At 59.2% G+C, this 219,219-nt stretch overlaps 8 protein-coding genes across 24 annotated transcripts; 5 read left to right on the top strand and 3 right to left on the bottom strand.

The window, feature by feature from the left end:
• Nucleotides 1-3,596: 3,596 nt before the first annotated feature.
• Nucleotides 3,597-18,145, bottom strand: LOC127055705 (lateral signaling target protein 2 homolog). Of its 3 annotated transcripts, none has more exons than XM_050962905.1 (13): nucleotides 18,062-18,145; nucleotides 12,678-12,818; nucleotides 12,303-12,440; nucleotides 11,666-11,868; nucleotides 11,233-11,322; nucleotides 10,761-10,853; nucleotides 10,146-10,247; nucleotides 8,360-9,049; nucleotides 7,922-8,058; nucleotides 6,713-6,826; nucleotides 5,724-5,819; nucleotides 4,556-4,668; nucleotides 3,597-4,252 (listed from the first exon to the last, which is right to left on the bottom strand). In XM_050962905.1, the coding sequence occupies exons 1-13, from the start codon at nucleotides 18,101-18,103 to the stop codon at nucleotides 4,121-4,123; spliced, it is 2,091 nt and encodes a 696-aa protein (XP_050818862.1). In that variant the 5' UTR covers nucleotides 18,104-18,145; the 3' UTR covers nucleotides 3,597-4,120. The 3 variants fall into 3 exon arrangements, with proteins under 3 accessions (XP_050818862.1, XP_050818864.1, XP_050818863.1); XM_050962907.1 differs by having other exon boundaries at nucleotides 8,690-9,049; XM_050962906.1 differs by having other exon boundaries at nucleotides 10,761-10,850.
• Nucleotides 18,146-25,970: 7,825 nt separating this feature from the next.
• On the top strand, nucleotides 25,971-53,798 carry FAM193B (family with sequence similarity 193 member B). 3 transcript variants are annotated; one of them, XM_050962397.1, is made up of 10 exons: nucleotides 25,971-26,156; nucleotides 38,848-39,087; nucleotides 40,685-40,907; nucleotides 41,242-41,451; nucleotides 42,956-43,325; nucleotides 44,104-44,299; nucleotides 44,685-44,921; nucleotides 45,965-46,982; nucleotides 47,375-47,450; nucleotides 51,874-53,798. In XM_050962397.1, exons 1-10 carry the CDS (start codon nucleotides 25,986-25,988, stop codon nucleotides 51,968-51,970), a joined length of 2,838 nt encoding a protein of 945 aa, XP_050818354.1. In that variant the 5' UTR covers nucleotides 25,971-25,985; the 3' UTR covers nucleotides 51,971-53,798. The 3 variants fall into 3 exon arrangements, with proteins under 3 accessions (XP_050818354.1, XP_050818355.1, XP_050818356.1); XM_050962398.1 differs by lacking the exon at nucleotides 40,685-40,907 and having other exon boundaries at nucleotides 26,074-26,156; XM_050962399.1 differs by lacking the exons at nucleotides 25,971-26,156; nucleotides 38,848-39,087 and adding an exon at nucleotides 39,773-39,885.
• A 3,119-nt stretch (nucleotides 53,799-56,917) lies between these two features.
• Nucleotides 56,918-68,783, top strand: DDX41 (DEAD-box helicase 41). Of its 2 annotated transcripts, XM_050962403.1 has the most exons (17): nucleotides 56,918-57,073; nucleotides 57,159-57,257; nucleotides 58,238-58,397; nucleotides 58,496-58,570; nucleotides 58,976-59,036; nucleotides 59,858-59,994; nucleotides 60,453-60,525; nucleotides 60,699-60,852; nucleotides 60,975-61,111; nucleotides 61,460-61,622; nucleotides 62,161-62,292; nucleotides 62,455-62,526; nucleotides 62,832-62,928; nucleotides 65,148-65,297; nucleotides 66,455-66,526; nucleotides 66,962-67,072; nucleotides 67,456-68,783. In XM_050962403.1, the coding sequence occupies exons 1-17, from the start codon at nucleotides 57,050-57,052 to the stop codon at nucleotides 67,590-67,592; spliced, it is 1,854 nt and encodes a 617-aa protein (XP_050818360.1). In that variant the 5' UTR covers nucleotides 56,918-57,049; the 3' UTR covers nucleotides 67,593-68,783. The 2 variants fall into 2 exon arrangements, with proteins under 2 accessions (XP_050818360.1, XP_050818361.1); XM_050962404.1 differs by lacking the exons at nucleotides 56,918-57,073; nucleotides 57,159-57,257 and adding an exon at nucleotides 57,890-58,002.
• On the top strand, nucleotides 68,370-75,696 carry DOK3 (docking protein 3). The gene is made up of 5 exons (XM_050962414.1): nucleotides 68,370-68,462; nucleotides 71,347-71,640; nucleotides 72,236-72,332; nucleotides 73,228-73,400; nucleotides 73,619-75,696. Exons 1-5 carry the CDS (start codon nucleotides 68,406-68,408, stop codon nucleotides 74,474-74,476), a joined length of 1,479 nt encoding a protein of 492 aa, XP_050818371.1. The 5' UTR covers nucleotides 68,370-68,405; the 3' UTR covers nucleotides 74,477-75,696.
• A 4,427-nt stretch (nucleotides 75,697-80,123) lies between these two features.
• On the top strand, nucleotides 80,124-218,393 carry PDLIM7 (PDZ and LIM domain 7). 7 transcript variants are annotated; one of them, XM_050962421.1, is made up of 14 exons: nucleotides 80,124-80,269; nucleotides 89,795-89,946; nucleotides 90,191-90,221; nucleotides 91,159-91,325; nucleotides 92,500-92,520; nucleotides 93,310-93,369; nucleotides 93,682-93,836; nucleotides 94,332-94,368; nucleotides 96,975-97,033; nucleotides 97,261-97,483; nucleotides 97,672-97,852; nucleotides 98,348-98,468; nucleotides 99,918-100,033; nucleotides 100,320-101,500. In XM_050962421.1, the coding sequence occupies exons 1-14, from the start codon at nucleotides 80,165-80,167 to the stop codon at nucleotides 100,404-100,406; spliced, it is 1,515 nt and encodes a 504-aa protein (XP_050818378.1). In that variant the 5' UTR covers nucleotides 80,124-80,164; the 3' UTR covers nucleotides 100,407-101,500. The 7 variants fall into 7 exon arrangements, with proteins under 7 accessions (XP_050818378.1, XP_050818374.1, XP_050818372.1 ...); XM_050962417.1 differs by lacking the exon at nucleotides 93,682-93,836 and having other exon boundaries at nucleotides 92,500-92,516; XM_050962415.1 differs by lacking the exon at nucleotides 93,310-93,369.
• DBN1 (drebrin 1) lies at nucleotides 108,157-138,319 on the top strand. Of its 3 annotated transcripts, none has more exons than XM_050962401.1 (15): nucleotides 108,157-108,308; nucleotides 119,759-119,814; nucleotides 120,060-120,172; nucleotides 121,567-121,641; nucleotides 122,489-122,635; nucleotides 122,957-123,034; nucleotides 123,705-123,856; nucleotides 129,114-129,177; nucleotides 129,488-129,550; nucleotides 132,944-133,058; nucleotides 134,891-135,028; nucleotides 136,012-136,146; nucleotides 136,238-136,815; nucleotides 137,192-137,291; nucleotides 137,401-138,319. In XM_050962401.1, the coding sequence occupies exons 1-15, from the start codon at nucleotides 108,223-108,225 to the stop codon at nucleotides 137,469-137,471; spliced, it is 1,971 nt and encodes a 656-aa protein (XP_050818358.1). In that variant the 5' UTR covers nucleotides 108,157-108,222; the 3' UTR covers nucleotides 137,472-138,319. The 3 variants fall into 3 exon arrangements, with proteins under 3 accessions (XP_050818358.1, XP_050818357.1, XP_050818359.1); XM_050962400.1 differs by having other exon boundaries at nucleotides 134,888-135,028; XM_050962402.1 differs by lacking the exon at nucleotides 134,891-135,028 and having other exon boundaries at nucleotides 108,158-108,308.
• Nucleotides 139,189-146,684, bottom strand: PRR7 (proline rich 7, synaptic). The gene is made up of 3 exons (XM_050962422.1): nucleotides 146,561-146,684; nucleotides 140,215-140,932; nucleotides 139,189-139,905 (listed from the first exon to the last, which is right to left on the bottom strand). Exons 2-3 carry the CDS (start codon nucleotides 140,507-140,509, stop codon nucleotides 139,526-139,528), a joined length of 675 nt encoding a protein of 224 aa, XP_050818379.1. The 5' UTR covers nucleotides 140,510-140,932; nucleotides 146,561-146,684; the 3' UTR covers nucleotides 139,189-139,525.
• Nucleotides 159,556-191,260, bottom strand: GRK6 (G protein-coupled receptor kinase 6). Of its 4 annotated transcripts, XM_050962413.1 has the most exons (17): nucleotides 191,132-191,260; nucleotides 182,470-182,565; nucleotides 178,354-178,466; nucleotides 177,883-177,960; nucleotides 177,466-177,566; nucleotides 175,882-175,974; nucleotides 175,451-175,514; nucleotides 174,474-174,614; nucleotides 172,251-172,441; nucleotides 169,538-169,575; nucleotides 169,266-169,355; nucleotides 166,025-166,233; nucleotides 165,306-165,443; nucleotides 164,845-164,982; nucleotides 164,403-164,537; nucleotides 163,852-163,853; nucleotides 159,556-161,367 (listed from the first exon to the last, which is right to left on the bottom strand). In XM_050962413.1, exons 1-17 carry the CDS (start codon nucleotides 191,181-191,183, stop codon nucleotides 161,244-161,246), a joined length of 1,803 nt encoding a protein of 600 aa, XP_050818370.1. In that variant the 5' UTR covers nucleotides 191,184-191,260; the 3' UTR covers nucleotides 159,556-161,243. The 4 variants fall into 4 exon arrangements, with proteins under 4 accessions (XP_050818370.1, XP_050818368.1, XP_050818367.1 ...); XM_050962411.1 differs by lacking the exon at nucleotides 163,852-163,853 and having other exon boundaries at nucleotides 159,556-162,262; nucleotides 191,132-191,259; XM_050962410.1 differs by lacking the exon at nucleotides 163,852-163,853 and having other exon boundaries at nucleotides 191,132-191,259.
• Nucleotides 218,394-219,219: the final 826 nt, after the last annotated feature.

Raw genomic sequence — 219,219 nt, 5'->3', positions numbered from 1 at the left:
AGGGCAGGCACTGCAGAAGAAACAATCCTGGGAGGAGAGCAGGGGTGGTGAGCTCCTGCAGGACCTGCCCAGAGAGGTCAGGGGGGAGCCCTTACTCAGGACACTATCTGGCATTACCAAGATGTGCGGGAGCAGCTGTGTTCTCTGCCAGTGCTGAAACTGACCTGTCACTGCCTCCTAACGCCAGTCCTTCCACATCTGTCTCGGCCTGGGCCCAGCCAGCCAAGCCATTCACAGCCCCCTGCCGGTCCCAGCCTCAGACGCATGGAAGCTGCTGTGGGATTCTGAGGTGAAGGGTAAAGAATCATCCTTGGGAGATGCAGGCTATGGGCCTGTCTGCCCCAGCTTGGGCTGTGGGGCAGAGGATTTGCCACCAGCCATAGCTGAGGGGTTTTACTGGCTGCTGCAAGGGGAGGGGCTGGCCCAGCCCTGGGCTTCTGTGGCATTGACCTTGGTCAGTGCTTGTGAGAGAGACTGAGGGAGTCCAGGCCCTTGGCCCTGATTCCCTGGCTGCTGGGAGTGGACAGCAGCTGCTCACATCTCAGACTGTCTAACCTCCATGCCCTCTGTACCTTGTCCTCCAGCTTCAAGGCACCAGGCGGGGCTGCTGGGAGCGAACACCCTCACGTTTGGCCTTTGCTGCTAGGCCATGTCTAGGAGCCTCCTGGGCTTCACAGCTCATCAGTGCTGCTGCCATGCCACCGGGCCAGGCATAGCCCAGCTCCCTGTGGGTTCACCCTGAGGTGCAGCTGGGCCAGCACAGGAGGCTGAGGGTAGTGTAATGGGAACTCTCTGCCAGCCCAAGTGTCCCAAGCTCAGCCGAGACAGCCAACGAGCAGAGCCTTCTGGGGAGCCACACATGAGTCCCCTGCCCTCCACCTCTCTCCCCAGCCGTTCCTGCCACAAGCCCCCACATCCCTCCTCAGCCATCCCAGCTGCGGGAGCCAAGGCAGGCTTGTTGGGTAGCTGGGAATCTAACTCCTGTGAGCTGGCTCCCTGCGGCTGGCCCCGGCTCTCTCCAACAGCCAAAGGGAGGTGTCCCCAGGCCCTGCGCCCTGGGAATGGTGCCTGGGTTTCTCCAGTGGAGGGTCAGCAGCCCACTGAGGCAGGCAATTTCCAGCCTGCCTCTGCGCTCTCCTCTCCAGTGCAGGAGTGGAGGCGATGCAGGCTCAGGGCTCAGCCAGACAGGGCAGGGCGGTATGGGGCAGCCACGTGCCCTTCCTCACTTACACCTGCCCCGGGTCTGGCCGCTACCTGGCTCATGGGAGGAGCCAGAGCCGAACCTGAGCAAGCCCAGCCGGCTCCCCCGGCACCTGCTGCGCCCGCCATGGCACAAACCCTGCAGGCCTTGCTGATAACGACCCCTGAGGCCCTGCCTCTTCCCCCAAGGCCCCGCTCCCATCGCTTGCTCCTTTCTCTTTGCTGGATCCCCCAAGGAGCCCACCTGACACCTGCAGGTAGGAGACACCCAGGCTGAGCAGGGGCTGGTGCAGGTTAATGACCAGAAACTGGACACAGAAGCCAAAACCTCCCCCTGCCCATCCCCTTCCTCTCCGCTGTCCCCTGGCCAGGCACTCACTGCTGTACAGCAACAGGACAGCGCAGGTAGACAGGCATGCCTGCGGGCAGCAGGAGGCAGCATCCCAGCGCTGCCTGCCTCAGCTTGGGGGTGGGGGGGCTGAGGCAGCCAGCGCAGCATAGGCAGGACAGAGCCCCCCCTTTCCTCCCCCACACAGGCTGAGCAAAGCAAGCCCTGCTCAGTGTTTACAGAAATCAGGGTTGGGGGCAAAGCCCCCCCAGACTAGGCCCATGGTGGGCAAGGGTTACTGAGCCAGTGCCTCCCGCTGCCTGTGGTAACTAAACTTTCTGGTCAAAATCCAGACAACTGGTGACCACCTGCGTTTCGAGCCAGGCCTCCAGGCTGCTGTCACCCAGGCTGAGCGGGACCATACAGCTCAAGGGACCTGCATTCCTTGGACTGCCCTGCACCTGGCCCCCAGTTGTACAGTCATCTCACAGGGCCACGTCCCACTTTCACAAGCATGCGGCACAAGGGATGTTTTCTGGGCTTGCCGGTGCCTGGCTTCCTCCAGGGCCCAGCCTAGGAACTGAGGGGTGCTGCATTCAGCCAACCTCCCCACCTTTCTCTGGGTGGCAAACTTGGATCCTGAAAAGAGGTGTTGTAATAACATCCCACCCCCTACAGTCACCTGATGCCACAAGTCAGGGCTTAAGCCTAACTGACCAGCTGCAGCAAATGTTCCCAGTTTACTGCAGTATTTGACACCATCACCAACTGCTTTGTCACAACCTGGGCCATTCATGGGTGCTGGTAACCAGCTCCCGCCACCTGCCAGTCGTTACAGGGACAAGAGCCACTGAAACAAGACACAAAGGCCAAAGGTTGTTTTAAGTATGCACGTTAGAGACACTCATTGGCCTACGTTCCAGCCTAGCTCGGGGGCTTGGCTGCACTTTTTTAATAAAAGCTTGGATGCCCCTTGTGATCACGAGGCAGGGCTGAGTGCTGGGGCGGGGGAGGCCGCAGCGCATGCAGGCAGGGACGACGGGGGACATTGGGTTGAGTTTCTGTTACTAGACTCTACGCTGGCAGGCATGGGCCTGACTGGGAGCTGGCCCGAGGGCCTGCGACACTGCGCCAGCCACAGGTGGCTGTGGCCACTCTTCCACGGGGCACTAGCCTTCATCCAGCCTGGGGCTTTTTGCTGGCAGAGCTTTCTACAGCCCCTACCCAGGTGCAGGCTACAGCCTGGGCCCAGGACAACTGCAGCTTCCCAAGCCCAGGCAGGAGCTCAGAGCCACGAGCCGCCCCTCCAGCCTGCTCTGCAGCAGAACTACGCAAGGACAGAGGCACCTGTCCCACCCCGGGGCTTGGGAGGGGTAAGTGTGAACACTTCGGTTGGAAAGAGGAAGAGAAACGCTCCCCACACCCTGGCAGGGGACAAGGTACAGCTCAGGAACCACCTGCAGCCCCTGGAGCCAGGCCAAATGCCAGCCAGCAGGACCACCCCCTTGGGCCAGCTAGGCCCCTGTGCATGCTGGGGCCTGGAGTCTATTCTCCGCGCCTGGTAGCTGCTGCCCTCGGCTGGGCAGTCTAGGTGCTCCGGGTTTAGTCACTGCTCGTGCCAGACCCTGCAGCACCCAGAGCCCCTCTTGGCCCCAGGGAAGGCTGGGCAGCACTCGAGATACAACACTGAGGTTTTCCCAGGCCCTGCTTTAAACAGCGTGTGCAAGGCCAGGCCAGCTCCTGGCACCAGTCCCAGTGGCCACAGGGCCCAAGGGGCCGATCTGAGCTGTTCAGCACCCCCCTCCCACAGCACGGGGGGGGGGGGAGAGAAGGGAGGAGGAGGCATCCCCCTGTTCCTAAGCCCCCGCCCTGCCTTGCTGCTGTAGAGGAGGCTGGCCACTGGCACCAGAGCCAGCACTTCGCACCCTGCTGGGCAGGCCCAGAGCCAAGTCCCCACAGCATCAGCTCTGCCGGGCCCAGAGCTTCCTTAGGACACTAACCAAGCTGCTGAACCCATCCAGCTTCGGGTGAGTGGCATGAGAGGCTGGGGCAACTGGGCCCTGCTGGGCAAAGCTAGTGGCCAGCACCAGGCTGTCTCTCTACAATCACTTCAGGCAGCAGACCCTGCCTGTCCCAACGCCTCTAACTAGGACCTGGGAGGAACGGCTCAGTGCAGTCCAGCTGGGTCACCGTGGAGCAGTGGGATCTGCTGTGGTTGGTCAGAGGAAGCAGCAGGATTGGCTGGAGTGCAGCGCACACCGGCCCAGGCACCATCCCTGCGGGCTCCCTTTCCTGCCGAGATGGCAGCTGGAGTGCAGCTGCCTGGCTCAGATCCACATGGGGATCTGCTGTCTCCACAGCCCACCCTCCAGCTCAGACAGGGATTCCTTGACTTAAAGCTCAAAACCCCATGGCAAGAAGTAGCGAGAGCCCTTCCAGGAGCTCCCCACAAGGTCTGTGCAGTGTCCTCACACTCTCTGCAGGTGGTGCAGGCTGCTGGAATCCCTGAGCAGGCTTTGGTAGCTTTCTGAGGCAGAGGGGTTGTGATGAGCCACCCCACTGGGGCCGCCAACACACACAGCCGAGAGCAGCTCAGGGGCGGCTGAGGGGCTGGGGGCTGGCAGGGAGGTGCGTGGTGTAGCAGTGAGTGCAGACACGCACTGGCTTCAGGAGGCCGTAGTGAGGGAGCGGCGCCGTATGCTGGGAGCAGCGAGAGCAGAAGATCTGCCAGGGAAAGAAACCAAACCATGAGTGAGGGGCACCGCCTGCGAATCCAGCTCTGGCCCACTGCAGGGGCAGCCAGTGTGCCCAAGGGCAGCAGCTGTGAGCACTCGCCTGTTCCTGCATCAGCGAATCAACGGAGCCCTTCCCAACATGGGCCCCACTACCCACTCAAAGGCTGGGAGGACCCTCTCTGAGTGGGGCTTCATTTACCCTCCTTGCTGCACCACAGACCTCACCCGGGCAGGAGCCCCCAGCGCAGGCCTGCAGCACGGACAGCTCCCTGCCCAGAGCCCGGCTTCCTACCTTCCCACAGCTGCGGCAGTGGTGCCGTCGGCGGAGCACAGTGAAGGGTGACTGACACGCTGTGCACTGGCTGCATGTGCCGTCCGGCACCCACTCGGGCAGCCTGGAGGTGCCTGCAGAGGGACAGGAGAACGGCGGCTGGTGAGACGAGCCAGGCCCCGAGGAGACGCATGATGAAATCAAATCCCGCTGCATGACAGCAACAAGTGCCACCCGCAGAGCAGGGGGCGGGTGGAGCAGCTCTCACAGTATTGACGACCCCCATCACGGGACCCCCCGAGCGCCTCCCAGGCTGGCTTGCTCCTCACTGCAGTGCCGTGTCTCCATGTTGCTGATGGGACTGGGCCACTTGCCCACCATCACAGGGAACTCAGGCCAGGGCTCCAGAGTCCCAGGCTAACACCCTAAGCACTGCGCCAGGCTGAGGGAAAGGCAGCCAGAGAGAGCCCAGGGGAAGGAGCCTCACTGCACCAATCCTCAGGCAAGGGGGCCAGGGCTGCCCAGAGCTGGGAGGGGAGCATGCTGGAGAGCCAGGTCCTGCTCCAACGCTTTGATACCTTTCACAGTGAGGGCATCCCAGGGTGCCGGCCCCGGGCCAGAACAGGTGCTCTCGGCTTGGCCAGTTAGGAGAGCGGGGCAGCACCTGGGGGCGATAAAAGCTCAAGGAGAAGCAGCCCAAGGCAGGTCCCTGGGGGCAGGAGAAGGGGTTTGCTGGGGAGGGGTGGCCCTGCTGGCCTGGCTGAGGTGAGGCTAACAGAACCTGGGGTCTGGCTTGGGAGAGCAGGTGCACTCGGGGAAGGGCAGGGGGACTGTGCTGGCAGAGGTGCAGGAGGGGAGCCTGGGGGGTGCTACGTTGAGGGGGCATTAAGGCCCTGTCCCCTGAAAGGAAGGGGGCCTGGGTCAGTTCTGCAGGGTGCAAGTGAGGTCAGAGTCTGTGCTGGGGGCGCGCTTGGGGACCCGCGGATAACTAGGGCTGTGGCAGATCTCCCCTCACTGGAATATGCAAACCCAGCCCTGGACCTGTCTGGAGTAGGAGGCTGGGCTGGGATCAGGCCCTGGGGGGTGCCGGGAGCAGGACCCTGCTAGCTGACAGCAGGGACCGAGCAAGAGTTTGTTTAGCCACCAATTCAGGGCAGCAGGGACCCCAGTCACATCCTACCCCTCTTACCGTCTCCTTGCCTGATCCCGGTCCCGTTCCCCTCCCCGTGGCTGGAGCACAGAGCACAGTCTGCAACAGGGGAAGCTTCTCCCGCCTCTTCCTCCTCTGGGGTGCAAGGGGAACCGTTAGCGCCTTGCCCACAGGAGCTGCTCGCAGCGCCCCTGGCTGCAGGGAGGGGCTGGTTTCTGCTGCTCAGCTCCCTGCTTCACAACCCCGCAGTGTGCCAGCAGGCGCACGCCCCACGGGCAGAGGGGGCTGGGGCCCCACGGCACAAGGCTGCTCTTAGTCCCGCATGGTGTGTGCTGGTGCTGCACCTTGGCTCCCAGACAGTCCAGCAGCTTTAGATGCCAGGCACATGCTCCGGGGCAATTGCTCTGCCCCACCTGGGCAGTCTCCAGCAACACAGCCTGGGATGTCACCAGAGGCTCACAGGCTTTAAGGTCAGAAGGGACCAAATCTGACCTCCTGCACAACGCAGGCCCCAGAATCTCACCCACCCACGCCTGCAAAAAACCCTGATCTGTGTCTGATCCACTGAAGTCCTCAACTCATGGTTTAAAGACTTCAAGGTGCAGAGAATCCTCCAGCAAGTGACCCGTGCCCCATGCTGCAGAGGAAGGTGAAAAACCTCCAGGCCTCTGCCAATCTGCCCTGGAGGAAAATTCCTTCCCAACCCCAGATATGGCGATCAGCTAAACCCTGAGCATGTGGGCAAGACTCACCAGCCAGCACCCAGGAAAGAATTCTCTGTAGTAACTTAGATCCCACCCCATCCTAAGCCGTGTGCATGGCCATCGCGCCTCCCCAGCCCTGTATCCTCCCCAGGGGCAGATTTGGGTGCCAGCATCATGCAAGGGGCTCCCTGCTTGGCACTGACACCAAGCTTAGTAACCAGTGAGTGACAGACAAGACTGACAGGAAGAGCGTATTCTGTGCCAGCCCCTCACTGCCACCCGCTCCCAAGAGGCTGCAGCTGACGGAGGAGGAGGATCACTCACGGCCGGTATCTGTCACCACTGGGGCCTCGGGCTGGGATGTCATGATGTGGAACACCGTCTTCAGGATGCTCCGCAGGTCGCTGGCAAAGTTGGTCTGCAGCTGGTCTGCCACCCCTGCCCAAGAGAGAGCAGCAGAGTCAGGGCTAAGGGGCCTGCAGCTGCCCCCCGAGAGGCGCTGGTGGCCTGGCCCCACAGGCAGCAGGGTGGGATGCAAACAGCACCAAAGGACACTGCACTAAGGGCTGGCCAGCACTGTGCCTGCAGGCGGCTCCGTGGGGTTTAGCCCCATGCTCACCACAGGTGACTTAGAGATGCCAGCGTCTCCCAGACGACAATGGACTTTATATGGACATCAGCGATGTGCTTGCAGAGCTCGGCTCCCACAGGCCTGCAGGGCCGGCTCCAGGTACCAGCGCAAGAAGCAGGTGCTTGGGGCAGCCAATGGGAAGGGGCGACGCGTCCGGCTCTGCGGTGGCAATTCAGCGGTGGGTCCCTCAGTCCCTCTCGGAGGGAAGGTCCCACCGCCGAAGAGTGAAGTGGTGTGGTAGAGCAGCCGCCGAAGCGCTGCCGATTGCGGGTTTGTTTTTTATTTATTTTTTGGCTTCGCTGCTTGGAGCGGCAAAAACCTTGGAGCCGACCCGGTGGCCAAGGATGCAGCCTGCAGAGACTGCAGATCCAGCAGCAATGCGCAGGCTGAATCCAACCATTGGGAGGCAGTGCAGGACGGGATATGTAGTCTCCTGTGCACAGAGGCGGAGCTGCTGTTTTGGGCAGCGTGACCCTCTGACTCCATCTTGGGCATGCCACAGCCTGGGCACCGCGCCAGTGCTGGCACTCAGCCTGCAGTGTCCGCTGGTGCCCAGTGCATGCGAGCGTGGGTGCGTGCCGCGGCCTCCCCTGCTGCTCCACCGGCCCTTCGCAGGGTCCAGCGGGTGGGGGCAGATGGTGCCTGCTGATGAGCCACTCCCAACTGCCCGACGCACCTCCTCCAGGCACACCTGCCAGCAAGAGCCATTGCTGCCACATGGCAGGAGCTGACTCTAGCTGGAGCTTTCTGTGCACTGGGCACAACCTCCCCTCACATGGCCCGCCGCTGCCCGCAGCACCCCCAGGCCAGCCCCGTGCCGTGGTCCTATGGCTCCCCCACAGCGGCGCGGGACAGCGCAGGAGGCCAGTGTTCTCACCTGGCCCGCGGGGCCCAGCACCTACCAGAGATGCAGACGAAGAGCGTGTGGATCATGTCCTGGGCGCTGTGATAACGGGAGCGGAGCTCTGGCCGGCGCACACTCAGCACAGCCCCGCAGAGCACTCTGCCCCGGGCACTGCCTGCCTGTTGCCCCAGAGGCCTGCTCAGAAGAGAGGAGCCAGTCACACAAGAGGGAAGAGGCTGGTCCCCCTTCCCTGCCCCCCAGACGAGCCCCCCGTCTGGTCCGACAGCAGGACTGCTCCTGCGGGGCCTTCCCCACCTGACCCTCGGCACACAAGCCCCTAGCTCAGACACTAAACTGAGTCTGGTCACCCAGTGACTTGTACCCAGGGGGGCTCCTAGGCTTGGCCTAGAGGAGGCTCCGGTTTGCCTGGGGAACTGCTCGCTGGGGCACCTCGCCTGGGCACCTGCTCTAGGCCATGTCATTCAGCACCACTTACCTGCTGCTGTCGCCAGGCAGGAGTGGGGGGAGAGCCTGGCCCTGGCTTGGCCTCACCCACCTGTTCTGCACACAGGCCTCCACACACCCTCCTGGCAGAGTTGGCTCCCATGGCACAGAAGCCACTAGTGCCAGCTGGCCATGGCCCGTGGAGCATGCCCAGGACTGCTGGCTTCTGTCCCAGGGAGGCCCCATGCTGCCCGCGTGCCCTGCTCCCGCTGGCACGGCAGAGTGCACCTGCAGCCACATGTCCCTGCTGGGATCGCCAGCTCTGCCAGGTTCCCCCAAGGGCACGGCCTTAGCAGGTGGCCATAGGCCTGACGAGGCTGACCCAGTGCAGGCCGCATCCACATCACTAGTTCTCATGTTCAGGGGCCTTTCGGGGAGAGGGTCCGTGCCAGGGGTCACAGGCTCCTTTGCCTCCTCCATGCCCCTTTGTGTGGCTCCAGTGGCAGTTCCTGGGGCTCCAGCGTCTGGGTTAGCAGCTGTTTCGGAGCTGCAGGCAGGCCGGTGCCGAGAGCAGTTACGGGCAGGCTCCAGGGACCACCAGGAGGCAGGGAGACGAGTGTCCGGAGCCGCTTCGCCCCTGGGCTCTGGAGAGGCTGCGCTGCAAGGACCCTCCAATTCAGCGGCGCACAGGATCTTTTCCAGCAGGGCGAGCTCCTCCTCTGACAGCACGCGGAGCAGGTCCCTGCCAGAGACGGGCATGAGACTTTGCCAGGATGGGCCTCCCACAGCTGGGGGGCTGGGCCAGGCACGAGGGGAGCCAGAGGGCAGCCACAGGCCACTTGGGGCCCCAGAGCAGCTTAAGCTGGGCCCCTTCCCAGGCACCAGTACCAGGCGCGCACCAGCGAGGCAGTCTGCACCAGGCCAGGGTCGTGCCGCCAGAGGGCACCACACACAAGCTTTGTAATCCCCCTGGAGCTCTGCACTCCCCAGCCCTTCCCTGCCCCACAGCACTCCCCCTCTCCACCCTACTCCCCACTGCCCAGCCCTCCCCCTCCCCACCCTGCTCCCCACGGCTTGGCCCTCTCAAAGCCCACAGCTCTCCCCCCACCCTATTTCCCACAGCTCAGCCATCCCCTGCCCCACAGCGCTCCCCCACCCCACCCTGCTCCCCACCAGCCAGCCCTCCCCTGCCCCACAGCACTCCCCCTCCTCACCCTGCTCCCCACTGCCCGGCCCTCCCATACCCCACAGCTCTCCCCCCACCCTACTTCCCACAGCTCAGCCATCCCCTGCCCCACAGCGCTCCCCCCCCACTCTGCTCCCCACTGTCCAGCCCTCCCAGGCCCCATGGTGTTCCCCTTCCCCACTCTGCTCCCCATGGTCCAGCCCTTCTCTGCCCCACGGTGCTCCCCCTCTCCACCCTGCTCCCCACTGCCCAGTGCATGTGATGGAGTAGGGGCTGTCTGTGTGGGCAATGGGAGAGCCAGGGAGGACTTTAGGTGAGGGACTAGGATCTAAGCCTGTAACCTGAGCCAGGGAGCGGGGGTGGGTGGGTCAGCACCTTTGCCAGGGAAGCTGGCCAAAGGAAGAGGCCGGCTGCAGGGGGTTGAGTTTAGTTTCGGTTTGGGCTGGGTGGTTGGAATTCAGGGGATGAAGCTTCCTGAACCCCAGCAGGACTTGATGGAGGGGTCCTGGCTGTGCCAACAAGCTCTGCTGTAACCTGCAATTCCTGTTGTCCAATAAACCTTCTGTTTTACTGGCTGGCTGAGAGTCACCGTGAGTCCCAGGAAGAGGGGTGCAGGGCCGGACTCCTCCACGCTCTGTGACAGTGCACCTACCTGATTCTTTTCAGCATGCTGTGAAAGGGGCTGAAGACTCTGGACATCTCCTCAGGCGTCCGTTCCAGGCTGAGGGGCCCCTCGGGATAGATGAGGAGCCCACTGCATGCAGGGAGAGGGCACAGCCTGATCAGCTCTGCCCTGGGCTGCCCCCTCCCAGCCCTGTCTCAAAGCAAACCCAGCCCAGCCCCCCAGCCCCCCTCCCACCAGTGCCCAGGCCGGAGGTGCAGCCAAAGGGTCAGCGAGCGGCTGGAAGGGGCAAGGGGCGGTGCAGGCCCTGGGTTTGGGAAGCAGGTTCCAGGTGTGCTCAGAACACACCTGGGGCAGCCAAGGTAATGGGGAGAGGGGCTCAGCTCCAGCTGCCGCAGGCCAGGGACCCTTCTGCAGCAGCAGGGCAAGGAAGCGCCTGTACCAGTGCAGCTGCACTGCCCAGCGCCCAGGGCGGGCAGGGAGCAGGAACCAGCAGGGGAGACGACCTGGGGCAGCCTCGAGTCAAGCAGCCACTGCCCCGCACCAGGGAACTCCTGGGCCACCGCCAGCAGCCCAGCGCCTGGGGGGATGCCCTGGCTTGTGCAGCCTCAGCCCCCCAGCCCCTGCATGGAGCTGCCCACTCACCTGATGATGGCCAGGCGGGGGATGGTGAACATCAGCAGCGGCTCACACCCATCAATCATGTCCTGGGTCAGGTAGCCGAGTTTCAAGGCTCTGCTTAGGGAGGGCAGAGGCAGCGGGCTTGAGACAGGCTGGGGGGTCCCAGCGTACCCAACGCCTCTCATTCCCCAGCAGGCTGTGAGCATGACCCCAAGGCAGCAGCCCCACACTGGGAGTCCAAGCACCCTGCTTCCAGGACGGCCAGGGCGACACTGCAGCCGCTCAGCCCCCCAGCTGCTCAGCTCTTGGCGTGGTGGAGGTGAGAGCTCCCCTCCCCCGACGGAGTGGGGTGCTGGGGCTGGGCGATTGGCATTCAGCTCCCATTCACCCCCGGCTCCAGCAGCCCCGGGGAACTACACCCCAAGGGGGGGGGATTAGCAATTCTTGCCCAGGGCCTCTCCCCTCAGGGTGCCCTGCCAGCCACACAGCCCCTCACCTCTCCACTGTCTCACAGAAGAGCACCACGATCTCCTGCTGCTTGTAGAGCTCCTCTGGGGACTTCACCGAGACCAGCGAGGCCACGTAGCTAGAAGAGACAGGCCGGCCATGAATCCCAGCTCAGCTGCAGGCAGCCCTGGCCCTGTCCTGCTCCCCAGGGTACCCAGCAGGGCGCCACGGAACGCCCTGGCCTGCAGCCAGTGGCCCAGATTGTGCCCAGGGCTCCCGACGGCACCTCGAGCCCTGCTTGGCTCCCTGCAGAGCAGCTTGTCCCAGCAGGGTACAGACCCCACACTACAAAGGACGAGCGGCTACCGGCATCCTGGACCGCCATGCCCAGCCTGACGCTCTCTGGGCTGCTGGCGAATGGCCTGCCCTGCCCTGCCCAAATGCTTGCACCTGGCTAGCTGAGTTCTGTGCCTGGCACGTACCTGAGTTCGAATTCAGCGAAGAGCGTGTCAAAGCGGACCAGCGCCATGCGCACGGGCTCCGAGCAGCTGCTGGCCTGGCTCAGGCTCTGTTCCCGCAGCACCTTCCGCACCAGCTGCAAGCTGCACACCAGGTTCCTGGCCAGGGGACGCAGCTGCAGCCCATCCGCCTCTTCCAGCTCCAGGACGGTGCCTGCCACCAGACACTGCGGAGAGCAAGGAGCAGCTGATGGAGCCGGCCCAGTGCAGCCCCTCCCCTGCCCTCCTCCCCGAACCCCACCACCCGGGAACATGTGACAGGAGTCGTGGGCTCAGCACAGGCCCAGGGGAATGACGGCCTCCTCGGAGTGTGGCACTGCACGTAGTCTGCTTTGGGGGAGCCCAGGGCTGGACAGCTGGCCATGGTGGGGGAGCACGTGCATGGCACCTCCCCTCAAGGTATCTGGGGACTGTACGTGTTTTTAGCCCCTGCCTCTCCGGGGTGCAATCCAGTCTAGCGTGAGGGAGACAGTGCAAAGGATCCCAGCACCCTTCCTGCGCTCCCCAAAAGGGGGTTCTGAGGGTCCAGCCAGCACCAGGAACTGCATTTCTGGGGTTGGGGAGCTCCCGGACTGCTCCCCAGGGCTCACCGCAGGCTGACCTCAGCTGCAAACAGCACGTGGGTCCCCAGATTGTCCACCAGGAGCTCCTCTGGGAACTTGGCCTGGTAGTCACGGCAGTGCCTCTCCTTGGGGATGCACTCGTCCATGAGCCGCTCGATGAGGGTCAGCAGATGAGCCTGGGCAGGGGAGCAGGAGATGTTCCGTTGAGATTGCTGGCTCACCCGCGAGGGGTGCTGGTCGCTGGCAGGTCCCTGCTGAGCCACGCACCATCTCTCCCAGCTCCTCCGCCGGCGCCCCAGCCTTCCCTCCGCCCTCGCTGAGCACGGGCTCCCTGCACTCCCCCAGAGCCCGCTGAGGGCAGGACACGCTCCTTGGGCCCCATGCAGGAGGCAGGGCCCTGGCTCACAGGGTACCTGGCTGAGGTGCAGCTGGTTTAGCAGCACCAAGTATTGCTGAGGGTCCGTCTCCACATCCAGCCCGTTTATTTCCATCACCAGGCGGGTCACCCTCTCGTCAGCGTAGAAGAACTGGGACAGCAGCCTGGGGTCAGATCGCTGGCGAGAGGCACAGGGAGAAGAGGACCCTCCGTTAGTCACTGTGGCACCCCAAGGAGCAGAGCGCTGTGGCTCCAGCCTGCCCCAGCCGGAGGCACTGTGGGGACCCCAGGGGGGCAGGGACAGGCCCAGCTCCAGCCCCTGTCCTGCTGGGCTGACGCGCTGCAGTGTTCAGCCCAAGAGCTCTGGTGGAGCCAGCACGACATGCACCGCATGGCCAGAGGGGTGTCCGGCAGCAGGGCAGTGAGCAGAGGAGGGGCACAGGGAGGACTGACAGCACCTGCCTTTTCCAAGTCCATCGCACAAGGGGCCAGGACTCTGCACAGCGCCCTGGGCCCCCCCCCCCCCCCCCCGTGGGCAGGAAGCTGCTTCAGGGACAGGCGGTGGGGTCTGGGTGGGGCGGTACTCTGGGCACTGCTGCCAAGTATGTGAGCACAGGGAGGCGATGCAGAGCTGGGGGCGTGAGATGAGCTGGGCTCTCCTCAGGCCAGGCAGCAGCACCAGTGGCAGCATGTTCTGGTGAACCAACCATGGGCCTCGAGCCAGAAATTCCCAAGGGGCACCATGTCCTTTCCCTCCCCGTTACTGGGGGGCTAGATCATGGCGTGAGGACAGGGTGGCAAGAGTGACACCGCGCCACAGAACCCGCTTGTCAAAAGGTGCTCCCAGCCCTTCACTCAGTGCACCAGCGACTCACTCATGTGCCCCCCGAGACGGGACAGAATCCAGGAGTCCTGGCTCCCAAGGCCCTGCCCTAACAGCTAGATACAATCCTGTGCAACATGGACTGCCAGGTGGCCTCGTTACTGCCGACTGCCTGGCCAGGAGCACCCAGCTGCTGTCCTCGGTCGGGGTCTCAGCCCCCCAGGCTGCTCCCAAGGAGAGCTTCATGCCAACACCATCTCCAGGCAGCCTTGGGCCAGCAGAGCTCTGTGCAAAGCTGCAGGCCGCAGCTGTTCCATCAGCAGGAGGCTGAGTTCAGAGCAGCCCCTAGCCCCCACCTGGCCCTGGGGTGAACATGTCCCAGGCCGTGACAAACAGCCCTCTAGGGCCGTTGGGGCTGTCGGCCTCCCTCCAGGGTCTCTGGGCCCAGGAGAGCAGAATGCACCAGTGCTCCGCCACTCCTGGCCACAAAGGCCCAGAGCAGACCGGACAGCTGGGTTCCTAGCACGGGCGCCAGCCAGAACCCAGAGAATCCTCCAGAGAGGGAAGGGGTTGCATGGCGAATGCCGCCAGGCATGCCGGAGCATTCCTGCAGATTTTCCGCTGTCAGAGGAACCAGGACCCCCTGCCCTGAGGGTAGCACAACAGATCCCAACTGTCGCTGACGCTCCCAGGAACGTTCATCTGTCCATCCGAGCCCAGCAGGAGCTACGGCTCTGGAGTGGAGTTTTCTCAGGGCCACCCATGACCAGCCGGGGGTGCTGCAGTGGGGTTTGGGGCAGGACTGATGTAGCGGGAGGGCTGCAGGGTCAGTTGACGCTCACCTGTAACCCCTGCACCGGTGCACGTGTGCAGAGCCATTCAGGGATGGAGTCATGGCCACAGCAGGCCCCTGCCTTGGCCATGAGGTCACATAAACCCCCGGGCAGGCATGACGGAGCTAACTAGGTAAGAGGCCAAGTAGTCTCAGTCACACCCATGCAGCACGCCTGGCCGCTCACACACTTCCTCAATCCAGGCCATTCCACAATTAGCTAACCACCCTGCAGTGTTTATACCACAACTGGACTGGATTGTGCGAGTGGCTCAGGAACAGGACTGGGATCAGGAATCCTGGAACTCTCATTTTGGCTCCACCCAAACACCACACTCTGGCCTGGGCAAGTCCCACATCCCCTGTCTGTGCCTCAGTTTCCCCTGGTGTAGAACAGTGTTAATGAGCTCAAGTTGGCTCTCAGTAGAGGTGGGGCTGGATGTGTGCGCATGTCACACTCAGGCACAAGAGCCGGAGACAGCAGCCTTTGTGACAGGGTGACTGTGCCCCGGGGGTAGTGAGGGCTGGTGGTCAGTCAGCCCCTGGCCTGCGGTATGTCCCTTCAAGAGGATGAAGAAGGAGGGAGGGTAGAGCTGGCTGTGGGGAGGGCAGGAGATGGGCCCAGTGCAGTCAGTCAGACTCGGGGAAAGCCCAGGCTGCTGTACCGTTAAGGTTTGGGACCAGAAGCCTTGTAGAGTGGCTGGGAGCAGAGCTCCACACACGCGTGTTGCCGCTGGGGTGACATGGCCCTTCTCCCCCACCGGTATCCAGGGTCCACGGCATGGAGAGGAGAACAGAGCCCTGGAGCTCCTCTGTCCCCATCACACAGACACGGCTCCCAGGGCCGTGCACACAGGGGGTCACCTGGCGCCAAGACCCTCACTCCTGCACCTCGGGCACTGGACCAGCTCGCCTCTCCAGAGTCCCCAAACCTGCTGTGACGCTGCCAGCGAGGCGAGGGCGGCATCCCACCCTGCTTTGCCCCGTGTGGGAGAGCGTCGCAGCCCACAACGGCCGCGTGCTGGGGGGAGAGGAGGTGCTGGTTACGCTGCTCAGGGACAGCAAGAGAGGCTCAAAGCATCGCTCTGGAGGAGGCAAACCCACCCAGCACTCAGCCTACTGCAGCCCCCATCCCATCCCCTCCTCTGCCCTCCCTGTGGGGAGAAGCAGAGAGAAGCCTGGCAGTGGCCATAGCCACCTGCAGCTCTTCCCTTCCCCAGGAAGCCAGCCCCTCCCGCCCTCAGGACACCTTGCTGCTCCTTTGCCCAGGTACTAGGAGCGCAGGGCCTGGATCCACCTGCCGAGCTGAGCTGCCCGTGGACAGCCCCTGCCTCCAGCCCTCTGCTGCAGGTAACAGATGCTGGCGAAGCACACTGGGCCCCCCTGGGGCTGGCCATGGGGAATCCCAGCCTGGGGCTTCCCTGGAGCTTTACTTCAGGGAAAGGGAACTCTCGGCCAGGTCGGCTGTGCCCTCCTGTTCCTTCCCGCAGCCCCCGAGAGAGACGCAGCCGCTGCTGGTGGGTCACCCACCGAGCTGGGCCCCAGGGCCAGGGCAGGGCTCTTCCCTCCTGGGCCTGGCTTGGTGCTGTTCCAGTCTGGGGCTCGTGACCCCGGGCGCCAGGCCCCACCCTGTCCTGGGTGGGGGAAGAGAACCCCCCTCCCCCGGCCCCGAGTCGAAGGCCTGGGACTCCCGCAAACAGCTCCTGCCTGTTTACACCCTTCAGGCATGTGTAGGCCGTGGCCGTGACCCTCCCCCACCTGCCTTAGTCACCTCTTAGACATGCTCTTGTACCATCTTCCCCACACCCTGGCCTGGCCCAGCCCCGCTGGCAGCGCAGCAACGGTGGGACGGACGGTTCCCACTGGGTCAGCGTCAGGCGCCAGGCCAAGCCTGTCCAGCCCCTGGAGCATGGGCTGTGCTGAGCCTAAGCCCCTCTTCTCCGGCCCGGGACAGAGCCCCCTGCACCCCAGAGCTAGGCAGGCCAGGGGTGTCCCTGGGAACACACAGGGGCCAGACCCCAGGAGTCGATGGGACACTTCCGCCCTCTCTGCCCTGCACAGAGGGCTGGGGCTGCCCGGAGCTCCAAGCATGGGGGCTCGGGGGTGGCTGGACAGGAGCACCTGAAGTAACAGACAGGCTCCTTGGCAGTGCCAGGTGCCTGGTTCAGACCAGGGCATTTACGCCAGGGATACGTGTGGGGCTGCAGCACCTCCTGGCCAGGGCAGGGCACTGTGCCACAGGGCAAAACTTGGGGCAAAGGGCCCTAGAGCCAAGTCCACCCCAGCATTGCCAGTCCAGGCTGCCCCCTCCACGTCAGAGAATCGCTGCCAGCCACAGGGGCAACCCACCCCGCATCTGATCCTTGGCTTGGCTGCCCCACAGGACCCAGGGATGAGTTCCCTGCCATCCCTGGAGAGAGAATGGGCAGGGGGGTCCCTGCCAGAGTCCCCCTGGGGGCAGACCGGAGTCACGGGGGTGGGATGGGGGCTCTGATAGACCCCCTGCGGGGCAGAGGGGAGTCCCGCGGGTAGGATGGGGGCTCTGGCAGCCCCCCCAGAGGCAGAGGGGAAGGAGTCCCGGGGGTGGGACAGGGGTTCTGGCAGCCCCCCTAGGGGCAGAGGGGAGGGAGTCCCGGGGGTGGGACGGGGGTTCTGGCAGCCCCCCCAGAGGCAGAGGGGAAGGAGTCCCGGGGGTGGGATGGGGGTTCTGGCAGCCCCCCCCCGGGGGCAGAGGGGAGGGAGTCCCGGGGGTGGGACCGGGGGCTCTGGCAGCCCCCCCGGGGGCAGAGGGGAAGGAGTCCCGGGGGTGGGACGGGGGTTCTGGCAGCCCCCCCCTGGGGGCAGAGGGGAGGGAGTCACGGGGGTGGGACCGGGGGCTCTGGCAGCCCCCCCCGGGGGCAGAGGGGAAGGAGTCCCGGGGGTGGGACAGGGGTTCTGGCAGCCCCCCTAGGGGCAGAGGGGAGGGAGTCCCGGGGGTGGGACGGGGGTTCTGGCAGCCCCCCCAGAGGCAGAGGGGAAGGAGTCCCGGGGGTGGGACCGGGGGCTCTGGCAGCCCCCCCCCGGGGGCAGAGGGGAGGGAGTCCCGGGGGTGGGACGGGGGTTCTGGCAGCCCCCCCCGGGGGCAGAGGGGAAGGAGTCCCGGGGGTGGGACCGGGGGCTCTGGCAGCCCCCCCCGGGGGCAGAGGGGAAGGAGTCCCGGGGGTGGGACGGGGGTTCTGGCAGCCCCCCCCGGGGGCAGAGGGGAGGGAGTCCCGGGGGTGGGACCGGGGGTTCTGGCAGCCCACCCCGGGGGCAGAGGGGCGGGAGTCCCGGGGGTGGGACGGGGGTTCTGGCAGCCCCCCCAGAGGCAGAGGGGCGGGAGTCCCGGGGGTGGGACCGGGGGTTCTGGCAGCCCCCCCCGGGGGCAGAGGGGAGGGAGTCCCGGGGGTGGGACGGGGGTTCTGGCAGCCCCCCCCGGGGGCAGAGGGGAGGGAGTCCCGGGGGTGGGATGGGGGTTCTGGCAGCCCCCCCCCGGGGGCAGAGGGGAAGGAGTCCCGGGGGTGGGACGGGGGTTCTGGCAGCCCCCCCCGGGGGCAGAGGGGAGGGAGTCCCGGGGGTGGGACGGGGGTTCTGGCAGCCCCCCCAGAGGCAGAGGGGAAGGAGTCCCGGGGGTGGGACGGGGGTTCTGGCAGCCCACCCCGGGGGCAGAGGGGAGGGAGTCCCGGGGGTGGGACGGGGGTTCTGGCAGCCCCCCCCGGGGGCAGAGGGGCGGGACTCCCGGTCTCACCTTGGGCCGGTGCAGCCACTTCCTGACGGCCGCGGGCAGCATGGCGAGGCGGTCCCGGGTCCCGGTCCCGGTCCCGGACTCCCGGCTCCCCGCCGCCGCCGACCGCTGTCACGGGGCGGGCCCGCAGCTGGCACCGCCCGGCGGGGAACAGGGGCGGTGCCTGCCGGGGCCAGCCCGAGCCCAGCGGCCCCCCGCCCCCTACTTTGGAAGTGCCCGTGGCCGGGGAACTCGCCTTCGGCCGCGCCGGGGGCCCGGCCCCCCGTGCCCCACACTCCGCCGGGCAGGAGACCAGCCCCCTCGGAGCATGACTCCGGCAGACCGGGGCAGGTCCCCGCGTGCCCCAGAGCCAGGCCCTTCGGCCGGGGAGTGGGTGCTGGGGGCAGGAGCTCCCTGCGGGCCGTGCCGTGCCTGTGGGGTGGGACAGAGCCTGCCTCAGACTGACCCACTGGGCAGGAGTGTTGGAATGGGTCCCTAGGGAGGGCCTGGGAGGAGAGAGAGTGACAAACACACACACACACACCTTGCCTTTGGGTCACACACACACACACACACACACACACACACACACACACAGACACACACACACCCCTTGCTTTTGGGTGACACACACACACACACACACACACACCTTGCCTTTGGGTCACACACACATACACACACCCTTTGCCTTTGGGTCACACACACACACACACACCCCTTGCCTTTGGGTCACACACACACACCCCATGCCTTTGGGTCACATACATACACACACAGACACACACACACCCCTTGCTTTTGGGTCACACACACACACACCCCTTGCCTTTGGGTCACATACACACACACACACACACATCTTGCCTTTGGATCACACACACACCCCTTGCCTTTGGGTGACACGCACACACACAGACACACACACCCCTCGCCTTTGGGTGACACACACACACACACACACCCCTTGCCTTTGAGTGACACGCACACACACACCCCTTGCCTTTGGATCACACACACACACACACACACACACACAGACACACCCTTGCCTTTGGATCACACACACACCCCTTGCCTTTGGGTGACACGCACACAGACACACACACACCCCTTTGGGTGACACACACACACACACAGCCCTTGCCTTTGGGTGACGCACACACACACACACAGAGACACACCTTTGGGTGACACACACACACACACACACTCCTTACCTTTGGGTGACACACACACACACACACTCCTTACCTTTGGGTGACGCACACACACACACACACACACACAGAGACACACCTTTGGGTGACACACACACACACACTCCTTACCTTTGGGTGACACGCACACAGACACACATACACCCCTTTGGGTGACACACACACACAGACTCCTTGCCTTTGGGTGACACGCACACACACAGACACACACACAGCCCTTTGGGTGACACACACACACACACACACCCCTTGCCTTTGGGTGACACACACACACACACACAGACACACCTTTGGGTGACACACACACACACACTCCTTACCTTTGGGTGACACGCACACAGACACACATACACCCCTTTGGGTGACACACACACACACACACTCCTTACCTTTGGGTGACACACACACAGACACACATACACCCCTTTGGGTGACACACACACACACAGACTCCTTGCCTTTGGGTGACACACACACACACAGACACACACACACAGCCCTTTGGGTGACACACACACACACAGACACACACACAGCCCTTTGGGTGACACACACACACACACACCCCTTGCCTTTGGGTGACACGCACACACACAGACACACACACACAGCCCTTTGGGTGACACACACACACACTCCTTACCTTTGGGTGACAGGGAGCAGTGGGGGTGCTGGTGGCCTGGGTGTTGTGTAACCGCAGCGTAGCTGGAAGTGGGGATTTCAGTCATGAGCCATGGTCTAGTCATGTCTGTTACTCATGCAGTCGGCTGGCATCAGCCTGTGCGACAGCCGTAACCACTGTCCCTTCCCTGGCAATAGCCTCCCCCCTGCTTGCAGGGGCGGCTCGGCATTTCGCAGCCCCAAGCAGGACAGGCAGGCTGCACTCGGCAGCTTGCCTGCAGGAGGTCCAGAAGCCACGGGACCAGCGGACCTCCTGCAGGCAAGCTGCCGAAGGCACCCTGCCTGCCACCCCCGCGGTGCCGGCAGAGCGCCCCTATCGGCTTGCCGCCCCAAGCACGCACTTGGCGTGCTGGGGCCTGGAGCCGCCCCTGCCTGCTTGGCTCTGTGGGGACTGAGCCAGAGGACTTAGAGCGTCTCCCACGCCCAGGAGCAAGCTTACGCTGGGAGCAGGCCCAGGTGGGGTGGCTGCGCTGCACCTTTCCCTAGACGAGAGACAGCCCCTGGGCAGGGCTGAGTGTTGCAGTGGGCTGGACTGTAGCCCAGAGCAGTTCTTTGGTTTTCTGAAGTTTGTCAGGACTTGCTGAGCCAGGCAGAGCTCGTTCATCCCAGCACAGGCTGTGGGCACAGCCGAGCCAGGGCCGCCTCTGACACCAGCTGGTGGCTCCAAGAGCAAGAATGTATTAATCTGCAGCGAGCCATGTGCTGGCCCTGCAAGATGCCAGTGCCACTCCCAGGAGGCAAGGACAACTCCTGGCCTGCTTGGGTCTTTGCACCACAGTATACAAGGAAGCTTCCCTTCCTACCAGCCTCTGGCACCAGCGGTGACAGGGAAGGCCCCTTGCAAGTACATATAAGTGCTGTTAAGGACATTGGTGCCCTGCTAGTAGGAGACTGCCTCCTTCTGAGCCATGCAGCCTAGATCTCTGTGTAAGAACAGCCAGCCTGGGTCAGCCCGATGGCCTGTCCAGCCCAGTGTCCTGTCTGCTGACAGTGGCCGGTGCCAGGTGCCCCAGAGGGAGTGAACAGAACAGGGCCATTAGCGAGTGATACAGGGCTTACATTCAGCTGGGGCTGTCTGGAGCTACGCTCTGGTAAATATTTTCAACCCCCCTGGAGTTTTCATAGCATGTTTGGGGTGGGAGGGGTATGTGGGGGCTCCAGGAAATACTCTATAAGAATTTAAGTCCTGGAGTCAGGGGAGCGATAGCTCAGTGGTTTGAGCACTGGCCTCCTAAATCCAGGGTTGTGAGTTCAATCCTTGAGGGGGCCACTTTGGGATCTGGGGCAAAATCAGTATTTGGTCCTGCTAGTGAAGGCAGGGGGCTGGACTCCATGATCTTCCAGTACTATGAGCTAGGGATATCTCCATATATTATTCATATCCCTGACAGCCGCTTCTGGCAAACAGAGGTTAGCATCACTCAGAGCTTGGGGTTGTGTCCCTGCCCATACTGGCTAACAGCCATTGATGGACCTGTCCTCCAGGAACTTATCTCCTTTTTTTTGTACCCAGTTATACTTCTGGCCTTCACAACATCCTCTGGCAAGGAGTTCCACAGGTTGACTGTGCGCTGTGTGAAGTACTTCCTTCTGTTTGCTTTAAACCTGCTGCCTAGTAATTCCTTGGGTGACCCCTGGTTCTTGCGTTATGGGAAGGGGTAACACGGGGGTAACACGGCCCTCGTCACTTCCTCCACACCAGGCACCATTTTATAGACCTCTATCATCATATCCCCCCTTAGTCGTCTCTTGTCCAAGCTGAACAGTCCCAGTCTTCTTAATCTCTCCTTGTACAGAAGTTGTTCCATCCCTCCGGGGCTGGCGCTTCCATTTAGGCGACCTAGGCGGTTGCCTAGGGCACCAGGATTTGGGGGGGTGGCATTTTGCCACCTGTGGTGGCAATTCGGCGGCGGGGGGGTCCTTCCGCGCTCTGGGTCATCATCGTCACTTCTGCAGCAGGTCCTTCACTCGCTCCAGGATCCGCCGCCGAAGTGCCCCGAAGACCGGGAGCGCGGAAAGACCCCTGCCAAGGGCGCCAAAAACCCTGGTGCCGCTCCTGCATCCCTCTAATAATTTTTGTTGCCCTTCTCTGCATCTGCACCCCCGCCCAGCAAGAGAAAGAACCCTAGTCAGTCATGGGCTGCACCTGGGGCCGATGAACTGCCTCCTGGTGAGAAAGGGTGGAGCTAGGCCGGCCACGGGCACCTCGGGCAGAGGCAGCCTGCCGTGAAGCCCTGGTGTAGGGCTTGACAGCTCACAGCAGAGGCAGAATGCCACTGGAGCAGGATAGGCTCCTGCCGGGGGAGCCTGAGGTAGCGCCACAAGGGAACTCCTGTGAAGCCTGAGGTGAGGGAAGAGCGGTTTGTCTGAAGATTTTTCTTTGGCCTTTCATTTGGACTTGAGGTGCTCCCTGGGAAGGGATCTCGCCCCAGGACACCCAGAGGGGAGAGGAGAGATGATGCAGCTCTGAGCGGGAGCCCAATGGGTGCCTGACAAGGGGACCTGGGGAAAGGCCTGGGCTGGGGGAGCATTGGTAAGACAAAGGCAGTGGTTTCACCCTCAGGAATGCTAAGTGGGGATGGCACTGAGGGAAAAATAGAAAATATCCGTCTCACACAGGGATTGATAGGATTGTGCATGTAGAAATCTAGGACCTACCATACCAGAGCAGATGGGGGTCCCACTGCACCATTATACTCTGGCACTGACCACCATCCACTCCTTCAGAGGAAGGTCAAGAAACCCAGCAGCTGGCAGGGCTAGGGCAGCCTGCTCCTGGGAAGCTTTGTGCAAATCCCCATTAGCTGGTGGGGATTCCTGAACTGAAGCTGGGGGTTTGAACCCCTTCCCAGCTCATGTTGGTTTGTTTTTAACCCTTGCTATTCCATGTTGGATGTTCCTGTTGTCCACATAAAGGTCACGCCGTTTTTCTTGGACTCGCACGAAGGTCTTTGCCTTGGTGATTGTCACGGCGTGGGAGAGAGTCTGGCCCTGCACCCCTCGTCCTGCCATTCACCCTGACTCTCAGCCAGCCAGTCACAGGAACACAGTGCCAAGCGGAGCGTGTAGGTACAACCAGGACCCCTCAATCAAGTCCTTCTGGGGGGTTCAGGGAGCTTAGACCCCAGCTTGGGGTTCCCTGCATTGCACCCCCCAGCCCAAGACAGAAAAACAAAAACTCCTCCAGCAGTTTTCTCCCCCTCCCCCCAGCTCCTCCTCTCCTTTGTCCAGTCTCCCGGCAGAAGGTGTCACTTCTCTCCACCCCTCCTCAGGGCTCAGGGTACAGCTCAGGTAGCTTCCTTCAAGGGAAGTGCCCCATCCCCAATATAACCCCCCTGCGACATTCCCAGGGCAAATCTGCCCCACTTCCTGCTCCATCACAGTGATAGCTTGTGGCAGTGAGAGCCACAGGACACTTGTGCACTGCATGGAAAAGGTCAGTTTTAAACATGCTGCCTTGCAATGGTTGAATCCCCCTGCCCCCATTCTTATGTAATGAAATGGGATTTTCTAGTCACCCTGGTCTATTCCCGTACCCTTGTCATGTAGTCCATGCCCAGGCTGTGTGGGAAGCACTGCAGAGCCCTGCAACCGAACATCATGGGACTGGACTACAAGCATCGAGTCTGGGTCAGAAAAAAGCCAGTCCCTCTCAGGGGTGAGTTGGGTCGTCTCCTGCTGCCTGCATGCTCAGTGCAGTGGGAGCTCAGGCCCTGGCCCTGCCAGCCACAGCCACCTTGCTCGTCTGCAAAGTGAGTGTGCCCAGCAGTCAGAGTGCCGCTCACCTCGGAGCAGGTGGGGGTGGGGGTGGGGGTGGCTGCCAGGAGCAGGGCATGCAGCTGCTAGTGCACACAGACACCGCAGCAATGCCCAGGCAGGAGCTGGGGGTGGCACTGACTCAGGTTTGGGGGGGCTAGAAAATGACAACCCTCTTTGGCTTGGGTCAGGTGAGCTTGGTCTGGTTGGTGAATAAAAATGAGGCCTGAGCAGAGCTCTCCTGTAGCTAGCCAGGTGCCCAGCATGGCACCTCAGGTGGCTGCTTCAGGGCCATGCTGATGGACTCGCAGGCAGGCCTGATTCCTGATGAACCAGTGCCCGCTAGAGGAGGCTGGGTTCTCACTGCACAAGGGGTCTGCTTTCAACCCACACGCAGAAGCAGGGAACAATCCTCTGTTCGTCCTGGTGCCCCCATCTTACAGACACCGTGAGCTCTGTAGTGAGGGACGCCACCGAGCCGTTGCCTACAGAGACCATTGAATCTCTACCATAGCGCAAGCAGGTAAGTGTGACTTCCTTCTGTGACAGGGCTCGGCCAGGCAGCAGGTGCGCTCCCCGCACACAGCTGCACCCCAGGAACTCGGGGCAATCTTGAAGTATTTCTCTGGGACTGCTCTCAAGGCTGGGGGAGCCCCAGTGCAATTAGAGTGCTCTGTCTCCTTCCTGGCCCCTTTCTCCCTGGGGATTTGGTTACTACAGAAACACTTGATTTTCCACATCCTTGGATTGGAGTTTTCTGCTCAGGTTCCTAGATGGCCCAGGTCAAGAGCCTGCACAGCTGTGAGGGTGCCTGCAGCCTGTGTGCATTCCCACTGCCGGCTCCCCATATCAGCTCCTCACAAGCTTGGAGGAAAGGCGGGTGGCCTTGGCAGAGGGTTGACCTTGTTTGTTTCACCCATGACCTGGCAGGACCTAGGGCTGAAGCCAGTGCGAGGGAGTGGCAGCCCCTTTCCTGACTGCTCGCAGCTGATCAGCAGGGGCAGGAGCCAGAGGAGCTCAGGAGTGGGGCACCTTGTGTGAAAGCGCTTTCATTCCCACCAGTGCCCTGGCTGCCTAGTCAATCAGCCCCAGCCCGGGGAGCTAAGCAGCTGGCTTGGCGCAGGCGAGAAATGCTGCCCCTGTGAACACTGTGGCTGTGTCTTCTCCACCCAGCACAGGAGCTTGGTGCTCTGGTGACGGGGACCAGCAGCGGGGGGAATGGGGGGACACAGCAAGGTGGCAAAGGCTCACCCAGCTCCCCTCTGCAGTGCCAGCCAAGTGCCCTCTCTGGCTTAATGCAACTGCCGCTGCCTTGCTGGCAGCTCCAGGATGGGACAGGGCTCCTGGTGCTAAGGATACCCTGGGAGGCTTCTGCTTCAGGGAAAGGATGAAACTGATCCTGCAGCACATGCAGGTTCTGTGTCCCTGGGAGAGGCCCGCTGCCAGGGCAGACCATGGCGCACAGTCTCTGGTCTGCTGAGCGGGGCCAGCACGTGGCTGAACCCTGCCCAGCTGCAGTCCTTCGAAAGGGGAATGGGTCTGGGACAGGCAGGGCAAAGCAAGAGCAGACCCCAGGCCTCCATGGGGGTAAGCAGTGTACACACATAGGGAAAAAGCAGTACCCTGCCTGAGTGCCCCCTCATGCCCCCCAGGCCTGGGTGGGGATCCTCTCCCCCTGCCCCCCCCAGGCTCCCCCGTTCCCTGCCCCTCCACCAACTCCCCGGCCAGGCTCCCCTGTTCCCCCCCAACTTCCCTCCCTGCCCCCCCCAGGCTCCCCTGTTCCCCCCCAAACTTCCCTCCCTGCCCCCCCCCCCAGGCTCCCCCGTTCCCTGCCCCTCCACCAACTCCCCGGCCAGGCTCCCCTGTTCCCCCCCAACTTCCCTCCCTGCCCCCCCCAGGCTCCCTGTTCCCCCCCAAACTTCCCTCCCTGCCCCCCCCAGGCTCCCCCGTTCCCTGCCCCTCCACCAACTCCCCGGCCAGGCTCCCCTGTTCCCCCCCCAACTTCCCTCCCTGCCCCCCCCAGGCTCCCCTGTTCCCCCCCCAACTTCCCTCCCTGCCCCCCCCAGGCTCCCCCGTTCCCCCCCAACTCCCCCCCTGCCCCCCCTGCTCCCCCGTTCCCCGCCCCCCCGCGCGTCCCCCTCCGCCCGCTGGGGGCGCGCTGCCCGGGCGCTGCCCGCTCCGGCGATGGCGGCGGCGGCTTCCCCGCGCCGGGCCGCCCCCGGGCAGGGGCCGGACGGGCCGCGCCGCCATATTGGCTGTTGTCCTGTCGGGAGCGGCCGGGCGGGCCGGGCATGACTCGCAGGCGGAACAAGGCGGCGGCCGCGGCCGGGACCGGGGCGCGCAGGGAGCGGGCGGGGGGAGCCGCCCCCCCCGGGCCGGCCGCGCCCCCCCCGGGGCCCGGCCCCGCAGAGCCCCCCGAGGCGGCGCCGGGCAGCAGCGCGGAGCCGGGCAGAGCCCCGCAGGTACCGGGCACCCCGCCCCCTGCACCCCGATCCCCGGCACCCCCTGCACCCCCTGCACCCCTCTCCTCTGCACCCCGACCCGTGCCCCCTCTGCACCCCGATCCCCGACAGCCTCCCATCCTCCTGCACCCCGACCCTCTGCACCCCGACCCTGCACCCCGCCCCCTGCACCCCGACCCCCGGCAGCCTCCCATCCTCCTGCACCCCGACCCGTGCCCCCTCTGCACCCTGACCCTGCACCCCGACCCCCGGCAGCCTCCCATCCCCGCCCCTGAACCCCGACCCTGCACCGCGACCCATGCCCCCCCTGCACCCTGACCCCCTGCACCCCTCCCCTCTGCACCCCGACCTCCGGCACCCCGATCCCCGACCCTGCACGCCGACCCCTGGCACCCCGATCGGCGGCAGCCTTCCATCCTCCTGCACCTCGACCCTGCACCCCGACCCGTGCCCCCTCTGCACCCCTCCCCCTGCACCCCTCCCCTCTGCACTCCGATCCCCGACAGCCTCCCATCCTCCTGCACCCCTCCCCTCTGCACCCAGATCCCTGACCCCCGGCACCCCGATCTGCGGCAGCCTCCCATCCTCCTGCACCCCGACCCTCTGCACCCCGACCCTCTGCACCCCGACCCGTGCCCCCTCTGCACCCCGACCGCCTCCCATCCTCCTGCACCCCGACCTGTGCCCCCCCTGCACCCCGACCCCCAGCAGCCTCCCCTCCCCGCCCCTGTACCCCACCCCATGTACCCCGATCCCTGGCAGCCTCCCATCCCCACCCCTGCACCCCAACCCTGCACCCCGACCCGTGCCCCTTCTGCACCCCGACCCTCTGCACCCCGACCCCCAAGAGCCTCCCATCCTCCTGCACCCCGAAGCTGCACCCCTCCCCTCTGCACCCCGATCCCCAGCACCCCGACCCGTGCCCCCTCTGCACCCCGACCGCCTCCCATCCTCCTGCACCCCGACCCGTGCCCCCCCTGCACCCCGACCCCCAGCAGCCTCCCCTCCCCGCCCCTGCACCCCACTGCCTGCACCCTGACCCCCGGCAGCCTCGCATCCTCCTGCACCCCGACCCGTGCCTCCCCTGCACCCCGACCCCCGGCAGCCTCCCCTCCCCACCCCTGCACCCCTCCCCTCTGCACCCCGACCTGTGCCCCCTCTGCACCCCTCCCCTCTGCACCCCGATCCCCGGCAGCCTCCCATCCCCACCCCTGCACCCCGTCCCGTGCCCCCTCTGCACCCCGACCTTCTGCACCCCGACCCCAACAGCCTCCCATCCTCCTGCACCCCGACCCTGCACCCCTCCCCCCTGCACCCCGATCCCCGACCCTGCACCCTTCCCCTCTGCACCCCGATCTGCAGCAGCCTCCCATCCTCCTGCACCCTGAAGCTGCACCCCTCCCCTCTGCACCCCGAGCCCCGGCTCCCCGATCCCCGCCCCCGGCACCCCGACCCTCTGCACCCTGACCCGTGCCCCCTCTCCACCCCTCCTCTCTGCACCCCGACCCCCGACAGCCTCCCATCCTCCTGCACCCCGACCCGTGCCCTCCCTGCACCCCGACCCCCGGCAGCCTCCCCTCCCCGCCCCTGCACCCCAACCCCTCTGCACCCCGACCCCCGGCAGCCTCCCATCCCCGCCCCTGCACCCCAACCCCTGCACCCCAACCCGTGCCCCCTCTGCACCCCTCCCCTCTGCACCCCGATCCCCGGCAGCCTCCCATCCCCGGCACCCCGATCCCCGACCCTGCACCCCGACCCATGCCCCCTCTGCACCCCGATCCGCGGAAGCCTCCCATCCTCCTGCACCCCAACCCTGCACCCCTCCTCTCTGCACCCCGATCCGCGGCACCCCGATCCCCGCCCCCGGCACCCCAACCCGGCACCCATCCCCTCTGCACCCCGATCCCCGGCACCCATCCCCTCTGCACCCCTCCCCTGCACCCTGACCCTCTGCACCCCGACCCGTGCCCCCTCTGCACCCCGACCCTGCACTCCTCCCCTCTGCACCCCGATCCTGCACCCCGCTCTCCGCACCCTGACCCCCGGCAGCCTCCCATGCCCGCCCCTGCACCCCTCCCCTCTGCACCCCGATCCATGGCAGCCTCCACTCCCCTCCCCGCCCCCTGCACCCCGACCCTGCACCCCGACCGCCTCCCATCCTCCTGCCCCCCGACCCTGCACCCCAACCCGTGCCCCTTCTGCACCCCGACCCTGCACCCTGACCCCCGACAGCCTTCCATCCTCCTGCACCCTGACCCGTGGCCCCCCCCCACTCCCCGACCCCCGGCAGCCTCCCCTCCCCGCCCCCTGCACCCCGCCCCCTGCACCCCGATCTCCGGCAGCCTCGCATCCCCCTGCACCTCGACCCTGCACCCCGACCCGTACCCCCCCGTACCCCGCCCCCTGCACCCCGATCCCTGGCACCCCGATCCCCGCCCCTGCACCCCTCCCCTCTGCACCCCGACCCTGCACCCCAACCCCCAGCAGCCTCCCATCCCCGCCCCTGCACCCCTCCCCTCTGCACCCCGACCCGCTGCACACCGACCCATGCACCCCCTGCACCCCTCCCCCCTGGACCCCGACCCGTGCCCCCCTGCACCCTGATCCTGCCCCCCCTGCACCCCGACCTGTGCCCCCCCGCACCCTGATCCTGCACCCCTCCCCCCTGCACCCTGATCCGCCCCTGCACCCCGGCAGCCTCCCATCCCCGCCCCTGCACCCCGATCCTGCACCCCTCCCCCTTGCACCCTGACCCTTGCCCCCCCGCACTCCGATCCTGCACCCCTCCCCTCTGCACCCCTATCCTGCACCCCGACCTCCGGCAGCCTCCCATCCCCACCCCTGCACCCCTCCCCTCTGCACCCTGATCCTCCACCCCGACTCCCAGCAGCCTCCCATCCCTGCCCCCGGCACCCCGATCCCCGGCAACCCCCCATTCCCGACCCCCTGCACCCTGATCCTGCACCTGCCCCCTGTCCTGCGATCCCCGACCCCCTGCACCCCAACTCCCAGCAGCCACAGCACTCCCGATCCTGCATCCGCCCCCCTGCACCCTGATCCTGTACCCCAACCACCGGCAACCCCCCATCCCCGACTCCCTGCACCCTGATCCTGCATCTGCCCCCTGTCCCCCGATCCCCAACTCCCTGCACCCTGATCCTGCACCCCGACCCCTGGCAGCCCCCCATCCCCGACCCCCTGCACTCCGATCCTGCACCCTGACCCGTGCCCCCCCAGCACCCCGACCCCCGGCAGCCTCCCATCCCCGCCCCTGTACCCCGATCCTGCACCCCAACTCCCAGCAGCGTCCCATCCCCGACCCCTGCACCCTGATCCTGTCCTCCGATCCTGCACCCTGCCCCCTGGCAACCCCCGATCCCCGACTCCCTGCACCCTGATCCTGCACCCCGACCCCCGGCAGCCCCCCCTCCCCAACCCCCTGCACCCACCTCCTGTCCCGCGATCCCCAACCCCCTGCACCCTGACTCCTGGCAGCCACAGCACCCCTGATCCTGCACCCCGACCCCCTGCACTCCGATCCGGCACGTTGACCCCCTGCACCCTGATCCTGCACTTCGACCCGTGCCCCCCTGCACCCCAACCCCTGGAAGCCTCCCATTCCCGCCCCCTGCACCCCGATCCTGCACCTGGCCCCTGCACCCCGACCCCCTGTCCTCCAGCAGCCCCCCCATCCTCCAATCCTGCAACCCGCCCTCCATCCTCTGATTCTGCATCCCAACCCCCAGCAGGCCTCCATCCCCATCCCCTGCACCCCGACCCCCAGACCCTAATCCCCACCCCCTGCACCCCGATCTCTGGCAGCCCTCCCATCCCCACCCCCTGCACCCCAACCCCCAGCAGCCTCCCATCCCCGCTCCCCTGCACCCTGATCCTGCACCCCCCTCCACTCCAACCCCTGGCAGCCTCCCATCCCCAACCCCCTGCACCCCGATCCCCTGTACCCTGACCCCTTGCAGCCCCCCATCCTCGATCCTGCACCCCGATCCTGCACCCCAACCCCTGGCAGACCCCCGTTCCCGCCCCTTGCACCCTGACCCCCTGGACCCTGATCCCCATCCCCCTGCACCCCGATCCCCGGCAGCTCTCAATCTCTGCCCCCAGCACCCTGATCCCCACCCCCTGACTCCCTGTCCCCCGACCCCTGGCAGCCCCCCGATCCCTGCCCTGCTGCACCCCGATCCTGCACCCTCATCCCTGCCCCCGATCCTGCACCCCCGATCCCTGCCCCCCTGAAACTGTGATCCTGGATACCGACCCCCAGCAGCCCCAGATCTCTGCCCCCTGCCCCCCGATCCTGCCCCCCAATCCCCAGGCAGCACCCTGCCCCCCAATCCCTACCCCCAATCTCCTGGCAGCCCCCTGCACTCCAATCCTGTACCCCGATCCCCGCCCCCTGCACCCTCGATTCTCTGGCAGCCCTCTGCACCCTGATCCCCAAGCAGCCCCCTGCACCCCAATCTCTGCTCCCCACACCCCAATCCCTTGGCAGCCCCCTGCTCCCTGATCCTGCACTCCCGATCCCTGCCCCCTGATCCAGCACCCCTGATCCCCACCCCCTGCACCCCGATCCCCCGGCAGCCCCCTGCCCCTGATCCCCATCCCCTGCACCCTGATCCTGCACCCCCGATCCCTGCCCCCCTGCACAGCTCCTGCCCTGATCTCACCCAGCACATGCACCCCGCCCCCGCATGCAGCACCCCTGCATCTGACCCCATGACTAGCCCTCCCCCAGTGTGCAGAGCCCAGTGTCCCACCCCCTGCAGGCAGCACCCTCCTTTTTCCCTTCTCCAGCCCTCCCTCAAAGTCTCTGTACATTGAGCGTGGTATCCCCTTCCTTCACCCTGCATCACCCTTCCTGTTTCCTCCCTGCCTAGGTGCAGAACCATGCGTGCCGAGCCCTGTCTCCGGGGCCTTACCACCTAGCCCGCTCCTCTGCCAGCCGTCTGCTCTGCATGCGCACCCACCTAGCATGCCCCCCCAATCCAGCAGCCACAGCCTATCCTGCAGACACTCACCCCCAGCCGGTGCATGGAGCAGCTTTCCCCAGCTGCTCCCTTTGGGGGTGGAAGGGGGCTGGAGCCATGCAGCGTACACCCTGCTCCAGGAGGGCTCAGGTCCTGTCCCAGATTATGGCAGCATCCTCTTCCTGCTCTCCTGTAGGTGTGGGGGGGTGTCAGACCCACTGGGCCGGCTCTTCCTGCAGGGCTGCCTGTGCAGCCCAGGCTCCGCTGGACAAGGAGGGTTCTCTCCGCAGAACTCCACTGCCCCTCAAAGCAGAAGGGGCCCTGGGAATTGTCGACCATTGTGCCTCTGGCTGGAGAGGAGGGGAAGCCTCTGCAAGGAGTGTGCTGCAGGGCTGGGGGGTGCAGAGAGCCAGGCTAATGGGCTCTGCACACGGTTGCCCTGGCCTCACCAGGAGAGATTCAGGGCCCCCATCTGGAGCAGCTGAGATGAACTGTGGCTTTGGAATGAATTTGCAGAAATCTCCTGAGTGAATTAGGAGGTAACGAGACGGCAGCTTTGCTGCAAGCAGAGTGCAGCCCAAGCTGGAAGCTGGCACAGACAGGCAGGCTCCTGGGGTGCTGGCAGTGAGCTGTGCCCTGCTGCTCCTTTCCAGGTGGGATGTTGGACCAGGCTGGACCCCCCCCCCCCCAGTGCATTGAGATGGTGGATCTCCGGGCAGGAGGATTCACTTTGCTTTGTGCTAGCTCATGGTTGTGGTTTTAACCCTGTGGAAAGCAGGCTGTGCACAGCTGCTGCGGCCTGTGGAAAGGGTTCATCTGCGAGCGTTTCCAGTCCAGCGAGGATCAGGCAGGAGCAGAGTCGGGGCTTCGCGTGGCCGCACAAGGTGGGGATGCTGGAGCCTGTCCATGGCTGGAGGCGCTAGGGCAGCTGGAACGCCAAGCTGGTCTCTGGGCAGGACATGATTTGCCTGCTGCCTTCGGAGGGAATTCCAGCACCGCTTCCCTCCAGCGTGGGCCGGCTGGCTGCGGGGCGCAGGGAGCTTTGCCTGTCTGACAGCAGTCCCAGGCCCGCGGGATCAAGCTATGGCAAGTAGTCACCATTGCGAAGGTGCCAGGCAAAGCGGGGAAGGCTTGGGTGGGAAGTAGAACATACCAGCCTCGCATCTGGCACTAACTGACCATCTCAGCAAAGATGTCCTGGGAACCGGCCCCTTTCTCCCCCAGCTGGGCTCCGGCAGGCCAAGGGGCTCAGTCCATTCAGGAAGCTCATGTTGCCCTCTGGGCTGGGCCTGTTCAGAGTGTGGCTATCGGATGCCGTTCTCCAGCTCTGAGTTCACCACAAGGAGAACTGGAAGCATGTGGGGTCAGGCGAGGCGCAGCCCTGGGGGAGGGAAAGGCTGCTCTCTCCAGGGGGGCAGGGAGGGTACCTGGCACTTTGTATTTTCATGAGTGCTGTAGACGTCTCCCCAAGCGGCTAACCCCAGCTCCCTGCCCAGAGGAGCGTCTAGACTAGGTTCCCACGTGCCCCGGCATTGGGAGCAGAGCATGTCAGTACGCCGAGTGCACCGCAGAGGGGCAGAGGGCTATTGTAAGGGAGCTGCAGGGGTAGGATGATCCAGCTGGGGTTGCCTGCCAGCCCAGGGATGGTGTTCTGTGGAGAATAGCCAGCCAGGGATCAAGTCTGACATCAGTGAGCAGAGCAGTGAAGCCCGGAGCCCAGCAGGGGAACGACCAGTTGTCACAGAGTTCCTGGGCAATGCTCTGGACCTGCTCCCCACAAAGCCCGGCAGGACTTTGGGGAGCCTCCTCTCCCTTGGAGCAGACTGTCTGCAGGGCACGAAGCTCACACGGCTTCACCTCCTGGGTCTCTCCTTGGAGCATTCAGCATGTGCCCCTCTGTGCGCTTCCCACAGCGAGTCCGCCCAGGCGAGGTCCTGGGGAAGCCACAGGGTCCTGCACCCCCCCTTCGCAGTCAGATGTGACTCTGAGCCAGCCAGTAACACAGAGGTTTATTCGATGACAGGAACAGGGTCTAAAACAGAGCTTGTAGGTACAGCGAACCGGTACAGCGAACCGGACCCCTCGGCCGGGTCCATTCTGGGGCCCAGCGAGCCAGACAACCCCGTCTGCCCTCACTCCTCTTCCCCAGCCAGCCCCAAACTGCCACCCCACCTCCAGCCCCACCTTTCTGGCGTTTGTCTCTTGATCTCTTTGTTCACCTTTAGCCATCCTGTTGCGGGGGGAACGGCCCTGGCCATTTGTTGCCAGGAGACAGAGTGTTGGCCATTTATGCACACTGGAGAGTTAAGAAATGCACAGGGGAAACTGAGGCACCCACGCAGTATTCAGAGGAAACATTAAGAACAGTCCCACTTTGTCACACCATTACACGTGACCTGCGAGCTCTGTGTTCTGGGTCGGACAACGGTAGCACAGTGGGGCCCTGCTACGTGACTGGGGCTCCCAGCAGGCACACCCCAATACAAGTGCATCATGTGGCTGGCTCTCTGCTCCTCATGCTGGGCCATGGCTGCTTGTGCACAGGCAGCGACGCTAGCTGGCTGCGCCTTTACTTGCTGATCCTCTGGGCTGCTTAGCCTTGTGCAGAGGGACAAGAGGGGTGACCATGTATTAGGGTCCTTCTCCTGCCCCTCTCTGTGGTCACCATTGTGAGCCCCGCTTGGCGCTGGGATGCTCAGGGCTGTACACAAGTGTAGTCTCTCCAGAGCCGAGAGACATTCCCCTCCCTGTGCATGTCTAGCTTCTCGAGGTCTGATTGCATCTCACAGCATGGCCCGGCTTGGATCCCTGGCCCTTTGCCACTCTCCCAGAACGCTGGGCGGGAGGGCTGGCAGCTGAGCCAGGCAAGTTCCCAAGTGTCAGGGCCAGCATCTCTCTGAAGTTGCAGATGCTCTGGTTCCTTCCTGTCCGCCTGCATTCTGCATCCCTGACGACCAGTGGGGCAGGGCTTGGCATTCCAGCTGCCCTAGCGCTTCCAGCCAGGACAGGCTCCTGCATCCCCACCTTGCACGGCCACGTGGAGCCCGGACAGTGCACCTGCCTGACCCTCGCTGGGCTGGAAATGCTCGGCTGACAGGTGTGGAGGGCAGACGAACCCTTTCCACAGCATGAGCTAGTGACACTGGGCTGGGCTGGAGGGATGCTGTGAAAGCAGGTTTTATCCATGCTGGGAGGAAGTGGCAGTGTCTGAGGGGAGCTGGCTGGCAGCTCCCTTGGCCACAGGCTGGGGGATTCTCCCCACTTGATACTGGTGCAGGGCCAGCAATGCGTGTTCACCAAGAGTCAGCCCCCCAGTCTCACGCCACTTGCTGATTCACAGTGTCTGGGGGAGCTGCTCACTCCCCAGCGCCTGGAGGATCATCCAGGTCAAAACTCAGTCTTAAATACATGTGCGAAGATACAGCCTGCCTGTTTGCCACTCCTAGCCCCTGGGAGCAGCCTTCTCCCCCTTCCCTGTCCAGGCGGGAGAGGCACAGCCCCACTCGGTCTCATGCCACCACTCCGGCAGCCCTGCGTGACTTAGGCAGGTATCGCGAGACTCTGAGTAGGCCGAGCAGTGAGATGCTCCCAGCCGCCATTTGGCCAAGGCAGCGCTGACATGACTTGCCTGCGGACAGGCTGGTGGCAGAGTGCAGACATCCTGACCCTAGTCCCAGCTTAGCCACCACCCCGTGCCCTGGGCACGTGTCGGGCTGTGTCCTCGCTGTTTGTGGAAGGATAGCCCTGATGGGGATGCAGTCCCCAGGAGCCTGCCATGGGAAGAGGTGTTTGTCCACGCTCCGAAGGGGTCAGCTGTTCCAGGAAGGGGAGCCTAGCAGAGAGGGCGGCTTCCTGGGGGATCGCAGCACGGTGCACTCTGTCCTTACTGAGAACTTCGGTTCAGCCGAGCTCTCATTGCTCTGAATTAGAATACTGTAGGTTGTTAGGTGGCTTTTTGTAATTAGGCCTCTCTCGAAGGCCAAGTCTGCTGGAGATCATAACGCCTCACTTGTCTGTTACCGTTCTAATACGTTAGTGCTTTTAAACGACCATTTTTTATATCAGGTGGTCAATATTTGAGCAGTTATTTGGGGAGCCTACGAAAGCTCAGCCCTCTGCAGGGCCCCTCCAGTTCCACAGGGCCTGTCTGGCTGAAGGCTCCATTTGGCCCCGTTACTGTTGGACACCTCCCAGTAACCTCCGTCCCTGTAGGGAGGCCATGGGTGCTAGCCCCATTGTGTGGGTGGGGATCTCACACACAGAGAGCCCAAGGCCCCGACCCATGAAGGTGCCCAGACGCCACCCTTGGGCACCCATGGCTTATGGTTAGGCACCGAAGTCCCAGTTTGGGCCCCAGCATGGGCGAGCCCCAGAATCCCCGCTGAGCCCTGTAAGCACCTGAGTTCTTGGCCTGAATGTTCCCTTGGAGCCGGCGTTTGTCCTGAGCATGCGCCTGCCTCCTCCTGCTAGCGTCCAGAGGCCCCGGTGCAAATCGCAGAGCAGGGAAAGCAGGCGTTGGGCCACCCATGGACATGCAGGACTGATCCAGGAAGCAGCCTGAGCAGGCCGACTGGGTCGGGTCCCATGCAGAGTCCAGCTGGGGGACGTGATTAGACCATTCTTTGGGATGTGGGAGATGTCGGGGCTCCACTCCGTGCTTTGGGAGAGTGGGCGGGGCTCCCGCAGGCTGTCCTGTATAAACTGAAGGCATTGCTCAGGGGGCCTGGACCCAGGGTCTCCCACCCCCAGGGGGTGCCGGGCCCCATGGCTGGGATAAACACTTCAGCAGTGCTCCAACCACTGGGCTATGAGGTGGGTGCCTCCAGCCGGTCTGCATGGAGCCAGGAGGCGCCACAGGAAAAGCCTTGGGTGCCTAAAGCAGCGAGTTCCCAGTGTGGGGCACTGAGCAGAGATGGGCGCCTCCTTGCCACACAGACTTAGGCACCTGTCTTCAGAGGGGGCAGGGTTAGCACTCCCCTCTTCTCAGTCTCCAAGGGGCTAGTGGCTCCCCACCTCGTCGGCTGGCTTATGGCCTGTCTCTCTCCAGTCACTGCGTGGGGAGCGCATTCCTGGGACCTCCTGGTCATTTGGGGCCCCAGCTCTCAGCCTTGCACTGCTGAGGTCCCTTCAGGGACTTGCTCAAGGTCCCGTGAGAACCCTGAGCAGAGCTGGGGACTGAACCCAGGTCTTCTCAGCTCCCCCCAGCACCGAACCGCAGCCCCACCTGTCCCTGCTCCCCCAGGCACCCATCACACAGCATCACACTAACAAATCGGTTCACGGAGAGGCCATCCAAGGTGTGTCCTCAGCACAGTGGTCAGGGACTTCACCGGCAGCTGCAGAGCAGAGCCTGCTGGGCTACCCACAGCACAGCCTTCCTCTGGCCCTGGAGGGCTGGGACAGGCTCCCTCTTAAAGCTGTGGGTAGGTCTCTGGGCTTGCTGTTGGGTGTGGGACCCGGGAGGTGGAGCTGAGGCTGTACAAAGGGGCTGACCAGGGCAGGGGGCTGCCCCATTTGTTGTGTTTGGCCTGTGTCCTGTCTGGGTTTGCCGCATTATTGCAGGGGGACTGTCCCTTGGGGGGTACATGGAACCTGCCGGGTTTGTGGCTGGACTTGGGGGCATAGGAGGGGGAGCCGGCTGCGTGGTGCTGGTGCAAAGCAGGGGAGCTCTAGGTGCCAGCACATGGGAGATATGCAGCTGAGAATAAATTGTGAGGAGTTGCACACGCTGGTGGGGGCAGCAGATTGCTACTGAGCTGGGGAAATGCAAGCTCAGGTCTTTAGGAACCTGGGATGCTGTGAGGGGGGAAGCGATCAGCGACCCCGGCTCTGCAGTGCCTGGCTCTGCGCATGTGGCCAAATCGCTTTTCCTCTCAGAGCCTGCAGGGTGGCGAATGGCTGACGCGTGCGGCAGCAGGTGCAGGGGCTGTACAGTGTCCATGGAGGGCAGGTGCTAGGCCCAGGGCTCTGAGTAGGTCGTGCGCGATGGACGCATGGAGAGTCTGGGCTGTATCCCCAGAAGGGTTGCAGAGCAGGGAGGGATGGTCCCTTTCTGTGCTGCTCTGGGGGGAGAGGACTTGGGCCCCGGCTCAGCTGATGGACTCTGTGACACTCCAAACATTGACACTGGAATGAATTAGGGGGGGCGGGGGGCGGGAGGGACGGAATGTGAAGGGCCATCGGTAGCACTGAGGGCACACCTGTGGGGGGTGATGGGGCTGCTCAGCGGGGGAAGTGTCTGGAGTTCTGGGATAGTCTCCTGGGAAAGTGGGGAGCTTGGATGTTTGGGGTGCTTCCTAGGCTGAACAGAGCACCCGGGGATGGGTCAGAATCTGGCAGCCTTGTCCGTACCACACACAGAGACTCAGCAGCTGGCGAAGGTCGGGTCAGGTTTCAGTCCCTCTCCAGCAGATGCCCATGGGGGTGACATGCGGCTGTCAGGGATAGCCTAGGTCAGCCCTTCACCCGGCCTCTTTCGAAAGCCCCCCCATGCTGGGTCTGTGGCAGCCCCCAGCAGCCTCCCCGGAGCTGACAGTCTCCTTGAGGCTCCCCGCACCCATCAGAGCAGGGGCTCCAGTGCTTTTGTTCTGTGTCTGCGTCTGGATGGTTTCCACGCTCGTGGGCAGAGCAGGTGGCCAGGAGCCCTGTCCTTGGCTGGCACCTGCGCCCAGGAACAAGGTGGCTTGGGGAACATCCTTCACCCCCGATGCATTAGCTTCCTCCCTGGGGGATCCCGCCAAGGGACACAATGGCAGGGCATACCGGAGCCTGCGTCGACTTGCATCTCTGCTGGCAGCCAACCCTCCCGCCGGGCTACGTCCTCTGCTGCTTGCCTGCCTGCCTGCTCCTCCCAGGGCTGTGACGTTGGTGCAGCCTGGCACTGCCCTGGGGGGCTCCTTTTTCCCCACTCTGGGCAGCACTTGCTCCCCCCGCCCCCCGAGAGGCAAAGGGTGAACCAGGAGCCCTCCTGCCTCTCTCCCTCCCCCCAGGATCTGTCTCAGCCCTAGCGAGAAGAGAAGCCTGGCCCCTCCCAGTGCTTCGCCTTCATTGTGAGGCACCATCTGCTTCGCAGGGCTCGTTGTCCTGGCCCCGCTGCAGCAGCAGACAACGAACGGGGGACCCCTCCCCAGCTCTGTGCTCTGCACTCCACGGCTTGAGGGGGGCTCTAAAGTAGCCGTGGGCTGCGGCCTGGCTTCCCCACCAGCTCAGGCAAGAGGCCCGGCCCTGGGTGGAACTGCGGGGCAGAATGCAAACAGCAGCGAGGGCCTGCCTCCTGCCACCCCTGCTCCGCACCAAAGAGCTGGGGAGGGGTCCAAGGCCGGTGGGGCTGGAACAGGGGTCTGGGCAGCGGGACGGGGTGTCTAGAAAGCAGGGTATTGGCTGCCTACCCCAGTCGGTCTTTCCGTGCCCATGGGTATTCCCAGGGTCACCCCTTCTGTTCAGCTCTTCTTGCTCAGCACTGCTGGCGCGTCCGCGCCCGAGTCGAAGGGGCCGGCCCTGGCCATGACAGACTCCACAGCACTTCCCGGGAGCCCCTAATGCCCGGTCTGTGAGGGGTGCCATAGTGGGAGAGCAGCGTCCCGTGGGCACGGCTCACAGAGGGGCTGCATGGTCCAGCCTGCTGGCCCTCAGGGCCTGTCCTCCTGCACAAACACCTGCCCTGTGCCCAGCTGTGAGTGACTCGCCGCCCATGTGTCCTGCTGCAGGTGCTCCCCACTGCCAACCAGTCCGTGCAGACGTGTTGCTTGCTATGCCACCGAGAGCGCAAGGACTGGGGAGGCCCATCTCACAACGGGCTGGTCTCCCCAGGCGAGAGGCTGCCTCCAGACTTCGTGCCAACGCTCGTGCAGAACCTGCTGGGAGAAATGCCGCTGTGGATCTGCCAGAGCTGCAGGAAGGGTGTGGAGGAGGAGGAGCGGCGGGCTATCCAGGAGCAGGCCTTGGCGGTAGGCAGCGGCTGTCCTCTGGCCTTGCTGGTTAGGGCCATGGCTCCCCTGAAGGCAGAGGGTCCTGCTGAGCAGTCGGTACTAATTGCCATGTGGCAGCAATGGCTGCTGTAGGTCCCCCAGAGCCTGGCACTCCCCTGGCCCTTCCTGAGTGCCAGTACACGTACCTGTCTGCTGGGCATCTCCACACGGTTGTCTCCTGGGACTATGATGCCCTCGGAGGGGGAGCTCCGGTAGTGCCTGTGGGGAGGGCAGGCATTTGTTCAGGATTGCGAGAGAGCTGCACATGAAGGGCCCTGGCACGGTAAGGCCAGAGCTGGAAGAGTGAGCATGCCACTGACTTATGCCTCTGCCCCTCCGGGCCCCCCCGCCTGCCCCCCACTGTGCCGCTCCTGGCTGGGAAGGCTGGCTCGCTGCTCCCGCAGACCCTCGGATGTGCCTTGGGTTGGCAGGCCCAGCTTCTCACTAGAGCTGGAAAAGTGAGTGTGATACTGACTTATGCCTCTGTCCCCCGCCCCCCCCATGCCGCTCCTGGCTGGGAAGGCTGGCTTGCTGCTCCCGCAGACCCTCGGATTGGCAGGCCCAGCTCCTCACCAGAGTTGCCCCCTCTAGGCCTGGTTCTGGGTCCATCAGTCAAGGATTGGCAGCATCAGACCAAGAGAAACCATTGTGGTCTGACCCCCAGTACAGCGCAGGCTGGAGAGCTGCCCCCAGACACATACCTCCCCCCCCAGCAGATCTGCTTGGCAGACCTCCCAACTGGATTTAAAATGGGCAGAGACTCTGGCACAGCCTTTGGTAAGTTGTTCCAATGGTCAGTTACTCTCGTCATTAAAAACGGACTTTTATTTCCAGTGTCAACATCCAGCCCTTGGGTTGGGTTAGACCTGCCCCTGCCTGCGCGAGGGGCCCACTAGCAAGTGTCTGGTCACCAGGTGGCACTTACAGGCTGAGACCTAGTCGTCCCTAACACTTCCCTTTGGTGAAGGAGGCAGATGGAACCTGAGGTCTGGGCAGCCCTGTCCTCCATGCACTGGGATTCACACCTGCGCATGCCCTGCCAGGGACGCTCCTGTTCGGGGTGAAGAGTGACAGAAGCACTTGGTTAAAGGTGCCCAGTCGGTGGCCTGGTGCAGCTGGATGGTGTAGCTCTGTGCTACAGCAGAGAGTTACGTCAGTGTAACTGCGTCGCCCAGGGGGGTGGATAGTCCACCCCCCTGAGCAACGGAGTCCCATGCTGCACAGCCTACGTCGGCAGGCGAGCGTCTCCTCCACCACAGCTCCCGCAGTTATTGAGCCAACGGGAGAGCTCTCTTAGAGCGCTACAGCAGTGCCACTCCAAAAGTAGCATAGATCTGCTCTCACTGAAGGCTGACCTGGAGACCAAGGTGACAGAGTTGCAGAGACCCAGGGTGGGCCCCCCATTCCCAGGCTCGGTCCTGGCTGGTGGGGGCCCAGCAGAGAGCCCTGGGTGAGCGAGGACAGGTAGGAGCGGGTGGGAATTGGCCTGGCCCAGGGGAGCCCAGACTAGAACCAGAGCGTTTGGGGATTCATCATCTCAGTCTCCTGCTGCTTCATACTGTGAGTTTCTTCCCAGGTCTCGTTATCGCACACGTCCTGCAAATCCCAGTCTTGTGGCAGCGGCTCCCACTCCTCCTCATCCTCCTCCTCCTCTTCCTCCTCCTCATGCCACGGGAACTCGGGGGACTGGGATCCCAGCTCGTTCCTGTCTGCTCACAAACTGTCGGGCCTCTGGAGTTCCCAGCACGCCAACGGAGCCACGCAGGGCAGCCCCTTAGGGGGACCCCCTGCTGCGCTAGGTGAGTCCAGGCCAGCCTAGGGCCACACGGGTCCCAGCCTGGCTAGTGGCCATCTCTGGGTCCAGGCCTGAGTGAAGTGCCGTGCTGGCTGGCCTCCAGGGGCCCTGCCTTAGAGAGGAGAACCCCTGGGGAAAAGGGAGCGCATGGCCTTGGTGCCCGGGGTACACCGGGGGCTGGATCCTCCCTTGCTGCTCCCCAAGGCTGCAGCCACTACCAGTCCGGTGTTGGGGGGAGCGATGTGCACTCTGCTTCGGAGCCATTCTGGAGTCTCCGGTGCTGGCCCAGGACAGGCTCTGCATAGGAGAAGCCGTCTCCAGCGCTGACTTTGTTTCAGGTGACAAGCACCCCAGCCTCCCGCTGGCACCGGAGTGCATCGGCCAGGCTCCCGCTGCGGCGCCCGGGCTCAAGGCCTGTCCCTACAGCCACGCCGTCCCCCCAGCTTCCAGCGGGGCTGCCCCTGGTTCTCCTCTGCCTACCTCACTCGACTTCTGTAAGACGCTTCCCAAGCAGTTCAAGAGCATGTGCCGCAGGCCCACCCCACCAGGTGTGTGCTCGTGGGGGCATAGAGCAGCTGCGCTATGGCTTGGGGCTCCTTGGCACTGCCCCTTCCCTTTCCCCTCGCCTGCTCTCCCCGGCCAGCCGGCAGGAAAGCCCTTCTCTCTGGGGCTCTCAGGTTGCCTGTGGAGGGGGAGAAGAGCCTGGTAGGGCCCTTTTTCACTGCCAGAGGATGAAGAGTCGTGCAGAGTGTGGAAGCTGCTGGGCCAGGCCCTTCCAGCCAGCTGCTTGTGCAGATGCAGCTGTGTCCTCTGCCTGTGGCTGGGAGGAGCTCACTGGGCTGAGGAAGTCCCCTTGGCATCCTCTTGCCAGCAGGGAGCAGTCATAAGAGCGGCCAGACTGGGTCAGACCAAAGGTCCATCTATCCCAGTGTCCTGTCTCTGACTGTGGCCAGTGCCAGGTGCCCCAGAGGGAATGAACAGAACAGGTAACCACTGAGTGATCTATCCCATTGCTCATTCCCAGCTTCTGGCAAACGGAGGCTTGGGACCCCATCCCTGCCCATCCTGGCTAACAGCCATTGCTGGACCGATCCTCCAGGAATTTATCTAGTTCCTCTTAGAACTCTGTTATAGTCTTGGCCTTCACAACAACATCTGGCAAAGAGTTCCACAGGTTGAACGTGCAATTGTGTGAAAAAATGCTTCCTTTTGTTTGTTTTAAACCTGCTGCCTATTAATTTAATTTGCTGGCCCCTAGTTCTTATGTTATGAGAAGGAATAAACACTTCCTTATTTACTTTCTCCACCCCAGTCATGATATTATAGCCCTCTATCATATCCCCCCTTAGTCGTCTCTTTTCCAAGCTGAAAAGTCCCAGTCTTATTAATCTCTCCTCATACGGCAGCCGTTCAATCCCCCTCATCATTTTTGTTGCCCTTTTCTGAACCTTTTCCAATTCCAATAAATCTTTTTTGAGGTAGGGCGACCACACCTGCCCGCAGTATTCAAGGGGTGGGCCTACCATGGATTTAGATAGAGGCAATCTGATATTTTCTGTTTTACCATCTATGCCTTTCCTAATGACTCCCAACATTCTGCTCGCTTTTTTGACTGCCTCTGCACAGTGACAGATGTTTTCAGAGAACTGTCCACGATGACTCCTGCTTGAGTGGTAACAGCTAATTTAGACCCCAGCATTGTATATGTACAGTTGGGATGACGTTTTCCAATGTGCATTACTTTGCATTTATCAACACTGAATTTCATCTGCCAGTTTGTTGCCACTCCTGGCAGCAGTGAGGATGCAGGAGGGCCCTCTGCAGCCCAGCGTGCGGGGCCAGGGTCAGAGCATGGGCCATGTGCTCGAGGGCTGGGAGTAGTGGAAGGCCCTCGGGGAGGAAGCCCCTGTTCTTTCTGCTCCTCTGCTGGGGGCGAGCAGAGCCTGGGGTCCTGCTGGGCTCTGTGTGCGCATGGGTGATCCCCTGCCTGCATGCTGGGCTGGGAAAGGCTGGGCACGTGCTTGACCCATCTCTGATCCTGCCTGTCTGCAGGTGAGGCCTTCCACTCCTTGGACCATCACCGGCACCCAGACCTCGCCGCTCCTCCCAACAGCCCCACGGGGCTCCCCTCCCAGCCGCCGGCGCTGATCTCCACCAAGCAGTCACCCGCCCACCCGAACACCTCACCGCAGGCAGCGCCGGCCCCTGCACCCAGCCCCGACACAGCCGCTGCCGAGTCCCCTTCTGCTGGCACCCTCTCGCACGGCCAGGCCTCCTGCAAGAGCCCTCACCTGTCCCCCGCCAACGTGCCGCTTCTGAAGATGCCACCTCCGCTTTCAGGCTGTGCTCACCCTTGCAATGGGCACTGCAGCGGCTCCCTGGTGCCACCAGCTGCCCCGCACCAGCTGCCCAGCACTAATAGGTGAGAGGGTCTCTGCCTGCCTGTGGCTGGTGCAATGCCCCCTGGTTTTCTGGGGGCACTGGCATGAGCCAGGGCCCTGCCAGGCTTGAGTTGCCACATCCCCATCCCAAGGGACCAGCCCTCGGGGGGCAGAAGGGCTCCTCACAGCACAGCACTGCAGAGATGGTCTGACTCCAGCACCGCACAGCCCTGAGGCTGCAGGGCCTCTCCCACCGTGACAGTTCTGTCTGCGAGGCAGACGCAGCCTTCGCTGCTTGTCTCCTGCAGTTCGGGAGCTGACCCCCCTCGGCTCAGAGACCTGGGCCTGCCCAGCGTGCTCTTTGCCAAGGCAGGGCCAGGAGCCCAAGGACTAGCAGTGCTGCAGCTGCCTGCCCTGGCCCCTTGGAGAGGCTGTCGGCAGGGAGCCCCAGCCCACCTGGGGAGGGGCAGCAGAGAGTGCCGGCGTGGGGTCCATGGTGGGTGGGGCATGTAGTGCAGGCAGCTGGGCTCTAGCTGCACCCCTCCGACTCCGGGTCTGGTTTCCTCGCATGCTCGGTGAGCCTTTGCCCTGCCAAAGGGCTTGGGGTCCCAGAGAGCAGTGCAGGGGTCTCTTTCCAGCCGATTAATCAAGGAGTCAGTGGGGGAGTGGGGGCCACCTGCCCTGGGGCCTTCCCTCCCCCGCAAGGCGCCCCACACAGTTCTGGGATATGGGAGGGGACTGCTCCTTTCAGCAGCAGCCCCCAGTACCTCACTGCCCTGGGTCTGCCTTCCCACCACCTTCCTTCCTCCCATCCCCTAGGGACCCTGTGTGCAAAGGACACAAGTTCCCCAATGGTACCAGCTGCCACCCGCCACAGTCATGCGAGGCGGACGAGGGGCTCGGGGAAGATGAGGACAGCAGCTCCGAGCGCAGCTCCTGCACCTCCTCCTCCACCAACCAGAAAGACGGGAAATTCTGTGACTGCTGCTACTGTGAGTTCTTCGGCCACAACGCGGTAAGTGAGCCATAGGCCGAGCTCCTGCTGAGACGGGCACTTGGGATACTGCCGTGCTGAGAGTGCGGGCACCCAGCGTCTGGGGTGTGGGCACATGTCCCCCACAGGCCTGACATCAGCCCCCCTCTGCTAGTCCAGCCTTGGAGAGCCACCCAGCAGCAGCCAGTTCATCTCCCCTTCCCCTGCAGTCGGCCAGCACCTCTCAGTCCCAGCCCCCAGTGCCCCTCTATCTCAGCCTGGCAGCTCCTCGTCAGATTAGGAACCATGCTGCCTTCGGCAATGAGCTGTGGGTGGGGCAGCCCCGGAAGCAGAGGGTGGGAAGGGGCCGGGGAACAGCGTCCATCTGTGCCAGGCAGGACAGTAGCAGCCCAGGCTCTCTCTGCAGCCCCCTGCGGCCCCCACGAGCCGGAACTATGCCGAGATCCGGGAGAAGCTGCGCTCCCGTCTCACCAAGCGGAAGGAGGAGCTGCCGCAGAAGCTGGGCCACAGCAGCAGCTCGGGGGAGCCGGCTGTGGATCACCGGGACGTGGACGAGCTCCTGGACTACATCAACAGCTCAGAGCCCAAGCCCCTGAACAGCGCCAAGGCTGCCAAGCGGGCCCGGCACAAGCAGAAGAAGAAGGTGAGGACGGGGAGGAGAATGTGCTGTTCCAGACCCAGCCCAGCGGGGGTCAGAGCCACCTCCGGTCCCGTCTTCCCTTGGTAACGGCCCTGGCCCCGAGCCCCTGAATGGGGCCAGAAGGTTCGACAGATGCCAGAGCTGGGAAAGGCCTTGAGGCCCAGCACCACCCACCCTAACTGGGAGGCTGGAGCGGGGTTGCACCCCCATAGGCAGGGCTGGCTTTAGGAAGTGCAGGGCCCAATTTGAACAGTTTTGACGTGGCCCCGGCAGGGATGACTTAAAAAAAAAAGAAAAGAAAAAGAAAGAAACAGCACGGTCTTGTACTCACCAGGTGGTGCTCCGAGTCTTCAGCGGCACTTTGGCAGCAGGTCCTTCACTCACTCCGGGTCCTTCAGTGCCGCCGAAGACCTGGAGCGAGCAAAGTACCCATTGTTGAAGTGCTGCCAAAGACCCGGAGCGCCGCTTTGTGATTAAAAATTAAAAAGACGCATCTAGCCAGGGAAGGGATTCTCACTGGGCATGGGGCCCTCTTAGGCGCGGGGCCCGATTTGGGGAAATTGGTGGAATAGGTCTAAAGCTGGCCCTGCCCATGGGGCTCTGCCCTCCGCCCTCAGAAGCTGTCCCTGTGCTCGGGCCTGTTGGGAACTGTTCTGGCTCTTTGCAGGGCCCTGGGCACCTCTCCCACGTGGGGTCTCCCCAGCATGTGCTGGGTCCTGCTGTGGGCCAGGGCCCCCCTTGTTCTGGGAGCTGGGAATCAGCCACTGGCCTGTGGCTGGGTGCTGCGGCGCCGACGTGGTGCAGCCTGTGCCAGCTGGTAACAGTCTCCCCCAGGCCTGAGCTGGTGGGTGGCCGTGACGGAGCAGGGGCTGTTTTCCCCCCTCCAGAGGGCATATGGGGCCCCAGCTGTGCTTGCTACAGGCTGAGCTGGGCCGCACAGCAGTGCTTGGGTTTGCCACCCCACGCCCGGGCCATGCCAGCCCACTGGGCATCTCTCCTGCCCCCTGAGAACATCTGACCTTGGCCCACCCCCTTGCCTGTTCCAGGAGAAGGAGAAAGCCCAGCTGGAGGCGGAGGCCCAGAAGCGGGTGGCGCGCGGCCCTCTGGCTGGCCAGGACAGGGAGCTGACAGAGGAGAAACTCCTGGAGTGGCCCCAGCTGGAGCTGGAGCGGGTGAACAGCTTCCTCAGCAGCCGGCTGCAGGAGATCAAGAACACCATTAAGGACTCCATCCGTGCAAGCTTCAGTGTCTACGACCTCAACCTGGACGTGGCTGACTTCCCCAAGAAGGCGGCCGTGCTGGAGCAGAAAACTCTGCTGTCCCACCTCAACGGCTCCTCGGGCCTGCAGGAGATCGACCTGGATCTCTCCCCTCTGAGCCTGGGCTCCCCCAAGAACCACATGCTGCTGCGGAGCGAGCTGGGCCCCCGCTGGGGAGAGGGCCCCGGGGAGGGGCTGCCGCAGGCTGAGAACGGGGTGGTGAAGCGCCTGAGCGCGGTTCCCAACCTCTCCCGGATGATCTGGGTCCAGTCCCCCCAGCCGACAGACTGTGCCCAGGAGAGCGGCGGGCCCGGCTTGGAGTGCAAGGAGGTGGCACCGGCCAAGGGTCCTGAGCAGCAGGAGCAGGCACCGGGGGGGGGCCGGCAGAGGAGGAACAAGCGACAGAGCTGCCAGGCGAAGAAGGGAGAATGCACCGCGGTGCCCAGCGCCCAGGCCGGGCTGGAGAGGCCCAGCTCGAAGGGGCTGGTGCTGGGAGCCAAGCACCCTTCCAAGCCTGGAGGAGTGCCCTCGCTGCAGAGGGCGAGTGGCTGTGTGGAGCCACCGGAGAGCACCAAGGGGCAGGGCTGGGGCTGGGGCGGTTCCAGGCCAGAGAAGGAGAGGAGCAGCGAATGGAAAGGCCGGAGGGGCGAGGGCAAAGCAGAGCATCCAGAGCTGATGCAGCCACCTTCCCCTGCTGCTGGGGACTGGCAGCCCCCCCACCCCACCACTCTGGGCAGCTCCCCCCAGCCCAAGGGCAAGAGCAGGAAGAGCAGGAGCAGGATGGAGAAATCCAACACGTCCATCGGTAAGTCCCCAGCACAGTCCCTCTGCTCAGCAGTGACCTCGTCCCAGCTCCGGCTTGTCGTCCTGCATAGCTGAGTGCTGTGATGAGGGCGAAGCTCTCTTGTTGACTCAGCAGTATGCACATGGGGGGAGGGTCAGGTCGGTGTGGCTGCCCCACATCCCCTGAGCCACAGAGCTGTGTCGCCATAGGGCTGTAGCGGACCCGGGTCAGCAGTGGTGTACCCTGGCTCTGCCCCCCTCTCCCTCTGCCCTGCACCCCATGGTGTGTCCATGACTCTTTGCTCCAAGCAGGCTCTGTGCCGGGCGGCAGCACGTGCCCCTGGTGCTGAGGGGGGCGTTCTTGGGGCCTGTGGTCCTGGAGCCCTTTGCTGACCATCTGCACTGCTCTGCCAGATGACGTGTTCCTGCCCAAAGACGTGGATGGGGTAGAGATGGATGAGACGGACCGAGAAGTAGAGTACTTCAAGAGGTGAGACCAGCCTTCATCTCTCTGGGAGAGTGGGGCTGGGGGTGCCCGGAGGGGCATGCGTGTGGCACCCCATTGGGGGAGGGGCATTCCTGCCCTCTGGGGCTCCATGTGGGAGGAGGGTCCCAGAGGCCAGACCCCAGTCCAAGCCCGGCCACCCACACTAGCCGGGGAGGCTGAGTCAGCTATGCCGTGCTGCAGGCCTTTTATCACAGTGTAAGCGCACCCAGGAGTCTCCTAAGAGCTAACCCCAGTCTCCCTTCCTACCCTCAGTGGAATGGAGACCAGCTAATCCCCATCCGCTTTTTAATAGCCCGCTCTTGGTACCAGCCCTCCCCCCCGTTGTCTTTTCTCCAGACTAAACGCCCACTGTTTAACCCTTCCTCACAGGGCAGGGTGTCTAAACCTTGGCTCTTTTTCATTGCTCTCTTCTGGACTCCCTCCTACTGAGCCACATCTTCCGTAATGGGCGGCACCCAGAGCTGGACACAGCACTCCAGCTGGGCCCTCACCAGTGCTGAGCAGAGCAGGACAGTTACCTCCCCTGGCTTACGTACGACGCTCCTGTTAGTGCACCCCAGAGTGACAGTCGCCTTTTTCGCAACTGCATCCCATTGTTGTGATCCACTGTAGCCTGCAGATCCTTGTCAGCAGTCCTACTGTCTCGCCAGTCATTCCTCGTTTTGTAGCTGGGCATTTGATTTTTCCTTCCTAAGTGAAGTACTTTGCACTTGTCTTTAGTGAATTTCATCTGGTGATTTCAGACCAATTCCTAATTTGTAAGGGCGTTGTGAATTCGAATCTTGTCCTCCAAAGGGCTTGCAGTCCCTCCCGGCTTGGTGTCAGCCACACATTTTATGTGCATACTCTCCATTCTGTTATCCAAGTCATGAATGAAAATAATGAATAGTGCCGGACCCAGGGCTGACCCCCACGGGACCCCACTAGAGACGCCCTCCCAGTTTGATAGCGAACCACTGATAACTCCTCAGTGAGTCCAACTGTTCAGCCAGTTGTGCACCCACCTTCTAGCAATTCCATCTAGCCTGCATTGCCCTGGTTTGCTCATGAGAATGTCATGTGGGACTGTGTCACAAGCCTTGCTAAAATCAAGGTATCACGTCTACGGCTCCCCCCATCCGCTGGGCCAGTGACCCCGTCAAATAAGAAGATGAGGTTGGTTTGACATGATTTCTCGACAAATCCACACTGACTGTTCCTTATAACCTGTTATCCTCTAGATGCTCACGGATGGTTTAGTAGTTTGTTCTAATACCTTCCAGGAATTGAAGTTAGGCTGAGTGGTCTGTACTTCCCAGGGCCTCTGTGTTCCCTTCTTGGAAGAGAGGTGCTGTGTTTGCTCATCTCCAGTTCTCTGGGCCCTCACCTGGCCTCCGTGTATTCCTGAAGATACAATAATTGCTTGGTTCCAAGATGGCTCAGGCTAGTGTTACCCGCACAAAATTCTGTCACTTGAACACTCTAGGACATCGCATCTCTGCCCAGTTCCTAGGGCTCCAGGCACAAGGCACTGATCTTTACCCCTCCGTGAACTCCGGGCTCTACTCCTCCGGGCAAACATCCTTTTCCTGTGGGCTCAGGGCTTAATCTTCTGTGGGTTTGCAGGGTCTTTTACCAGTGAAAGAGCCTCACACAGTAATATCCTACTTAACCTCTATTTATTAACAATCCCCAAACCACACTGCACACGCTACACACACAGTGCTCACCACTCCCGCTAAGACACATGAACTTTTCTTGGTGGCCAGGCAGGATCAGGATCAGGTCCATCTGGGGGATTCCAGTTTCTGCACAGTGTCATTGGCAGAGTGTTGAGCTCTGGCGGCTCTGATCGTGGGGCCGCGTCCTGGAGCTGGTTCCCAAAGAGCTTCCTTCTGGACCCCAGTTTATATAGAGACTCTTGAGTCCTGCTTAGCTGTCCCTTAACCAGTCATTTTACTAAAATGTTCCTAACCAGTCCTAACATTGTAACAATCTTCTCTGACTAATCTGACCCCACCCCCTTAATTAATTTACACCTAGCAAAATTAATTACATAACAGACAGAAACAATCAAGAACAGACAGGTCATACAGACAAACAATAGGGAGTTGGGGACCATAAAGAAATGAGGATTTCACAACCACAACTATTGATAAGGAGAATCCGGGGAACTACAGGCCAGTCAGCCTCACTTCAGTCCCTGGAAAAATCATGGAGCAGGTCCTCAAGGAATCAATTTTGAAGCACTTAAAGTAGAGGAAAGTGATCAGGAACAGTCAGCATGGATTCACCAAGGGCAAGTCATGCCTGACTAACCTAATTGCCTTCTATGAGGTGATAACTGGCTCTGTGGCTGAGGGGAAAGCAGTGGATGTGTTATTCCTTGACTTTAGCAAAGCTTTTGATACGGTCTCCCACAGTATTCTTGACAGCAAGTTAAAGAAGTATGGACTGGATGAATGGACTATAAGGTGGATAGAAAGCTGGCTAGATCGTTGGGCTCAGCGGGTAGTGATCAACGGCTCCATGTCTAGTTGGCAGCCGTTATCAAGCGGAGTCCCCCAAGCGTCGGTCCTGGGGCCGGTTTTGTTCAATATTTTCATTAATGATCTGGAGGATGGCATGGACTGCACTCTCAGCAAGTTTGCAGATGACACTAAACTGGGGGAAGAGGTAGATACGCTGGAGGGTAGGGCTAGGATACAGAGGGACCTAGACAAATTAGAGGATTGGGGCAGAAGAAATCTGATTAGGTTCAACAAGGATAAGTGCAGACTCCTGCACTTAGTACGGAAGAATCCCATGAACTGCTACAGACTAGGGACCGAATGGCTAGGCAGCAGTTCTGCAGGAAAGGACCTAGGGGTTACAGTGGACGAGAAGCTGGATATGAGTCAACAGTGTGCTCTTGTTGCCAAGAAGGCTAACAGCATTTTGGGCTGTATAAGTAGGGGCATTGCCAGCAGATCAAGAGACGTGATCATTCCCCTCTATTTGACATTGGTGAGGCCTCATCTGGAGTGCTGTGTCCAGTTTTGGGCCCCACACTACAAGACGGATGTGGAAAAATTGGAAAGAGTCCAGCGGAGGGCAACAAAAATGATTAGGGGGCTGGAGCACATGACTTACGAGGAGAGGCTGAGGGAACTGGGGTTATTTAGTCTGCAGAAGAGAAGAATGAGGGGGGATTTGATAGCTGCTTTCAACTAGCTGAAAGGGGGTTCCAGAGAGGATGGATCTAGCCTGTTCTCAGTGGTAGCAGATGATAGAACAAGAAGCAATGGTCTCAAGTTGCAGTGAGGGAGGTTCAGGTTGGCTATTAGGAAACACTGTTTCACTAGGAGGGTGGTGAAGCACTGGAATGGGTTCCCTAGGGAAGTGGTGGAATCTCCTGACCTTAACATCCTCTAAGGAAGGCTTGACAAAGCCCTGGCTGGGATGATTTAGTTGGGGATTGGTCCTGCTCTGAGCAAGGGGTTGGACTAGAGATGACCTCCTGAGGTCCCTTCCAACCCTGAGATTCGATGATTCTATGAGAAGTGGTTTCTTGCCAGACAGATGCTGTCAAACTAAGTTTTCTTTAATCATCTTAAGATCTGTTTGTTTATCTGGTGATGGTGGGGGCCATTAGAACGGAAGCTCCTAAACAGCCGGATGTGACATTGTTTTAATGTGATTTAGATGGAGTGTGGGGATGTGACTTCCTGCTTCTCCGCTCATGGCTGCTGCTCTCCTAATGTGGCTGCGGACAAAGGCCTTAGGCCTGACCATGTGGCTATAAGAAAAGGCTTTATCCGTACACTTGTTCCTAAAGAACCCTGGGGTGAATTCCGGAGGCCCTGCTGACTCAGCTTGTCTAAATATTCCCTCACCTGTTCTTTCCCTGTCTGGGCTTATGTCCTGCCCCCGGCTGGGTTCATTGTGTTAAGTGTCTGGTCATCATTAACCTTTTTAATGAAGACGGAAGCAAGGCAGGCAGTAAACACCTCCACCCCTTGAAGTCATCAGTTCTGAGCACTTCCCCACTCCTTCCACAGGAGGGGACCTTCATCTTTCTCTTGCCCCAATGTATTTATAGAGCCTCTTATGCCTGGTCTGTCCCTTGCCAGGTGGAACTGATTGTGTCGCCGCGTGCTCGTGCTGTTCGGTTCCTTGTTGATTTGCAGGTCATTCAAGGGCTCCTTGTGGCCTCTGGCTGTTCTTCCTGACTGTCCTTCGCTGGGGATGATTGGCAGCTGTACTTTTAATACTGTCTCTGAGAAACTGCCTCTTCTCCTGGCCTCCTTTATCCCTTGACTTTTCTTCCATGGGACCTTGCCTGCTCTGGCTAGGGTGGGGAGGGTAGAAGCCCTGACTGGTGTGGGGGGCAGGGAGTGGTCACTGTCTCTGCTCTTTCCCTGATTCTCTCTCTCCCTCTCCCCAGATTCTGTCTGGACTCTGCTAAGCAAACTCGGCAGAAAGTGGCCGTGAACTGGACCAACTTCACCCTGAAGAAAACCACTTCGAGTGCAGCTCAGTGAGGTGTGGGGGGAGCCCCAATGTGTGCTAGGGGCCCAGTGCCTACCCCCCCAGCACCCACAGACACTTGCCTCACTGTGCCCCTCCCCCTGCTGGAGGGCCCCTTTTGTTTTCTCTGTGGGTTCCTCTTCCTGTGAATGTGGAACCCCTTCCCCCGGGGCCTGTCAGACCTGCACCTCCCCAGCCAGCCACAGCTCTCGGGCAGGGGGGCGGGGAACTCCCCAGCTTAGGCAGCCCCCACCCTCCGGTCCCTCTAGGGGATTTTCTCTTCTCCCAGCACTCCGTTGGTGATGTGCAGGAAGCCTGCCAGCACCAGTGGGCAGCCCCCTGTGCCAGCCTGGCAAGCAGCCGGGGGAAAGGACCATGCTGGACCTAATAAAGAACTTTTTAATTTTTTATTTTATTTAAAAAACCCAACTTTTTTTGTTGTTTGTTCCTGGCTTCCTGGGACACCCTAAGCCCTCCCCCCTCAGCTCAGCTGCCCTGCTAGCCTGTCATAGGAGATACCCACCTTCTTGCAGCTCCCTAGGGGGTCCAGCCAACCCCCTGTGTCCCAGCCTAGCTGAGGGATTGGGCCTCGGGCAGGAGCTGCAACTTCCACTCTGCCTAGGGGCTGAGTCACTACCGAGCTGCAGGCCCTGAGCACCTCCCTGGCTGCGAGGAGCACCCTGCACCGTAATGAGCACATTGTAGTGTTCCCTTAGCCCAGCAGCACCTGCAGATGGGCCGGGGCCCCCCAGCCTGCGGGCGCTGCCCCCACTGCCCTAGAACTGCTCGACCCAGCAGCAGCTCTCCCCGTCCCCCTTGCACCAGCCCATGTGCTCTCTGCTCTCGGGTTCCCAAAGGGCCATGCCCGGCCGGGGGCAGAGTGCACCCACAGCAGCACTTCCAGGAGCCGGGAGAGGGACACGGTTGGTACCAGCTCTCCCTCTGGCCAGCCCTATGGCCAAGTGGACCTGTGCACGTCAGGCTGCTGGGCCTGCTCAGGGAGCAATACTTGTCCCCCCCCAAGCACAGGGTGAGGTCCTGATGGGCAGGTTGTCCAGCCCAGCCCTGCCTTGGATTGAGGGGATCTAAGCAGGGCTTGGGCGCCTCAGCTCATGGAGCCTGGGGTAAGGGATGCCCAGGACAGGGGCTGGGGGCTTTCTCTGCCCCAGGGAGCAGCATGTGCACTCCACCTCCCCTCCCAGCTTGGGCCAAGCGGCACTGAGGCTGGGGGAAAAGAGGGTGCCAGGCAGCCTAGTGGGGGCAGAACGCCCCCTAGAACGCACCCTGAGCTCTGCCGCCTGCTCCCTGACGGATCTTCCTGCCCTGTGCAGATAACACCAGGGCTCCACCATCTGGCTCCACTCTCGGCAGCTTGCTGGGTTCTGGTGAATCCCTGGCCCACCAGGGCCCCTGCTTGTACCATGATCCCAGCCTGAGCCCTATGTGACAGGTGTGGGAGCCACGGCGGGCTGGGGGCTCGGGCTGACCAAGCAGCGCCCCCTTCGTCTGTTCTCAGCATGTGTGGGCTGAAGGGCAGAGGGACGGACAGGCAGTGGGTCCCCCTCCCCGCACACATGCCTTGCGTTTCCCACACCAACCTACCCCCTTAGTGAGCTACAATGGATGCAAACTCCTGATCTCTTGACCACGATTTCTGGTGCTACCCCGGTCCGCCAGCCTGTAGGGGGCTGGAAGGGTGCCGCTGCCCTCGCCCCGCCTGCGGAGGGATTGTGCTGCGCAACCAGGCACGGCCAGATTGGCTTCTCTGGTTTTTTTAATTATTTACTTTTGATACTGTGAAAATCTTTCATGCTGAAAGATAAAATGCCGTTTGGACACAGAGTGGGTGTGTGTGCTGTGTGATTAGGTGGGGGCTGGAGGGGGGGCAGCGTGTTCCAGGTCCAGCAGGGCTCTGGCAGTGATTCTGATCTGCAGCAGCCTGGAGGGGCTCCAGCCATCACATCACAGCCCCTTCGTGGCGCTGTGCAGGGGCGTAGATTGTGCCAAACGCTCCCCTGCTCTCCCCCGCCCCTCTGAGAGCCTGGCTGCTGGCAAACCCAGCGGTCCCATGCTAACCTCTGCCTGCAGCGACTGCATGCCGAGCCGGCGGGGTGGGGGGTGTATGGGGAATGGGTCGGTGCAGAGAGGCGAACACAGCCCTGCCTTGAGGGCAAGGGACTGGACTAATGGCCTCTCGAGGTCTCGTTCTGTCCTGTGGCTCTGTGAGAGGGCCCCACGCTAGGGCCAAGCAGCGGGGGCGGAGAATGACAAGGGCTCATTGCAGCTTCCCACATGGCCACGGGAGCCAGCAAGCAGGCTGAGGAGCTCGCACCTGCCAGCAGCTGGGGCAGTAAGGATGGACTTCCCAGTGGATGGCTCTGGCACTGACCCAGCCTGGCTGGCACAGGCAGGAGGCGCCTTACCCTGGTATCAGGGACTGGGCCATGTGCTCCTGCCAGCACCCCTGGCTGCTGCAGGCCATGCTGCGTGATCAGGCACCTCTCAGCCAGCATGCCTGCCCGCCCCAGTGTGCAGGGGGTCCAGGCTGGAACATGGAGTTACACCGGCCCCACGTTCAGGCAGCCTCTGCTGGGATGCAGGTCAGTAGGTGGGTGGGAGATGGGGGCTACAGGAAGTGCTGCTGCTTCAGCAGGAGGCTTCCCCCTGCAAGGGCCTGTGCTGTGTGGTGGGGCTGAGGTGCTGACCAGCGTGGTCAGGAGGTGGGGCCCAGCCACACTTCAGGGCAGGTCATTCTGCTGCCTTCAGGCCCCTCTGCAGCTTCAGCTGCACAAGTCACACCTGGGCTACCCCCTGCAGACCAGGCTTTAGTACTGGCCAGGGGAGGGGGACCTCAAGTAGGGGGTGGGATGTTTCCATGGAAAACAAGATCCAGAGATATGAGTAAATATGAAAACCAAATGAGTGCTTGGAAGGGAGAGGAGCCCTCCTGCTTTAGGGCATGAGCCAACCTTAACTCAGAGCATTGGAGGAAGTGCCCCGAGCACAGGTGCCCCATTACTGCCATTTATGGGGCTCTGTCTTCTGAAACAGCTGGGGTGGGCCACCGTTGGCGGCAGGAGACAGCCAGGTGGAGCTCTGCTGTGAGCCAGCCTGGCTGTTCCAGTGGCTGGTAGATGGGAGGGCTGTGTACTGATGCCCAGCACCAGAGTCTCGCAGCTTCTCTCCCAGCAGGGAGCTGGCTATGCCAGTCTCGCTGGAGACGGGCAGCACTACAAGCATTGCCGGTTGGCCTTTTGGCCACAGGCAGCCAGCGAGCTGGACACGGGTGAGTGCCTGGCGGAGAAGAGAGCAGGCAGGTGTGACAGAGCCAGGGGATTGGCAGGTAAGAACAGAGAGAAGGTGGGGGGGAGGAGCAGCTTAGGCACCCACCCCAGAAGACAACCCACAAATTATAGGGGAGAGGCAGCAAAATGGCCCCCTCCCTGTTTGCCAAAGCAGGTGTCAGACCCTGTCCAAAGAGCTAGAGATGGTGTATGTGCCCAGTGCGGCTCAGCCAGCACCACTGCTGGAGGGTAACTGCCCGGTGCAGGTGTGGGCCGGCCCAGTGCTGCCTGGGCCATACACAGGGTTTGAGGGTCTGTTTGCCATAGTCATACGCACCCTGCAGCCTGGAGGTGCCAGTCTGCTGCAGCAGCCACCAGCCGCACACCGGCATGGCCTGCAAGACGCAGCGTGAAAAGAGATGGTAACTTGCATTTTGGATCAGCAAATGGAGTGCAGCCAGCCAGGTGCTCAGGCAGGTAAATCCTGCCACTTTGGTACTAATGCCCAGCAAACACCAGGCAGGCTCAGTGAGGGGAAGGAGCGTTGCCCTGACGTGTGGCGATTCTCACTACCAGCTCTGCTGCGGCACCAGCAACACTTGCTATTGAAAGATCTTCGGGAAGAGCCACGCAGAGCAGGCAGGGATTTGGGGGCTCAGGGCCAGCCAGCGGAGGGCTGTTTTTAACCTGTCTGGGCAGGCACAGGGATTCCTTTGTTCAGTGGTTCTCGACCTGGGGTTTCGGTACCCTGGGGGTACTCAGAGGTACCGTATCATCATAAAACAAAGCAATGGGAATGTAAGTATCGTACTTGTGTCAGTGCACAGTACATAGAAACAAGTCATGGTCTGTAGGAAATGTTAGTTTGCTCTGACTTTGCTAGTGTTTTTCATGTAGCCTGTTGTAAAACCAGGCTGAGCGGCACCAGTGGCCCAAAGACTGAAGTTCCCTGTAAGCTGTGTGGCCACGCAGCAGCCTATCTAGTGCCATACGGTGCTCAAGGAACCCACCTGGGGACCTGCTGCAGCCAGGGGAGGGGTACCCCTTCCCTGGCCCCCACCTAGCCTGCCCCTAACCTGCTGGGGCCTGGGGACCGCCTACCCTGCAGCCTTAACCCCCGAGCTGCTGTGGCAGGAAGAGGCACCTCTCCCCCTAGCCCAGAGCTGCTGCTGTGGGGAGAGAGTGCAGGGGGGAGTCCTCTGTCCCTGCTATAGCCCCTGAGCCCCCCCTGCACCCCAACCCCTCATCCCTGGCCCCACCCCGAGCCCCATGAGGTCTGTTGTGTGCACTGATGGGACGGGTCACGTGGAGGGGGAGGGAACGCTGCCAGAGACCCAGGCTCCTTCCGAGCTGCCCCAGGAACAAGCGCCGTGGGGAGCACCGAGCCAGCCTCGGCCCCCGCCGGATCCGCGTCCAGGGCCTCTGCCCGGCCCAGCAGGCCCCAGATCTTCCCAGTCAGGGCAGAGCCCTGGGCACAGGGAGGGGGGAGCGGGGGGGCGGATATCGGGGTCGGGGGCAGAGTGGGGGGCGGAGCCTAGGGGAAGCGGGGGGTGGGGGGTGGATATCGGGTTCTGGGGGAAGCGGGGGGGGGTGGGACACGTGGTGCAGGGAGCGGGCCGCTCCACCCCCGAGCCCTGCGCTGACCCCCCGCCCGTGAGCGCGTCGCTAAGTTTGTCCTTCGGCGCAGCCCGTCCTGCTCGTTGCGCCTCACGTGGTACCTCCTCGGGGTGTTGCTTAGCGACAGGGCCCGCCCAGGCCCAGCGCGTGCGCTCGTTGGCTACGCGCGTTTCGCTGACGCGGGGACCGAACATGGAGGTCGGAGCCGAGCGGAAGGTGCGAGCCCGGCCCCCCCCCGCCCCCGCCCCGCTCCCAGCCGGGGGGGCCGCGGCCCGTGACGTGACCTTGTGTCTCCCCGCAGAGGCCGCGCGAGGAGGCGGCGCCGGGCTCGGGCCCGTCCGGGGAGGAGGATGAAGGTTACGAGCCCTACGTGCCGGTCAAGCAGCGCAAGCAGGAGATGGTGACGGGCGGGGCCCCGGGCTGGGGCGGGGGGGTGAGGTCAGGGCTGGTGGGGGTCGGGCCCCTTGGCTGGTGCGGGGGGGCTGGGCTCAGGGCTGGGGGCGGGAACCCTGGCGGGGGGGGGGTGAGGTTAGGGCTGGTGGGGGTTGGGCCCCTTGGCTGGTGCGGGGGGGCTGGGCTCAGGGCTGGGGGCGGGAACCCTGGCGGGGGGGTGAGGTTAGGGCTGGTGGGGGTCGGGCCCCTTGGCTGGTGCGGGGGGGCTGGGCTCAGGGCTGGGGGCGGGAACCCTGGCGGGGGGGGGGGTGAGGTTAGGGCTGGTGGGGGTTGGGCCCCTTGGCTGGTGCGGGGGGGCTGGGCTCAGGGCTGGGGGCGGGAACCCTGGCGGGGGGGTGAGGTTAGGGCTGGTGGGGGTCGGGCCCCTTGGCTGGTGCGGGGGGGCTGGGCTCAGGGCTGGGGGCGGGAACCCTGGCGGGGGGGGGGGGTGAGGTTAGGGCTGGTGGGGGTTGGGCCCCTTGGCTGGTGCGGGGGGGCTGGGCTCAGGGCTGGGGGCGGGAACCCTGGCGGGGGTGTGTGTGTGAGTTTAGGGCTGGTGGGGGCTGGGCCTCCTGGCTGGTGCTGGGGGGGGGGGGGGGACTGGTTCACACCCCCTCCTCCCGGTGCTGGTCTGCTCCTGGCCCCAGTCCCGGCTTGTGAGCGCTCTGCCTCTGGGCATGGGCCCTGGGGTGCTGCCCATAAGAGGGGGGCTGGTGAGTTCAGCTCCATGCCCCCCAGCAGAGCCCCATGGCCCGGGCAAGTCACTGGGGCTGCAGTGGGGAGGGCATCGTGGTCCCCCAGGGCAGATTGCAGGGGGCCATGTGGGTGTATAAAGGGGGGTCTGACGTTCCTCTCCTCACGGCAAGGGCACGACAGGGTTGAAATCTATCTGCTGTAATGGGGCCCTTGCGGCTGCTGTGTGCTCCTCACTGCTCTGTGTCCCCGTAGCTGCAGAAGCTGCTACAGATGCGCAGGAAGGGGGTGCTGGAGGAGGAGCAGAGGGACAACAGCAATGAGCACCGGGGGGATGAAGATGATATTCCTTTGGGCCCTCAGTCCAACGTCAGCCTTCTGGACCAGCACCAGCACCTTAAAGAGAAGGCGGAAGGTAGGGCTGGCATGAGGAGGATGGGTCCCTGAGGGCCGGCTTGTGGCTGGGGAGTAATCTGTGGGCAGCACATAACTCCCCTTCTCGACTCTCCACAGCGCGCAAGGAGTCGGCCAAGGAGAAGCAGCTGAAGGAGGAGGAAAAGATCCTGGAGAGCGTGGCAGAGGGTCGAGGTGGGTCGTGCTGGGATTGAGGGCTGGAGGAGGGAAGTGGCTGTGAGGCAACTTTCGCTCTTGTTCCCTGCCTGTTGCTGGTGAAGCGACAGAGGGAAACGGTGATGGTGCTCGTGCTGTCCTCATGTGGAAGCCCAGCTGTCTGGTGCACGCTATCACAGCCCCAGCCTCTCCCTAGTGCCTGCTGCTCTCCCTGGAGCAAGCGAGTCATGCTGTTTGGTGCTGCTGACCCAACATGCATGGAGAGGGACAGTTTCCTGCCACTTCACTCCTGTTCTGGCTCCCCCAAACATCCTTTGTCCTGACTGCCTTCCTGCTAAACATCTCATCAAAGCCACGTGCCCACTGACCTGGGCCTACCTCCCAAGAACTGGCACAGATCCTCCGGTCTCTGTTTTTGTGCAGCGTTGATGTCTGTGAAGGAGATGGCAAAGGGCATCACTTACGATGATCCGATTAAAACCAGGTGCGCTCCATGGGGGTACATTGGCTGTTGGATTGTGGTAACACACAAGGGCCTCGGTTGTGGCTCAGGGCCCCATTGTGATAGGCTTTGCCCACGCACATGTTTTGTGTCTGTTGGGCCCTGCTTGCAGCTGATCCTTGCTCTACAGCCACCGTCAGCTGTGTGCACTGTTCTGCGAGTCGGAGCAGCACGGCTGGGGACTCTGGGAGTGAGAGCTGGAGCCTGCTCTCCAGCTGGGGTATTGGGAAGGCAGACGCGTATGCTGGCAAGCTAGGCAGCCTAGGGAGCTGACAAGATAAGCTGCTGAGGGCTACAGTTCCTTCCCTGTCCCGTGGGGGTATAACGGAAACACGGCCCTGGGAAATGCTCCTCAATAACTCCTATCCCAGTGGCTGTGTTAACCTGAGCCTCGCTGGGAGCGAAGGGTATTCCAGCCTTGGTCATGGAATTAGGGGTTGATGCTGCAGAGTGGAGCAGTTGCTCCCATTGTGGCCCAGCGCACGTGGGAGCCGGGCCGCAGCACACCGGAGTACCAGACAGTGCCTGGCCATTGTGCTCGGGGGCTGATAGTTCAGTTACTCTGCTCTGGAAGTGGGCTGTGTAGGTGGATGCTGAGTGACGCAGGCCTGGGGTGGCCCCAGCTTTTGCATTAGTGCCATTGGAGCCTGGAATTCTAGGGGGCTCAGGGGTCTGGGGGGTCAGCGGGGACGCAGCTGGGCCGGTCCACCTGCTGCCCAGGCAAAGCAGCGTTCAGCTCTGGGTGCGCCAGTGAGTGCAGCTTAGTCAGTTTGGTTTTCCCTCCTCCCCCACCCTCTCCTCAGCTGGAAGGCGCCACGTTACATCCTGGGCATGTCGGAGGCACGGCATGACCGCGTGCGCAGAAAGTATCACGTTCTAGTGGAGGGCGAGGGCATCCCCCCACCCATCAAGAGCTTCAAGGAAATGAAGTTTCCGGCAGGTGACTTGGGGGCAGGGAGGAGTTGTCGGGGGTAGGCACCTTGGTGTGTAGTGCCTGGAGGTCACAGATCCAATTGAGGGGATCTGGCCAGGCCCCCCGAGCTGCTGCTCTGGAGGCAAGGCCTCGGGGTGCCACTGACTAAACAAATGCTATTGGCAGCTGGGTGGAGGGGAGGTGGGTCACAGCCCCATGTCCAGCCACTTTTGTGCTCCTAATGCCCCCTCCCCCCCCCAGCAAATAATAATAATAAATTGGTGATATGCCAATCTCCTAGAACTAGAAGAGACCCTGCAAGGTCATTGCGTCCAGCCCCCTGCCTTCACTAGCAGGACCAAGTACTGATTTTGCCCCAGATCCCTAGGTGGCCCCCTCAAGGACTGAACTCACAACCCTGGGTTTAGCAGGCCAGTGCTCACACCACTGAGCTATCCCTCCCCCCGTTTTTTTTCTGTTCACAGCTATCCTGAGGGGCCTGAAGAAGAAGGGAATCCAGCAGCCGACTCCCATCCAGATCCAGGGCATCCCCACCATGTGAGTGCTTCCTTCCCCAGCTCTGGGAGCCCTGCCTGCTCCCTGGCCAGCGGGGTGAGCTGGGCACCCTGCCCCGGAGATACACCCTCCGCCGCCTCCCTGGCTGGGAACACGCAGGGCTCCTCACTGCTTTGAGTCTCTTCCCACTGACCCGCTCCCCATGTCTCCTGCAGCCTGTCCGGCAGGGATATGATTGGCATCGCATTCACTGGCTCAGGGAAAACCCTGGTATTCACGCTCCCCGTCATCATGTTCTGCCTGGAGCAGGAGAAACGGCTGCCATTCTCCAAGAGAGAGGGACCCTATGGACTCATCATCTGCCCCTCTGTAAGTGTGCGTGGCCCACATGGGAGTCTCTGAGCGGGGGCTTGCTGGGATGATGTTGGATCTAGGTATTAGCCAAGAGAGGCGAGTGTAGTGGGGAATGATGGACTTTCTTCTCTCTGCAGAGGGAGCTGGCCAGGCAGACCCACGGCATCCTTGAGTACTACTGCCACCTGCTGCATGAGGACAACCTGCCCCTGCTGCGCTGTGCCCTCTGCATCGGGGGCATGTCTGTCAAGGAGCAGATGGAGACTATCAAACAGTAAGTCCTGCTCTGAGTGGACCTGCGGGCAGTGCTCTTCTCTCCCTGTGTGGGCGCCCCCAGGGGATTACACGCAGCAGCCTGTCGCACTGGGCGCTGTATCTCCTCAGGCCTGCCTGGGTGCTGGGGTTCTGAGCCTGCAGCCTCGGGACCCTGCAGGAGAGGATCAGTTGGAGGCAAGGTGAGAAGGGTGGGGTGGGGGCTGGGCACGGTGGCCATCAGCGGAATGCAGCTGGGCATGCAGTGTGGGGTGCTGGGTCCCTGGCGAGGTGGGCAGCTCGCGGGGCCCTTCCTCCCCTGCAGCCAGATTGCGCAGGAGCCCTGACGCCTGCCTGCTCTGCCCTGCAGCGGTGTGCACATGATGGTGGCTACCCCGGGCCGCCTCATGGACCTGCTGCAGAAGAAGATGGTGAGCCTAGACATCTGTCGCTACCTGGCCCTGGATGAGGCCGACAGGATGATTGACATGGGCTTCGAAGGAGACATCCGCACCATCTTTTCTTACTTCAAGGTAGCTGGTGGGTAGGGAAGGTGTGGGTGCAGGGCAGCCTGTGCCCTGCAGGGTTTAATTCCCTTATTGCCAGTCCCTGGCCTTGCCCACTCAGGAGCCCGGAGGTGTGCATTGCCAGCACAGCTCTCCACCTGCCTGGGGAACGCTGCGCCCAGCTCCTGGCCAGGGCCTCGCTGGCTGGTGCGAAGTGCGAGGGTCCTGGGTGGCAGGACTAATAGGTTCCTTGTCAGGTCTCAGCTGCGCCTGCCCTGGGCTGTCTCCTGCAGCTTCTCCCTGTGGGTTACAGCTCTGGCCTCGCAGCCCTTGGCACTGTGTGCCTTGTCTCACGCCAGCTGTCCCATGTGCCCCTCTGTCGGGGCTCTGGTCACACGGTGTGATGCCCCAGCCCTGCTGGCACAAAGCTGTTCTCCAAGGGCCCCCGTGTAGGGAGTCTGGGGTGCCTGCCAGCACCCACTGGCTGTTGCTGACCTCAGCTTCCCCCAGTCGTGTATTGGCTGAATGGCCATGCTAACCTCCCTGCCCTTGGTGCTCGGTCCAGGGCCAGAGGCAGACCCTTCTCTTCAGTGCCACCATGCCCAAGAAGATCCAGAACTTTGCCAAGAGTGCCCTGGTGAAGCCTATCACCATCAATGTGGGGCGAGCTGGAGCTGCCAGCCTGGATGTTATACAGGTGAGTTCCCAAATGCCCTGTGCTGGACCCCAGCATGGCCGGGACCCGCTGGCCCTGCCAGAATCCACTGTCTGCCAGAGGGGTTTGCTCTGAGCCCTGCGACCTGTGCGTATTCTCTCAGCTCTCTCACCTCTCTGACCAGAGCTCTTTGCTTGTGCTCAGGAAGTGGAGTATGTGAAGGAGGAAGCCAAGATGGTGTACCTGTTAGAGTGCCTGCAGAAGACCCCGCCGCCTGTGAGTACTGCACATCGGCTGTCCCAGCGGGGTGTGGGGGAACGACTGTAGCTGCTCCTGCTGGTGGAAGGCAGCCCTGATGCAGGCCAGCTCTTCCTGGCCCTGTGGCTCACCACAGAGTGTTGGGGGCGCAACTGAGACTGTGTCCAGGTGCTTCGGGGTCCGCAGCACTCCTTGCTGTGCCAGGCTCTCAGCTGCAAACCTTCTGACCAGCAGCTCTGCTGTCAGGGCGCTGGTTGGTCCTGTGCTGTGCCGGGGACGAGGGTCCGATGAGGGTCTCTGTGCTGACACTGACCCTGTGGCAGGTGCTGATCTTTGCAGAGAAGAAGGCTGACGTGGACGCGATCCACGAGTACCTGCTGCTCAAGGGCGTGGAAGCGGTGGCCATTCATGGAGGGAAAGGTCAGTGAGAGCTGCTGGAGAGCAGTGCTGCCCCCATGTCCCCTGGCAGCCAGCCTGCCCCAGCATGCACTGCTTTGGGGATCCCAGGCTGAGCACAGGGTGAAACATCCAATCTGATTGAGGCTGTTTGCCAGTCAAATGCATCCTCAGGGGATTGGTAGCCAGGGCCCTGAAGTTCTGGTGCAGGGTCTGGAAAAGCCTTGGATGGGAGGTGTAAGGAGCTGAGCCTGGGCAGCTTGTCGCCGAGAAGAATGCTTGGTGACTGGATCCCCGCGGAAAGGCTCCCCCAGAGCGGGGTTCTCGACAGCCTGGCTGATAAAGGCATCCTCGGGGAAAGTTAAATCAGGCCTTGGCAGGAGAGGTCATTTCCCAGCTGTGAGGATCATAGGGCTTTTACCAGGGGAGCTGATGGACTCACCATTTCTTGGAGCCTGAAAGGTGAGATTTAGATGGCTTAAAAAGTTATGCTTGAATCCAGCCTCTAGGGGAAATCCCCCAGCCTGCATGCCTGGGATGTTGGGCTGGATGGTCACCGCGGTCCCTTCTGGCCAGGGACTCTGAGTTGCCCTGTCCTGTCCCGTCCCGTCCCATCCCCCCGTTCCCACCACCACCACCACCATGGCCCATGAAGGGGGTGAGTTGCATGCACGGTCCTCAGCCTGTTCAGAACCCTTCCCCTCTGCATTAAGATAATGACTAATCCAGTCTCAGGCTTCAGGGCTTCAATTGATCACCTGCGGGGGTGAGGCAGGAGACTTTTCTGTTGGTGCACAATTGCCTAGATGTATTTTGGGGTTTTCTCACTTTCCTCTGGGGTCCCAGGGATCAGCCACAGCTGGAGACAGGGTACCTCCCAGGGGGACCAGTGCTCTGAGATGATGTCTGCGTGCCAGACTGGTGGGTCCTGCTGGTGTGCTCAGGGTTTGGACTCTAGAAGGAATTTCTCTCTAGGTCAGATTGGCTGGGAACTAAGGGTTTCTTCGCCTTCCTCTGCAGCGAGGGGCGTGGCTTGCCATCAGGGCAAATCTCCCCAAGTCACTTCCCAGCTGCTGCAAGGGGCTCGGGCACTGCTGACATCTTGCTGTGTCCTGTTCTCTGCCTGTGGCTCCCAGTTAAGTCTTGAAGCACTTCAGTCCTCAAGGCACTTGTCATTGGGTTCCATATAGGAGTGTCTGTGAAATGCTCTGGCCTGTGAGACGCAGGACAGACCGGATGAGCTAACGGTCCCTTCTCTGAGACTCTGCAGCCCCGGCTCAGCAACAAGAACCTCTTCTCTCGGTGAAATGCCTTCCTGCCAGATGCTTGCACCAAGTGGCTCAGAGCTGAACCTCTCTCCCGGGGTTGCTTTCTCATGGATCATTTTACCATCTTACCCATCATTTAGTTGTGTTCTCCAGGGGCCTAGCCCACCCCTACCCACATGTGCACCAACTACGGGGGAGCTCATCGCTGGCTCTCCAGGCTGGGCTGCTCGCTAGCCTGCATCCTTGGCGCTTGCTTGGGCACCCTGCCCCTGTGCCAGCTCACTCCATGGCCCCATGCTGGGAGCATGCTATGGAATCCAGCTGACTGCCCCAAGGGGAGCAGGAGGCAGTTGCAGGCAGGTCCTGGCAGGGCAAGGGGAGGAAGGCAAAGCATCAGGCACCTGGCAGCAGAAATGGTGCAGCCCAGAGTGTGAAAAGGCAGGGGTGGGATCCCCTCTCAAAGCTAGCAGTTCTGGCTCTCAGCAGACTAAAGCAGGTAGCGCTACACCAGCTCAGCCTCTGTTCACATTCCCCAGCCAGTGCCATAGCCCTGCAGGTGGAAACGTAATAGCTTTGAACAAAAGCAGGGGCTGTGGGGCCCTTAGGTGGCGTCTGAGGAGTGCCTGTAGGGCACTGCTGGGAAGGGACTAGACAGCCCAGTTCCCAGGCCTCTGCTGTGAATCTGGCCTCAGCTACCTAATGGAGCTGAGCCCAGAACCGCTCGTCACATCTGCCCTGGGCCATGGCCATGGCCAGGCAAGTCGCCACACCAGATGCAGGGCCTAGGAAATGACTGAGCCTTACCTGGACCAGCTACTCCCTCGAGTCCACATGGCCCTCTGCGTCCGGGGGATGGGGCTGACTAGTACTTGGCACATCGCTTTGTCAATGCCCCACTGTGAGGTGGGTTTGGGAGCGGGGCCCTTAGCTGGCAGAGCTGGGCCCACACTAACCCTCTGTGCTGGGCCCTTGCAGACCAGGAGGAGCGGACGAAGGCCATTGAGGCCTTCCGGGACGGAAAGAAGGACGTCCTGGTTGCCACCGATGTAGCCTCCAAGGGCTTGGATTTCCCAGCCATCCAGCACGTCATCAACTACGACATGCCGGAGGAGATTGAGAACTACGGTAGGGCAGAGGGCCCAAGGGTGGGAGAGGGGGTTGAGCCAGGCAGAGGTGTTACCCACACAAAATTCTGTTGTTCACACGTTCTAGGGCACTCACCTTTACCCACTTCCTAGGGCTCCAGGTGACGGGCTCTGGGCTCTGCCCTGCCGTGGGCTCTGGGCAAACATCCTTTCCCTGTGGGCTCAGGGCTTAATCTTCTGTGGGTTTGCAGGGTCTTTTACCAGTGAAAGAGCCTCACACAGTAATACTCCTACTTAACCTCTATTAACAATCCCCAAACCACACTGCACACGCTACACACACAGTGCTCACCACTCCCGCTAAGACACATGAACTTTTCTTGGTGGCTAGGCAGGATCAGGATCAGGTCTATCTGGGGGATTCCAGTTTCTGCACAGTGTCATTGGCAGAGTATTGAGCTCTGGCGGCTCTGATCGTGGAGCCGCGTCCTGGAGCTGGTTCCCAAAGAGCTTCCTTCTGGACCCCAGTTTATATAGAGACTCTTGAGTCCTGCTTAGCTGTCCCTTAACGAGTCATTTTACTAAAATGTTCCTAACCAGTCCTAACATTGTAACAATCTTCTCTGACCAATCCTACCCCACCCCCTTAATTAATTTACACCTAGCAAAATTAATTACATAACAGACAGAAACAATCAAGAAACCAGACAGGTCATACAGACACTCAATAGGGAAGTGGGAACAATGAAGAAATGAGGGTTTCACAACCACAACTGTTGAGAAGTGATTTCTTGACCCACGGAATTCTGTCAAACTAAGTTTTCTTTAACCATCTTGTGTTTCTTTATCTGGTGATGGTGGGTGCTGTTAGGCGGGATGTCCTTCCTAACAGCCTGCTATGACACTGTTTTAATGTAATTTAGATGGAATGTGGGGATGTTTGAGTTCCTGCTCCTTAGCTAATAGCTGCTGCCTGTTTTTAACCTGGCTGCAGATGAAGGCCTTATCCTTACAGCGAGTGAGCAAGGCCGATTGCGTTGCTCAGACTGAGGGCTTGGTTTAGGTGTGGGAGGACAGGTCCTTGGGCCTGTCCCTGCAGTGACTGGTCTCCTTGTGGTGGGGAGTTCCCCAGTCTGAGTGCCCAGCTGGATTCCTGCGGTCAGTGGCCTGGGCCTGACTCTCTGTTTCTCCCCATAGTTCACCGAATTGGGCGGACGGGCCGCTCAGGGAACACTGGCATCGCCACCACCTTCATCAACAAGGCCTGTGGTGAGGGGCGCACGGGAGCGGGGCTGTAGCTGGCTGCTGTGCCCTTTGGGTTTGCAGCCGTTGGGCTGAGCTGGGCCAGGAGTGTCTGCCCTGAGAGCTTGCCCCCAGGCTGGGCTCAGTGCTTTAGAGGGGAGACCTCAAGGAGCACCCATGTGCTGCAGGGAGTGGGCTGGGGCTCACTAGGGCTGGCCCCATGTGCCCCAAGAGCAGGTGACTCAGCAGGGCTGCCCCGATGCCTGTGTGCTGCCCTGTGGGGTTTGCTGGCGCTCGCAGACTCCTCTTGTCCCCAGCTTGGCTGGTTCTGCCCTCCCCCCAGCCTCAGCTGGAGTGAGCATTGCCCTCTGTCCTGCTGTGATGCCCAGAGCCAGTGGGCCCTTGCAGGTGGGCAGAGCTGCCCCAGGCCGGGCTCTGTTCTCACATTCCTCTCTGCCCCAGATGAGTCTGTGCTCATGGACTTGAAGGCGCTGTTGTTGGAGGCCAAGCAGAAGGTGCCCCCAGTGCTGCAGGTGCTGCACTGCGGGGACGAGACCATGCTGGATATTGGAGGTGAGGGGGTCGGCAGTCCCAGAAGCCCGGGGGGCGGGGGGCCCCGGAGCACTGCTGCCTGCATGGTGGTGTAGACACAGCAGGGGGCAGGGCACTCTGGTGCCCTTCACTGCCCAGCTGGCAGGCCACTCCTTGGGGAAAGCACCCAGAGCTGGCACCTCCAGCCCCCAGCACTCCCGTTGGTTGGAGCGCTAGCCTGGAACTCAAGAGGTCAGTTCCCTGCTGTGCCGCATGCAGTCTGGGGCGCAGCTCCCCATGTGATGGGCTGGCCCTGACTCTGGGAGCACTGGGCTGGGACTGCTTCTCCTTGTGCTGTGGGGTGTGTGCACTGCCTCCCCCCCCGTCCAGCAAGCTGCCTCTGACCCCCACTCCCTCTATTGCAGGCGAGAGGGGCTGTGCCTTCTGTGGGGGCCTGGGTCACCGCATCACCGACTGCCCCAAGCTGGAAGCCATGCAGACCAAGCAAGTCAGCAACATCGGCCGCAAGGACTACCTGGCACACAGCTCCATGGACTTCTAGCCCAGGCTCCTGGGCTGCGCTGCTGCCTGCCGTGTGCTCGCTGGGCCAGGCAGGAGAGTTCCCTAGAGCCCAGCAGCCTTGGCAGCTGGCCCCACTTCTTCCCAAGAGCTGGGTCTGTCTGCACGCAGTGCCATGCCCCTTCCCTTTGGGCTCAGACGTGTCGTAAGGTGCCCTGTGTTGTGTGGGCCAGGGGCTGGTGCTGCTCAGCCAGGCCCTGTGGTTACTGCTTGGAGAGGAAGTACTGGAGCTATGCTGCAATGGCCCATTACATCAGCCAGTGTCACCATGCAGACATGGGGCAAGCCGGGCCCTGAGCCCCAGCCTCATGCAGGCCCCGCAAAGCCCCTGGGCACAGGAGAGCCCTGGCAGAGGCAAACCCCTGCCCTTGTCTCGTGGGGCTGGGCCCAGTGACACCTGCCGAAGGCCTGGGGTTCTGAGGGGCGGTTGTGACTTACCTTGCTTGAGTTGCTCAGGGCTGGAAGAGCAGCCGGAGGCTCTGGCTGACTCTCTGCTGCGGGCTGTGTCTGGCGCTGGCTGCGGAGGAGCTGGGCACCCTCTCCAGGCTTCGCTGCCTGAACCCAGCAGTCCCCTGCAGGCGGCTGCTGCTGCCTCTGCCATGCTTGTTTGGCCCTGCTGGGCTCCCTGGGGGCCGTTGCTCCCCCGCGCTGCCTGCCCCTCACCCCACGCACCACAAAGGGGAAGTTAGCGAGAAAGGAAGTCTCCCCGTGCACTCACTCCACTGCAGCGGCCACCACTCTCCATTACTGGCACCGCTGCCCTCCCCACGCAGCCCTGCCAGGCCGGGCTGGGTCCATGGAGACCCCCGTGCAGGCCGGGATCCTCTATGTCCAGTACTTCAAATTTGGAAAGGTAAAGCGGGGAGGGGTTGAGAGTGCTGGGCACAGGAGGGTGGGGAGGTGGGGGTTAGTCTTCAGGCCCAGAAAAGGGGGTGGGGCCAGATCTGGCCCAGCAAAGCGGAGCAGGAGTGGCCCCTGGTCATTGCCTCAGGACTGGCCATGCTGTGTCTGATCTCAACCCCTGCTGGCCCTAGGGCACAAGCTCCAGGCTGAGTGGGGCTTGCCTAGGCAGGACCCTCGCCCCCCGTGTTACTGAGCCATTCCTGCCCCAGCTCTAAACTGTGTTGTGTGCTTAACTCTCACTGAAATGTTAATAAACAGACTTAAAACAAAATCCAGAGCTGGGTGAGGGGTGTTTGAACAGGGAGTCCCCCTTGCTGTGTGTGGGCAGAGTGGGGCACGGCGGGGGCGGGACCCCTGCCTCTATGCCAGCAGACGTGGGTGTTGTGATTGCTGCAGGGAGCTATGGGAGATAACAGCTGCCGGGGGACAAAGGGGTCACCTAGCCCCCTGTCCCTTTGTGCTGTCTCTGGAGAAGGGCAGCTGCTGCTGCTGAAGCCTGGCTGGGGCAGGTGTGTACTGCCGGGGGCAGGTTTCAGGACAGCTCCCCAGAAGTGTCATTCTCCATTGAGCAGCTGCAGGGTCCCACCTGGGCAGCTTCACCGATGTGTTTTGTCCCTGCTGGGGCACCAGGACTCAGGGCAAGAGCAGGCCTTGAGGGAGGGACCCGAGTGGCTACTAAGGGGGCCTGTGGGCACAGCTTCCCCCTGGCCAAGCTCCAGGCTTTGGGAGCCGGGAATCCTCTCCACTAGGCCCCATCTCAGCTGCATGGCAGGACTGCCATGTGCTCGGCCCCTCAGGGCTGAGGCTGGGGCAGTGGAATGCGCCTGCCCCATGGAGCAGTGTGGGGAGGTTTGGGACAGTCCATTCCTGGGGCATCATCCCAGCCTGTAGGGAACCTGCCTCTGGCTTTACCCTGGCTGGAGTGCAGCTGAGAGGCCCTGGCCTGGCCATAACCACAGGCAGGGCCCTGACGGCAGCTTGGCTGTGCCCCTGTCGGTGCTGAGGGTGGGCCCCTCAGCTGTGCCCAGTGGGGTGCCCCACATGCATGAGCTGAACAAAAAGCAGGGAAACGCCCCCTTTGGGAACGGGGGGATGGACCCTGTGTGCACATGGGGACCGCTTGCATGGGCATAGGCAGCCACGGGAGGGGGGCTTAGCACCCCCCTTCCCCCCTAGTGTAGGGTTTGGATGATTAACTAAAAGCCACACTGCTTTGGGAACTGCTCATTTTATTACAATGAGCAACACAGCTTGGCCGGGAACAGATTTCCTCCTTGGGGGGCCGCTGCTGTTTTATTTATATGTAGTGCATCCCCCCCCCTTGAAAAAAGCACTCTACACTCCTGCTGGGCAGGTATTTATGGCCTGGTGGGTGCTGCAAGCCAGGCTCGCTTGCCTTCCATCCCATAGTCTCTGCTGGGCCAGCCCCACTGATCCAGCTTCAGCCCCACTGCTCTGTCTTGCTCCCCTGGGGGTGGGGGGCTGCCCCCTCTCTCTCCCACCTGCTGTGCTCCGGCAGGCCATGTGCTGGCTGATGCAGACCCTCCCCAGGGAGGATGTGGCTGCTGCTGGCTCCAGGGCCTGGGTTCATGCAGCAGATGTGGGGCTGCTATCGAGAAAACAAATGGCTCAAAATGGCTTAATTTGCATGAAGCTCTGGGCTAAAAACAGCCCAACAGCCCCAGCCCAGGGCCAAGGCCTAGCTGTGGAGAGGGCAGCCATTGGCTATGGCAGGGAGCCCGGAATCAGGGCTCGGGACATCTCCTGCCTGTCGCTGCCTCGCTGCAGGCCCCACGGAAGCCATGACTGGGGCGGCTGTACTGGCCAGCTGCTAGTGTTGAGGCTTGAAAGCCCTGGGGATTTGCCTCTCCCCCATCTCCACCCCCTGGGGCTCATGACACTGAGATGCCAAAAGCAGAGTAAGATCAGGGTCTCTGCAGGAGTAGGGGCTCAGGAAGGGGCTGGATGTCAGCAAGGTAACTGCCCAGCAGGCCCTCCCCGAAGCCGCCTGTCTCCTGCTGGGAAATCAGTCAAATCAACAAGATGGAACTTCACTTTGGAAGGAAAAATCAAATGCCTAGCTAACCCCGGGGCCTGTGACTAGGCGGTAATGCCCTGAAAAGGGTCTGGCTTAGCATGGGTCAGAAATTGCCTGAGTCAACAGTGCGATGCAGCTGTGGAAAGGCAAATATCACTCTGGGTGGGTTCACAGGAGGTGACTGTCCCACGCTGCAGGGCACTAAAGGGCTGTGTCCAGGTGTGGGAGCCACACTTCAGGGAGGTTGTGAATAAATTGGAGAGACCACAGGCAGCAGAGCAACAAACATGATCAGAGGTTTAGAAAATCTGCCCTGTGAGGAACGGTTAAAAAACTGACGTGTTTCGTCTGGAGAAAAGCCACTGAGGGGGCACCTGATACCAGCCTCCCAGTCTGGGGAGGGCTTTTCTAACAGGTGCTGGATGAGGAGCAGTGGGCTCCAGCCTGAGGTTAGCTAGCAGGAGAAACCACCTGAGCCTCGACATGGTTCAGTACTCAGCCCGGGGGCTGGGCAAGGCTGTGGAGTTCCCGTTGTGGGAGAGTTTAAGACGATTTTGGACAAACCCGTGGTGGGGGAAGGTTGACTTGGTCCTGCCCTGTGTGGGGGGCTGGACCTGCAGCCCTCTGGCAGTCCCCTCCATCCCTCTCTAGGATTCTGTCGGCCCCACTCTGCTCTCTGCTACCTCCCGCTGGCTGCCCCGTGGGCACCAGGAGCCATTTGCATTGTCTGGGGACAAATAGGGCTGTGATAGGAGCCCCTGTGATGAGTCCTGCCCTATCTCCCCTTCCCCTCCAGAAGTTCTGGAGGAAGGTGCGGGCCCAGCTCTTTGCCACCAGCCCCTGTGGCATTGCCCGGCTGGAGACGTGTGATGCGCGGGACAGCGGCTCTGGGCCAGAGAAGACATCCCTGCGGAAGTGTGAGCGCCGGGTCATCCGGCTCGCAGACTGCGTCTCTGTGGGGCCGGCGGATGCCCACAGCTGCCCCAAGGACACGGCTGCCTTCTACCTGAACACTATAGAGAAAAGCCACGTGCTTGCAGCCGAGCGGAGGGACGAGTGGATAGCACAGCTCTGCCAGCTGGCCTTCCAGGTACTCCCCTGCCAGCCCTGGGTACCGCTCTCAGCATGTGGGGCCCAGCCACGGGCCGACCCCCCTAGGCTCCCTGGGCACTGCCGGGAGATGCAGGGCGGGGGGGCAGTGTCTGACAGGGTGAGGCTGCCATGAACCAAAGCAACGCTCCTGTGCTGGCAGGACTCCATCTGCAATGGCACCCCCCAGATGCCATCATGGCCTTGCCCGCACTGCCCCCACCCCCTGGATGCTGGCCCTGCCCTGCCCCCTCCCCCTGGATGTGGCATGGCCGCCCCGCCCCCCCAGGTGCTGGGACACCCTGCCCACCACGCCTCCTCCCCCTGGCTACTGGCATGGCCTTGGGTGCTGGCATGGCCCCGCCAACCCCACCCTCTCCCCTGGGTGCTGGCATGGCCCTGCCCACTACCCTGGGTGCTGGCACAGCCCACCCACCGCACCTCCTCCCCCCAGGCACTGACATGGCCTCTGCCCCAGGGGCTCTGAGTTGGCTGCACCCTATTGTTCACATTTGGGTGCCAGGAGGGTGCAGCCCCTGCGGGTGGGGCGGGGCAGGTGCCCGGGGGTCTGCAGCTGCTCCACTCTCTGCTTTCAGTGCACTAAGGAGCCAGCAGCGCCTGGCAGCACCAGGAACCCCCCCGGGCCTGATCTCCATGTGGAGGAAAACACCCTCTACTCGTCCTGGCAGGACCGTACGTACAGCTGAGCACCACGTGGGTCGGGCAGAGGGGGAGGGAGCGGGGACCAGAGACCCTCCCCGCTAGTCAACTGGGGGAAGGCTGCGATTGGGGGTCTCGCAATGGAGGGGGAGGGGCTTCCTGCGTGGGGTGCTTGGGGAGAGCAGAATGGCTGGAGATGGGGCTTGGGGCTGGGCAGTGACTCTGCGGGGTGAGGGGAATGCAGTGGGGCCAGACAGTGACTGGTGGGGACACCACAGTGGGTCCAGGCAGAGACTCTGGCAGTCGAGAGGGGGGACGCAGTGGGGCCGGGCAGTGACTCTGGCGGGCGGGAGGGGGGATGCAGTGGGGCCGGGTAGTGAGTTGGGTGGGTGGGAGGCGGGACACAGTGAGACGGGCAGTGATTCTGGTGGGCTGGGGACACAGTGGTACCGGGCAGTGACTCTGGCAGGCGGGAGGGGGGACGCAGTAGGCCAGTCACTGACTCTGGCAGTTGGGATGGGGGACGCAGTGGGCCGGGCAGTGATTCTGGTGGGCCGGGGACGCAGTGGGGCTGGGCAGTGATTCTGGTAGGATGGGGAAGCAATGGGGCCAGCCGGATGGGGACGCAATGGGGCCGGCCGGGCAGTGACTCTGGCAGGCGGGAGGAGGGACACAGTGGCCCGGGCAGTGATTCTGGCAGGCCAGGGACGCAGTGGGACCAGGCAGTGTCTCTGGCATGTGGGAGGGGGGACGCAGTGGAGCTGGGCAGTGACTCTGGAGGGTGGGAGGGGAGATGCAGTAGGGCCGGGCAGTGACTCTGGCAGGCGGGAGGGGGGACACAGTGGGTCGAGCACTGACTCTGGCAGGTGGGAGGGGGGGGACGCAGTGGGCCAGGCAGTGACTCTGTTGTGGGTTCGTTTCCCTGCAGTGAACGAGTTCCTGGTGCTCGTGCAGAGGACGGATGCCTCTGCCAGGTGTGGCCTGAGTGGGCACTACCTGCTGGCTACCTTGCCCAAGGGGCTTGTGCTGAAGACCCGCCAGTCCCGCCAGACTCTCCTCACCTGGCCCTACCCCTTCTTGCGCAAATTCGGCCACGACAAGGTACTGGGCTGCCTCTCGCAGGAGCCGCCGCTGCCCTTGCAGTGCCAGGGGCCGCAGGAGCATCGGGGTATGCCCAGCCCTGCCGTCTGCCTGCCCTTCCTGCCTTTCCTGGGCGGCTCCTGCTCCAAGCCTGCTAGGCCCCTTGGGGAGACCCAAGCTCTCCGGGCAGGCGTCCGTGGCCCCGCGCCCCAGGTAATGCTGCTGTCTGCTCCCTGCAGGCCCTGTTCTCCTTCGAGGCAGGCCGCCGCTGTGACTCTGGCGAGGGCATCTTCACCTGGGCCACCAGCCGGGCCGCTGAGCTGTGCAACCTCGTCTCCGCAGCCATCGCCCGCCAGAGCAGCAGTCTCCTGGACAGGAACAGCACCCAAGCACCAGAGCCTCTTAGCTCCAGGCAGGGAATGGAGCCCAGGCTCTGGAGCTCCCAGAGCCTGGAGGAAGCGCTGCCCACCTGGGCCCTGGAGGGTGGAGGGAGGCCGCCCCTCCCTGCGGGGCTCTGTCCAGAGAGTGGACAGGCCCTGTCCTGCACTCTGGAGCCGGGGGGCTGTGCGGGGGCCGGAGGTGAGCCCCCCATCATCTATGCCTCCATCCACAAAGGCCTGCAGCCTCTGCTCCAGCCCTGGGGCGAGGCCAAGGTGGAGCAGGGAGGGGCCAGGGCATCCTGTGGGCAGGGGCTCCCAATTTCGGAGCATCTCTACGAGAACCTCTGCGCCCTGGGGCGCTCCTGCTCTATGGAGGAGGGGCCCTCACACCTGGGCTCCAGGGGCTCCCCGGAAGGGAGCAGCACTGACCTGGCCCCCATCTACGACAACAGCTGCATGGTGTCCAAGCGCTGGAGCAGCCCTCTGACTTCCAGCATGGGGCCTAGCACCTCCCTGGAGGCCCAATACAGGCGGCTGCTGGACCAGGACAGGCAGGAGCGTGGCGAGGAGGAGGAGGAGGGGGAGGAGGATGCCCTCGTCAGCTCCCTCCCCAGGGCCAGAGCTAGCAGTGGTTTCAGGAAGTTAGTCACTCTCCTCAGCCGAGAGGTAGCCCCCAAGGTGCCTGGCGAAAGTTCCAGTGCCCTGGACAGGGCCTAGCCTCCCATGCTGGGCAGCTCCAGGCCCAGACTGGCGGTGAGGGGGGCATGCAGCTCCCCCCACACTGAGAGTCACCTTAGCACAGGGCCGTGTCAGCCAAGGGCAGCCCCCAGCTCTCCCCTGCCATGCCTGAGCCCCAGCCCCAGGTGTAAAGGCTGGCCCAGGACTCCTGGGTTACTCAGGCAGGTGCCAGGGTGAGGCTGTCATTCCAGCAGGATGGTGGCTGCTCCAAAGTCTGGCACAGACTAACTCTGCCCTTGGCACCTGGGCCCCTCCACAGGGGCAGGGACAGATTCTGTACCAGCCTGAACTTTCCTTACAAGGGGGGGTGGAAGTGAGAGGGACTGAGCCAGCAGGGCCTCATGCACCCCATGCTGAGGATATGCCAGGGCTGGGGTGCCTGGGGCTGTCGGATGAATGGGCTGTGCCTGTGCCCGATGGGTGATAGGGAAGGGTAACCTCTGCCAGGAGGTCGGGTCACATAGCAGCTGCCTGGCACAGACACCTCAGACATGGGCAAATGGCAGGGGAAGGTCTGAGCGTGCTTGGGAGCAATGCTGGCTGCTGTGGGTCAGGGGAGGCAGCCTGGGCTCCCTGTTATAATCACTGTCCCTGCAGCAGGGCCTGGCACAGGATGTTCTGAGCCTTCCCCCCCCCCCCCCCGCCGCATATGGTCTCTGGGCGCATCCCCCTTCTCAGTTCTGTGTGCAGGGCACAAGCTGGGCAGCAAATGGAGTGTTCAGACTCTGCTGTGCTGCCCCCAGGCGAGCTGTGAGCGGGCAGGCAGTGCTGGCACTAAGGCTGCAGGGGAGAACAGCCACATTGGGTCAGCCTGATGGCCCGTCTGCTGCCAGCGGCCAGTGCCAGGTGCCCCAGAGGGAGTGAACAGAACAGGGCGAGTGCAAGTGATCCGTCCCCTGGCATCCAGCCCCGGTTGCTGGCCGTCACAGGCTTAGAGATAGCTGGAGCGTGGGCTTGCATCCCTGCCCATCCTGGCTAATAGCCACTGAGGGACCTGTCCTCCAGGAACTTCTCTAGTTCTTTTTTGAAGCCTGTTATAGTCTTGCCCTTCACAGCATGCCCTGGCAAGGAGTTCCACAGACTGACTGCGTTGTGTGAAGAAATACTTCCTTTTGTTTTTTAAACTGCTGCCTGTTAATTTCCTTGGGTATCCTCCATTCTTGTGCTATGGGAAGGAGTAAACAACACTTACTTATTCACTTTCTCCACCCCAGTCATGATTTTATAGACCTCTATCAGATCCCCCCTTAGCTGTCTCTTTTCCAAGCTGAAAAGTCCCAGTCTTTTAACCTCTCCTATGGAAGCTGTTCCAGATCCCCAGGGGAGGTGTGGCGGGGGCCTGGGCTCGGTGCTCTGGAGCTGCTTACAGCGAAGTTCAGACAGGACCCACTAGTAGAGCGACACCCCAGGGCACACGTTCACTAAGGCAAGACGCCTCCTTGGTTTCAGCACCTCCTGGTCTGACTCAAAGCGTTCAGCCTCCTGTTCCCACTGAGAGCTCCCCTGGATGTGCCACTTAGGGAAGCCCCACACAGTGGTGGATTAGCCATTGGGCCAATGGAGCAGGAGCCCCAGACTGGAAAAATGGGAACCCCTGCACCCTGACCCCCTCTGCCCACCTGGCGCTGCTGCCAGGGAGTGGGGCAAGCCCCTGTGTCCCAACTCCACTCCTCAGTGGGAGCGTCAGGCGGGCAGAACAGGGGAAGCCCCCATGCCCCAACCCTACTCCCCGGCAGGAGCACGGAGGAGAGGTGGGGGACTGCAGGCAGAACGGGTAGGGAGGGGCCCCCACTTGCTCTGACCCAGGGCCTCACAACCCCCTAATCTGCCTCTGCTTACATCCCCCTGCCCAGGCCCTGCAGCCAGCCATGACTCCCAGCCAGCCTGTGGCACAGACAGGTTATTAGTCGCCTGGAGCGCAGCATAGGACAGACCATGTGAGCGCAGGAAGATTCAGCAAAGTCCAACACACACATGCGTCCCACCCAGGAGACTGAGCAGCCTCCAGCAGCCCAGCCGCAGTCACGCCCACTCCCCCTCCTCTGTCTGCTGGCCTGCAGCTCCTCTGGCTGGCTCCGTGCAGAGGCTGGGCCAGGATACAGAGTGTCGGCCATTGTCTGGGCCCAGGCGGCCCATCGGCATGACACCTGCCCTCTGGGGTCTCTGCAATGATCACACACCCTTGTCCCACACCGAGATACTTGTGCGACACCGAGGGGAAACTGAGGCACGCACTGTGTTCATACAAAACCTTCAGAAAACTTCCCCTTTGCCACAGGAGGGCACTGCTGGGGGCTAGGGTCAGGGGGGATGACGTTCGCCTTGTGTTGCAGCACCTGCCCCCAGCAGCTCGGGTCCCATGTGCTGGTGGCTTCCTGCACCAGCCACTGTTGAGCCAGCAGGATTCATGCTGGAGCACGGCGGCTCCTGCCTGGTGGGTTTCACTCAGCCCAGGAGGCAGCAGTGTAGTGCTAGGCACCTCTGCAGCTGGACCGGCCCGAGCACCCAGCTGCCTGGGCTGCTGCTGGGCATCATGAGCGTGAGCCATCTCCAGCTGCCAGCTCTGAGCGGGCAGGAGCTGCTCCCTGAAACCTGCCAGCAGCCCCTGCCCACATGAACCCAGGGCCATCTCCAATCCCTCCCCTCCCAGCATGCAGAGCAACCGGAGCTGGGCTCATCCCTTGTGGCATCCGGAGCCCAGCTGCTTGGGCCCCTTTTGCTCAGCAGAAGGAGCTGGCTGCCCAGTTTGCCCGATGGGTTCTGCACCCCTCGGAGATGGGTGGGGGTTGCTGGGGGCTGGCTGGAGCCCCTGCAGGAGGGAGGGCTGCACAGAAGGGGGCCACTGGCTGGCAGGGACTCAGCCAGGCCTGGCCAGGGAGGCGAAGGGGCCAAGATGCAGTGACAGCTCTTGCTCAGGATACCTGTGCAAACTCTGCCCATTCCTAGCTCAAGCGGGGAGTGAAAGGAAGGGGTGGTGCAGGGCGCTTCAGGCATAGGGAAAGAGGCTGATCCAGGAGGGAAAGGAGGGACAGAACGTGGGGCTCAAGGTGCATAGGGAGAGGAACTGAGATTGGGGGCAGAACTGTGTAGGGCTTGAAGCTGCATCTTGCCCTGGATGTGGGAAAGGGGGTGATAAACTGCCAAGGAAGGTGCAGCAATCAAGAGAGCTGTCGCTGCTGCCAAAACTCAGGGTGAGGGGCTGGTGTGAGCCAGGACAGGTGCCCTTGGTACTAGTGCTGCCCTGCCAGGCCCCGTCAGCATATGCAACGTTCACGGGAGGAAAGCCCCCTCCCGCCCACATGAACTTTGTAGCCTGTAAATTTGTGATGTGAGGAAGCGCCTGAGTTTGTTGGCAGCCTGGTTCTACTGCTGAAGCCCAATGAAGGCTGCGCTGCGGCCGGGAGGGCGGGGCCTCTTGGCCGTGTAGACCCCTCCCCCGGGGGAACCTGCCCCCGCCCTGCGGCGCTCCCGTAGGAGACGCGTTGTCCCTGCAGAGCCCAGCTCTGGGCACCAGGGGGAGCCCAGCCGGGTAAGGCTGAGCAGCCCTGCGCAGGCGCACAAGGCGTCGCGTGAGCGCGCACGAAGGCTGCGCTGATTGGCTGAGGGGGCGGGTTCGCCCCGCCCCCTCGAGGTATAGAAGAAACTGGGCGGGCGGGGACGCAGCCAGAGCGCGAGCGAGTCTGCCCCGGGCGGTGCCGGCGGCGCGAGCAGGTGAGACCGGACCGGACCTGGCGGCGCGGCCCGGCTCGGCTCGGCCCGGCCCGGCTCGGGCTGCTGGGCCCGGGGCCAGACGGGAGCCGCGTCCCGCTGCCTCCCCGGCCCCGCTGCGCGGGCCCCGCCCGGGGGAGGCCGGTGCCGGGCGTTACGGGGCTCCGGGCGCGGGGCAGTGACCCGCTTCCCTCCTGCGCCGGTTCCGGGCGGGGCGGGGCGGGAACGGGCTCTTCTCCTCCAAAGCCGCCGGCCTGGCCCGCGCCCAGCGCCTCTCGCAGCGCGGTGACCAGCTGGGCCGGGGGGCCGCCCGTGGGCCCCCGCGTGTACGGGACCAAATGCCCGGTCAGCCCTGTCCTGCGGCAGCCGCTGCGTGCGGCTCTGGGGGCGGTTCGCAGCGCTGCCCCACCGGGCCCTGCCCCCCGCCCCCCAGTCGCTACACCCGGTCCCTACTCTCCCCATGGCCGTTGGGAGGAGCCGGGCGCCAGGTGGGCGCTGTGCCCTTGGCTCTGCCGGCTGCCGCCGACGCTATCCCAGCTGCTCTCCAGCGTCCTGCCGCCGCGGGAAGGAGCCTTTCGTTCTCCCGCCCCACGGCTCTTGCCCCCCCTGTGCGTGCGGGATTTTTGGCTGCGCCCTGTGGCGGGGGCACCTGCACACACCTGTGCGCTTTCCCCAGCCTGCCTGAGCCAGTGCCCGCCCGGTGGCAGAGGGCAGCGGGTACCCCGGGCGGGGGGGGGAATGGCCGCACAGGGACATCCCCACCCAGAGCTAAGGCTCCTGCTGCAGCCTGTGGCAAATGGCCCCGCTCGGGCCTGTCCTGTCGGCTCAGCCCAGGCGGGGGGGGGGGGTTCAGTCTCCCCCATCTCTAGCCCGCACATTCCTCGCCCAGTCCCATGGCGATGAGCTTTAAGCTGCAGCTGAACTCCTGGGAGGGGGGCTCTGGAGTGGGGGAGCAGATCGGGTCTGAGCACAGGCACTGCTGTGCTGTCCCAACGCAGCTCCTCGGAGGGGTCCCAGTCTGGGGTGCTGGTTTTCTGGGCTAGGGCTGGGAATGTCTGACACGCAGCTCGCTGTGGAGTATCCCTCCCAGCTCCCAGCCCGGATGAGCAGCCAGAGGAACATGCCGGTGTCATCTTACATGCCTTATATAGCCTGCAAGCTGCTGGGGAGAGCTTGGGGGAGGGGAGCTGGGATCCTGCCTACCACCTACCCATGGGGGCAGCAGGGGTGTGGATCTAGATTTGGGTGCTGAGTCCCCATCGCTGGTTGCTGGCCTCTCCTTGGGTTTGGAGAGAGAGGAGAGGCCAGAGGCCTTGCTCCAGATCCTGTCAGATGAGATTGGGGTGGCCCCTGGAATTGAGCAGGGTTTGGGCTGGTCCCAGCCCCCGGGCTGGCAGCTGTGCAGGGCAAGGCTGTCTTGCAGGGATTCCCTTCCCTCTGCACACTGGCAGACAGGATTGCTTTTCTCAGCTGTCTGCTGGGGTGAAGTCTGTCTGCCCCGTGTCTGCTTGACCGCTCAGCATTGGGGCTAGTGGGTGTCAAGCAGGGCCCCTGGCAGTGCTGACTTGCCCAACAAAAAGGTTTCCAAATGCCACTGTCACTGCCTTAGTCATGAGTATTATGGGCACCTGGCTGCAGGGGCAGTGGCTTTGCAGCTGTGTGCTTACTGTAGGGGTGTGTGTGGCTGGATGCACAACCTGCTCAGTGTGTGTCCCTGACACTCTGGGCTGAGTGCTGGAGGAGGGTTGGATCCTCTCCCTCCGATGCATTGAGTGAGCTTGGGATCTTCTCTAGCAGTGTCACTGGGGAATCTCACCCGGGCTCCCCAGGAGTAGCCGTGGGGGCAGAATGTCAGTAGGTGGTGTGCCCCAGAGGTAGAGCTGGCCCCAGAAGAGTGCTCTGCCCCACTTCTCTGCTCGCCTCGCCCCTCCTAAATGCCTGAATCTTCTATCTTCAGAAATGAGCAGCATGGACTCCTATAAAGTGATGCTGGATGGACCAGCACCCTGGGGATTCAGGCTGCAGGGAGGCAAGGACTTCAACATGCCCCTTTCCATCTCCAGGGTAAGAATTGAGAGAGAACCTCTGGACCAGCCATGCTGTGGCTTCCCCTTTCCCCTCCCCCTCCCTGGCCTGGAGCTGCGGGGGGGGGGGAGGGGCACTGCTGCTGAATTTGGGTATTTTCATTGCCCAAGATAAGCTGAGGTACCTCCCATCTAACAAATGGGCCCTGAGCAATGAGAGGCAGAGGGATGCCCTTCTGTGCCCAGTGTGAGACAGGTGGGCATGTGTTGCCAGTAAAGTGCCCTGGGAACAAGAGAGCTGTGGAAGTAGGAGTTGCCATCTGGGCTGTGTGGATGGGGCTTTCTGGCCATTGTCAGGACAAGGCTCTTCTCCCAGACCTGCTCCCATCTGTCTCCTTAGGGGGAAGGGGCAGTTCCCTCCCTGAAGCCCTTTGCCTGGTGTCTTGAGGACACAAGGACATAGAAATGAAGGGAAGAGCAGTGATGCTGGGCATCCTACCTGTGTGTTGGGGTCTTGGTGTGGTGGTTTTCATGCCAGGCTGATGCTGAAGTCTGTCTTGCTGCTGCCTGTAGCACATGAGGCTGTCTTCCTGCTCAGGATTGAGTCATTGGCTCCCAGCTGGGCCAGCCTGGAGCTCAGGGGCAGGGTGCTGCTGTGGGATGAACTGTCACCTGCTGGGTCTGCCTTGGGGCTGTGCTGTGTGCCAACCCTGTGGGCTTGGGCTGTGCTCCTGGGGCTGGCCCAGGCCTTGAGATAAGCTGCTATAGGGCGCTGTGCCTGTTCTGAGCTACTTCTTCCTGGGGACCATCCTGCAGAGCTGCCTCCTCTCCTGGCAATTGACAGTCTGCCCTGGGTCCCCTCTCCCAGCCCCTAGCTCTGGATCTGCACCCTGCAGCCCTGGGTGCTGACACCAGGCTAGCTGGCAGGGTGCTGTGTGCAGGGGAGCTGTCGCAGTAACATAGGGCTGCACTAATTCCTGGGCTGAGGGTCCATGTGCTGCCAGTGAACTCCAAGGTGGGTGAGACCACCCCTCTAGAGCTGTGTGCTCTGTGCCTTAGTGCTGGGGGTAGGGGGGAGCAGCTGTGCTGGCATCAGTGGCAGTATTGGGAAGAACCCCCTTTGGGTATTGGTGTTCCTAGTGGCCAGGTGCCCCATCCCACCCTGTTCTATTGGCAGCCATGAGGAAGCCAAGGACTGTGCTCCTGTGTGGCCCAGGCTGGCACGGAGCAGTACAGGGAGCTGGTGCTGTCATGGCTGTGAATCTGCACCTAGCACTAACTGCCCCGCTGCCTTGCCATTCAAGGCTCTTCGGGCCAGCTCCTTGTGCCTAGGCCTTGCCTCTAGGTAGGGAGGGGTTCCATGGCCTTGCAAGTTGCCCTCCACAGGGTCCCAGTCCTGCCTGGGCACAGGGTGCTTGTGAACCTGGCACTGGATTGTTGGCAGACTGCCTTCAGGGTGGAATTGCCTTATAAGCCTTGGAATGTGGAGTGTCCGTGCTCTGATGCTGGCGAATGGAGACCGTTTCCCAACAAGCTGGAGGCAGGAGCAGGCTCTGAGGGCTCTTTGGCGTGCTGCAGCCAGACGTGTCACAGCCCGTGTGTACAGAAGTGAGCTTGCTATGGGGGTGAGGAGGGGTGTCCGACTGCCACTGTGCTGCCCCAGCCCTGTGGGGTGCTTTTCTGCAGCCCACTGGCCCCTGCAGGCGCTCAGCAGGCTCCTTGCAGAGACAGCCTCAACTGGTGTTCTAGACCCATGGTCTCCAAAGTGGGGTGCACAAGAGGATCCTCGGGTGTGTGGCAGCGCTTTTTTGCTTTGGCAGTTAAACTCCTGAAGTGGAGTTTTTTTTAAGTTGGCAAAAATGGTAGAGCTGGTGCGGCAGGGGGTGTGATCACATTTTTTACTGATAGGGGTGCATGTCCAAAAAAAGTTTGGAAACCACTGTTCTAGAAATGTCTTGGCTGGCTGCCTGCATTAACCAGGACCTGTCTCTGCAGACCCCTCTGCCTAGAGCCTAACCGCTGCTTCCTGGAGCCAAAGCCCCCTCCCCACCCAGCCCCCCACTGCTCCAAGGGGCCCTGCATGGGAAGTGTTGGTCGGGTGGCTGTGCTAGCCAGCACCACACTGTGCCCTGAGCGCCTGGGGAAGGAGGGTTTCCTGAGCAGCACTGCCTGATGTGAGCCTCTGCTGTTCCAAAGGGCCGCAAAGGCAAAGCTGCAGGGATCTCTTCCGGCCAGCTTGGAGGCCAGTTCCTGGCTTGCGGGCAGCCAGCCCTGGGGTTTGGGTTTTATGAGCCCTGGAGAGTGTAGCCCTGATGGAGGTGCAGCTTCCTTCAGGGACATGTTAATCCAACTCAGTGCCCCAGACACTGTCTTTGGCAAACTCCCTCCAGGCTGGGAGTGTGCTGCTCAGGAAGGCTGGCTAATGCAGGTGGGTGCAGTCACAAAGGGCCTGTTATCTGTCCAGCCAGTGGGAGGGAGAGCCTGGTGGAACAGACTGCAAGGGACTGATGTAGATGAGACACAGGTACCCAGTGGTGTAGGTGCAGCTGGCCCACGCTGCTTGTGGGATAAGGAGCAAAGCTGACATGGGGAGATGGCAGGGGCCAGCTAGACTCCTCTGCAGTCACCATGAGGCTTCCTTCACTCCAGAACCCTCTCTTGTGCATGCAGCCCTTGTGGGGTTGGATAGCCCCTGCCAAGGGCTGTAAATCTCTGGTGCGGCAGTGGCAATCAAAGCAGCAGGGAGAGGCTTGCTGTGTTGCTCAGGGGCATGAGTGGAGGTGGTGGGGCCCAACCTGCAGTTCTGTAGGGACTGGAAACCCCTCCATCACAGATCTGCAGGGGTCATGCGATGGACCCTGCTTTGCAACAGTCTCTGGGAGGAACCCTTCAGTGGGCCAGGTGCTGGGTGGGGGGGTCTCCCCCTCCAGGGTGAGCCCCATGCTTCACTGCCTCTGGGCCTGCTGCCCCTGCTTTGCACTGGACGCTCTGGGCAGCATGTCCAGCTGAGACAGCCCGGGGGAGACTCGCCCGTTCGTCTGATTAATGCTCCTTGCCTGGCATTGGCAGTGATGTGCACCCAGCACTCTCTCAACCGTCAGGTTTAACTGGACACAGCCTAGGAAGCTCTTAGGGGAGTTTAGAGACATGAAGGGTAAAGCAGAGGCTGTTCTGGCCAGCCCAGAGCCCAGCCAAGCTGCAGGGACCTCCTGGATTCAAGCACCATCTGTCTGAGCTGGGGTCTGACCAAGGTCAGATGGAGGGGGATCCCTGACTCCTTCCAGCAACCTCCCCATCTCTCACCCCTTCAGTCCTCTGATCTCAAGCTGGGAGTGTGCAGGGGAAGGGAGGAGGAAGTCCATCTCCCTCTGGGTTGTTGGTTGCTAGGTGTCAGTGTCCTGGTGAGTGGATTTCGTGTTGTCTTCTCAGCTGATCCATGGTATGGGAATTAAGGCCCAGGCAGCAGGGGCCACCTGCACCATGTCTCAGCCTGTCCAGAGCAAACTGTCCCCTTCCACTCACTGAGGAGCACTGCTGCATACAGGGGAAACTGAGGCACAAATAGCACCCCCACAAAAAACATTACCAAATATTCTCACTCATCACCCTGGGAAGGGAATTCTTGTGGATGAGGCAGAGCCTCTCTAGAGCAGCTGGCTCGCCCCTGCAGATGGTGCATGCAGAGGCACATGGCCTGGCATGCATGGCAGGCAGAGGAGAGCTAGTGAGGTGCTGAAGGCTGCTACCACCCCTTCTCCTTCAGAGACATCCCTACTCTTCCTTGAGGCTGTAGTGTCTGTACCACCCCCATGCCCTGCCCCTGCTCACTGGCCAGCTGCTGGCCCAAGAGGCAGCCTCCACTCGTGCTGACATGCCCTGTCCAGACCAGCTCCCTCGCTTGGCTTGGCAGGGAGGCTGAAGCTGAGACTTGAGCAGTTTGCCTCATGGCACCCCGCGCTGCCTTGCTCTGCAGTGGCCAGGTACTTCCTTGGCCCCTCAGTGCTGCCTGCCAGCAACCTGCCTGTGTGCCCACTGTCCTCCAGAGTTCCCCTTGTCTGTAGCCAGGATGTGCTCCTGGGCCAGGGGGACTTTTTCCACCTCTTGTGGAGAAGCATGACCTGCCCCCCATCCCACCCTCTGCTGAGGGGTTGGGGTGCCTTGTGTGGGGGGGCCCTTGGAGCCAGCTGTGGCCCGGGCTGCAAGAAGCTTTCTTCCCCAAGGCTCACCAGATGCTGCTGTTGCTGATGCCCTGTCCCTCTGTTTCCCCTGGGTTCTGTGACCAAGTGAGCCAGCATTTCTGCTTCTCCCATATGGCAGGTTGTTGCTGGGCTGGTTGCCCTTCACAGGCAACCTGTAACAGCCAGTGTCCTGCCAGCGCAGTGACTCCCCAGGCATGGGGTGGTCCCTGCGTGGAATCTGGGCTGCAGAGCAGCCATTCACCGTCCCTGCACAGTGCATGGTGTTGGTGGGGTGCAGCCCTGGGGCAGAGGCTGGAGAAGCTGCACTGGGGATGCTGATGGCCCAGACAGTAGGGACTGGAGAACACCCACCCCCAGCACTCATCCCCATGAGCCATGAGGCCTCCAGTGGCTTGGGGCTTGTCTGGGCTCATGGACTCACCTGGAGACAGGCTCCTTGAGGGCCTTGCCTGTGCTGACTTCTCTCCTTGCAGTGGGTGGGCTCTGGGGCAGCTGGGGGCACAAACTCTGGCATGAGGGGAGATGAGTACTGCCTCTCCTGCCCCCAGCCCTGGGGACTGCTGGGTCAGTGCTGAAGGGGAGAGGAATAGAGAGCTGAGCGCTTGCTTGATGGGCTTTAGTGCAGCAGGGAGGAGGTGGATGGCTTGTTATGTTTCCCAGTTAATGAGTAGGGGCTCTGGCTTCCCCTCAGGCTAGCTGTGGGCAACTTCAGTGACATGGGGGGGCAGCAATAACTGGGTCACAGCCTGGCAGCCCTAAGCTTACAGGGTGCTTGCACTGCATGCCTACCTCCAGTTCTATAAGATAGGTGTAGCTCCATATAGAATAGGAAGGGACCTTGAAAGGTCATTGAGTCTAGTCCCCTGCCTTCACTAGTAGGACCAAGTACTGTCCCTGACAGGTCCCCCCCATCCCTAAGTGGCCCCCTCAAGGACTGAACTCACAACCCTGGGTTTAGCAGGTCCATGCTCAAACCACTGAGCTAGCCCCCCCATGTCAAGGCAGGCCTGTGGGTGCCTGAGGTGAGGGGCTGGAGGAGCTGCCTGCAGCTCAGTAGGCACAGTGTCCTCAGACCCGGGCGCTCCTCTGTGTGCGTGTCTCTGGCGGCGGGGACACCATGGTGGGTGAGAGAAGGGAGCAGGTGAGGGACTCAAGCCTGGTGGTCTGAGCGGTTCCCAGGCAGTGCTGGGGCAGTGAAGGAGAGATGCTGAGGTCAGGTACAGAAAGGATAAAAATATGCCCTTGCTGTCAGCAGAGTGGGAGTGCCAAGGCCTCAGGATGCTTCTGGCACAGCAGTCCCGTGACCCCTGTGACTCCCCTGGGCTGGAGACCAAGGGGGGGACTCCCTGGACACCTCCACCCCCCCAGTGGCTCACTCAGAACACAGGTGCACGTGGCCAGCTTGGGTGTCTGCCCCCCGTGGGCAGAGCTGGCTGTGGCTGCAGGCGCAAAGCACCCTGAACAGGGGCCCCCTGCCTGGGGAAGGGAGGGGCTGGTGGCATGGAGTGCAGCCATGTTGAGGAACTCGCCCGACTAGGCAGAAAAAGGAAGACTCAGCCTTCCCCTAGCTTTGTAGGCTGGACAGAGGGCCAGGCCTGGCTACAAGGGCATCCCCTAGCCATGGCCCCTCCAGCACAGCTGTGCTGTGGGGGGAGCTTGCTGCAAACTTCCTGCCTGGCATGGGGAGGCAGGAGCTCTGTGTCTAATGGGGGAGGGTCCTGGCTAGCTTGCATGCCTCTCAGCAGGAGCAGGGACCTTCCACCTCCCCAGCACAGCCTGGGCAATGGTCTCCTTGAGCCAGCCCAGCCCTGGAACCCACTGTTGTCCTGGGCACTGTGGCTAGCAGCTGCTTGGCTCTCACCCAGGCAGCAAGTGCAGGCGTGTGCCCATGAGTGTCTGTTTTCTAAAGCCCTGTAGGGGTCTCTCCCAAGCTCCCCCAAGGGCTGAGGCAGCGGCTGGAGATCTGAGTGGGGGTTGGAAAGGGAGAAGGGCTGGTGCTGCTGGTGGGGACCCCAGTGTGCAGGTGGGCAGCCCTGTGACTAGCTTGTCCAGGATTGGGCTGATGCCTCTACCCATGTCACTAGACCTGCCTGAGGAGAGGGCCCGGCCCAGCCCAGGTGGCTCCTGCTGGTCTGGAACACACTGTCCCTCTTTCTGAAGCCTTCTCCCACTGCTGCATCCAGGCAGCACAGTGTCAGGTCAGTACTGCCAGTCCCCTGGGCCTCATCTGCACTGACATCCCACTACTGCCCCCAGCAGCCCTCAGGGCTGACTCCTGGCAGCAGGGGAATGGTGCTGGGGTCTGGACCCCCTGCTCAGGCCAGGCCAGCACATGAGGTGCCAGTCACTGTACAGCATCAAGGCCCCTGTGCAGAGAGGGCAAGGGGGCATCTGGTTGGCAGCTGGGATTTTCCAGCCCTTGACTCAGCTGGGCTCCCAGTGCCATGGCCTTTTATGTTGCGCTGGATGTGAGGAAATATTTGGTCCTAATGCAGGGCCTGTGAACGTCCCATCCCAGAGGAGCAGGCGTGGCTCCAGGCTCTGTATCACCATTTGTTTCCATGCCAGCATCCTGGAGCTGTGAAGGGGTCACACGGGTGGAAGGGTATGGCAAGTGCTGTGCACCAGCTCCTGGCACCCTGCAGCTGGCCGGCAGGGTGCCCTGGGAGGGGAGTCTTCCCTCTGCCCATCCAGCCAGCTGAGGCAACAGGGTGAGGCTTTGGCTGCCTGTTCATGCAGTGACCCCTCATCTCATTGCCACTGTCCCTTTCAGAGCTGCTTGTGCCTGCACCCAGCTGCCCCACGGTCTCTGGGGCAGGGAGTGAGGGAGGCCTGCTTTAGCAATGTGCCCTGTCCGCTGAGCGGCATGCACCAGCTCTGGATGCTGACGGGGGCTGACCTGGGGCCCTGCTTTGGGAGGTTTGTGTGACTCCAGCCTGGCTGGTTGTGGGTGCCCCTGGGCGGCCTGGGCATGAGGCCTGGCCACTCGCCTAGAGCTGGGCCCTGTGCAGGGCTGGGAGCAGAAGAAATGTTGCCAGCACCGAAGCAGGGTTAATGTCTCCCTGCCCTGGGCTGGGGATGAGGTAACGTCTCTGCCTGCTGCCGGAGGAAGAGGAATGGGCTCAGTGTAGCAGGAGAGGAGCGCTTCCTGGGGTCTGCTTGGGCGCCTCCCGCCCAAACGCAGCCTAGGAAATGCCTGTGGTTTGCAGGTCTAAGGCAGAACGAGTGACACATGGGCTGTGTTAGGGAAGGCTCTGACTCACTTCCCTGCCTATCCCTAGGGACCCTGGCCTCTGCTATGGCCTTTAGCGCAATTCCTGCCCACATTACGGCCGGTTCCTTTGCTGGGGGCTTGGGGCCCTTGCTGTGGGGCTGCACAGCATGGGCAGAGCACCAGTGGGCCTGGGGGAGGGGAGTGTAAACATCAGGCGCCTGGTTTCCCTGGCGAGCCCTGCAACTTCTGCCCTGGGAGCTTGGGACCCTGCAGCTGGCACCAGCTGGAGAAGGTGTGTGCCCCCTCCTGCCCTGGCCCTGCCTACAAGCCCAGGGTAGGTGGCAGGCAGAGGATTGGAGAACACCTGGGGGGGCGGGAAGGGACTGAGCCCTAGAACTGGTGCTGTGGCCTGCCTGTTCCTTGGGTGGGGTGGGCGGTGAGTGCTGGCCTGGCCTGCCTAGCTCAGGGTTCAGCAGGTGCTGCAAACTTCTCTCCTCGTGTCACTGGTAGTGCTGGGAGCTAGCGGTGGAGCCATGAGTGGCTCTTGCAGGGGTACGGGCAGGCTGCCCTGGGGTAATTCGTGCAGGCAATGCCTCAGCCCCTCTGCTGCCCCCTCCGCTGCTGTGTGCAGGGACGCCAGAGGTAACGCAGGCCTAGAACTGCGCTGCCTCGCTGTTCCTGTGAGCAGAGCTGGCTTTCAGGCTCCCTGGGAGCAGGCACAAGGTGCTAGGATCAGAGCCAAACTCCAGCTTTCCCAGCCCCTCCACTTGTTCCTGAACCTCAATGGCACAGCCTCTAGGACCCCAGGGGACTGGCCTTTTCTGTTCAGAAAGCTGTGACCTGGGCAGGTAGCTGGGGTCTCACTGGGTTGGGTACATGCCCTGAACTGACCAGCTGAACCCAGTAATTGCTGATGTGGCTTGTTCTGTCCATCTGAGGTCTTTGGGTTAGACCACATCCTGCAGCCTTAACCCCTAACCCGTTTCCCTCTTTGTGCCAGTGGTGGGGGGAGGTGATGTTGAACCCGGGTTCCAGAGGATGGATGCTGTCAGTAATGGTGACTTGCAAAGGGGTCTTAAACCCCCCCAAGGGTTGTGCTGCACACATGTAGTCAGTGCATCAAATGCCTGGATCTGTGATTGTTGTGAGGCACGGCATGGCTGCCGGAGCTCGGACTTTGCAGCTTTCCCTGGGGTTGCCCCAGGAGGACTGTTATGCCTGTAAGGAAGGCCTGCTCACAGAGATGCTCGGAGCCATGGGAGAGCAGATTTCAGGGGTGCCTTGGTGCTCCATTTCCAACCCGGGTCCCCAGCAGCTCGGGAGTAAGGCTGTTACAGCTGCTCTCCTGCCTTGTCAGGAGTGCGGGGCGCAGTGCAGAAAGCTCATCTCCCTGGCTGCGAACAGGCTGCAGCAGCCTGGGCTGGGCGACACCCCTGTCAGTTACAGCAGAGGTGACATGCAGGGGCTGGAATTAAGGCTTCTCCAGCTATAGGCGTTGTCCTGGTCAGTGTGGAGGTGGGAAGGAGCCTGCTCGAGGTACGTGTTGGCAGCGAGGGCAGGGCCAGGAGGCAAAGCGGCACTGCACCTGGTTGGGGAGCATTGGCAGATGATGCAGGGGGCCTGGGGCTGGCTGCAAGAGCAGAGGTCTCCCCAGCTCCAAAACATCCTCCCCTCTAGGGTGGAAGCACAGCCAGAGGCCTGAAGAGCCAGAGCACCGTGTCCAGCTGGAGGAGTTCGGGGAGGCTGGCCCTGGCTGGCTCCAGAGTTGACCACCCTCCTCTGGCGCGGTAGGGCTCTGGGCTAGGGAGCATCAGAGCCCCTGGATCAGGCATGCTCAGGGGGTTGGCTGTAGCTGAAAGGCAGGACTCCTGAAGCAAGCCCCCTAGCACCCATGAGGGCTGTGGGTGGCTCAGCTCTCCCCTCTCCCTGCAGCACAGCATCGCTCACTGGTGCATGGGGCTGTATTGCCCCCAAGCAGCACTGCTCCCTGCAGCACTTGTGTCCTTAGCAGCCTCCTTCCTGCTCCAGGGAGTGGCTCTGGCTTGTGGGCTCAGGGCAGGATGTGCGGGGGCTCTTGCCACCCCTCCCAGCAGCTCCCATCATTCCTGGGGAGCTCATGCCATGTGACTGACTCTCTGGCTCTGCCCTGCAGCTGACCCCTGGTGGCAAGGCAGCCCAGGCTGGCGTGGGAGTGGGCGACTGGGTGCTGAGCATCGATGGGGAGAATACCAGTAATATGACTCACATCGAAGCACAGAACAAGATCCGTGCCTGCGGAGACCACCTTTCCCTCAGCCTGAGCAGGTAACGCCTGCACTGCTCCTGCTGCCCACACATGGTCCCGCCTTAGCCCCTGCCTCAGTTCTGATGCCCATGCCCCACTCCGCAGGGGTGGGCTGCCTCGGAGCCTACAGGTTTGCGTCCCACCCCACAGAGCCCATAAAGAGCCAGTGCTTGGCTTGGCAGAGGGGTCAGGGAGGGGAGAGGGTAGAGCCCAGTCTGAGACCAGTCTGGTCTATTCACCTCAGCTCCATTTATTCTCCTGCAGAGTCCAGTGCCTCCTGGGGAAGCCACGCAAGGTATGTGCTGCTCTCATCCCTGAGGCCATGGGTGCCTCATGCCAGGTAGGGCTGGGGGTCCCCGTTGCCTTGATGGTAGAACTTTGTCCCTGGACCCTTTCTAGAGGCTCTAGAATCAGCCCCGGGCTGTGCTTGGAGGGCACCAGGTGCTGGGGTTCCTGCTGGCAAAGGCATGGCTGGCTGTGGGTCAGGACAGATGCCATCACCCCACCCCTGAATGTAGGAGGGGTGTAACTGGGCACTGTGACCTCTGACACCTCCCTTCAAAGGGCCCTCTGCACAGGCCAGTGGGCCTCCCACAGGGAGCTAGGTGCCTGGCCATGTGCCTCCCAGCACAGAGCCTGCTGGGAACCAGGGCTTTAGGCTGGCTCAAAGCACTATCCCGATGAGGGACCGGGCAGGGCTGGACCCAGCCGTGAAGCTGCCTCCTGCCTTCAGTATTTGTTCACTGCCTTGGAGTTTCCCTGGCACTGGGCTGTGGGGCAGGCCACCAGTGCATGGCGTGGGCAGGTGGTATGGTGCAGCGCATCAGCAGTCTGCCTGTCCCGCAGGGCCAGCATCCAAGTGCATTTGACCAGGTGTCTCATTCTTGTCACTAATTTGCTCTTGTGCCCTGCTGGACCCAGTTCCTGGGCTCACGGCTTCCCATCATCCCCAGTGCATGGTGCTGTTCTGTGCCTCTTGATGGGTGCCAGACAGTCATAGTACTGGCTAGAGCCCAGAAGCAGCTGGTGGCTGAGTGCCACCCCAGAGTGCTCTCCAAGGTGCCAGAGGCTGTCACCCTTGGACACCTCTGTGAAGCCAGGCATGGGCCTGGCATTCTTGCATGGCTGCCTCATGAGATGCCCCTGCTCTTGGGCACTGGCCTGGGGCTGCCAGGTGCTCCTCGCACGCTGCCTGATGTGTGAGCCTGTGTGCTGTTTTGTCTCCTGCTCAGGATTCATTCCCCTGCTCTCAGCCCCCGAAATATAACTTCGTTCCTAGCACCACCCTCAACAAAACAGCCCGGCCCTTCGGGGCCAGCCCTGCGCCCAACTCGCTGCCTGGGCTGGTGACGAAACCGGTGACGTACACGGCCCCCGCCTGCACCCCCCAGCACAATGGGTATGTTGTCCGTCACGCTGCACTGCAGACTGGCCAGCTGGGCTCGGACCCTGCTCTGCAGGCTGGGCCTGGTCGCTCCCACCCTGAGGCCCTGCCTGTGTCTGGCCGTGCTGCACCCTGCATGTTGGATGTCTCGTGTGCATGCCATGAGCCCCCGCAAGCCAGAGCTGCTCACTGGCAGTGCCTGGGCTGGCACCCCCTCTGGGGAGCAGCGCCCACAGCTGTGGGGAGCCGCTACATGGCTGGTGTTTCAGTGACCCCTGGTGGCTGGTTCTGGTATTGCAGGGCACACCTAGTTCACCCAGACTGGCCAACCTGCCTCGCTGGCCCTGCACTTCTCCCTCTCCCCTTCCTGGCTCTTCAGAGCCCACATGGCTCCTCCTGGCTGCCAGACCTCTGCACCAGGGCATGTTCAGCAGAGCCCAGCCTGGAGTCTTCCTGCCAGCTGACTGGCTATTGCTGGTGCCCTCTGCGCCTGGCCAGCTGCTGGCCGGGTACCTGGGACTCCTGGGCAGTGGGTTTCCTGCCCATCTGGGGAGGGCAGCAGCTGTGCAGTAGAGCCGTGGGCAGGGCTGAGCCTGCCCCAAAGGGGGACAGGCTGTTCTGTTGAGCTGGGGGCTCCTTTTGTGCCGCCTCCACCAGCATGTGCCTGGCCTGGCTCTCCTGGGCATGCTGAGGGTGGGGGTGCAGCAGGGTACCCCCAGGGCTGAGCTGAGCTGCCGGAGCTGGTGTGGGGAGCGCTGGGATTCCTGAGTGTGGCCTGTGAACTGGTGCCCTCATCTCTGCCCTGCACAGTTACTTTGCCAAGCTGGGAGCCTGGCACTTGTCTGCGGAGCGCTGGGTGGCAAGCCCCTCCCAAGCTGAGAGCAGCCTAATCCTGGGGCTCTGACCCAGCCTGGAACTCGGTGCCCCAGAGAACCCCTGGCCAGGTCCAGTCTGTAGTGGGCAATGTGCTATGATCTGTTGCTGACTCTGCCCTCTGGGGCACCCTCTCCTCTGGCCCAGCAGATGGCAGCCAGAGCCTCCCGGGTCGGGTGTGAGTGAGGACTGGGTGTAGGGAGGGTTGGGCCTTTCTCAGTCTCGCTCTGCAAGTGTCTGTCTCTTATGGGTGCAGTGGGGCTAATCTTTCTTCCCTCCTTTCTTCTCCTCCCTCTCCCATCCCCCAACTCCACAGGTGCAGAACCTTGACAAGTCAGTAAGCCTTTTTCCTCTTCTCAGCACCCCCTCCCTTCTCCTCCCCTGGGTCACTGGGCTGGTGCCCACCCCCCTCTGGTCTCTAGAACCATCCTGCTGCCTTGCTGTGTTCCTCCTCTGCTGGGGGAGGAGTGGGACCTATGGGCTCTGTCTCCTAAAGCCACCTCCTCCCCAAGTGCCATGCTGGGGTGTGGCTGGGTGGTGGCCCTGTGCAGAGGGAGGGTTCCTGGCCAGGGGTATCACTCCTTGCCCAAGGGAGGAGATTTCAGGCCCAGCCTGATAGCTGGGGGCAGCAAATTATAGCTAAGGGGAACGTCCCGACCCAGCACCAACACGCTGCCTGGCTCAGCCTGCTGCCCCTCCCTAGCTTTGACCTTGAGTGAGGAGTTGGTACATAGCCAGGCAGAGCAGCTGCCTCCTCTTGGAGCATGATGCTGACTCTGGGCAGGGCCTGGCTGGGGCAGTCATGGGTGTGTGTGTGTGTGTGTGTGTTCTGGCCACTGCTGGCTTTGGGACCCTGATGCTGCTTCGCAGCCAGGGTGGGTGTCCCTGGCTAGTGGCTATGGGAGGGTATCCTTTGCCCAGGCACGTTGCTCTGTAACCTGCGGGCCGTGGAGCAGCCTGTGCCCTGAAGAGGTCATGGACCAGGCTGTGGGGGCTCTGCTGCCAGCAGAGGCCTTTCCCTGGTCCCACTGGCTCACTCAGCTCTTCCTCGGCACTGAGATTTTCAGCTGACTCACCCGTGCTCTTGTTGCCTCTCTCCTGGCCCCAGGGTCGGTGCTGGCCCCAGCCCGCCAGAGGGGAAACCTCAGCCCCGTGGAGACCTGGGCCGCTCCTTTGTGGAGGATGAGTAAGGGGCGAGTGTTCTGTGTCAGTTGCTCGTTGGCATGTTGTGTTCCTGGGTCCTAGGCTGCTTGCCCCTGAGGGAGGGTGTCAGCAAGCTGCCCAGCCAGCGAAGGGACACCCCTGGGAAGGGGCGGGGGGTGTTGGCTTGTGTCCGAGAGATGTGCCGGGGGGTGGGGGTGCTGTGCCCCATGGGAGTGGGCTGCTCAGACCCCTGTTGTAGGTTACACCGGGGGAGGGGGACATGAGGTTCTGTGGCAGGCCCTGCCTGTCCTGCATGCGCGCTGGCTGAGTGCCCTGCCCTTCTGTCTGCGCACAGGCATGCTCTGTGGCTAATGAGCCCCCCCGGCAGCCTGCCCAATGACTCCAGCAAAAAGCACCTGATTGAGGATACGAAGGACTGGCAGCCTCGCACGGGCACAACCCAGTCCCGCTCCTTCCGCATCCTGGCCCAGCTCACGGGCACTGAGTTCAGTAAGTGCCTCGCTCTGGGTCCTGGCACTGCGGGCTGATGGACAGGATGCCAGGCCTGGGTTGGCCGGCAGCCCTGCTCTGACGGGACTGGACAGGCCTGGCACCCTTCGTTGCCAGGGCCTTGTGTAGCTGGTGGCCTGCAGGGTGTGGAGTTAGCCTGGCTCCCTGAAGAGCTGAGAGCAGACGGCTCTTGGGCTGCCCTTTGCGGGGAGGCTCCCAGCAGTGTGCCAGGTGCCTTTCCCCCAGTGTGTTCTGGGGCCCTGTCCCGACCAGTCCTTGCTGCTTGCAGAGTCTGGCTGACTCGGCCAACTCCACGTATTGCCTTAGTCTAGTCCTCGCAGTGCAGCTGGCTGTGACAGGAGCGGCCTGCACGCTCAGCGGGAGCTGGGTGTTGGGGCTGAGGGATGGTGCTTGTGGGCTTCCTGCTTTCCCCCTCAGGGTGTGTCCAACTGTGACTCTCTCTCCTCTCCTCTCCTCTCCTCCTGCTGATCTCAGTGCAAGATCCAGATGAGGAGCATGTTAGAAAAGCCAGGTAAGGGCTGTGGGCACAAGGGTTCCCACATGGGTGCCTGTCTGGAGGTTGTCCCTGCTGCCCTGGACTCTGCCACTCCTGGCCTCGAGGCTACACTCCCTGCTGGCAGGCCCCTCGCCTGGCCTTTGTCATCTTGCAGGCCCTCGTGCTGCCTGTAGCCTCTGCTGGAGGGGCTGGTCAGGGGTCCTGGCGCTTGCCGTCCCCGGTTGGCTGCATGATGTCATGTGGCTGCTCTTTCTTGTTCCGATTTCAGCTGATGGAGTCTCTTCTTCTCTCTGGTGCTATCCTCTCCTCCTCCCTCCCCATCTCTATCCGTCTCCTTCCTTCCTTTTTCTTCCTTTCAGAGAAATCTGTCACTGAGCTTCAGAGCCCCCGCTACACTGGCAACACCAGCGCTCTGCCGTCTCTCTGAACGTAAAATCCTGAGCGGGGCTTGGCCTTGTGCTGGGAGCCTGCACTTCTCAGCCCCGGGCTGGCGCGGCCACATCACATGCCTTCACCTGGGGAGGGGCATCCGCCTGGCTCCTGAACATACCCAGCTGGGAGCTCCTTGTGCTATGCGGTCTGCTCTGCCTGGGCTAGGGCAGGGCCAGTCCTGGGCAGGATGTGTTGTATGGCACTGAGCAGGCTGGGATGGAGGCTGTCAGCACCAGGGCCCTGGCCTCAGACCCCAGGGGAGCGGAGGGACTCCACTGCTGCGTCTCCTTGCCCTGTCACACTAGGCTTCCCCTAGAGCCCAAGCCCCCTGGGGTGGCTGCACTGCCCTTGCTCTGCCCAGGGAATAAAACTTGGGCTAGTGGGAGCTGGGACTGCTGCCTGGAGCATCCTCTGGGCCTGTGTTCCCAGTTGCATCCTGTTCCCATGAGCTGCCCAGGCTGAGTGGGCTGCTGTTTCCAGCTGCCCTCTGCCTGTGTTTGTAGTGTGAGGGCCTGGCTAGCACCCCGCATCTCCTCGGGGCTGTCTCCTCGCTTACCCAGACTGAATGGGTGGGTGTTGACTGAACGTCCATCGGCCTGGCCCAGCAGAGGACCTGATGGGTGGCAAAGGGCTCTGGGAGTGAGCCCAGGCTGCTGGGTTCTGCACTGTGGTGCGGGCCCCTCTGAGCCTGTTGCCTTGCTGTGATGGGCTCACAGTGCACCCCAAAGGGCTGATGTGATGTGACCTGGGCTCGTGGTGGGCTGAGTGTTGGGGAGTGGGCTGGGGCTGGGCCCTGGGTCTGCCCAGCACAGCTGCTCGCTGAACCCTGCTATAGCACAATAAAGATTCCTGTTCTTGTAACTGGCTCCTAGTCATCATTGCTGCCAGGAGAGGCTGGCCAGTATCCCTACTGCAGCTGTGTGGGGGTGGCCTGGTGCACCCTGGGCCCTGTCTGGGGCCTGCAGCCCAGCACAATGCTGCGCCCATTGGGCTGAGCTGCAGCAGCTGGGGGGAACCTCTCTGCTCTCCTGGCTGCAGAGCCTGGTAGCCTTTCCTCCTAGTGCTGGCCCCTGACCTGCAGCAAACCCAGCTCCAGTGCACCCTGGAGCTGGTGTAGGGTGCTGTCCATTGACTCCTCTGGGCTGCTGGCACAGGTCCCCAAAGGGTGGGCATTACTGCAGGCTGGGGAACAGGGCTTTTGGCCTTTCCACTCCTGGTGTTAGGCACACTCCAGCACCCAGTGCTGCCTCAGGGAGGGGCTGTACCCAGCTGTCCCTGGGCCTGGGATTGGCCACTGAGCTGGCTGGAGAGGCCCTGCAGTGAGAGGTGAGGAAGGGGTGGCATAGAGTCCCCACCCCACCCTGTCCCCTTCCCCAGGCCTAAGCTGAGAGCTGCAAGGCCCAACTGTCATTGGGGGCAAGCTTTCTGGCCCCTCTGCACCCTGGAAGGGCCTGTGGGGGGTTCTTCTCCCTCGCCAGAGGTGAGCGTGGGATCTGTGGCTGCTGGTGCCTCCCATCTCCCTGCAGGGCTGCAGCCAGGTGTGCTGCTGGCAACATGTCTTGGGGGGCATCTTATCAGCTGGGTGCCTGGGGTTGAGAGCTGTCAGGCCCCTCAAAGGACACCTTCCCCATAGACAGGGGATGTTGGGTTTGCCAAGAGGGAGAAAGAAACTAGAGTCCAAGAAAAACTACCTGGTAGGGGGCTGGACCTAATGGGGTGAGCAGCCAATGGGCTGCTGCCAACCTTGGGCACCTTCTCCAGACCCATTGGAGCAGCAGGGCCTGTGAGGAGGTGGGACTGGGCTGTGGTTTCCCCAGGGTGAGTGTGAGACTCCCCTAGAAGTGTGTATGTGTGGTGGGGGTGATCCCCAGCATGAGCTGCTGGGCTGGTCCTCCCACAACCATGGGGACTCAGTGTGGCTGCGCAGGGAACCAGCCGTTCCGAGGTCGGTTCTGCAGGCTCCTCGCCTTGCCTGCAGCCCGTTGGGCCTGGTGCCCCCAACTTCACGATACTGGGTCACTGACAACCCAAACCAGCCACCAGGGGGTGCTGCCGCACAGCAGGACGGGGGTGGCTGCCTGGCCTGAGCAGCAGGGCTTTGCCCCTGCTGGGGTAGGAGAGTGCCAGGCCCTGTGGGCAGGGGGTGGGTGGTGGCCAGCTGGCACCTGCATTAATTGGTTGTTCTGTAGCCAGGTGTCTGGGCTGGAGCCATCTGTGGTGGCAGCGCTGAAGGTGGAGCCTGATCACGGTAAGCAGGGGGTGCTGGGCATGGGCACTGCCTGGCGCCATCTCACGGCTGTGGGGCAGAGTGAGGCCTTGGTGCCTGCGACAGGGTGCATGCTGGGGCCCTGGGCCAGGCTAGGGGCTGATCCTCTGCCAGCCCCTCGAGGGTGGGGTGGGTGCGTTTCCACGCTCTGCCCCAAGCCTGCAGTGCGCAGCTGTATCACCTGGGAATCCCTTTGGGGACTGTTACAGGTTCTGCTGCTCCGGGCCCTGCCAGCCGCCCCCCCTGGGCTGTGGATCCTTCCTTTGCTGAGCGCTATGCCCCTGACAAGACCAGCACCGTGCTGAGCAAACACCGTCAGCCAGCCATGCCCACGCCCATGCAGAACCGCAGCTCCATCGTCCAGGCTGCCCAGCAGCCTCCCGAGGGCACCAGCAAAACCCCTATCTGCTACCAGTGCAACAAGGTCATCAGGTGAGTGGAGCGGGGCCCCTCCGCCATGTGCAGGGGCTGCTGACCACCTGGGAATGGCCTGGCAGCTCCCCCTTCCTGAGGGAGGAATGAACCCGCTGGGGTGGGGGGGGGGCAGCTGCCTCATGTGGCACTCAGAGCCATGCTGTCCGGCAGGTGCACATGCTAACTCCTCCCTGCCCCGCCTCTAGGGGGCGCTACCTGGTGGCCCTGGGGCATTACTACCACCCGGAGGAGTTCACGTGCTGCCAGTGCAGGAAGGTGCTGGATGAGGGGGGCTTCTTTGAGGAGAAGAGCTCGGTTTTCTGCCCCAAGTGCTATGACATGCGGTATGCCCCCAGCTGTGCCAAGTGCAAGAAGAAGATTGGTGGGGTGAGTCTGTCTGTGTGGAGCCCCGGGGCCAGTCCTTGGCAGCTGCAGGGGTCCAGCAGCCTGGGTGGGGTGGAGGGGCAGGGGCTGGGCAGGGCTTGGGTGGAGGCCGGGTGGGGCTCTGGGGCAGGGGTCTGGGCAGTGCAGGGTGGGGCTCTGGGGCGGGGGGCCGGGTGCACAGGGCCTGGCCTGTGTGGGGCGGGGCCCTGGGGCAGAGGCTGGGCATGGCGGGGCTCTGGGCAGCCCAGCGGGCTGCATGACTGACGGTCCAGTATCAGAGGGGTAGCCGTGTTAGTCTGGATCTGTAAAAGCAGCAAAGAATCCTGTGGCACCTTATAGGCTAACAGACGTTTTGGAGCGTGAGCTTTCGTGGGTGAATCCGACGAAGTGGGTACTCACCCACGAAAGCTCATGCTCCAAAATGTCTGTTAGCCTATAAGGTGCCACAGGATTCTTTGCTATTGTGACTGACCGTGGCATTCCCTTTCCCTTTCCCAGGAGATCATGCATGCGCTGAAGATGACATGGCATGTGCAGTGCTTCACCTGCGCTGCCTGCAGAACTCCCATCCGCAACCGTGCCTTTTACATGGAGGAGGGGCAGCCCTACTGCGAGAGAGGTAGGGGGTGTCCTGGCCCCTTCCCCACCCCAGGGATACTGGGATTCCTGCTGCCCCAGGCAGGCTGCAGCTGCATGTCACCCTGTGGCCTCGCAGTGGGGCTGAGAGAGGAAGCTGTGGTCACTAGTATCAGAGGGGTAGCTGTGTTAGTCTGGATCTGTCAATCACAAATCGGATATTAGGAATGGCAATATACAAAAACCTGTAGGAGAACACTTCAACCTCCCTGTCCACACTATAGCAGACCTTAAGGTGGCCATCCCGCAGCAAAAAAACTTCAGGACCAGACTTCAAAGAGAAACTGCTGAGCTTCAGTTAATCTGCAAATTTGACACCATCAGCTCAGGATTAAACAAAGACTGTGAATGGCTTGCCAGCTACAAAACCAGTTTCTCTTCCCTTGGTTTTCACATCTCTACTGCTAGAACAGGGCCTCATCCTCCCTGATTGAACTACCTCATTATCTCTAGCTTGCCTGCATATATATACCTGCCCCTGAAAATTTCCACTACATGCATCTGACGAAGTGGGTATTCACCCACGAAAGCTCATGCTCCAAAATGTCTGTTAGTCTATAAGGTGCCACAGGATTCTTTGCTTACTGGAGTCACTGCTCTAGCCCCCAGGCCGCCCCCACCATTGCATGGGACCCAGGGCAGAGAGCAGGAGCCGAGCAGGCAGCACCTGAGGCAGATGCCCTGCAGTTCCTGCCCTGGCAAAGGGAGGGGCATCCTCCCCTCTACAGGGAGCCCCCCCATCCTCCACTGCCGGCCTGGCCTCGATGATGGTTGCTGGGCAGTGCCAGAGCTCTGAGGCTGCCATGGTGACGACAGTGAAGTACCTATATCAAAGCAGAGTGCTGCATGGCATCCTGGGAAATGGGGTCCCCCATTCTACAGACACTGGCTTTCCTGCACTGTTCTCCTGGGGGTGGGGGGGTGGCTTTTGGGGATGGGATTGGCTGTTACAGTGTGGCAGGGGATGGCCACCTCGATGGCAGTGAAATACCCTCTGTCATACCCTCCACAAAGCGAGCAGGGCCGGCAGTGGCACACAAAGACCAAGGGGAAATGCGCATGGGAACGTGCTGCTGGCTCCTGGGGCCCCTTCCACCAACCTGATCTGAAGGCTGGGCTGGCAGAGGGCTGCAGGTCAGGGCTGAGGTGCGCTGGGGGACCCCAGGGCTGGGCTGGCAGAGGGCTGCGGGTCGGGGCTGAGGAGCGCTGGGGGAGCCCAGGGCTGGGCTGGCAGGGGGCTGCGGGTCGGGGCTGAGGGATGCTGCAGGGGATGGCTAACACTCAGGTAGTGGGTGGCCCCAGTTAGAGCCAGGCACAAACAGAACCCACCCACAAATCAACCCCAGGACTCCCCCAGCCCCTGTCACTCCTGGCCCAGCTCTCCCAGGGGGTGCTCTGGGGAGGCCTATCTCAGCCCACTCTCTCTCCCCAGACTATGAGAAGATGTTTGGCACAAAATGCCGTGGTTGCGACTTCAAGATTGATGCTGGGGACCGGTTCCTGGAGGCGCTGGGATTCAGCTGGCATGACACCTGCTTCGTCTGTGCGGTAAGAGCAGCCCTGTGGCCCCTCGCTATTGCTCACCCTGAGATTATGGGGCTGGCCCCTGGCCAGTAAGGACCTGTGCCCCTGCCAAGGGGGCTCCTCACCCTGCTCCAGCCTCAGCACTGGCGGTGCCATGAGCAGGAATAGCTGCTGCTTGCACTGAGCTGGCCTGTGTTGGGGGCAGCTCCGGCTGCCCTGTGCCCCCTAGAGGGCTGAGGCAGGTCTTGGCCAGGCCTGGGCAGTGTATTGGGGGTGTGAATGGGGTGTTGACCTCCTGCTTTCTCCTTAGATCTGCCAGGTCAGCCTGGAAGGGAAGACGTTCTACTCCAAGAAGGACAAACCCCTCTGCAAGAGCCATGCCTTCTCCCACGTGTAAGGGGAGGCTCACGCTGCACACGATGGCCCTGCACACACCTGTCTCTGCCCCTTTTCTTGCTGCAGGGGTGGAGCTGCCACTCTCTCTGCCGCTTCTGGTCTGGGCAGCACCCTGCTCTGGCCTTCGTTGGAGGCAAAGCTGAGCCTGCTGCTCTCTTGACCCTCAATGGCCTGTCTTCTGTCTGGACTATGTTCTGTGCCCCTCTGGTGGTCTCACCAGGCAGTCCCCTCCCTTCTGTGCCCACAGCTAACTGAGTCAGGCACCTCAGCCTGGGGCTGGACCTGTCCCATGCTGAGCCGAAGCCTGGGAGAGGCTTGCTGGAGCAGGGCTGCTCTCACCCTACAGGCTGGCCAGCTGGATCCATCCTTTTCCCCCTCCCCATGGCCCCTGTGTGGAACTGGTGCCTCTCACCGGGCCAGGCTGCTGGCCAGCTGGAAGCTGTGTCAGAGGTGGGGAATCGTGCAGGGCTGCTCTGTTCCCCCTTACCAAGGGCCCTGACCTTGCTGGAAGCCCTTGCTGCGTGGGCAGGGCATACAGACGGTCCCCGAGCCCAGGCCTGTCTGATGCCTGCGCTTGGCTGTCCTGAAAGGAGCTAGTCCACACCAGCCACATGGCTGCACTGAAAACAACTGGCCTTGTTCCCTGCCACCATGCAGCTGCTATCCTGCCTGGGCCACACACCTGGCCTGGCCCCACAGACCGCCAAGGTGGGTCTCTGCCCCCGTGCTGTCTGGTGCCCCTGCACGAAGGCTGTTCCTAGCTCCCGGCCCTGCAGTGTTCCCAGGCAAGGCAGTAGCAGATGTGCTGCCCTCTGTAGGACTGACCTGGACTCTGCCAACATATGGGGGGTGGAGGGGGAAGCTGAAAGCCGTGTGGAAGAGGAGGCCTCTCACCCTTCCCTTCACTGGTGGGGGCGTGGGGCAAGGAGCTGGGCCCTCTGTGAGGTGGGCACTGACAGGCCAGGACCTAGGCACTGAGTTTGCTGGCAGCTTGGCCGCCTCACCCAGAGCTGCCCTGCCTGGGGAGGGGGGGCAGTGCGTGGTGTTGCCACGGTGCTTTTTGTGCCTTAATAAACACTTATCTGGCAAGTGTCAGCTGCCCTGGAGCCTGTGCTGCTTGCAGAGCCTGGGGCAGGACCCATGTGCCTTTCGAGTCCCTCCCCAAGCCATTGGCTGATGGCTTCTTTGGCTTTCCTGGGGGAATTGCCCCGCATCCTCCCTGCTGCCTTCTCTCAGCCCCAGCGCTCGGCTGCCTCCTCCCAAGCCTGGCAGGACGTAGGCCCTCTGCTGGGTGTGAGGTGCTGCAGGGGAGGACAATCCCCCACTGCTGCTGAGTCCCAGGAGGTGTCTGCTACCAGGGCCTCAGGACAGCCAGGGCTCGGCCCTCTGCCTTAGCAGCACCTGGGAGCTGCTCTGAGCCAAACAACGCCAGGCTGTCAGAGCGGCCCTTCCCGCAGAGCTGCCCCAGGAAGCAGAGGAGGGGACTGGCCCCAGCAGCGTGTGAAGGGCAGTTAGCTAAGGGGTCAAACCAAGCCATCTGGCTGGGCAGCAGCAGCAAAACGGGGGAGGAGGGCTGCTGGTTCCCCTGGGGCAAAGGCTGAGACACTGAGTGATTCCTTTGCATGAGTCATCCCCCTTGAGGATGGTGGAGACACCTCCCTCCCACCTGCTCTTTCCTGGCAGCAAAGAGGAGGCACCAGCAGCAAGTGAGGTGTCGGACAGAGAGAGGCTGGAACAAACTGATCATTTCAAATGTACTAAGTCACCAGGCCTCCGCGGCAGGGCCCAAGCCACGGGTGCAGAGAGCATATGCATGAGTTAGCAGAGCTGCTGCTCCCAGGCCCAGGGAACTGCTGTAAGAACAGCTCCTGCCTCGAGGACTGGACAGTAGCAGGTGTACCTAGACATCAGCCAGGTTCAGAGGAGGATGGGGAGGGCTGACCAGTCAGCCATAGCTCGGGGGCTAGCGAAGGGCTTGGAATGAGGATCGATAATCGAATACCTGGTAGATCATGCTATGACAGTGTCTAGCCAGCAGGGGCTCTGTCAAGGAAGACTTGCTAATCCATGAGGATTTTTTGGCTGTGGTGAGACCAGTACATGACGGAGAATCAGCTGACATAATTACTGAGATTTCAAAGACCTTTGGCAAAGTCCCATGCGAGGCTAGTAAAGAAGTGAAGTGTTGTTATGGAGCCAAGACTGGACAGGAGACAGTCCACATTGCAGCAAAAGGTTAGAACAGGGGCCTGGAGCTCCTCACTAGGTTGGGTCTTGTGTCCTAGATTTGCTAATGAACTGTGTTAAGGCTGGTTTCCCCAGTCTGGCACTGCGAGTGCAGAAGGTGGGGGCTTGCAAGGACTCTTAAAAATAAATACTGGTCCCTCCAGGCTTGTATTAAACTCCCAAGGTTACAGCTCCTCTCTGCCGTTGGACTGGTAGATGCTGCCACCACACAGATGCAAAACCCCTTTGAGAGCCCAGGAAGGTGCACTTGGGAATTCTTTCCTGTAGGTACCCTCAAGCCCTCTTTCCCCCCCACCCCCTGAGGAAGAGCTGAGAAAGCTAATTCCTCCTGGGAATTTAGGCATTTGCTAGATTGGAGGTGGGGGGGGGAGACCCTCCAAGGATTAAGAATCAAGAATTGATTTCTTAAGGTCCATCTTAAAGGTTACAAGCAAAATAAAAGCACCTGGGTTTAACACAGAGGAATCCACAAGCCATAAAGAAATCAAAGGGATAAATCTAATCACGTCTCCCTAGACATTTCCTGATCTACTTACACATCTGGGGTTTCAGAGGAGTAGTTTCTAGGTATGAGACTGATGATTTTTCATATGTGGCCCAAGCTTCTCACCCCAGAACTCTGTCCTGTCCGCCTCTCCCCAGAGAACGACAGACAAAAAGGGAGTCTTGTTTTACAAAGTTCTAGTCTTCCTATTGGCTCCTTTGGCCAGCTGCCCACCCACTTCCTTTTACCTATGCATAGAGTGAGACTTTTTAACCCTTTGCAGGTAGAGCAATTAGAGAACAGCTGCTAAGAGGGATTTTATAGCTACTGGCTGGCTGGGTGTCCATAAAGGAGAGCTTCCCCCCCTCCCCCTTCATTTATCACAAGCTGGAAAGAGGGGTAAGCAGACAGCTAGCAACATTTGCAATGACACAATTATTCAGAGAAGATTAAGGAACTCCAGCAAGCCCTGACCAGGCCTGGGGAATGGGTCACGTGATGGAAAATTAAGCTCAATAGTGAAAAAGGGAAATAATGCACCTTGGAAGGAAGAATTTGAACTGCTCAGCTGGTTTACAGGGGTCTGACTTAGCTCTCAGCTCCAAGAGGGACCCTGAGCATCACTGCTGATAGCTTAGTGGAGACTCCTGTTCGACGTGATGCTGTGAGTAAAAGCACTAATCGGGGAAGTACAATGCCACTAAATCGTGCCCCAATACTGGTCAGCCCAGCTCCAGCAGGACCTGCAGCCCCCGAGGAGGGGCAGAGAACAGTGACATGAGTGAGCCGGGCTCTGGAGAACTCTTTCCTGAAGTGAGAGTGACAAGACTGGGACTGTCTGCAGGCAGTGACCAGTGCCAGGTGCTTCATGGGACTGAACAAAACAATCATTGTGCGATCTCCACTCCCAGCTTCTGGCAATCAGCGTGGGGCTGCATCCCTGCCCATCTGGCCTAATAGCCCTTGATGGACCTGTCCTCCATGAACGTGTCTAGTTACAGCTCTGCCTTCACGTGCCTGGGCAGTGAGTTCCACAGGCCCTGCGCTGCTCCCCAGCAGGAGCACAACAAGCAGGACGCAGGGGCCCGGCAAGGTGGACCTGGCCTCTGTCAATTTGCTTCGTGCTGGCTGTGCAGGTCAGCATTCCCCATTTCACTGCTCCCTGTGTTAGCAGAGCCACAAGGGATGCAGGGGGCATCTCTGGCAAGGCCAGGGGCTACCGGCCCGAAGTGCTGCAGAGCTGCAGAAGCCAGCAAGCTTTGTCAGGAGTCGGGGGAGCTTGGGGGTGGGCGGAGCCGGGGCTGGGACTCTGTCCAGTCCAGCTGCCTTGAGAGAACAAAGCTCCCAAAGGCTGAATTCTCCAGCGGCATCTGCACGACAGGCCCAGAGCAGCCTGCAAGTGGCCCCAGGCAAGGTGGCAGCTGCCCAGACCCTATGCAGCAGCTGGGGGCAGGAGCCTGCGTCAGCTCAGGAAAGGCTGCGTGTGCAGGGGCATTTGGAGAGGTGCTGGAGCTGGAGTCCAGGCAGGACCAGGGCCTTTCCTGCCTGGTGGAGAGCGCTGGGGGGCTTTAACAGGCAGGAGCCCCTCACCATTGCCTTTGATCTGACGCATGGTGCTGGGCCAGTGGGGCCAGCAGCACTGAGTAGAGGGACTGCCCACTGCAGGGCCGCACCCTGGTACCATTCTGGGGCATTGGTGTCAGTGCTGGCTGCAGGCAGCGTCCCCCTCCTGAGCCCCCTGCAGCACCATTGTAAGTGTGCCTTGGATGGTGACTTCCTTAGGTCCCCGCTGATCCCAGCTGGTGCCATCGGGTCTCGGGTGAGCTCAGGGCTGGGTGAGGGGGCAGCACGGCCCGGAGGCCAGCGTGAGTGACAGAGGAAGGGCCTGGGCAGCAGATTCCCTGCCGAGGAGGAAGATGCTAAGACGAGTTCCTGGCTCGCGTGGTGCCAGTGGCTGGGGCAGGCTCCTGGGGGAAGGTCCCAGGCAGTGGAGCACGGCAGGAGTCGGTGGAATTGCAGGAGCAGGGCCTAGTGGGTCATGCACCCAGTTAGCAGAGCCTGAGGAAGGCTAATGCTTGGGAGGAGGCCCCAAGCTGCAGCCAAGAGCTGGCCACTGGTGGGGAATGTTGCCTGCCCATGTGCTCAGGGCAGGTCACCTGGGGGCTGAGGTCTGGGGCACGGCCTTTGGCTGCCTTCTAGCAGCTTCCCTGACCTGTAGGCTCTGGCCTTTCCTCTGGCTCCTGCGCAGTGTTCCCAATGGAGCTGGGAGCAGCTCTTCATTTGTGGCAAGGCTGATCCAGTCACTAGATGTCCCGATTTTATAGGGACAGTTCCCATTTTGGGGTCTTTTTCTTATAGATGCTCCTATTACTCCCTGCCCCTGTCCTGATTTCTCACATTTGCTGTCTGGTCACCCTAAGGGCTGAGCCCCGGCGACCCTGGGCCTGCCACGTGAGTTATGAATGTAAAAAAAAAGCTTGAGCTCTGACCACTCTGTCATTACTGATTAAGCGCTGGCTGGGGGTACAAAACCAGCTGTGTGGCGGAACAGGTCTGGACCAGCAGGGACCCTGGTGCCTGTCAGGCCAGCCAGGGAGCCCTGCAGGGCAGCTGAAGTCCAGAGCTCATTTTTGCGGTCAGAACATGGTGCTGGAGACTGCATGGGCTCCCCTGGGGGCACAGCACCCGCCTGCCAAGCCAGGCAGTGCTAATGAAGGACGTGACACAGGAGAAGTGGCGTGGTGGCACCTACCACGCAAGGTGCCATGACAGCCCAACAGCCGCACTCGCTGTAGGGGGCAGGGAGCTGGGCACCGGGCTGCTCTGAAACAGCAGTAGCCAGGACCCACTCACTGCACAGCACCCCTGCTGCAGGGAGAGGGCAGCGAGGAAAGGAGGCACCGTGTTCCCTCATGCCCAGGGTGCCAGCCGGAGGCATGCGGGCTGGGATGAGGGTGGCCACTGGGCCTAGCGCACTGTTCCTGCCAGAGGTGTTGTGCTGCCCAGTGGGGCAGCAGAACCACAGATTAGAAAGTCAGTGCATGGGACAGAGTGTGGGGGCTGGGCAAGGGCCCTGGTGGGGGCAGGGCAAGCGACTGGGGGCTGGGCAAGGGCCCCGGGGGGAGGCAGGGTGAGCGAGTGGGAGCTGGGCAGGTCCAGGCAGTAGGAGGGGCTGCTGCGGGGGTCAAGGCGGTTAGGGGGGTGGATGGTTGGCGGGAGCTGGGGGGACCGGGGCACAGCAGGCTGGGATGTGGCTGGCAGTGGATGAGGGGTGCAGGGATGGGGCGCTGGGGGAGCAGACAGTTGGGGGGGGCCGGGGCACAGCAGGCTGGGATGCAGCGCGGCCGGTGAGGGGTGCAGGGGGGTTTGGGTGCTGGGAAGTTTCAGGTGGTAGGAGCAGGCGCTGGGGGGGGGTCAAGGCGGTTAGGGGGGCGCTGGGGTGGCCAGGGCATGGCAGGCTGGGATGCGGCACGGCAGCGGGCGCTGGGAGGGTCCAGGCGGTGGTTGAGGGGCACTGTGGGGACCGGGCGGTTACGGAGGCGCTGGGGGGCTGGGGCGCGGCAGGTCTGGATGCAGCAGGCGGTGGATGAGGGGTGCAGGGATGGGGCGCTGGGGGGCCGGACAGTAGGAGGGTACTGGGGGGGTCCGGGTGGTGAGTGAGGGGCACTGGGGGTCCAGGCAGTGGGGGGATACTGGGGGGTTCGGGCGCTGGTGGGGTTCAGGCAGTAGGAGGGGGCGCTGGGGGGAACAGGGCACAGCAGACTGGGATGCTGCGGGCAGTGGATGAGGGGCACAGGGATGGGGCGCTGGGGGGCTAGGGCGCGGCAGGCTGGGATGCAGCGGGCGATGGATGAGGGGCGCAGGGAGGGGGCGCTGGGAGGCCGGACGGTCGGGGGGCGCTGGGGGGCCGGGGCGCGCCAGGCTGGGGTGCTGCGGGTGAGGGGTGCTGGGGGTCCAGGCGGTTAGGAGGGTGCTGGGGGGGACCGCGGCACGGCAGGCCGGGATGTGGCGGGTGAGGGGCACTGCGGGTCCAGGCGGTTAGGGGTGCGGATGGTTGCGGGGTGTGGGGGGGGGTCCAGGCAGGGGAGGGGTGCTGGGGGGGCCCGGGGCACAGCAGGCTGGGATGCGGCAGGTGGTGGATGAGGGGCGCAGGGAGGGGGCGCGCTGGGAGCAGGTGCTGGGGGGCCGGGGCGCGGCAGGCCAGGATGCGGTGGGTGAGGGGCGCTGGGGGTCCAGGCAGTTGGGGGGAGCTGGGAGGGGGCACTGGGGGGACTGGGAGGTTAGGGGGTGCTGGGGGGCCGGGGCGCGGCGGCTGAGGGGCGCTGGGGGGCCGGGCGCTGGGAGGGGTCGCTGCGGGCCCGGGGTGCGCCAGGCCGGGATGCAGTGGGTGAGGGGCACTGGGCGTCCAGGCAGTTGGGGGGTGCTGGGAGGGGGCACTGGGGGGACTGAGCTGTTAGGGGGGCGCTGGGGGGCCAGGGCGGTATGCGGCAGGTGAGGGGCGCTGGGGGGCGTATGGTTGGGGGGCCGGATGGTGGGGGGGCGATGGGGGCCGGGGTAGGCCAGGCCAGGATGCGGCAGGCGGGCGGTGGATGAGGGGCGCAGGGATGGGGCGCTGGGGGGCCGGGGCGTGCCAGGGCGGGATGCGGCGGGTGATGGGCGCTGCGGGGCCAGGCGGTTGGAGGGAGCTGGGAGGGGGCGCTGGGGGGACTGGGAGGTTAGGGGGGCGCTGGGGGGCCGGGGCGCGGCGGCTGAGGGGCGCTGGGAGGGGACGCTGCGGGCCCGGGGTGCGCCAGGCCGGGATGCGGCGGGTGAGGGGCGCTGGGGGTCCAGGCGGTTGGGGGGTGCTGGGAGGGGGCACTGGGGGGACTGAGCTGTTAGGGGGGCGCTGGGGGGGCCAGGGCGGGATGCGGCGGGTGAGGGGCGCTGGGGGGGCGGATGGTTGGGGGTCCGGGGCGCGGCAGGCCGGGATGCGGCGCGGCGGCGGGCGGAGCCGGCCCGCCCCTGGCCCGCCCCGCCCGCCCGGCTGCTGCAGTGTCTCCGAGGCAGGCAGGCGGCCGGGTCCTTCGAGCGGCTCCCAGCGCCCGGCATGGCGGGTGTGAGCTTCGGGGCGCACCGGCTGGCGCTGCTGGCCGCCTACCAGGAGGTGATCGGCGAGGGGAGCCCCACGGACTGGTAAGTGCGGGGCGGCGCGGGGGGAACCGAGCCCGGGGGGACCCCGCAGCCCCCGAGCAGCGGCCACGAGCCGCCCAAAATGGTGCGTGGGCGGCGGGGCCGGGGGCGCCCGGGGACCGGCCGCCAGGGTCCGCCCGCTGCGGGGCGGCGGACGCGCCCCCCCGGGGCACAGGGGCCCGGACCCGGGCGAGCCCTGCCCAGGCTGCTCCAGCTCCCGGAGCCTGCTCCTGTCCCCCGGCCGCGGCCCGTCTTCGCGGAGTCTGCAGCCCCGGGTTCCCAGCGCCGCCCCCGGCCCCGGCCCCGGCCCGGGCGATTCGGGGCTGCAGGGCCTTCGGGGTGCAAGTGTCTGTAGCGACAAGCTGCACAAAGGAGGGTGGGGCTGGGGGAGGGACGGGGGCTGGGGGATGCGGGGGGGAGAGAGGGGGGCGGTCGGGTTGCCAGCCGTGCCCATCCTCCCGCCGGCCCCGTCACTCGCTCCCGCGGGCTCCGTTCCCAGCCCTGCAGCTGGCTCCAACAGGCCCATCCCCTCCTGTCGGGGGGCCCTGGCCCACCAGGCCCCTGCTGGGGATGGGCAGCCCTGGAGCCCCATTTCCTTTGGGCTCCTCACCTTTCTGCGGGGCAGGGGCAGCGCCTGCCCTTCCTGTGCTGGAGGGACCCCCCCTGATCGCCTCCTGCTGGAGTGGCTGGTTCCTGTGCCGGAGACACAGGCCCCCAGGCCCCGAACCAGAGCCCCCGAGGCTGCAGCCTGCACTGGGGACATGGGGAGCGCTCCTACCTGCTGGTACCTGCTGGCTGGCATGGAGGGGCTGTGCCCGCAGCCAGTGGGTCACCGGACCTGCCCAGCACCTTGGGATGTGGGGCGGGCGGCTGTGTCTAATGGGCCCCAGTAGGTGAACGGTGCTGAGAGCTGCACCCTTGGAGCGAAGGCTCCTGGGAGCTTGGGCGGCAGTTTGGCCCCTTCGTGGTTTCTGGTGCTGTTGGCCTGTTGGCTTTCGCTCGCTGTTCCCGGGCTGGCGTTTGCTCCTTGTTCACCAGGCTGGGGAACGGCCTCGCTGGGTGCTCCAGGGCAGCCAAGTCTTTGTGTTTGAGCAGAGAGGCCCCGTGGCTCCGGTCCTGCCCCCCAGGCTCTCCCCGGTTTCCTAATGTGTCCCATCACCAGGGGCGGCTCCAGGCCCCAGCACGCCAAGAGCATGCTTGGGGCGGCAGCAGGGTGCGTTCTGCTGGCTTGGGGCGGCGGCGGGGGGGCGCTCTGCCGGCTTGGGGCGGCAGCGGGGGGCGCTCTGCCGGTCTCCGCGAGGGCGGCAGGCAGGTTGCCTTTGGTGACTTGCCTGCAGGGGGTCCGCTGGTCCTGTGGCTTCTGCGGACCTCCCGCAGGCTGCCATCAAATTCGCGGGACCAGTGAACCCTCCGCAGGCAAGCCGCAGAAGGCAGCCTGCCTGCCTGCCGTGCTTGGGGCAGCAAAATGCCTAGAGCCGCCCCTGCCCATCGCTGTGGGTTCATTCCAGTCGTCCTTCCCCAACAGCCTGTGAGGTGCCAGGCTGGAGCCTCCCTGCCCCTTGCACAGGCTGGCCAAGGCTCCAGCTCAGGATGTTCACGTGGGAGCAGGGTCTCAGGGTGCCAAGTCTCTTGGTTTTGACACCCCCCTTCTGGGGTGAAATAGCGACGCAGCCCCTTGGCCGGACACGCCGGCGTCCAGGCTTTGTCCAGGGCATGGAGGGAAGCAAATGGCTAGTGGCCATGCAGGGCCGTGGCTGCATCCGGCGGCTCCCTGGGCTGTCGAGTCTGGAGCTTTTCTCTGCCCCCACTCACTGGTCCGAGCCAGCCAGGCCTGGGAAAAGGATCTGCACTGTCTGGCCTCTGAAGCCACACCCATCTCCCTGCCATCTCCCCTCAGCTGGGTCTGCCCCCTCCCCCCAGTAAATGACCCCAAATCAGTCTGCCTTGGCTTGCACATGAGTGAGGCTCTGCTCCCTGGCCTGGCTGCTCGGCCCCTCCCGCCCACTGGCCCTGCTGAGCCCTCTGCCCCTTTTCCGCGCCCGGCTCTGCTGTCAGCACACCCTGGGGCCTGTTCCCTGCCTTGCCACTGTGCACCCATGAGGCCCTGCCAGCGAGTCTGTACTTGACCCCCTGCTGCTCTGCTCTGCTCCGCTCCGCTCCCTGCCTCTCTCGTCCTCTGCCAGGGAGCAGGGGTGCTGCCCTTCTTCCTGGCCCTGCCCTGGTCAGCCCCCCCTCCCACACAGGACTGGGGGCTTGGAGGGGCAGCAGCCCCCTCTCCAACCATGTTACTGCAGAACAATAACTGTGGGGGCTGGGGTGAGGGCCAGGGAGCAGGCGCAGAGGCTTGCAGGGAGACGACCAGTGATGCAGCAAGTGGGGGGTGAGGGGAGCTGGAGGCTGGGGGCCGGCGTGGCCCCAGCGAGTTCTGACCTGCTTTATGAAGCGAGGCTGGAGTGCCAGGTCTGGGCGGGGGCTAGGGGTGCCGAGGAGGGGACAGAGTGCTAAGTGGGGAAGCTCTGTGGGGTGTGCAGGGAGGAGGGGCTTGAGGTACCAGGCTAAAGGCAGTGCTGGGGGTGGAGTGGAGCCCCTGGGGCTCTGGAGGCGGCTCTGAGCGTGTGGTGGGTGGAGGGCTGCATGGAGGCCCAGGCGAAGGGAGACTTTGTTCCTGGCCCGGGGGCTGCTGCATGGAAAGGTGGCTGGAGCCAAGGCCCTGGGTTTGGCAGCGAGGGGAGCAGCGACCTAGGGGCCAGGCGTCCGCCAGCCTTGGAGATGGCCAGAGTCGTGGGCTGGGTTCGGGGCTGCTCTGGCATGGAGCAGGTGGCTTGTTGCTAGCGAGGCGTGATCCAGGCCCCGGGAGCAGGAGGCTCCTAGGCCGAAGGGCCTGGCACGTCCTGGCTGGCTGTGGGGCTGCTGCCCAGTGTGCGCCACATGGGGCCTGGTGCCGCTCTGGGGTGAGGCCCAGCGTGCAGCCAGTCAGATGGCAGGCTGCAGATTGATCCAGTGCCATTTGATTGGCCCAGCGGCCATTAATGTCACATGGGGCTGCTGAGCAATTGCCCAGGTGGGAAGCACAAATCTCGGGAGCTGGGCAGGGCGAAGCCACGCAGGGACCCAGGCAGAGGGGTCCTACCCGAGACAGGCTGGACGAAGCCGGAGGGGGTGTGTGCCAGTCAGCAGGATAAGACCCTCGGTACTGGACAGGGAGCAGCACTGAGTGCCCACCCTGGCAGGCCAGGTCCCGCCCTGCTCAGTCCCTGCTCCAGTCTGAGGTCACCCTGCAGGCCTAGGTGTGTGTGGGGGGCAGTCATGTTGCTGCTGGCCCCTGGGGAGTGGCGGGCACGTCACACCTGGCTAATCCTGCAGACGGGGCCATTGGCTTCTCCCCCAGCAGCCAGCGAGACCCCGGCTCCCAGAGGTCATGGCCAGGGCCCCGTCCAGCAGGGCCCTTCTGGCCTGTCTGACTGAGCCTCGTCACCGCTCATCAAAGCAGGGTGACCCCTGGGGGGGAAGCAAATCTCTGCTCAGACCGAGTAGGGGCCAGGAGACACTGGCAGTGTTGGGCTGGCGTCTAACCGACTCTGCTCTGCTCTCTGGCTGGGACGCCCCCCTTCCAGGCCGCTGCCCCCTGTGGCTCAGGCTGAGCTGAGCAGCCCCCACGTGGGCCCGTCCGACCCCGGGGGGCAGGGGAGGCTGCACCATGGGAAGGAGCAGGGGCAGGGCAGGGAGAGCTCCCGAGAACGGGGGTGCCAGGGCCCAATCTGCCCACTGGAGACGGTCCCCTGGGAAACACTCTGTGCATGCAGCACGGGCTGGCCGGGGGCTGAACAATGGGCTCCTTATGCAGCCAATCCCCCAGCCAGCCATGCTGTGTGCTGCATAACAACAGCCCCAGCAGCAGTGCGCTCTGGTCACCTCCTCCCCACCGACCCGGAGGAGCCCCATTGGGCCCAAGGCTTTCAGAGACTCCATTGTCCAGCCGCCTGGGGAGCACAGGCCAGAGACCTGCCCCACACGCTTCTCCCATGGCTGAGGTGAGTGCAGCCCGCCTGGGGGCCAGGGAGCCGCTTCGGTGAGGGAGCAGGACTCGCTCGCTGGGGTTCAGGCCTTGCTCCCTCCTTTGGGCCCTCTGCCCCCTCCCTCTAGGTCACTGCTGGGCATGTGGTGCTTCTGGGCTGACAGCCCTGGGAACCTGGCAGCTTCTTGGGCGGGGCAGTGGCCCCAACCACTGGGCCTGATTTTTCCTTTATAAAGATCTAACCCAGGAGCTGGGTTCTCTGCTGGGGAAGCCGGGTGCATGGGGAGGAGGCTGGGGATGGGGTGAGGTGGTGCGGGGTGGGGGGGATGCTGCTCCACAATCCTCTGGGAGAGAGACTGTGCATGAGTTGTTCTCAGGGCATCATGCTCTGTGCTCAGAGTTCAGCTCGGATAGCAGGGGCTGCGGGTCAGGAGTGAGGGGCATCGTCAGAGCTGTGCGGGGAGCCCAGGGCTGCTGTAGCAGGGGCTACAGGTCGGGAGTGAGGGGCATCGTCAGGGCTGGGAGGAGCCCTGGGCTGGGGTAGCAGGGGCTGCAGGTTGGGAGTGAGGGGCATCGGCAGAGCAGGGAGGACAGGGCTGGAGTGGGGCCATGGAGGGAGCTAGCATTGCTAAGCGCGGCCTTGTTGCCCAGACGGGGCTCCCATCCCAGGGCTCCTCAGCACAGGGAAGGGGATGTTTAGTCTGGGGCTTCCCCTCCCCTGAGCGGGGTCAGAGCGGCCCCTCCCCCTCTCTGCCTGGTGGAGGTGGCTGGGCCCATTACTCCATAGGAAAGGAATTCGGTGCTGTTTTCCCTGCAGTGAGTTGCTGGGGCTGCATTGGAAACACATGTGCGCAGGCTGGGGCTGCCTGGGCTGGGGCTGGGGGACAGGGCTTCTCCCCCTCCAGGCTGTGGGGCACGGGGGTCGGAACAGGCTGCCCCATGCCCCATCCATACTCTGCGCAGGCGTGTCTGAAGCATGTCCGGGCCCGTGGTTTCCGCTCGCTGACTGCTGGGCCCTGAGCCCGGTGGAATGTGCTGCCCCCGTCCCATGTGCTGTGAGGGCCGGCGGGGCAGGGTGCAGTGCTGCTCCCAGGGCACTGGGGGACGCTGGCTGGCGGCTGGGTTGCAAGAGGCACCAGAGGGGCTGACAAACGGACACTTGGGGGAGGGTCTCATGAGGAGGATCCCCCTCCCCTGGGGACCCCAGGTCCTTTCCCCATGGGTTGGCCCAGGGGCTCTGTCCCTGCTTCCTCCCCGTGGGGTCCCAACATCCTGCACCCCCCTGGCCTGGCTGTGCAGTGACTGGCCAGCTTGTCTGCTGCTGTGCCCGGAGCTCTGGGCAAGGCCGTGGCCGCAGGGATCCCCGCCAGGGTTCCCTCGTCCATGTGCAGAATGGATTTTGTTACGTGTGACCCATCACCTTCATATTGGTGCATCTAACAAAATTCATGTGGTGGGGGTGGGGCTGAAGGGTTCAGGGTGCGGGAGGAGGCTCTTGGCTGGGGCAGGGGATTGGGGTGCAGGGGGGTGAGGGCTCTGGGGTGGGCTAGGGATGAGGGGGTTGGGGTACGGGAGGGGGCTCAGGGCTGGGGCAGAGGGTTGGAGTGCAGGGGGTGGGCGGGCTGTGGGGTGGGGCTAGGGATGAGGGGGTTGGGGTGCGGGAAGAGATGAGGGAGGAGTCTCAGGACTGAGGCAGAGGATTGGGGTGCAGGGGATGAGGGCTCTGGGGTGGGCTAGGGATGAGGGGGTTGGGGTGCGGGAGGGGGTTTAGGGCTGGGGCAGGGGATTGGGGGTCAGGGGGATGAGGAGTTTGGGGGGCAGGAGGGGATGAGAGAGGAGTCTCAGGGCTGGGGCAGAGGGTTGGGGTACAGGGGGTGGGTGGGCTGTGGGATGGGGCTGGGGATGAGGGGGTTGGGGTGCGGGAGGGGGCTCGGCTGGGGCAGGGGATTGGGGGGGCAGGGGGATGAGGGCTCTGGGGTGGGCTAGGGATGAGGGGGTTGGGGTGCAGGAGGGGGTTTAGGGCAGGGATTTGGGGACAGGGGGGGATGAGAGAGGAGTCTCAGGGTTGCGGTGCAGGGGATGGGTGGCCTGTGGGATGGGGCTGGGGATGAGGGGGTTGGGCTGCGGGAGGGGGCTCAGGGCTGGGGCAGGGGGATGAGGGCTCTGGGGTGGGGCTAGGGATGAGGAGGTTGGGGGGCAGGAGGGGATGAGAGAGGAGTCTCGGATGGGGCAGAGGGTTGGGATGCAGGGGGTGGGTGGGCTGTAGGATGGCGCTGGGGATGAGGGAGTTGGGGTGCGGGAGGGGGCTCGGCTGGGGCAGGGGGATGAGGGCTCTGGGGTGGGGCTAGGGATGAGGAGGTTGGGGGGCAGGAGGGGATGAGAGAGGAGTCTCAGGGCTGGGGCAGAGAGTTGAGGTGCAGGAGGATGAAGGCTCTGGGGTGAGGCCGGGGATGGGGGACTCAGGGTGCAGGCTGCCCCAGGGCTGCGGCGGGGAGAGGTGGGGCCGAGGGAGGGGCTCCTTCCCCAGCTGGCCGCAGCAAGTCCAGGACAGGTCCATGCCGGGTCCATCTCTCCCTGCCACAGCCCTGAGCCCCCACTCCCTGCGCACCGGGCGGGGCTGCATGGCCAGGTGCGCAGCCACGCAGCTTCGAGGGAACGCAGGGCGGAAGATGGTGCCAGTGGGGCAGAGGCCTGGCTGGGCCACGGGGCCGAGGGGTCTTACAGCCCATGTGGGTGTGTGGGGCACCGGTGGCCTGTGGGAGGCAGAGCGGCCAGGTGCTCGCGCTTTCTGGGCCTTTGTGCTCTGCTCACATCTGCCATTGCGCTGCGTGTCTCTTCCTCCTTGGCCTGCTTCCTGTCGCCCCGTCCCATCAGCCCTGGGCTCGGGGAGCCCCCGCCCCCGCCAGGCAGCAGAGATGCCCGTGTGGCCCGCTCACCCCAGCACTGTGCCGCTGGCCTGGGGCCAGGCACCCAGGGAACCAAGCTGCTAAAATTAGCTGCCCGTTGTGTGAGTTAAGGGGAGGTCAGGCTGGCTTGCGATTGCGCTGGGCTGGGCCAGGCCAGACTCCCGGGCGCGCTCCCCCCGGGCCAGGCCTGGTGCAGGAAGCAGGGCTCCCAGTGGCTTTGGTGCTGTGCCATGGGGCAGATCCTCCATGCCACCCTCTGTGAAAAGGGGGCTCAGGCGGCCACGCTAGGGTTGGGGGGAAGGAAATTACCCAGTATCCCTCAGCCCCGCCCAGGCTCCCTGCCCCACAGTGACCCCCATGCCTCTGGTGCGCCCCTGTTCTCCCCACAGCACTGCTCCCGCTCTCCTGGTGTCACCCCCGCCTGCTCTTCCCCCATCGGCAGTGCCACTCACGCTGGCTGAATCCGGGTGGTGTCAACCCAGCCCTTGAGTCTCCTCTGGCTGCAGCCTGCTCTGAGCAGGTGGGGGAGGGCCTCGGATGCCAGGGCTGGGCATGCAGCGGGGAGGAACTTTTCTGCTGCAATGGGGGGGCAGGGCGTCGCATGGCACCAGACACTGGGCGGGGGCAGCGCCCTGGCGTGGGACAGGCAGGACACTGGGGCAGTGCCTGATGCAGGGGGAGGGGGCTGTGCATGGGGGGCCAGTGCCCAGTGTGGGGGGAGAGGGCTGTGCATTGGGGCAGTGCCTGGTGGGGGGGCAGTGCCCACTGTGAGAGAAGAGGGCTGTGCATGGGGGACCAGTGCCCAGTGTGGGGGGAGAGGGCTGTGCATGGAGGGGCAGTGCCTGGTGGAGGGGGAAGGGGCTGTGCATCAGGGCAGTGCCCGGTGGGGGGGCCAGTGCTCAGTGTGGGGGGAGAGGGTTGTGCATGGGGGGGCTGTGCATCAGGGCAGTGCCCAGTGGGGGGGGGACAGTGCCCAGTATGTGGGGGACAGTGCCTGGTGTGGGAGGACTGTGCATTGGGGCAGTGCCTGGTGGGGGGGCAGTGCCTAGTGTGGGAGAAGAGGGATGTGCATGGGGGGGGCAGTGCCCAGTGTGGGAGAAGAGGGCTGTGCATGGGGGGGGCTGTGCATTGGGGCAGTGCCTGGTGGGGGGGCAGTGTCTGGTGTGGGGGGAGAGGGCTCTGCATAGGGAGGCAGTGCCCAGTGCAGGGGGAGGAGGCTGTGCATGGGGGGGCAGTGCCTGGTGTGTGGGAGGAGAGGGCTGTGCATGGGGGGCAGTGCCAGGTGGGGGAGGGGGCTGTGCCTGTGCTTGGGGAGGGCAGCGCCCAGTGGTGGGGTCAGTGCCCAGTGGGGTGGGAGGGGGCTGTGCCTGTGCATGGGGGGCCAGTGCCCGGTGAGAGGGCCAGTGCCCAGAGTAGGGGGAGGGGACTGTGCCTGTGCATGGAGGGGGCAGTGCTCATGGGGGGGAGGGGGCTGTGCGGGGTGGGGCTGGGCCCGCTCTTTGTCTGGTTACGTTGGAGCCGGGGGCTGGATCGGGGATTTGGTTGCGGCTCGTGACGCTCGTCAGGGGTGCAGGAACCCCCTCATCTCCCCACTGCCAGGCAGGCGAGTGTCCTGGTGCCCCAGTGCGGTGGGCTGGGATTTGAAGGGTCCCCACACATCCCCTCGTCCCTGCGGCTGCGCTGGAGCAGAGTCCAGGACCATCCGGATCGAGATGTGGGGGTGGGGACAGCCTGGGCTGGGGAGGAGCCTGTGTCCTGAGCTGCCAGTCTGGGAGATTTGGATTTTGGGATTAAGATTGATCTCCCTTATGCCATTATCTGTGTCTCAGGGAAGGGCAGTGGCTCCCAAAACTGCCAGCTCTGCACCGGTTCAGGAACTGGGGGTCGGGCTGCTTGGGCGGTGTTGGACCCCAGTGGTGCAGATGCTCCTGTCCCCCCACCCAGCACTTGGCATGCCCAGGTCCTGTGGGAATGGGGGAGCAGTCTGCGCTCACGACTGGGTTAGGGCTCTGCCCGGTGAAGGGGGGGCTGGGAACGCCCGCAAGAGCCGCAAGCGACATGAGGGCCAGGATGGACAGCGGTGGGGGTTGTGTCCCTGGGCTCGGAGCTTAGTGGTTACTAGGCTTGGCAAGAGCATCCTGCTTGAGGGGTAGGGCGGGGTGGACAAACTTTTTGGCCCCAGGGCCACATCTAGGTGGGGAAATTGCATGCAGGGGCCAGGGCAGGGGGTTGGGGTGTGGGCTGTGGCCTGGCGCTGCTTACCTCGAGCGGCTCTGGGGTGGCAGTGGCGTGCAGTGGGGCTACGGCAGGATCTCTGCATGCCCTGGCCCCGCGCCGCTCCCAGAAGTGGCCAGCACGTGCGGCTGTGGCTCCTGGGGGTGATGTGGGGCAGGTGGTTCTGCCATGTGCTGCCCTCACCTGTGGGTACCACTCCCGAAGCTCCCATCGGCCGTGGTTCCCCGTTCTCAGCCAATGGGAGCTGCAGGCAGTGGTGGCTGCAGGCGAGGGCAGCGTCCGGAGTCCTCTTCTCCCCCCTTAGGGGCCGCAGGGACGTTGTGCCGGCCTCTTCTGGGAGTGGCGCGGGGCCAGGCAGGGAGCCTGCCTTAGCCCCGCTGTGCACGGGGCTGGCAATCCCATGGGATGGATCGAAAGCCCCGATGGGCTGGATCTGGCCCACGGGCTCTAGTTTGCCCTCCCCTGGGCTAGGGGCTCCTGCTGGCATGGCCCTCGCTGGGCCGCGGGCTGGGGGGCCCTCAGTGCTGATGGTCGGGGACCTGCAGAGCTGCCAGCCTGAGACTGCAGCCTCCAGGGCCACACGTGTGAGGGATGAACGGGGCTTGTTAGCTCTGCCTTGGGGGGCACCCAGGGAGGGGTGGGGCCTGGGCTTGTGATTCCCCCTCCCCTGCTCTGGGCTTGCGGGGGCTAACGTGACTGCCCCTGCAGGGATGAGGCCGGGGGCCCTTCCCCTCTCCCCCACCCCCCAGGACCCCGGAAGCTCAGACCGATGAGGAGCTGGAGGAGGGGATCCCAGCTCAGCAGATGGGGAAGGTGGTGATTCAACAAAGGCCCCTGGCTCCACAGAGTGTCCCTCAGCCGCCTGGCGGGATGGGGGGCCAGGTTGCAGTGGGGAGCAAGATAGGTCCGCAGGGGCAAAGCACAGCAGCTGATGCCCCGCTCGGACGCCTCCCCCGCTTCCCCCACTAATCAGCTCAGCTTGCCAGCACCATCCCAGCTGGAGAGCTGGGTGGTTGCCATGGAGACAGAGGATGCTGGTTGCCTAGATAAGCTGAAATTTCCCTGTCTTCGCCCACCAGGCCTGGACCGACTGCCGCTGCCCACCCCCACCTTTGAGGAGTGGCTGCTGGGGGGTGCAGGGGATGCAAAGGAGGGCAAAGACCGCGGGAGGGGGCCTTGCCCAGCACAGCCCGGTGCGGGGCCGGTATCCAAGAAACCGTCTCCATGGAGCCCCCATCGCCCCCTGAAGGCTCATTGATTTGCTGCTGCTGCTTTAATTCCCTCCTGCTCCCTGCCAGGGGCTCACGCAGCCCAGGAATGTGAGCAGCTCTCGCTGCATCCTGCGGGGGGCGCTGCTGCCCTAGTCCCAGCGGTGCCTGTGGGTAAATAGTCTCTGACTGGCCCCAGACGGGTGGATCCTGGTCCCCTCCCTCATGCCCCTGGTCATAGGTGTCCAGCCATCACGCTGCCGGGGTGGGGTTGGGGGAAAGGACCTGCTCAGCGGCCAGGTGCGTTTGCCTGGGGGCCAGGACCCAGCCCCTGACACCCAACCCCCAGCCCTGTCGGCCATTGGCTGCTCAGCCAGGGCCCGAAGCCCAGGGGTGGGGCTGCCTAACCCCCCACTCCCTGCTCACAAACCCCCATGGGGCTGCCACTTGGATCCCGCTCCCTGTCTTGCTGGGCGCGGCCACGTGGAGGCTTCTCCCCAGGCCTCTGGTGCCTCCCGTCCCTGCTGGCACTGGGACAGGGGCCCAGGTAGCTGGGGCAGGCTGAGGGCGGTGCCGGGGGCGCTGGGCCGCACTGCTGAGACTTGCTGTGCTTGGAGAGGAGCTGAAAGGCTTGTGCCAACGGCAGAGACTTGCTGGGCGCTGGGCTGTGCTGTGGTCCCCGCACTCCACTCTGGGGGCCCGAAGGGTCAGCGTGAGGCCACGCGGCTGGGTGGAGGAAGGGGTCGTGCAGTGTGGCCTGGAGTGCCCAGTGCCGGGGGGCACAGCTCCCCACCTTCATCCCAGTTCTCCTGTGGGAATCTCCCCAGGGCTGAGGTCACCACAGCTGTTGGGGAACAGGGTGTGCCATCTTCTGGCCCATGCCTGGCACCACCAGCCTCATCTTTCCCCTTTGCTGTGGGGTTCCCTCCTCTGGGTGGGCTGGCGGGTGCGCTGTGTATGATAGGGGGTGCAGGCCCCTCAGTGAGCAGGCTCTAGCGGGTGCTGTGCCTCCCCCCCCCCAAGTGTCCGGTGCGGGCGCAGGGGGTGTGGCTGGAGACTCGCTGGCCCTCACATGCTCTCCTCCCCCAGGGCTCTGTACACCTACGAGGATGAGTCTGACGACCTGAAGCTGGCTGCGTCGGGAGGTAAGGGGACCTCAGCCCCCCAACCTTGCGCTGCTGTCCTTGCCACCCAGCCAACGCCCATGGGGGTTCCCTCCCTCCTGCCAATGGGGGGCTGCAGTTCTGGGGGGTTGAGGGAGCCTAAACACCCCTCCCTGCAAAAAGCTTGACCCCTAGGGGGTGGGAGGGACAGACTGTCCGTGGTTCCTCCCTGCCCACCCCCTGCCTGGGACAGACAGACTGACTGTGCTTCCTCCCTGCCCTGCCAGGAGGTGGCTTGCAGGAGCTCTCTGGCCACTTTGAGAACCAGAAGGTGATGTACGGCTTCTGCAGTGTCAAAGAGCCCCAGGCAGCACTGCCCAAATACGTCCTGGTCAATTGGGTGAGTAAGGCCTGCGGGGGAGGGGGACTGGCGCAGGCCTACAGGCGGGACACCTCCTTTGAGCCGTTTGCACGTTCGGGATAATGAAGCTCAGGGTCTGGTGTGGGTTGCACCTCGTCTGAGTCAGTGCAGTGGGGGGCTGGTCATGCTGTTCTGCGGGGGTTGGGTGCCTGTTCCTATATGCTGTCTGATAGCTCACTTTAGGTGCTGGGAGATCCTTGCCCGGTTAGGGTCTGTTCCTGACCTAATGCTCGTCAACGTGATCAGTGAGCTGGAAGAAAATGTCACATCATTGCTCGAAAAGTTTGCAAATGACACACCAGTTCTGGGAGGGACTGAGGCTGGGGACTGGTCAGTTCTGAGGGCAGCTGGGCTCATTAGACAAGCGTGTCTGAACACAGTGCAAAACAAGGTGGCACATCTGGCACCTGAGGGGGGGCCGCATGGCTGGCTAGGGGCAGCAGCTGAGAAAGCAGCGACTCAGAACAGGACTTGGAATTGTGACGGGATCCAGTTGAGCCAGGGCTTCAAACAGGACATTGGGCATGCGCAGAAGGTTCAGTAATCCAGGGCCTGGGAAACCTGCCTGGCAGGCTGGGTCCATTGGCTGAACAGAGGAGGCTCCAGGTGCCCTGACCCTGGTCTCTGGATACCAACGTGGGGTAGAGATTCCCAAGAGCAGGGGCCTTCAGTCCTGCTGGCCAAGGCAGAATGAGAGCTGGTGCCTGGAGATGGGACAGGACACAAGCCAGACGGACCGGAAGGCACTGATGGGAACTGACCACTGCAGTTCATTGGGAATTTCCTTGCTGCAGGCCGGGCGGATTCTGCCTCGCTTGGAGTCTGTAAATCCAGGCTGGGCCGCTCTGTCTGGCCTGCCAGAGGTCAGAGGGATGGTCCTGTGTGGCTTGAACATCTAGGAATATCCCCCCAGGACCGCCAATCTCCAGAGTCCCGGGGCTTTTCCAGGGATCCCTCCTGGGCTCAGCACCCGTCATGCTCTTGTGCTGCCACCTAGTGGACCTCTGCATCCCTGCACTGGACCCAGCTGGGCTTGAGTGGAGGGGGTCTCCAGACTCCAGGAGTGTAGCCTGGGTGGGCGCGCAGGGGTGTGCTGCCACCACGGTGCACCTCACTCGAGCACCTGGGGTGCAGGGCAGAGCTCTGTGCCCGCCCGTCAGAAAGCGACACTCCGACAGCTCTGAGCTGCCCTGTGCATGTGTCCAGCCAGCAGGTGACGCCCTCTCTGGGGCGCCAGGGCTGGGAACAGGGTGTCGGGGGAGACACTGAGCAAACACTATCTGTCATTGCCTGGCCCCCCGAATTTCCACTCCTTGCTGCTGCCCTGGTGCCCTCTGCAGCCCCATCTCACTCTGCTCTCCGTGCCCCGGTAGGTTGGGGAGGACGTGGCCGATGCCCGCAAGTGTGCCTGTGCCAGCCACGTGGCCAAGATCGCAGAGTTCTTCCAGGTCAGTGGGGCTGGGGAGGCTGGATTAATTGGGGTGCAGTGACAGGCCCAGAGAGTCTGAGGTGTTAAATTGACGCTACCGCTGCCCAAGATTAAACCGGGTTAAATAAGGGCTGGGTTTGGTATCCAGAGCCCTGGGGCTGCTGAGTGCCAGGCACATGTCCTGCCGAGCCCCTCCCCCATGTACCCCCCCCGGGGATCCTTTGCTGAAGAGACAGAAAAAGAAAAGTTTGAGCCTTTGAAATGTGATCATCAAGCTGGGCTTTCGTTCTACATGGTCCCTCGTTCCCTTCCTCTGGCTGCAGAGTCAGGAAAGGGGCAGACCCTTGTCCCACAGCCCCAAGGCTGGGAACTGGCCTCTGTGCAGAGCTGAGGTGTGAGCTGGGCTGGCCTGGAGCTGCTGGTTACAGGCGGGTCCGTTTCCTGTGGGGCTGCACCAAGGCAAACGCACAGAGGGGAGAGAAAGGAGTGACACTAAAACTCGCAGCCTCCCTGGCCCAGCATGGTGAGGCCTGGCAAACGCGTACTGGCCATGGCTCGCAGTAGTGCTGCGGGAGACAGTCTGTGCCAGCAGAATTTCTGGTTCCCATCCAGCAACCTTATACACGAGGCTTTTGGGTTCACACTGATTCCCTGTCTTTTCCCCTCGCCGCCAATTGTGCTGGGACCCTGCACCCCTCCGCTGGCCAGCTGACAGCTAAGCTCCTTCAGAACCCCCACAGGGGGGCAGGCACGGACCAGGAGCGGGGCTGGCACCATGCTGGGGTTGGGCTGAGGCAATGCTACTGTTGGCTCAGATCCCCCCCTGCCTGCTGGCCCAGCTCTCCCATGCTGCTCTCCTGGTGCAGGGTGTGGATGTGATCGTTAATGCCAGCAGCGTGGAGGATGTGGACCCAGGGGCCATCGGGCAGCGCCTCTCCAACGGCCTGGCTCGCGTCTCCAGCCCTGTGCTGCACCGCCTGCGGCTGCGAGAGGACGAGAACGCCGAGCCTGTGGTAAGGCCCCACCTCCAGCCGGTCCCCCGCCTGCATCTCTCTCCCCAGCAGGTTAGAGAACGTGCCCCGCCAGCCATCCTCAGCCACTTGGCCCAGACCCACTGCTCAGGGGCTCTGAGCTGTGGGACTGGGGAGACGGGCCCTTATCTGGCACCTATAGAGCCCTGTGGCCCCACGCTGCCTGGCTCCAGCATGGCGGGGCTGATCCCAGGGCACTGCCAGGCTCTGCCGCCCCTCCCCCCCTGTTGCCATGGCACCACTGTGTGCCCCCCCGCTGGCGCTGGGGCACTGCTGCACCCTGCTGACCCCCATCTGTTCCAGGGCACGACCTATCAGAAGACCGATGCGGCTGTGGAGATGAAACGGCTCAACCGGGAGCAGTTCTGGGAACAGGCCAAGGTGGGGCCAGCCGATGAGCCAACTGTGGGGCAGAGGCAGCAGTCCTGGGGCACCCCCTGGGGCACTCCCACCCCCAGGCCTGGCACAGCCCACAGGTCTCTGCAAAGCCTGAGCTGCCCTCAGCCCAGATGCTGCCTTCTGTCCTCTGCCCCGCTCACCACCTGTGGCTGGGATGTGTGGCCCATGCCCAGGGCTGCCTTTGTCCTGGGCCCACCCTTGAGAGCTCCCCTAAACCAAGCGGTGTCTGGGGTAGCCAGGCCAAACCTGAGTGGTGCTGTGACCCCATGCACCAGAGCGCGGTGCTCCGAGCGGGGAGCCGGGCCCAGCCCGGGGAACGGTAGCTGCTGCTGCAGGTGAATGCTCTCCGGCATCCCTGCAGTGCCAGCTGGTTTGGAACAGGGAGGGATTAGGGGTTTACTGTCAGGTTTTGCCCCAAGTCCCCCAAAAAACCTCTCTGTGACTCTGTCCAGCCCTGGCTGCTGAGCAGAAGATTGTCCTTGAGCATGGCCCCTCGCGTTCCTGCGGGCCCCGGGGCAGGCAGGGGCCCCAGTGGGCTGTGGAGGGTGGATGGGGTCCCCACTGGGCAGGTAGGCAGGGACCCCATTGGTCTGCGGTGGGCGGGCGGGCGAGCGAGTGGGGGCCCTGACGGGCTGACGGGCTGCCCCCGCAGAAGGAGGAGGAGCTGCGGAAGGAGGAGGAGCGGCAGAAGGTGCTGGAGGAGCGGCTGCGCTTTGAGCAGGAGCGCATGGAGCAGGAGCGCATGGAGCAGGAGGAGCGGGAGAGGCGTTATCGGGAGCGCGAGGAGCAGATTGAGGAGCACAGGCAAGGGCTGGGCTCAACATGATGTGGGAGGATTTGTGCCTCCCCGTGTGTGGGCAGGGGAGGAGGGGCAGGGTATTTGTGGGGCATGCAGGGGGGCACGGCGTGGAGAGATGGGTCTGGGGGCTGCGTGGGGCAGGACGCTGCATGCTTGCTGATGCATTGGGGGCTGTGTGGATGGGGGGCAGGGTGCCACATGCTTGCTGGTGTGGTGTTGAAGGTGAGTCTAGGGGCTGCATGGTGCCACCTGGAGCTGGGGCACCACTGAGCCCACCGGACCCACCAGCAAAGGCACCGACTTTTCAATCTGCTGGTGGGTGCTCAACCACCGGCTCTACCCCAGGCCCCACCCCTATTGCACTCCTTTCCCCAAGGCCCCACCCCCGCCCCACCTCTTGCCGCCCGGCCCCCTTCCCTGAGTGCACCCTATCCTCGCTCCTCCCCCCTCCATCCCAGCCTCCCTTTATGCCACAAAACAGCTGTTCGCAGCAGGCAGGAAGTGCGGGGAGGGAGGGCGAGGTGCTGACCTATGGGGCCCGCTGGTGGGCAGGAGGCACCAGGGCGTGGGTGGGAGCTGATTTGAGGCTGCTGAGGGCTGCAGATTCACACAGATGCTGAGATCAGCTCTGCATGGGAAGGCTCAGCTAAGGACCTGCCCAATACTCAAGTGCACACCCCCCTCTAGAGGGCAAACCCAAAATTACACCATCTTGTGGTGCACAGCATGAGCTCCTGAAAGTCTGTCTCCCCCTCCCTCAATGTGGAGAGGAATATACACAGCTTTCTGCCCCAAGTTATGATTTCCACACACACAACTGGTCTTAGACAAAACAAAACAAGTTTATTAATTACGAAAGATAGATTTTAAGTAGGGCTGTCAATTAATTGCAGTTAACTCACGCGATTAACTCAAAAAATTAATCACGATTAATCGCAGTTTTAATCGCATTGTTAATAGAATATGAACTGAAATTTATTAAATATTTTTGGATATTTTTCTACATTTTCAAATATATTGGTTTCAATTACAACCCAGAATACAAGTGTACAGTGCTCACTTTATATTATTATTTTTTATTACTAATATTTGCACTGTAAGAATGATAAAAGAAACAGTGTTTTTCAATTTGCCCTACAGTACTTGTAGGAGGTGATCTCTTTATCATGAAAATGAAATTTACAAATGTAGATTTCTTTTGTTACATAACTGTACTCAAACAAAACAATGCAAAACTTTAGAGCCTACAAGTCCACTCAGTCCTACTTCTTGTTCAGCCAGTCGCTCAGCCAAGCAAGTTTGTTTACATTTATGGGACATAAATTTGTCTGCATCTGATTTACAGTGTTACCTGAAAGTGAGAACAGGCGTTCACATGGCACTTTTGTAGCTGGCACTGCAAGATATTTACGTGCCAGATATGCTAAACATTCATATGCCACTTTATGCTTCGGCCACCATTCCAGAGGGCATGCTTCCATGCTGATGATGCTCGTTAAAAAAAAAAAAAGTTAATAAAATTTTGACAACTCCTTGGGGGAGAATTGTATGTCTCCGGCTCTATTTTACCTGCATTCTGCCATGTATTTCATGTTATAGCAGTCTTGGACGATGACTCAGCACGTGTTCGTTTTAAGAACACTTTCACTGCAGATTTGACAAAACAAAGAATGTACCAATGTGAGATTTCTAAAGATAGCTACAGCAGTCAACCCGAGGTTTAAGAATCTGAAGTGCCTTCCAAAGTCTGAGAGGGATGAGGTATGGAGCATGCATCAAACTTCTGCTGGTGGCATCTGACTCAGATAATGAAAATGAACATGCAGTGGTCTACACTGCTTTGGATTATTATCAAGCAGAATCTGTCATCAGCATGGACCCATGTTTTCTCTAATGGTGGTTGAAGCATGAAGGGATATATGAATTTTTAGTGCATCTGGCAAATATCTTGTAACGTCAGCTACAACAATGTCATGCGAATGCCTGTTCTCACTTTCAGGTGACATTGTGAACAAGAAGCAGGCAGCATTATGTCCTGCAAATGTAAATAAACTTGTTTGAGTGATTGGCTGAACAAAAAATAGGACTGAGTGGACTTGTAGACTCTAAAGTTTTGCATTGTTTTTGTTTGAGTGCAGTTACTTTTTGTACATAATTCTACATTTGTTGTAAGTTCAACTTTCATGATAAAGAGATTGCACTACAGTACTTGTATGAGATGAATTGAAAAATACTAATTTTTTACAGTGCAAATATTTGTAATAAAAAATAAAGTGAGCACTGTACACTTTCTGTTTTGTAATTGAAATCAGTATATTTGAAAATGTAGAAAACATCCAAAAATATTTAAATGGTATTCTATTACTGTTTAACAGTGCGATTAATTGAGATTAATCACGATTAATTTTTTTAATCATTTGACAGCCCTAATTTTAGGTGATTATAAGGGATAGCAAGCAGATCAAAGCAGATTACCTAGCAAATAAACCAAAACACAATCTAAGCCTAAAACAGTGAAGAAAGTGAACATGTGAAGCAAATTCTCACCCTAAATGTTGTTTTAGACAGATTGCAGAGATTTTTGAAGGTGAACTGCGCTAGGCCAGACACCCCTAGCCTGGGCTCAGCCCTTCTTCCCTAGTCCAGTCTTTTTGTTCTCAGGTGTTTCCAGCAGTCCTCTTTCCTGGGCGGGGAGTCAGTGAAGAACATACCATCATGATGTCTCTACCCTGCCTTAAATAGCTTTTGCATATGGCAGGAACCCTTTGTCTCCCAGTTTGATTCCCACGCCCTGTCGGTGGGAAAACACTAGTATTATAGAATCATAGGACTGGAAGGGACCTTGAGAAGTCATCTAGTCCAGTCCCCTACACTCATGGCAGGATTAAGTATAATCTGGTCCATCCTTGACAGGTATTTGTCCAACCTGCTCTTAAAAATCCCCAGTGATGGAGATTCCACAACCTCCCTAGGCAATTTATTCCAGTGCTTAACCACCCTGACAGGAAGTGTTTCCTAATCTCCAACCTAAACCGCCCTTGCTGCAATTTAAGCCCATTGCTTTTTGTCCTGCCTTCAGAGGTTAAGAAGAACAATTTTTCTCCCTCATCCTTGTAACAACCTTGTATGCACATGAAAACTATTATCATGTTCCCTCTCAGTCTTCTCCTCTCCAGACTAAACAACCCCAATTTTTTTCATCTTCCTTCATAGCTCATGTTCTCTAGACCTTTCATCATGTTTGTTGCTCTTCTCTGGACTCTCTCCAATTTGTCCATAGAATCATCGAATCTCAGGGTTGGAAGGGACCTCAGGAGGTCATCTAGTCCCACCCCCTTCTCAAAGCAGGACCAATCCCCTTCCTGAAATGTGGCACACAGAACTGGACACATTTTGTGTGTGTGTAACTGGTTCTTCCTTCCTAAGTGGAGCATTTTGCATTTGTCCTTATGAATTTCATCCTATTTACTTCAGACCATTTCTCCAATTTGTCCAGATCATTTTTAATTAAATCCTGTCCTCTAAAGCACTTGCAACCCCTCCCAGCTTGGTATCCTCCACAAACTTCATAAGTGGACTCTCTATGCCATTACCTAACTCACTGATGAAGATACTGAACAGAACCGGACCCAGAACTGATCCCCGCGGGACCCCACTTGTTATGTCCTTCCAGCATAACTGTGGGCTACTGATAACTACTCTCTGGGAACAGTTTTCCAACCAGTTTTGCACCCACCTTATAGTAGCTCCATAGGTTGTATTTCCCTAGTTTGTTTATGAGGAGATCATGCGAGACCAGTATCAAAAGCCTTACTAAAGTCAAGATGTACCACATCTACCACTTCCCCCCCATCCACAAGGCTTGTTACCCTGTCACAGAAAACTATCATGGAGTCCAGTACCAGGTGACTTGGTCACATGTCTCTGTAGGGCTATTGCAGCCATGACTCTAAGGCTGTTTGCAGCATCCCCAGGAAGGCTTCCCAGCCAGGCTCCCAGATGGGAGATTAGCATCTTCTAAGACCTATTGTTCTCCTTAATGGCCCTTCCCAGCTTGCCATCTAGACTGATTGCATTCTGTCTAGTGGACATTCTCCAGGTGTAAACCCACTTGTAATAGATGCATAGACAATATTCCCAACTTCAGATACCAAAATGTTACATGCGTACAAGTAGGATAATCATATTCAGTAAATCATAACTAGAGGCCTGCCAAATTCACGGCGATGAAAAACACGTCATGGACTGGTCTTTTGTGTGCTTTTACTCTATACTCTACCGATTTCATGGGGGAGACTGGCGTTTCTCAAATTGGGAGTCCTGACTCAAAAGGGAGTTGCAGGGGGGTCACAAGGTTATTTTAGGGGGGATCATGGTATTGCCATTCTTACTTCTGTGCTGCCTTGAGAGCTGAGTGGCTGGAGAGCAGTGGGTGTTGGCTGGGTGCCCAGCTCTGAAGGCAGCGCCCTGCCAGCATCAGCATAGAGGTGAGGGTGCCAACACCAAACCCTGTCACCTTAATTCTGTGCTGCTGCCTTCAGCGCTGGGTGCCTGGAGAGTGGCAGCTGCAGACTGAGAGTCCAGCGCTGCAGGCAGCAGCGCGGAAGTGAGGGTACCAATACTGTACCGTGACGTCCTTACTTCTGTGCTGTTGCTGGCGGGGCTCTGCCTTCAGAGCTGGGCTCCTGGCCAGCAGCCGCCGCTCTCCAGCTGCCCAGCTCTGAAGGCATCGCTGCCGCTGTAGTAGTACAGAAGTAAGGGTAGCAGTGTGGCCACCCCCCCCCCATAACCTTGCGACTCTCCTTCCTCTCTCTCCCCACCCCCACTCCTTTTTCAGTCAGGACCCCTACAATTACAGCACCATGAAATTTCAAATTTAAATAGCTGAAATCATGAAATTTACTGTGTTTAAATCCTGTAACCATGAAATGTACCAAAATGGAGTGTGAATTTGGTAGAGCCTGACTCGTATCCTTTCCAATGACAACTCACGTGCCTCCTGCACAAAATACATCAGAATTATGCCAGACTTGTGTCGTCGTCACCTGACTATGGGGCAAAAAGCCACCAGGGTGTTTGTGGGCACCCTAACTACCCTGCATGCATGGGGGTGCAGTGTGGGGGGGTAGGATGTGGTGTGGAGAGGTGGGTCTGGGGGCTGCGTGGGGCAGGGTGCCGTGTGCTTGCTGGTGCATTTGTTGGGGCAGGTCTGGGGGCTGCCCCCAGCAGCTGCTCAGGCCCCCTCGCTGGCTGTCGTGGCAGGCGGAAGCAGCAGACCCTGGAGGCGGAAGAGGCCAGGCAGCGTCTGCAGGAACAGTCCATCTTCGTAAGTGAGGTCCTGGGGTCCTCCCCCTGGGGAGTGAATGCCAGCAGCTCTCCAGCCCACCCAGGGCCCACGTACCAGCTCCAGCCCAGTGCCACCGCCTGAGGCAGGGGCCAGTGCTTAGTCTGTGCCAGGCGGTTTGTCGCCCTGCCCCTCTTTCATTGCAGACCATCTGCGGCCAGGCCCCCTGCCTCTCTGTTACCACAGCAGGTGGGCCTGGATCCCACGGTGCTTCTGGGAGGGGTCCCTGTGGGGTGGCTGTGCCCGGGGCGGGGGGGCTGCAGTCAGGGGCTGACGCTGCCTCTCTCCCCAGGGCGAGCAGCAGCACGAGGAGGAGAATGGCCAGGAGCTCAAGAAGTCAGAGTCAGAAGTGGAGGTGAGTGTGTGGCCAGGCAGTCAGGCCATGGAAGGGCAGTTGTGGGTTTAGGGATGTGTTGAGAGGCCAGGCCAAGGCAGGTGGGATTTGATCTGAAGCAGGCCATGGTGGGGAGGGTTTGGGGGATGGGGGGCGGATGGCAGGGCAGAGGGTGGCCAGGGGCGCCTGGCTACAGATGGGTGGGGTGAGTAAAGCAGGGCACAGTGCAGTGGGGTGTGGATGGTGGGGCTCAGGCTGCAGGGGAGTGGGGCATGGTTGGCAGGGCCAGGCAGGATTGGGGTGGTGGGGTGGAGTCAGGGGGGCAGGCTCGGGTGGGTTGAGGTTGTGGGGGCAGGGCATGTTGGCAGGCTCAGGTGGTGCCTGGGGGGCGGGCTCGGGGGCAGGCTCCAGGCAGGACAGGGGCAGGTTGGGGTGTGGGGGCAGGCTCGCAGGGGGCTGGGGCTAGGGCAGGGTGTGGGGGGCGGGCTTGCAGGGGGGCAGGCTCCAGGCAGGACGGGGGGGGTGGGGGGTGGGGGCAGGCTCCAGGCAGGACAGGAGCAGGTTGGGGCGTGGGGGCAGGCTCCAGGCAGACAGGGGCTGGTTGGGGGTGGGGGGCAGGCTCCAGGCAGGACAGGGGCGGGTTGGGGGATGGGGCAGGCTCGTGGGCAGGGCGTGGGGGCAGGCTCCAGGCGGACAGTGGGGGGTGGGGGCAGGCTCCAGGCAGGACAGGGGCAGGTTGGGGTGTGGGGGCAGGCTCGCAAGGGGCTGGGGCTAGGGCAGGGTGTGAGGGGCGGGCTTGCAGGGGGGCAGGCTCCAGGCAGGACGGGCGGGGTGGGGGGTGGGGGCAGGCTCCAGGCAGGACAGGAGCAGGTTGGGGCGTGGGGGCAGGCTCCAGGCAGACAGGGGTGGGTTGGGGGGGGCAGGCTCGTGGGCAGGGCGTGGGGGGCAGGCTCCAGGCGGACGGGGCGGGTTGGGGGTGGGGGGCAGGCTCCAGGCAGGACAGGGGCGGGTTGGGGGATGGGGCAGGCTTGTGGGCAGGGCGTGGGGGCCAGGCTCCAGGCGGACAGTGGGGGGTGGGGGCAGGCTCCAGGCAGGACAGGGGCAGGATGGGGGTGGGGGGCAGGCTCGTGGGCAGGGTGTGGGGGGCAGGCTCCAGGCGGACAGGGGTGGGTGGGGGGTGGGGGGCAGGCTCGTGGGCAGGGCGTGGGGGGCAGGCTCCAGGCGGACGGGGCGGGTTGGGGGTGGGGGGCAGGCTCCAGGCAGGACAGGGGCGGGTTGGGGGATGGGGCAGGCTCGTGGGCAGGGCGTGGGGGCCAGGCTCCAGGCGGACAGTGGGGGGTGGGGGCAGGCTCCAGGCAGGACAGGGGCAGGTTGGGGGTGGGGGGCAGGCTCGTGGGCAGGGTGTGGGGGGCAGGCTCCAGGCGGACAGGGTTGGGTGGGGGGTGGGGGGCAGGCTCGTGGGCAGGGCGTGGGGGGCAGGCTCCAGGCGGACAGTGGGGGGTGGGGGCAGGCTGCAGGCAGGACAGGAGCAGGTTGGGGCGTGGGGGCAGGCTCGTGGGCAGGGCGTGGGGGCAGGCTCCAGGCGGACAGTGGGGGGTGGGGGCAGGCTCCAGGCAGGACAGGGGCAGGTTGGGGGTGGGGGCAGGCTCGTGGGCAGGGTGTGGGGGGCAGGCTCCAGGCGGACAGGGGTGGGTGGGGGGTGGGGGGCAGGCTCGTGGGCAGGGCGTGGGGGGCAGGCTCCAGGCGGACAGTGGGGGGTGGGGGCAGGCTCCAGGCAGGACAGGGGCAGGTTGGGGGTGGGGGGCAGGCTCGTGGGCAGGGTGTGGGGGGCAGGCTCCAGGCGGACAGGGGTGGGTGGGGGGTGGGGGGCAGGCTCGTGGGCAGGGCGTGGGGGGCAGGCTCCAGGCGGACAGTGGGGGGTGGGGGCAGGCTGCAGGCAGGACAGGAGCAGGTTGGGGCGTGGGGGCAGGCTCGTGGGCAGGGCGTGGGGGCAGGCTCCAGGCGGACAGTGGGGGGTGGGGGCAGGCTCCAGGCAGGACAGGGGCAGGTTGGGGGTGGGGGGCAGGCTCGTGGGCAGGGTGTGGGGGGCAGGCTCCAGGCGGACAGGGGTGGGTGGCTGGTGGGGGGCAGGCTCGTGGGCAGGGCGTGGGGGCAGGCTCCAGGCGGACAGTGGGGGGTGGGGGCAGGCTCCAGGCAGGACAGGGGCAGGTTGGGGGTGGGGGGCAGGCTCGTGGGCAGGGTGTGGGGGGCAGGCTCCAGGCGGACAGGGGTGGGTGGGGGGTGGGGGGGCAGGCTCGTGGGCATGGCGTGGGGGCAGGCTCCAGGCGGACAGTGGGGGGTGGGGGCAGGCTGCAGGCAGGACAGGAGCAGGTTGGGGCGTGGGGGCAGGCTCGTGGGCAGGGCGTGGGGGCAGGCTCCAGGCAGGACAGGGGCAGGTTGGGGGTGGGGGGCAGGCTCGTGGGCAGGGTGTGGGGGGCAGGCTCCAGGCGGACAGGGGTGGGTGGCTGGTGGGGGGCAGGCTCGTGGGCAGGGCGTGGGGGCAGGCTCCAGGCGGACAGTGGGGGCTGGGGGCAGGCTGCAGGCAGGACAGGAGCAGGTTGGGGCGTGGGGGCAGGCTCGTGGGCAGGGCGTGGGGGCAGGCTCCAGGCGGACAGTGGGGGGTGGGGGCAGGCTCCAGGCAGGACAGGGGCAGGTTGGGGGTGGGGGGCAGGCTCGTGGGCAGGGTGTGGGGGGCAGGCTCCAGGCGGACAGGGGTGGGTGGGGGGTGGGGGGCAGGCTCGTGGGCAGGGCGTGGGGGCAGGCTCCAGGCGGACAGTGGGGGGTGGGGGCAGGCTGCAGGCAGGACAGGAGCAGGTTGGGGCGTGGGGGCAGGCTCGTGGGCAGGGCGTGGGGGCAGGCTCCAGGCGGACAGTGGGGGGTGGGGGCAGGCTGCAGGCAGGACAGGAGCAGGTTGGGGGTGGGGGGCAGGCTCGTGGGCAGGGCGTGGGGGCAGGCTCCAGGCGGACAGTGGGGGGTGGGGGCAGGCTCCAGGCAGGACAGGGGCAGGTTGGGGGTGGGGGGCAGGCTCGTGGGCAGGGTGTGGGGGGCAGGCTCCAGGCGGACAGGGGGGGGTGGGGGGTGGGGGGCAGGCTCGTGGGCAGGGCGTGGGGGGCAGGCTCCAGGTGGACAGTGGGGGGTGGGGGCAGGCTCCAGGCAGGACAGGGGCGGGTTGGGGGATGGGGCAGGCTCGTGGGCAGGGCGTGGGGGGCAGGCTCCAGGCGGACAGGGGTGGGTGGGGGGTGGGGGGCAGGCTCGTGGGCAGGGCGTGGGGGGCAGGCTCCAGGCGGACAGTGGGGGGTGGGGGCAGGCTCCAGGCAGGACAGGGGCAGGTTGGAGGGCGGCAGGACACTCACAGCTCCGTTTCTGCCTTGGCAGGAAGCTGCCGCCATCATCGCGCGGCGCCCTGACAACCCCCGTGAGTTCTTCAAGCAGCAGGAGCGAGTGGCCTCGGGCAGCTCTGAAGCCACGTCCCCATTCAACCAGAGGACAGGTGAGGGGCCAGGGGGGCAGGCACGGGCAGTCGTGGTGGGGCTGGACTGTGGACTGGGAAGGGCAGCAGGCAGGTGTTGGGGTGCGGCCTGGCCTTGAACACTGGGGGAGGTGGAGGGGATGTTGGGGGTGTGTTGGGAGGTGGGGGCTGGCTGTGGGCATTGGGGGAGGTGGGGGCAGGGTGTGCATTGGGAGAGTGGGACGTGGCTGGGGGTGTTGGGGGAGGTGGAGCGTGCATTGGGGGTGGAGGCTGGCTGGGGGTGTTGGGGGGCGGGGTGTGCATTGGGGGGTGGGGGCTGACTGGGGGTGTTGGGGCTGGCTGTGGGTGTTGGGGGGCAGGGTGTGCTTTGGGCGATGGGGCCTGTCTGTGGGCATTGGGGGAGATGGAGGGGTGTTGAGGGGAGGGGGCTGGCTGTTGGCATTGGGGGAGGCGGAGGGGTGTTGGGGGCGGGGTGTGCATTGGGGTGGGGGCTGGCTGCGGGTGTTGAAGGGGGCATTGGAGGGTGGGGGGGTGTTGGCCATGCTTCCCCCTCCTCCCCCCGGTGTTGATGCAGTGTGGGTGCTGGGCTAGGAGTAAGGTCCCCAGGTGTCCGGTTTTTGCCTGGCAAGTCCAGTCGAAAAGGGAACTTGGCAGTGTCTGGCTGGATGTCCTGACTGGACACTAGAGGTCTGGTTCCTGTGGGCGGGGGGCGCCCAGCCCAGAGGCGGCTCCCAGGGCAGCACGCACGCAGCGGCTCGGCCCATGACAGCCCCTTTGAGGAGCACGGTTTGCAGGAGGAGCGGGCAAGGGGCTCCCAGGGGCAGGGAACGTTCCCTGGGAGGGAAGTGTTGCAAGCTGCCCTGCCAGCCGGTGCTGCTCCTGGCCACACTCTTAGGCGGCTCCGGGATTGGGAGGGAAGGGGGCTGCCAGGCAGGAGGGCCATGCCTGGCTCCAGTGTGGTCGCAGCGCTCTTGCGACCTGCACTCCCTGGCGGCCTGCTGGAGCTGGGCTTTGCAAGTCCTTTGGGACTGCTCACGCTGGAGCTGAGGAGGGAGAGCGGGATCTCAAGGGGAGAGGCAGAGCAGGGGCGGGTCCTGGAGGAAAAGGTGGGGCCTGGGGAAGAGGCGGAGCATTGGGGGGGCCTGGAGGAAGGGGCGGGGCCTGGGGAAGGGGCGGGGCAGGGCCTGGGGAAGAGGCGGAGCAGGGGCGGGGCCTGGGGAAGGGGTGGGGCAGGAGGTCGGGTTGTCAGCAGAATGTTGGCCACCCATGCTAGGTGGGGAATTGGGGGTGGGCAGCACTGCCCTGGGCGAGGTCTGAGCAGATGGGGAAGGATGTGGGGCGTCCAGGTTGCCCAGGGATGGTCTGGGCTTGGGATGTGACTCCTGGGCAGGGGGGTCTTTTTGACCTGCTGATGGGCTCCAGGGCTGGAGATGCGCCTGCTCCTGGGGGTTTCCTCAGGGCAGGACAAGGGGACGCAGCTGCCCGGCTGGGCTGGTCACTGCCCCCTTCTGCCTGGAGCTCCCGGGGACATGGGGCTGGTGCCGTGTGTGCTGGCGGCTGGGCACAGCGTCCTGTCCCATTCCTGTCATGCAGGTTGTGCTACTGACCACAGGGAGCCAGGGCTGATGGAGTCAAGAGAGAAGTGCAGGTGTCCATTCCTCACTCCCCCCATTCCTGCTGCCCCCCGTCCCCTCAATGCCCTTGACCTGAGCCCCCTGGGGTGTGGCCCCACCCACACTGCTCCCCATTCACGGTGGCACTGGAGTGGGCCTGGGCACTAGAGCTGGGAGACTGACCATTCTCTTTGCTTTCTCTGTCTCCGTGCGTCTGTCTGTCTGTCTTTCTCTCAGCAGGTCGTCTGCACTGTCCTTTCATAAAGACACCTGACAGTGGGCCGCCTTCCTCCTCCTCCTCCTCTTCCTCCCCCCCGCGGACCCCCTTCCCCTATGTCACCTGCCACCGCACACCAAACCTCTCCTCCTTCTTCCCATGTAGGTAGCAGTGCCCAGGCGAGTGCCCAGGCCCCTCCCTGCTAGGGGGAGAGCGCATTGGGGAGGCCCCATCCTGCCCCCCCACATCTCCCTGCACGTGGTCACTGTGAAAGGAGGTGGCAGCTGCAGGGCACTAGAGGTTTGGCCAGGGAGATGGGAGGAGAAAGCAGCTGTGGGGACCAAACGGGAGAGCCAGGAATCTTCTTTTTCACAGACACCAGCTGGGGCGTGCCAGGGGGTCAGGGTGCTGGGGAGTCAGGGGGGCCAGGGCCTGCTGGTGGGCCGGAGCATGCAAGGGGACCGGGGCATGCTGGGGGGGCTGGCCACAGGCGGAGGCGTGCTGGGATGTGCCGAGGGGCTGGCTTCAGTAGAATAAATATGTGAAATGTCTCCCCAAAATGGCAAAGCAGTGCCTGGGTCAGGTGGGCGCAGGATTGCCCCGGCCCGTCAGGGGGCCTGCTCCCGCTGCAGTGTTGCCCCCATGGCCTGGCATGTGCTAGGCGCTGGGCCCAGTTCCTAATGGGTTTCTAGCTCCAGTGAGGATGTGATGTAGGCCTGCGGCCTGAATTCCTACCTGGCTGAGTGGGGCGGGCTGGCTGTGGGGAGAGCCTTGGGGTGCGGGGCAGCAACCCCGCTCGTGTCTGTGAACCCCAAGGGCTGGCCCTGGGGCCCCCCAGCTGCCTGGCTGGAGTGTTCTGCTGTCAGGCCGGTGCTCGACCACCCAGGGGCCTGTGCTCTGGCAGGCGTGAGGCCTTCTCCCTGCCGCGTGCCCCAGGGGGCGGAGGGGGGAGCTGCCCCCAGAGACTCTTGGCTGGAAAAGAAAAGTCCAGGTTGGGCTGACCGTGGGAAGGGCTATGCGTGCAAACGAGGTAATGCATATTAATTTGCACACAAGGGGCCTGCTTAGTTGCACACGTGCCAATGCACTGGCTGGCGAGAGGTTGGCCTGGGGCCCCTTCAGCTTCTGTCTCGCTTGTTCGCAGGCAGCCAGTCGGACGCTCACAGAAAGGCCTCGGCCGTGGGCTGCAGCCCCTGTGACTCCAGCCCAGCCTCCACACCCATCGGGGAGCAGATCGAGAGGGCCCTGGACGAAGTGACGCAGCAGGCCCCGTGGAAAGGTGGGGTGCAGGGGAGCCCAGGGTGTCCCTCCCCGGAGGGCAGGCGGGAGCTGGGGCTGGCCTCTGATGCGCTCTCTCCCTCTCCGTGCAGACTCGCCTGGGCCCAGCAGCGAGGCGCCAGCGTCGCTGATGGCAGACGAGCCGCCTGGGGGCCCTGAGTGGACAGCAGCGCAGGGGGGCGGGCTGGGCCCCACCGAGGACCTTGTGTTCGTGGAGCCCAGAGAGCCGCTGCTTTTCCCCGTGGCCATGGTGCCCGCAGAGGGCGAGTCCTCAAGCCACGCGCAGCCCCCCAGCCCCAGCCCCGAGAGCCTTATTGACCTGTGGCAGAATGACAGCACCACCCCGCCCGCTGCCTGGGAGCTGGCCACAGCTGCGCCGCTGGGGCCCCCCACGCCCCTCCTGGTGGAGGTGGACGTGCCCCCAGCCACCCCCGCATCCCCCGCTCCCCCTGACGACAACCTGCTGAACTTCGACGAGCTGCCCGAGCCACCAGCCACATTCTGTGACGCGGAGCAGGACGAGGAGCCGGCCAGCCTCATTGCGATGGAGGGGCCGCACCAGATGACGCTCAGCTACCAGCATGCCCTGCAGGAGGCCACCAGCGGGCAGCAGGCCCCCGAGCCCCAGCTGCTGACCAACGGGGAGATGGCCCAGAAGGAAGGGGTGCAGGTGAGCTGGGTGCCAGGTTCCTGCTGCACCTGGTGCCCCTTCCCCCAACCTGGCCAGGCAAGAGGCTCCCTGGGGCGCCTGCCCTGTACTCACTGCGGCCCTGGCTCTACTCTCCTGGCCCCATGGATCCCTTGGTGGCTGGGATCCGGCTCCTGGGCCTTCCTGGGTGCAGAGCCCGGCTTGAGCCTGCAGCAGTGGCAGTGAGAGGGGTGTCCTGGAGCTGCACGGAGGGTCCTGCCAGCTCCCGGTGCTGGCAAGCCCTGGGTCATGGCCAGGTGGTAAAGCGCCAGCTGGAACCAGTGTCCCTGCTGGCCGCTCGCTCTGCTCTCTGCTCCTCCGTGCCTGCTGCTGATGGCAGCTCCGCTCTCCTTTCCAGGCCAGCGAGGGCTACTTCAGCCAGTCGCAGGACGAAGAGTTCGGCCAGGTGGAGACGTCTGCCAAGACTCCTCCTGCTGTGTTCTACGCCAAGCCCCCCGGTGAGTGGGGCAGCCCTGGGCATGTGGGGGGCAGCCCAGCACCCTGCTTTGCTCCCCCTTGAGGGGGGCACTGGGCTGCCTGGCACTAACACGTCCCACTCTCCCACAGAGATCGACATCACCTGCTGGGATGCCGACCCGGTGCCTGAGGACGAGGAGAGCTTTGGGGGAAGTGTCTAAGGCTGGGCCCTGTGCGTGTCAGAGCCCCGGGACCGCCACCGTGAGATCCCAGCAGTGCAAGACGGCCACAGGGAGGGGCCCAGCCCCATCCCTCTCCGTCTGCCTGTGCCCTGGGCCCAGTTGGACAGGCCAGCCCCATGGCACCCCTGCCCCCACAGGGCAACTTCTACAGCTTTTCTCTCTCTCTCTCTCCTTTTTTAAAAGTTGTCTCCCTAGGAGCCATGTGGGTCCGCCCGCCCCCCCTTCCCCCATAGCTCCATGGTCCCCGACCCTGCTGCTCCTGCCTCTTTGCGTTGAGCTTGTATATTTCTGCGCACCCCTCAGCTCCCCCTACCCTGGTTCCCTGAGGGAGGCTGGGCAGCTGGTGCTCTGTGCATGGGGCAGGGGCCTCAATCGCCTCTCCCCTGCCAGCTCTGCCCAGAGCCCTGAGAACTTTGCACGAATCAAAAATAAATATGGCAATAAAATGACCCTGTGTGGGTGTGGCTCTGGCTGGCTGCAGCCCCTCACTTCAGCTGCACCCCAAGGTGCTTGTCCAGCAGAGCCCCGCTCCCAGAGGGGAAGTTGTTCCCCCTGCAGGTGTTAAGCACCCCTAGGGTGGGGTCTAGGAGAGAGAGCCAGTGCCAGGCTGCCTCTCCCTCCCTCCCTGCCTGAGGCTGTCTCAGCTGCAAGGACCCTGCCAGTCGCAGTAGGAGACCATGTGGTGACCCCCCCCTGACTGTGAGCCCCCTGCGCCCCCCTCCTCGCTTGGCCCCCTTCTCAAGTACAGTAACTGGTTTTTTTGAAAGCACAAATTGTGTATTGGCAACGTGCTAATGTATGTTAATAAATAAATTGCCTCCACCCTGGCCTGGGCTGAGCCTGGCTGCTTTCGGGGCTGGGGGGAGAGCAGCGAGCTGGGCTGGCGAGTGCATGGGGTGGGGGCAACCTGACTCCAGCCCTGGCTGCAGGAGCTGGGGCCTGGGCACTGTGCTGTGACAGAGCCAGCCCACGAGCACCAGGGCCAGCTCTAGGCACCAGCGCTCTAAGTATGTGCTTGGGGCAGCGCTCCGGCTTGGGGCGCAAAAAGTTGGGAGCCAGCCCTGAGTGGAGGTGAGCTGTGGTGGTGGGGAGGGGGGCATGGGGAGAGCCACAGGCAGTAACCCTGGAGGGGAGGGCAGACAACCCCCCCCGTCACCTCTGCTCCACTGCTGCCTGCTCCCCCCTACCTCCCAGGCTTGCCAAGCAAATCAGCTGTTTTGCGGGGGGGAGAGGGGCAAAGCAGAGCAGCAGTGGTGCGCTCAGGGGAGCAGGTGGAGTACAGGTGAGCTGCGGCAGTGGGGGGCATGGGGAGGGCAGAGGAACTGCTTCCCCCCCCCCAGTCACCTCCGCTCCACTGCCACTTGCTCTCCCTGAGTGCTGCTGCTCTGCTTTTCCCCCGTCCCTCCCAGAGGGGTTGGAGGGGAAATGCAGCACGCCTGGGGGTGGAGGTGGGTCCGGGGACTTGGGGAAGGGGTTGGAATGGGGCGGGGCCGGGGGGGGGGCACAGGAAAACTTTTTTGCTTGGGGCAGCAAAAAACTTGGAGCCGGCCCCAACGAGCACCCCACGGGGAGAGTGGGTCCTGGGGGGCTGTGCTCACCTCCTGAGCGGGATACTCCAGGCCCCATTGTGGAGGGCAGGGTGGAGCCTGCCCCCAGTCCCCCCCCACCCAGACAGCCTGGCTCTGCTTGGAATGAATCTGGTGCCACAAACTTTTATTCTCGAACTGTAACAAACAAACTAGGAAAGAGCCCAGTGCAGGGCCTGCTTGGAGCCCCAGTCAGCACCAAGAGGGCCTGCAGGGAGCCACGGGGTAAGATGGGGACCAGCCCCTCACACACTGGCTGCAGCAGGCAGCACGTCACATTGTCCAGCCAGGGTTTGCGCTAGCCCTGAGGTGGGGCTCAGAGCCGGCTCCCAAGGGGAACGGGCGGCTTGAGCCCAGCTGCACCAGTGAGAGCACCAGGGCTCAGGCAGGCTCTGCTGCAGCCCCAGTCCATGCAGGCTGTAGTGTGGCACTCTGCCCAGCAGGCCCCTAAACCGCCGTAGTCCTGCCAAACAAGGGCATGGAGACAGGGAGGTGCCAGGCCCCAGGTTCATACGTGTCCCTGCTACTGAGCTCTGAGTCCATCCAGCTGGGGAACATGCGCTGGGCACGCTCAGCCTCCAGATAGAAGGCGGGGCCCTGGCTGGCAGAGCTGGGCATGTGCAGGGCTGCGCCGTAAGCTCGGTCCAGGAAGAGGGGCTTGTAGCTGGGGGGCTGCTCCTGTTTCTCAGGGTGCTCGTGGCTCAGGAAGGGGGCGTTGATCTTGCGGTACAGCCCCCGCGTGTCCATGAGCACCTCGCTGTAGGGCGGTGGCGGCTCAGCCATGAGCAGCGCCTCCTCGTAGCACGGGGGCTTGGACAGGTCCAACTCTGCAAGGCAAGGAGCAGACACACACTGAGTGAGGGGCCGCACCAGGCTCGCCCACTTCCATGTGTAGATGGGGCCTGGACCACAGCCTCCATGAGGAGTGCAGGCCCCAGCCAGCCCCACAGGTGTCCTGCAGCAGGCGCTGGGTGGGGCGGGGGTCAGGCTCCCTAGGGCACTCTGCTCCGGGACTGAGCACAGCCGGGGGCAGCAGGGGGGAGGCTGAATGGCCAGCCCTGCCTCAGGCTCCCTGCCTTGGGAAAGCCCTGGCGGCGATGGGCCGGGCCTAGGGACTGGCACCGTGAGTCACTCACCGTGCCGGTAGCTCCAGGGCTGGGGGGGCGGGCCGGGGGGCTGGCGCGGCTCCATGCGCAGCCGGGGGGGGGTGGCCATGGCCATGCCGGGGGGGCTGCCTGAGTAGCCCTCGTAGTGCAGCGGCTCCATCTCCAGCGCGCGCAGGTTCTGCTCCCGGAGCCGCTCCTCCTGCTGGCGCTTCACGCGGCGTCGCAGGTAGCTGCAGAAGCAGCAGAGCAGCACGATGAGGCCCCAGATGAGCCAGAAGCCGGCGAAGCAGGTGAGGAAGGTGTAGGTGCCCTGGGACATCACCATGGTGGCTGGGCTGGGGGCCGGGGGTTCCCCTCAGCTGCAGGCAGGCAGGGCCCAGAGCACCACACGCCCACTGCCCATCGCCTGTGCCCAGGTGCCAGTGCCGGCGGCTTGTCACTCGCTCAGGGCTGCCCCCGCGCGGCCTGCAGCCGTTGCCATGGCGCCCGCTCCAAGCGCTGGGGATGGATGGGAGGCAGAGCCGGGGGGGGCGAGGTCCATGGGGTGGGGGCACTCAGGGGCGAGAGTCAGGGCCTGCCCTGCTCCCCAGGCACCAGGCAGGGACGATTGGGGGGGTGGGCACTTCGAAGGGGCTCATCCACCACAGGGATCTGCAGAGCCGCAGGCCAGGCTGGGTAGCCCCATCCAAACCAAGGGCACCCAGGCCAGCTCCTTCCCATCGCTGTGCCAAGCAGCCGGCGGCACCCCCTGCAGACAGACAGACAGACAGACAGACCTGAGCACGGCAGGCACAACTTGCTTCCCAGTGACCCAGCTCAGGGTGGCCAGGCTGGCTCCCGGCTACAGCCATGTGGCTTCCCTCTGGCTGGGTCCCGCCCCCTACCAACCCCCACCCATTAGCCCAGGCCCCCTTCCCCAGCTGCTTATTTAAGGGCTCCGTTCCTGTGTGCATAGCCCGGGTGCCATGCCTGCCCCCTGCCCTGCCCCAGACATCAAGGCCAGCTCAGCCCGGGCTATGGAGCCGTCTGCAGAAGCCAGCAGAGCCTGGTCCAAGGGGATTGGAAGGGAAGGGGGGCACCGGGCTTGCCAGCCTCCCAGGAAGGGCTGGGGTTGGCATGGCAACGAGCTGAAAGATTCTAGAAATGGGAGGCACTGCTTGTAGCTGGCAGCCCTGGATCCTGTCTGCTTGGGGATGGGATGAGCTCCACCCCCCTTCTGCTGCTCACGGGTCACCGACGGAGCCAGGGACCTGGAAGGAGCTGGGTTAGAGAGTTTCCTTGGACCCCAGGATTCACCATGATGCCACAGGGCCTGGCAGCCTGGTCCTGACCAGGCCAGACAGCACCAGCCACTGCTGCAGTGAAACATTTCTAAAGGGACAAGAAAGGATAATTTGCACTCAAGAGTTGTAAAAGAATAGGCTGAGGAGCGGCTGACTAATTGGTAAGATCTCATAATTCTTGGACAACGGGTAAGTCTCAGAGAAGGGGAAAAAAGCGTCTGTTATGCCAATATTCTACAAGGGTAAGTGGGAGGAGCCAGGTACCTATAGGCAAATTAGTCTGACATTGATCCTGGGCAAAATCATAGAAAATCTGCTCCAGGATGCAATCAGTAAAGAACAAAGAGGCGAGCAGCATAACTAATGCCAATCCATATGATTTCACAGAAAACGGGTCTCGTCAAACACACTGGGTATTGTTTTGAGTTTACAACCACAGTTAGTAAAGGTAACGTGACATGGCGGTTCGATTTCTGAGAGGCATTCAGTGGTAGCCCCGCAGGCCTCGTTACATTGCAACTAGATTCACTGATTGTGTTTGTATAGTGCCAGTTTTTAACGAAGCACAGATTAAATGGACTAGAAACTGGTTGACAGATTCCCAAAGCAATTATCAATGGGGTATTTTCGTCCCCAGAGGCTGTCCCAGGGCAACTAGCCCCTTTAAGGGGGGGGGGGGGGCTGGCGCACCCATGACTGATTACTTGGTGCCCGAATGGGTTTACGGGAAGACCCTGGCCCCTAAAGGGGAGCCACCAGCGGGGGAGGAGTGCTCTCTGTGGACTCCCCATCCCAGGGAGGGAAGGGGAAGAATGACCGAGAGCTGCTGAAAAGGCACCTGAAGGACACAGCTGGGGAAGCTGAAAAACAGGCCCTGTAAGGAGGCCTGTGCAACCCCTGCGCTCACAGGGACAGAGCAAGCAGAACCTGGGAAGGGCTGAAAATTGGGCTGAATGGAGAGGCTGGGAGCTGCCAGAGCTCCGGGAGGAGGTGCTGTGCCCCGTGGGAGGCTGGTGGAGCAGAGACTTGCCTTTGGGTTTGCTTTATGTTAATGAACCAGTCCCCAAGGAAGCGGGTTGGTATTGCATGTAAGCCTCCGTGGAGCATTCCTGGGAACCTGTGAAGGGGAAACTGAGGCTGGGTGCTGCAGAGCCACCCCTGGCCATAAGTGGGCAGTGAGAAGGCAGCCTGCCCTTTACATACATCTTGTTTCTAGAGGGGTCCCACAGGGGTCTGGTTTTAGCCAAAGGCTGGTCAGTATCATCCTCCGCGGTTGCTCTAAGTTTGCAGAGGACAAAAATTGTTGGCGTGGTAGCTGCTGCCAGGTCAGTTCTGCAGAGTGAGCCGCATCACATGGTAAAGTGGGCTCAGCTCCATGCCTGGAACCCAGAGCACAGGCTGCACTCCCAGGCTGGGGAACAGCACCTTGGAAAGCAGTGATGCAGCCCAGGACCTGGGGTCCGGACAAGCCTGCCCAAGGTGCACACCCAGCAGAATGCTCTCACTAGGAGGGCGAACATGATCCTTGGCTATATGAGCAAGTAATCCCCACGTTACAGAAACGAAGGCTGTAACCACCTTGATGTGTCACCGCGCCCAGCCCCCTGCACTGAAGCAGGACCCTCCCTTGCAGGTGTTTGTCCAACCTGCTCTTAAAACCCTCCAACGATGGGGATTTCACAACCTCCCCGGATGCCTGGGCCACAGATTAACCAGTCTGAGAGTTAAGAAGTTTTCCTAATATCCAACCTCAATCTCCCAGGCTGCAGATGAAGCCCATCACTTCTTGTCCTGCCTTAAATGGCATGGAGAACAACCGCTCAGTCCTCTTTAGAACAGCCCTTCACAGAACTGGAAACTTATCAGGTACCCACCCCTCAGCCAGTTTCTTTTCTCGAGACTAAACGCCCAGTGTTTAACCCTTCCTCACAGGGCAGGGTGTCTAAACCTTGGCTCTTTTTTGTTGCTCTCTTCTGGACTCCCTCCTACTGAGCCACATCTTCCCTAACGGGCGGTACCCAGAGCGGGACACGGCACTCCAGCTGGGGCCTCACCAGTGCTGAGCAGTTACCTCCTTTCTCTTCCATATGGCATTTCTATGAATACACCTCCAGGAGGATGACAGCCTTTTTTTTGCAACTGCATCATATTGTTCACTCATGTTCAATTTGCAATCCACTGTAACCTCAGCCCTTTTCAGCAGAGCTTTCACCGCCAGTTATTCCCTCTTTTGTAGCTGGGCATTTGATTTTTCCTTCCTAAATGTAGTACTTTGCACTTGTCTTTATTTAATTTAATCTTATTGATTTCAGACCAATTCTTTAATTTGTCAAGGTTGTTTTGAACTCTAATCCTGTCCTCCAGAGTGCTTGCAGCCTCTCCCAGCTGGGTGTCATCTGTGGATGTTATAAGCACTCTCTCCACTCCATTACCCAAGTTATGAACGAAAACCGTGACTAGCACCAGACTCAGGACTGATGCCTGCACCAGCTCCGCCCTCCCAGTTTGATAGCGAACCACTGATAACTCCTCAGTGAGTCCGACTGTTCAGCCAGTTGTGCACCCACCTTCTAGCAATTCCACCTAGCCTGCATTGCCCTGGTTTGCTCATGAGAATGTCATGTGGGACTGTGTCACAAGCCTTGCTAAAATCAAGGTATCACGTCTACGGCTCCCCCCATCCGCTGGGCCAGTGACCCCGTCGAATAAGAAGATGAGGTTGGTTTGACATGATTTGTTCTTGACAAATCCACACTGACTGTTCCTTATAACCTGTTATCCTCTAGGTGCTCACAAATGGATGGTTTAATCAATTGTTCCAGTATCTTTCCAGGTACTGAAGTCAGGCTCGGTGGTCTATAATTTCCTGGGTCCTCTTTGTTCCTGTCTGCCTTTCTCCAGTCCTCGGAGTTCTCCAAGGCAATTAATTGCTAATGGTTCTGAGATGGGGACAGCTAGTTCCTTAGTACCCTTGGATGAACTTCCTCAAGCCCTGCTGACTGAAATCCATGAAACTTATGAAATATTCTCTAACCAGTAACTCTCTGCAGGACAAGGGAGGCCGTGTCACCTCTGTACACAGCCACAGTGAGACTGTTACTAGACGCGTGTCCAGTTCTGGGCGCCACACTTCCAACAGGATGCTGAGAACACTTGGAAAGGTGCCAAAGAGCACGAGTCCCTGTCTGACAAACCTGCCCGACAGCGAGAGCTGGAGGATCAATTGTTTAGTTTACCAGGGGAAGTTAAGAGGTGACTAGATCACAGTCAGAGTTCCCACATGGCAGAAAGACTTGATGGGAGAGGGAACTTTACTCTGAGACAAAGGCAGAACTAGATCCACTGTCTGGAAGCTGAACAAAAATCAGTAGAACTAAGGGTGTTTGTGTTTCAAATACAGTCAATGATTAACCCTTGCAGGCTGCAGGCAGGGCCACTGAGGGGCTTTACAGCCAGACTGGCCCCTTTCTCTGCTCTAGCGTCGCTAGCAGGTGAGGAAATTCTCCGCTCTGTGTGCTGCTGGAACTCAGCACAGCTGGTTCTAACAGTCCACTCTGGCAGCAAGACTGACCAGAGCGATCCGCTCCCCAGGCTCAAGCACTGCAGCCCCCCTAGCAATGGAGGAAGGAACCTCCCCCCCAAACCATGTGAGGTTCTAGACCAGCCAGCCCTGGGGAGAGCACCTCAAAAACAGCACAAGCCACATGGCTGCAGCTCCTTGCACAGGACGAGGGGCTCGCCGGCTGCAAAGCTGCAGCAGACCCTTCTCTAACACAGTCAGCCATCACCAAGCCAGAACCTGCCCTGATCCCAGGAGTGTGACTGCGAGACTGGGCCAGATACTTTCTAGCTAGCATCTTGGGCCAACCCCAGGGCAAGAAAGAGATTCCATTCAAGGTGCAAGGAAAGCGGCTGAGGGGGAAACCTCCCAGGGCCTGTGGATCTTTCCTGTGTTTCTAGAGAGAACATCCCCTGCCAGCAAACGCACACCGGAGTGTGTCAGAGCCCAGCTGGGCTCAGCTCAAGGGAGATCTCTGGCACCAGGCACAGATGTGGCCATAGGAGGCCCCGACTTGGAGCAGTGTTGGCCCTAGTGTTAGGTACTGGCCAGAAAGTAGGGGCAGGGAGCTATCCGAGTGTTCATCCTGTCCCCCTCCAGGGCCCAGCCCCAATCCCACTCCAGGGCCAAGCAGCAGCACCTGCCCAGCTAGGCCAATGCCTCCACGGCACCAGCATGGGGGAGGTTTAACTGCACCTAAAGCCATTCCAAGAGGAGTCCCCTGCCTGGACTCCCCCGCCTGGAGCCGGCCCCCTTGGGGCACACAAGTAGCAGCGCAACCGGCCCTGGTTAGCAATGGGCAAAGCTGGATCCAGGACAGGGCCTAAACCTCATACCCTGCATGCAGCCCAAGCAGGCTCGTTCCCGGGGCGCGCGGGGTGGGGCTGGGTTGGAAGTCAGGGGAAAGCCATGACCACGCTGAAGGAGGGCTGGGCTCGAAATGACCATGTGCACTGGGCATGTGGTGCACTGGGGCAAGGGCAGTGCCAGTGCAGGCAACAGAGCCTCGAACCAGCGCCTGGGCATGGGGTCCAGCACAGCCCGAAACTGACCCAGGCACCTGCAAGGCCAAAGGAAGCGGGAAGGGGGGCACTGCAGGGGAGGGCTGGCACCCTGGGGCTCGGCAGGCTCCCTGGAGGCTCTGGGGGCTGGTGGTGCCCCAGGATTTGGGGGGGGGGGCTGGCTCCCTGGAGGCTCGGGGGGGCGCCCGGGATTTGGCGGGGGGGGGGGCGCTCCCTGGAGGCTCGGGGGCTGCGGTGCGGAGCCGCCGCGGGTCCTGCTGGGCGCGGGCCGGACCAGGCCCGGGCTGCGGGACCCCAGGACCCGACTGCAGCCCCCCGGGAGCGGAGCACGTGGCCGGGCCGGGGAGGGGGGTCTGTATCCCAGCCCCGCTCGCCCCCGGCTCGTGCACGTGCGGCCCCCGCGCAGCCCAGGGGCCCGCACCCAGCCGGGCACGCGCGGGGGCGGCCTTCCCCCCCCCCCGCCTCCGTAGCCGGGCGCGCGCTCAGCCCCCCCCCCCCCGCACCCCCGTTACCGGATGCGCCGAGCCTCAGCGTCGGGCGGCCCCGATCCAGCCGGGCGATCGCGCACGTGGAGCGCCGCGCTCAGGCCAGGCCCCGCCGGGCGGCCGCTGCCCCGCGCCCCGCCATGGAGGCGGCCCCGGGCCCCTTTGTCTGCCGAGCGCTCCCCGGCTCTGCCCGGCTCTGCTCGGCGCTCGCCGGGCCCCGCCCGCCGCTGGCCCCTCCCCCGGCCGCCCCCCGCGGCCGGGGGTGGAACCGGCTGCGCCTGCGCCCCCCCCCCCCCCCGGAACCGGCCCGGGATCCCCAACCTGGCACTGCCCGCCGGTTCCAGGGACCCTCACCCGCGCTGCTGGAGAGCGAACCCAGGAGTCCGGGTTCCCAGCCTCCCCCCACTGCTCTCCCAGAGCCGGGAAAGACCCCAGGAATCCGGGCTCTCAGCGCCCCCTCCCTCCCCCCCGCGCCACCCGTCTTTTCCCAGAGCCGAGAAGAGAACCCAGGAGTCCGGGCGCCCTCTCCCAACCGGGGACACCGCTCCCCTCCTAGAGCCGGGGAGAGACCCCAAGTGTCCTGCTACCCCCTCCCTTCCATTATTTGCCACCTACTGTGTCCAAGCAGAGCCCTCACCCGCGCGGCTTGAGAGCAGGGCTCTGGGGCACAGAGGTTCCTGCCCAGTGGATTAAGGGGAAACTCTGGCCCCCTAGGAGGCACCAGGGAGGGGCAGGCCAGGGCTTGGCCTGGAGTGAGGACAGACGGGGGCAGTGGAAGGGATGTGCCATGAGGATGCACTGCCCATGTGTGGCATAGATGTGATGCCAGGTCAGGCGAGGCTCCAGGGTGGGTGTCGGGAGCTGGCACTGGGGTGCCAGCCAGTATTGAGCTGTCTCTCAGCAGCTACTTTGCTGCCTGGGCTAGGCTGGCCGGGGCGGGGCTGGGGGGGCCATAGGGCAGAGCCTGCTGCTGCCCCCCCCCCCCCGCCCCGTGCTCGCCGCAGACTGACAGCTGCCAATCCGGACTGCAGCGCTGCCCAGGGGGCCCATGGCAGGAACACTGCACCTGGCAGCCACTCTGCACTGTTGTCATGGTGACAGCACCAGGGACACACACAACGCTGCCACGTAATTGAATGTGTCGTTCTCCTCTGACAGGGCCCTGGGAGTGAGCAGGGACAGGCCAGGCAGCGCCCGGAAATTGAAACAGCCGCTGGCCCCTGTGGGACTCACATTCCAGAGACGTTAGCCCCAGGCAAGAGAGATGCCCCACCCCCCCCGGGGCAAGGCGGCAGAGATGGGCCTGCATGGATGGTGGTAGAGGGGAGTCGGGGGGCAGAGACTTGGGAAGGGGGCTTGCCCCAGAGAGCCTATGAGATCTCCTGCCAGCTGGTGAGGTCCCACTGCCCAGCCTGCGGCTATCCAGGCACAGGGGCTGGCACTCACCAGCAAACGGGCCCAGCGGCTTGGCACTGCCTGACACATGCCCAGCCCCTGTGAGCCGGAGCCTGTGTGCTGAGATGCTTGCGCTGGCCCAGGGCCGGAGTGGGGCCAGCTTGGTCTCCCCGTGCTGGGGCTGGCTCAAGCAGCCCCACCTTGTGCCCTTGCTGCCTGTGTGTGACCCTCTCAGTCCAGCCCCATTGGGGACCAGCTGTGGTGCAGGGCTGCCCTGCAGCAGGGGTGTTCTCCAGGAGGCCTCATCTCTCTGCCAGCTGCCCCCGTCTCAGCCATGGAGACTGCCCCACAAGCCCCCCCCCCCCCCAAATCAGGGTCAGCTGGCTGAGGCTCCCAGTCCCAGGCTTCCTTGGACTCAGGCCAGAGCATTTAACCACCCCAGGGGCAGAGCCCTCCAGCCCCAAGCCATTACAGCTGCCTGGCTGTTCCCTTCCTACATCAGCCCCTGTCGGTTGGCCTGTCAGTAAGGCCCCCCCCCCCCCGCCCTCTCCTTGCCAGGCCAGAGCATCTGGCCCCAAATCAGCCCAGGAGCTGTAGTGTAAGTTCCATGGTTGCTCAGGAAGGGCCACGAACTGACCCGGTCCTCCCAGGGTGACTGGCTGTCCCCTCCATGCTGTTCCCTCCAGGACCTTCTGCTCCAAATTGCATTGGCCTCGGCTTCTGCCATGTTGTACTGCAGATGGCTGCCCTCCCTGCCCTCTGCTCCCAGGCCAGGGGAGCTGCCTGGGGTCATGCCCCAGCAGTTACTGTGGTGTCTCTCCAGGCAGACTCTCTGGCTGGTTCTGGGACTTACAGGAACTATTAGAATATTTCTGAGGGCAGGGGCATGGGACAGGTCGTGCAGGGCAAGGGGCTGGAGGCACTTGGGACAACGGTGAGTGCCTGACTCTCTCTTCCTCAGGCCAGAGGGGAGACGCAGGTCCCATGGATGGGTATTGGCAGAGGCATTATTGGGGGGGCAGGAGAGCCCTTCCTCTGACTCAGCTCCTTTGTGAACCAGGCCTTGCCCCCTGGAATGGGACTCATGCTGCCACTTCCAGGGCCTGGGCAGTGGGAGAGCAGCTTACTGGATTGGCACATGCCCCGGCCACAGCTGGATTTCCCCTTCCCCTGAAGAGAGCCTGGCTCAAGTCAGGGGGACACGGGGCCCATTGCCAGCAGCAGGTAGACTCAGTCCTGACTGCCTAGCTTCTGCAGCCAGCTCTCTCTGCAGCAGCAGCTCCACTGCTCTGAAACCACCAGCCCAAGCAGGGCCCTCCTCCCACAGCACTGCTCTGGCCCTTGCCTGGCTCTCCCTCACTAGAATGGGGAATTTGGCTGCTGAGATGGAATCTCAGAGCAGTCTCCCATGCTGGAGCCCAGCCTGGCCCAGTTGCAAGGCTGCCAGCAAGTGCAGTTTTCCTGGAGCTGCGGCATGGCCCAGCCAGCAGTGATGCAAGGTGGGAGGAACTCACTGCCTCTGTTCCAGGCAGGGTTATTCACCTACTCCAAGGCTGCTCTGGGCTGGTGGGCAAGAGACCAGGGCTAGAGCTGGCCAGAGCCCTCCAGGGCCAGGCCAAGAACACATCCATCATTGCAAGGCAGCGCGGCAGCACAGACTCCAACTCCCCCAAATAAGCCCAGAAAGTGGAGGGTGGAAAGAGTCAAAAAGCTGCTGCCAGTCACACAGTTGGTTGGGGAGGAGCTGTTATCCTAGCAACAGCTGAGAGCATCACTCACCCCTTAAAACTGCTTCGCTATGTTGCCTCCCTGGTTTATGGAAGGGAAAGGGGGGTGCAGCGGGTATGTGAAGGCAGAACCACTCTGCGTGCCCAGGCCAGCCTTGGAGGAGTCACATGCTCACTGTTCTAGCTGAACTGGCCCAAGCCACCCCTGGCCTAGGGTCCAGCCCCCTGCACCCGGTTAGCTCAGCCCAGGCTCTGGGCCCTGGAGGTGAGGAAAACCCTGTCCTCCCTCTGCTGATGCAGCTTAGAGCCTCCTAGCTCTGATATATGCCCCGTGCTCCAGGTTTTACAGGGGTGGCTAGCAGGGATTCAGCAGCTGTAGGAGCCTGGGTCTCCCCAGCACCACCCCACTGGGACTAGCTCACGTACAGGCCTGCAGTCCACTAGCCCAGGCTCCTGCCTGCTGCTCCTAGTGCTCAGCTCAGCCATGAACACTCAGGCTGCCCAAACCCATTGGCTAGGCAACCCTGCTCCTCTCAGCCAGGCAGCAGCCTGCAAGGGGCTGATGCCGGGGCAGCCCTGCTCCCAGATCGAACCCACGTGGCTTTTCCCAAGGAGCCAGAGACGGGGTGGAGAACCAGCCCCAGCCACGGCTTGGCATCGTCTCAGTTGCCAGCCACAGCGGGGCGCGTAGCCCCTGAGGGCACGCAGAGACTCCATTTGGGCTGGACAGCTGTTGGGGAAGGTGGCCGCGAGGGGGCAGGGCCCCTCCTGCAGGACTGGGGGATTTGGTTCTTCAGGCTGCAGCAGAGAAAATTCCTGGGATTTTAGCAGAAGATGCTCCTTTTCCTGGCGAGAAAGCACTACCTTTGCCTGTTCCCATGGCAACGGTTCCCAAGATAACAAACGGCGCTTGCCGTTCTCAGGCATGTGCAGTCCAGCTGTGGCAGACAGGGACTGAGCAGAGCAGCAAGAGGCTCTGAAGGGACAGGACCCTGCAGAGTGCCAGCATCAGCTAGCAGCAGGCAGAGGGTCCATCCCCTCCCCAGCCAGACCCAGTACCACCTAAGCAAGACACATCAGGCTGCAAGCAGCACCAGCCTCCTGAGCCTTCCCGTGGGTGGCCTGTTTCCCCCACTCCCAGCCGCAGCCAAAGGAATGGGGCTAGCCCAGCGCAAGCTCTGCCAGGACACCTGCTATGCAGGTGCTGCTCTTGCAAACTCTGGAAAGAGAAGACATTCCAGCTTAGAACCCACATACGCAAGGGTCAAAGCACATCTCCCCTGACCCCACGGCGCTGGAGCAAGATACAGCCACACCAGGCTAAGGGCTGCAGGTGGCTTTATGGGCAGAGCAATGGCCTCTGCCCCAGGCAGCCACATCTCCCCTGCTACAGCAGGTATGACTATGGGAGGTATTACAGCCACGGTGCACTCCGAGAAGGCAGAGTGGGCTGCTCAGTTCTGAATACCTTAAAGACAGCCTTGTTCCCAGAATGCATCAAGAAGAAATGGACTCAGGGACTTTGCCATCTGGCTAAAGCAAGGCACCACACACCAGGGCATCCAGGTGCCAACATGTGAGTAGTAGGGCTGTATCAGAGGGAAAGGGAGGCAACTGAGCGGCGTCCTCCTGTGGCTGGAAGAGTTTGACAGTAATGAGTTCCACAGTAAAATACAAAGGGAAGGGTCCGTGTTAACCAGCATATTTCATAAAAGACAACAGGCATTCCTCAGGGGCTTGGGTAAAAAAGCCCCTCCATGGTGGTTGAAAATAAATCAGCCCGGGGGGGTGGGGGAGGGGGGAAATACGGGATGTGACTCTAAGCAGATTTGGATGGGATTAGATTTCACCAGATACCTAAAAACCAAAAAAGTCTCAACTGAGAAAGAAAGAGAGAAAAAAAATCTGGTTTCTAGGGAAAGTGAAAGCAGCTATAGAAACACCCCCCGATCTCTAAGAGTGGGGAGAAAGGGGAAGTGGAGGGTAACGAATACAGATCGGATGCTAGGAACTGCAGGAAGTTGAGAAGAGAATCAAAAGGACACAAGGCAAAAATCTAAGGCCAGCAGCGTTACGGTCAATAAGGAGTTTGTAAAGTATATTAGGAACAAAATGATGAAAATCCGAACACTGGGATTGGTGCATGGTGGAATTGTCAATAATGATGCAGTAAAGACGTATTCAATACATTCTGCTGGTCTATAGTGGAGGGGGAAGCAGATGATATAGTCATCTAACTGAAAGGTCTCAACATATAATTGTAAACAGGGAATCATCATTATTAAATGCACAACTGCCACCAATTGCGATGCAAAAGAAACATAGGCCAATACAGCACCCCCAGTAGCTCTTTGAAAAGCAAAAAGAAATCCTACAAAATGTGAACATGGGCAAATTGCTAAGGAGGAGCACTAAAGACTAGTAGAAGCATATTGGGGGAAAAAATCAGAAAGGCTAAAGGTACAAAATGAGTTACACCTAGCCAAGAACACAGAAGGCAATAAGAAGAGGTTCTTTAACTACATTAGGAGCAAGAGAAAGACAAAGCACGTGTCCTTTACTCAGTGGGGAAGAACTATAACAGATAACTTTAGGAAGTCTGCAGCATTTAATGCCTATTTTGATTTCAGTCCTCACTAAAAAGGTTACTTGTCCTGAGTACCTGGTTGCCCTAAATGACGACAAGGGGAGAATGCAAGCCAAACTAGGGAAAAGACACATTACAGACTGTTTAAAATACTTAAGGAGCTAGCCAGGTCTAGACTCTTTAGGCTGGGATGAGGTGCTCAGCCCACATCTTGAGAGAGAAGATGAGGGCAGCATGGAAGACTGACTGCTGGACAAGGAGACAATCAAAACAAATCAGGATACAGGCTTCCCTCAGCCATGCAGGGACTATCGGGACAACCCTGGATTTGTCTTGCCTGATCTTGTTCCTCACTTTTAGAATCAGAGATATTGGGGGAAACGTGTAATACAGGCCCTTCATCCAACGAAGGAGAAATGCATCTTCCAAAGACTGAAGGCCTAGGCCCCCTGGAACAGAACAGATGACACTTCCTGTTTGTGGCTGAATCAAGCAGATCCACCTCAGGACATTCCCACATTCAAATGAGTCATCTAGGGTCTGTGTGTGTGTGTGTGGGGGGGGGGGGTCCAGCTCCCATTCTCTGTCCTGGGAGAAGCGTCTGCTGTGAACACCGGTGTGGTGGTGTGTGCTCCAGGAATGCACATTGCTGAAACGTGAACACGATGGTCTATGCACCCATTCCATAACTGTATTGCTTCACCAGCCAGAGGGGATCCTGTGCCATCCTGCCAGTTGATGTGAAACACACATGCCACATTGGCAAGATCTTGCCAGACTTCCCTCCGATGAGAGGGAGAAAGTGGAGATAGGCATTTCTGACTGCAGCATGATGTGGAGACCGATCCCTTGAGGTGATGGCTGTTATGAGTTTGGTTAAAGGTGTTTAAAAGCAGGGGGTGTAACCAGCACCCTTCATTAAAGATAGCTGAGACAGGTGAATAGCATTTACTGGACTAGCTTCTGGTGGTGGAGGGGACAAGCTTTCAAATTTCACAGCGCTCTTCCTCAGGGCTGGAGAAAGACAGACCTGAGAAAATCTCTGTGCGGCTCAAAAGCGTGTCCCTTCCACCAAAAGAAGTCGGTCCAATTAAAGGTATTACCTCACCAACCTTCTCTCTCTCTCAGCCTGGGACCAACAATTTAAGATAGTTGTAAAAAGCATTAAACTCCTTTATGTAACCCAGGATCTGAACCAACAGGCAGAGGAAATTTCAGGGGCTATGTTTCGTGAAGGTTTGTGTCTCTGTGATAGAAACAGCAAGAAAGCCCAGAGAAGCTGAGAGAAGGCGGAAAAGCAGCATGGGCAGCATGGCCATGTAAGAGCAAGAGCTGTTGGGCCAAGTGCTAGTTAAAAGAGCCTTTAAACTATGAGCCATTGTAAACAAACACCTGATGCCATCATCAATCTCTCCTGGTCATTGGAAACGACCTGCAGCGCACAGAATGGGCTAACCACTTGGGTCAACACAGGAGGAGGTAGGGAAGTGCTCACTGGCAGATAGGCACCATCTAGGGTCGATTCTGTTACTGGTCCCTCAGTGAAGCATTTCCAAGAGTTTTCAGTTTTTTGTTTTTAAATGTAACTGCAACTTGGAAGCCCAGGGCTTGTAGGTGTAATGAAGGACAAGGAGTTCTTGGCAAAGAGTAATTTGCAACTGTGTTTCAAAGTTTTTATTGGGGAATTTCTTTTAAAAAAAAAATGGCCAAGAAAACCAGCGCTGCTCTCAGCAGATAGCGAGTAATTTCCTGTAATGGAAAGGGGCTCTAGGTGTCACATTTGGTAGCCAAACGCTTCCTCTCTCCCTAGCTATTACTGCTGAACAACAATTTGGAAAATTGGGTCTTGAATGCTTCTTAAAATTCACAGAGCACAGCCTCCACCTGGCAGAGCTCAGCGAGGCTGCGAGGAGCCTGGAGATTTGCACGTGCTCCCAAGTTGCTAGCAAGTAGCTCCAAAAATTAAACTGTCCAGCCTTTTGTTAGTGCCTATGTTAGTGCTGCAGCCCTAAGCAGTTTTGCCCTGGCCTCCTTGATCAGGAAACGAGCATGCACGTATCTCAAGCGAGAAGCATTACCCGAAAGTTACCGTTGGGGCTAGGCAAATTTTGTGGTCAGCCATTTCCAGGAAACTCCCCCCCCCCCGAGGGTGGTAACGAGGCACTTGTAAATCTCCTAATTAGGAGAAACCTGGCCAAAAAACTGAACACGTCATTACTCTTATAAATTGCCCACCGTGCAAGGGTGGGCAGGGAGAAAGAAACGCAGAAGCCCGTACCCGTAACCGAGCCTGATCAACTCGAAGTCTCCCTCGGCTCCATGTTTTCAGAAGCCTACCCATCTGCCGGTGGTAATGAAACGTTTGTGGTTTGTGTGTGTAAGTATGCCTAGCTGCTAATTCTGCTAACTAACTGAGCCTGTAATCGTGTTGTAAGCCGGAGACGAAAGCCGATCCCAGCCGCCCCAAGGCTCCTACTAGGGGAAACCCGTTGACCAGGAAACCTTGAACGCAAGGGGGATTGACCAGAGTCTCACGGCAATCTTTAACTGCCTTATTGCATTTTTTTTACTTAGACGAGTAATTGCATTTATGCTTAATAATAGCACCAATAGCACCTTTACTAACCCTTGGAAGGACCTGAATAACTACTGGGACCTAGAGCGGTACCAGGGTCAGCTTCTGTTTGTAACTGCAGTATTTTTATTATTTGTTCTAGTATTATATTGTAGGCCCAAGTTGTAACTAGTATTAAGTTGTTCCTCATCCTCACTTGTGACCCATTCAATAAACCCTCAATTTTAACCCCTCGACTCATTGTTTGCGTTATCCTCATTGCTACCTTCAGGGCACTTGTCACCCCTCCCGAGGACATCCAGTGATCAAGCCTCCGCCCTATCCCAACGCTCATTACCCGGTAGATAATGAGCACCTTGTGACCATATCGGTGGAGCGAGGGGCGAGAGTAATCAGTGATCAACACCTTTCAATACTGGCATCTCACCAACCACCTAGTCCCACACCTCCACCTTGAATGCAACAGCATAGAGCCAGAGGTGCCATTACCACGCTAAGTTATGAGAGATGATATTAAAAAGTCACATCTCCCTCAAACTCTCCTTCCTTCCCTGTGCTGTAGCCACACAGCCTTGCTCACCTCAAAATCTCTCTGCTTGCAGGAGCCCCCCCAAAAAACCCACCCCTCAGCAGGCAGGACCTGTTGTGAAGTTACAGGGCATCTGGCATGGGTAAAGCCATGCTCTAATAATGGAGTCACTCAGCCCATTCCCATGGGAACACCCTCAAACTCTGGCTTCAGCACTGAAAACCTGCTGCCACCCCCCAGCTCAGGCATAACACAGGCCTGGAAACAGGAGCTTTGCTGCTTACAGCCCTAAACAGGAAGCCCTAATCCTTTGCATGTGACGTCACACCCATCACCCCAGCATCCAAGGTGACGTCAGAACCAGAATGATGGCTTGCGATTGGAAAGCAACAGCAGGTGAAGTTGTCAGAGAAGAACGCTGCGCTCCCTGCTAACAGCCAGAAAAGGGGCATGCCATGGTGCCCGAGGCATGCAGGGTCCTGCCCCGAGGGGCACCATGTGAGGCACAAAGCAAGTAGGGGACAGCCTCTGGCACTTGTCCACCCCAGGTTATCATCAGGTGACAGTGGGGGCAGACTGTTCTCTCCAGGCAGGTGCCGTTCCTCCACAGGCTCACGTCAGCTACTCTGACCTGGCCCGGTGATGCCCCCCCACACTGGAAACCCCACCCCCAACTCATGGACAGCAGAACCAGCGTTGGAGCTGGCTACTGACTCCAGTGCCAGCTCTCAGTAATATCTGAAGCGGGGAGCTGGGACTCTGTGAGAAAGGGCTCTGCCTGCCCTGCCCTCCGCACACAGAAGTTCCCCGTGTGCCCAGGCAGTTCTCTGAGCTACTTCATCACAGCCTGGAGTGGGGCTGGGACCCCGCCACAGTGCCTATTTCTCCTAAGGAACAGAGGGGAGAGACATGGCTCCCACCATCAGCGTGCCCTGTAGTGGGAGGGCAGCAGCTACGGGGCTTGTTAAAGCACCTAGGAACAGTGCTTTTAGCCAGTTGTTCCAAGTAGGAGCCTAGTAACACCCTGAGGGGGCACACGCTGGAACAGTGGCTAGGAGAATATGCTTGTGGTTCATTCCAAGTGTCTGGAATCCAACTAGAAAAAGGGACAAACACAGCCCACTCCAGCTGGCAGTGCAAAACTGATTTAACTTACCCCTCCCACCCCCTTAAACATGCCCCAGCCCCCTGCTGTCACACCAGCCTGCAGCATGTGCAGCCCAAACATGCCGGGGAGGAAAGCAACACTAGAATGGCTCCAGTAATTGCTAAAGTGCTACAACAAACCCTGGCTTTCGTACATAACTGCCCATAGGCCATAGCTTGGCAGAGCAGATGCCACGGCAGGGCAAGTGGCTCCTGCTAGGCGCCACTAAAGGGACACCAAGTACCTGACTGACAAGCCCCAATACCTGCACCAGCACCACAGGAGGAGCTAAACACCATTGTTCACAGCCTCAGCGTTTCCTTGGTGTACCTGATAGCACTTTGGTGGAGCCGGGTCTGCGCTTCCCCCGGCACATGGGGCTGCCACAGCAATGGGGTGTGGACAACCAGCTTCTAAATGTAAGAAAATGCAACAGTAAAACCACAGACTTCAGCAGTTGCGGAGGGAGGGGATGCACTGAGGGCAGGAGGGATTAAAGAGCAAGTGGATGTGGGGAGCATAAAGGCTGATGGGAGGCAGAGGGGGCAGTGCATGGAGGGGCAGAATGAGGGCACCCTGCACAGGCCCTGGAATTGCTTTTCAAGCTCATTTGCTGATTCTGACTAGCACTGCAGCTGATGGAGGCCTAGCCTGTGCTTGCAGATAGGTAATCCCAGCTCCAGCACATTGAGAGGGGCTGGAGCACATCAGATAGCAGAGGTGGGTGTTACAGCTGAGCATCCACAAGGGCACCGATTCAGAGCAAACCCTGGTACACAGCCACCCTCCCTTGCTAGAGATATACCTATCTCCTAGAACTGGAAGGGACCTTCAAGGTCCCAGAGTCCAGCCCCCTGCCTTCAATAGCAGGACCAAGTACTGATTTTGCCCCCGTTCCCTAAATGACCCCCCTCAAGGATTGAACTCACAACCCTGGGTTTAGCAGGCCAGTGCTCACACCACTGAGCTATCCAGGCTGCAGGGCACAGCTTAGATTCCCTTTTCTAGGGCCTCAGCAGGAGCGTGCCTTCAGTTTCCAGCACAGGGGCAAGTCCCCCTTCAGCCAGACAGTACTAGAACCCAGCCATTCCCACTGTCCAGATGGCGCTGGTCCAGCAGCAGGATTTGACTGGGGCTATTGGAGGGGGTTCCCAGGGGAAACACTTTCTCTGCCTGCAAGGCCCTTCTCTGCCCCCGAGATAGGAGAGTATCTGCACAGCCACTTTCCCTGTGGTTTTGGGCCCTGTGCTGAGGATAAGCCAGCCACTGTGTTCTCCCTCCACAACCTCAGGGAAGCCAGTCCCACATACCCCTCTGGCGATCAAGCCACTACCACCTTTCAGCTGCCTTCCTTTCTGTAGAGTGGCCAACACTCCCTACTGGTTGGACGAGGCTAAGCACCTGAGAGCCCCACATGCAGCTCAGACAAGCTGGCTGGGAGCACCCAAAAATCAGTCCCAAGGCCCCCAGTGAGGGGAAGTTGCAGATGAGCTGCTAGAGATTGACTCAGATGGAGGAAGAAGGGATCTTGGTTTCGGATTGGCATCACCCAATGCACAGAGCTTGGGCTGTGTGGAAGCCAGGCCCCACCAGCAGAGCTACACCCAGGATTCCTGGGGAGCATGGGTGCAGCAGGGAGACGAACATGACTGGCAGGTGGATATTCAGGCCTGTCTGCAAAGGCCTATACTTTAAGAATTTAGGTGTATTCTTATTACTTAGCTAGTTATAGATATATAAAAGAAAGAATCAAAAATCACTGTCTGCGTAATGGCCTTCTCTTACTGTGACAGTGTGAGGCCTGGTTCTTCAGGTAAGCAGCAGAGGCCAGCCATAAACTGGGAAGTGTATGGTCACATCCTCACATTCCAAACTAGTCATATTGAAATAAGGCAGTCTGGGGCTGTTAGGAAGGTGATTCCATCTATCACCTAAAGAGAAAGGGAAGAGCCTAAAACATGTAAAAGGAAATTTAGTTTGATAGTTTTCTGTCTGGCAAGAACTCACTTAATCAATAGACACAGCTGGGAAACCCTGATGTCTTTATAGATGTTGTTGTAAAATCCTTATGTCTGTATAGATGTAATTGTGAAATCCTCACTTCTGTATTGTTTTGTATGTTTATTTGCATGGTCTCTGGTTCTGTGATTGTTTCTGTCTGCTGTATAATTAATTTTGCTGGGTGTAAACGAATTAAGGTGCTGGGATATAATTGGGTAGCTAATCATGTTACAATACATTAGGATTGGTTAGGTAACTTTGAGTAGAATGATTGGTTAAGGTAGAGCTAAGAATATTACTAGATAAATTAGGGGAAAACAGGAAGTAAGTTGGGATTTGAAAATAAGGAAAAGGAACTTGAATTTAAGCTTGCTGGAAGTTCACCCCAATAAACATTTAATTGTTTGCGCCTTCGGCCTTCGGGTCGTGTTGCTCTGTTCACATGAGGAGGACCAGGGAAGGGTGAGAGTGAAGGTATAAGCTCTCTAACACCAGGGGAGGCCTCGCAGTGTTCACAGCAGAAGCCTGATCCAGGCCTGTGGAAGGGCAAAATTTAGAGGAGTCACCCTGGCCCAGGAGAGACGAGTCCTTTCACTCCTCTGCATGCCCATGGCTCAGCTGGCAGCCTAGAACCCAGTGGCTTGGCTGGGCTGATCCTAGGCTCCTGGGCAGACATGGCAAACCCATGAAAAAAAACACAGAAATTCGGCTTGTTTTGGGCTTAATTGGGTGTTGACTAGTCTTTGGCTTGTAGCTTGTTGCAGCTTGGTGCTTCTTTATTGTGATTGGCTCCTGGCAAGCAGGGGAGAGAGTCAGGGTGGACAGCTGGCCCATCACAGGCCCAGACTGCACCCCAGGGATCTAGTCACATACAGTCTTGTGGTTCTTAAGGATTAGCTTTTTTGGCTTTGTTCTGAAAGGGGATTAGCTGGATTTTTGGCTTATTGTGAAAGTCAGGGAGCTAATTTACTGCTCCTGGGCAGAGCAGCACAGGTCTCCCTGAGCAGGTTTGTGTCCCAGGCTGCTAGGCAGAGACGGCGGGAGAAAGAGGAGGCAGCGGGCAGTGTGTTGTGCTCACTGTATTCACCTCTGCACAGCAGCAACAGACATGACAAAACTTACATTAAACAAAAAGGTTAAAAATTCTTTAAATATTCCCATCATCAGTGCAATGCAAGCAAATGATACCACAGGTCTGACCGGGGAGCAGCGAGCCCAGTGCACGGGGAAGAGTCCCGCTATCGCTAGGAACAAGTGTGCACTGTACAGGACACGAGCAAATGGATGGACCCGAAAGCATGGCCGAGGGCTGAAGCAGCCTCATAGGGCCATACAAGGCTCCAGTTAGGATCTGAGCCCCTCTCCTTTGATTCCCCTGAAGGCACAAGATTTCCAGATGCGGCCAGCTGCTGAATGGAAGAGATTCCCATGGAGAAAGTGTGAGGTGCACTCAGCCTTTGGCACAGGTCCCTGGGGCTCAGCAGCCAGCTGGGCCCAGCCTGGAGGTGGTGTGCCTGAGTGGGGCCGTTCCACGCAGGGCAGAGCTGCAGCCACTACAGCTGGACACAGGCAGCAGGCTTGGCCCCACTGCCACATTCCTATGGAGGCTGCACAAAGCGAAAGCTATGACGGTAACAGACGTTGGGCACCGATGGCCTGTGCCAGCCCACGTAGCGAGCTGGACTCCTGCTGCAGCTCCTCCAGGGGACTACCCAAGCTGTCCGTGATGGCTCTCAGCAGCAGCCAGGGCAGATGGTCGGTTATCCCACACCACATGCAGAATCCAGAAGCTGGCCTGGCTTGCAGCTATATGGGAAAGGCCACATCCCGCCTCGTTGCAGAGAGCAGCGGATGCTGAACTGCAGCCTCAAACAGCCAGGGTGATCCTGGCTGCCAGCAGAGGGTCCAGAGGCAGTGAGTGCCAGGGTGGGCAAGGAGGAAAGGTGCCCAGCAGGGAAAAGGGAGTGAGGCAAAGCATTGACTGGTCCCACAGTTGGGCTTTTTAAATGGTAAATGCTTTGGCATGGTGCTTTCCTGTGCCCAAAGGGCTGTGGGAATGTGTGCACAATGGACCTCCCCTCTAGCCTGTGCTGCAGGAGACTGCAGCTGCACGCCCCCAGGAGGACAAGCTGCCTTGGGAGCAGTCCCAGAGGATCCTAGGGAAGATGCTTTAGACACATTAAGGTGCCAGAAGTGGCCAAGGGGCCCCTGACCAAGACTTCAAGGGAAGAGCAGGCACAGCAGCTCCACCATTGTGGGAAGCGCTGTGCCCAGAGTCCATGGGAGGGGGAGGAATAATGCAGAAGGATCCCCTCCCCCAAGAACTTAAAAACCTATGCATGATATATCATACATACAGACCTATATAAATATCTCAAACCTGGGGCTTGAGAGACTGGCCAGATACTGGAATGTGTCACTGGACCTGGTCCTGCCGGCTCCCGCCCTGGCAGCCCCACCATGCGCTGGGGGATCCCTCCCTTCCCGGTGGAGGGGAGCAGCAGGGCTGTGGAGGGGAGCAGCAGCGGCAGATGAGCAATCCCAAGAAGCAGATTCAGAAGCATCCAGGTCTTCCCAGCCATGTGCTTTCCCCAAGCACAGCAAGGCCCTGCTGCAGTGTTCCCCAGTGCGGGGCTTGCTGCTCACAGCCCAGAGCATCTTTCTGGGTCTGTACATCGAGTGTCTCAAAATAGAAATGTGCAAAACTGTAAACAAATCCCATGTGGCAGGGCAGCTGCTACCTTGTCCATCAGGCTGGCGTGCTGCACAGCTGGGTGCCTGGGAGAGGCAAGAGGATCCAGGCCCGGAGAACAGGCTGGGCTCTACAGCCGGCTGGGCTCTTCCTCACTGTCACTGCAGTTTCCACAACAGTCCTGAAGTCAGAAGGGCAACAAGAGGGAGGAGAGGGAGAGAGGAGCACAGCAAGCAGAGGGTGAGCACGGTACAAAACAACACCCCCCAGCTGCCCCGAGCAGGGCGGGAACCCCGCCTGCAAGAAAAAGGACTCGGAGCCAGGGGAAGACAGCTATCACCCTTGGGAGGGGAACAGACAAGGGAGTCCTTCCAGCAGGACCCTCTCCCAGGGGACATGCCCTTCAGTGGAGGAACAATCCTATTCTGGCCGGCTCAGCGGCCTGAGGTGGGACCTTACTGGCCTTGCCCAGACTGAAAACCATTGAGGTGCAGAAGAGACACAGCAGCCAGTTCACGGCTGACCCAATGTCTGCACCCCACACAGCACAGGGACCCTGGATCACTGGGGGCCAGCAAGCAGCCGGCTCCCTCAGCAGGGAGAGGGCAGGGATCTGGGCAAGGTAGCTCTCCGAGCCCAGCACAATCAATCCTCATGCCCTCAGTACATATAGACCTATACAAATATACAAAATCCTACAGAGCACCTGGCCTGGCAAGACTCAGAGCCCAGGATGGAGGTCAGGGTTCAGCAGGAGCCTTTGGCTTCCCGGAGCCCCTCGCTGGGAGCAGGGCCCACAGCAGTGGTAATGCAGGGAAGCTTTGACTGAGCGGACAGCAGTGGCAAAGCCCCCTCTCACACTGGGGCAAGGCAGCCAGAGTGCAGGGAAGCAGGGTTAGTGGCTCACGGGGTGATTAACACACACAAGCAGCATCTGCTCTGCTGGGGTGGGGAGGGCGGGGGTTAAGCACTGAAGGACAAGACTCCTCTTCCCCAGGTCTTGCCATGTCCGCAGGTGAGTCTAGGCCACCAGGCATTTCCCTGAGCAGAGCAGCCAGGAGAGGGGCTGCTCACCTCTGGAAAGAGAAAAGATGTGGCATGAGAGGCCGGTGAGTCACAACCCGGCAGGGTCTCATGTTTGCTACAGCTCCCGCCCCCCTGCCAGGGACAGGGAGCTGCAGGCACTCCCAGACCCCAGAGCTGGCTCAGAGCACTCCTGTGCCAGGACAGTGGGGTAGGTGGCGCTGGCTGGAGGCTCTCATGGAACAGCCATGCTGAGAGCCTCCGAGGGGAAAGCAAGAACCAGCAGAGGAGGCAGCTCAGAATGGGTCTGGGTCAGGCTGCTCTGACGTGCACTCGTGTTCAGGTCACACAGCAGCTAGGCAGGAGCTCAGTGGCAGCAGCATGGGCTATGCCCATCCCTGGATAGAAACCAAGGCTACTCCGTGCCAGAGAATATGCACAGGGCGAGTCTGCAGCGGTTCTGTCCCCACTGTCACCTGAGAGCTGTGTGCCAAGCAGCATCTCCCTGCTCCAGGTTGAGCCATGCTGGGAACCCCATTAATGCTGGGGACACTCAGGAGTCTGCGCACTGAGTCCTTCTGCCTGGGATGGGGGCACACACCTCAGCTCCCCCCCACCTCCACCAAAAACTACACAGATAGATCTGACCCAGACACCACTTCCTCCTCTCCCCCTCCCCAAGCCAGCTGCTTCAGTCCCTGGGCACCTCTGTCAGTGATGTTCCCTTCCCAGCTTTCATGGCAGCCCCTCCAACCCAGTCAAGATCAGCTCCCTGACCTGCAGCTTTGACTGTGCCACCCCTCGGCCCTGTACAACACCCACTTCAAGTTTCTTGTCCTCATCCATCCAGGCCCTGCCTACCTCTGTTCCTCCATGTCCATCTGGCCTCCTCTCGTGTCATCCCCCTTGTCAGGTTTGCTACCTTGCCCCCTTCTGCTTGCTCCTCTCCACTGCCCCCTTCTGCATGGGACACCCTCCCTGACCTGGTCTCCAAGGCCCTGCCCCCCAACTCCTGCTGCAATGCCAACATAGGCAGGAGAGGAGATTGGGCATTCCAATGCAGTTAGAAACACCCACCATCCCTAGGACTCCGGGGCGCCATGCCCCAGCCCCCCTCCCCCCCCCGGCATGTGTTCCAGACCAGACTGAGCTCTTCAGGGCACTGTCCTTATCTCCCTGGCAGCACCCAGCATAATGGGGCCCATGTGCAGCCTCTGGGCACTACCGCCACATGCAGGGTAAGAGCTAACAAAGGGGGTGGTGGAGAGGGAGTTTGTCGTCCTCCAGCACAGCATAAGTAGCATCCCGCAGACAGGCTGGAGCTGCACAGGGAAGGCGTGTGCACTTCCAGCAGAAGACCGACAATCGCCCACATGCTGGAGGGATGGAGGCTCTTGTTGATCTCCTCTGAGATCAGAGATGCATGCAGGAGTCTGAGTCCTGCTGCTCCAGTTCCCTCCTCCAGGGGTTCGAGTGGCTGTGTCCGCACGAGCAGATCTGAACTAGGGCCTCACATGAGCTGAACTGCACTGACCTAGGGTTTGGAGATCACTTGGTAACAGTGCAGTTGGCTGCAGCTGGCATTTCCTTTTCAGAGGGCTAGGCGCACAGGATTGTGCGAGGACTGGAGGTACAGAGCCACCTCTTGCAGAGGGAAGCGACAAGTCTCTACACTACAGCCAAGGAGTGTGGCTCAGGAGAAGAGATGGGGCTGGACCCCTGCCAGACCAGGTTACCATTTCCTGGGAGCTCCCCTAGCAAGATGCAAGCTCAATCAGCCCAGCAGGAGCCGGCGTGATCAGGAAGTCTGCAGGAGTACAATTCCCCCTCCCCATCAGGCCATGTGCTACAGGGATGTCTGTGCAGCACAGCAGCTTGCTTGGAGATGTCAGGGCTGGTAGCTCCTGAGGGGTACAAAGCTCCATCAACTGCAGGCCTGAAAATCCAGGGAAAGGCGTGCGCACTGCAGGCACGGGCAGAGGACTCCAGCCCATAGGGAACCTGGCAGGGAGGCTCTCAGCTGCCCTGGAAACTGGCCCACTCATGCTGGTGACCACGTGTGAGACATTGCTCCTCTGGTGCCCCCTAGTGTCTGGCTCCTGCCATTGATTCTGCTGGGCGGGGGCGTGGGGGGATCTACTGGAATTCGCAGTGCAGAGGGGCAGTGGGCACACTCCCCACCCGGGGGTTTACCTGTCTGCTGAAGAGGCGTTGCAGCAAGCCCTTTTTGGGCTGTGGAGAAGGCTGTCCTTTCCAATCCAGGTCAGGGGGCACTGCGCCATCCAGGCTAAAGACATTCAGCTCCTTGAAACACTCACTCTCAATCATCTAGGAGAGAAAGGAGATGACTGCAGCCTAAGACACTCACCCACCTGCCCCAGCAGACAAGATCCTGGATGCTGGAGCCCCGCTGACTGGAACAGCCCAGAAAAGCCCCTACCCGCCCACCCCCCTCAAGGCTGATCATGCAGGGCACAAGACACTGACAAGAACCCTTCACTCAGTCACTGCACGGAGAAGCAGGGTCACTGGGCTCTGGGGCCCCTTCTCCAAGGCCCAGACCTAGTCAAGTGCTGTGCTATGGGAGGCAGCCCCCCCTGCAGTGCAGACGCCCTATGTGCATGAGCCCCCCTACCTCGTTCTGCCATGGGATAGGCACACTCCCTGTAGCAAACTTCTGGTAGAAGTCATTGTCTGTGGGCTCCAGCTCCACTCCCTTCACCGTGGAGAACTGCTCAATGTCCAGCACGTCCTTGCAGTAGATGGCCTGGGGCTGGGAGAGAAGTGGAGGCAGCAATCACAAAGCAGCATAGCTGAGCTCCAAGGGCCCTGCCAGAACTCCCACCATTTGCCAGGCAGTTCCCTTCCCACATATCCCACTCATTCCAACAGCTTCCCTCACGTTTGGAAGGCCAGGGCAGCTGCTCCAGAAACATCCCAACCACAGTGGGGAGAAGAGGGACCACCCTGCTAGTAAGTAGCTACTGGGCCCCTGCACACCTGGGATAAGATCCTCACAAATGGGACAGAGAGGTAATGGGGAGCAGAGCTCCCCGGAGGGCCATGGCCTCTGATCTGCCCAGGAATGACACTTACGTCTGGTTTGAAGGGGGGGTCCAGCATGCCTGCTTCCAACCTCTTGAAGTTCAGGTGTCTGAAAAGAGGATGCTCCTTCACTTCCTGGGCTCCAGCTCCTCGACACCCCAGCCGCTCCCCAGGGTCTTTGCACAGCAGCTGCAACACAGCGCAGCATGGTGAGAACTGCAGGCAGAGGGCAGGACCCCACAGGGGCTGGGGAGGAAGACACCTGGAACAGCAGCACTTAGCAGGCTAGGTTGGGCTTTTGAATGATCTCCCAGAGGGCAGGCTCTCCAGCCAGGCATGCGCTAGGATGAGTCAGTGCACCCTGCAGCCACTCTACATGCCTTGTTTTTGGATGCTAGGGTACAACTCCCCCCACCAAGTTCAGGCAGCAGGCTGTGCCTGCAATCTCATCCCCAGCTGACCCAAAGGTACATGAACAGTGTTAGCTGAGCCCAGGACAGCAAGCCTGGACACTACTGCTCTGCCATGTGCAAGGGCAAGGCGGGGAACTCAGATACTGGCAGACTTAATTTTCCCCAGGGGCGCTCCACCCAAGGCCCCACTCCCACCATGCCTTCCCTCAAGATGCCACCCCGCCTCTGCCTCTTCCTGCACCTTCTCTCCACCCTCCCCCAATCTGCCAAACTGCTGTGGCTGGTGGGTGCTGAGCACCCATTTTTTTCCTGTGGGTGCTCCAGCCCTGGAAAACCCATGGACTCAGGCATTGGTACCATGGAGCAGAGGGAGCGAGCGCCAGGCGAGAACTTCTCCGAGTACTCCTCCTGTACATCCTTCACCAGCCGTTCCACCTCCTCCCGCTTGATCTTCTTCCTCCTTTGCTGGAAGGGAGATTGGCCCTCGATCATCTCATAGACAAGGCAGCCCAAAGCCCACCAGTCGGGACTGAACGTGTATCGCTCGTTCTTCACTACTTCGGGAGCTGCAAGGGGGCAGGCAAACGAGTGGAACATGAGGCTGGCACACAGCACAATGACCCACAAGGGCAGCAGGCGAGTCTAGCCTAGTAAGAGATGGGCTGGGATTGGCTCAGGCAGGAGAGCAGGGCAAGGGCTCCTTCCAGGATGTCACTTCTAGCCTCCTCCACCTCTTAGCAATTCCCCAGGTCTTCTCCCTGGACCTAGGGCTGCTGCACCCCCTAGCTTGAAGTGGTTTCCATCATATCCAGGGTTCAGTTTGGTTCAATGGCTTGCAGCCCCCCTGGGTAAGTCCTGGGGCCACAGCTAGGGAGCTGGCTGGCTCTGTGACACTAGCAGAGTCTGAGAATGAGCAGTGTGGTCGGGGTATGTGGGTACAACCCCAGCCCTGCCCGTATCTGGGAGGACTCTTGGAAAAGATGAATAGCCACTATATGAAAAGCATGATTTTTGTGACCAGTGGAGACCTGTCCAACCTTGAGGTTATGCAACCACAAGTGCCTGGGCATGGTTTTGCTATGGGACACCTGTGATGGGGTGTGCTCAGCATACCTGGGCTGCATGCATGGGTGGCAGGTAGAATAGGCCAGGGGTTGGTGCCAGAGTTTGGTGACAAAGTTTTTGCTTTATTATGCCCCAGGCAGGTTCCGGGGCAGCTCAGGAGGCACATACCACCTGCTCAGCTACCCCGGAACCTGCATAGGGCATATCAAAAGCATCTTCCAACAGACACAGCAAGCTGGGTCCAGGAAGGGGAGGCACGTGGCTTCGGCCAGTCCAGGGCTCTTCCAGCCAAGGCAGGGGAGAGCTCAGGGCTCCTCCAGGTGGGGGAGGGGCTTGTGGCTCTGGGGACGGGTCGGGGAGGGAGAAGCTGGGGGTCTCGGGGCTCTGGCCATAGGGAGGGCATGGGTGGAGCCAGGGGCTAGCCTCCCCAAAGGGGGGCTCCACCTGCCCGCCATGGCTGCGTGCCACTGCTCAACTGCTATATTAGTTGCCTTTAGTAGGTGGGACGCTGTATGGAATATGGGTGACCACTTATATGAGAAGATACCAATATTATAATATTGCAATGGATCTTGCCAGATAGCCATGTAAAGTCTCAGTGGAAAAGTTATGATTTGCTAAGTATGATAATCGTGTTTATATGTCTGTATCCCGAGTTATAAATGTGTGATGTACATGTAACTCAAACCTGTGCTATGTGTCTGGGTGACACCCCTAGATAACTTGGCACCAGCACTATCCAGCCTGCTGGATGGGCCATCAAGGGCAATCAGCTGTACAATGAATCCACTGAGAGAAGCCAGGGGCTACACCTATGAGCCAGCAGGATATGTAGGGACAAGGACATGCCTATGGACAGGGGACTCCAAGCGCTTTTCCATGCCCATGTGCTGGGAGCTTGTGTCTGGGACAAAGAATGCACAAGTCATATGGCAAAGGATTTAAAAAGGCAGCTGCATCTTCTCCATTGTGTCTTCAATCCTGCTTCTCACCACTGGACTTACTTCTCTTGAAACTGAAGCTTTGAAAAAAGGACTGACAGATCCATCCAAGCTTTGGGTGTGTTCCAGAGGGACTTTACAAGCCAGCATACTCACTAAGAACCCAATATATGGGTCATATGTATGTGTCTGATTGCTTCAACCATTTAACAACTCTTCTCTTTCCCTTCTTACAAACCTTTAGTTTTAGATACTAAGGGACTGGATGGCAGCGTGGTATTTTGGGTCAGATCCAAACTAGTATTGATCTGGGAATGTGGCTGGCCCTCTGGGGATCAGAAGAACATTTTGTATAGCAAATAAAGTTTTAAATAACTTCTCACTTTACCGTACCTATTTGCTGATTAAGAACCAGAGACTGGAATGCAATAAAGGGGGCTGTGTGATTCCTTCTTTTGGCTTCTTGATAACCAGTGTGGGGGATCAGGAGCAGAGTTTGTGACTGGTTGGTAAAGCTAACTACAGTGTTAACCACTGGTTTTGGGAGAATGTGCTCTCCTTGCAACCTGCGCTGATTTTGGCCTTTTCAGTGTGGGTTTCCCTAGGCACCTCAGGTCACAGGAGGGATGTAGAACCAGTGCCTGCAGTGTTCTGCTCTAAGGTCTCCAGTCTAATGTTCAGTAAGCATGCACAGCATCCGCTCCCTGTAAACCCTGCTGAGGATACCAGCGCTGTTAAGATCTGTCAGTAGACTCCTAGTTTTGGGCACCCCTGCTTCTGTCTCCCGTTTTCACTGGGAGTATAGGTGAGCTGTGTGCGCGAAGCACCAAGTCCCTATGGTTAAACACTCCTCAAGGACTGCTAAGATTCTAAATCAGAGATTCCAAGGGCCTTCCAGGGCTCTGTCCACAGACACCTAGCTCAAAAGCACAGCCCCCAGTCCACCACCCGTCATGGAGCTCTGGCTAGAATGCAGCCCAGGGTGATGAATAGAGTGGCATTGTATAGGCCAGTGGTTCTCAACCAGGGGTACATGTACCCTGGGGCTATGCACAGGTCTTCCAGGGGGTACATCAACTCATCTACAGATGTGCCCAGTTTTACAAAAGGCTACATAAAAAGCAGTAGTGAAGTCAGTACAAACTAACATTTTATACGACTTGTTTATACCGCTCTACACACTGAAATGTAAGTTTTACATTTACAAATGTAAATGTTTACATTCCCGTGGATTGATTTTAGAATGATACGGTAATGAGAAAGCCGGACATTTGTCAGTGACAGCGAGGCTGTGACACTTCTGTATTTCTATGGCTGATTTTCTAAGTGAGATGTAACTTGGGGGTGTGCAAGACCAATGGGACAGTAGTCTGGAAAGGCTGAGAGCCACTGGTCTAGGCAGTCACTCTAGCCATCTCTTTAAGGCCACAGGCAAGCTGTTGGAGGCCACACTCTAGGCAGGGTCTCTATGATCAGGAAAGACATGGGCGGGGGGGCAGGGCAAACTTTGGAAGAGGGAGGTGGTATACAAATTGAACACGTTTCAAATCAGGGACAAAGTCTCCAGATTGCCTGTTGCAGGAGATACTTACCCATGTAGCCAACTGTCCCCACCCGGCCTTTGATCGTCTGGCCCTCGGGCACGTGCACAGCCAACCCCAGATCTGAGATACGGATGTGACCTGGATTCGGGAACAACAGCATTAGGAGCCCAGGAGCCGACGGGCTAGGCCACAGCTGCTGGTGAGCGCAAAGTAGCCCTGATTCACACAAGGAAATGAGAGAGGCACCCACAGTCCAGGCACAGGGCCAGAGCACTGCCACACACTCCTGGCTTCTCTCCCACCTGCGGCCCTCGACTCACCATGGTCATCCAGCAAGATGTTCTCTGGCTTCAAGTCCCTAGAATGGGAGAGAGCAGATTCCATTAGACATGCCCTGGAGCAGCAAAATCCTCAGGCCACCCTGGGACAGTCCTATAGGCGACATCCCACCAGGGCCCTGCCTGCTACTTCAGTCTGACTGTCTGTATAAGCTGTGACGTTATTGACAAACTGTTACTGTATAGATCATTATTGCAACAATTGTTATATATTTGCACCAAATATTGTACAAAGGTTGTCGTGTGAGGTGTTTATAAAAAGGTTATGATTTGCTGGTTATGATTATGCTATCTGTGTGCATGTATCATTTTGCATTTGAAGTTATAAGTATTGGCTCTAGACTGGCTGTATTTCAAACTTCTGGGTGACACCCCAGACAATGTGGCGTCAGCACTGCCTAGTCTGCTTGATGGCCCATTAAGGACCATCAGCTACACCAGGGGCCTGCAACCTTTCAGCAGTGGTTTTCATGTATACACTCTAATTTAAGGCTTTGCGTGCAGCTAATACATTTAATGTTTTTTAGAAGGTCTCTCTCTAAGTCTATAATATATAACCAAACTACTGTTATGTGTAAAGTAAACAAGGTTTTCAAAATGGTTTCAAAAGCTTTATTTAACGTTAAATTAAAATGTAGATCTTATTAGTTTAGTGTGATCCTTGCCCTTGCTTTTCCTTGCTGAGTTTTCCAGTGTCTGGTGGCATGTATTTGGATACAAGGGGCCAGCAGTGGGAACCCCAGAGCGTCAGCAGGCTGAGCCGCTCAGCCCGCTTCCACTCTGGGGTTTCCACCACCAGCTCCTGCCAGCCGAGGTCCCAGCCTGCTGCCAGCCTGGGGGAAGAAACCCCAGGCCAGCAGCGGGCATTGAGTGGGACCCCAGCTAGCAGGAGCCAGCAGTGGAAACCCGCGAGTGGTGGCGGGCTGAGTGGCTCAGCCCGCCGACGCTCTGGGGTTCTGGCTGCCGGCTCCTGCCAGTTGGGGTCACAGCCCGCTGCTAGGCTGGGGTTCCTTCCCCCAGGCCAGCAGCAGGTGCTGAGTGGGATCGGCGGCAGGATCCCAGCTGGCAAGGGGCCAGCAGCGGGAACCCCAGAGCAGCAGCATGCCAAGCAGCTCAGCCCACCCCATGTGCCATCAAAAATCAGCTCGCGTGCCACCTTTGGCACGCTTGCCCTAGGTTGCTGACCCCTGAGCTACACAATTGACCCATTGAGAGAAGGCAGATACACCTTGTGACTCAGCAAGACATGCAGGGACATGCCTACGGACAGAACTCTATGGTTTTTTCATGCCATTTGCTGGGTGGCTTGTGGTTGGAACAAAGAAAGCACAAGCCACATGGCCAAAGTACTATAAAAGGCAGCAGCAGCGTCTCCATTTTGTCTTCAATCCTGCTTTTTGCCTCTGGAGGAACTTTGCTACAAACTGAAGCTCTGAACAAAGGACTGAATGACCCATCCAAGCTGTGGATGTACTCCAGAGACTTGATTTGAACCTGCAGTTTATTCCATCACTGCTACAAGCCTGAACCAAGAACTTTGCCATTACTGTATGTAATTGCTTCCATTTAACCAATTTTAACTCTCATCTATATTTCTTTCTTTTATGAATAAACCTTTAGATTTTAGATTCTAAAGGATTGGCAACAGCGTGATTTGTGAATAAGATCTGACTTGCATATTGACCTGGGTCTGGGGCTTGGTCCTTTGGGATCGGGAGAACCTTTCTTCTTTTACTGGGGTATTGATTTTCATAATCATTTGTTCTCATAACAAGTAGCACTGGTGGTGATACTGGGAAACTGGAGTGTCTAAGGGAATTGCTTGTGTGACTTATGGTTAGCCAGTGGGGTAAAACCAAAGTCCTCTCTGTTTGGCTGGTCTGGTGCCTTAATAGTAAAGGAACCCAGCCTTGGGCTGTAACTGCCCTGAATTGATACTCTCAGTTGTGTCCCACCAGAAGCCAGCATCGTTACATAAGCCCAGTGCAAAGGGCAGATACTGCATCTTATGATCAGATGGGATGCAGCTCCCACCCCACAGGCAAGGAGCGCAGCCTTCCTACAGTCACATCCCCATCACCTGACAAGCCCAGCACAGCTCCTATTCACCCTGGGGAGGGATAGCTCAGTGGTTTGAGCACTGGCCTGCTAAACCCAGGGTTGTGAGTTCAATCCTTGAGTGGTCACTTAGGGATCTGGGGAAAAAATCAGAACTTGGTCCTGCTAGTGAAGGCAAGGGGCTGGAATCGATGACCTTTCGAGGTCCCTTCCAGTTCTAGGAGATTGAATATATACTTATCACAAAATAAAAATATAAACCCTGTGGCTGACAGCTCGGACTCCAAGCCTCATGAAAAGAGGGGAAGTAAAAAGCCACTGGGCTGCTTCCCTCTTCTCTTGCAAACCCATCCAGAGCAGGCTTATAGCCAGTCTTTCCTCTAAGGCCTTCCCCGCTCCCACTAACCTGGGCTCCAGGGTGACCCTCATGGAGGATGGGGAGGGGACTAGCTGGGATAGGCAGAGCTCCCCAGAGCCCTCTTGCCTTTGCAGCTAGTGAAGAACCAGCCCTGCTAAAGGACATATGTCTAAACATGAGCCTGTTCTCCCACCACCATCATTGGGTACAAATCCCGAGCCCTGCCAATGTAAGGGAGCCCCATACCCCTGTCTGGGAGCACAGAGAAAGCTCACTCACCTGTACGCTATCCTCTCCCGGTGCAGGTCCCCCAGGCCGCAGCAGATCTCAGCTGCATAGAACACCGCCCGAGGCTCCTCAAAGCCAGCCTCACCCATGTGGTAGATGTGAAACTTGAGGTCCCCTCCATTCATGAGGGTCAGTACCAGGCAGAGGGCATCTTTAGTCTCGTATGCATAGGCTAAGCTCACCTGCAAGACAGGGCAGAAAAGCTGTTAGAAGACAACAGAGCTGCTGCAGATAAGAGGCCCTGGCAGGCACCATGCCCACCCAGGTAGCCAGCCTTGGACCCAGCTGCCTGGGTGGCAAGGTTAGAGCTGTTTCATATCCCCCTCTCCTATCAGACATATTGGGGATTATCTCTTGGGAGGGGGCTTTTGCATCCCACCTATTTTTCTGGCTTCACCTGCCTTCCAGCTGTGAAGCCTTCAGCCAGCCAAGGCAGACACTGCAGAGAGGAAAACCATTTGAAACCAAGTCCCCCATGGGGCAGTAGCTAGTGGCCCAGCCAGACAGATACCCAGCTAACCGGAGATTCCCTCTTCACTGCACACTGAAAGGGAACTGGCGGCATTGTCTGTGCAAGGAGCTGGGACGCCTCCAGGGAACAAATCAGAATCAAAGCTGTTCCCCAGCTGGGACAACAAGACAGCTGGATGGAAGCATTTCATGCAGAGCCCTCACCCCAAAGCTCTACCTGATGGGAACTGTCACACTGCTCAGTGCCATGGGGTCAACACCTCCCTACACTGGAAGCAGCAGCCCCCACGCTACGCATTGCCTGCTCCACTGAGCACAGGAACATGGGCCACGTTGCTCAGTAGATCTCCGCCGCACACCCCCACCGAGCGGCAGCAGTTCAGAGGTGGGGCTGGCCGCAGCTTGCCTCCTGCATAGCCAAGCTTTCCCTCACGGCTAAGGACACTTCAGCCCTTTGGGTTATGAAGAAAGCACAAAAAAGAAGTGAGCGGAGTGTAACCAGACTGATGCTGTGACACCATCCAGCCTGTAGGGGGAGCTCCATCACTGTGCCCTGTTCAGCAAACAGCAAGGGCAGCCCTGGCCCACAGCAGGGGGGTGAAGATCACCAGGTTCTGGGTTCTCTCAGGTTGCCAACTTTCTAACTCTAACCCAACCCTCGCTCCCTGCCCCAACCCTTCTCTGAGCCCCCCCCCAATAACTCACTTTCACCGGGCTGGGGCAGGGGGTTGGGGTCCAGGAGGGGTGAGAGCTCCGGCTCCGGGGGCTGGGCTGGGGCCAGGGATGAGGGTTTTGGGATGCAGGAGCCGAGGGGTTGAGAGTGCAGGAGCAGGCTCAGGGTTAGGGTGTGGGAGGGGGTGGCCTCCGGCTGGGGGCGGGCTCCAGCTGGGGATGGGGATGGGGGGTTGGGGTGCAGGCTCCGGGAGGGGGCTCGGGTGTGGGAGGGGGCTCAGGGTTGGGGTGCAGGCTCCGGGAGGGGGCTCGGGTGTGGGAGGGGGCTCGGGGTTGGGGTGCAGGCTCCGGGAGGGAGTTCCGACCTGAGGCATGGGGTTGGGGTGCAGCAGAGTGTTCAGGATGCAGGCTCCAGCCAGGCAGCGGTGCTTACCTCTGGCAGTTCCCAGGCAGCAGCGCAGCAGGGCTAAGGCAGGCTCCCTGCCTGACCTGTCTCCACGCTGCTCCTCGAAGCAGCCGGCATTTCCGGCCCTTAGGCGCAGGGGGCTCTGTGCGCTGCCTCAGCCCCCACAGCTCCCATTGGCCATGGTTCCTGGCCAATGGGAGCTGTGGAGCTGGAGCTGGGAGTGGGAGCAGCACGTGGAGCTTCCTTGATCGCCCCTGTGCCTCGGGGCCAGACATGTCGCCACTTCCGGGAGCCATGCGGAGCCAGGGAGCCTTCCTTAGCCCTGCTGCACAACTGACCAGACTTTTGGCAGCCTGGGCACCAGTGCTGACCGCAGCCACCAGGGTCCGTTTTCAACCAGGTGTTCCGGTCCAAAACCGGATGCCTGGCAACCCTAGGGCTCCCCCCAGGCAAGGCCTGCTCCCTCCTCAGAGCACTGCTGCCATGCCATCTCATGCTCAGCCAGGGAGATGGCACATTTACAGTCCAGACATTGGGGAAATGCAGCACCAGGACCAACACAGGCTCCTTGCGCAGCCCCAATGCAGCGCAGAGCGTGGGCCGCAGGTGGGTCAGCTGCCTCTCAGCCCCTTGATGCAAAGTGAAAGCAGTTCCTATGTACTTACTACAAACCTACTGTTCACTTTTTCCAGGATCTGCTTCTCGTTCAGGGCCATGGACTCCCCCTTCCGCTTTTTGATCCGCTTCTTCTCCAGCTTCTTGCAGGCATACATCTTCCCAGTGGCTCGCACCTGGCATGCACACACCTGGAGGAAGCCAGCAGGTTCAGCATGCAGGCCAAACGCTGCCCCGGAACCCAGCTGGTGCAGGCCAAGGGATTAGACTCTACCCCAGCCAAATTGCTAATATTAGTGGCATGCACTTCTGGGTCTGCCATCCAAGCAAACCACCAGATCAACTCCTTTCCTGTTGGGCTTACACGGTTCTCCCTTGCTTGCTGGTCTCTGATCATTGCCCCAGTGTGGCCTGCACATCTGACTCTTCTGGTTACCCAGTTCTCCCAACTCTGAGCTGTCCCCCTGCGAGCACATGGCAGTGAAACCTGGACACTTGTCCCAAGTCCTGACAAGGCCTGCAGCCCATTGATCACCATGGAGGGGATGCTTGAGGCAGTTACAGCCTGAGAGAGAGGTGTAACCCAACGGCGTAAGCAAGGGGCTAGGAGTCAGGAAGTCCTGTGTTCTAATCCTGGCTCTACCACCAACTTGGGAGAATCCCAGCTGTTTGCCTCAGTTTTCCCATCTGTGAGATGGGAGAGAATGATACTGGCCTTCTGCCCAAGCAGTGGCAAGTGTGCCAAGTGTTCCCCCAGCACTGCCTGTCCTGAACAAACACCATGCCAGCCCCTACCTCCCCACCAGACGCAGCTCTAGAGTCCAGCATGAGGTGCTCCCCCAGCTCCAGAAAAGGGGATCAGGACCAAGAGCAGAGAGCACCCAGCAAGTGAGGCTTTCCTGGGGACGGGTCAGAAAGCAAGGCCCAGTCCCATCCTCAGGGGCAGGTGGGGCCATTTGGCAGGACAAAGCTTTGGCCCCTGAATCTCTCTCACACTCAAAGGCAGGAGAGCGTGCAGGCCACTCACCTCCCCAAAGCCTCCCTTTCCCAGCACGCGATACTGGCGGAAAGTGTTTTTAGTCACTGGCTGTCTGTGAACAAAGCAGAAGAGGCTGACGTGAGTGAAAGGGGGAGCAACAAGTTCCCAGGCTGTGTGGCACACGTCCCCCACCCACCCTGGCGCAGCAGGCACACCTGGTGTGAGCTAGCCGACAGAGTCAGGCACTCAGAGGGCTAACCCTGGCGCAGCAGGCACAGGGAAAACAAGGCCTATTTCTGGAAAGGGCTCTGTGGGAGCTGAGGAGAACAGCACCCTGCGCTGATGGGAGGTATCAGAACATCTGCTCCCACTTGACTGGCTTCGGCCAGAAAGCAAAGAAGGGCTGCAGCTTCCCTGTGAGCAGCATCCCCCAGCCCTGAGCCCGCAGGGCCCCATGAGAGAAGCAGGGACAGAGTTACCTTTCCATCCATTTCCACTGCAGGAAGCGGTTGAAGTAGATGCTGTCAAGGTAATCGGCAAAGGGAGCCACACTCAGATAGTCATGGATGAGCCTGGGAGAGAGGGACAGCCAGTCAGTCATGTCCCCTGGGCAGGAGGACACAGTAAATGCTTTCCAAAGGATGGAGCAGCTCGCCAGCCCAGATTTGGGCCTAAGACCCCTCTGATCCAAGCAGCAGCACCCAAGACAAACGAGACCCTTGCACCCTCCTAGCAGGGCAGCCAGGCATTGCCCCAAGCACCCACCACCATCCCAGGAGAGCCCTTTCCCACCGACTCCAGCCCTTTGGTCCTGACATTCAGTCATCTGCAGCCACTGCAGGAAGAGGAAGCTGACCCTGGGAATGACACCGCCTGTGGGGAAAGCAGCTTATAGAGCTGGGCTAGCACTGCTCAGATCCAAGCATGGCCCCTGTGATCAGGTGCTGGCTGTGCTATGCACATGAGGAGGATGTGGTGCTGTGTGCCCCTTGGGAAAGAGTCCTTAGCAGTGGTGCCCCTTGCAGAAGGCCACGCCCAGACATCGTAATCAACTGCTGAGGCACTGTTGCTGTGTGCACACACGGAGATTGGAGCAGGGTTCACAACAGGCCACCCCGGGGACCAGTCTGAACCAATACCGGCTCCTGAGGCTGGTGCCAAGGCCAGGCTGCAGAGCAATGCGCCCTGCAGAAAGCATCTGGACTGCAGATGCACTTCAAAAGCAGCAGATGGGCTCTTCCCTTTTCAGGGGCTGCCAAGAGATGGCAGGACTCAGACTGGAGACTCCTTGTTCATACGCCATTGGTTACATTCCATAAAGGCAGCGGGCGCACCTGCTGCTAGGCCCAATATTCAGTCAGACAACGTCTGGGTTGGAGAGCACGGGGGAGAAGGAGGATCGGCTTGCTTAACAGTTTCCTTTACATACTTACACAGCACAGATCTCCAGGCACCATCACTGTGGTTCCCCCCAAATCAAGCAGGCCCTGCACATCCCACCTCCTGGAGTACCCTAGACTCTCAGTTGCTACCATGTGTTTACAACAGCCACATCCAGATGCAGACAGCGTTAGGGCAGGCAAAGCATTTGATACTTGGTCTGTCCCAATCTCAGCCCAAAGAGACAGACTGGAGAGCCCAATAAGAGCCACAAGCAGGAGGTCAGCAAGTCCAGGGCTGACCACAGGAGATAGGACGGGATCCACTCGGGATGGTGACTCGAACACCAGGAAAGACAGAAAACACATGAGAACAGAGATTCCTGCACCATCTTGTGGCCTTCAGGGACCCCTGAAATGCAGAAGTTGGCCTGCACTCACACTTCCTTCCCCCATCAGTGCTGGCTAGACTCAGCCTACTCATTGCAAATGCAAATCCCGTTAGCTATCAATGCTAGGGAGCAAGGCTCAAATCCCAGTAGCAACCCAAATTGCTCCTTCAAGGGACATATGTTGATGGCCACACTGGACTCAGCCAATTACCTGTAATGTCCATTCCCCTGGGAATATTTACACTATCCAATGTTACCTCCAGCCAGGAACTGGGGCCCCTCCCCAACTTACTTGGTTGCTTCCTTGAAGAGCTCCTTGCATGGCTCCTGCTCCAGCCTCTCAGAACAGGCACTCACCAGCTGCAAAGGGACTTCAGGCACATGATCCGCATTCTGGGAATGGAGGGACTGAATCAGACACAGGGAGCTGAGCCCCAGGGTCCTCCACGGGCTGCTGCTAGGGGAACGGAATCCGCAGGCACCCAGCACAGGTCTTGGCCTGCCCCCAGGACACTTAGCACTCAGGTACATTTGTTCCTGGGGTAGTGGAGGAACTCTCTGCTCCCTCCTCCCTGGCTATAAGGGGAAGCCCTGCATTGAGGGTGGCTGGTGAGAGTCTGGGTGCTAATGGTTTCCAAGCATCCCACTTATACATGCCGGCACGGAGCCAGCAGCTCAGCCTCTGGAGCAGCCTGCTCAGGTCGCTTACCTTGGGGTTTAGGTAGCTGTCAATCAGGTGCCGCCCACACTCTTTCCGCTTCTCATCTGGAGTCACTTCATACTCTGCCTGTACAGAGAAAAATGAGGCCGGTAGGACTGCCCCTGCAGGGCATGGAGACATCCAGGAAGTGCGTGAAGAGAGAGTGCCACAGAACAGCATGCATCAGCTGTCTGCCATCAGTAATACCCCTCTCCCCATTACTGGCACATGGGGCTCCTGCAACCTCAGGCACAGCCCCAACCTTTACAGAGATCTTTACTGAACAGCAGGGAACAGATTCTTTCCCCAGGGAAATGCTGCAGCATAAAGCGGAGGGTCACGAGTTCAGGTCTCCCCACACACTCAGCCCTACGTTTAGCAACAGACTGAGGGCTCTAGGCCAACTGAGACTTGGTCCCTGACTCTCCAAAAATGAGTCACAGTGCCCTGGAGGAATTTCTCACACAGCTCTGTGCTTACCACAGCATCCAAGAACTTGACACAGCGTGACAGCTCAGGCCGCATCTCGCAGAAGAGCCGGAAGAGCAGGCGCCCAATCGGCTGCTTCTCACACAGGCTGCAATAGTCCCGCTCTGCAAATGGAAAGGAGGAAGTGAGCCGCTTGCCTCAAACGTGGGTCTAAGCAAAGCCCATCACAGCCACAGCCAATGAGAATTCACAGACCAGGCCAGTAGAGGGCACTGTGACAATCTACTCTGACCCCCTGCTTATACAGGCCAAAGAATCGCACCTAGTGATTCCTCTATGGAGCCCATAACTTGCAGCTGAACTAAAGTGTAGCATTTAGGAAAAGGCATCCAGTCCTGGTTAGAGACTCCACTTGACATGAGCCTAGGTAAAGCTACTCCAACAAGTCCCTTCACTGTTAGAACTCTGTGCCTTATTTCCTCCATTAATCTAATCTGGATAGCTTCAGTATGCTGCCATAGGATCTTGGTCTGCCTCTGTCTTCTACATTACAGAGCCCTCCTATCCAAAATCTTTTTCCCATGGAGATATTTACTGTCCATGGTCTAGTCACCACAGCTCTGTCTTTGATAAGTTCAATCTATTTAACTCCTTAACCCTTTCCCTGTACAGCAGGTTTTCCCAGACCTCAAATCACTCTTGTAGCTATTCTATAAAACTTTCATAATTTCTCAACATGCTTCTTAAAGTGCAGACACCAGAACTGGATTCTTCCCGTAATAGTCTCACTAATGCTGTACACAATGGTAATGCCACCTCTCCACATCTGCTTGATAGCCCCGTTTGTACATCCAAGCATCACGTTAGCTTTCTTAGCCATCGTATTAAAGTGGGAATAATGTCCAGCTGGTTATCTACCATACTGCCTTCCCCACCCCAGCCAAGTCCTTTTCAGAGCCACTGCATTTTAGGATAAAATATGGTCCATGTTCTTTATTCCTAGATGTATGACTTGGCATTTGACCATAATAAAACACATTTGTTTATGCCCCACTTACCAAGCAATCCAGATCACTCAGTATCAGTGACCTGTCCTCATCTTTATTTACCACCCTGATCAATCTCTGAGCCATCTGCCATTTTTTTTCTTTATTTCTTTTTAAGTCTGCAATGCCTTTATATTTTCTTTCAGCTCATTGGTAAAAATACTGAGGGGTGGACTAAGAACTGATTCCTGCAAGACTCATTAGAAACGTTGCTTATTCCCCATTAAGCAGTAATGTTTTAGAGCCCTCACTCAGACATCAGGGACCGGGACACCTGGCCATCCCCAGCCTGCAGTGGGCTCCGTTTGGCCTTGGGGTCTATCCCTGCTCCAGGCAGAGCAGAAGGACCTCGCTCTGCTCACACTAAGGGGTGAGTGGGGTGGCACTGGGCGGAGGGGGAGAATGCATCTCACTGTATTCAGCACCTACCCCCTGCCCCTCCCCAGGACAGAAGTCCCCACACTTCTCCATAGGATGTCAGGGCCCCGCCCTCCTACATGGCAGGCATATTGTAGGCGTTCCCCTCCCCTATGCAGCAGTTTCTCCTGAGGAAGCTGCGGCTTCCTGAGTGGTACAGAGCTCAGCGACAACAGCTCCAGCCCAGGGGAGGAAGGGGGGGGGGGGGTCACACTGCTGCCTCACTAGCTGCACTATTTCCTTCTCTGTGGGGAAATGAGCTCATTCCAATGAGGAAGGTGAAAGGTTTGCAGCCTGGCAAGGTCAGAGACTCCCTTGCTGCCATCACTGGCCCCAGCGCGACACAGGCCTCACTGCTTTCAGGACTTGGCACTATCCGTGCATGCAGAGAGGCTGGATTTCTGCAGTGGGATTTTTAGCTCAGTGATGTAGAGGGGCCTGTCCACCTCCTCAGGTTGTGTGGGGAGGGAAATAAGAATGCCCACACCTGGCCTTGAAGCCATTAGTGAGAGGGGAAAATATGGGAATCCCTGCTGGAAACAAACATGCTGACCCACCCTGACCATGGACTGCCATCCCCCTCACCTCTCCCCAGAGGGGCAGCAGTACCTCAGTCCTTTAACTGTAAATGAGGAGGAGTCTCTACCTGGAACAGATCTACAGCCAGTAAAGCACAAAGCTGGAGCCCACCAAAGAGAGTAGAGGGGGAACAGGGAGCGACCCAGCAGGGAGGACAGGAACCAGGTCTTCCAAAGCAACCCAAGGTCAATGCCTTGGCCACATGCACCAGAGGACAGTGGAAAGGACATTTAAACTTTGACAGCCAGCCTGAGTGAACAGGCAGCACAACAGCAGATGAAATGTACTGCTAACAAAATATCTCGTAATGCCTGCTGAACACGGAGACCAGCTCTGCTTAGCGAGCACAGCAGTCAGAAATGCAAACATTGGGATGGCTATGGAACAGGCTAGAGACTAAGGCAGCTACCATCCACAGCGATGGGGGGCAGAACTATTCCAAAATCACAGCTTTTGTTTAAAAAGGCAAACAGGAGAATTTGGTCCTAAGTTCAGCAGTGGCACCCTCCACCCCCAGCAAAAGGGAGTTGTGGTGAGGCAGACAGGGCTGAGTGAGACGGGGTGTGATGGAACTGAGCTAGAAGCTTGGAGCTCACATGCAGGATGGAAGTTAGAGTAGGGCCTCTGTTGCTCTAACTTCCAGTGGGGCCTCACATTCAGGATGAGGGAGCCACACCTAGCTCTCTGTGGCCACCACCATCCAGTGTGCTCAGACACAGTGCAGAATCACGGCCCAAATTTACAGGCCTCTTGGTTACACAGAACCTTCCTAATATGACCTGAATGTACCTGATGCAGTGACATCTGCCCTAGTCTGCAGACAGCCTGGAACAATAGCTTAGGGGAGTGAACTACATAATTCATCTCAATTGGCTGTTAACTCTGAAACTTAAAGGTGACAACTTAAAAATGTGACTTCACTATTTCACTAATATTTATCTGTAAGGCGTTTATCCCACAGCATCAAACCACCCCAGGTGCCCAAAGCTCCAGCTGCCCCCTACTCAACTGCCAAAACCTCCAGCTTTCTCCATGGCTTTGATGATGCAGTTTTGCAACGTCAGTACCAAACCCTGAGCACCTCACGCTCTGAAAACATGGGACAGCATACAATAAACTGAACTGAATATCAGAACAAACAACCCAGTGATACTAAATCAGCTGTGACTATCTCAGCTGCAGTTCATTGAAAAGTTCCACTGGTAACCAGAATGAAGCTGCTGCATCAGATCCCCAGAGACCATGGTGAAAAATTTAAACTCAGCTTGTCAGGGAGTATATGGGACCTTGGCCATAGGAATCCTCTACTCCATCTATGTAAGGGGAAGCCCTGAAATGTGATCTGAGGCTCAGCTACACCCTTGGGACTCTGTTTACATGAAAAAGAAAGTTCCTGTCTCTGGGAAACCTCGAATGGTTTAAAGCAGTGGCTCAACCAGAGGTACACAGAGGTAGTCCGGGGGTACATCAACCCATCTAGGTGTTTGCCGAGTTTTACAACAGGCACTAGTGAAGTCAGTACACACTACAATTTCATACAATGACTCGTTTCTACTGCTCTATATACTGTGCACTGAAATGTAAGTATAATATTTATATTCCAATTGATGTATTTTATAATGATATGGTAAAAATGAGAGGTAAGCATTTTTCAGTAATAGTGTGCTATGACACTTCTGTATTTCTATGTCTGATTTTGTAAGCAAGTAGTTTTTAAGTGAGATGTAACTTGGGGGTGTGCAAGACAAATCAGCCTCCTGAAAGGGGTACAGTAGTCTGGAAAGGTTGAGAGCCCCTGGTCTGGAGGACCCTGGAGGATCTTGCTGGATGTGTCCAACAGGCTTGGAGAAAGCATGACCTACCAGCATTCCCCCTTTCTCTGCACCCAAACTCTTACATGTCTGGCAGATCTGTGCCCCATACACACCACAGTGACCCTAGTTTCTCCCATGACGCAGTGAGTCTCATAAATGTAATTAGGTAGAGCTTGCAGGACAATGGATGAACAGCTCCCCGCCAGGCAACTAAGAGTCACCCCAAGAAGCCAACCATGTATATCCGCCAGCCCCACGTGCAAACAGGGCAGGGGACAGCACTCGGCATCCAACAAACAGCTATTCCTCACCGAGTGCCTGCCGGAGATCTTCACACAGGCTGATGTGCGGGAACTGCAGCATCTGGCGCCATTTCTTACTCTTGCCCTTCCTGTTCCCTCCACCGCCTGCAGAGGCACAGAACAGACATCACAATGAGGCAGTCACAAACGAGACCCAGCTAGAGTGTCTGACCTGGCAGCACAGAGAGTTGGAAAGGAGACACCCTCCTACTGAGCCACACCCAGCCAGCAGGAATCAGGGAATGGACCGCCTGGAACAGGCACCTTGGGGACCTGAGCCCCGTGGTGTGGATCTAGACAGCAGTGGGGCCTTTCTCCCTGCGTGACAGGACCCCGCCTTGCTGCTAAAGGAAAGATAAATCACTCCAGCTCATTAGAGAAGAGCAGGAAGTCACTGAATCAACAACAATGAGCTCTTCTGTCCAAGCATTTCAAAGGAGTTATCTGCATTTACAGATGGGGAAACTAAGGCATAGACTGGAGAAGGCCTAAGAGCACCTGTATCAGCTGAAGTTCTAGCTCCCAGGCCTGTATTCAGACCCTATCTCTGAAAGCAAGCTGAAGGGTAACATTTACCTGGTGCTGCAAAGGAATGAAGTCCCCAGCTGCAGAATTTCCTGCTTAGCACAATTAGAGATGTTCATGCTACCTAGTCTTCCAAGGCTAAACATATTCACTACAGGGAGGCAACATGCTATCGAAAAATGCACATGGGACTGGAAGAGAAGAATTTCTGCGCTAATCCCAACTCTGCAGCTAACTCACTGGGTAGCTTTGGGCAAGTTGTTTCAGCCTCCCCATCTATAAATGGAACGAACTCCTCCCTCCCTGTTAGGGAGCGAGAGTTAGTTAATGGCTGGAAAGCAGGATCCAAGTGCTGGGTATCATTACAGCATCAATATTGTTAACAGCAGATTGGTCTCTTAGGGTTAACTGCCCAGCGCCATGGGACAGGATTGGGAAGCTCTCTAAATACTGAGTATACAATACTTTATGTAAATAGCAAGTATTAAAATGCTGCAAGGTATGACATCCACTCTGGAAATTAGCCCACAGCACACCTGTGAATCCTCCGGGTCAGCCAAGGTGCACTTGAGCTGTGTTCACCCCTCAGCCAGACCCAGCTGATTTAGGCACAGAAATGGGACTCTTTAAAAGAAAAAAAAAGGGGGGGAGGAGAGATGTTTCTTTGTGATTGATCGATCAGCTAGTGAAAAGCAGCTGGCAGCAGCACACCAACAACTGCTGAACACATGAGCCAACCCCAGTGTTGATCCTGGCCAGGTTGCACATCCCCATCAGCCAGATTTCCTGCAGCCACAACTGGGGGGTTGGGGGTGCTATAAGAGACCATCTGGACAGGACAAAGGGACAGGATGGGGCACTTACTAAACACACAGACAAAAGCCTTGGCAGAGGGGTAGGGGGAGGGACTGTATCCAGCAGAAAATCCCCAGGTACAGCACAGGACCAAGTGCCTCCAGCTCTGGCCAGCTCGTGGTATTGCTGCCTTCAATAAGAGCTGTTTAAATCAGCAAAGAGCTTCCCGCAGGCTCACTTCACACAGTTGAGCAAACGCACAACACTGAAAGCTTCAAAGAGGCAAACATCCGGAGGAGACACTGCTGCCTCCGGTACTAGGCACAAGCCACCAGCTCAACACACTACTTGGGCTCGGCACAGAATGAAATATCAGTCCAGAGTGTCTCATGCAGCCACACAGACTATAGCAGACTGGAGCACAAGGAGCTGAGCACCTGGTGCACATGCCAGAGTTTGCTGCATGTTCTGGGAGCAGCAGCATTGCATCTGCCCATCAGCAGCTCTGCTGTGTAACTCTACAAACCCAGGAAGGAAGTGACTCAGTGCCCAGGGCAAGCAGGGGTGGGAAGGAGCCAGCAGCACAGACACCTTCTTCTCAGCTACAGCCTGCAGTGACAGGGCGTGAAGGACAAATCAGTGACAAGGATGAAGGCAGGGAGGGGGGTGTGGGCCACAGAGCCAGGGAGAGCCCACCTGCCACGCAGAGGGTTTGATGAAGGGAGACCCAGAGCCCCACTTCATGGTGGGGGAGGCATGGGGAGAAGAGAAGAGAAGAGCTGCAGAACTCATGTTTCCTTTGACTTGTTTGTTTCGAAAAGGAACAGCAGCAGCAAGGCATTCACCCCCTCAAGCTCTCCCCTCAGTTACAGCAAACACCTGGATGCCCAGCTGAGCTCTAGCTGCCCTCCCTGCACAACTGCCTCACAGCAGCCAACAGTGGGGGCATCTGCCTTAAGGGGGAAGGAGCTGGGGCAGCCCCTTCTCCAGGAGGAGCTCTTCCCCACCCAAAGCCTGAAGGAGCTGGGCTCCAGGGCATGCTGCCAAGTTGGCCTATTTTCAGAGGCATCAGGGCAAGAGTGGGTGAGCGATGGGGAGTTCATTTGGGGGAGGGGTTGATATTTTGTAGAGTACAGCTTTACATGCAGTGGGCCAGATCCTCAGCCCCTCTCGGCTCCTGGCCCTCCTGCAGTAGTGCAACGGAAACTTGCAATGCTCTTCAGGCAGCTGCTGAGGCTTTCCTGGAGCGCATTGTTCCACAGGTGTAGTGCAGCACCACCCCACCAGATCTGCATCAGTGCAAGTGGTGTTCCAGGGTGGGCTGGACTGGCCAGCAATCCTGGTCAGCAAAGCGGTTCTGTCCACCAGCACAGGCTGCTCTTACTTGCAGGGGGGCTTTGCAATTTGACTCCCAGGATAGGGGATGCAGAAAGGTGGTATAGCCACCTACTGCTCTGGCACATCCAAGCAGCTAGTCCAGCATCTTCCATTCTCTAATCACATATATTGCAAACTCTGGCTTGGTACCTTCCATGGTTCTAATAAAAGACTGTACAGCACATTAACTCTGTGAGTGTGCTTAACTGCACCCAGACGCCCAGGGAAAGTGACTGTTAACAGCAGAGCAGAAAAGCCGTCTGAGCTCCTTGCTGGATAGTTGGCCAGAACCGAGGCTGCGGGTCCCCTATTCCCCCATGTGCGAGTAACTGACTCCAGTCTCTGGAAGTCAGCAATTTATGGCAGTTAGTGCAGGAGCAGGATTCCTTTCACATCTCGAGTCTGGGAGCAAGATAATTGCTGCCACTTAGTTTCCTCTGGAGCAGTGGTGGGCAACCTGCGGCCCATCAGGGTAATACACTGGCGGGCCATGAGACACTGTTTCCATTGACCGTCCGCAGGCACGGCCGCTTGCAGCTCCCAGTGGCAGCGGTTCGCCGGAGCTGCGGACGGCCAATGTAAACACCGTCTCACAACCCCCCAGTGAATTACCCTGACAGGCACAGGTTACCCACCACTGCTCTGGAGGCTTTCATAGCATCTCCCTTCAGACACTGGATCCTTCCTTATCTAAGTCCAACACTGAAGGGATTTCAGTTTCCCACCTCATTGGCACATAGCTCTGGGATTACCTGGCCTGAGTCTTCAATCTTGCCTGGGGTTTCTACCCCAAACCTGTTTTTCAAGTAGCTTGAGAAGTTTCTCTGCCCACATTCCTATTCAGCTTTTGTTTTTCCTCAAAAAACCCTCATCTTCAAAACCTTTTCATAGAGACTTTAAATCCAGCAGGGGCTACTCTCTGTTCACTTAATCTGACCTCCTACATAACAGAGGCCAGAGAATTTCACCTCCTATTTCTGCAATGAAGGGAATTCTTCTTCTTCACTCAATAAGTGACACTACTGGGCTCAGTAATGTGTGGCTGAACTAGATCTCTTTTAGAAAGACAACGAGCCTTGATTTAACAGCTTCACATGATAACAAATTCACCACTTCCAGTGGTAAGCTGTTCCATTGGCTAATCACCCTCACAGTCAACTTGCACCTCTAGTGAGCCCCACGTTTCACACAATTCTGTTGCTACTAGCCTGCCATCCAACCCAGAAGTCCTGGAATTCAGCCTCAGCACCTGGCAGAGCCTGCTCCATTTTCCAGAGGGCTGAGGCCCACGGTCACTATAGGAGTCAGCAAAGGAGTAGGACCTGCACCTATAAAGTTTTGGGGTCAGCACTGGGGTGGGGAGAGCCACTACAGAGGCAGTTGGATAGTCAGGCTGAAATCTACCATTTTGCCCAAGAGACTGCAGAGCCAGGCAGTGCTCCTCTGCCTTTATGATAGCAGCAGCCTCTGGGACAGGCTCTGGAACCATGGAGATCCAGTGTGGTGTGTAAATGGCTTTACTGACAGAGGAACTGCAGCGCAGAGATGCAGTAACCCTAAAGGGGCTTGTGTTCCTGGTGCAACATCAGCAGTAAGGAACAGTGGCAAATAGACAGGTGTGCCAGTCTCACAGCCACTTGAGTGCAGGACTGGACACAAAGTTCTGGGGCTTCATTTAGAGATAAGTTTATCCCACTAGTCCTGCAGAGTTCACCAGCCTCCTGATCAGTAAAGTCCACAATCCTCAGGGTTCAGAATGACATACAAGAAATCTAGAACTCAAATTCCAGGGTCCAGGCTGATCTTTGGCAACAAAGGCATCACCAGGCCAGATCACACCTGCAGTCCATCTAGTCCAGTATCCTGCCTCTGCCAGGCCAACACCAGATGCCTCAGGGAAGTTAAAAGAAACCCAGCAGTAACAGATGCGAGGTAAACTACCTACCATGTAGGTCTCATCCTAGTCCCTAACAGGTTTAACCCTCAGAGCATGAGTTTTTATCCCTTCCAAACTCTGGTTGCATTAACTGTTATAACTGCATATTCTTGTACTCCATAGACATGGCTAGCCATGTCTGGCTCTTGCTTTTCTCTGCAGCAACAGATACGGTGCCCTGTCTGCACCTCTCCTTCAGTAACCATGTCAGGGCAGCAATCCAGAGTCAGAGCATCCAGCAGCACAAGATATTCAAACTCTCTAGTATCTCAGACTGTGATGAAGAAACCAAAAGCCAGCTGGCCTCCAGGACTGAAAATACATCAAAGGAAATCTAATAATGCCCAGCCCTCAGCAAACCCTCAGTGAGTAATTCTGCCCCAGAGCCTAGCTAGCAGATGAAGAGAGAGTCTCCGCAGTTGCACTGAACCAGGTTGAGATCTGGTTCCACAGTAAATAAGGATAAGGCCAACAAGGTTCAGGGTGACTGCCCAGCACCAGAACTTCACTGCGCAGCTACTTTGTGCATCCATCAAGATACAAGTGGTGAAGTGCAGCAGTGGGAAGGGCAAGAGTGAACACTAGGCACTAAGTGCAAGTTTCTCGTGTGCCACCTATTGAAAGCGGCACTGCTGCTTCTCCCTGGCAGCTGAGCGCATGCTTGGTCGCAGTGGCACTGTAAGCCAGGAAGCTTTGACCTGCATACTTGTGCTCACCGACATCCCAGCCATCCTCAGACCATGCGGCAAGGCCTGTGAAGAGTTGCTCAGGGCAGAAAACCTACTGGTAGAGTGAAGGGGAGGGGAGAGGAGAGGATCCTCACACCTCAGGTTAGAAAGAGGTCTCCCAATAATGCAACCATGAGTTCAGTGAGGGAGAAATGCTGACTGAGCAGACACATGCTTCCAGTGGGCTGCCAGTGACAGATGCCTCTCTGCTTGTAAGACTAAAAGCTCAGACTAGAGAGAGCACTGCCAAGAGTGCTGGCAACTCCTGCTCCCTCTCCAACCTCGTACAGCCTCTTCTCCACATTCATCTGACCAGGAAAAAGTAGGGTAAGGAGTTGGCTTCCTTCTCTGAAACTGACAAATCCAATTCATGTTGGTATTTCCTCTACTGGAGCATTTCTAATACCTTCCCCTTCCTTACCCACCCTAGACATTCGAGGCATTTAGTTATAACCTTTTCAGGACACATACAAAAACTAATGACAACATGATAAACTAGGCACAGCAGCACCGTAAAGCCTCCCCAGTGGCGATTCTGGGCTGAACACAGACAGGATCTCCAATCCAGGACCTAGAAGACCAAGGAGAGGGAAAGTCAAGAGTCAAGGACTTTTCACCAAGAGTGCCCCACCCCAGGCTTCTCTTGCTTAAGCCATGGGCCTGTGAGCTTGTGCACTCCTGGGGAACACAGCTGCTGTGCAATCATACAAGGAGAAAAGTAATCTCCAAAGGAGGCAAGACCCAAACTGTCCAGGGCTTCATAGGTCAAAGCTGACTTCATAAACATCCCATGAAAATGGGCTGCTAGCCAGTACAGGCCACAGAAAACCAGTGAGAGATGCTCCCCCTAGGAAAGCTCACATTCTGGATAAGTTGAAATCTCCAGGTGGTCTCAGATAAGGCACTGTCAACCAAAAATCATACGGTTTAAACAAACCTCTCCTTGTGTTACTAACAGCACTCAGAGTAATCAGAAGGGAAAGAGTCTCTAGAAGGCAGTTCGCATCTGGACATTGTTTATGCATCTTGCTCAGTTGGTATGAGGATAGTCAGTTCCACTCTGGAGTTCAGTGGTCCAGGGTTTTGCAGGCACATGGTGCTGGAGAAGGGTTATTTGTTTAAAAACAACTTGTTCCATTGGATTTGTAAGATGTCAAACATTCCCACTTGTCTGAGGCTTAATAAAACCTTGTTCACCCACTGGAGAGTCTGGGCTGAATATAACGTAACAGGCTCCTTTGAAGATGTGGCCCATGTACAGCTCATTGCAGTGACTCAACTCCGAAATGACAGACCTAGATACCTGCTGCTAAATCCCTTACTCAGACTCCAGGCAAAAGTGATGGAAGATTCTCTCAACTGGCACCTGGATATCCAGCAGCAAAGGATCCAACAAGATGCCAGGTTGTGAACCCAGGTAACAAGTGCCAGCCTGACACCCACACTCGGGGGCTTCACACAAATGTCTCCGTAAATCTCACCCAGTTTATCCATATACACTCCAACCTATTCGACATGCTCAGCCACACCCAGCATAATCCATTCTCCAAACTCCTTTCCTTCTTCTGTCATTTAACCACAGCTCCCTCTTCCTACATTGTCTCCACTCTCAACAATTCCTTTGCCCTTGGAACCTTCTCAGGCTCTCTACAATGGGCCACTATACACCTTATATCCCAGCATGACCACCACCCTCTCAAAACCCCTTGGGAAAGGTTTTTCCCTTCAACATCCCTGACTAGTTTTGGGTCTAGGACCCAGATCCCTCAGCATAATTACCCTCTTTTTGCTAGTGAAGATGCTTAAATCAAGGCACATCCTTGACACCAGCACAGCCCTACAGCCCACAACAACTCCCTTAGCTAACTCACCCTGATTCTCTTCAGACACCTTAAATGCCCCCCTCTCTGCCTGCCCCAACCATACCAGCTTGTGGCTACGGCTCAGCTTCCTGCAACGCATCTCACAGGCAGAAGCTTGCGCAACAAGAGCTTCCCCCAAACCAGCCAGACTCCTTCCTCCCCCACTCTGGCCTCCCAACCGCCTCCACGATCAGCAACCCTGTCACTGACCCCAAGTCCTCCCCATAGATCTCCTGCAGCAGAAACACTGCTTCTCCCCAGCCCCACCGCATGGCTCACGCATGCCACAGCCACATGCCCAGGCCTCAGTTGTGCCTTGCTGATTGTTGCTCCTGGATGCGCTCTGTGGCTTGGCCAGCCCCAGCATTCATGTGTTCAGAGTGTTAACGATGCCTACCCGTAACCATCCCCAACCATAACCCCTACCTACCACCCCCTCTACCCACTGCCCCCCTATGCCCCTACCTACCCTGTCCCCCCGGGTTCCTTACCCACCACCGCCTCCACCCACTGCCCCCGCATCCCTCCTTCCCACCACCCCATCTACCCACTGCCCCCATCCTCCCTTCTTACCCTGCCCTCCATCCCCTCTACCCCCCCTGGGTCCCCTACCCACCACCCCATCTACCCACTGCCCCCATCCTCCCTTCTTACCCTGCCCCCCACACGTCCCCTACCCACCACCCCCTGCCCCCCATCTCCTTTTCTTACCCTGCCCCCCATCCCTCCTACTCACCACCCCCTCTACCCACTGCCCCCCCATCCCTCCTTCCCATCACCCCATCTACCCACAGCCCCCATCCTCCCTTCTTACCCTGCCCCCCATCCCCTCTACCCCCCCGGGTCCCCTACCCACCACCCCCGCCTCCCACTGCCCCCCATCTCCTCTTCTTACCCTGCCCCCCATCCCCTCTACCTCTTCCCCCCCGGGTCCCCTACCCACCACCCCCCATCTCCTCTTCTTACCCTGCCCCTATCCCCTCCACCCACTGCACCCCCATCCCTCTTTCCCACCACCCCATCTACCCACTGCCCCCATCCTCCCTTCTTACCCTGCCCCCCACGGGTCCCCTACCCACCACCCCCGCCACCCACTGCCCCCCATCTCCTCTTCTTACCCTGCCCCTATCCCCTCCACCCACTGCCCCCCCATCCCTCTTTCCCACCACCCCATCTACCCACTGCCCCCATCCTCCCTTCTTACCCTGCCCCCCATCCCCTCTACCCCCCCCCGGGTCCCCTACCCACCACCCCATCTACCCACTGCCCCCATCCTCCCTTCTTACCCTGCCCCCCACGGGTCCCCTACCCACCACCCCCGCCACCCCCTGCCCCCCATCTCCTCTTCTTACCCTGCCCCCTCCCCCCGGGCCGTACCGGCAGCCGCCCGGCAGGCTCCGCGGTCGGCCCGGGGGGGGCCCAAGGCAGCGGGCGGGGCCCGGCCTCACCTTCGCGCGCCTTGAGCAGGACCGTGTTGGCGACGATGTTCTCCAGCTCCATGGGGCCCGGGGCGGCGGCGGCGCCTCCTCCCCGCCGGGCTCGCGCTGCCTCCGGCTCCGGCTCGGCGCCCGCCTCCGCCGCCGGCCCCGCCCCGCCCCTGCCGCTCGCCCCGCCCACTGCTTACCAGAGCCCTGCAATCCCCGCGCACTCACCTCCCGCGCCGGCCCCTCATTGGGCCGCACGGCGCGTGGGCCCCGCCCCTTCTGCGCCGCTCCACTCCTATTGGCCCATAGGTGGGGAAGGTGTGGAGGGGCGGGGATCGAGTGCTCTGTGTTAGCTTACGGTGATTGGCTAAGACTGGCACTTGAAGTGTCAGAGGTGTCTGATAGGCCAAAGAGCTGCCAATCAGAAAAACGCAACCTCAGCTCTACAGCGGATTGGACAGCCATAAGCTACGTCGAAGGCGGAACGGACCCCGCCTACCGGCCGGAGCAGACACCTGATTGGAGGAGTAGCTGCCACTCTGCCGTGATCCTGGTTGTGATAGAAAGGGGCGGCCAGGAGTCACCGCCATAGACCCTTTTGTCGCCGCGCGGAGCTGGGCTCGCGGGGGGGCTGTGGCTGTGGGGGCGGGGCAGGCGATAGCTGGGGCGGGGGGGGGGGGTAGCTGAGGGGCTGGGACGTGGGGAGGGGCAGATGGTAGCTGGGGCAGGGGGTAGCTGTGGGGTGGGGTGTGGGGGGGATAGATTGTAGCTCTGGGGCAGGCGATAGCTGGGGCGGGGGGGGGTAGCTGAGGGGCTGGGGTGTGGGGGGGATAGATTGTAGCTCTGGGGCAGGCAGTAGCTGGGGTGTGGGGAGGGGTAGGGGGTAGCTGAGGGGCTGGGGTGTGGGGAGGGGCAGGGGGTAGCTGAGGGGCTGGGGCATGGGGAGGGGCAGATGGTAGCTGGGGCAGGGGGTAGCTGTGGGGCTGGGGTGTGGGGAGGGGCAGATGGTAGCTCCGGGGCATGGGGAGTGGCTGGGACGTGGGGAGGGACAGATGGTAGCTGGGGCAGGGGGTAGCTGAGGGGTGGGGTGTGGGGGGGATAGATTGTAGCTCTGGGGCAGGCGGTGGCTGGGGTGTGGGGAGGGGCAGGGGGTAGCTGGGGCAGGGGGTAGCTGTGGGGCTGGGGTGTGGGGGGGATAGATTGTAGCTCTGGGGCAGGCAGTAGCTGGGGTGTGGGGAGGGGCAGGGGGTAGCTGAGGGGCTGGGGTGTGGGGAGGGGCAGGGGGTAGCTGAGGGGCTGGGGCATGGGGAGGGGCAGATGGTAGCTGGGGCAGGGGGTAGCTGAGGGGCTGGGGTGTGGGGGGGATAGATTGTAGCTCTGGGGCAGGCAGTAGCTGGGGTGTGGGGAGGGGCAGGGGGTAGCTGAGGGGCTGGGGTGTGGGGAGGGGCAGGGGGTAGCTGAGGGGCTGGGGCATGGGGAGGGGCAGATGGTAGCTGGGGCAGGGGGTAGCTGTGGGGCTGGGGTGTGGGGAGGGGCAGATGGTAGCTGGGGCAGGGGGTAGCTGTGGGGCTGGGGTGTGGGGAGGGGCAGGGGGTAGCTGGGGCAGGGGGTAGCTGAGGGGCTGGGGTGTGGGGAGGGGCAGGGGGTAGCTGGGGCAGGGGGTAGCTGAGGGGCTGGGGTGTGGGGGGGATAGATTGTAGCTCTGGGGCAGGCAGTAGCTGGGGTGTGGGGAGGGGTAGGGGGTAGCTGAGGGGCTGGGGTGTGGGGAGGGGCAGGGGGTAGCTGAGGGGCTGGGGCATGGGGAGGGGCAGATGGTAGCTGGGGCAGGGGGTAGCTGTGGGGCTGGGGTGTGGGGAGGGGCAGATGGTAGCTCCGGGGCATGGGGAGTGGCTGGGACGTGGGGAGGGGCAGATAGCTCCAGGGCATGGGTAGAGGCAGGTGGTAGCTGGGGTGTGCAGAGGGGCAGGGCCGTAGCTGTGGGGCTGGGGCTCGCAGGGAGGGGTAGAGTGGTAGCTGTGACTATAATTAACATAAAACTTTCTGGTTATTGATAGATCTTGTATTGAATATCATGGCATAAAGAGAACGCAGCACGCAAGCATGTTGACATCTACCCCTTTTGGGTACATTTCAGTTAGTGATGTCGTACCCCTTCCGCTTGGGGCTGCGCAAACTGCAGTGATATACACGCACCATTCTCTTTATGCCATGTTGAATATAACATTCACTCAACATGTTCAGACCTGTGGGTCTTTACCATGTGCGCAATAAGCTAGCTTCTCTCGAAACAATATAAATGTTTGTGACAAACAAAATTTGACAAAAATCAGTATTTCTAAATATTGTTACTAAACCTAAGCACCATGGATTTGTGGCTAAAAGAAGGAACTTTGAAACAAAAAGCAAGTTCTTCTAGTACTCCAACTATGGCTGAAATAAAAAAGCAAAATATTGTGACACTTCAAAGTGAGGATGAACAATCGCTGTCTTTTGTTGCCGAAAAATCTGTTAGTACTAGTAAGTTATCCGAGGTGAAAGAATTTCCACCAAAGTATATCAAAAAACAAGAAGAAGCAGGTGTTAAAAGACCAGAACGAAAGTATGATGAAAGTTATTTGTCTTTCAGTTTTACGTGTGTTGGAAATAAAGATGTTCCTGATGCGCAGTGCATCTGTGCAACAAAATACCAGCAAATAGTTCATTGTCTTTGTATTCAGCATGCTTGGTTTCCAAATGCCTACAAAGTTTAGCAGGAGCCAAAGAGAGAATTTTTTTCAAGAGGCAGCGTGACTCATTTGGAAATTGTAAACTTTCGATGATTAAAATTGCTAAAACAGGCAACGAGTGTGCAACAGAGGCATCTTATAGCGCCTGCTGGAGAAGCTCACACTCTTGGAGAAACGCTTATCAAGCCTTGTGTGAAAGATATTGTAATCTGCATGTTGAGCAAGCAGTCTGGTAAAAAAAAATTGGTGCTGTACAGTTGTCAAATAATACTGTTGCACACCGTATTAAAGAGCTCGCCGATGACATAGAAAAAGAGCTAGTTTGCCAACTGAAAATTTGCCATGAATGTTCATTGCAGCTAGATGAGTCCACTGATGTTTCAGGACTTGCTGTGCCAATAGTATTTGTCTGATATAGATTTAAGAGGACCTGCTCTTATATGAATCTCTGGAAAGCAACATGACTGGAGAAGAAATATTCAACTGCATCAACAGTTTTATCAGAAAGCATGAAATTAGTTGGGGAAAATGTATTGATGTATGTACTGACGTTGCTCAGGCAATGATTGGGAAGATGAAGGGAGCTGTAACGCGAATCATAAGTGTGGCACCAGAAAGCACTAAGAGCCATTGTGTTCTACACAGACAAGCACTTGCAGTTAAAAAAATACCAGCATATCTGAAAATTGTGCTTAATGAAGCAGTACAAATTACCAATTTTGTCAAATCTCAACCACTTCAATCCCAGTTATTTAAAATTTTGTGCGAAGAAATGGGTAGTCAGCACAAAACATTTCTTTTACATACAGAAGTGAGGTGGCCATCCAGAGGAAAAGTGCTTGAGAGTTTTTTTGAGCTTTGTAGTGAACTACTGGTATTCTTCACTTCACATAATTCAGGATGAAAATTTAATGACTGTCTGACAAATTCCTCGTGGCTAATGAGACTTGCATATCTTGCAGATATTTTTGCAAAATTACATGAAATTAATCTGTCGCTGCAAGGAAAGAATGTGACCATTTTTACTACAATGTATAAAATGTCGTTAAAAAATAAACTGGAATTCTGGGCATCCTGTGTAGAACAGAATAATTTTGACTGCTTCCCTATGGTACATGAAATTTCGTAATGAAATAAATTCTACAGTCCATGAGGAAGTTTCCATCATCATTTTACAGCACTTATGTGACTTGCAGGCTTCTTTATTAGCATATTTTCCTACAACTACTGATGATAATACTTACGTTCGAATTCCATTTGTAATTACAGCCAAACCAGTCAGCTTTATTGTGCACGACTATGAAAGCCTAACTGACTTAATTTCTGACTCTGATTTGAAATAAAAGTTTAAGGATCTTCTGCTAAATAATTTTTGGAGCAGCCTAATAGAAGAGCACCCTAATGTGGCTAAACATGCAGTTCAAGTGCTCCTTCCTTTTGCTACAACTTATTTGTGTGAGACAGGATTTGTGTATTATACTGCAACAAAAACCAAATATAGGAATAGACTTGATGCTGCGCCTGATATGAGGATTCAACTTTCCAGCATTGTTCCTAATATTAAGTGAATTTGTGATAGAAAAAAGCAGAAACATCAATCCCGTTAAATCCAAAGTTGTATTTTTGGTTATAAAAATAGATTTTCCTAGTAAAAATCTAATTTGTTTGGTGTTTGTGTATATATCAAAAGAGTTTAAGTAGAACACTTTTTAATTTTGACTCTTGCACTTGATTTTTGTACTACTTTATATGCACTTTCCAGTTAGAAATTTAGTTCAAGTTATTAATTTTTTTGCTTTGTTTTATAAAATAAATTTGAGCATAAATAATTTTTTATTTGAAAACCAAAAATGACTACAAAATAATACTATAAGTGTTCCATAATAGGCTAAAAAGTGTTCCCTGTGGCTTGGCGTGCTGGGGCCTGGAGCCGCCCCTGTAAAGAAGAGCAGACATGTTAACGGCCTTGGCGGTTAGAAGCAAGCACCTTCTTTTGAAAACACCCTCTTTGAACAGCATTGGGACAACACCCAGAAAGAAGCAGCACAAAGGACCAATGGACACACACGGATTTTGAATCTGGTACAGATTTGCATAAGAGGGAAGCTGCTATAAATGTGAGGTGTCTTGCAGAGGACCCCAGGTCTTGTCAACATGAGAGCATCGATCCAGATCGGCAGAAGCCCAGCTCCACCCATCCCCCATCTAACTCATCTGGCCAGTGCAGTTAGGGGGAGCAACTAGTTCGTAACAACAAGACGGAGTGAGTGTAATATTTATCCTATGCATATGACACAGTATTGATTGATACGTGTATTACCAATAAATGTGGCGCTTGCCTTATTCCCCCTGAAAAGATCCTGTTTGGTACTTTAAGTAGAACATCCTGACAAACTGATGTCTTTTTTGATGAGTTTACAAGTTTGGCTAATAACAGTAATAGTGTTGATATAATAGTCAGACTTCTGTAAGGCATTTGACTTGATACTGGGTGGTATTTTGATTAAAAAACTAATGATATAAAATTAACACAAGGAAGAACTCTGTGTGGCTCAAAACCTTGTTTCTCTCACCAGCAGAAGTTGGTCCAATAAAAGTTATTGCCTTCCCCACCTTGTCTGTATAAAATGAACATTGCCCACATTAAGTGGATTAAAAACTAACTGCTAGCTCTCAACATGCGACTGTGAATGAGGAAGCACTGAGCAGGTGAGTTTCCAGTGGGGTTGCACCAGATCAGTTCTTGGCCCTATGCTGTTCAACATTTTTATCAATCAGCTGGATGAAAACATCAAATTATTACAGAGAATGTTTGCAGATGACACAATGGGAAATAATGGAGAGGACAGGTCACTGATTCGGAGTAATCTAGATCTCTTGGTAAACTGGGCACAAGCAAACAATATGTGTTTTAATACGGCTACATGTAAATGTATACATGTAGGAACAAAGAATGCAGGCCATGCTTACAAGATGGGGAACTCTATCCTGGGAAGCAGCGACTCTGGCAAAGATATGTGGGTCATGGTTGATCATCAGCTGAACATGAGCTCCCAGTGTGACACTGTGGCCAAAAGAATTAATGTAATCCCGGGATCGTAAACAGGAATCTCAAATAGGAGCACAAGGTTGTTTGATCGCTATACTTGGCACTGGTGCAATCACTGCCGGAATCCTGTGTCCGGTTCTGATGCCCACAATTCAAAAAGGATGATGATAAACTGGAGAGGGTTCAGAGAAGAGCCACAAGAACGATTAAAGGAGTAGAAAATGTGTCTTGTAGTGATAGCTTCAAGGAGCTCAATATATTTAGCTTAACAAAGTGAAGAATAAGGGGTGATTTGATTACAGTCTAGAACAGGGGTAGGCAACCTATGGCATGAGTGCCGAAGGTGGCACGCGAGCTGATTTTCAGTGGCACTCACACTGCCCAGGTCTGAGGGGCTCTGCATTTTAATTTAATTTTAAATGAAGCTGCTTAAACATTTTAAAAGCCTTATTTACTTTACATACAACAATTGTTTAGTTATATATTATAGACTTGTAGAAAGAGACTGCCTAAAAATGTTAAAATGTATTATTGGCACGTGAAACCTTAAGTTAGAATGAACAAATGAAGACTTGGCACAGCACTGCTGAAAAGTTGCTGACCCCTAGTCTATAACAGATATTTAATCATGGGCTCTTCAGTCTAGCAGAGAAAGGGCTAACATGATCCAGTGGCTGGAAATTGAAGCTAGACAAATTCAGACTGGAAATAAAGTGTCATTCTTAATAGTAAGAGTAAATAACACTGGAACACTTTACCAAGGGTCATGGTGGGTTCTCCATCACTGACAATTTTTAAATCAAGATGGGATTATCTGCTCTAGGAATTACTGTGGGGCAGGTCTCTGGCCTGTGCTGTGCAGGAGGTCGGACTAGATGACCACACAGTCCATTCTGGCCTTGGAGTCTATGAATCTATCACTGCCAGGAGGCCTCTTTTGTGATACATACACTGCACTATGTGCACATGACCACAGAGAGAGAGAGAGAGCTGTCTGCCACCTCCTGCCTGAATGGAACCTGTCCAAGGCCTGTCATCTCCTGGTGACCTGCCTTTACCTTCAAGGCTTTAAGAACATCCTTTCCAGAGAAAGAACAGGAGTACTTGTGGCACCTTAGAGACTAACAAATTTATTTCAGCATAAGCTTTCGTGGGCTACAGCCCATTTCATCGGATGCGTAGAATGGAACACACAGACAGAATATATTTATACATACAGAGAACATGAAAAGGTGGAAGTACGCATACCAACAGGAAGAGTCCAATCAATTGAGAAGGGTATCATCAGCAGGAGAAAAAAACCTGAAGCAAATACTCACCAGCAGCCGCACATCACACAACAAAAACACTAACCCAGGAACCTATCCTTGCAACAAAGCCCGTTGCCAACTCTGTCCACATATCTATTCAAGGGACATCATCATAGGACCTAATCACATCAGCCACTCCATCAGGGGCTCGTTCACCTGCACATCTACCAATGTGATATATGCCATCATGTGCCAGCAATGCCCCTCTGCCATGTACATTGGCCAGACCGGACAGTCTCTACACAAAAGAATTAATGAACACAAAACCTGATGTCAGGAATCATAACATTCAAAAACCAATGGGAAAACACATCAACCTCTCTAACCACTCAGTGACAGACCTGAAGGTGGCAATTTTGCAACAACAAAACTTCAAAAACAGACTCCAAAGAGAGACTGCTGAACTCGAATTAATATGCAAATTAGATACAATTAACTCAGGCTTAAACAGAGACTGGGAATGGTTGAGTCATTACACTAAGTGAATCTATTTCCCTATGTTAAGTTCTCCTCACTCCTTCTATGGGTCATCTCAATTATCACTTCAAAGTTTTTTTTTCTCCTGCTGATGATAGCTCATCTCAATTGATTAGACTCTTCCTGTTGGTATGCATACTTCCACCTTTTCATGTTCTCTGCATGTATAAATATCTCCTGTTTGTGTGTTCCATTCTATGCATCCAAAGAAGTGAGCTGTAGCGCACGAAAGCTCATGCTGAAATAAATTTGTTAGTCTAAAGGTGCCACAAGTACTCTTGTTTTTGCAGATACAGATTAACACAGCTGCTACTCTGAAACCTTTCCAGAGAGACACCTGACTTCTGAGATGTTATCCATACAGATATTGTGCAATGATTATACTGATCAGTGAGCTGCTGGCTCACAGATGAGACCATACATTGGTGAATTATTATGCTCAGAGGAGCCCTGTAAAACCCCATGCCTCCCCTCTGTCAGCTGACATCAAGAGATCCCTGTATCACAGGCTCCCTGTCCTTTGGCAACCAAACTGAGCACAGAGGTGATAGTGGCTGTGCAGCTGGAGAGGAACACAGCAAGCCCCACCTCTCGCATGCAGGCACGGGAGATGGATGTGAAGTGCACAGGACAAGCTGAGATTTTCAGTGTTTGTGAGTCCCCTTCCATGTCTGCCATGTCTCCTGGACAGCTGCTTGTCAGCACGGTGATGCACATGTGCAGGGATTAGCCGTAACTCAGCGCTGTAGCCAGAGTGAGCCTCAGCTGCAATGGGCCCTGTTAATGCTTTGCCAGTGCCATCCCTGTCCCTGCTCCTGTGACTGACTGCGCACCTCAGCTCCTGTGTCTGGCTGAGACCAGTTTGCCATCTGAGCAGACCCTTGTAATATTGTTCTGCCGTTGTACTCTCTAATTGGCCATCCTTTGAAATGCACCTGCTGCATATTTAATTCCAAAGGGAAGTGCCACTGGTTTCATGTGCCCCTCTGGTCAAAGTTCTTGCTGTTATCCTTGTCTCATAGATCCTCTGTATGGGACATGGGAAGTGTATCTGTGACACCTGTGGAACTTACTTTTCAATAATAAACAATAACAAAGGAGGCGCCCCATCTGAGTTAAGAATCAGAACAATATGTGGGAGGCCCAGGAAGTTTCTGAAGGTATGATCAGTTCAACCCACCTTCAGAGCGGCGGGGTCAGCTTTTTTGGACACCCCATAAGCTGTTTGCTTGTTGTGGGGTCTGGTACCTGTGCCCATCTGCTGTTCAGTTACAGATCCATGCCTAGCTGGGGGAGACTAGTACAGTGACATACAGTGCTGTACATCTAGATCAGATGTTCTCAGACTAGGGGGCACAGAATGTATTTGGGGAGGCATGAGAAGCTTTGGGGAAAAAATGTCTGCGCGCATCTACCCACAGCAATGAATAGCTAGCAAAGCTCATTTCTCCAGACAGATCAGATCCAGGTGGTGCTGTGCATTTGACTCTAGATGGTGCTGTCCATTTTGATGGATTTCTGTTATGCTTGCAGAGCATTATACAGAGTTGTGGCCATCTGTGCATTAACCCGTTTGCTACGGCAGGATGCACGTTTCATTGTCAGCATCAACCACACTCAGTTTTTCTCTTATTACAATGGAGTGTTGGCTCATCCATGCAACAGAAATAAAAAAGCAACTGAAGAGAAAAACAAAGAAGCTGAAACAGATACCAGTGAACCACCACTGCTGCATATATCGGCATATGTACTTGTGTGGGGGGAGTGGGGGTGTGTTACTACAGACACAAGTGGGGAGGGGCAATCAAATGAGTTTGATGACCACTCATCTGGATCATCTCCTATTGCTGCTTCAAAAAGAAGGCTGTCATAGTCATATGGCTCGCTGAGTGCACCCTCAGACTTTTCCTTACCTGTCTCAAGACTGGATCTCACAATTCTCCCACTCTCAGGCCAGGACCCAGGTGCACTGCCCTGTATAATAACCACCTATCAGCCTGGGTTTTGCACACTTGTGTTTCCTCCCTTGGGGAAACCTGTGACCGATCAGATCAGCCAACTGACTCCTTAAATCAGCATTTTTATGTAGCAGTTGGAAAGCATTAGATAGACAGGATTTTGGATTTTAAACTAAACCACCCCACGCATATACTCAGGCTGTCTGCAGAAGGCTGTTACATCAGTCTAATAGGTTCTTCCTAAGGGCAGTGATTAAATTCTATTGCACTGATGTGCATCCATACTCCTTTGTTATACACATTGAAGGAACTTTCCACCTGTTTGAAGCAACTGTGCACCATTCTAGGAAGCTATCGCATGATGCAATGTTCCATCATCCAGTTCTATGCCCTGATTTTTCTTGTGGTGCTTTGTTGAATGCACACCAGAAACTACAGGAATTCCAGAGCAAGCCAGTCAAACGAACAATGAATCCTCTTCTGGCATCCATTCATTTTGCTGGTGTCATTTTCAAACTGCACTCATGACCGCCGCGAACCCGCTCATAGACACCAGCATCATCGCCAGCCTTGTAACCTGTAGGCTCTGCTGTCTGCAGAGGGACTGGAGCAGTAATGGACACTCATGACAGTCATTAATATGAACGGGTATTTGGAGTTGCACAAGCTCTGCAGTTTCATAGGGCTGTTGATGCCACGGCAATACAGCTAATGGAGGAGAAGCAGGAGATGAAATCAAGCAGTTTACTTCTGAAGAGCATTTACCTGGAGCAGCTTTGCTCGGCGGTGTCCCTGTTCTGGGCTCTGCCAACCAGCAGTGACTGGTGGGACAGAACTTCACTGTCTGCAGAACTTGAGGATGACAAAGGTCAGTTTCCTAGAAATCTGACCAGCACTAACCCTGGAGCTACAGCGTGAGAGCAAGAACGAGAGAGCTTCCCTCAGGGTAGTGAAGGTGCTGCCATCACCATCTGGAAGCTTCCCACCCCGATTAGCTATTTCCTCTCATATGGAAACATCACAGCTTGATATCCAGTGTTTTGTAACCACACAATGGCTTTTGTATCGAGGGAATCTAGGCCTGGTAGATGGCCCTCAGGAGGTCAGTGTGACAGGTTGGACCCCCTGTTCTGGGATGCCACCTGATGTCCTGGGATTTCACTGAGCCTGCCTGCTCCACTAGCCTGGGCTCTTTCCCTGTTTTGCTGAATCAGGCTCTCCAGCCTCTGGCAGCACACACATAGCTAGGGACACACCAGCTGTAGACTCACAGAGTCTGCTAACAGCTCTCTATGAGAAGACTCAGCTAGGAAATCACCCAGCACTCAAGTGCAGCTCCCCTCTTGAAAGTAACCAAATACTGTTGTCTTGCGCTGTAGAGAAATCTGCACAAATTCGCCCCCTCCCTCAATGTGGAGGAAGGTATGCACAACTTCTCTCCCCCCAGTTATAAATTGCACAAACTGGGCTTACTAATAAAAACAAGTTTATTAACTATTAAGTGATTATAAGGGATAACAAACAGAACAGAGCAGATTACCAAGCAAATAAAACAAAACACACAAACTAAGCTTAAGAACTTAAAGAGACAGGTTTCAAGAAAAAGCAACAAAGAGTCCTGTAGCACCTTATAGACTAACAGATGTCTTGGAGTATGAACAAATCAACATACCCTTAGAGCCCCGACCAGGGTTATTCTATCTACACCCAAGATCCACAAACCCGGAAATCCTGGACGCCCCATCATCTCGGGTATTGGCACTCACTGAAGGACTGTCTGGATATGTGGACTCTCTACTAAGACCCTATGCCACCAGCACTCCCAGCTATCTCCGTGACACCACTGATTTCCTGAGGAAACTGCAATGCATGGGTGACCTTCCAGAAAACACCATCCGACACACAGATGGAATACAAGCTGTCAGGAACAGTATCCCTGATGATGCCACAGCACAACTGGTTGCTGAGCTCTGTGCCTTTATCTTCACACACAACTATTTCAAATTTTATGACAATATCTCTCTCCAGATCAGTGGCACCGGTATGGGCACCCACATAGCCCCACAATATGCCAACATTTTTATGGCTGACCTGGAACAACGCTTCCTCAGCTCTCGTCCACTCACGCCCCTTCTCTATCTACGCTACATTGATGACATCTTCATCATCTGGACCCATGGGAAGGAGAGTCTGGAAAAATTCCACCACAGTTTCAACAGCTTCCACCCCACCATCAACCTCAGCCTGGACCAATCTACACAGGAGGTCCTAGATGCCATGGTACAAATAAGTGATTGTCACATTAACACCACTCTATACCGAAAACCTACCGACCGCTATACCTACCTTCATGCCTCCAGCTTCCATCCTGGGCACGCCACACGATCCATTGTCTACAGCCAAGCACTGAGGTACAACCACATCTGCTCTAACCCCTCAGACAGAGACCAACACCTACAAAATCTCCACCAAGCATTCTCAAAACTACAATACCTGCATGAGGAAATAAGGAAACAGATCAACAGAGCCAGACGTGTACCCAGAAGCCTCCTACTGCAAGACAAACCCAAGAAAGAAACCAACAGGACTCCACTGGCCATCACATACAGTCCTCAGCTAAAACCCCTCCAACGCATCATCAGGGATCTACAACCCATCCTGGACAATGATCCCACACTTTCACAGGCCTTGGGTGGCAGGCCAGTCCTCGCCCACAGGCAACCTGCCAACCTGAAACATATTCTCACCAGTAACTGCACACCGCACCATAGTAACTCTAGCTCAGGAACCAATCCATGCAACAAACCTCGATGCCAACTCTGCCCACATATCTACACCAGCGACACCATCACAGGACCTAACCAGATCAGCCACACCATCACCGATTCATTCACCTGCACCTCCACCAATGTAATATACGCCATCTTATGCCAGCAATGCCCCTCTGCTATGTACATCGGCCAAACTGGGCAGTCTCTACGGAAAAGGATAAATGGACACAAATCAGACATTAGGAATGGCAATATACAAAAACCTGTAGGAGAACACTTCAGCCTCCCTGTCCACACTATAGCAGACCTTAAGGTGGCCATCCTGCAGCAAAAAAACTTCAGGACCAGACTCCAAAGAAAAATTGCTGAGCTTCAGTTCATCTGCAAATTTGACACCATCAGCTCAGGATTAAACAAAGACTGTGAATGGCTTGCCAACTACAGAACCAGTTTCCCCTCTCTTGGTTTTCACACCTCAACTGCTAGAACAGGGCCTCATCCTCCCTGATTGAACTGACCTCGTTATCTCTAGCTTGCTTGCTAGCATATATATACCTGCCCCTGGAAATTTCCACTACATGCATCTGAGGAAGTGGGTATTCACCCACGAAAGCTCATGCTCCAAAACGTCTGTTAGTCTATAAGGTGCCACAGGATTCTTTGCTGCTTTTACAGATCCAGACTAACACGGCTGCCCCTCTGATACTGGTTTCAAGAAGTAATTTTTTCACCCAAAATGCTGTTTTAGGCAAGTTGAAGAGTATCTGTAGCTTAGAGTTCCAGATATTTCTCTGTACAGACTAGACCCCTGTCTTAGTTTGGACTCAGGCCCTGCCTTTCCCTCAGCTCAGTTCCTCTGTCTCATCAGGTACTTTCAGCAGCCTTCCTTCTTGGGCAGGAAGGCAACGGAGAAGAGTCCTGTTTGCCGTACTCCCCAGCCTTAAATAGAATTTACATAGAGCAGGAAGCCTTTGTTTCCAGTGGAAAAGTACCAGCAGTGTCCAAGGTGGTGTTTAGTACTAGGTGACAGGACCACCTGACCTAGTAGTGTCACAGCTACCTCCCAGGACCCCTCTCAGGAAGGAGAGAGATTAGGATCTTCACAGGCATAACTGTTTCTACCTAATGGCCCATCAAGGCTGATGGCCTGTTATCTGGTGGGTGTCTCCCAAATACACACCCAGTTGAAATTGTTACATTGTCAATATTCCTAACTATAGATACAAAAATGATACATGCATACAAATAGGACAATCACATTCAGTAAATCATAACCTTTCCAATGAAACCTCACATGACCCATCTTGCATAACAGATATATTTTATGCCATATTCATATCGTAGACCTGTTTCTATAAATAAAATGAGGTGTAACATCACTTTGGGTTGGGCACTTTTCCACCATGAGTTACAGTCTGTGACGCTGCCCCATACTCACAGCACGGGGAGGAAACCAGGCCAAGCTATCCATGGTTGCAGCAATTCTGGCTGAGCCAGAGAGTAGCCTGCTGAGCTCGGTCCAGCCTCTACCATCAAGCAGACAAGGGGGCAGGTGCAGTGATGGACTCCTGAATTGACACTGGGCTTCCACTTTGTAGGGACTTGATTTTCGGCTCATTCATGGCACTGATCATCCAGGCATTGGAAAGGGCTGAGAGTGTGTGAGCAGCTGTACCAAAGGAGTGTCAAAAGATCAGCTTTGGCATCCCGTCCTGGACCACAAGAGTGGATGCCTCTCCTGAATACGAGCAGCCCTTTGAGCTGGCACAGTGTGTTGTTCCCTGTCTGAGAATGGGGTGGGGGTAGCCATAGAATTTGTAGCACAATGGAGATGTAATCGTGTGCTTGAGAGCAGTGACAGATGAAAAGAGACTTAACAGCTGGCAGAACCATGTGCCAGCACATACAGACTGGAATTGGTGTATAGTTCTGTGGCAGGGCAGGGGTAAAACCCCTTTAAAGCCCTGCCAAAATGCTGGCTACAGCCTGCTCTCTGGCTGGTAGACCAGGGGTAGGGATGCAGGTACTCAGCAGGGAGCCCAGCTGCAAGCCCTAGTGAGGGCTGACTCAGACGAACCTGCTGGGCTAAGTAGTGACAGCTGGGCTGGGGCAAGCGAAGGCTGTAAAAGCCTTGGGCAAACCTCAGTGGAGAGGCTAGCCTGGGAGGAGACAGGAGGGCAATATCTCTGTCTCCATGCCAAGAAGGAAGCCTCAAGGGCCAGGAGACCCTGGGGAGGGTCTGTGAGGCACTAACTGTTGCAGGATCTGGGCACTGCACGAGCACTGTGAATAAAGACACCTGGGTGATTCAACAAAAGAGGGAGTGAACTCTCTGTATTAAACCAGCCTAAACACAGGGTGCAGGCACACAAGTGGGAGAGCCTGCACCAACCCTGTGTCAAGTTCGAACAGCCACTAGCAATGCAAGGCACTAAATTCATCTCCTCTGTCTTGAATCAGATGAAATACCTGATCTTGGGTGCATCATCTCCTTCTGACTCCAGCTGGATCAGCCATCTCATGAATCTGCATCAGGATTAGTCCTTCCCTCAATTTATGGGTAAACAGACAGCAGATAGACCCAATGAGCTACCAACTGATTTGTCAATGGTTTCCCTGGCTTGGGAACAGTTATGACCTTTGCTCTATGCCAGGCTTTTGGGATGGTGCAGTCCTGGGTATAACCAGCTTTTGGTGACGGGCCCCAAATGAGAGACAAACTCACTGTGGAGGTTAACTAGCCCAGGAGCCTTGTCCAGCTGCAGTTGATGTATAACTAGGTCAAACTCTTGGTCAGTGAAAGAAGCCAAGGGGTTTGTGTCTACACTCGAAGCCCGCCATCTCTCAACCACCATGTTAACCGCATGGCTGAAAGCTTTGTCTTCATTAGGAGCTCTGCCATTGGCTAGCTGGGATGGGATGAAGTTTTCAGACTGGGTATTCCCTCTTGTCCAGACTAGAATCTCTGCACAGTCTCTTAATCGTTTCCCAGGTGGTACAGCTGGAATGTGTGAAATTCAATTTGGACAGTTTCTATCCTGCACTCTTGCCTGGTTTGATCTAGAAGGTGAAAAAGGTCTCTACTTTTGTCAAAAACCTCCTGTTGCGTCTTGATGGATTTAAACGGTTGATATAGTTTGGTTGCAGCAACTGGTTGGGTGTTGGTAGATCAGCTGTCAGGGCTCTTGTCATGGAGGTTTGTGATGCTATGAGAAAGGTACTATTGTGCTGGGTCAAAGCTTGACAATTCACAGGAAGCTATTGCTGGTTCTGCAAGGATAGGGTTCCCAAACTGTCTGGGGCTACTGAGGGGACATCCCCACACATTCTTTGTCCCCCACACCAGGCCAAAGACAATTAACAGGAAGGGGTGTTTCTTCTTGGTGTTGTAATGTTGATCACTATGGAAGATTCACCTGTGTTAATGTGGGGTGTCTGGAAAGATCCATGATGCCAGGATTTATAGAAACTCAGGCTTGCTTGCTGCCTAGACCATTATGGACATTAGTGGAGTTATGATTTCTCCTGTCATTCTGGAAGACACAACTTACCCTTTGCTTCCTTGGCTCCTGAAGCCTTTTAATGGCTGCTTTGCCAAGAGAAAGTGGCTTAATTTTCCCTAGAGTAGCTGCAGAAAGAGTGGAGTGTGAAGGGAAGGTGCTGCTGCCTCATGACAAGGCTGGATGTTTCCCATGATGGGTCTCATGTGATAATCGCCTTCTGTATTTTCATAACATCTATGAGATTCATAGATTCTAAGGCCAGAAGGGACCATTGTGATCATCTAGTCAGAGTCCCTGCACAGCACAGGCCACAGAACCTCCCCCAATAATTGCAGATCTTTTAGAAAAACATCCCATCTCCATTTGAAAATTGCCAGTTGTGGAGAATCCACCACACCCCTTGCTAAGTTGTTCCAAAGGTTCATTCCTCTCACTGTTAAACATTTATATCTTATTTCCAATCTGAATTATCTAGCTTCCACTTCCCGCCATTGTGTTCTCCCTTCTCTGCTAGACTGGGAGACCATGAAGTATTTGTCCCCCCCGTTGTTACTTATAGGCTGCAATCAAGTCACCCTTTAACCTTCTCTTTGTTAGGCTAAACCATCAGAACCCCCTTTATCCAGCCCTCCATTATCCAGTTCTCTGGAGCAACTGAGCAACCAGCGCACGCAGCTCCAAAAGCAGGAGATCTCGTCTATGGCCACTAGACGGCGCTGCACACTCACATTTTTCCTATTTTCTGGATTGTCCAATTTTTTGATGATCCAATCTGGCCCAATTAGATCAGATAAATGGGGCTTTGCTACAGACTGAGCTCCTTGAATCTATCATTACAAGACAGATTTTCTAATCCTTGACCATTCCTGCAGCTCTTCGCTAAATCTCTCCAATTTAGCCACATCCTTCTCCAACTGTAGACACCAGAACTGGACACAGGGTTCCAGCTGTGGTCACACCAGGGCCAAATACAGAAGTAAAAACACCTCTCTGCTCCTGCTCAAGATTCCCCAGGGTCCCATTAGCCCTTTTGACCACAGCATGACACTGTGAGCTCCTGTTCAGCTGATTAGCCACCACTACCCCCAAATCTTTTCCAGAGTCGCTGCTTCCCCAGCTAGAGTCCCCCCTACACCCGGTAAGTGTGGCCGATGTTCTTTGCTCCTAGGAGTACACATTTACAAGTAGTCACATTAAAATGCCTATTGTTTGATTGCACTCAGCTTACCCCGTGGTCCACACCTCTCTGAATCAGTGACCGTCCTCTTTGTTATTTATCATTCCCCCAATGTTTGGGTCATCTGCAAACTTTATGTAACCCAGCTTTGCTGTATGGCTGCAGCCTGCTCCCTTTTCTCCTCTGGGGTTTGGACTCACCTCTAAGCATGCCTGGTGCCTCCACCTAGGGAAACCCACCCCAGTGCAGAGAACACAGAGGGCTTGTCCCTTGGAAAAATATCCAGCATGCAATCACATCCAGAGGTGTGTCAGTAAGAGCACAACAAACTGAAATAGCTATCCCAAGGCCCAGAGTAAGAGAGCAGTAACTGGGGCTTTATTTGGTGTGGGGAACTCAGGGCAGAGGACAATGGGCAAAGGGATCAGGACAAGAAGAGAAACTGAACAATACATAAACTCTGCCCAGGGCCAGCTCTAGCCATTTTGCCACCGCAAGCACGGCAGCATGCCACGGGGGGCGCTCTGCCGCTCACTGGTCCTGCGGCTCCAGTGGACCTCCCGCAAGTGTGCCTGCAGATGCTCCACCGGAGCCACGGGACCAGCAGACCCTCCGCAGGCATGCCTGCGGGAGGTCCACCGGAGCCGCCTGCCACCCTCCCAGCAACTGGCAGAGCACCCCTCGTGGCGTGCTGCCCCAAGCACGCGCTTGGCACGCTGGGGCCTGGAGCCGGCCCTGACTCTGTCCCTCCCAACATTTACAGCCAGTGCCCCCTCCCAGGCCCTGGCTGGGGAAGCAGTGAGCTCGGGCTCGGAGGGATGGTGCAGTGCTGCAATCAGGCTGCTTAAAACAAAAACTAAACAAAACAATCAGGGGTGTTCTTACAGAGTGTCCACCCCGACGGTCAGACTGTCCTTGCGGCTCTGGGTTCCAATGGGCAGCTAGGCCATGGCCATAACTCGCTCCACAGCCTCCAGGTGTCTGCTCTCAGCTGTGATGAGAGTGACCAGATGTCCCTATTTTATAGGGATAGTCCTGATTTTGGGGCTTTTTCTTCTATATGCGCCTATTACCCCCAACCTCCATCCCGATTTTTCACACTTGCTGTCTGGTCATCCTAGACAACACTGTTCAAACCCCCATAGGGCTCAAAGTCTTCCCTTGGGATGGGCAGAAGGACCGTCCTGGTTGAGACACTTCTCTCCTGTTCCACTCCAAACACAGCCCACCCAGAGCGTAAAACCAAACCCTTGTCTCTAAGGTCTGGCATATCATTGGTTCTGGTGGTGTTGCCAGCCAGTTCTAGCGCCGCTCTAGGCCTGAGGTACTCTGGGAAATGGAGTCCTGAGCCTCTGCCACCATTACCGCTCTTGTCCCAGGGCTCAGAGCACCCCTGCCAAAGTCATTACAGTTACAGTGCTGATTTTATGGTTTCTTTCAGGTCATTAATGAACATGTTCAGTAGTGCAGGGCCAAGAACTGATCCTGTGAGACCCCACATCTGCTTCATGCTGATTCCCCATTCACAATTCCATTTTGAGACCTCACAGCTAGCCAGCTTTTAGTCCATTGAATGTGGGCCCTGTTAATATAATCTCTTTCGAGTTTTTAAATCAAATGCCATGTGGTACCAAGTGAAATGCCTTGCAAATGTCCAAGTCTATTACATCAACTATTACCTTTATTAACCAACCTAGTAATCTCACCTAAAAGAGATACCAAATTAGCTTGACAGCATCTATTTTCCAAAAACCCACATTGATTGGGATTAATTATTCACCCTCCTTTAATTCTTTATTCATCCAGTCCTGGCTCAGCTGCTCCATTATCTTGCCCAGGATCAATGTCAGTCTGACAGGCCTATAATTACTGAGGTGATACCATTTACCCTTTTTAAATATTGGCACAACATTAGCTTTCTTCCAGTCCTTTGGAACTTCCATAGTGCTCCAAGACTTCTTAAAAAAAATCAACATTAACAGTCCAGCAAGCTCCTCAGCCAGCTCTTTTAAAAGCTCTTGGATGCAAGTTATCTGGACCTGCTGACTGAAAAATGTCAGGGATGCTGTTTAACATCCTCCTGAGATAATAATGGAATGGAAAGAATGGTATCATATGATATGACTACACCATCTGTTTGTTCCTCCTAAATACTGAACTGAAATATTTATTGAACACTTCTGCCTTATTGCTAATTCTACCATTTCCATCTAGTAATGGCCTAATATCAGTGTTTGGATTCTTTTTGTTCCTAGTTTATTTTAAAAGAAATTCCTTCTTATTGTCCTTAACTCTGACGGCCATAGATTTCTCCCTATGTCCCTTTGCTTCCCTTATCAATTTGCTACAATTCCTGTCTTCCGAGTTATATTACTTCCCCTTTCTTCCATTTGTTTTATATACATGTTTTTGCTTTTTATAGCTGCCTGTCCTTCCCCCACTAAACCAGATTGGTTTTTAACCAATATGGCCTTCTTCCTCAATTGTGGGATTGTGGCTTTTAGGGCACCTAATGAAGTGTTCTAAAACAACTGCCAATTGCTATTCACATTTTTCTGGTTAAATTCTTCCTCCGGCTGATTTGGCTCAGAAGCTTTGCAAAACTGGTTTTTTTAAAGAACAAAGTATAACTGATCTGAACTTTATTCTGTTTGCACATTATAAATGTGATCAAGTCATAATGTGTAGCTAAGTTACCATTAATTTTTAGTTCTTTGATCAGTCCCTCTTTATCTGTCACAAAGAGATAGAATTAGCATTCTCCCCCCAACCCCACCCCCCAGTTGGATGCAACACTTTTTCAATCAGGAAATTGTCATCATGTTTTGAAATTCCAAGGACATTTTAGTCCTGGCAGCATGAAACCTCCAGCATGTGTCGCTCAGATTGAAGTACTGATCAGGCAGCCTTTTCCCCCCTACACATCACAGTTAGTGCTTAAGGAGCCACCTATCCTGTTCCTAGTGTGATTTTGGGTCTGTAGCAGACACCCCCCAATGCCCCAGTCTGTGCTTTATCTGCTAGACATGGAGCCACAAGCACTTCCTTGTCTTCACAGTTACCAGTGACTCAGCAAGCAGCAATGCCACTGCTGACACAGACTTCCCCTTCCCCCTGTAGCAGATCACGACTCACCGGTGCTGCCGCCTCCTGCTGGTTGCCTCAGGAATTAGCTCAATTCCAGCTCTCAGAGCGCCCTCTGCTGGCTGGTGTCTCACCTGCCTCAGGGCCCCATGTCCATCCCAGACCCTGGTGCCCTTTACCTCAGGGTTCTGCCTCCCAGCAGTACCCCCACACTCTGGGTCTCCCCTCCCAGGGGAACCCCCAACCCTCTAAACCCACCTTGCCTCAGTGGCTACTGTCAGGCATCATCTAGGTCCCATTCACTGGGGCAGATGGCAGTCTGTCATGGCCACTCATCACTGGCAAGGGGATTGGACCTGCTGCCTCTGCCTGTCCCTGAGCTGCCCCTCTGCAGCCCCAGTGCCTGCAATGGCCTTTAACAAGGCCTCATCCTGGGGAGTTGCCCAGCTGGAGCTCCCCATATCCCTAGCCCTGCTCAGCTCCCAGACAGCCAGGTCCTTCTCCCTCTAAGGCTGGAGAGAGACTCTGACCTAGCCCCTCCCTTAGCCCTTCTTATCAGGGCCTGCTGTGGCCTGATTAGGTGTGACCCCAGCTGTGGCCACTTCCCCCATCAGGCTCCCTTTTCTCCCACTACACTCCCCTTTTGCCCATTCAGTCCTTCCTGAAAAGGAAATAACACTGACTTTAACAGTCCAGTTGTGTGACTCAACCCACCAGGCGTCAGCAGTACCAACTAGAGTGGATTTATCCCATCAATTAGCAATTCCAACCCCTCTGCTTTGTTTCCCAGGCTCCTAGCACTGGGGACAAGGCAATTCAAGAATATCTTCTCTCCACGTCCTCGGTACCTGGATTCATTTTGTTCTCGGCACCTCGATTTTGTGCTAGCTGAAGGTTCAGGTCTTCCCTCTTTTTACCCTCCCCTTTTGCTATCAGTTGAATGCCCTCCTGCCTCCTCTGGCCAGCCTGTCCTCAGCGATACTGGTCCCCTTCTACTGACATGGAGACCAGCTACTCTATACAGCCCCATAGAATGGGGACCGATGTTCCCCCAAATCACACCCCTGCATGCTTTCCTAGCCAGTGGCTCATTTCCAGCCTCTTCTGCCTTCTGTCACCCTTTGCTCATGGGACAGGGAATCTCAGATAGGAAGGGATAGCTCAATGGTTTGAGCATTGGCCTGCAAAACTCAGAGTTGTAAGTTCAATCCTTGAGGAGGCCATTTGGGGAACTGGGGTAAAAATCTGAGGAGTGGTCCTGCCTTGAGTAGGGGGTTGACCTAGATGACCTCCTGAGGTCCCTTCCAACCCTGATATTCTCTGACTTCTTGGATATTCCTCTTCAGCACACTTCTGAGTTCCCTGACATCATCTGCTGTCTGTGAGATATCCTGGGACACAGGGTCATTAGTGTAGATATGAACTGTCACCAATGGATCCTTTCCCATCAATTTTGAAAGCCTGTCCAACCTCAGAGCGATGTCTCATATCTTGGCTCCAGGCAGGCAGTGCACCATCCTGTTTTCAGCCTGTCTCTTGCAAGGTTCTTTCAATTCTGAGGACTGAATCCCCAAGAAGGACATTTGCAGAGCTCCTTGTGAGCAAGCTCGAGACCAAGGAGAGTGCACGAGGATGAGTAGAGCAGCAGGTGGAGAGATTTTATGAATGTCTGGAAAGGGCACCTCTGAAAAATGCCCCAAATGGTCAGGGAAACCTGGCCAGAGATGCACTGTGCTCCTCCTTTGAGGCCTGAAGGTCATGGTGGACAATGAATGCATTGTAACAAAGGAACCAGGATGGTGGTGGGGGGATGATCTACACCCAAATGAAATCTTTCAGCCAAGTTGTACCCAAATGAATATGATGAAGTGTTATTTATCCCTTCCCATAACACAGGAACCAGGGTTCACCCAATGAGATTAAAAGGCAGCAGGTTTAAAACAAACAAACCCTAGTTCTTTACACAACACACAGTCAACGTGTGGAATTTGCCAGGGGATGTTGCGCAGGCCAAACGTATAACTGGGGTCAAAAAAAGAACTGGGTAAGTTCCTGGAGGGTGAGTCTATCAATGGCTACTAGCCAGGATGCTCAGGGACACAACCCCACACTCCAGGTGCCCCCAAACCTCTGCCTGCCAGAAGCTGGGACTGGACAACAGGGGATGGATCACTCCAAAATGCCCTGCTCTTGTTCATTCCCTCTGAAGCATCTGGCAATGGCCGCTGTCAGCAGACAGGATACTGGGCTAGATGGCCCATTGGTCTGACCCAGTGTCGGAGGATCAGTGCTATGGCCCCAGCTTAACAGTCTCTAGGAGAAACCCCTTCTGTGTGCCAGACCCGCTAGGGTAAGTCACTCAGCTTCATCACCTCCTTAGAGTGGACCTCTGGGCCTGCAGCCCCCCTGCTCCACCCCGAGAGCTCCTGGCCGCAAGTCCCACCGAGATAGATGCTGCTAGAGACTGGTCCATGCACTTCCACAAGCATTTTCAGTGACATTCACACAACATTGTCAAAACAGCAGGGGTTAGCAACCAACTGGTGCACAGCACAGGCAGCCTTGGGTAGGCCAGAGGAATGAAGGGTAAAGCATTGTCCATTCTGGCCAGCCCAGAGCCCAGCCAAGCTGCACTGAACCCCTCAGTTCAAGCTCCATCTTTCTCTCTGTCTGACCTGCGCCCGGACTGCTTCCCGTAGCCCACGCTTCACCTCCTCGTGCCCCCAGTCCTTCGTTCTGGGCTGGGGGGAAGCAGTTCATCCCCCTGCTGAGAAGCGGGGCAGGACACATCCCTCTGGAGCCTTGGTTGCTAGGTGTCAGTGTCCAGGCCACTGGATCTGCCATTGTCTTCTCAGATGCTCCCCTGGTACGGGGACTGTCAACTGGGCACCATTCACACTTGTGTCTTAGCCTGTCCTGAAAGCACACAGACCCCGCCCCTCCACTGGGTCACAATGTAGCATATAGGGGAAACTGAGGTATGCACTGGCACCATAAAGGTATTACAAAAGATTCCCACTTGGTCACATTCAGTATGGCCTCCTTATCTCCGTATGCAATGTGATTCCCCCCATCACACGTCTCGCCACACATCTGCCATCCCAGCTCACCCCCTGTGCAAGCCAGTACAGCCTGCAGGGCAGCTCAGCCCACCCCTTGCTGGGCAGTTCTCCCAGTGCTGCGGGTGCTGTGGCATCAAGCACATCCCTCAAAGAGTCAGATTGCTGCACCCCACCTGTACGCACTCTGCTTCGTCCCTTCCTGGCTGCCAGCTCGCCCCCTGCACTGCTCCAGAGGGGCCTCTGGCCTCGAGTCTGAAGCCCCATCGCCACATGGACCAGCCAGCATCCTTCCAGCACGTGCCAGGATTGCAGGTTAGCTCCTGCATCTCCCCTGCACAAGAAGATGTGGACAGAGCTGGCCATGGACAAGAGCCTAGGTGAGAGGCACAGTGAGGGAGCAGACACTGATGCCAAGACACAAGGCACAAGCATGAGAGGGCACCTCAGGGTGGAGGGCGGGAGCTGCCATGGAGGGGGCGCCTCAGGGCAGAGGGGGGGAGCTGCCGTGGAGTGGGGGGGGCACCTCAGGGCGGGGGCTCAGGGACGAGGGAGGACGCAAGGTGGAAGTTTCGTCTAGGGTGCTAAACATCCTTGCACTGGCCCTGCTTAGCCAGGGGCCTGCATGGGGGGCCCAGTCCCTGGGCACAGCGTCTGGGTAATGCCCATCCTGTATTCCCTGCAGCTGGTGGCCCAGGCAGGATCCAGGCTCAGTACCGGGTGGGGGCGGCAGTGGTTGCTCTGCCCACCCCTGCGCCCAGAGTGAGCTCCTCTGGCACGATGCTAGAGAAGTGTGGTAGTTTTCAACACTGACATGCCATGGCCCGGGAGCAGTCCCGCCCAGGCTCCTGCCTCTGACAGAGGCTGGGCCAAGGGTGGTGCCAGGAGCTCTGTAACAAGCAGCCCCTGGGAAGGTTGCTTCCAGCTGGCTGGTCAATAGGCGGCTCGGGCCTGGCAGGATGGGCCCTGTCGCTCTGCAGGGCAATGGTGCATTGCTGAAGGGCAGAGCTCAGCCAGTCTGGCCCTTCAGAATGGCTCTGAGCCTGGCCTCTCTGTGCTTAGCAGGGGAAGCCGGCTGGAGCCTTGCCATGGGCTAACAGCTCAGCGGCCATGCTGTGCATGGTGGGGGCGGAGGTCCAGTACCTGCTGCTGCCCATCATCCACTGCGCGGTCTGTGTGCTGAGCCTGGCTGGGAACTGGCTGGCCCTCTGGAGGTGCCTGGCCAGCAGGGCCCAGGCACTGACCAGCAGCATCTTCATCTACAACTTGATCCTTATCGACCTGTTCTTCGCGCTGCCCCTGCAGGCCACGTACCACTCCCGCTGCAATGACTGGCCTTTTGGGGATGGCCTGTACAAAGCCACCAAGGCTCTCTTCCTGGCCAGCACGTGCAGCTGCATCCTCTTCCTGGCCTGCATCTGCCTGGATCGCTAGCTGGCTGCACCCTGCCCGCTACCTGCCGCTCAGGAGGCCGCTGGGCCATGTGGCTCTGTCCCTCGCCATCTGGGCGCTGATTGGAGTCGGGCTGCTGACTGTCTTCTCCTCTGGCTCCATGACCAATCACTTCCCGGATGGGCGCACAGCCTGCATGGAAAGCTTTCCTGCCCACATACGGAGCAGGCAGCTGGCATCCACAGTTCTGCCTTCCTCCTCACTGACCTTCTTCCTTGCCATCCTGGCCAGCTACGTGGCCGCCGCTCAGTGCATCCTCAGCCTGCATGACTCCTCAGCCAGGGCCCAGGCCCTAAAACGACATTCCCTCCACTCCATCCTGCTGGTGCCTGGCCTCTTGGCCCTCTGCTTCCTGCCCTTCCACCTCCTCCTCGCCCTGCACACCTTGGGCAGGATCGGCGTCATCCCAGTGCTCGGGTTCCCGCGCCTCACCTGCACCGCTCAGCGTGCGGGCATGGGCCTCGCCAGCCTCACCAGCTTCCTCGACCCACTGCTCTATGACTTCAGCATGGGGAGCATCCCAGAGCAGAGCCAGCAGGGCCTCCATGGGCCTGTGGGCTGGGCTGCAGCCAGGCAGGGAATGCGATGCGGTAGCCCAGACTGGGAGGCCCCCTCTGCTAGCATGGCTTGGCCCTCCGAGGGCTCTGGCGGGCAGAGGGGCTTAATAGCTTCCCAGAGAACCATCTGGCATGAGTGGGAGCAGGCAGAGGCCCGTGGGGCCCCGCCACATCAGGCACTGTCTGGGGAAAGCGGACAGGTGAGAGGCCAGTGACAGCCGTTAGCGCCGCAGGGAGGCTGAGCAGAGGGGGACCAGCTCACATGAATGGAGTCGTAGCAGCTGTGCCGACAGGGGTCTGTGTGTGCAGCGCTGGGGGGCCCGGCTTGGCCTGCAGCCCCACCTCCCCACTCAGCACTCACCCAGCACTGCTGAATACAACTCTTCTTCCTGCTTCAATGGCTCCTGCACTGCCTCATGCTCAGGGCTGCGTGGCGGAAGGGAGACACTTGGCACATCCCTCACACCAGGCCAGCCTCAGGGGAGGGCAACACGGGGCCAGCCGGGGCCCTGGGCAAGTCATCTGCTATTTCCAGGAGCAGCAGTGATGGACATGGGCACAGAAGGCAGGGGGCACAGGGCTGCAGCACAATGGGCAACCAGACATGCAGGGCAGTGCATGCCCTCTGGGGTATCGGTGCCCAACATGGGACAGCCCAGGCCTGCATTGGGTGCCTGGGAGCAGTGGCTTCCTTCGCTGGGGCAGTGGAGCCCCGGCCCTCCTTGACGCTGGCCCTGCTGTCCACACGATGCTGCAGTTCCCATGGCTTGCGGAGCTGCCTCCACAAGGACAGGCTCTAGCTCAGGCTGGCGTATGTCAGAGAAGCCCTGAACCTCACGCTGCCCCAGGCGTGGCACTGAGGTGATCTGTTGGCGTCACTTGTGGGGCAGGTGGGCCTGTTATACTTAGAAAATGAAAACCAGCAGGATCTTATTTAGGAGATAAGGCAATACGCCGTGTTTATTGTGAACACAGAAAGAATGAATAAGTTATAGCTATAACATTCTACTCACTCACACAGGCATTCACACACACACACACAAGTTCTGCAAGGTTGTTGTTATAGTTACCAGCCTTAGAGTTGCTCGTGCAAGTCACTGGCCAGGTGGCCTGGACACGAGGATGGACCGAGTCTTGTCAGAGGCGCATCCAATGCTCCTGGAGGGTGGCTGCAGAATCAGACTCAAAGTTCTCAGTCTTCAGAGTCTGTCTTTATAGGGATTCATCCTCACTCAAAGCTATAGGGTTTGCTTTGTCATGCTGCTCTCACCGTTGAAGTGATAATCAACCACTGTCCTCAGGTTTGAAGCGATAGTTCCTCATGCAGATGGCACAGCAGTGAGGGCTTGTTGTTATCTTGTTCTTCGGTTATTCTGCGCCTTCATCCTTGGGGCAGCTGGGGGGGATTCCGGTTTGCTCTACGGGGTCATTCGGTTATCTCCATCCTGCGCATTCTGTGGCCGAATGTTCCTGGGCAGTTGTTATTTGTTAGGCCGGCACGTCAACCTTCCATTACTCATTCAAACATTCAAACATACATTTACAGTCACACCTTATTTAACTTCACATAACTATTCCCAAATCACTGGAGCATGACAGACTCCAGTGAATCTATTCATGCCACTTGTCACACATCAGAGGGGTAGCCGTGTTAGTCTGGATCTGTAAAAGCAGCAAAGAATCCTGTGGCACCTTATAGACTAACAGAAGTTTTGGAGCGTGAGCTTTCCTGGGTGAATCTGACAAAGTGGGTATTCACCCACGAAAGCTCATGCTCCAAAACTTCTGTTAGTCTATAAGGTGCCAAAGATTCTTTGCTGCTATGACTGACGGTGGCATTCTCTTTCCCTTTCCCTTTCCCTTTCCCAGGAGATCATGCATGCGCTGAAGATGACGTGGCATGTGCAGTGCTTCACCTGCGCTGCCTGCAGAACTCCCATCCGCAATCGTGCCTTTTACATGGAGGAGGGGCAGCCCTACTGTGAGAGAGGTAGGGAGTGTCCTGGCCCCTTCCCCACCCCAGGGATACTGGGATTGCTGCTGCCCCAGGCAGGCTGCAGCCGCTTGTCACCCTGTGGCCTCGCAGTGGGGCTGAGAGCTGTGTGGGGCAGGGAGAGGAAGCTGTGGTCACTAGTATCAGAGGGGTAGCTGTGTTAGTCTGGATCTGTAAAAGCAGCAAAGAATCCTGTGGCACCTTATAGACTAACAGACGTTTTGGAGCGTGAGCTTTCCTGGGTGAATCTGACGAAGTGGGTATTCACCCACAAAAGCTCATGCTTCAAGACGTCTGTTAGTCTATAAGGTGCCACAAGACTCTTTGCTGTTGGCACACAGGAAAAGGAAACAAGCAAGATAGGAATGTAAAAGTGGAGGAACAACAAATCTTGTTCCTGAGTTTAGAAACAAAACATTTGTAACCTGTTGTTATCTTATCACTTTTAGGACAAACTTTGTCTCTGAATGTTTTTCTACAATTAGCACAGACCTTGCCAACTGGCAGGCCTGTTTCAATTAGCACAAACTCAGCAGGCCGAGAGACATATTTCTTTCTAATAATACAAATCGGATCTGGGGTCTGTACTGGATTGTATTAATTATTACTTCTAATCCAACAGGCCCCTGGAGTCTGCTTCTATGGCTGCATATTCCAGCTGGGCAAGAGCAGAAGCCAGGCAGATGCGGGCCCTGGCCAGGGGAGGGCAGTGCCCCTTCCCCACACCACAGCCCTAGCACCCCAACAGCAGAAAGCCAGTCTCAGCCGTCAAGGATCTGCCGGCTCCCAGGATCTGTTGGCCCCAGGGTGAGGGGAAGGCCGGCCTGGCCCTGCCAATTGCCTTGCAGCCCCTCGCTATTCTGATGAGGCGAGTCCTTGTTTGGTTGCAGGGTAGTGGGCAAAGACAGGATCACAGTGCCCCAGGGCTGGCCCTCTGTGGCCGTGCAGTGCAGACTGTTCTCCCATCCCAAGCCAGGCAGAAGCTGGGACCATTCC

Source organism: Gopherus flavomarginatus, chromosome 7 (assembly GCF_025201925.1).
Source record: "Gopherus flavomarginatus isolate rGopFla2 chromosome 7, rGopFla2.mat.asm, whole genome shotgun sequence".
NCBI classification, from domain to species: Eukaryota; Metazoa; Chordata; order Testudines; family Testudinidae; genus Gopherus; species Gopherus flavomarginatus.
This window is presented reverse-complemented; position numbering and strand designations above follow the sequence as displayed.

Bases quoted from the DNA above. Each gene is read 5' to 3' on its own strand.
- LOC127055705 (XM_050962905.1), bottom strand. From the start codon at position 18,103: ATGCTGCCCGCGGCCGTCAGGAAGTGGCTGCACCGGCCCAAG. The intron at 10,248-10,760 runs GTGAGTGGGCAG...CCCTGCATGCAG, and splicing joins CCCCGCCTGGCCATCATCAG to TGGGCTCCTCATCTATCCCG. The intron at 6,827-7,921 runs GTAGGTGCTGGG...TCTCTTGGGCAG, and splicing joins GCTCTTCGTCTGCATCTCTG to GGGTGGCAGACCAGCTGCAG.
- FAM193B (XM_050962397.1), top strand. From the start codon at position 25,986: ATGACTCGCAGGCGGAACAAGGCGGCGGCCGCGGCCGGGACCGGGGCG. The intron at 44,922-45,964 runs GTGAGGACGGGG...TGCCTGTTCCAG, and splicing joins GGCACAAGCAGAAGAAGAAG to GAGAAGGAGAAAGCCCAGCT. The intron at 47,451-51,873 runs GTGAGACCAGCC...CCCTCTCCCCAG, and splicing joins GAAGTAGAGTACTTCAAGAG to ATTCTGTCTGGACTCTGCTA.
- DDX41 (XM_050962403.1), top strand. From the start codon at position 57,050: ATGGAGGTCGGAGCCGAGCGGAAG. The intron at 57,258-58,237 runs GTGACGGGCGGG...GTGTCCCCGTAG, and splicing joins AGCAGCGCAAGCAGGAGATG to CTGCAGAAGCTGCTACAGAT. The intron at 66,527-66,961 runs GTGAGGGGCGCA...TCTCTGCCCCAG, and splicing joins CTTCATCAACAAGGCCTGTG to ATGAGTCTGTGCTCATGGAC.
- DOK3 (XM_050962414.1), top strand. From the start codon at position 68,406: ATGGAGACCCCCGTGCAGGCCGGGATCCTCTATGTCCAGTACTTCAAA. The intron at 68,463-71,346 runs GTAAAGCGGGGA...CTTCCCCTCCAG, and splicing joins AGTACTTCAAATTTGGAAAG to AAGTTCTGGAGGAAGGTGCG. The intron at 73,401-73,618 runs GTACTGGGCTGC...TGCTCCCTGCAG, and splicing joins GCAAATTCGGCCACGACAAG to GCCCTGTTCTCCTTCGAGGC.
- PDLIM7 (XM_050962421.1), top strand. From the start codon at position 80,165: ATGAGCAGCATGGACTCCTATAAAGTGATGCTGGATGGACCAGCACCC. The intron at 89,947-90,190 runs GTAACGCCTGCA...ATTCTCCTGCAG, and splicing joins CTTTCCCTCAGCCTGAGCAG to AGTCCAGTGCCTCCTGGGGA. The intron at 100,034-100,319 runs GTAAGAGCAGCC...CTTTCTCCTTAG, and splicing joins ACACCTGCTTCGTCTGTGCG to ATCTGCCAGGTCAGCCTGGA.
- DBN1 (XM_050962400.1), top strand. From the start codon at position 108,223: ATGGCGGGTGTGAGCTTCGGGGCGCACCGGCTGGCGCTGCTGGCCGCC. The intron at 133,059-134,887 runs GTGAGGGGCCAG...TCTTTCTCTCAG, and splicing joins CCCATTCAACCAGAGGACAG to CAGGTCGTCTGCACTGTCCT. The intron at 135,029-136,011 runs GTAGGTAGCAGT...GCTTGTTCGCAG, and splicing joins CCTCTCCTCCTTCTTCCCAT to GCAGCCAGTCGGACGCTCAC.
- PRR7 (XM_050962422.1), bottom strand. From the start codon at position 140,509: ATGGTGATGTCCCAGGGCACCTACACCTTCCTCACCTGCTTCGCCGGC. The intron at 139,906-140,214 runs GTGAGTGACTCA...CTTGCCTTGCAG, and splicing joins GCCCTGGAGCTACCGGCACG to AGTTGGACCTGTCCAAGCCC.
- GRK6 (XM_050962413.1), bottom strand. From the start codon at position 191,183: ATGGAGCTGGAGAACATCGTCGCCAACACGGTCCTGCTCAAGGCGCGC. The intron at 172,442-174,473 runs GTAAGTACATAG...CCTGTCTTGCAG, and splicing joins AAGTGAACAGTAGGTTTGTA to GTGAGCTTAGCCTATGCATA. The intron at 164,538-164,844 runs GTAGGGGGGCTC...TTTCTCTCCTAG, and splicing joins CTATCCCATGGCAGAACGAG to ATGATTGAGAGTGAGTGTTT.